Source organism: Artemia franciscana, chromosome 2 (assembly GCF_032884065.1).
Source record: "Artemia franciscana chromosome 2, ASM3288406v1, whole genome shotgun sequence".
NCBI classification, from domain to species: Eukaryota; Metazoa; Arthropoda; class Branchiopoda; order Anostraca; family Artemiidae; genus Artemia; species Artemia franciscana.
In genome coordinates, this window is record NC_088864.1 from 19,178,273 (window position 1) to 19,432,881 (window position 254,609).

Genomic DNA, 254,609 nt, shown 5'->3' on the forward strand with positions numbered 1-254,609 from the left:
GGTCGGGATGAAACTTGATGGGAAGAATAAGCTCAGGTTATAGATACGAGGTTGACATAATTGGTACGGATCCGTTCTTTTTGGTGGAGTTGGGGGTTGTTAATCAGAAAAATTGAGGTATTTTTAACTTAAGAACGGGTAACCATATCTTAATGAAATGTGATATTTACAAGGAACTCATGTCTCAGAGCTCTTATTTCAAATTCCGACCAGATCTGTTGACATTGGGGGGAGTTTGAGGGGGAAACCGGAAATCTGGGAAAACGCTTATAAATGACGTAGATACGTGATTGTCGCAACCGGACTGGATCCACTCTCTTTGGGGGAGTTAGGTGGTGGGGTTCAGTGCTTTGGCGAGTTTGGTGCTTATGCACGTGCTTAATGAAAATTGATAGGCATGTCAGGGAGCTGCACAAATTGACTTGATAAAGTTGTTTCCCCGATTCGACCATCTGGGGGGCTGAAGAGAGAGGAAAAATTGAGGTATTTTTAACTTACGAGTGGGTGATCGGATCTTAAGGAATTTTGATATTTAGAAGGACCTCGTGACTCAGAGCTTTTATTTTAAATCCCTACCGACATTAAGCCTCTGATTTTCCTTTTAAAGCAATCTATTGATTCTTAGAATTTTGCTAGAGCTTATACCATATGAGCTCTTAGCTCTTTTTTATTGTGTTGCGAGAGCAACACTTTGGTTTTGTCCCGGTTTTTTTTTTTTTTTTTTTTTTTTTCCTATGCCGCCGATCTCAGCTTATTCGTGGAAACTGGTAAGGGTCTAACCTGTGCGGTTTTTACGGAAAGTGTGGACCTCAGGCCGGATTGATGAATATGACATTACATTTTGGAAAGCTCCGTAGAACTCTTGCCTGGGGCCAAAAAGGATGGTTTTTGCTTGTCCTCGAGCCAGAGCCTATGGTGTGCGAAGTGAAGTGGAGTTATATAGCCTATGTCAGAGAGGAGTATCTGAAGTTGTGCAGCCAAGCTTTCGTTTCATCAAACCATGTTTCTGCTTTCGAGTGGAAAGCTCCGTTCTAGCAGGCAGGCACCAGTTTCAAATTGAAGATGGACTAAAATCTATAAGTGTTAAATATATGCGGTAGTTCCCCGGCCCCACAGCCAATATATCTTCTTTGAGTGATAAATAGAAAAATTTACAGAAACAAAAAAGTGCGATTTTCCCACGGGTCCGAAAGTGCTGCCATCTATTGTTTCTAGCCATTTCTGTTCGTGATTTCAGCTGACTTTACCATTCTTTTTTTTCTACTTGGGATTGCAATAGAGAAATGGTATAAGATATACCTCTTAAACTTTAAAAGTTCTCTCATTGCTAAAGAAATTAGAGCTTATCCTTTGCTCCTTTCTAAGTGGTGGTGTTAGAAAGTTGGCCTCCGGCAAAAAAGTCAACTTTTGAACTAAGACAGATAGAATTTTTTTTTCAATGACAATCGATAGACCTTGATGAGCTGATCAAAGTATATGTCATCCATTTTTTGTTACAAAAATTCCTTCATGACATACACCAGTTTGAAAGTTTCAAGGGGTTGACAACTTCAGTGGTAAGGTACACACTTGAACCAAAAATAGGCCGATACCAATTGTGAGATATGTAGGGGACTTCCAAGCAACAGTCGATTATTAGCTTATAATCATCTTTGGCAATGAGGGGTTTGCAACTTTTGCTGATTGGTGTACCTATTATCTGTTTCTGGTGTAATTGATGGTAAGAACAACTTGGTTCCCGATTGTAAGACACGTAGGGGAGTTGTAAGTAATAATCGGCTGTTAGGCTACAATGACTTCAGCGACAAGGGGTTTGCAACTTTTGCTAGTTGGTGTACCCATTATTTGTTTCCGGTGAACTTGGATGTATATCACGGGAGAGGGACTTGTAAGTAAGAATCGGTTGCTAGAGGAGGTTCATCAGAGGCTAAAAATTTGTGCAAATTGGTACACATCTATGGTATTTGATCCTGAAAAGTCACGAATAGCTTTATAATACCAACTAGATTATATAAGATAATGTTCCAAGTTTCCATCGGTCACGATGTCTACGATTGAAAAGGATAAAGTTCAACTGGCTGCAAACTCAATTTAGTCCTTTCTTCCGATATTCTTTTGCTGTTGTTTTTTCAACGCTGAAGAACTTGATCATGTGATTACTGATTGTGTTCTGCTTTGAATATGCCGTTTTGAATGCTTTGATAGTTTTGACAACTTCAGAATTTAACCGAAAGCGAAGAAACAAAACCAAAGTGTTGCTCTCGCAACACTTTTATCGGCGAAGCCGGACAAAGGTTGCCGCAACACTTCACGTTGCCCAGGCAACGTAGGTCTAGTTTTACCCTGTTTTGTCTCATGTGTTGGATCCTGACTAAACACATTTTTCTCTTTTTTTTTTGGGGGGGGGGGGCTTGAAACCATCTTACAACAGTAAGCACACGCTTGTGTTTCAAGTTCTCTGGTACTAATACACTTGTATGAACTGGTGGTTGCGAGGAAAGGGAGGGGGGCATTTAGCATACTCTGCATGGTCCCATTGAATTTCAATATAGTAAATTAAGAAGTGTCTAAATGTACCTTTAATGATACCTGGAATGTAATTGTAGTGAGTACAAATTTTTCTAGTAAAAAAAATCCTTGTGTACTATGACTTCAATAGGGGGCAGAGGAGGGCCCGTAATCCCCTCTCCCTAGTTAAAAATATCTTAATGGGAATATTGTCAATAAAAAACGATTTTTTGTGTATGTTCCATTGAAAAAACATCAAATTTGGAGGCATGAGAGAAGGGAGGACATATCCCCCTCTCTCAAGTTTTAAAAATACCTTTGATATGAATAATGTCATTAAAAAGTTTAGTTTTTTAGCATTTTCAATTTTAAAAGTTTGGTGTTACAATTTTAAAAGAAAACAGTATGGGTCTTATGATCCACCCGGTGAATCAGTATCACGAAACCTCTCCTGACGGTTGTTTGCCTAATGGTACACCCTTTGAGGTAAAAACAAGGGGGGACACTATTCCAATGGGAATACTATCAGAGACGCCGCTACTATCAAATTATTAGTAAAAAAAACTGTATTTTTTTATTTTCTTTTGGTGGTGGTCTTAGTTAAAAGAAAAAGCCATAAGCATTAATCAGAGATTCAAGGACAGGCTGAAATAGCAAACTGTAATGGATGCCATTTAGTTGTATATAATAAAGAGAATCATTGGGATTTTATCATTGTTTCTAGATGAAGGGAATTTTGTCAACAATATTTCCAAAACGTGAATGGTCTTGAAACGAGTGTCTTTTCGGAAATTGTAGACAGTCATCAAATTAGAAATATGCCCTTTTGCGAGCCTTCTGACGTTGTTATACAAAATTTACAATGAAACTTAATGAAGGAGTGGTAAGTCGTCTCTAAGAAGGCAAAGTACTTCGCAGAAACGTCAGAAAGTCCCTAGAAAGTTACTAGGTCGGATGCGACTTTTTTTGGGGGAAGACATTGTATTTTGTGACTGATCATAGGCTCTCTTTGGTTTGATGGCATGTTTCTAGCACATGTTTGACAACTATGAACATACTGCTTAGTGTCTGCGTTCAGGCCTAGTTAGTAAACCAGCATTCTGGCCCTTTACTTAGTCATTTATGCTCCAAGATGAGCAGCGTGGAGTTGTCTCAGAATGTCTGGCTGTAACATCTTGAGTATGACCAATTTCTCACCTTTGAAGATGATCCCTTTGTTTGTTGACAGTTCATGCTGAATATTCCAGAACGGACATGCCTCTGAGTGACATTTTTTTTTGCTTTTCGGCCAGCCTTCATGTGTTGTTTTCGCCAGAATCCTGCGTTGGCTATCTCTGGAAGTTTCTTCCTGGATTCGTAGGATCTTCTCATGACTTACAGTAAGATATCAAGAGATCTGATGAACATGCACGTCTATTTCTGTCGCTAGTTTCTCATTGATATCCGGAAGACGGAGACAATAAAGAGCGTTGGCATTTGGTGTTTCTGAACCTTGCCGGAATTGCAGATGAAGATTTTGTATGGTTGGAGTTGTAGCATTAGTCTCTTTACCTTAGCGCTGATCAGTTATTACGTTGGCGCGCCTTCCATTGAGGTAGTGGTGAAAGTCAATAGACAATAGTGTACAACTCCTTTTCAAGTTGGGAGTACTTTTGCTCGATTTTGCTAAGTGCACAGGACGGATATGCTACTACCTCTCCATCACTACGGAGTTTTGCTCCCGAGCTATGGCTTTAAGCGTTGACTTTCAGTTCCGCATTCAAGCTCTTGTATTTGAAGAATGAAATGCCTAACACGATTGACTGAACGAGCTCTGCAAGCCTCTGGTCATTTTTTGCACTCCAAGAGAATGGCTTACGTTTGAGTATGTCTCGAAGGCTTTTATTTCTAGTAGACAGGTCGGGAATGTATTTTGTGAGGTGGTTCAACATTTCAAGGATGGTAAGTAGCAGATCTTTGCGACTCTGAGGTCCGGGCATCTCTGATGAAAAGCAATGTGTACTGCTAGTTAATGTAGTTGAAACATTTCCCTAGATAATCTGGATTATTTTTTTTTATATCATGCTTCAAATAATAGTAATTTGGAATATTTTTTAGAATTTAGAATTTTTTAATAAATATGATTTTTTTTTCTCTAAATTTAATTTGATTGAGAGATAGGATAAAACACAGGTATTCAGAAATATGATTTTTTTTTCTCGACACAAAAATGATTGGTTGATTTTTACGTGCAATAAAAGAGAGAGTTATTAATAAAATGAGACACTGTTAAAAACATTTATTAATTTAAAATTGGTAAAAGTTTGTATAAAACTTGATAATTACGTAAATAAAAATAATTGCTCAGGCTATAAGATGCTTTAGAAGAGATTGAAATACCTATGGTTTTTCTATGTGGCATTTGAGTTCATAATAAATACAGAAATTGGTTATTTTTAATTATTTTTTTTTTAGTTAGTATTATGTGTCTACTTACATATTTGGACCCAATGAGGAATAAAGAAGTGCAGAAAAAAAAATTGAACCTTTTACAACCAATAATGAGTATAACGGACTTTCCTATGCTGTAGCATGTGAGACTTCTAATAAATCGAGGTAAAATTTGAACTAGCATGCTTGTGTCTGCTCTTGCATATTTAGGTGCGTAGCCCATTGGGCTTAGAATATGTAACGCGTTTTCTGTGCCCCATTTGTTAGCTTTATCGCCTTTTTGGAATGTTTTTAGTATGTTAGATAAAACAGCTTCTCTGTCATTTTTTTTTGTTACGCAAAGTTTCTACTGAGTGTGCCTCTGAGGGCCAAAAACCGGCGTATGGTTTCTGTACATGGAGTTGTCGATCCTTTTGTTGTTGTCACGTAGCGTAAGTTACGCTTTTAACAGCATTTGGATGCTTCAAATAGTTTATTTAGTGCCTTTTTATAAAAGTTTTTCGTATTGAAGTTGATTTTTGTTTCCTTCTTTTTTTTCCCTGTATGCTCCATTTTGACACCATTGTGTGTTTATTGGGTTAATAAAGTTTCATTCATCCATTACTCTTACGAGCAGAGATTTGACTATTTATTGCACGGCACAAATCATTGTTGCTACCGTATTCTTTGTATTTTAGAATGAGATGTGAATATATAAAGAGTTAAGTAATTTCATCCTTTCGTCTTCCTCACAACACACTGGCCAATTGTTTGATCTAATTTTATGTCATACGCATATCATACGCATTATCATAAGGATATCATACGCATTTTTAAGAACATGATCAACAATAGCAACTTCATACTTTCCATCAGATTTGATGGAAGGTGAGAGCTTTGTCTTAGAGTCACGTTTTTTATTCAAGTCATCATAGAGAGGGTCAGAGACATTGGACATGAATGTCACATGGAAATTATTGGACATTGTGAACGTCTTCTGCGGTAATCCAAGAATCAAAATCAGAATTGTATTCGGCAACGAACAAGCAACTGTCTCGTACCCTTGTGAGTTTGACTCTTTAATATCTTTTTAATCTGATGCATTCCATTGTTTTGAATTTTCTGTAATTCATACTCGTAAAAACTGCCAATAATCTCTTCATCTTTCATATCTCGTACATGATAAGCTACAAGTTTAGCGTCTAAGACTTATGACACTTTGAAAAGTTTATTGGATCACAAGTAATCCTCCTTTTCAAAAATATTTATAGTTCGATTGATTTGAACTTTATCGCCAACATTCAACTTTTTCTATTTCACTTGCCTTTCATTGGAATATTGTTTAAGAAAAATATCAAGTGTATTTTCACCGTGATGAACTTACAGAGGACTAAGATTGGACAGGAATCTATGTCTTCAGAATGAGAACATCTGTTTGGATTCATTGGATTTTAACTTGCTGTGAACTTAAATTAATTCAGTGACCATAGCTAATTAACGCCCGAAGGGTAAACTGTATGTCGTGAAAACCTGTTTAGTGAGGACATATAACAATTGTAATAACTGGCTTGGATATGGACTTAGATTCTGGAAGACGATTGAAAAAAAAATGGTCCGTGTTAATTAGGGCGAAAGGGATGCCGAATGGGTGAATGTAGCAAAACCGAACTTGTATGGAATCCGCTACTGAGCTTCATTACCCGATCACTAGCATGTGGATTAAACACAGAAGTTTTCCTTAATAGAGCGGCCGAGTTCTTCTCTCGTGAATCTATCCTTGATGCAAAGAAAGTATTATGGACACTTTATGAAAATTTGGGATACAATGATAGAATGAGAACAGCTAATAAGGACTCTGAAAATGTGCTAGATTTAGTGAAGGCCGTCTATCGATGCTCCAAAGACAAGAAAGTTTTGCCTAGATTCGTCATATATGAGCCCGATGAAGTACCCAAGAGTACCGATGCAGTTGGTGTATTACAACTAAAGTGAACCAGATGTGTAGAAAGTTAGACAGCGTCACGGAACATCGGAAACAGGCTCCAATGTTGTGGCCCACTGGCGTTACTACAGAACAGCATTCCATCCCTCTACCATATTCGGTCGTAGTGAAAAACCCTCCAAAGTCTCTTGAATTTCCCAACGCCCGTAAGGACTTTATTGTGACTACATGTGGAATGCTAAGTGACGATATAGTAGAGCTCAAGAAAAATAAGGACGAACGGAAAGTAATAGTCAAATCAAAGGACTCCACTGAAAAGATTGCTAATGCCATGAAGGTAGGAAATAGTCCACTTGAAACAAGCGTCAAATCAAAGAAGTTTTTAGGAGTTCTGCGATTTGTGCCAAATGATTTTAAAGCAGAAGATGCGGCTAAGTTGATCCCATCCTGCGAAAAAGCTGAGCAGATCGTTCAGTCCCGCACTTTTAGACTTTATTTCCCGTCAAAAGAAGCCTTGGAGGCTAATATGAAGGAACCTCTCAAGATTGGTTTTGATTGCTTTCGTATTGAAGTTTTTCAAACATCTGTTCACAGTGCGCAGGCTCCGACCATAAAAGTACCAAAAAGCAGCCATGCATGCAGAAGCAAAGATTTGTTGTGTGCAAGGCTTCGAGTCACTCATGTTATTCAGTGTCCTGGCCCGAAAATCGGAAATTGACTGCTGAACAGTACAAATCTAACAGCTTTCAATGAATATTGATGGTCTTCTTTCTGTTATGTCATGGAATATTAACGGTGGCATTCTTGATAAACCACCAGTCCTGGAAAAGTTATGCGAATCTTTTAGTGTCATCTGTATTCAGGAACACTTTTTGACGGATTTGAATTCTCAGCTTTTATGCCCTTCCTCTAATGTAACAGTACATCTCTCCCTTGCATGAAAATTTAAAGCTAAAGGAAGGCCAAGCGGTGGTTTAGCCGTCCTGACAACTTGTCAATCAGAATTGCTTGAAATGTGTGATTGCTATCTTGCTGTGACGGTTGATAACTTTGTAATAGTCAATCTTTATCTTCCAACCAATTACAGGGACGAAGCTTCTGAAAGAAAATTTGCTATTGCTTGCAGAAAGGTGGCCAAACTGTTAAAAAGATCGAAAAGATGAACAGAAAGTGTATACTTATTGGAGACTTTAACTGTGATCTACTTGAAGATTCAAGTGCTAGAGCTGAAAACTTTTCCATCTATTCTATCAACCGTTTACTCGACTGTACCGAAAGACCGAAATTATTCGTTTATTTCAACTTCTGGAAACGCTTCTAGTCTTGACCATTTAGTCTTTCTCCATCCTCCCAATCCAGATCATATTGTGAAAGTCGGTTTGGAAGGTGAATATAGTGACCATGTCCCTTTGCTCCTGTCGATCACCGTCCGAGATACTCCCTCTTCTGAATTTGCCAAAAGGAAATCTAAATTTTTACGTGTTAAATCTTGGGACAAGTTTGATAAGGGTATCTTCCAAGGGGAGTGAGACTTCATGCTATATAAAATCCGAGTTCCGTTTCAACTGCTCCAACGGCAACCTGGTATGGACAAGTCTGACATTCGTATTGAACTGAATTTTTATTGTGCGCAGATTACCCACGCTCTAAAAAATGCCGAAAAATTTGCTGTCCCAGTGAGAACGTGTAGATCTGGAACCAAAAAATTTGGATGGTCCAGTAACGAGAGCCTCAAATCCGCTTGTCAGTCCTCTAAATTTTGGTTACGTCTGTGTAATGATTGTGATAAACGTAGAAACGGAGTTGTAAACACTTTACGGTTACTTACTAAGCGCCACTTTCAGAAGGAGCTCAAAGCTCACCGGGTTGGCTAAAGTGTTGTAATTGTGGAATCGATCGCGAATGACCCTAATAAGTTATGGAAAACTCGTTTGGCAAATAATAAAACTCGGGAAAGCAAAATTACAATTAGTGAGTACCAGTGGCATTCATACTTAAAAAGTCAGTTCACCGAACCTGACGTTAATATTCTCAAGAAATTTGAAACGGATTCAAATAATCGCTTACGTACTTCTGGACCGGTTACCTTTGTAGTAAGTTCTACTAAATTACGTGATGTTATACTAAAGCTTAACAAAAGACAGTCCATGGGTTATGATGGCATATGCGCCCTTCATTTACGAAATGGGTCTGATAAGCTTATGTGTCATCTTTCTTTGTTGCACCAAATGATTTTTTGGTGTGGTATAGTTCCAGATTCTGTTTGTGTTGGTCTTATTTCACCGATTCTAAAAAAAGGGAAGGATCCGTTTGAATGCTCATCGTATCGACCTTTATCTGTTTCAAGCGTTTTTGCGAAGGTGTTTGAATTACTTATAATTAATAACCTAAGTTCTGTCTGTTACATGCCTCCTCACCAATTTGGCTTCCAGCCTAAGCTTGGTTGCTTCCATGCTCTAAAATGTCTGCAATTTGCTTGATCGGTGCAGATAAATTCGGTGGTACTCTAGCGCTTGGAACATACGATTTTAGTAAAGCATTTGATTCGTTGTTGCGTCCCCGAGCAATGAATGAGCTTTTGAACCGTGGTGTATCGCTAGACTTAGTTAGACCTCTTTTGTTCATGTACCGCCATATAAAAGCAAAAATACGTATACCTGGAAGGAATTTGCTGACTGATGATATACCAATTCATATCGGGGTTAAGCAGGGTGTGGTTACTTCTCCCACGGTTTATAATAATGCAACGCTTCCAGCTCAGTGCCAACTTTCTTCGTGCTGTATATATAAAGGTACTGATTTGTCGGTATTATGTTATGCAGAAGACGTTTGTAATATTAGTAGGACTATCACTGGGCTAGAAAAATGTTTTTTGAAGATATGTAAAAACTACAGTGATTTTGGACTTTCCCTAAATGCGGAAAAATGTGATGTTTTGATTTTTAATGTATATGTAATACGACTAATAGATACGAAATAGATACGGCTAGATCAGATAATATATCTATAGATCTGAATGGTACAGAAGTGAAGCCTTGTGTTAAGTTGAAATATCTTGGCCTTCCTATTGGAAAAAATCTGAAGAAAACTAGGCTATTGATGCTAGAAAGCATGGAACGAAAATCAATCGTGCATAGGGTACAATTGTTAGTTCTCAGTTTCGTTTGAATAGAGCCCATCTTGTGAGAATTTACAATAGTGTCGTCCTGCCACATATTCTGTATTTAGTACCGTTTTACCCTATATTTAGTGAATCTGACCATCTTACGATGAAACGCGTTTTCTTCAAATTTGCTAAGTTTCTGTTGCGAGTTCCTCCGTGGACCCGCAACTCCTATTTGATGAAAAAATATAGCTTGCCTGGCCCGTGTTCTAAGTTAGCTGAGCTGAATGTACACATGTGCAATAAGCAAACCGGCCATGAATGGCAAATTGTTGTTTTTTGACGTGGAATTATTTTTGTTTGTATTTTAGAATGTAATTACGATATGTTGTTTCTTTCTTCTTTTTTTCCTTTTTTTTCAACGTACTCCATCACTTCATTATTTTGTATGATGGGCTATAAATAAATATATACATACATACAATATCCCGAGTTTAAAAGTCGTAATAGACGTTCAGCCAATGCCGCCTCAATTGAACTATTCCTATGATAGAGAACTGTATAATATTTCAATAAAAGCTTTTTTACATGCGGATAAATAAATTCACTTCCCCAATCTGTTTGAATTTTCCTGTAACAATCTTGTTCAATGATGATTTCAAGGGTTTTAGCAACTTCATCACGTTTCTTTGAGCACAATGAAATGGCATATGCATAGGGACTAAAACACTAATCGCATGTAAAATACACTTCTACAGAGTATTGTGACGCCTTTGAATCTCGTGTAGAGTCAAAAGATCTACTTGTAATAGATGCAATGGGAAAAGGCTTTAACTTTTCGATATTGGCTACCGCGGATTTCATGATTTTTGAGGAAGTGTGTATATTGGTTCACTCGGTAAATAATCTGTCGATAGCTTCTTTTCAGGTCCAGTGACTCGAAAAAGCGGAGTAGAGGAAATCTTGAAGATAAAAAAATTTCTCAAAAAAAACATCTTAAGGAAAAAATCTCGAAGAAAAAACGTCATGAAAAAAACATGTCCTAAAGTACTACGTAACATCCATATGTGCGCAATTGGTCATCCTCAGTTAAAGTCAAAGATCTCCACTAGACCATCGGGCCTTGAGCTTTAGCAAAACAAGTCTTGAAGAAAACTTGAGGGAGAAATCATAAAGAAAAAGATGTTTCGAAGAAAAAGCACCTCCTGAAGTATTATGTAACACCCACGTGTGCACTCCTCAGTTACGACCAGGGGTCCCCCACTTGACTAGTAACCCGTGAGCTTTAGAAAAACAAGTCACGCGAGATTGCGTCATTCTCAATAAGTTTGTATAGGTAAACAATTACATATTAAGCAACTCTCTATAGTGTTCCGTGCCACCCAGGTGCGCGTAATCAATAATACAAACGCCTTGGGGTAATTGCTGTTAAACTTCTTCGTGATTAATGGTGAAGAAGAAAAGAGTAGTGTCAATGGGAGTCGTCAAATCCACAATGTTGTCGTCAATCCTCAAAACTACGACTACCCTCAGAAGCAGTGTATGGTGCCCTTTTATTTTTCGGAGCTCTGTTGTGTTCTGACATTCTATTATTTAATAGTAAGTTGTTTTTTTTCCTTTTTCGCCATCCCTTTAATTTTTCTTTTTTTTTCTAGGTTGTAAATTTTCGGGAAGTTGATAAGTTTGATATAAGGAGCTATTCTTATGCTTTTAAGGTATCTTCTGCGAGAGACGTCATTTTGGACATATGGCTCAAACGTCTGAGCTAGCTCGTCGAGTATAAATACAAGATCGGCATTCGGTAAGCACGAAAGGTGTCCTCCTTTATTCAAGCCCTTAGTACTGGGACCTGAAGTGGCCTGAGGAGAGGGATGTTTAATGTAGAGTTCAAAGGAGGGCATTTCTCCCCCTAGAGATTATCTGGTCTGCTAGAGAGACGTAATTTTTTTAGTTATTATACTTAGAGAGCAAGGGAGGAATTTCAGTCCCATTCTAGCCTCCTCCTTCAACATGTAATACTTGTGGCACTGCACTATCAGCCCTGCCAACCTGAAATATTTGGAGCAACTCAAACACATTTGTGAAGACACTTACTAATTTAGCCTAAAATTAGAATTTGTTATAATAAGATCTGTGTTTTCGACGAAAAAAAAAAAGTTGATAGGCATAGTCACACAAGTAGCAACACGGAAGTCCAATTTGGAAAACCTAATTTGGGAATCCAAATCCCATGCAGTGAAGATTTATTGAGTTCTTCTACAAAAGTAGGTGAAGCTAAAAATCAGAAAGAGATACGAAAGGCAGCTACAATTCAACAAGAACCAAGAGCTCGCGTGACACTTTCGACGAGGTTGGAAGAGCCAAGAGCTCAAATGGCACTTGTGACGAATCGAGGAAGTGACTATTTCTAATTTAATCTGGTCCGGCCCCTTATACGCCTGCCAGCTTTCAAAGATCGCTATATTGATCACGTATCTAGTTTCGGATCTTCTTCATGTAAAAATTGGGCTGGTCCAGGATTCGAACCTGAGACCTCTTGCATGCTAAGCGAGAATCATAACCCTAGACCAGCAAGTTCCCCTTAAGAAGAACAATCATTTGTTTTATTGGCCAATAAAATTCCTCTTAACTATCTCATTCACTTGCTGCCCCCAAATGATTGAATCGGGAAGAGACTATTTCTAATTTAATCTGGCCTGGTTCCTGATACGCCTACCAAATTTCATCATCCTAGCTTATCTGGAAGTGCCCGAACTATTGAAACCGGGACCGACAGACAGACAGACCGACGGACAGGAATTGCGATCGTTATAAGTCACTTGGTAAATACCAAGTGCCATAAAAATTCATCTTACAATGGCGAAAAATAATAATTTGGGAAAATTACTTTTGTTTGCTCTAAGCAGAGGGAGGATAAAAAAGCTTAAGGGGAAATAAGATGTCTCCGTCATCATGAGGAATACCAGAGATGATCGGGAAGTGGAATAGAATAAACTAAAATGGCTTTTGGAACAATCAGGTGGTGTTGAACATTGGGTTGGACTGGGAAAGCCTGGGAAGAAAGCTGGGATATGTCTTGTCAACTTTCTGATACATTTTACCCTTATTGATGAAGGCGAGGAGGCACCTTTGGGAGGAATCACTCGGGGAGAATTCAATTCGGCAGAAGGTCCATTTATCAAGACATTGCCTTTTCAAACTACGGTCCTTGGGATATACTCACTCCCATTCCCGGTAAATATCCACTTCCTTCAAACCTTTACCTTGTAGCCCCATACCTTACCCTGACCCTTTGTGGGTGTTAACATGTATACCCTCCTTAGTAGGATTCAGAAAAAGCTTATTTTGCTTCCCTCAGAATTGTATTCCATCTCCTTTCAGCCCACTCATTCTCACGAACTTTTTATTTTTAGCCACAAACAATTTTATATTATGCTATGGGATGAGTCCTGCTTTACTTCAGATTCTAAATCATTTCCACTGTAGGAGGTTAAGAAGGTAATGGAGCCAGTCCCTCTTGCTACGTCAGAATCCTATTTTTCCTTCTCTCAAAAGTAAACTCGAGATTGGAAGAAAATTTCTTATTTAATGGTGCTAAGAGGCCTTGATAAGTTACGACCCAGAACCCATACGATTATTCCCTTTATTTGGTTTTTACGTTTCACTGGTGGATCATTGGATCAGACCAAGTCTGAGAATTCTTCTCAGACTTGGCCTGAAAAACTCATCACTTTGTCCGCAAGATTGTTTGACGCTAATCTTATGGATTCTCTTCTTCGAAATCCCATGTCTGGTTGAGGTGGCTAAATGGCGAATGAATCCAATCGTTCTATTGACGCGCTTGAATACAAGGGATCCCCATTCAAACTGTTCTGTAGCTGCAGTGTACTTTGGCTAGAGAAAAAAGACTAGAAGATTATTAGAGATTTCGAAGTTGAACGTTCGTTTTTGTACGTTTAGGTTCTAACCAGTGTGGTGTCGTGGCGGCTGTTTATGTTAGGGAGAAGGTGTTGGGCCCCTGGCCCTAGTTATCCAATGAATGTCCCTTTTCTTAATTTAATACCTTTGCTTAAGCTCTTGTTCGCCCTTCTCCCTTGTTTTCAAATAACTATATTTACCCATTACTATAGGCTACATATAGATTTAAGCTTGTTTTTTCGTTTGCCGTATTAATTTATCGGAGAAGGGGAATAATTAAAGTGAAGGTAAAATCCTGTTGGACACTGAGCTATCGAACGAAACGAAGCGGTCACAAACCATGTTTTAACTGGAGTTCAGCTTCAAGCACGAATTTATTGATTTTAGAAATAATACCATTAAGATTTTGTAGCAATAGGTTGGAATCACAAAGCAAAATTGCCCCCAGAAGCAGCGTAATGTTTTTTTGGAGTTTAGTTCTGTCCTAGAATTCTATGATTTGATAATAATTTTCTTTCCTTTTTCACAGTGTCTATAATTTCTCATTCTTGCTTAGTTTTATAGTTTTGAGGATGTTGATTGGTTCAGTATAGGAAGCCAATCCTATTTTTTTAGTATCCTCTACGAGAGAAGATGTTTGGAGACACGGCTCAAAGGTCGAAGCCAGCTCGACGGAAAGGTTCCCCCTCCCCAACTTAAGCCCTGAGTATGGGGATCTGAATTGGTATGAGAAGAAAGACGTTTAAGAGAGATTTCCAGAATTTTTTTTGTCACCCCCCCCCGGGGCGGTTTGGTCAGATATAGGAGTAAAACTTGGCTAGATGTAATTCACTTAGGTTATTCTACATGGGGAACAAAGTAAAGGCGTCAGCATAACTCTAGACCCCTCCATCAGGCTTTAATAGTGACTTTATCTGAGCGGTTAACTTCATTTCAATTAACTAAACTACTGTGTACGTAAGTTTGATCGCTACAAGAATTAATAGCTATTTTAAAAACTGTCATTTAATTTTACCATATATCTAGTACGACTCTATGACTGAACATTCTTTTCGTTATTGGGCCATTGGGCCAATAATAACATAGGTTATGGTCCATGCTGTTGTTTTACGAATTTACTGATATTTCCTACTTGGGCAATCTCTAAAAAATAACTGGAGAGCTTCAATTTTAGCATATTGACTCCATTAGTTCAGTAAAAATAAGGTTTTGAGCCTGTATTTGACCAACAGAAATACCTTTTGCACCAAATTGTTACGAAACATTTGCTCAATAACATATCCAAAATCAGCCAAAACAAGCCGTGCAGAAATACCCCCTTTTTCAAGGAAAAGAGGGGAAAATCTCGAATTAGATTTCTGCAACATTTTCTGGATTAGAAGATTTTTTGTGTTAATTAGAGTCCTGAAAGACCGAAAATGACACCTTAATTGAAAAATTCCATCGCTTAGTACATTATTTCCACCCAAGCAAGGTCAGGGGGGTGTGTGGAAAATCTGAATCTAAATTTGTGCAGTATTTGGAGGATCGAAAGGCCATTTCCAATTAATTCAAATCTGAGGAGACCGAAAATGACACCAGAGTTGAAAGATTTTATTACTTGGTATCCTATTTTTACCCTATGTAAGGTCAATAGGGATGAACATACCGATTGGTATTGCATAATATAATACATAACCGAAAAAAATATAATTGGTGGGTCTTATCCCATTAGTTCAAGCCCGAGGAGACGAAATATGACACCAGAATTTGAATATGTTAATTAATAAAAGTTGTATGTACAATAAAGTCTTCATCTTTTAGAATTTTTGTTCCACGATGAATCTTCAATAAGTAATACAACAGGTGGTGTTTTTTCTTAAAATTCATTCCTAAATTTTTCTTACATTCCTACATTCTTTGCTAGTAGAAACAGGACTCGCTGGTTCAGCGAAGTACTCCCCCACCTAAAAAATGCCAGGTCCACATCGCCAAGAAGTATTGAAGTGCCCTGTATGGGGTTTTCCAGAGTTTATTGATCCTAAGCAATGCCTTCGTTAAAACTCTTGCGCTATTATATCTACGCAATAAATCGCTTGTGTTGTTTGGGTAGCACTGGTAAAACAGGAAAGCAAAAGTTAGGTTATCGATCCGAGCGTTTACATAACTATGATGTAACATCCATGTGTGTGTTTGTGTTTCAAACGTATAACAACAATATCCCGTAAACCTATTTCCACTAATCCATTTTCTCTCTTCCATGGGAAATATTTCCGGAGATATGAAACACGCGATTTATAGCTTATCGATCTAGAAACTGTGTAGAGAATCCCCCAAGGAGGAAACAGCCTATCACGTAGAATTTACTTCTCGGAACATAATACCAATAATAATTTGTTGGTCCAGGTGGTTAACGCGTCGTCCCACTGGTCTTACGCTCGATTCCTACACCTGACAAAAACCTTTTTCGTCATTGGATTATAAAGGTTCTGTGAGGAAAAAATCGTGAAGAAAAGAACATCTCTAAGAAAATGTCTTGAAGGAAAAATATCTCGAAACAAAAAAAAAATCTTGAAGGAATTATCTAAGAAAAATATCTTGAAGAAAAAACGCCGTGGGGAAAGAACGCTTTGATAAAAAAGAACGCATTGAAGAAAAAATACATTTCTTAGATTATTACGTAACACCCACATGAGCGCCATCTTCAGTTACAAACGGGAGTTCCCTACTTGATTAGCGGGCCCTGAGCTCTAGCAAAACAAGTTTTGCGAGATTCCGTCATCCTAGAAAAATGTAACAAGTCACGCGAGAGTACGTAATCTCAACATAGGTAAGTAGTTATCTAACACCCAGGTGTATTATAGTAATACGCAACATATAGGTATACATAATAGTATCTTGAAGAACACATTTGCACAAATAAACACTCCCTATTACGTAACAAGCACCTGCATCTTGAAGAAAATCAATAACACTTGCGTCTTGACGGAATTGTCTTTAAACTTCTTTGTGATTAACGGTGAAGAACAAAAGAGTATCGGCTAGGGGCGTGCTGAAATCCAAAATGTCCTGAGTATTATATGTTTCTTATCTTTTTTCGGTCAGGCCTAGTAGGCTCTTGAAAGAGTGCAGATTTTTATTGGCTCTTTTAAATCCTAATGTCTCTTTCTACGCGCCTCTTGTAAATTTATCTCAGTAATTCCATCGTAAAGTGTCACATGGCACAAAAATATCACTTCTTGCTGTCACTTTCTGAGGAGAAAGGCTGGAAAGAAATTCTTTCTCTGCCAAGACTAGTGGGCTCTTCAAAGATTGCGGATTTTTATTGACCTGTTTAAATCCTAATATCTCTTCCTACGTGCCTCTTATAAAATTATCTCAGGAACTCCATCTTAAAGCGCCACATGGCACGTAAAAAATCACTTTTCGCTGCCATTTTTGGAGTAGAATGGCTGGAAAGTATAAAAAGGGTATCACTGTAGTTTCTATTATCGAAAACCTTTAAACATACGTCTACAATCCCCACTCGTGTATGCTATATTCGCTCTAGTTCCCTTAGTATTTGAACAATGAAAAATGTTTTTTTTTAAGGATGACAAAATGCTATTTAAAATAAGCGTCTTTTATTTATTTTCGCTTTCATGAAAATGATCGAGTTTTGTACGTGCAAATTCTTGAAAATACCAGTAACAACGTACCCCTCGGACTCTTTAGTCACGTGACAAAGTTGCACGTGTCTTATGGGAAAGTTTGAGGAAGATAAAAAGTAAAACTTACATTTAATGTTCTATTCTAACAAAAACCACACTGAAGCATTTAGTTTCAAACAGGTATACTGTTTACTGTCTATATTAAAAAAAAAATGAACAGAAAATAATGCTTAAAAAGTTTTCCCTTACAAAAGTAAAGAGCGGAGTTTAAACTTAAAACCAACAACCAATTTAGCTTCACAGATCGCGAAACATTTACAAAACAAACTCAATAAACTGATCTTAAGTTTTCAGTAATGCGCCAGTTTTGACAATTCTACAGGTATTGGAAAATGCTAGGAGTCCGTTGATTTGAGCTAGTTTAATATATAAAAGGTAAAGGATACGGCATTAGACTTAACAGTCCTTACCGGCGGTGCTGATCTCCGTTTCTTGGCCCTTCAGCCAGGAAGTACAATGGGGGGTTGGGGGCCAGCCATCCTGTGCTTTCGCACACCCTTCCTGTTTACCTTCCCCAGATTTCTCCAGGTACCCATTTACAGCTGGGTCAACTCTGGCTAAGCTTACAGAGTCACGCCACTGACCCCCGTCCCAAACTGAAGAATTGGGTACACCGGGATTCGAACCCGCGTCCTCTCAAACAAGGGATCCCTAATCCAGCGCACCAACCCATTCGGCTAGGACGTTTCATATATATATTGGGTATATACTGCGTAATCTGCTACGCAATATTTCTTATTCGTTTTAAGTTTTATTTTCGCCCTCCGCGTAAAATCATTTTATTCTATTAAATCTGCCATAAGAGAGGCCTGTCATCCCACAGTATCCATATTATAAGTCTAGCCCAAAAATAATCCTCAGAATGAAAGGAGGCTAGAACGGAAATTTCCATTCCCCCTCCATCTATGTCTATATATGGGCCTGAAAATATACTTCCTGAGACATCAGACAAGATAAAAAGCGCTGATCCTCCTACCCAATATCTGATGCGATGTCCGTACGTAATTTTATGAAGCCTCTCGTGAATCAACCTCAAATAAAAGTTCATATGTTTTGATAACATTATCATCTAAGATGCTAGAATTATCAGCATGATCTATGTCTATTAAGCTTAACTTCTCCATTTGATTCCTTACTCTCATATTACCTTTGTTGTGTTTCGTAGGTCAAAGTCCGTCAAAATGCTCCAAATAAATGAGGATAGAACATAACCCTGCTTAACTCCTGATTTAATCCGAAACTACCCCTTTTATATATATACATATATATATATATATATATATATATATATATATATATATATATATATATATATATATATATATATATATATATATATATATATATATATATATATATATATATATATATATATATATATGTATATATATATATATAAATATATATATATATATATATATATATATATATATATATATATATATATATATATATATATATATATATATATATATATACAAAATACGTAAATATAGAATTTAATATCTAGACCATTGCTGCAGAGTTTCAATAATGAGCAATCCTCAATATTATTTTCTGTGATTCCTACTACTGAAATGTTGAATGTCTAATATTTAACCTATCGACTGCTGGATATAAAAATCGCTTTTGTGGTCAAGTATTTTAAAACAAGTGTCATGAACTCTCTTCAAATTCTTTCCAGGTTTGAACTCTTTTGTGCGGTCAAGGACTGGAACTTCTTTTGTGAGTCCCGGATCTTTCGTTATTCCTAGAAGACAATAATCCCTAATCAATTTGTCACTTTCGCTTTTCATCGTCACAGCCACATGAGTCTTTTTTACTGTGGTCAGTTAGTTGTCAACTGGTTGACTATGAAGACTTTACCTTTAGGAATTTCACTTTTGGTTCTTATTCTCAATATCCTAGGTATATTTTTGTAACGTTATAGGCTCAAGCTGCTTCTTTTGTATTTTCAGTGACTATTTTTTAAACTTTCATAAATCAAAGGAGGTACATACTCGGAACTTGATTTGTTTAGGGATTCAGTTAGTCTTTGGGAAGAGGGCGAATATGAGAGGTTTATTTCCAGGACTGAACGGATCTAGATCTGTCGGTAAATGGGCAAAAATAAAATTGTGTGTGTACTTTCGTAATAATAGCGTTGACCAGAAATTTTCCCTGGAATAAAGAGGGATTAGATATCAATTTCACATTTTTTACGGCTTTTAAAGTTTTTGTCTAGCCCCCCCCAAAAAAAAAATTATACCTCCTCCCAAATAAAAGTTCTGTGTGTAACCCTGGAAATTTTGGTACTTGTGTATTATACAATACACGTTCGAGAAGTGAAGTTTGGTGAATGCTAATGAAATAAAACAAAATATGATGAAAATACTAAACTGTATTAACAAATTATAAAAACTACCACAAAGAATTATGGAAGGGGGGGCCACCCAGAGCGCATTATATTAAATAAGTAACCTAACCTAACCAAAATACCAACTAAATCTCCGCGATACATGTTCTCGAGTATGTATTATTTAATGCACAAGTACCGAAATTTCTACCTCCATCTTCCCCTCGTCTTTCCCTTGGAACTCATTGGAACTCCTGGAACCCATCTTCCCCTCCGTCTTTCCCCTAGAAGTCTCATTGATCCTTCAGAAAGATACAGTATTAGTTCTTTTGAAGGGTGCTCGTTACATCAGAAATGTACAGTTCTAATCCTTTTTTTCTAAGTTGAAACTGATGAGTGACTGAAGACCAACGAGTCGAAAAAGGGGGTATTTTCTACGTGTGGGGAACACTTCTGTGGGTATAGGGGGAGGGGGATAAATGCCATCTCCCAAAATTAAAAAATCAATAAAATCAGAATTTTTTCCTGAATTCAAATATAAAATTCTTTTCTATTGGAAATTAACTTTATTCTCAACCTCCCAATGTACAAATATATACCGTTAGTTATATATAGATACTGAGTTCTCCGTAATTTGCTCTTTTATTCAAATTGATTTGTCAAATTGATTGATTGAATTTGTCAAAATAATGGAACATTTATTGTATATATACAGTTCAGGGTAAATATTTCCATATTACGGGATGGTGGTGTTATAATTCATTTTGACTCAAATGAATGTCATATTTAGGATGAAATTCTGATCTTAAAGTTATATCCATTTATGTATCTCATATAATCAGTCAATTTACCAAAGTCTATCTGAGTTTGAAAGAGAAACGGAACAGCCGGAAGCCTCTCTAACCATGTCACTGAGCCAAAGACAAGGCTTCTAAACCAATCCAGATGTATTTAAAAATTTAATAGGATTATAGACAACTAACGCTTTACTAAAAACACAAAACAAGTATCAAAACAATAATGTTGATTTATTAGTTAAAAGTGAGTACGTAGCCTGACAATAACAAACTAATTTATAAAGCTTTTCATAGTCTTGCACCAGCAATATCAGTAACTTTCAGTACCGTATACAATTAAAATTATCTCAAAAATATAAGAATGAAAATACATACTTTTTTAATAATCGCAGTCATTGAACAGCATACAGAAACATTGGATTGATTTATCAGGTAACATTTTGGTCTCATCAGCTATAATACTATAATATAATACTATAATACTATAATATAGCTATAATAGTGAGTAATAAATAATCGTAGGAAATACTCTTTTTGCTCAAAACAAAGATCAAATAAGCCATAATATGATTTCTGGAAAAACCGAAAATTTCTCTACAACAGAGAATTTTAAATTATGATAAAATTTTAAAGCTAGTCTATAGTCATAATACTATTAAGATGATTTCACATCAAACTTGTCTACAAACTAATCATGACATGTCCTTTTCAGAACGAAAACGAAGTACTATAAAAAGTATCCTTACTTGGTTTGCTTTTACTGTACCAAAACTACTATATTTTAGTTTTTTTCAGTAAAGCGCTAGTTTTCTTTGATCCTAAAAACATTAGTTGGTTTATTTGTGCTAGTTTTATTATTATTTGTTAGACTGTGAAGCAATAGTTTCTATTCGCTTTAAGTATTAATATCGCTCCTTAATTTATGTGGATTTTTTTTATTTCGTTTCTTATTGTTTCCAAATAATGCCGAGAATTCCATGCCACAAAAACAGTGTACACAATTTTTGAAGGGGGGTCAACTTCGACAGTTAGAAAGAGTAGCTATTGTTCTAAGGATTTATTAGGTTTTCAAAACCTAAGGAAAATCTTGGTATGTCTAATTTATTTTACTAAGTATCTCCCCCCTCTCCCTCATGGGCTCTGGTAAGGGGGCAGGGGGGTCATGGACCCTCTGGAAATTTGGGACTATAAATTACTTAGGAAACCAAAGGAAAGAGACCAGAATGGGGACAAATGTGTTGCACCATTGTTGGCTGCCTGCCAGTAGAATTTGACTCTTAATAAGGAAAATATAAGTTCTAATTTGTGACTGAGTGAACCCTTTCTTGTTTCCCACAAACATTTTTCTATATGATTTGATTGGAGCAATAACAAAAAATCACTCTTCATAGAAATGAATTGTAAGTAAATAACGATCCTTGTCAATAACGAAAGTATAAGAGCCTAACTATTGATAACATTCAATGCAAGAATCTCCTTTTTATTGTGATCCTAAATATACATTTGTTTATTAGTAATTAGTGCAGTTGTTAGTGCAAAAGAAAGTTCGTATAATTATAGAAAATGATTTAATAAGGGGCGATTTAGATAAAATTATGCCATCAACTTTTGCTTACATTGCCAGAGTACCCATGACCTGATGTACGGATCCACTGTGATCGGAAATGTTTGCCCTGAACTGACATGTTTTTACTGCTGATGATGAACACTGTATATGTGTTCGAAATATCCAGTTATATAATTTTATATCTATTCACTGTCAATAAAAAGGTACCATCTCTAATTTGAACTGTTTTACTTTTGATATGTTTTTGTGTTTTATTGTCATTTTTCTCCAGGAGTGATTGTATTTATCTAGATGTCACTTTGAAAAAGATTTAATTTTTTACAGTTATGAAGTGTAAAGGTGTCTAATATATTAGTTTCTTGTACTCAAAATTAAATTAAATTAAATTTAATTAAAAAATTTTATTGGATTTTCGCAATCTTAGATTTAATGTTTGAGTTTTAACAAACTACTTTGATAATGTGCTACTTTTTATAAACACTGAGTAGTCTAGAGGCATTAAATATTCTGTCTTTGATAACCAAGTTCAAAACTGTCGATATAGTAAAAAAATATCGTCCAGCGCGTCGGTATTGCTCAACTGAACTAAATGCTGGGAGTTATATTATATATATTTTTTAAGTAGGCTATTGTTTGGTGTATTTTTTGTAATTACTATCAATGTTCATTTTTATATACTTTTTCTTTGACATAATTTTTTCATTACCTTTCAAAAATATTTGTCTCTAAGTTTCATTAAATAAAAAAAAGTTTTTTCAACTGAAAGCAAGGAGCGAAATTAAAATTTGGAAAAACGAACAGGTATGATTACGTATATGAGGGGGTTGCCCCTCCTCAACACCTCGCTCTTAACGCTACAGTTTTTCCGCACGTTAAAAAAGTTACTTATTGTTCTGATTAATCGACCTTTGTGTTTCAGGAGTCATTTTTTAAAAATTTGGACAAAATTTAACCTTTAGCGTAAAGAATAAGGTTTCGAGAAGGGCACGCAATAATTTCTGTTCGTTTTAAGCTTTAATGCTGCTCCTTACTTTCAGTTTAAAAATTTGTTTTATTTATTCAATTTCGGATATCCTCGTTTTATAAGTAACGCTAAGGCATCTGGCTCCACCTCCACAGAGATCCTTCTACCCTACAGAAATATCCGCTAGAGAGTTCAATCCTGACGAAACTTCAACCCAGACAATTATCATTATCATCTCCACGCGGAAAATTGAATCGGTAAAGAGAAAGCAAGACATATAAAGAAATTTCGTTTAGGAGTTCTGGCAAATTCACACTGTAATATTTCCCCTGAAACTTCACCACCTGGAAACTTCCCTCTCCATGGAAAATTTTCCCCGTGCAAAATCCTCCCAGCAGAAAATTCGTCCTCCCCTCCTCACTCAAAAAATGTATGCGTACTTCCCATAACAAATACAATATTTAAACAATGAGAAAAATTTGTAACAACTCATCTATGCACCTTGTCATTTTAAACACCTTGCCCATTAAGCAAAGTTTTCTAGTGCTTTGATCTTTTTTTCTAATTGCAGCTTTTCTTAAAAAATCTGGACAAAAGCCAAACTTCACAGTAAAAAGTAAGGAGCTAAGGAGGAGACAGCCCCTTTCTTAAAAAGAATAATCTTTTCAAATAGGTTTCAAATACGTTCCTTGCTTTCTGTTGAAAATCTCTTTTTTCATTCAATTTCTTATTGTTTTCCAAATCATACTCAGGCCTAACCAAAATATAATTTGAGATATCAGTCCCTTAAATCCCTGGTTAATTGCTTTTAGAATGTGAATCAATAATTGTTCTACGTTTAAATTTGCAATTTCAATTCTGAATAAAATTTGAGTATACTTAAAAAATTGGCGGTGAAAATTAATTTTGGTAAAAATTCCTTTTTTATATTACCGCTAGATAATTTCGATTGGATGAAAAGGAGTATTATTGTTTATATGGATGGAAAAACTGTAAGAATTTTGATCTTCTACGTAACTGAAGCCATCACAAACCTCTAATAGGATTTTCTTAACGATAGATACATTATATACATTCGTTTGATAACATTGAAGTATTTCATATAAATACAAAAAAAAAAATATTGTCATTTAACATTGCTGAAAACTAAGTTCCTAATAGTACTTGCACCCTAAAGAAACTTCCTGGCGAGGCTGATGATGGCCTTCCATACCTTTTCCACCTATGTGCTGGTAGATATAGAAATGTAAGATTTTAGCTGCATAGAGAAAAATTTAAATTAATTCCTTACTCCCTCCCCCCTACCTCTTTCATTATTTATCTGAAACCTCATGAAGAGCAATCAGTTTGTCCATTAAAATAAACTGTTTTAGGAATCTACTCTATCCCCACCTAAACAATGACTCACCCCCATCCACCCTTACTATAGCTGATCCGCAATCCCAGATCACCGGAAGTAGCCTAATTCCATTACAAATAAAACGATTCAACTTGGTTGAATCCTTTACTGCCATCGTTTGGCATTACTTCTTTTGCAACTGAGAAGTCTAAAATATAGTTATTGATACTTCTAATTCAATCAGCTTCTCAAAATTTTAAATTGATTACAAATACGGCCTATTTGGGGTAAAGTCATAGTTTGGTGCCCTAAAACGGTGGAAAACAAAACATTCCCCTGGCCCAACCTCTATTGTCCCTTAAAAAAGAACTTTAAATTTACATTTGAATGAGCTCCCTCCCAATTATCTTTGACCTTTTTTTGATACAATCACCCTTGGGAAAAAGCAAAACAAACATGCATCGACGATAGTTCTTCTGAAAAACAATGCGAAACTCCACATTTGGAAGATTAGAGCTTGATACCTCCACGGTAGGGTTCTCTGATATGACTTATCTAATAAAGGGATTTTCAATAAAATCACTTGCTTTTTGGGGGTTGTTTCCCCTTTTTCGAAAATAAGGCAAATTTTCTCAGATTTTTGGTTTTGGGTGGGTATCAATAAACTGAAAGAATTTTGTATATTTAGAATCAGCATAAAAAGCCAATACTGCTGGTTTAGGAATTGTCATGAGAATTACATTTTTAGTTTTTGGTGAATATTGGTTCAAGTCACGTTTTAAATTCAGTTTTTTTCTTTTTTTTTATCACAAACTACTTGATAAGATTGTCCCTTCACGAATTTTTTTTTGAGCCTGTTCATTTTATTTAGTTGAATCGAATTAAAAAAAGAAAGAGGATCATTTTGACAACTGGATAGTAAGTTAAAATTTTGTTTTTCTTCTGCTATTTTACTTTTTTTAATATCTGAATATATAAAGGTTTAAGTTCGAGACGAGATTTTTCCTGTTTTGAAAGAGGTACATTTTACATGGACGTTATTAAATTGAAACGTGGTATCTATGCAGGCAGGATCATTTTTGAGTATTCTAAGGCGTAGGAAAAGGCAAAAAGACAAGTCTACATCTGTTATAATCTACGGAAGCAATAAATCGTTCTCTAATTTTGGTTTGAGTTTGATTTACTTTTAAGAACAAATGCATAATAATGAAATATATTATTGATTCAATAAACTGATCTATTTCCTAGAAATCTTTATCGTTGAAATTTTACTGCATTTTGTTTTCATTTTAAATGCAATTTAATTGCTCTTTTTTCAAGGTTTTCCCATAGAAGTATCTAAGACTAAACTTATTCCTACGAAAAAATATCCTGACATAATATTCCCTGTCACCCAACCACCACTGGCGTCTACCCCCCCCCCCCACTGGAAAATTTTCTGCCGACACCCTTGCTCACCCTGATAAACACCAAAATACTTTACACATACAGTTGAGGAATAGCAATAAAAAAAAGGAAGTTGGGAAGTAACGTGACAGCTAGAAAAATATCACAGAAAAAAAAAGGAAATAGGTTATTAGTACTATGGTTACTCTGTTACAAATAGCTTTATTGTGTTATTTCAGGAATCACAAAAAAATCATACCCCCTCCCTCCCGGTGTTTTCCCCTTGGAAAACATCCTCCCCCCCCGCAGAAATAATCCCTTGGAAAATACCCCCGCGGAAAATACGCCCCCGGAAAATAACCCCCAGGACAGTGCCCCCTCAGAAAATATCCCCATGAAAAATACCCAGCCGTGGAAAATAGCCCCTCCCTCGGAAAATACCCTTCTATAATACCCCTAGCTGAAAATACCCCCAGTAAATACCCCCGGTGGAAAACAAGGAAGAAGCTTGGAAGAAACTGATGCCGCTTTTACAATTTCCAAACAGTTTCTAACGAATGCTTCTTGTTTAAGCTTGAAAAACTATGGGCTTCCCGACATGAGAAGGATGCACAGTACTGAGATGCCGGTTCATATGCGCAGGTTTCATTGAACTGTTGGCATAGACTTGCCCACAAAGAACACACTGAGCATTTACTGGATCAGACTTTGTCGCAGTAAATCCGAGTCCTAAATATTCTGGCAAGTACCGACGCACTTTGACCTAACATAATCTGTCACATTTCTTCTTCTTAGATGCATGGTCTAGGTCTGGGGTACCATCATACGGCTACTTGTTTTTTGTCATTTGTTTTGTCAAAATCATTCATCAATCAGGGCTCAGCAGCTCTAGCATGTAATTATAGTTCCGGTAATAAAACAGCCTCTAATAACCTAATGTATAACCATTTACCTTCAGCAAGATGGCCCTTTCTCACGGTGAAAAAAGTGGTGGAGAAAAAACGCATGTTTCGGTGTTTTATATTTCTTTTTCTTTGTGTATTTTTCTTTGAGTATCTTATGACGTATGTAGATCTTATGACGTTTTTTTTTCAGGAAGCAGTGCGTGTGGTTTAGGCGAAGAACGATTCTTACCTTCAAAAATTCAATGTGATAAGTACTATCGATGCAGCCAGGGTGTATTGAGTGTGCAGTATTGTGGATTTGGCACCTCATTTGATGTACGCTATGGAAAGTGTAGACCAAACAAGTGGGTAGAATGTGGACAAAGACGTTTGTCAAGTAAGAATCATTTTTTTTATTAACTATTTGAAATTTAAGTACCTCTTCAGGTGACAGCATACAGACAGGCAAACGCAGAGTTAGAAAAGGTGTGCTTTTTTACAATCCCTTAACAACATCAGTCTGTTTAGTATTGATCCTTTAACATCTCATATTTCTCCATATGGTATGCCTGTTTTTTCCATAATTTGATAGCTGTGCCCTTCCACCAGAGGTGTCGTTGAGAGGGAAAGTAGGAGTAGTTGCCCCCCCCCATTAATTTGGAAAAAAACTAAAATTTACTAAGTAGCTTTAAAACGATAGCTCGTTTTAAGTTTCAGATTAGCTCTTTGTTTTGAGCAGATATTTCTTTTTATATTAATACACGTTCATTTTTAACATAAGGATAACAAGAATAATAGGGGCCTATTGCACTTCATAATAAGTTCAACGTTATTTTCCAAATATACTGTCTCTGAAACCTAGTCATCAAGTAAAAATGTGATCCTAGTTAATGGCAAAATTGACAAATGCTTCATGTTTCACCATATTTGCTCAGGTTAATTTTCCCCCTGATATTTAAGGTGATATAATATTTAAGGTGATATTTAACTGATATAAAGTTTTAAAACTTTCAAAAGTGGAAATGAATAAACCCTCTACATGTGCAAATAGGACAGAAATGGAATCATTGAAGAATGAGAAGGTAGATATGCAGCGAATATAATTTCCTAAATGAAAAAAAAATCATTGAATAAGAAAATAATACTTAATACTTTTTATAATGATACTAGCACTATAACTAGACAGGCCAAATCGGCTGAGGTTTGGTCAAGGAATTTAGTAGAGGGGGATCCGTTCCAGGATTCATTTAATTGTTTTAATTGTTATTTCCAGTATTTAATTGAAACTCCAATTTTCTTATTTGTCATGAAAATGCCTAATAAGCATTGATAGCGTCCTATTGCTTGCATTTTGAATTCAAATATTGGCGCATAAATATTTAACTGCCTCTATGTACAAAACCATGCTGATTTCTTGCTATTTTCGTCTTTTTTCTCAATATTTCTTTAACGAGCCCCAAAGAAAGAATTGACAAAATGTGCTAAGAATTATGACTGAAATTAGTCGTATTTGACACAAAGCCAGCGCTACTTGTGAGACATTTCTCTCTGCATCAGTATTTTGTACGAAATGTCTGCTGAGAATAGTAACATTAAACAAAATATGTATTTTTTTCTCACAAAGTCACACTTTCAAAATTTTATGGGTTCGTATAAGCAGTACCAACCCACTCGCTTTTTCTATTGTTTTCAATTTAATCATGTATCACTAGGAAACCGTGCTTCGCTTGTGAAGGGAACTATAGACATAAAAAAAGATATTCAGTGCAACCCCCACCGGAAATTTATGCCCCCATATCCTGATTTAAACACAAGAAAAACTTTGTAATTCTTATAGAATTCATTTTTTAAACAAAGATGCAAAGGGGGAGGTAGTTTTCAAACTCTAAGAGTCAGTTTTTTTCCTATTGGAATCCCTGGCAATTTTCAATTAATTTAAGGTCTCTGTCGCAGTGATGCCAAGATTTTTTCAGATTTTCTGAATATTCTTCGCCAAACAATGGATAAATTAATAGTTCTAACTTCTTAAATACTTTCATATTTAAAATACGGTTCCTATTTAAATGTGGAGAATATGTCACAATATAATGTTTCACAATCTTTGGTGATACTTTGACTTATCCTTTATCTTTACTCAGACAGCGCTATTGAGCTGCCTAGGAGTTTTTTTGGCTTTGGCACGCTGATATCAATGCTATTTATCAATGTAAATCAGCGAATCCACAAACACATCAATTTAAAAAAATAATAAATAATATTTCAATACATCTTGTATATTATAAGTTTATTGCAACAAATTAAATCTTACATAGTCAAACTCCATTCAAAAATACCAGCAAATGAATAGTGCGATGCCCGGGGCTGTTACAATAGACATTAGTTCAATTATGAGATTGAGCATCCTGTGCTGGGCGCGGATGTAGGGGGGGAGTGCAGGGTAGACAAATATTGCAGCATTAGTGGTAATCTGGCTGAAAAAAGCTGAGTGTATGGGACATTCACCTTCGCTCACCCAGAAGTTTGTTTATGCTATACTACAGCAGTTCATTGTTGATAATTTTAGTAAAAGCTAAGCATAGGCACTTATATGTATGACTGTTTAATGTGTATTTATTGTTTATAAATGGCGTAATGTTTTAAATTCTACAGTTTGCGTGTTTGTTAAATAGTTACTTTTCTTGACTACCGTTTGAATAGCACTCCACTCTTACCCTCCCCTCCAAAAAAATGTTGTAGCTATCCCCTACATTCCACTGAAATACTCCCCCCCCTCTTCTGAGAAAAATAATATGCGTCAAATCTAGGACTTGACTAGAAAACATAATGCCCAAATTACATAAAATCGAGCGGCTATGTCCAGTCAATCCTCATACTTGACTAAGGAACAAATAACTAGTTTTGGCAGACGTAAGCTACCCTTCTTGAACTGGACAGTTTCTTCTTGTTAGTTCCCAGGCTTGTTTCAAAGAACTTCGATTTTTTTCTTCCGGGAGTGCAGCTGCCTTCCAAAATCATACGGTTTCGTCAAGTCAATCCTCAAACTAGATTTAAAGACAAATAATAAAGACTTATCCTTTTCAGGAGTAGTCTGCCCTTCAGAAACTGGGCGGTTTGCTGTCAAAGGAGAATGCCATCTGTATAACGTATGTCGTCGTGGCTCTTCTCGCATATTTGCCTGTGCACCTGGCACCGTTTTCTCTACCAAATCCAAGAGTTGCATTCTTCCTATTGCTCTTCCACCGGTAAGGGTTTTTGGAATTTTTTTCTATTCTTTAAACAACTTTTTGAGCATTATAAATGGGTTTTTAAGGCGATGTGCTACCTTAAAGGGTCACCCTACCTTGTCCATTACGATTTTTTATGGCACTTGGTATCTACCTAGTGACATATAGTGATCGCGAATTCTGTCGGTCGGTCTGTCGTTTTGTCTGTCTGTCCCGGTTTTGCTACTTTAGGCACTTCCAGGTAAGCTAGGACGGTAAAATTTGGCAGGCGTATCAGGAACTAGAAAAAGTTAAATTAAGAATTGTCGTTTCCCGATTCGACCATCTGGGGGGGGGGACGGTTAAATTGGAAAAATTCGAAAAAATGAGTTATTTTTAACTTACGAACAGGTGATCGGATCTTAATGAACTTTGACGTTTGGAAGGATATCGTGTCTCAGAGCTCTTATTTTCAATCCCAACCGGATCCGGTGACATTGGGGGGAGTTGGGGTGGAACCTAAAATCTTGGAAAACGCTTAGAGTGGAGGGATCGGGATGAAACTTGGTGGTAAAAATAAGCGTAAGTCTTAGATACGTGATTAGCATAACCGGAACGGGTCCGCTCTCCTTGGGGGAGTTTGGAGTGGGGGAGTGGGTATAATTCTGAAAAATTAGAAAAAATGAGTTATTTTTAACTTACGAAGGAGTGATCGATCTGAATGAAATTTGATGTTTGGAAAGATATAGTGTCTCAGAGCATTTAGTAGAAATCCTGACCGGATCCGGTGACATTGGGGGGAGTTGGGGGACCTAAAATCTTGGAAAACGCTAAGAGTAGAGGGATCGGGATTAAACTTGGTATGAAAAATAATCACAAATCCTAGATACGTGATTGAAATAACCAGAACGGATTCTCTTTCTTTGGAGGAGTCGGGGGGGGGGGGATTAATTCTGAAAAATTAGAAAAAATGAGGTATTTTTAACTTACGAAGGAGCGATCGGATCTTAATGAAGTTTGATGTTTGGAAGGATGTCGTGTCTTAGAGCTCTTATTCTAAATTCTGACTGGATCTGGTGACATTGGGGGGAGTTGGGGGGGTACCTAAAATCTTGGCAAACGCTTATAGTGGAGGGACCAGGGTGAAACTTGATGGGGAAAATAAGCAAAAGTCCTAGATACGTGATTGATATAACCGGAACGGATCCGCTTTCTTTGGGGGAGTTAGGGGGAAGTGTTAATTCTAAGAAATTAGAAAAATGAGAAACTTACGAAGGAGTGATCGAATATTAATAAAATTTTATATTTAGAAGAGCCTTGTAACTCAGATCTCTTACTTTAAATCTCGACCGGATCCAGTGTCATTGGGGGGGGGGGGAAATCTTGGAAAACGCTTAAAGCGGAGAGATCAGGATTGAACTTGATGGGAAGAATAAGCACAATTCCAAGATACGTGACTGACATAACTGGACCGGATCTGCTCTCTTTGGTGGAGTTGGGGGGGGGGGGGAGTAATTCGAAAAAATTATAAAAAAATTAGGTATTTGTAACTCATGAACGGGTGATCAGATCTTAATGAAATTTGACATTTAGGAGGATCTTCTGCTTTAGAACTCTCATTTTAAATCCCGACCAGATCCGGTGACATTAGGGGGAGTTGGAGGGGGAAACAGGAATTCTTGGAAAACGTGAAAATCGAGGTACCTTACGAATGGGTGATCGGATCTTAATGAAACTTGATTTATAGAAGAATCTTATGTCTCAGATGCTCCATTTTCAATTCGAATTGGATCTGAGGACATAGAGGTTTGGAAGGAGAAACAAAAATCTTGGAAACCGAAAATCTTGGAAAATGCTTAGAGTGGAGAGATCTGGATGAAACTTGATGGGAAGAATAAGCACCAGTTATAGATACGATATTGACATAATTGGAACGGATCTGTTTTCTTTGAGGGAGCTGGGGGTTGTCAATTTGGAAAAATTAAAAAAATTGAGGTATTTTTTAACTTAAGAACGGGTGACCAGATCTTAATGAAATTTGATATGTAGAAGGAAATTATGTCTCGGAGCTCTTATTTCAAATCCCAACCAGATCTGTTGACATTCGGGGGAGTTGGAGGGAGAAACTGGAAATCTTGGAAAACGCATATAAATGTCGTAGATGCATGATTGACATAACCAGACTGGATCCACTCTCTTTGGGGGAGTTAGGGGGTCAGGTTCAGTGCTTTGGCGAGTTCGTTGCTTCTGGACGTTCTAGAAAATTGGTAGGCGTGTCAGGGAGCTGCACAAATTGACTTGATAAAGTCGTTTTCCCCGATTCGACCATCTGGCGGGGGGGCTGGAGGGAAAGGAAAAATTGAAAAATGAGGTATATTTAACTTACAAGTGGGTGATCGGGTCTTAATGAATTTTGATATTTAGAAGGACCTCGTGACTCAGAGCTCTTATTTTAAATCCCAACCAAGCCTCTGATTTTCCTTTTGAAGCAATCTATTTATTCTTAGAATTTTGGTAGAGCTCATACCATATGAGCTCTTGGCTCTTGGCTCTTCCGACCTCGTCACAAGTGCCGTATGAGCTCTTAGTTCTTGTTTTAGTTTCTAGGGCCGAACTACTTAGAATTGATTGGGTGGTCTTGCTATAGCTTATAGACCAATGATAAGAAATCCAAATAGATGACAGAAAGCTAAAAGCCGACACCTAGATTTCCCGGTAGTCATAGGAAAACTATTTAAATTTTTACGGTTTATGCCTTAGATATTGTATTTCGTTTGATTAAAAATGGCATGATCAGAAAGAGTGCAGTTTGGTTTTTTCCGATTAAATGGAGAAGAATTTCCTTTTTAAAGTTCAGGAAAGGACAATCTCTAAGTATATCCTAGCACATCTTCTCGAAAAACACTGAAAATTCAATCAAAGGAATTATCTTTTTAGCAATGTGACTTGTTTTGGGAGTTTTTGTGGTGCAAATAATGTTGAATGACAGGCTTGCCGCCATGTATAATTTTACTGTCATTTCAGTAAAATTTCGTTAAACAACAGGTTTTCAACCACATTCGATGATGGCTTGTCTCCTCATCTCGTCTATTATAATTATCTCTTAAATAACGAATAAAACAAAATCGGAAAAAATTGTAGTTCTTTTTTTTTTCCGACTAAGGATGGCTGAGCAGAGGACTCGGCCGCAATATTTGCATATCTTATTCATTTACACTGGATAGAACTATTCTCCTTTTTTTTTTGTTCTTTCTGCTTATCTTTTTCTCATCTTGTCTAACCAGTGTGGTCTCAGAAACTATTGATTAAAAGCTTAGTAATTATTGAGCAAATGTTGACGGCGCTAGAATAAATCTAATAACTTTTCATGTCTGATAACGTTTTTCTTGTCAGAAGCAGACAATGATATATCGATATCCACTTTGTATTGAAAAATTCATAAGTATTATAGGAAAACACAGCATCTACTTAAAATTTAAGCACCAGGTTTATTCTTGGTTGAAAACGTTGGTGCATGTAAGCTTAATTTATGTATAGGCAAGGTCATATCCAGGGGAGGTAGGGGGATTCGAATCCACTCGAAACGTTTGTCCGACTCGTAAAAATGTAGCAAAAAATTCATTTAAACAAATTTTTGACGCGTTTTTTTTGTGTGTATGTAACCGACTTCCCCACCCCGAATAAAATCCTGGATATAACCCTGTGTATAGGCACTCACTAATATAAGATACCCTTTTTTTATGTTGTTAGACTCGAAACAGGGCGCAAGAAAGGAATTCTGGGGTAGCAATTTTGTTTTTTATACCAAGGAAAAATCCACTAGTTTATTAGGCACCCTACGAATTAAAACACATTTTCAAGAGGTAGAAATAATAAACTGATAATACTAAAGACAAGGTAATCAATCAAGATTGCACCCTAGAATTGTATCATCTAAATATCATCATTCCTGGTTGTCATTGCCTAGAAACAGATTGGTAATATGATAAGGTTTAGAAAGTATTTCAAAACAGGCACCTAACAACGTACGAGTCTCCTACGTATACAGAGCTGTACTTTGGCCAAATTATTATAGCTTATTCAGTAGGGTTACATTGTTTTAGATTGATTCAAAAGGTACAGACCTTGGATAATGCTTGGAAACCTTAACTTCAATATAATATTACAAATATGTTTTGACTACGTATAGGTAGGGGGATGTCCAAAATCCAAATCTGTCCAAAATCTTTAAGGTGAAGAACAAAAACCAATGTTTAATCACCTGGATATGTAGAGCTGTGCCTTAGAAAAGCTGTTATAGCATATTCAATAGGGTTGCATCTGGTTTATATTGATGAAAAGGGATGTAAGCTTGGGGTAATACTTGGGAGCCCTTGAACTAAATATATAGTATTGTAAATGTACTCTTGTCTATATGTTACCGTGAATGTCCGAAATCTGCTGAATGTCGAAATTCACCGGGGACGTCAACAAAAACATAATCACTTGGTGTATGCTCAAAATATTTGCTAATATCCTCATTTCGGACGTTCACAAGAATGTAGTCAAATGATTGATCTTTCATTGACGTATTTGGTGTTGATTGACATTCACCGGTAAAAGTCGGCATTCACCATTTTTGAACATTCACGATAACATGTATACAAAGGCTGTCAAGTCAAACCCTTTAGGGTAAGGGTTGTTCAATAATTTTTCTTAGGAAAGGTATTAGAATTATTTATAGCGATTCTGATGTAAAGGGTCCTTCGAATCATCATAGGGATTGAATCACATTTACACAGTTGCATTGTGTATATTTTTGAAACTTAATTAATAGTATTATGACTCTTAGGATCATCCCTGTAGTGCTGAGAGTGTCTTTGGATTCAAATGTCAGAGCCAAAATGAAGAAATTTTGTCCAGAGAAGTTGAGCAAGAAAGACTCGGCCTTCAAGGGCTAGCTGGTTTTGGACTCGGCGCTCTCTTTTCCCCCCTTGTTTTTAAGAAGAAAGCCCTATTGGCAAGACCATTTTTCGCACCACCACCAATGATTTTAGGTAGGTTGAGTTTTTTCTCTCAATACATTAAAGACTGAAAAATATCGTTTCCCGCTTCTAATTTTAAGTATTGTTTTCCATAACTTATTTTTAATTCGAAGTTCATAAATGATTGGAAATTCACGATAGTTATATAAAGACTTTATGAAGTCTTTATACGTTGATTTTTGAATTTAAAAAAAAAAACTAAAAAAATTTAATTGAATTTAAAAATTTCAAAATTTTTGAATTTGAAAAAATGAAGATATTAGACAATTTTATGATTGCACATGGTAAAGAATGTGATTAAAGGCTCTTTTCCTATTTCAAAAGTTTTAGTTTTCGAGGGTAATAGCTACGAATGTTGAAAAAATGAAGATATTAGACTATTTTATTATTGCACATGGTAAAGAATGTGATAGATTTTTGAATTTAAAAAAGAGGGAATAGTTGTGGGAAAAGTCGAAGTCATTGGTCAATTGTAGAAAAAAGCCAAGACAGATTGTTCAATTCAGTGGGCAGCCCAGTCAAGGGTTAATTTTATCCCTTTGATTGCCGTAGTTACTGTCTACCCATTTATGCTACCCCTTTCCGTGCATGTGTGTCCCTTCACAAATGCCGAACTAGAGTCGTACCTGTTGGCGAGGTTCTCGCTGGGGAACACACGCAGGTTGACTACGGGTTGACTTACTTGAAATGTTTAGTTTCTTACATGAAGTTTAGTTGGAAACTTCTAATTCTAATGAAAAACTTTTCTGGTAGAGTCTCACTATCAATCTCTCCATCAAAGTAATATAAAGGTAATACAGTCAAATAATGTAAGCGCAAGCTCTTTTTTTCATTGAAGTTTTGTGGGAGGAACATGAGCAGAGCTATCAGTATATCCTACAATCCTATTTCTAAAAACATAATATGTAAAAGCTACACTTTTTTGCAGGTTCACCCTCACCAGTCGAGGCACCACTACCCCCTCCTGTGGAAATTCGTCGTCCAATCATGGCTGGAGTTCCTATGCCACGCCCTTTTCCTGCACCTATCCAAACAGCACAGATTCAACCATCCATGCAATCTTTTGATGCTCCTCCTCCTCGTGTTGCCACACCGCAAATACAAACCATTTCTAAACCGCAACGAATTGATCTTATCATTGAGCGACCAAGACCTGTCATTAACCAAATTGTTGTCACTAGAACTCAAGACATGGCAAGCTTTATTTTTCTTTTTTTAGTGTGTGATTTTAATTAGATTCTGTTAATGAAAAAAAGTGCATGAATTTAGACAATTTTAGATAATATTATGTACAATTCTATTCGATAATATTTTCATTCTATAGAATGCTTTTCTTTTTAATCTTATTTGTTTTAAAGTTTAAGCATAGTTTCTACTTATATAGCAGATTTAAGCTTAGTTTTTCTTTGGCTCTGACTGGAATGTTTCATGACCTAACGGTTAACCAGTAAATCGTTTCATTCATTCCATCATTAATATCCTACATTTTTGCGTTTGATAGAGGCACTTTGGCACATTTATTCTATTAAATACGAACTTAATTCATTAAACTGGTTTATTTTTAAATAAGTTGGAAATTAGACCGTCCATATTCCTTAATGGACTGTTGCCATCTGTTTTTTATAAAAATGTTTTTTGTTAGTAAGTGGGGAAGAAAAGTTGGGAGGCACTTTTGCCGAATTCTAACCCATTATGGGGTACCACCTCCATTTTGAAGATGTGGTAATGGTGGCACCGTTCCCTGTCTAATGATGGATGCATCCATGGCATTGGATGCATAGATCTTGTTGGGCTTGGATAAAACCGATGCATGACAACGGGTGGATAGGTCTTGTCGGGTTAACCACCCGGCAAAGCTTTTATCTGATTAGCGTTTATCTTTTATCACCTTTAATAGTAAAAAGCTCGGACAAAACAGACCTTTTGTAGACGGCTTTTAGCACGTCCTATAAAGGATCAACTTCAGATTAATAACTACAGCGTTTAATCGAAGCGAGGAAACAAAACCAAAGTGTTGCTCTCGTAACACTTTACACAGCAAAGCCGAACAAAGGTTGCCAAACACCTCACGTTGCCCATGCAACGTAGATCTAGTTATCTTTTATCCTATCCGATTGTTCTAGAAGATTGTCAATACAGCCATGTGGTGTACTTCTCCATCTTGAAGAGGCAGTTGTTCCGCTATTAGTGGCATACTTTCGCAGCGTTGTCTCTTCTAATCAAACGCGGCATATTTTGTATTTTGGGTGGTACACCTTTACCACGTGTAGCTTAAACCACCTGGTATACACAATTTTCTTAATACGAAAAATGACACCAATGAAAGGATTAAAAGGTACTGGTATCATGAGAAATACATATTTGAAAGCACCTTCCCTCAAAATTTGTAATGTCGTCCCCTCCCCCGATGAATGAGCAATAGATAAATTCAGTCATTCTACAATCCATGCTTAATAAATAATAATTTTAGTTTTAATATTTTCTAGTTAAAAATATATGTATCACTAACTAAACACAGGCATGTATTTTTTCTAGCCAACCTTGAGCAATCCTTAGAACACAACCGGAATACAAGGCCTTAAAAGAGTTGTAAAAAATAAAATAAGATAATTTAATTTGAACTTTTGAAATAAAATCATCTTTGTGGAAGTGATGAAAAACTTGAAAGCCAAGGCTAATTAGAGTAAAGCCAAGACAGATAGTCTCAGTATGGGATAAAACAGGTATTACTAAATCAATGTATAGTAATAATCTATGGCACACCATATTGTAGAATTTTTCAAATGCTAAAATTATGATGTTCCATAGCTGATTGTTTGGTATTTTATCCAACTTTATATATTGCAGGTAGTAACTAGTACCATAGACCGTCCACAATATGTCGACGTGATGGTTGAAAACAAACGTCCATTTATTGGCGACATTGTAATGAACGTTGCTCAGCCAGTTGTTAACACCATAATGGTAGACAAGCCCCAGATGATAGATGTTACAATGGAAAGTATAAGACCAGTTATGCAAACCGTGTACGTTGAGAGACCTTTCATTGTGCAACGCCCAGTAGTTGTAGATCGATTAGAGAAAGTAGATGTTGTCCTGAATCAGGAGTCTAATCCAGCCAGTTTTCATGTACCCAGCATGGGTATGATGGGTGAGCAAAGTACACACCCTGTCAGTGAAGCTGCTCAGCCAACTTTGTCCAGACCTCAAACTATGGCAGAAGCATTTGCTCAAGTTTCAGGCCAAGGAATGGGCGCGAGCACTGGTTAGTACAAAATACGCCCAAATTTTATAAGTTAAACATATAAGCTCTACTTTAGGTAGCTGACACAAAACTAGGGTGATGAACTGTAAAAATCAATAAACCTCCTCAAGCTACATGACCAGTATTGAGAAGCAGGTAAGATTTTCCTTGATGCATAAACATCACATTGAAAAGAAAGGAGAAAGGATTAGAGAGGGTTAGATGATAGGTTTCAGATTGAGAGACATTGAGAAAGATAGATAAAGTAACAGAGAAAAGGAGATTGATAAGGAGAAGACAAATTTGGTGGTAGGAGGATGACTGCCCCAATGACGAAGGATGGCTTGGCTCATTTTTTTGCAGTCTTACTCGTACACGAATCCATCGACCATTGATCTTTTTTCGCTCTCCTTGGCTCAGGGTTTTACTTCCGCTGCCTAATGCCAGTTCCTGTAATAAAGAACTAGCAACTAGAGCGTCGATTCGATGCTCCATGTGCCATCAATGGCTCTGGAAGACCTTTATCCTTTATCCTTATTTAGCTTCTACTTAAATTTATGCAAATCTCTAGGACAAAATAAGCGAAGAATTTAATTAGATTCTACTCAAAAGGTTCAGAGTCTTCTTTGTTTCTATTGAGTAGTCCGACAACTAAAAAGTGCTCTGATAGAAATGATATCATAAAAGTAAAATATCTCTGTATATCTTACAGATTTTCAGTGGGATCTTGACCTCACGCCCCACGTTCTTGACTAGGATGGTGTTAGAGAAAATATGCTTCCGGCCCATCATAAAAGAATCCTTCTTATATCCAAATTTGGGAATATTCTTTTTACCACCTGTTTCCAGCAGACAGTTGCCATTGCACTAAACCACAGAAACCAACACAATGACAAAGATATCCCATTTTCATTTACTAAAAGCTTCTGTTTTTACTGTGTCTGACAAAACCATCAAAGATTAAAAATTTTTAACCACCCCATTGGGGTCTCGAAACCTCAAGTTGGGTTTCGAGATTTTCACATTTTTCCCTTAAATTTGAAGTGATCCGCATCATTTTTTAATTATATAAAACTATTTTTTTTAGGAGTTTTTATTTAATTCCTTTTCTATTTCTTGGACGATACAAATTTTACTAGACAAGGCTGGACTTCAAGATTGGCTCATTAATGTGTAATTTAAATTTCTTGTTAGGATGTGATTGTCAATGTTTGACAAAAAATAGAAAGAAGAAAAATAGAGGGGAAGAAAAGGAAAGAAAAATAAGCTGTAATAGAAAAACAAGCAAAAATATTTATTAACATAATGTATGATTTTTATGATCCATCAATCATTATTACATTTTAGTTACATTTTAGATTTTAAACATTTTAAAACATTTAAAACTTTAGCCTTTGATTTTTTTTTAATAATTATTGTCAAAATCTTGTGTCGGTTTTTTGTGTGTCGTCCAATCTCAATCAGGATTCCTTATTCTCTCTTCACCTGCCTTAAATGTCAAATGCGACTTCCGCCGCTCTTTCAAAATAGAATATTGTTTTGTTCTGAAATAAAAGTTTTGAGCTAAAAATAAGCTGTCAATTTTCACTTGAAATTTAAACGACAAAAAATTATTGTGTGGTGTCTCTTACATAAATTTAGGCTCCTAACAAGGTTATCTTAAATTTAGGTTTAAAGATGACTCAAACTTTTCTCTTTACTGACCAAATCATAACATGACCTAATATTAAACACCCACATGGTTCAATCTAACATTCCCTCTGGTTTTCCGACGTTCCGTATAGAAGACTAACCTTCAAAATGATACTCCCTATTCAATTCAAGGTGAAAATTTTCAATCAGTTTAGAAGAAATGCAAAATGCTCGCGATAAATGAAGACATAAAAATCCAGTTATTATTAGGCTTGTATTTGTTTTTCCTAGCTGTATTATTAAAATTAAAAAGAAAGTAGAAAATTTTCATTTATGTGGAAAAATTGAAGGTATTTATGAATGGATAAGTTTACATTAAATTGCTTAAATAGTGAAAAACAGGTAACTCCAAAAATATTTACATATCTTTTGACAAGGGATTACAACCATGCGTACATATAGAAGCCTGCCACGTGTCAAGTGCCAGGGCCCGGCGGTTGGTAATTGCAAAAATATTTGTATATATTTTAACAAGGGATTACGAAAATTCAAAAACATTAAAAAAGAAAACCAAAAGTTTGAAGCTTAGCAGATATCGTTGTTAAAAATCGAACTTGGTTTAGCAACCAAATGTCTTTCAATAGCCCACTATATGAAAAGACAACAAATTGTCAGAGACTTTGAGAGTCCCAGTACCAGTGGCTCCCGCTAACTTTCGTCATGGAAAGGCAGTGTGGTCTTCGAAGTTGTCTATATATGTATATAGATGTATATACATACGTAAAAATATAAATATATATATTTATATTTATACATATACATATACATATATGTATATATATATATATATATATATATATATATATATATATATATATATATATATATATATGTGTATATTATTCTTTTTGACAGATGGAATGCCAGCTATGGAGACTAATTATGGTTCTAACCAAGGTGCATTTTCTCAAAATATGCAGTATCAACCCAGTGCAGCTCAGTCTGTGCAGTACCAGCCAAATGTAGCATCCACTCAGTCCATGCAATATCAATCTAATGCAGCATCCACTCAGTCTATGAAATTTCCATCCAATAGCTACTCAGTACAGAATATGCCAACTGTAAGCAATTGCAGGATTGACTGTGGTCCAGGATTGAGGTCTGCTACATCCTTGATTATTGGAAAGCCTGAAAGTGAAGAAAATCGTTCAGGTCTTTCGTTTTTAGAGGCAGTGGCCAATAAAGAGTCCGAAGAATACTTCCTTGCTGAAGATGACGAAGATAGAAGTATGATTCGGGGTAAGAGCTTAATTCACTTTTTTTGCAAATTGTTTGACTGGTTGAAAAATTACGTATTATTTATTAGTCTCATTAATCTTTGCTGCTATTCAAAACAAAATAAATATATTTTAGTTTCTTAGTCATATCATGGTCACATCGTGCGTGGCGGTTTAATTATTTTTTTAGTTTTATTATTATCCTGTTTATGCTCTGCTAAAGTTTTTATTCAATAGAATGCTCTCAGGTTTGGGTTCTTGCGCTACATTGTCTTGTTCAATTTTTTCACATGCAACTGCTTACCTATTCAAAGATACTCTATGGATTCAGCATTGGTTTTTGGCTATTTTTCCCTGATATTTGGCAATCATGTAGGGCATGTCCCCATTCAAGAGTATTTTTGATTTATTACTAATGAATTAATTAACCCTTTTCTTTTTTGAGACTTCTGCAATTAAAATCATTTCAATTTTGTCTCTTACATTTTTCCTCTGATCATAAGAAGGGTGAGATTCATGAGAATTCTTATTACCTAAGAAATGTAGTAATAATTAAATAGCATTATAAGATAATAACATTGATATAACGTCGTTGCTTGATCCTTAATGGCATATTTAAATTTTATTTAATTCAAAGTTATGCTTGTCTGTTTGCAGAAAACGGCAGACTTTACTAAGATTTTTATTTTGATTGTGCCGAATCGCCCGAACTTCTTGAAGAACAGTAAGCCAACTGTGGTCGTCTCGTGCACAACTCGATCATGGCAATGTTGATAAAATTAGTTAAGGGTCTTCTTAAAATCGTATTTTCAAGCTTTTTTCAAATGGTACAGACAAAGAAAATATGGAATATATTTATTAAGTACTTATTATTATTTTAATATCTATTAAATTAAATAGTTAATGACAAAAATAATAACTTTGATATAACCTCATTGCTCGATCCTTAATGAGATTTAAATTGTATTAAATTCTAAGTCATACTTGTCTATTTGCAAAAAATGGCACACATTACTAAAATTTTTATTTTGATAATGACAATTTATGGTAAAAAAAGGTCTAAGAAAATATATGTTAATTATGAGTGTTGTTTAGGTGTCTCCGAGTCTTCTACCAATTTCTAAGTACACCATGACATGCTGTGCTTAGGGCCTATGAAATGATGCCTGTTAAAACAGTAAAATCTCTTGAAATTAAATAAAAACCAGTTCTCTTGGCATATATTTTGTATGTCGTCGTTTTTATTATAAGATATAATTATTATACTTTAAATTAGTGAGTGAAAAAATAATTATTTATACAACTTTGTTTATCTGATTTTAATGGATTTGCACCCATAAGCATTAGACTTAGTGAAGATCTTTGACTTTTCTTTTCCAAAAATCCAGTTTATGTAACCTATTTCAGCCTTCTGTGTCAATTCTGAACCCTCGAGCTAAATGCAGCCAAGAAACTGACATGGTTGCACCCTGTGTTGACTTGAGACGGCTTTGTGCTGTGATGAGTAGCAGTAATAATATGACTTACTGAACTTTTGTGCATAAAATCGTTTCTGGTACAGCCGCGAAAGGTGCTTAAAAATAATGTTAATTACAATAGCACGTATATGTAGCACCTGAGTTTAAAATGAACCCTTAAACGGCTCATAGTACCCTGCTAGCAGCGGAGAAAAAAAGAGGTTGACAACAGATGGCCAAAAGAGATAATAGTATTATACCGTAGCCTGTTGTAGGAACAAGGCCTAGACTTCCCAGGTACATCTAATCGTGTAGCCCAGGCAGAAAATTTTGGCCAGTAAGCATCAAATGCAAGTCATATAGAACACAATTAGGTCTATATGACATGCAATACATGGTATGCCTATCCAGGGGTGCCAATTAAAAAATGTGCTAATTGCTCCCTTTAGATTTTGTGAAGTATCTTTTTTGGTGTTATTATTTAAAAGGTTGAAAAAATTGCCCCTTCTCCCTTTATTTTAAAATGCTATTTTTGTACCGACGTTTAAAAAAATTTAAGTGAAATCGTTACCCCTTCCCCGAAGTATGTGTGAATGGGCACCCCGCATTTATCTGGTAAACTCAACTTTGATAAAACTCCTGTTATACGCTACTTTAACTTCCATGTAAAAGTTTACTGTTTCCAGGTTCTTCACATCCTCATTCCATTTCGAAATACGTTTACTCATACTGAAACTAAGCAAAATCAAAGTGTTTATTTTATCGAAGGACTCGATTAGATTCACTGATAAGGGATATAAGTAAGAAAAAAAAAACTCTAGCTCCAAATACTGCGTATGTTATTTAAATAAATAAAACTACCCAAGCTGTCTTCCCAGTTCCAGGATGCCGAAGAACTTGCTTTACTATTATTGATCGTACCGGTAGAGCAACTCGAATCTGTCAGAGGAAGTGTAGGCCTGTATTCCCAATGCATGATGATGATACTATCAATGAAGATGATGTTGAAACAGAAGAGAAAAATGTTGAGGTATTGGGTTTTGAAGTATCTATTTTTAGTTTTGCGAGAGTAAGCTCAGAGAAAAAATATCCTGGGTCGAACTTACTATCGACTGTTAAAAAAAATTGAATATCCTAGTTTTTTCCGAAGATATGAAGGTATTGTTTCTCTTTATCAGAATTTAAATCAGGCGTACCCAACTTAAGACACTTTCTTGAAAAGTGCTAAAATTATGAAACTGAAATCTAGTCAAACTGAAGACAATTCAGACGTAAAAAATGTCTGCCAGAGCCAACGCTCTAGTGTTGTCTGTAGTGAAGAGCCATAAGCCTTAATGTATTTTTTTCCAGGGCAACTTCATATGGAAAGGATAATCGTAGAGACTTTGGAGGCGGCTCGTTTGATTGGAAGTTGAAAGTTCTAGTTGCCTTTTTAAAAGTCAAATGTGATCGGGGAAAACCATGCCATTTTTACTGTCCCCTCCTTTCCAAATACGTCCGATCAAAACTTTGAGATAACCATTTTGTTCAAAATTGTCCATAGATCAAATAACCAACTCTGAGGATGGAATGACCCACAGCCCCTGGGACAAGAACTGTAAGTTATGCAAGCTGCCCAGTGTTTACGTACGTTTGGGGTTTGCTATTGGGAAACAGCAATATGTTTGATCCTCGATCTCCAAAAACACATTTATGAAAAATAAATGTTTCACATGAACGTGAAACTTTCACGAAATATTGACGGGGATGTTAAACTAAATTAAAGCATGCTATGTGCATGAAGGTTGTCAAAAAAACCCGTCTTAGAAATATCTCAAAAACGGTAGTGTATTAAGTTGAAACTTTCAGGGCATGTTGAGAAGGATGTCGATTTGAACTAATAAAAAACACTGTGTATGTTATTACTATACAGTGTACTACTATTGCTTGTGACTACTGCTTCCACTTGCAACTACTACTACTACTACTTGCGACTGCTACTCCTACTAATTGCGACTACTACTACTACTTCAAGTTGAAACTCGTGGAATGTTGAGGGGGCTGTTGGACTCAATCAAAAGACCCTACATACATCCTGGTTGTCAAAGACGTATCCGCAATATCTCAGGATCGGCAGTGGGTATTAAATCGAAACTTTCGTGGAATGCAAGATATTATGTACAAATATATAGTAAAGAGTGTGTATCTCCAATATCTGAGGAACAGCTAAGGGTATAAAGTTAAAACTTTCAGAGAATATTGATTGAACTGCAGCAAAAGGCATAATGAATATACAATTGTCAATATACCATATCGGCAGTATCTTAGGAACAACTAAGGGTCTTAAGTTGAAACTTCTGTTGAGCGTTAAGAAGCATATCAGCTAAATGAAAATACACTACGTGCATCCAGGTTTTCAAAAGTGTCTTCAATGTCTCAGGTACGGCCAAGGGTCTTGGAAATTGATAAGAGTATTAAGTTGAAACTGTCAGGGGATGTTGAGGGGTATACTGAACTAAATCAAAAGACACTATTTGATCCAGGTTGTTAACATAAAGCATTGGCAATATCTCAGAAAGGTAAGGTTATTAAGTTGAAATTTTCAGAGAATGTTCAGAGGGATGTTAAACTCAGTCAAAGGACGTTTTCTGTATCAAGGTTGTCGACCTGACTACCTTGATGACGCCATATCAAGCATAGTCGCATGTCAAAGTCACGAATAAAGAAGTTTAAAGAGACAAAAGGGAGCTAAGGGATGTTCTTAACATGCCTTTGTTATGTATACATGTATTTTTATATAACATGTATTTATTATGACGTGTATATGAGATAAGGGAGGTAAGTGATGTCGCTAACATGCATTTATTCTTTCATTTCATTTTATTTTGTGTGTAATCTTTTGATCATTCTCCCAAGAGAATTCTTATGTGTACTATCGTATACTATATACTATCGTATATTATGTAAACTATACTTAAGTATACTATAAAAAAATTGCTGCTGAATCAAACCATATCAAGCTGAAAACCTGAAAAACCTGAAAAAGATTTCTAGTATTAACCAATAATAAAACTTTGGACGAATAATCAAAGACGAATAGAAAATTAATTTTGAAAACTTTACAAAAAGAACTTTCTAAGAAAAGAAAAAAGCTATATTAAAACTTGAGGCGAGCAGAAATAAAGTTGTATAAAAATACAAACTTGAAACGAGTAGAAGTTACTATTAAGGAACAAATGAAACGACCAGATATGAAAATAAATAATGATAAAAGACAAAGATAGCCAATGTTGATACAGATGAAAAAATGTATCCTGAAACCAGTAGAAATTCAAATGAGTGCTTAAGTCAAACTTAAAACTATAATAAACTACTAAAAACAGGCGTATGGAGGCTGCCTCTTCCTCCTCCCCCCGCCCTTAAGCCTTTTAAAGGTTAAAGTGTCATTTATGCTTTACTGAAACTGAAATATGTATATATTTTTTTTTATTATAACAATAAAATAAAAAATCTTAATCTATAGAATCTTACATTGCTGAAATTTCTAGATAATAATATTGTTGCATATTAAACATTCAGTTTATTCTCAATATTTCTATTCATCTTGATTATTATAGTGATAATATTTCGTTTCTGTTGGTGTTTTGAAAAATAAACCACACTTCAAAATCCATAGGTTTTCAATAAGTTTTTTTTTGCCTGTATATTTTTTTAGGGGTTCCTCGACCTTACCATCACTAATGAAGAAACTGGAAAGAAAGTTCACGATCCTGCTGTAACGAATGCCATAGTAAATTTCTTGAAATCGATGGAAAATTCCCCCAAGAGAAAAGTAGCAGTTAATGCTGACAAAGAAATCACTTCATCACCTGAAAGTGTCCGAATTCCTATCACTATTGTGCCTGGAACAGTCTCAGGTAATCTTTTTTACTAGCCTCCTAGGGAGCATCACGACAAAAAAAAATATTCTGGCAAGTCTTGGGTGTCATGGAATCTTAACTATCTACGAAAGATTTAAAGTTAGCTTCGAAGACATTTCTACCCTCACACTGAATAGTTTTGTTTATGCCACACTGTTTTCAGGTGTGGTTTTCAAGTTAATTTCTAAGATTTTTAGCTATTTCTATTCTATCTGTTAGTTTTACAAGGTTCTTTTAAGAACTAGAACATGAAATGTCCTGTCTGATTAAAAAAAAATTTGATCTCATTTATTTCTGTGATCACATTGACTGGTCAATTGCAACTTTTAACACGATTTATACTCCGTCTTTGTCCCATGTACTACCTGGTTTCCTGATTCCGAATGGTATCAATTTTTCATTGAATTTTAGACTACTCTCTGGGCTACTGTTACCAGGAGGGCGCTAGCAAAGTGCAGAGGAGATAAGCAAACTCCCTTTAAACTAGTAAGGCTCAGGGCCGTTATGCAATGGGAAGGGGTGCGCCCCCTCCCCAATGTTTTGGTAACTCGGTAAAAAATAAGCGGGTGTGGCACAATCTTAGCACATCGCGCTCCAACGCTGCTAAGTTCTTTGTTCGGTTCAATAAAGACCACGAAAATACTGATATGTCATCTACAGAAATTTCGAACTTGGTCGGTAAACGCAGCAGTTTTACCGACTCATGTCATTATTTTACAGATGGTGCCACAATTTTCCATTTGGTTAAATAAACAGCATTAAAATAGTGAAATCTAGTAGTATATAAATAGTATACTATTTACTGATTTACTATTACTATTTCACTATAGTAATAATAATTATAGTATAGTAAGATCTTTCACTATCTACTATAGTGAAGTTTAGATTTCACTATAAATAGTGAAATCAGTTGGTAAATGCAGCGGTTTTACCGACTCGTGCAGTGATTTTATGTATTGTATTCTAAACGGACATTATGCTAGTTCTTGACAAAAAACAGTCGATAAAAATGACCAGCCGATTGGTAACATCCCTTACCCTACCCCCAAACATTTTGGCTAGTAACGACACTAGTAAGGCTTACAAGCTTTCTGATACCATCATCATCAGAACGTCTTGCAGATCATCATGTGAAATGACCTCGCAACTGACATGAAAACTTGATGATTCAATGAAACAAATTTATGAAAAATGTAAATATGTGAAAATGGATTAGAGGACTAAGAGATATCTTCCCTACTGGTTTAATTAATTTGGCTAGTTCGTGTTATATGTTTAAATTAATTATTTCTTCAACATACTTCTTAACAATTGTTTTCTCAACCATAAACTGATAAGTCTCATGTTCTAGATTACCACATAAAAATAAATATGACTATAGGCGTTCTCCCACCGTCTGGAACAATTTTTAGCTAAGAATCGCATTTCCTGGAACTGACAAATGTTTGGCTAAGATATTTAGTGAATTTTTCGCTGTTTTTTTTTATTCGCTCAAACAAAATTCACTGTTGACAAAATTTGCTGGATAGTATTAAGTACGATATTCAAAAGCTGAGAGTTTAGCTAAGCAGGATTTCACTTATGGTCAGAACCTCAGGAAATTTTTGTACCTTATTTGCATAATTTACGTCACATTTCACCCTTGCATAGCTGATGCAGAGGCGATCTAACTGCCTATACACAATTGGGTCACGCACCCAAAGCGTGAAATCAGCAGCATTTGAAAGAACTATTTGTACCTTAAAGTGATTAGAGTGATTAAATAAAAACAGCAGGTTTTTTCAACTAAAAGTAAGGATCAACGTTAAAACTTAAACGAACAGAAATTGCTACAATAAGGGGAGTATTACCACTTTCATTTCCACACAAACATTTTATTACCACAAACATTTCAAAGAAATGTTTGTGCCTTTGAGGGATTAAAAAACAGCAGGTTTTTTAACTAAAACTAAAGATCAACGTTAAACGTTAAACGGACAGGAATTACTACAATACGGAGAGTATAACCACTCCACCTCGCTCTTCACGCTAACGTTATTTAGAATGTTCAAAAAGCTATCTTATTCTAATTTAACAAAACTTGTGTTTCACTTTTTGTTCGTAAAGGATTGAGATATAAAATCATATTTTAGCAAAAAGGAAGTTCCTCCAGAGAAAATTCGCCTCCCTAAAAATGTCTGTTTACTTCCCAATAACAAATGCTGTGTGTAATCAATAGGTAATAGACTTTTCTTTTATCAATTAAATGAAAAAAACAAGTTTTTTAAGAGAAAGTAAGGAACGACACTAATGCTTAAAACGAACAGAAATTATTCCGTATAAGTGCTGTTTCCTCTTCAACGCCTCGCTCTTAACACTAAAGTTTGACTCTTTGTCACAACTCTACTTTTTAAAACAATAAAAACTTTAGCATAAAGGATTGGTTGAGGAGGAGAAACATTTCTGTTCGTTTTAAGCTTTAATGTTGCTCCTTACTTTCAGTTACAAATTTTTGTGTATTTAATTTCTGAACGTTTTTCAACTAATGCAGATACGAATTTGGCTCACTTTTCGCTGAAAGATTAAAAACTAAATTTGCAAATTAATTTTGGAAGATTTATTCCTTATATGAAGGGTTGCCCTCCTACTCATTACCGTACTCTTTGCGCTAAGGCTGTTAGCACTTTTAAAAAGTTTCATATTGTAATTAAAAACTCTTCCATTTTTCATTTTCTCCTCCATTTTCAAACTGTTAAACTTTAACAGTCAACAGTCAAACAGTCGAACTTTAGTGTAAAGAGCAAGGTATTAAGGAGGAGAACACATTTCTTATATGGAGGGAGCAACCCCCCCCCCCCTTACACACACAGAAATCTCCTTTGGTGAAACTTCATCCAATGTAAAGTAAACTTTCCCCCCGTCTAATTTCCTCGAGACAGTTCCATCCTTTCTGACAATCCTGCCTCCCTGTAAAACTGCTTGTGGACGATTCAGCCTGAAAAATTCTCCTTAGCATTCTTTTATTTGAATAAGACCTTAATCTCTAATTGGTTTCTGGATCACTCCAGAAATACCCCCTTCCGTGGAAATCATTTCCCAGAAATGAAAACACGTAGACAATAGCCCCCAGAAAATTCCGCCAGGACATCTCCACATGAAACATTGGCAGAAACCGTAATACTTCCGCGCCGGCACTAATATTTTCAATAATTTAGTATTTGTTGTTAAAATATTTATAATATTCAATGCTGCTGCTAATAACAAATCATCGCAGCACCAAACCGCCTGAGGCGACTGACAAATTTGGGCTATATATTTGCATATTAGAGGGCGGAAGGGGTAAAGTTAGTAGGTCTGCATGCAAAATATGTTAGATACAATCAGCATATTATGAAGTAAATGTTTCCTGGTTTCAAACTGTCCAAATACTTTATCCCTCCCCCTCCCCCTGATGTGCAAATATAAAGCCCAAATTATATATTTCCTATCTATTCTGTCACTTGTCTCGCCCTAAGCTGAAAGAAACTAACGAAGACAACGGTTTGTTCTCGAATTTCGCACAGCTTAAACTTGAGTGGCGCATAATATACAAATACCAAAATTCCTTCCCTCTACGGAAAAAAACTCAAATAAAATATTCAAATCTGAAAAACTTTTTTTCACGGGGGGTATTTTCTGGGGAAAGGGGTAGTTTCAACGGGGGGATGTTTTTCGGGCGGGGGGTATATTCCATGGGGGGTGTTTTCCGGGGGATATTTTCCTGCAGGATGGGGGGTTATTCTCCTCGAGAGCATTTCTTTGGGAAAGGGGGGGGCGGTAAGCGGCTAGAACAATGAGGAGGATACGCCTTCTACAATACCTTGGTCTTCACGCTAACGTTATTTAGAATTTGGGAAAAGCTTCTGATTCTAGTTTAACGAACAATGTATTTCACTTGTTGTTCGTAAAGGACTGGAATACAAAGTCATAATTCATAAATAGCGAAGTATTTAAGAGAAGGCAATCCCCATATCCCACCACTGAGAATTCCCCCAGAGAAAATTTCGTCTTTCCGAAAAATGTCTGTTTACTTCCCAATAACAAATAAAATGCGTAATCAACAGGTAATATGCTTTTCTTTTTTGAATTAAATAAAAAAACAAGTTCTTTTAACCGATTAAATAAAAAAAATTAGCTCTTTACGCTAAAGTATTTTTAGTAATTTCAACTATTTATTCTACGGCTTTTGTGATTTGGGGGTCATTCTTAATGAATTGGGGCAAAATTTAAGCTTTAGTGTAAAGAGCGAGGTACTGACGAGGGGGCGAACCCCCTCATATATGTAATAAAAACATGAGGATACAAACGTTCTTTACATAAGCTAATTTATAAGTTACGTAAATCTTTTACTAATAAAAAGATTCGTAAAGAATTAAAAGTTCTAGTTGCCTTTTTAATTAACCAAAAAATCGGAGGGCAACTAGGCTTCATCCCACACTCTTTTTGTCTCAAAATCATTCGATCAAAATTATGAGAAAGCCATTTAGCCAAAAAAAAGTATACAAATTTCGTTTTAATTATTCCTCTGCGGAGAGCCAAAATCAAAACATGCATTGATTCAAAAACGATCAGAAATTAAATAAAAAAAAAAAGTTTTTTTAACTGAAAGTAAGGAGCGACATTAAAACTTAAAACGAGCAGAAATTATTCCGTATATGAAAGGGGCTGTTCCCTCCTCAAAGTCCCGCTCTTTGCGCTAAAATTTGACTCTTTCTCTCAAATCTACTTTTTAAAACAGTAAAAAACTTTAGCGTAAAGAGCGGCGCGTTGAGGGGGGAACAGCTCCTTTCATATACGGAAAATTTTCTGATTTTTTTTTATTAATTTCCGAATGTTTTTGAATTAATGCATGTTTTGATCTTGGCTCTCCGCACATGAATACTTAGAACGAAATTTGCATATATATTTTTTTTGGCTAAATGGCTTTTTCTTAGTTTTGATCGGACAATTTTGAGAAAAAAGAAGTGGGGGAGGAGGCTTAGTTGCCCTTCAATCCTGTTGTTTACTTAAAAAGGTAGCTAGAACTTCAGTTTTTACGAACGTTTTTATTAATAAAAAATATACGTAACTTTCGAATTAACTTTTGTAATGAATTTCTATATTCGTATATTTATATTACGTGTATGAGGGACTTTGTCCCCTCTTTAATACCTTGCTCTTTACACTAAAGCTTAAATTTTGTCCCAATTCTTAAAGAATGACCCTTGAATCACAAAGGCCGTAGAAGAAATAGTTGAAATTACTAAAAATACTTTAGCGTAAAGATTGGGCATTTAGGAGGAGATGAACCCCTCATGCGTAATAATTTCCGTTCGTTTTCTTTTAATGCTGCTTCTTTCAGTTGAAAAAAACTTTTTCATATTTATCTTTTCATTGTTTTTTGTTTTAAATAATATTAGAAAATCCTGCGCCCCCTTCATGGAAATTCTCTCCTTCCATGACAAATTACTCCATGGAAAGATCCTCCCACGTATACCCCTCCCCTCAACCCCCTCCCTATCCAAGAAAAAAAAAATTCCCCTGAAAACGTCTATACACTTCCCAATAACCATTACTATGTGTAAACACTGGTCAAAGTTTGTAACTTGTAACTTCCCCAGGGACTATGTGGGAGTAAGTCGTCCCCAAAGACATATTTATTAGGTTTTCGACTATGCTAAACAAAATGACTATCTCAGAATTTTGACCCGTTGACTTGGGGAAAAACATGAGCGTGGGAGGGGGTCTAGGTGTCCTCCAATTTTTTTTGTTGCTTAAAAAGGCAACTAGAACTTTTAATTTCAGTTAGAATGAATCCTCTTGCAACATTCTAGGGCCACTGGGTCGATACGATCACCCCTGGAAAAAAAAACAAAAAAAAATGAACAAACAAATAAACACGCACTCGTGATCGGTCTTCTGGCAAAAATGCGAAATTCCACTTTTTTTTAGATAGGAGCTTGAACCTAAAAAAAAGGTAGGGTTCTCTGATACGCTGAATGTGATGGTGGGATATTCGTTTAGATTTTATGACTTTTAGGGGGTGTTTTTCCCCTATTTTCCAAAATAAGGCAAATTTTCTCAGGCTCGTAACTTTTGATAAGTTTGACTAAATTTGATGAAACTTATATATTTAAAATCAGCATAAAAATCCGACTCTTTTGATGTATCTATTAGTATCAAAGTCCCATTTTTTAAAGTTTCGTTTACTATTGAGCCGTATCGCTTCTTACTACAGTTCGTTACCATGAACTGTTTGAAAGTAAGGAACAACAGTAAAACTTCGTATTCTAATTAAATAGCCCCTGTGCTTCAGTAAACGCTCTTAAAAATATTCCATACATCTTCCGCCTTGTCAAATTTTAAACTCTCTAGTTCAGTGTTCAACTGTTCCTGAAAAGTATTCAACTTCTCCTGAAAAGCCTCTCAAAAAGCCAGTAAAAGGGTATTTTTCAGAATTTTTTTTGAGGGGGGGAGGACAAAAGAAACTTTTGAAAACGTATCAAAATGCGAAATTGATAACTACTCAATTATTATATCTGGGTCTACGCTGTTATTCTGAAAGTAAAGAACACCATTAAACCCCAAAACGAGCAGAATTTATTCTGTACAGGAGGTGGATTGCCCCTTTCTTATCCACACCCCCACCTCAAGGTCAAAGAAACTTTGGAGTTTCTGGGGAAGGGTATTTTCCGTTGAGGATTATTTTTTGCGGAGTGTATTTTCCGGTGGCGGTAAACGCCAGCCACCAAAATAGACAAGGAAAGATAAAAAAAAACGCTAGTATCTTTACATGCGTCAAACGAGGCATGCTCAATGCCGATAAAACCAGAAAAGAACAGAAACGTATAGCAATAAGAAAAAGGGAATTGCAACTAATCATGTGAAGAAGAGAAGGAGAAAATCAGAATTGCTCGTAGGTAAAACTAAAAGTAATTATAACCTAACCTGCATTAGGCTGCTCTTATTACCTGGATGGGGTTGGATTAGCTTAAATACATTTGGTTTGCTGTTTTTGTGCGGGCGGGGAGGGGGTCAATTGTTTTTGGTTTTCTTTTTTTAAATATTGTTTCTAGTTTTCTTATCTCTTGTACTGTTCTTGTTTTTCCATTCTTCCGGTTTTATTTTTATTCTTTGTTGTACTCCTAAAACGAGTTCAGCTAAAATCGAACATGCAAATCATGCTTAAAACGAGCAAAAATATTTTACTGTTGTAGAATAAATGAAACCCAAAATGAAGAGACACTAAATAAACAATCATTACCAACAAACATACAATATGTACTAACATAATTGAATAAATAAATCTTAAAACGAATAGAGCTTTAATTAAGTATGCGAATCAAGACTGAAACGAGCAAAATTCAATTCAAAGAGGAGTATGGGTACTGCCTCCTTCCCTAACAGTGAAAGTCTAAAACCTACTGCGTCATTGGTGCTTTACTAAATATGGCGCTTTATTACAAACATTTTCTTACGTATTTATTACAACACTGGAAATAAAAAATGAATTTACTGTAAAATCAAATTTTGAACTGATTGGCTTTTCAGCAGTTCACATCATTTTAAATCCAGTATATAATTTTACCCTATTTCTTCCTAAGACCGTTCACGACAAATTTAGTTCCACTCCAAACAAGAATTTAGCCACTGTCTCCTTTCCTAACTTTAAAAATATAAAGCCTACTGCGTCATTGGCACTTCACTGAATGCGAATTATATTACAAATATTCTCTTTTCCAGTTATTAAAGCATTGAAATGAAAATACATATTACACTATTCAAATTTTACTTATTCAATTTTATTTATCATAAAAGAAATTTTACTTTTCAATTATAACTAAACTTTTAGCCTCCTTATAGTATTTTGAACGCTAAATGCATATCAAATGCGTTCAATACCTCGTGGCAATTAAATGTTTCTCCTTGTACTATAAAAATATTACATTCAGATGCCTACTGGTACAGAAATCTTTACCCACTACGCCTCTCCGCATGTGGGCGGTTCTAGCAGATAACAAGCTGAATGTGAAGTCAGGTCCCAATCTGGGTGCTTAGCCTGTTGAAAAAACATGTTTTGACTATAACTGATGTCTAGTTTCTATGCTCTAAGCAATAATAGAATATATGACTACTAATATTTATTAATAGTAAGCAAATTCTTCTGATGGTGTCCTAAAATATTTTGAGTGACACATAGGCTGTCAGTAGGGTGTGCTGCCTTTTTCAAGCGTGTATTTTTTAAATTTTCCCTCCAGTCAGTTCGTTTCTCAGAAGCCTCATGTGCATTTGACAACGCTAATCTCACTACCTGGGTTTTAAAACCAGTTGCCGTATCGTCAAACGAGCTTGCCCTCTGGGTTGAAGAAATGCCACATGAGATGAAGACAACAGAAGTATCTTTGTCGATAAGAATTGCTATTGCAGAAATGAAGGAATCACTAGAGAACTACATTTGTACCTATCTAATACCCCCCATGTGGTTAGACAGCCAAGGTTTTCAAAAATTTGCACAGAGACTATTGAAAATGGTTTCCAGAGACTAAAAGAAAGTTATTTGCTAACTGATAACAACTGTATGGCAGAAAAAATGCTTAATTTCATGAAGGTCAAAAAATCGGCAGATGAGATGTTTCGGGCCTTATGCATTTTGTTTATATATTTTCAGGGCACATAAAAGAAGATGGTATTACAGTGGATAAATTTAGTCTTAGAGATGAACCTGGAAAAATGTTAGACATACCTGAAACAAAAATCAATGAAATGCATGAAATCATTAAGAAGCTAAATTTACCACTTGGAGAATTCCAACTTGATGCAGCCATTCTAACTTCCGCTGACCAAGTAAGTACCCCTAAATATATAAATTTAAGCTCTAGCCAAATATTTAAAAGCTTATTTTTACCAATGTATAAATATGAAACTGATCTTTTTTTAACGTAATTTCGTGGGTGGGAGAAACGAATTTTTGAATTTTAACCTGAAACAAACAAGCTGAATTGCTCATGAAGAGATTGAAGGGCATTAAATTTGTTATCAATCGAGCTGAATTCGGACTGTTATAGCGAAATAATACCTTATTTTCAATCTATGTTTAGTCCCAAAATGAATACCACCATTTCAAAAAATGTTTGACAAAGAATAAATTTTTCTCTTTTCGGTCTTCTTTATTTCGAGCGCATTCTTTCGTCAAAGGAGACAGGGGGAGGAGTAGGGTATAATTCGGACCAAAAATATCTCAGTACCTACAGCTATATCTTTTCTAGCTATATAACATAAACTTATTTAGTATACAATAAACTGAAGACAAACTTTGCAGGTAAACAGTGTAATTTTCACATATTTTTATTGTTCTAATAATTGGAAAACATTCCTCTTAGAGGTTAAAATTATGAAAATATGAAATACTCCCTTTAGTTTTGAGGACAACAAAGTATAATCTGTATCTGCGTTAGTCAACCCTCTTTTATAGCCTCTTAATTTTTTAATCTTTACCTGTTCTTCCAAATGTATCGTTTTTTCTGTATTATCCCAGTCCTGGGGTTAAATCATGTTGAGAAAATTTTGAAAGGTGTGCAAGTGAGCCGTGGATACCTAAAAACTGTCTTGCGTCTTAATTTATGGCATGTCCATGATTTTCTTTAATCGAAATTTTTGCCAACCATCATTTGCTCTGTATTCCGAAATCGGACCACGCAGATCCTTGGGCTGAGTGTCGGAAGGGAACAAATTTGGCAAGATATTATGCAGACTGTGAGGTAGTAGCGGTGTTTCTGCGCAGCCTGGTCCGTTTTTAACAATCATTGAGAGAAACTGAAACTTTTTCATTTCTCCATCCCGAGTGTTTCCTTCTTTGTCCACTACAACATTCTTTCAAGGACAGACTGAAGAATCTGCTTTGTCCCGCATTCGCAATAGCTCTGTATTCCTAACCCGAACTACACAGATCCATCGGTTAAGTATTGGAGGGGAACAGAGTCCTCAACGACTCTTCCATCCTATATAACCCTCTCAGCCCAAACGCAATCAATTTATTCTTCCAAATCCCAATCCCCATTTCTACTCAACATTTTAAACATGATACATTTAACACATAATATTATGTATATTTCTTTTTTTCTCTATTTCTCTCCCTTTACGTATGCATATAGTCCTATTTCTAAAGATGAACATGTAATCAAAATAAGACACGAGGGAGATTGGCGGTTTTCCGCTTGCCATAACGCTGGAACAATACTCACTTTCTTCCAGGCGTCATAAGCTTGACTTTTTGTATAAAGTTACCTGTGTAGAATTCTATCATTTTTGCTGAGCCAAAGTTTTTACCATTCATCTTCGGATGTTATGTCAGTGGTTCGCTTCCCTTCCCACTGATATTTGCTTTTGGGAACAAGTAACTTTTCGCTATTGTAAAACCGGCTTATTTCCTGAGAAATTTACATAGTCCGTAAGTGTCGTAACTGGACATATTTTTAAATTCTTGATTGTAGAAGTGGAGAGGGCGCGGCCCCTGACTGACTTGATACTTTTACCCTGAGACTCCGAAAATATTATATTTTTTCTAGTCTTTTTTTTTACTGCTGTTGTTGGTATTATATGCAAGTCAGATAACCTTGTTCCAGCTAAAACTGAAGCAGTAAAATGCCTTGTTTCGCTTAGTTTTTTTTTAATGGTCACTTTCAGACATTATTATCCTTACTAAATTTTCTGCATGGCATTTCAACTTATCCATTGACATTGGGATGGTTTGTCAGACCAACATGAGCATTATTTTATTCCTAAAGAAATGGCTATTAAACATTGTCGCTTCATGCGATAGAACTGGGTTTCCCAAATGAAAATTGAAGGAATTTGACCCGTCAGTATGCTTAAGGCACTTGCATTTTGCCTAACTAGGCAAGAGCAGTCGCGTAGGGCGTATTCATCTGATAATTTATATTTTAGTTTTTATTTAGTTTTCTCTGTTTTGTTTTTTGAAATTAAGAACCGTACGATATCCAAGGGCGATACCCTCTCTTGTTTCCTCTCATTTTGGTATCAAATAACTATAAATCTCTCCAAGGCCAATTTCAAAGTTCTGTTTTCCATACTTAAAATTTTTTATGTCTATATGTATTTGACTGCAGCTCAAATCTCCTTTCTCTGTGTCCAGCTTGAATTCCTAAAAAACCGAACGCGGAGCAAAGCAGACTTTAGTTTGTCCGCGAAACAATGTTGTAGTGGACAAGGAAGGAAACACCCCAGATAGAGAAACGAAAAAAAACAAACAATAAATTATCTCTAAATGAATGTTGAAAAAAAGGACCTGAACACGCAGAAAATCTCCTTCTACTTTAGGGTCTGTATCGTTCCTTGAAGACTCTGTTCTCCTCCAGATAGAAGCAAAGATCTTTATTTTTCCTCAGTTTTTTTTTTTTTTTTTTTTTTTTTTTTACACCTTCTGGCATACTTCCTTATTTTTCTTCAACTCTAAACGCTCTTTAATTTAACCTCGTTTTCCACGGTACTTTTTCTTTCACCAGTTTCTTTTTGTCACAGTCAAAATTGTCCATAGCTATAATCCAGCAGAGAACTTCCAATCTGTTAGTGCCTCGGTATTCCGGCCAGCTAGCTTGACCCATAGTAAACCCACTTGACTTAGGGTTTCCCAACACTTCCTACGTATATGGTTCCCAAGACCATATTTTTGACACAATTTCCTCATCTCGTACGCGGACAGACTGAAGAATCTGCTTTATTCTGCGTTCTGAATGGTGCCAAGATCTTTTGAAATTAAACGTTATCTATAATTAACAAAAAAAAAACCGCAAGAATCAATGGAAGAATAGGTGCCATGTTTAGATGTTTTTTCTTTCAGACGAATTTTTCACTTATTTCCTTTGTTTATTCATTTCTAGTTTGCAGGCACGTACCTAGTAATTTTTGTTGGAGGAAGCCCAGTGATAAAGAAACAAATTCTAAATTATAACTTGAATAAAACTACCCAAAGCCGGGATTCTAAAATCCAAGATATAAGGGGGAAGGGGGCAAGTCCTCCTCCTCCCCCTACGTACATACGTACTTGTCTTAAGTATCATTTTGGGTTGATAGTTGTCTTATTGCAGATATGTATTAATGAATCATTTCTACGGTATCAGCTGCGAAATTATTCAGCCATGTTTCCACTGTGCTTTTTACGAATAGTCAAGGAGTCATACAAGAGAATTGTTCATGTTTAACGTTTCGGGTGATCCGCTAACAGCAGAATTTTTTAAAATGCAATCTGATGTAATCGATCATGCTAAATATGAAAACCTATATAGTTAAAAATCTATATAGTCGGCAATCGAATGAAAAATCCCCAACCTCTCCGAGCACCGCTTGTTGCTGTTTCACTTTCGCTATATAGGTATACCACCAAGGCCCTATCCAGGGCGATTACTGGGTTTGAACTCCCCCTCTTCCACTGGAGTTTTTGTCCGGAGTTTTTTTAAAGTATTTTGTTTCCAAAAAGGTTTTTCAAATCAACCTTTTTCTCAGGGGGAAGGGGTCTCAAGATATCGAAAATAAAGTAGCTAACTTTTTGCGCCTCTTCTCTATTATGTTGGTTTTGCATTGGCTCGGCAGTGTTTCAACCTGTTGAACACCAGGTCAATTAGACTGTAAGCTTTCGATTGGTGGACTGTTGACCTACAATAGAGCAATTTGGAGAGTCCGTAATGTAAGATACTTAATTTCAGTAAACAATATAAAACCATTGTTAGGGCTAAGAAACGTTAAGAATTAGGACCGAAAAGAAAAACCACAATTTAAAGGACAGTTAAAATTTTTTAAACGATTTTTGGGTTCTATTGTTTGTTCTCCATTTGGGAGGGGGTCATTGGAATTTTCTGAAGTAAATCCGCTGCCTCTAAAGTAACAGCAGTCTTTGTTGGCATAGCAAATTAGTCTATTGTAGGTAAAGTATTTGAGAGGTTGCAGAAATTATATGCTCTATGATAGGCCATCATTTGTGGGCTTTCTTTCTTCACGACTTTAGGCATTCTTATTTTAGAAAGCTATGCAAAAGCATTGCTTTCTACACAAAACTTGGAAATCCCCTTTGTGGCCACAAGCAACACGCAGTAATACTTTATAATTTGATAGAAAAAATATGTTTACTACAGGTATATATATAAATATATTAATTAATAAGTTATATATGTAAACACTTCTAAACGCTTAATTTATATTTATTTCACGCTTCCACTCTTTCGTTTGAAAGAATTTTCAACAAGTTGTGCTGTAAGGGGTTTTGAACCATGGCAATTTTAATGACTCCCTTCGTTTCGATCTGACCCCGTTCTATGGAGTTTCATACTCTTTTTCAAAATTATAATAAATATGTTTTCACAATAACATCCTACTGTTAAGATTTTCGTAATTTTTTCTCACGAGACAGCTTTTTTTCAAAGCATGTTTTTTAACTTTTGGTTATTATGAAGGTCTTTGCCCTTTGAAGTTCATGCTAATCGTCCAACAAATCAGCTGAAAGTAAAAGAATTTTGAACTTCTTTGACAACGTCAATAGCACTTTTTAAAATAGTATTTTTGTCACTTAGTGTTCATTTTACGTATATTTTTGCTAATTATAGGTGGCTCTAGACGATGCAGCTGTTATTGAAATGAACTCAGGGGACACGAATGTGAAAATAGCTGAGGATCACACAACCTCTGGTAAAACAGACTTAACTTTACCAATTGCGATGATTGCAAAGGCAGCAGAAGTCTCTGTAAGTCTTACAAATTTTAGTATTAGATAAGGATACACCTCTCTTAAACTTAACATGGTGAATTCAGTGACACAGTCAGAATTTTTACACCTGCTATAAATTCAGAGATATATCCTAGTATATAAAGGGTTTAAAACATATCTCACCAATTTTCCAATGCTAAAACCTAATACAAACATAGTAGAATTATCAAACCCAAGTATCTCCGTCCAGCTAAATTGGAGTTGCAAAGACGAGAATTATATTTTTCCCGTTAAAAAAAAACGTAAATAAACCCGATATTTTTTAATTTTATCCAAAACTTGAAAAATGGAGATTCTAAGTCTTAGGCAGAAGACAGCTGATTTCACGCTAACCATCCTATTTTATTAGAAAAAAAAAACAATATCTGTAATTTTACGGCTTGGCTATTTTCAAAAAAGGTACGAAAAACTACTGTCGAGCAGTTCATTTCGTTTTTATTTCTTTTAAACTTCAAATGCCCTTCAACTGTTTAAATGCATTCCTTTTAGTCAAGCTTGATTTTTATCAGATTTTTCAGAGAAAAATAAGACATTTATTATTTTTCTGTATTATTTAATTACCTGATCACCTAATCAATTCCAAAGGATTTTGTAAGAAAACTTGTTTCTGAATTTCCTCAGAAGAACATCTAGCATATGAGGCAACAACATCCACCCAGATTCAGTACTCTGACATTTTACTAAATGATACATCAGCAGCCTGTATTGATATTCAGTGAAGCCCTGACTTCAGTAAATTGTAAACCCCTAAAAAATGGGCCTGTGCTTAAATGAAGAGCTTCTGTTTTGTGCTCACAACCAAATTTTCGTTATCCCTAGTATACAAGATTAGTACAAGATATAGTGATGTATCTCTTGCGAATTTGGCTATTGTTCAGCTGATATCAACCCTCTTTCAAAAATGGATGGGAAGTTTTTTAGCTTTTGTACATTTAATAGTCTTCGTTTACCTCTTTCATTATAGGCCTTTTTGCTAGACAGTCCAAGATGATATTTTTACCTTAATATCCTTTCATTTTTATTTTTTTATTTTATAATACATATCCAATTTTGTTGAAAAAGAATGCACGCATCCAGGGGCGGATCCAGGGGGAGCTAGGGGGCCCCTTCCACGATTTTTCTGGTGCCCTCAACTCATTTTTCTTCTTTTTTATACACTTTCATTTAGAATAAATTTTTCAATTTGGTCAATTAATGGCAACTTTGTCACATTGCCCCCCCCCTCAAGATTTGATCATTGGCACCCTTGTAGGATTGGCCACCCAAGATTTTTCTCTAGATTCGCCCCTGCATATATCTTTAACTATTTGTAAGTCTGGAATCAACTGTTTTTAGATATCAATTTTTGTTTTCATATCAAATGGCTTATTTTATAGACCCGGATCCTTTCCTTTGGGCCTTTTCCAGCTGAATATGACGTTTTCCATGAAAATTTCGAATTTTTTTTCCATTAAAAGTAAACTGTGAATTTTGAATCTCTATGAATGAAGAAGTAATACCTACGAACAAAAATTATAATGAACATAACACAAACAGAAATTAACGCAATAAGTATAGTGACAATACCCTCAAACACCCAAATCGTGCCTCAACAAAATACATTTTTGAATACTGATTTTAGTAATTAGTATTAATATAGTATAAAACACATACATTGTTAGAGAAAATTAACTGTCGAATCGTGAAATCATGAAATCAATTCTCCCCTCTATTCTTGAAGATCCATGCTCCATAATTTAAAAATATTTGCCGCAAAAATATTAAATTTGATAATACGCAAGGTTTTCAGTTAATTAAAAAAAACTAGTGCACTAGTGCAACGCGACTGGATTTATTAAAACTGTGAATTCATAAAATTAACTACTCGTTAAAAAATTTGTTTAGTCCTAACTTCTTATGTGACACCGTCTTCATAGAAATCTCAAAAAATAGCTCAGAGATCATAAATTTTGCGAAAAGCTTTTCAATAATGTTTGTGCAACAAAATTGGGTCACCGCCATTATTGCCAACACGGTACAATTATACCGCTGTGGTACAATTTAGAGGTCCTGGTACAATGTGCTATTTTGGAAATAGTTTGGAATTATGCAACTTTTCCTGTACACTTTGGTTTTGCTGGTTCCTTTCTTATTTGGATGTCCAAGTTTTAGTTTATCTAAAATTTTCTTGTTGAAGCGTATTTTAACCTGCTGTTCAGATGAAACAAACTATCCTCATAGGGTACAATTTTAGTGAAAAAACTGGCACAATTTACTTTAAAACATTGTCAACACTGGTCACCGCTAGTAGTCTCCTAAATTAGGTTTGTTTGTGAACTTGTTCCGTAATCCTAGATTTTACTTTTTTCATTGAAAAACAAATTTCATATACTTATATCTTTGTTTTTTACATTATGATGTACAATATATAAATGTGTTATGTATTAAGTCAGTATAAGATACATATTTTTTACATTGGTAATTCTTTAACTTATAATGGCACTTAAGTTTAAATATTGATGTCCTTAACTACAGAAGAATATTCAAAACTTCCAGTCTCAACTACCCTTGGAAAATTGCCCTAATCCTGATGGGTTTCTTAGACTCGTCCTTTCCCCCCACTTTTAGTATTTGAGTTATTCAAGTTATCAACCTATTTTGATTAAAACAATTTTTGATTCTCCTTTTTTGTTTTTTTTTCCCCCGTTGAGAAAGGCTCCCGGAGGTGGGGCCGAAATATTCGGAGTATTTTTATTTTTTGTTAGTTAAAGTGTAGTTTTTATTTTATTTTGTTGTCACTGCTTTATTATAAAAAAATTAAACCCGTTTTTTCTTCAATTATTTGTTTCGTAAATGGAAAAGCAGTGTGGTCTAAGAAATTATTTTTTCAGAAAAAGAGAAAAACACGCAAGAAAGAAGCCGAGCATAATGCTTAAAATACAACCATTTAAAAGACTAAATGATTGGTTTTAACATGAGGCATGGTTTTTATTTTTTTTTAATACAAAAATTTTGAGGACTGTTTAAACTAGCGGTTCCCAATCGATTTTAGATCATGCCTTACATAGACATGGCAAAAATCTTGATATGCACTCGTCATATCAAATATTGCTATTATAAATTTTACGTGTATTCACCTAAAGGAAGCTTTAAAGGCCATATTTCTAGGCATAATTTATACTAACTAAAAATACTGTCTAAATACAACATCAAGGCAAAACATCATTACAATGCAGTCATGTATCTTTTTTGCTCTTAAAATGTATTTAAATGGACATCATTCATGTGAAAAAATTTTCTTTTTCAAAATTAAGACTATAAAAGTATAGTCGGCCGAACGGTGCACGTCCTGTCCGTGACTAACCGAAATATTGCCATGCCCTATGGGTGGAGCCTGTGCCCCACGGGAAGCTCTTCAATGGAAATAGGACTTTCAGTAGGCCGATTAAGCAAGAGGAATCCTTTGCCTTATGATGTAGGATATCTTAACTATTTTTTCTCGGTCATATTCATATACTTGTTAACTCTTTGTAGGCACCAGAAGAAGTTGGCATGGAAGCAAGTTCATATTCACTACCGAGGTCAAACAAACCCCATTATGACCCTTGTCTCTATCATCTCACTTGTTTGAGGGGCAGACCATTATTGCACGCATGTCCAAGGGGCATGGCTTTCAGCAGGAATCAAGGTGTTTGCGTTCGGAAAGAGGAGGCAGGGTTCTGGTAAGGTTTTGTGTCTTAGAGCACCTTTGCACATTATGAAAAAACTTGTCTAGATTTACGTTACGTAAAGAAAATTTAGTTGCCTTGAATTTTAGCTGTGTCGCTGATACTATTCTGGTTCTGTTTGCGATTTCCCGAGGTTTGGGAAAAATGAAAGCGTACACAGAAGATAAGGCAACGTAAAAATGCAAATTCCTATTCATATCCCAAAACTCTTACGTTTTTATTTTTTTATAAACTAAATAATGTAAAGCTTGTGAAACTAAAACTGTGGAATGAAGGTAAGTTCTGACGGAAGACAGAAAACCAAGCAACTGCGAATTCTAATTGGTAGGTCTTGAAAGCAAAATTCTGATTTTTCACATAACTCTTGCTGAAAAATGTTTTTATATCTGACAAAGAATGCTTATTACTGCACGAATTTTTGAACCCAGAACAGAAGCAAGTGAAATTCGCCCAAATGAACATGAGATAATGTTGGCGGTTCAATCATTAAGTTTTTCCTGAATTTCTACAGTTCTATAAAAAAAACAGTCCAAACTAGTTTTTATATTGACTAGGTCAACTGGTGAGGTCTGTGAGGAGATAATAATGTCAAATTTTTGCTATAACTTATCATGAGACGTATTTTATGCGGGCAGTTTTCTTTTTAACCTAGGTCACCTTTTTGCTTTAATTTATCGTGAGACGTAATATATGTGGGCAGTTTTCTTTCTAATCTGGGTCACTTTTTTGCTTTGCTTTGTTTATCGTGAGACGTGTTATATCTGGGTAGTTTTTTCTAATATGGTTCACCTTTTTCATCAATTTATCGTGAGATGTGGGCAGTTTTCTTTCTAATCTGGGTCACCTTTTTGCTTAGTTTATCGTGAGACGATTATATGTGCGCAGTTTTTCTTTTTTAATCTTTTTAACCTTTCGTGAGACGTGGGAAGTTTTCTTTCTAATCTGGGTCACCTTTTTGCTTTAATTTATCGTGAGACGTATTATGCGACCAGTTTTCCTTCTAATCTGTAATTCCTGTAAAATCAAAGAGCATTAGCTTGGAATAAATGCATAAGCTTGCAGGTACATACAGAGGGACTTTTCTGGGGGGAAGGGTGTAGTAGCGAAATTGCTGATAAATTCAATAAGTGCCCATAAATTTGAAAAAAACTGGGATTTTGGGGAGCGAGTGGGCCCAAAGACCCACTCCCCTCTGTACACTCCTATCGGATTGTCCTATTTAGTTGTACAACTAGCATAAATTTCTAGGCTCAAAAGGTCTAAAAAAAGTTAATTGTGAAAAACTCTTATTCGCTATGGAATTATTCGCTATTTGCTTATTTTGCATATTTTGAAACTGCTCTGTTAGAGAGAGTAGGTAAATGAAATGAGTGATATCAAATTCAGATGTAGAAATGAAATAAAACAGTCAGGATCTAGCTTTAGTCCTATTTTGTGCAAGTTCCTAATTTGGTAAAACTGTCAAATAAGTCAAATAGTCAAATAAGTCAAATAGGGGCAAATTACTCTGAGAGATTTGCAGTAGTTATACACCTGATTTTCCTTTTCTCGGATCTCTGAGCATAGACAGTCGTAAGATTTTTCTAGGTAATATTAGATGTCACTCATTGATCCTTTGTTACTAATTCGATCCACTTATCTGTTTCCCTAACTGTTTGACATGCCAAGCTATTTGCCTTCATGTTTGTTGGTAAAAACCTAATGACTGCTATGTCCGCTTATATCAATCAACGGAGAAGAATATAAAGTGTGGAAAGTGCTAAGTTATTTTCTACTAAAAATGGACCGAACACATTATTTTGTAATGATACAGAAGTTTCAGACTCAGAAAAACGACGAATAACTCTTTCTTAGCATTACTCTATTCAAATCTTAAATTGAAAAGGAAATGGAAAGATCTGAGCTGCAATTCTTACTCATGAGAAACAAAAAATAATGCAAGAAATGTTATATCAAGTTTATATTAAGATAGTTTAAATTAAGATACCTTTAATTTTTTATACTAGATATGTTCCTAACCTTTAACTTTTTATGCTAGATATGTTCCTAAAAGTTTTTTCCCCTATGAAGTATCCAAGTTTTGAAACCAATGCCTCCCAACAGGACGTTTTCATAATTATTTATATATTAATGATTTTACAATAAATGCAGCAGATTAATTGAATATCTGGATAAAGATTGCTGGAAAAAATACATTATAGAAAATTATTTTTGTTGAAAATTAACAATTTTACAAGTTTCATTACGGATCTACTACAACTATTAACAGGTGATCGCATCGCTAAGGCACCTGGGGTCAATACATATGTGATAAATCTTCCTCAATTTAACAATTCAGAGCTTTGTGCTATATTCTACCCCATGAAATTTTCATAGGTCTAATTACAATTTCTTTAGAGCTTCTAGTTTTAGAGTTGGTCAAACCAGTACCAAACATTATCAACTATCCAACCATCATAATCATTATAACCATCGTCATAATAATTATAACCAACATCATAATTATTATCAAACCAGTACCATACATTAGACAATTCTTCTTGAATTCATCAAACATACCTGTCTCAACTTCCTGAGATACCACCCTTTTGGAATCATTCTTGACAACTGCCATTTCTGTGACTTTTAATATTGCAGTCTTATTCCTATTACATTTTTGTTCGTCCAAACTTTTCTCAACTACGAAAAGATACCTTGTGCCATGTTATTCAAAATTCCTGTCTTCATGCCAGGCTAACAACAATGGTACTTAGACAACGGAAGTTACTTTTTTCGTCAATCTTCGTGGTACTTAACATCTGCATCGCCATTTATTCTTTATTTAAATTACATTTTTACCTAGGCACAGTTTTTTTTTTCAATTAAGCTCACATAATAATTTCTTAGAGAGCCTATATATTTTTTTTCTTCAAGGTATACTCGATAAAAAAGAACAAAAATTCCTTAATTGATTTCAATTTCGTTAATTATGGTAAAAAATAATATAATTGTAAATCTTACAAAGAGTATACAAATTATATTCGACTGAAACTAAAATAATAATATATAGAAAATAGCTTATGTTAAAATTAGATGTATTCTAATGTTCCCTTTTTTACTTTTAGTTAAAGCAGAAGAACTGTCCAACTGAGATTTTGCCGCTGCCTCAAGTCTGCCGTTAAATTTTCATTTTCGATCTGTGTAATCCTTATTTATTAATAGAATTGTTAGCAATAGTTATTATTAGACTATACACAGGTTTTCTTTTGTAGACATTTGTAAATCAGTCACCTATGTTGAAGTATGATACAAAATTCACAGATATAAAATAGTAATTCAGAATCAGTTGAGCAGTTTAGAAACTGAACTGATTAAATCTATTTTTACCATTAAAGTACTTGATTCAGTTTGTAAAGAAAGAATATTCTAAAACAAAGATAAGGCTAAATTCTGAAACAATATGGTAAAATCAGGTAATCCAAGCCACCAAGTCGTTGACTTTGCAATAAAAATCTCAGCTAGAATATATGATTCAAAGGGGATACCTGTCAAAGATTTTGCCGAAATAGAAGACGCGATTGTTAAACCCATCTAAAAGTGAATTCCCTCAGGAAATTTTCTTTCACTTCTTAAAGAAGTAGCTTTTGCCTATTTTTTTTATAATAAGTTTGCTAACCAGACCTTACCTTAGTCAAGTCCTGCGTGTACTGCAAGAGCCACACAGGGCATCAAAAAACAGCCACCAGTAATCTCTAAGGTTTTCTTTGGCTACAACGTCCTGCCATTAATTGAATGTAGGTATTAAGGCAGATTTGCCTGATATTCGCGGCAAAGTATGCTCCAGAACCTTCTTCTTTGACGAAGGCCCTGCGGACGCCAGTGAAGGACAGTATTCGGAAACCTTTGTTCGCCATTGGTAAGGTATGTCCTAGATATATTCGCTTTTACCCTCTGATGGCACTGGTCACAAGCGGCTTTCCCGTTGCATTTCGCATTGATTGATTCGTCATTTTTGACTCCAGTGAATATTCAATGTTGTTTCAAGGCAAGTTCGAATAATAAAAACAATTGCATTTCTAATTCTAACAGTAGGAGGCCAAATATTTTCCGAGGGCTACCAAAGTAAAATTTGGCTCTTGTTAAAATTTTGCGCAAACACCATCTACACTCAAAACAAAATACCTTATGCTATTAATTCCAAATAATGGTGAAATCAAACAGAAAAGTTGAGACGACTTAGATTGACCGTCTACGGTAATACAAATACATATGATGAATCAATAAAGCACTGTTGCATTTTGCTGAAATGTATTTGTGTTTCTCTCAAGGAAAGACGCATGGAGATCGCTTAAAATAGTCTTACCATTTCCACTTTCACGATTTCTATGCAATGTAAAATAATGCGAAGCTAAAAGAGGAGAAATACTTGTGCTATTAACTTGGATTCAACTTCATAATCGTTACAAGCTTAGAATAATAAATTTTGCTTTTTAGATAAATATGTTATGAAAGTAAACTTCCGCTCTTTCAGAGTTTTAGTTGTTATCGACAAAGATCTCTTCTTGCTTACTTTTCATTATCTTGAGCTGTTTGATGCCTGGTGCAAAACGTATGTTGAGAGATGCTAAATTATTCTAAGCCATACCTGCCATCAGGATGAGAGGGAGGGTCTCCACTTTCCAGACATAGTAAGAACGACTGATTGACCTGAGCTCTGTCCGAAATCTCTTGAAATAGCCTAAAATGGCGTTTCATTGAACATAAAATATATTTACCACCAATATTCGGCTAACGAACCCCTCCCCCCTCCAATAAGTAAGAATCCACCTTTGGTTTACATAAGCGTGCAGTGTGTGATCTCAAAGTAGACGAAAGATAGGTGATATCATTTTAGTAATACCTGGGCTACATATTCGCAAGCGCTATCTAAGTGTATATGCCAATTTTTCATCAAAATAAAATAGATATTAGTTTCGATTTATAACATTAGGGAAGGTTTAGTTTTAAACGGAAGTGAGTTGAACCGGAAACCCTCAATTATTCAGACAGCATTTGGTGAAAAATTTTACAATGTTTTGTATTAGTCCCATATTACTTTTATGTCTAGGGACGAACATCTAGTTTGGTTGATTAATCCTTTCAAAAACTAGACTGCACAATTTTTTTTTTTAGGTAGGTCAATTTTTTTTCTAGCTCATTTCTGTATTATCTTTAATGATCTTGGATTTTGAAGGGGGGTTAATCCGAAATTTTTTTTTCGAGTTGAACCGGACGGTATCCGGTTCTACCCTGCATCGGGAAGAGTACATGGTTTTTTATTTCTTTGCTTACGACCATGAATCTTTAACTTTAAATTATTTTAATCTTAAATCTCAATTCATGAATTAGCTTCCATATTCAGTAAATAAAAAGACTGAGTGTGAAAAACGTCTACTTGACCACTCCTAGTGAAGTGGATTTTTACCGGTCCAAAGTGATGGACCGAATTATTCAAGATCAGTTCAAATCAGTCATATGCAGCAGCCGTAGAACTTCACAAAATTTGCCGGTCTTCTGCCAATGATAAGGTTTCTACTCCTGGACGACCAACTGACCCTTATTCTGTTCCTAGGCCATCTACCTCCAGTCTGCAAGGTCAGTTTGGAGGAATCCCCAGAAATGACTAGAGTTTACCGCTTATGAGAAATGTTCGCACAAGCTCTCGTACGTGCCGCAAAACAGGGAGAACGAGGATACTCATTGACACTCCAGAAAAGGAAGAAATTGAGGCAAAAAGCGTGGAAAGGAAGAGGAAAAACAACCTAAGGAGACCCCCATTCACCTGATGAATCATTACATCTTGGTAAAGAAGACAACAGCAATGATCTGCCATTCAGTCCATCTTGTCAGTAGGAGATTACACCCTTGTCAAGTTCCAGCTTAAGAAGTCAACCCGCTACTATGTTGGCTTATGATTAGTGAAACTATGATTAATTTCATGCGCAGGAATAGCCGAAAATTTGTCTTCCCTGAGGCAGACGATGCTGTAAGTGCGGATTTGTCTGATATTCTCCAAAGTCTGGCAAAACCTTTCTCCTCTGGAGGAATCAGCAGACTGCCTCAAAACTTCCGCTGGGAATTTGATTTTCAACCAAACATCACGTCTTAATCAAGCAAGCTTGTAATTTCGTACAACTGTATTCAAAGTAAAAATACAAAAAAAAAAAAAAACTGTTTTATGGACGAATTTACCGTTTGTACATGACTGCTGGTAGATTTTTGGCATATATTTTGTTTTAATGTTCCCGAACCAATCTCACTAGATGGGCTTGGTTCAGATACTGTTGCCAATATTATAAATATAAATTTCGAGAAAATTCGAAGAACAAAAAATCTGAAAAAAAATCTCAAGCATTCCTTAATCTGAGAGGTATCTCAGAGAGAGAGAACATCAAATTTCCATTGATAAGAAAATGGGAAAATGGGTTTCCGTTGATAAGAAAATGAGATATTTGTGATCGGTCAATTTTGTCCAGTTCAGTCCCGACGTCCCATATAGCTGTTTTATACAATTTTAGACATGTAAATACTTTTTATTGATTCAGTGAAATTATTGCTTATTTTATACGTATGGAAAACTAGACTGGCTCAAAATAATAGAACGTTTGCGTTTAATTCGAGTCCAAAAAAGGTCATAGCTGATTCAGAAATTCACAAGACGCTATATCAAATTTTGTGTCAGGCTTAGATTTACAGCCAACCCGTGAAGTAACCAAACTTAATTGATTTATTCAAATCATTTTCTCCTATATTACTTAGTTCTCAAGAAATTCACGATTTTCTATAATATGAGATTTTCACTCTCTTTATTGAAATAGTTGAAAGATGGGACTAGAAATATAAAGGTAGAAAAACTATCTTGGATGCTTGAAACAATCGTTCCTTGCGGAAACAGATGGTCCTGAATAACAGTTAAAATCTCCGAATAACATTTTCCCCTGTCACGTAAGACTTACGATGTATAGCATGCCTCATTTTCAGCTGTTGCAGCCCTGTGGCGACAATTCACAAAAATATAGAGGGGGGATGTATTATCCAAAATATAGGGGGGGGGGCGAACAGACTTTCTATTTTTAAATGAAAATATCCAATAAACAGGTATTTTTAACGAAAGCATTAAAAATGGCAATTTTAAATGTTAATATCAAAACATACTTTTCAAATATAGGGTGGGAGAAGGCAAAAATATAGGCAGGATAAATATCCAACCGCAATTGAACCTACTGCAGCCGCCAAATCAATTTACAAATTTTCTGAAAAATATGGCAATCATAATTCACAAAAACCGGTGCAAAATAAACATTAAACAGTTCATATCTTATCTGCAAATCCAAAAAGGGCGTTATTGCAGGCCAATCCTTCTTAAATGGATTTGGATTTTATAAAAGATGACCTATAAGACAGGAAACCTATACGATTTCTATTTGGTAGCCCGCCATTTTCTATTTTTGCCTCATGTATCAATCTTTTTGAAAAAATACTCACTTGGTTATAAGCAGAGACAGACATCCTCTTTTTGTGTTTATCACTTCAGAATACGTCTATTTTCGCTTAAATTTATGCGGACGAATTTCAATATCCGAAGAGCTAATTTTGACCATCCTAAAGTGCTTTTATTGGTTGCTAATACAAATTATGAAAAATGGAAAGAAAAAGATGAGGTCCTGATATATGCGTCAATACCAACATTAATATTAAATTTATGCCGTTTTTAACGAATGCGAGGCAGCAGTTATATATATTTCTCAGCTTTAAACGAGATTAAAAGATTTATGTCACCTCTTTTTGAGTAAAATACCACTGATTTTAGTGTGGTAGAAATTGGTCTGGCTTAAGAACACAGTCTCAAAAGTTTTGTCCTCTCTTGCGCCCGGAATCAAATTCCATTTTTCTTGGCCCCAAGAGATCAAGAAAAATGGAACGCAATTCAAGATAAAAAAGAAGAAGTAGAAAAAGAAAGCGATTGGACCGCATAAGTGCAGGGCTTACACATCCTTCTGTCCCATCTGGACTTCAGTGAAACGTGTATATTCTGAGAATTGGACTTCATGCTGAGGATTTCAACCTGAAGCTGTGTTATAATTTTAACTCGGAGTATCTGAGATTGTTTTCAAACTATTGATAAGTACAGTTGGAACTTAAAGTGTTAATACTTTTTGAGGTACTTAATAAATTAAAATAATACTTATAAAAATTATAATACTTTTAATACTTTTACTAAAATAATACTTTTAAATAATACTTAAAAGTATTAATACTTTTTGAGGTACTTTTAATACTTTTTGAGATACTTTTAATACTTAATGAGGTAATTAATACTTTTTTGATTTTTTTAATATTAATGAGGAAGCTCATTAATTGAGTTAGGCGATGCAAAAATTTCTCTGTGGTGTAAATTCACGAAAATTAATAGGGGGGGGTGTATTGTTTTTAAAATCTAGAGGGGAGGGGAAGGCAAACCGATCTTAGGGGAGCCAATGTTCTCCCCTGCTCTTTCTCCTCCCCCAATTGACAGCCCGATGCTTTTATATTCAATTGAATCGCAAACTATTTTTTTATTCCTTTTTTTTTGTATTTCCAAAAGTCTTAATTAAATAAAATACATCAGAAAAATCCGTCGTTTATAGAATTAAGCTTAAAACATGAATATATTACAGAAAAGTTTATAAATAATATATTTGAAATCTTGTGACAAAAGTAAATGTTTCACAAAGTAAATTCCAAGGCGTTTCCAAAAATTGGAAAAAAGTGACGTTGACTAAACTTGGAAATCCAGTTGAGCTCTCATGATGTTTTTCAGATCAGAAATAAAAGTTTTTCCGTTTTCTTGAATAGGCGTTAAGTTTTTTGTTTATTGATTAGTGCTATAAGTATGTAAGTTTTAATTATAATCCAAAAACTGAATACTATCAGTCACTTTTACCTTTGTACTTAATATAATCCCTCAATGCATTTACGCAAGAATCTGTCTCAGCAGAGGGGACTGAAAAAAAAAATGCAAGCAAATTGCGCGGAAATATTTATACTTTTTGGGAAAGTCTAAAACAAGTTGGAATCTAACAGAGGGTATGAGGACAAAGCCCCACTCCACCCCCCTTACCCCCCTTACCCTGCTTATGTGCATTACCCGCTCGTCTTACTTATCTGCACAAACCATTTCAAAATACGAAATTCATTATCATCATAGCCTTTTTTGAAAGAATTTATACCCATGCTGTGGATATTTTATTATTTAGAGGAGGGGGGACTTCATTGAATGCAAACATATACCCTGTATTTCATGACTATTAATGACAATTGCGTGAATCAGCAATCGTAGAATAATTAGCCAAAGTAAACAATCTTGATGTCACTTATATTTGAAATTGGATTTAGAAAATAAAACAGAGTAAAAACTTAGAATCTTCGTTTTTTAAGTATATCAGGCTTCCAGAGAATGGGATGTGTTTCTTCACTCTGAAAGAAAAAAAAATAAAGAAATTTATAAATGTTATAGCAGAACTTAATATAGTATACAATCCAGCCTTTATAGTTAAACTACCAATATAATTAACTAACAGCTCGTTGTTGCACCAAGCCACCTGAGGCAGAAACAGCCACGAACGCTCCTTCTCTTCTCCAGTCTGTTCAAAGTGAATTTCTTTAAATCCTGTCTTATGAGCTTTTCTCCCCGCCTATTATTCATGGACGACCTGCTTTTCGTTTGCCTCAGATGAATGGCTGAAAGGTACGATTTCCAACAACCAATCACTCGTAAAAACGAGTTGAATTTTTCAACAGACAATTCACTACTAAGAGTATCCCATCTATCTTAAAAATCCATCTTTATCATTGGAAATTTTGGCAAAGAACAAAACGAAAAAAAAAGTTTCATAAGATGGAGAAGCAAAACTACTGGAATGAAAAAAAAATGTTTAAGCATATCTATCTCACATACTATTTCACAAAGGACTATATGATCATACGTATTCTACACCTAAGTGAAAATACACTGTCTAGCTGCGCAATAATTTTTTACGCAATAGTTTGTCTAGCTTCCCAACCGTAATACTTCCGGGCCGGCGCGGATTTTTTCAATAATTTAGTATTTGTTATTAAAATATTTAAAATATTAAATGCTACTACCACTAAGAACTCACCGCATCACAAAACCGCCTGAGGTCATTGACAAATTTGGGCTCTATATTTGCACATTAGAGGGAGGGGGGAGAATAAAGTGCATTAATGCATATAATGCACATTAAAGTGCATAGGGGGAGGGGCTATATATTTAACACACAATGTGTAAGGTACGACTATTCTGCATATTATGAAATGAGAATTGTTTTCTGACTTCAAACTGTCCAAATACTTTGCCCCTCCAGCCTTATGTGCAAACATAAAGCCCAAATTATATGTTATTATATTTACATATGAAATTTGGGAGATTTATTACGTCTATGAAGAGTTGCCCCCTCCTTATTAGCTTTTTCTTTATGTAAAGCTCTTAGCAGTTTAAAGCTTCCTATTCTAACTAAATGGCCCTCGTGTTACAGTAAACGCACTAGAAAATTATTCCATTCATCTTCCGCCTTGTCAAATTTTAAACTCTTTAGTTTAGTGTGAAACTGTTCCTGAAAACACTCTCCGGATCTTATAGGACTATTATTTTAATACGATCCCCCTGAGAAAAAAAATAACAAATTAACACGGATCTGTGACCTGTCTTCTGGCAAAAATAGCAAAATATCACATTTTAACAGATAAGAGCTTGAAACTTCTGCAGTAGGGTTCTCTGGTAACCTGAATCTGATCGCGTGATTTTCATTAAGATTCCTTGAATTTTAGGGGGTACTCCCGCTCCTATTTCAGAAATCGGGTAAATTTTGTCAGGCCCATAACTTTTGATGGGTAACCCTAAACTTTATGAATCTAATATATCTTAAATAAGCATAATAGTTTGATTGTTTTGATGTATCTATTGATATTAAAAATCAGTTTTTTAGAGTTTTGGTTACTATTTTAATCTTTCAGTTGAAAAATCTTATTTTTCTGAATTTTAATTCTGATTGTTAAGCAGACCATGCCAGACTGCTCCCCTGTCCCCACTCTGCACCCGCCGACACTCATTTCATAAACAATGATTGGAAATTAAAAAAAGCATGTTATTCTTATTAAACGGTCATTCTCTTTTAGCAGTCTCTCTTCAAGATTTGGGACAAAAAGTCAAAATTTACGATTAATTGAAAGTATACGCATGCTAAAGTACACGCATAATATATACACTAATGTATACTAAACTATACACGTATACTATATACTAAACTATACTAAAGTATATTTAATAATTTCTGTCCATTTTAAGTTTTCATGTTGCTCCTTATATTCAGTTAAAAAGAAACTTTTGAAAATTTAATTTCCAATCGTTCTCAAAGAATACCGCGAAATCTGGCTCTCCTACGTGAAAAAAATCCTTTCCCCACAGAAAAATTCAACCGTGGTAAGCTCTTTTCACGTAAAAATACTCCCCCCTCCTAGGGAAATTCCTCCAAAACAATGCCATTCTAGCTGAAATTCCACCCAGAAACTTTCTTGCGGACGACCTCAGGTGAAAAATGTTTCTTGCACACTTTCATTTGAAAAAAAAAATAATTTCTATTTTCATAAATCATGCCGGTAATCCCCTCCGTGAAAAGTTTCGCAACAAATAGCCAGGAAAAGGGTATTTTCCGGCAAAGTTTTTTTGGGGGAGGGGGAGTACAAAAGAAACTTTTAAAAACACATTAAAAATGTCAAATTGATATCTACTCCCTAATGATTTCTGGGCATATTTCTGGTTTACTGGAAAGTAAAGAATATCATTAAACCCCAAAATGGGCAGAATTTATTCGTACAGGAGGGGAATGGCCCCTTTCCTATACAAACTTCAACCTCAAGGTCGAAGAAACTTCGAAGTGTGCTCATTAGATCAGAAATTGAGATTTCTAGTCTTTTTTTTTTTTTTTTATCCAAAAGGACTGGAAACCAACGAGGTCCGTGAGGGTGATATTTTGCAGGGGAGGGGGAATTTTCCGAGTTTTTTTTCTGAGGAAGGTTATTTTCAGTAGGGGGTTATTTTACGCGGGGTGTCCGTGGGCGGTAAACGCCGGCCATCAAAATAGGACAAAGAAAGATAAAAAAGACCGCCAATATCTTTAGATGCGTCAAACGAGACATACTTAATGCCGATAAAAATCAGAAAAGAACAGAAATGTCTAACAATAAGAAAAAAGGAATTGCTCTTCAACAAAACTAAAAGTAATTAAAATCTAACTTGCATTAGACTGGACTCTTATTACCTCGATGGGGTTGGAGTAGCTTACATGCATTTGGTTTGCTTTTTTGCGGTGGGGAAGGGGATGGGAGGGGGGTCAATTGTTTTGGTTTTCTTTTAAAAACAATAGTTTCTCTAGTTTTCTTATCTCTTCTTGCACTGTTCTTGTTGTTCCATTCTTCCGGTTTCGTATTGCTTTGGCTTATATTCTTTTGTTGTACTAATAAAATGAACAAATAAATCTTAAAACAAATTCAGCTAAAATTGAACATGCAAACTAAATAAACAATCATATCCAACAAACATACAACATGTACTAACATAAATGAACCCGAATAAAGCTTTAATTAAATATGCGAATCACGATTGAAACGAACAAAAATCGATTCAAAGAAAAGTATGGATACTGCCTTTTCCCCTAACTGTGAAAGTTTTCAATTTTATTTATTTAAATAAAATTAAACCTTTAGCTTCTTTATAGTATATTAAACACTAAATGCATAATAAATGCGTTCCCTTGTGGCAATTAAATGTTTCTCCTTGTACTATAAAAATATTACATTCAGATGCCTACTGGTACAGAAATTTTAGACCACTACGCCACTGAGCGCGTGGGCGGTTCTAGCGGATAACAAGCTGAACGTAATCGAAGAAATCAGGTTCCAATCCAGGTTTTTAGCCTGTTGAAAAAATATGTTCTGACTATAACTGAAGTTAGATAAAATAACTCAGTCATATATTTAACTTTAAAAAACGAGAATGGCAAAGAAAGGATCCTAATAAAACAATCTTCTCTTCGAGATTTGGATCATCACATAAAACATTCTTTTTCAGTTTCAGAAGGAAGTCAGAAATGTTAAGAAGGTTTGAGGATTGTTTTAACAAAGACCCTTAAGGGACCTAGTTTTACTGGAGATGCACCATAACTTCAATACTACAATGAAAAATGCTCTAACAAATTTTCCATAATTCCATGTAGCATCTAATATGGGAGATATTTGGAATTAATTTTGAAATTTACTTGACAGTTTTGTTAACTAGATGGTTTTTTATATCAACCGGGTAAATTGTAGTCATTTGCTATAATTTAGCTGGCATCTAGAGGAGAATATTTGTGTGACAAGCATATCTAAACGGTAAAAAAAAGTACCAGTCACAAATGTCAGTTTTTCAGGGATTTCAGTTTTAACGGTAAGGATATTCTAAGGATGCCTTAACGGTAAAAAAGCGCAAGTAACACATATCCAACGGAAAATGGAGCTGATTACTTAGAAGGTCTAGGGGAAACCATGGCTGTCAAAAATAATATTTTTTCAGGAAAGTACAAAAACAGTTACGGTTAGACTAATGTAATATCCAAATTTTGTGCTAGAAGAGGGGGGGGGGGTCAGAATTACAAACAAGCTCACAAATATCACTCTTAGAGCTCTACTCTGTAAATCTTGGATTTAATTAAAAATTCCATGAAAATAATCGTGTTACTTACCGCTGTTTCATCCTCTTTGTATAGCTTAATAGTTTTGTCGGCTTCTCCAGTTATCAATCGAGTTCCAGATTGATCGAATGATAGTGCAAAAATACCAGCCTCACTGTCTAAGGACCCAGGTTGAACAGTCGTCTGCAAATATTCATTCTTATGAAATGCAAAGCCAGGCAATATAACAAAAATATGACATTTGTAGACTTTAGTAAGGGTCTATTAAATGAGAAGAATGAGTAAGACGACTGACTTAAAAAAAGCTATTCAGTGTTCGACAGCCAAAACACTTTTGCCTCTCTTTGATATTCTTAATTTTTTCTTTTCAATTTAAATTTACAAACAAACACAAAAAATTGTAAGTCAGAATCAAACAAGTAATTTGACACTAAAATTTCAAAGCTATTAAAACAGGAATATCAATTTTTCGTCTGAAAGACAAAATACACAGGTATTCATGCTCGTCAAGTTCTGAGCTTTGTACTAAGTTCATTCAATGCCCTCAGCCGAAAAGCATCGTTTTCGTGCGATTCCGTTGAAATATAAGTGAATTATACACCTGTTGTGACGGAATAAACTAATTGCTATCAATGTGATTGTCTCCTCGGCTGGTCCTTACTAATTTGTTCTAACAACTTAAATGGAGAAAACTAAAGAAAGACATATGGATTTGGAATCCACTCGTGAATCCACTGATAGTGCAACAATACATGAATCAATTCAAAGCCTTGCAATGAATATTCAACAGATATTACCGACTGTGACAAGCATTCAAGCAGAAAAGTGAAGGACAGAAAGGGCAGAAAGCAGAAAGGACTGAAAAGTGAAATGTCAGAAATCAGAGGAGAGATAAGTAATCTATCATACAGGACCCCAAATTTGAAAATTCCAAAAAATTCCATGATGACACAATCACTAAGCTACAGAATGAAGTTAAGGACCTCCAGCTATCAGCAAACCAGTCCAATGATAACCCCAGTCTTGGACCCTTAAAAAATAAAGTACTGAGCTTAGAAAATGCTGACCGAAGAAGTAAGAGGGCGTGGAAAAGATTGGTGAGCTGTTGCGGAAATTAAATATTCATTGTGAATTCCTTGTCATTGAATTAAATGAAAAATTCGCTAAAATTCGACTCCACAACTTTAAGGATAAGTTTCCGATTCTGCGAGCAAACAAACTGCTACGCGATCAAGCTTTTAGGGAAGAAGCCTGCATGGATAATTGTCCGATATTCTCTAAAGTGTATTTATCCGTTGATGTTCGAACCAGTAGTCCCTCCAATTCTGTACTGTATCGACGAAATTGGAGAGAAGAAAAAGATAGATTGGTTCCGAGTCAAACCAAATTGACTTTTTTCTTTGTGTGGTCAATTAACGTCACTTACCTGAGAAGTAAATATATTTTTGTGATATATTGATTTTTTTTTTTCGATATGGAGCGATTTAACATTATATGGGCTCGTAGCTGAACGACATGATATCTTCCGCGAGGATAAACCCATTTAGTGTCAGTTTTAGTGCTTTTAGTTTTCTGTGAGAGAGGCATGGGGGGTACTCCTTGCTCTGAGGTCAATGCACGGTCAGCTGTTAGTAAAGTTCACGTGATCCCTGCATCTAGTTTGAAAGAATTTGAAAGAAAATCAGCCCTCTTTAGTAATGTATTCCAAACACCCCTAGCCCATAATAATAATAATGAAATTTTAAACTCTTTTTAAGTACCCCCAAATAAAAATCTGTTTCCTCATGAAATAGTTGATAAAAACCCAAATATGAGAAGAATATCTTTTTGGAACTTTCGTGAATGGAGGAGCGGACAAGGTGCAATTGAATTTTTTATTTGAGTCAGATACGGATATTCTTGAAATTTGTGAAACATTTTTAGAGGAAAAATTGGCAAATAAATTAAAATTAGCGGCTTCTAATCTTTTCATTAAGTAGAACTAAAAAAACGCAAAGTGGTTTAGCAATACTAGATAAAAAGTATATCCCGGCTCGGATGAAAGAAGAATTCCTATGTGAATACTGAGATGATTTTTGAAAGCTGTATTGTTGAATTTTTTTTTTTTTTTTTTTTTTTTTTTTTTTTTTTACCATCAGGCCAGCAAGGAATTAACCGACACGTCCTTCAGTTTTTAGAATGTAACCATTCTTATGATATGAGCCCAGTATGTTTTATTCCTAAACGAATAACAAATTCTTCTTTTTTTTCTAGTCATTGGAAATGGAAGGTTTGGAAATGATGCGGGACGCGGTGAGTTTACTTGCATTTCCGGAATGAATTTTAGTGTCATTGATTATGTTTTAGTGGACAGTAGGCTCGTACCTAAATCCCTAAACCTTGAGGTAGTGAATTTTGCTGGTTCTGACCATTTTCCATTAATTTTTTATTTTCAGTCGACAAATATTAGCAAAAATCAGCGGAAAAGAGAAAAACTAAAGCATCGGACATTTGGAACAGGAACAAGTAGCACTGGCTTGGTAAAATCAGGAATACGATGTGAGTGGGTGGAGAAAGATTTGACCCGAATAAAACATTATTTTTGCTCGGAGCCGATGGTACAACAGTTGAATGCCCTAGCATGTGAGATTGAGGAAAATACGGGAAATGTAAATGAAGAGTGGCCCCCCTTCTTTGAGAAACTAGAAGGAGGTACAGCATCTGGCACACAACAGCCCCCACCCGATTTCGAAAAACTGGCAGAAGAAGTCGGAACCCCCTCTTGTGACAACACTGAATACCTCCTACTGGAAGAAGATTATCACCTTTGTCGTCAAATCCAGCGGGAAGTAAGTAGAAGATGCCATAAAACCAACTAGAGGTGGGTCTGCGCCAGGACCAGATGGAATTCCAGCAAAGGCTTTGAATGTACTACAAGTAGTTTTATTACCTCTGCTTCTGGGGTTGTATAATTTGGTTATGAAAGAGAAAAAGTGGCCCAATCCTTGGAAGATATCTGTAGTTATCCCCCTATTTAAGAAAGGTGATGCAAGTTTGTGCGAGAATTACCGACCAATCAGCTTAGGAAACTGTCTTGGAAAAATTTTGGACAAAATTTTAAACAAAAGGCTGGAATTATGGCTGGATGAGAGGCAAATTCTGAGAGAAGAACAAGCCGGTTTTCGTAAAGGATACTCACCATCTGATCGAATCTTTGTTCTAAATGCATTGATTAGTAAGTATTGCAAGGGAAACGGAAAGTTGTACGTGGCTTTTCTTAATTTAAGTAGAGCATTCGACAATGTTGACCGTATAATTCTGTTTAGAACGCTTTTAGGAACAGGAATTCCGTCACTCTTTTTAAGGGTTCTTCTCTCGATGTATTGTTTGACCAGAAATGTGGTAAAGATAGCAGGAAGCGGTATATCTAGAGTTTTTTTTAATGTAAAAGGTGTAAAACAGGGTAGTACCCTATCACCGAAACTTTTTGCTTTTTTTATAAATGATCTTGCCGAATACCTTGAAAAAAGGTGGGCGCCAGTTGTACACCTTGGAAATAAAGTATTATCATTACTATTATTTGCCGATGATATCGCCTTGGTCGCCAGATCAAATTCGGAGCTACAAACTCTGTTAGATTTAGCAGCTGAATATTTAGAGACTGAAATTAACACAGAAACTGGAAATTAAAACAAAAAAGACAGAGGTGATGATTTTTTGCCGTAGACACTCAACAGGAAATAAAGATGAAGAAAGTTTTAATTTGAATGGTGAAGCTGTGAAGGTTGTGTCTCAGGCAATATATTTAGGATTCCATCTAACATCGAACGGAAGATGGAGCAATCATATTTCGAAGATGGCAAATCGAGGAAAAGCAGCAACGGCAACACTGTTCAGGAACAGTAATTTGACGGGAATATGCGACTTAAAGATGCATAAAAACGTGTTCAACTCAAAAATAAGGCCAATCCTCCACTATGGAGGGGAAGTATGGGGCCTAGAGGTGGCAAATTCATTAGAAACTCTACAGCTACAATATTATAAACGAATGCTAGGTCTGCACGCCACAACTCACACACTTTTCATCAAGGGAGATTTGGGACTTTTCTCCATGAGAAAACATAGACAGATCCAATTAATTAAGTTTTGGCTGAAAATACTGCAATGTCCCTCCTCAAGACTCATCAGAGCAGCGTATGATGAATTACTTACCCTGGGACAAAAATCTTCATGGCCCTTCCATGTCAAAAAACTACTGGACAGCACAGATCTATCGTATGCATGGAACGGAGGAGATGGCCCAATCTCAGATCAAAAAGTCTTTCTGTCAGAGATCCAAACAAGGCTGGAAGACCAAGAAATTCAGAAATGGTGGAACGACCTTAGCCAGTCGGAAAGCTTAAGTTCTTACTATAAGGTGAAAGAAAATTATGGTGAAGAGTTATAATTTAAATTAGGAATTCCAAAAGAATCCCTGAGGTCTTGGATGCAGGTGCGAGCAAACTGTCTCCCTTTTTATAGTGTTTGGAAAAATAGGTGTCACCCGGATAATTGTCTGATCATTGTATTTTCATGTCTGATTTCAAAGCGCAAAAGATAGTCAATAAAGAAAATCCTATGAAGAGGAGAAATTTCTCACAAGTAAACATGAATGAACTGGAACCTATCCTTAGCGATATAGATTGGAGTGAAGTTACTAATGAAAATGATTCAAATACATCCTTACATGTACTTAATCTAATTTTGAATGAAAAACTGGGCCTTCATTGCCCATTTAAAACTACATACCAGAAAAGAGCCTCACCCAAACAACCTTGGATAAGTTTATCACTTTAAAAATCCAAGGAAAAGAATCGACTGTATAAGATACAAATGAAATACCACTCAGCTCATAATGTACAGCGATACAAATATTATAAAAATTTGCTGGTTAAAATTTTTAGAACAAGCGAACAAATTTATTATGAAAATTCATTTAGAAAATCTGATTCACCTCGGACTACATGGAAATTAATCAAGGAAAAAATTGGAAACAATACTGAGACACCAAATCCTGAAGTGATCATAAATGAAAATGGTGTTGAACTGAAGTGGAATGATGTTGTTGCAGATTATTTTTGTAATTATTTTTCTCATTTTAGTACTACTGTTGAACTGAAATCCCCTAAATTTCCATTTTATTCATACAACAAAATCTCCCACCATCCGAAAATTCTAGTATGTTCCTGGCCCCTGTTACTTTTGGTGAATTTCAGAAAGTAATTACGAATCTAAAGAGCAGTAATTCCCAAGGTCTAGATGGATCTCCATAAATATTCTGAAGGAACTTGCTTGTGTAATCCATGTCCCCTTACTTCATATTTCAAACGCATCTATATCATCAGGGATCTTTCCAGAAGTATGGGAATCTACACGAGATCCACCGAAGGGAGTATACGCGCCATTTTTTATTGTTCATGTTTGTTGTCACAAAGGTTGAACTGCCAATATAACTATAGGTGAGGGCTTACTAATGTTACCTATTTTCATTAAAATCTACTTGAAAAAACCAATACCAGAAAGCAATGTTTAAATGTTTGATTAAATGACGATTTGTGTTAGTGCTTGGATACGCAGTAAGATATATATATATATATATATATATATATATATATATATATATATATATATATATATATATACTAGCTGTTGGGGTGGCGCTTCGCGCCACCCCAACACCTAGTTGGTGGGGGCGCTTCGCGCCCCCCCAAGCCCCCCCGCGCGCGTAAGTCGTTACGCGCCATAATAGTTACGCGCCATTGTAGTTGTGTCCCTATGTCCCACCTGTGAATATAGATATATATATATATATGGTTTTAACTACGTAAAACTTGCGAATATACAACATTCTTTGCTGTCCCATTGTCTTTGCATATAAATAGATTGTCAGGTTATCCCCCTGTTTCCCCCGGTGTCCCCGTTGTAGTTGTGTCCCTGTGTCCCAGTCGTCATTTATATTCCCTGTGTCCCGGGTCCCGGTCATCATTTGTATCCCGGTGTCCCGGTCTGTATATACATTCGTTTTTTAGTTTTGTTTTTCTCCTTTATTTTTTTCCTTTTTTTTTCTTTTTTAGTTTATTTAGATTTTTAGATTTTTTAGTTTTTTTATTAGTTTTTAGTTTTTTTTTCTTTTTAGTTTTTTTGTAGTTTTTACCTTCTTTTTAGTTTTGTTAATTTTTTTTTTTACTTGTGTCCTGGTCGTCATTTATACTCCCTGTGTCCCGGTGCTTTGTTGATTGCTAATCGAACATTCCTTTTGTCCTGGTCGCTTTCTCTTTGAGTGTCGTCATTTATTTTTTTCTTTTTTAGTTCTTTTAGTTTTTACCTTTTTTAGTTTTTTTTTAGTTTTTAGTTTTTTTAGTTTTTTACCTTTTTTTAGTTTTTTTAGTTTTTTAGCTTTTTTATTTTTTTTATTAGTTTTTAGTTTTTTTGTAGTTTTTGCCTTTTTTTTAGTTTTTTTAGTTTTTTAGCTTTTTTATTAGTTTTTAGTTTTTTTTGTAGTTTTTGCCTTTTTTTAGTTTTTTTAGTTTTTTAGCTTTTTTATTTTTTTTATTAGTTTTTAGTTTTTTTTGTAGTTTTTGCCTTTTTTTAGTTTTTTCAGTTTTGACGTCACCTGATCCAGTTTTTTCAGGTGACGTCACCTGATCCACGATCCACAGATCCACAGACAACTTATTTTTATATATATAGATAGTTTTTTTTTTTTTTTACTTATGTCCTGGTCGTCATTTATACTCCCTGTGTCCCGGTGCTTTGTTGATTGCTAATCGAACATTCCTTTTGTCCTGGTCGCTTTCTCTTTGAGTGTCGTCATTTATTAGTTTTTTCCTTTTTTTTTTTAGTTTTTTATTGGTTTTTACCTTTATTTTAGCTTATTTTTCAGTTTTTTCCTTTTTTTTAGTTTTTTTTTATTTTTTATTTTTTTTAGTTTTTTACCTTTTTTTAGTTTTTTTAGTTTTTTTAGTTTTTTAGCTTTTTTACTTTTTTTATTAGTTTTTAGTTTTTTTTTGTAGTTTTTGCCTTTTTTTAGTTTTTTCAGTTTTTTTTTTAGTTTTTTATTGGTTTTTACCTTTATAGTTTTTTTAGTTTTTTAGCTTTTTTATTTTTTTTATTAGTTTTTAGTTTTTTTTGTAGTTTTTGCCTTTTTTTAGTTTTTTCAGTTTTGACGTCACCTAATCCAGTTTTTTCAGGTGACGTCACCTGACACATCCATCCATCCATCCACAGACAGACAACTTATTTTTATATATATAGATAGATAGATATATATATATATATATATATATATATATATATATATATATATATATATATATATATATATATATATATATATATATATATATATATATATATATATATGTTAGCTTTCATTATAATTCTTCATTATCCACCCATATATATACCCTCCCTTATAGGCTTGACAACACTGTTGCACTCTCCAAACTTCTTTACTTCTCAGCAAAGCAAGGTACCTTAGACGAATTTTGAAATTTTAGCCCGAAGTCTTTCCGAAACAGAAAATCTTTGATAGCTTTGTAATTATCAAAAATATCACTATTTGGATACAAACTTTCTTTGACATTGGAAGCCAATATAAAACATATGGGCTATATTTAAGACACTCACATTGCTGTTTTAGCCTCATATTTGCAAATAGTGACATCAAAGGCCTTTAAATACCAACTATGGTGAAAATCAAACACCGTAGAATGGAATCAGTATTTGAAATGCATTGAATTTTTCATACTAAAAAATTAGCCTTCTAATCAACAAGCTCAGAAACCAGACAATAGGAAGCGAGGTTTAAATTAGAAATCATTGAACAAATATGTGGACTTACGGAGGGGATTTATTTTAGCCTCATAAGACCTAAAGGACCAAACATTAGGGCTTGGAGAAAATTAAAACTTATTCATGATTCTGATTGCCGATGGTTTGTGGAGTGGAAATCAGTGTGAAGGGTAAATTTTTTATTCTTATTTTTCTTGGGGGAAGGGGGGTGTGGATTGAATTTACAAAACGTTTAATAAAATGCTCAAAGGAGATAGACGGATAAAAATTAAAAACTAACTTGATGCTTCTGGAAGTTATAACCGGTCCTCCAGTCCCAAAAGTTCACTGATCCATTGTCAGCACCTGATACCAAAACTCCATCTGGGTTTACTGCCATTGCGTTGACGATCGCATTGTGCCCAGATAAGTTCTGGATAAACTTCCCATCGGGGCATTTCCATTGTTTGATATTGTCAGCTGACGCCGATGCAAAAGTATACCTGATATAAAAAGATCAAATCTTTAGTTATTTACCTAACCAATTGGTCTTCAGTAGCACTGCCACAGCTTAAGTGGTTGTAAATATATATTTAACCGTGCTTATATGATATACCTACATACTAGTAAGTAAAACTATGCAGCTAGTAAACTAACAAGATACCCTAACTGTTCATGTATCAATCTTTAACCAGTTGATGTGGTTCAATCATGGTTCTATAGTTAAATCTTGAACCTTGGATCCAATTCTATGGTTTAATTTTCGGTATACTGGTAACACTGGAGTGTCAATAAATTGCCAAGTGCTTTCAATTTGTTAACCACATTTTTTTTCTTATCCTCACGCAAGAGCTAAAGAATACAAATAATAAAGAATGACTAAAGAATATAAACATCCAAATCCCAAATTCAAGTTGCTGATAATAAGAAACTGAAATAAATATTGCATCAAAAGTATTTAAGTGGCTGGTTCTTACGTAGAATTTCTTTTCAAGGGGCAGAGGGAACTTTAACAAAACGCAGGAAATAGGCAAATTATATGGAAAATAGAGATATATAGGAACAAGATGTAAAAATACCGATAATATTTTATTATTTGAGAGGAGGGCAAGGCCATTGCTAGAGTTGGTTTTACTCAGGGAAATATACCACCCCCTTCCTCCTTCAAACTTGGTACTGAGTTCTGTTACGACGTGATAACAATGTAAAAGCGTATCTGACATACCCAGATACAGTACCTGTATCCTAAGTAATACAGAATATTTAACTAAGCCCACTGGTTCAGGACACACATAGGAATCAATTTTAAACGATGGAAAAAGAAACCTGAAAAATCTATTGAAATTGGCATAAAATATGAGCCGTATAGGAAATTACACGAAAAAATGTACAAACCGCAATATTAAGGACTCCTGGTCCAAATTCTCGGTTCTCTTGTTAGTCCAATGTGTATTCACGTTTTTTCCGGTTCTTAGGATATATAGAGATGACGGTTTCTCCAAAAGAGAACAGTTTTTTTTTTATCATTGGCAGACATTGTTGAAAAAATTTAATGATTGAGATCAAAATTGCTGTTTTGAAAACCTAACAAAAACATTATTAAAGGAACTGGCTATTTATCAAAGTAGAAGCCAAAAAATTTAGTTTTTTCACCGTCTTCTTTAAATAGTCTCTTGTAACAATGCTTTTGAAATTACCACAGCTAGCTAGGTGGTAGTTATCTGTTCGCATTATCTTTCAACCCAGGAACCGTTATTTTTTCAAATGCTACAGAAGAGATGATGGAGCCAAGGGTATGGGCTTAGTGCGTTCATGAGAAGAGAGGGAAAACAGCTACTTTTTACGAACACTCATATAGCATTTAAATTCCAGCTTAGTTCGGACTCTTTTAAAAATATATCATTTTTTCTTTTATCATTTGAATGAATACATAGTTAAAAAAATCTTTAATAATTGAGATTAAAATTGCTATGTCTTTATCATCTAATAAAAAACAACACTAAAGAAACTGGTCATTTATTAAAGTAGAAGCAAAAAAATTTTTTTTTGTTCTTTTACTGTCTTGTAAAACTAGTCTTCTGCAAAACCACTTTTTAAATTACAACAGCTAACTAGGTAGTAACTAGTGAAACATGTTCTCATTATCTTTCAACCCAGCTAGCGTTACTAGGAGCAAGAGTAAGGGCTTAATGTGTTCACAAGAAGAGAGAAAAAAAGCTACTTTTCACGAATATCCAGGTTGTATCTGAATTCAATTCAGTTCGTAGGCCACAAGGACAATGTTTAAAGAATAGAAAACATTAACGACAGTTTATGGCAAGCCAAATTTTGATTCGATATATCTTCTTGAATACCCTTATATAAGCTGAAATATGCTACTACGTCCACCAAAGCCAACTCCACCAGATTTGTCCATCTCGAAGAATTAAAACAGTATATACATTTACATTAAATCTAAATCATTTTAGTCACTCGTCATATCGAAGCATAAAAGACTTTCTTCTATACAATCGCTGTCTCAGAAACAAGCGTAATTAGAATAAGGCGTTAGTTTCACCTGCAACTATGGCTTTTAATGCCTCAATTTTTCAGTGAAGCAATATTAGGATCACTCCTTCGCCGTATAAATGTCTGGATTGTTTGAGTTTAAAATCATTACCAAAAATGAATATTGCCAAAAAAAATGCAAAAAATGAAGCATTAGACATAAATTACAGTAATAGCAATTGCCATTACTTAATCAATAGGCGCAATTATTATATTCTATTACGGTTATGTTGATCCTATTACTCCAAAAATTATACTTGAAATGAGAAGATCGTTAGATTTAAATACTGTAGCTCAATAGTACCTTTTAAGAAACGTTCTAACAGGAAGATTTTTTAATTTTACCTGATAGATAAATACATCAAGAATTTTCTTTTTATCTAGAACAGAAAAAATTGGAGCTTATTGAACTCTAGCGCTCATATATAGAGCAATATTTAGACATCATCCTACTTAAAACAAAGCCATGAAAAACAATTGCTTTTTCATAATGATAATAATTAAAATAAAAATCTAGTTTAACTAAACTCTTTAGGTTGTTTACTTACTGTGTAGGGTGCAAAACTACAGAGCGGACACTTTTCTTATGATTAGTCAAGGAGCAAATTGATTTTCCCCCAGCCAAATCCCACAGTCGAACTGTTGAATCGTGACTGCCACTGATAATCTGAAAAAGATGTAGTAAACCAAATAAAAGTATTTGTATGTGGAGGACAAATTGCAAGCTAGCATACAAAATCTAAGGTATACAAGTGTCTTTTTCTAACAAAAACCTGAAACATTTTTTGGTGCCTATATTAAGGCAAGAATCATTTCTCATTACTTTTGAAAATGCTCATTTTCAAGATTTGTAAATCATACGAAAAAATTTTCATACGAAGAAGAAATAGCGATTTAGTAAAAGCAAATTATAATATACAAGCTTAATACAGTAAAAATAATTATTGGTTTTCAGGGAAAGAAATTCCTTCTAATTATTTTTGAAACGTGACTTTGGAAATACATTGAACAAGCTAGACCCCTAAAATTAACCTTATTTTTCACTGGGAAGCAAAATTGTAAAAAAAAAATATTCCTTTAAAAAGCCATTGGTTAAGAAAATAAACTTTTACAAAAAAGAAGAAAAACTAAGCCCGTTTAATTATAGAAGAACCACAGTAAGGGGAGATTTTAGACCTTTCATCTTCTTGTAGGTGTCCTGATCACAAAAACTTAAGATCCAGATTTCTTCTCCCTTAGAGGTTGAATCTGCCTAATGCTCTGAAGAGGCATGGCATGAACATTAAATGTCACTTCTGACGAGGAACAGTTGAGGTGAAACATCCCTTGTTGGTTCATACCCGTGCATGTAGAGCTTAAGGACACTTTGCCGCAATCATAGAGGTTATATTGGTCCTGAATACCCAAAAAATACACCTAGAACACTAGGTATAACCCCTTCGAGTTTAGTAGATATTAAACTTGTTTCTTGGTAAATTTCTAATGACAAGCACTTAGGGACCCCGCCCCCTTCTCAATCACAGAAGTCTGATCGCGTGTGAGTTTCCAAAAAGGAAAAACAATAAATAAGCTCTACCTTTAAAAGAAATTACTACGATCTGATAGCCCTTTCTAATACACGCTCTTATTAAAAATTCAGACCTTTCTTCTCCGTTCTGTCCGGAAACCGAACAGAACGGAAATCAGTCCGGAAACGAGAAAGCCACTAGTAGAGCACGAAATCTTAATCCTCCAACAAGTTTGGTTGCAATCCGAAAGTTCCTTTAGGTAGATGTCCTGTGTGCAAGAACTTAGTAGCCGTTTCATCTTTCCCACCTTCAAAGAGGAACGGATCCTCATCCCTGTTAAGTATAACTAGATCTTAGTTAGTACTTTCCACCAAATTCGGCAACACCCAACAATCTATCTTCCCTATAAGTCTAATTGACATTCGACAGTGCTTTCTGGAAAATGTCCTGATGGCAAGAACTCAAGGACCTATCTCACTCCAAGGGGCTCAGATTGTGTTTGCATGCCCAGCAGTGACTTTTATTCCTCAGTTTCAGCTAACCTTGCTTTTACACTAGGCACTAAAGGCAACTCAACTTGGCTGATATAAGACAACATTTTGATCTGAGGTTTACTCAAAGATAATCTAATGTTCTTCATCGATTCTGAAATTCAATTATCCCCAAGAAGTTTGTGCCCCGATTTTTGAACAGTTTCCTATTGCGCAACCTAATAATCACTTCCATAAGCACCCCCATCTCCTCTGTATCCAAGTATTTTTGGCCAACTAAGTGGAATTTTTAAAAACACCAAAAACAAGAAGAACAATAGGGAATTTCTCAAGACAGTTGTATTGCTGAGGACAGCCCTTGGACATAGGGCCGAGATATTCACTCTAATTTGTTTCCCACAGTCTTGAGAAGTTCTCTATTGTTCTTCTTGTTTTTGATGTTTGTGATGGAAAGACAGTGTGGTCTTCGTCACTATTTATGAATTTTTAAACAAAAATGTGTTCTTTAAAGCATCACTTTTGACGCCCTGTCGTACAAAAAAAAACTCAATTACCTGTGGTTCAGCTCCTTGACAAACCAGACTAGCCACAGTGTTTGTATGCCCAGTTAAAACATGAACATTGGCTTTAGTGCGCATATCCCAAACTCGGACGGTCGAATCCCGACCAGCAGTAACTAATATATCAATGGTTGGATGCAAGGCTAGTGCATAGCATGCACTCAAATGACCATGGTAATGACGAATCACCTTGAATGAGATAATAAAAATGAGATTACTCATTTATTGACAGCAATTTTAAAATATTAACAGACTTAAAAGTGACTGAATTTTCTCTAATATCTTGCTTAGTAACAGGGATTGGCAACTGAGAGGTTGCTCGAATCGGTAATTAAACTTGTTTTTTAATTACAATTAAGTAATTAAACTTGTCATTTTCAAGCAATTGTAATTCAGTTATCATCACTTACAGTAGTTTTTCCAACCAACTGCAATTCAATCAAGACGGTTTTCAAACCAATTACAATCATATTTCAACTCAAAGCAGCAAAACTATACTAACAAATGAAGCAAGCATACCAAAATTGTACTTCAAAGACATAAGATTTCATTGTTCTTTGTTGTTAATTTTGTCCTTCGCACAACCAAAACTTATCCTGAACTACAAAAAACCCTCTCAATGGCGGCCGAGAAATTTTTTTTGAAGTTAGGGCTAATTCTAAAAATTGGTTTTGTATTTATTTTTTTCTACATATGTTGATGTTACTTTTTCAACACTGGAAAATGGGTCCTAGTAGTATTTCTATATATTCAACTTTGTCATTTTTCCAAAGTCTCAATTATAATAAAATTAGTTTTTACCTCAAAATATCTGAGATGTACGTTCCCTATGACATGTCAAGAAATTATACTTTTCAACAACATTGAAAAGATGCTATATGAAAAAACGAATATTCTTCCACAATAAGTTTCGTTTAGAATCGTAAAATCTCCAAAAATGTATACATATACTGAAATTAAAAAATTAGCAATTTAAGATAAAAAAGTATGAGAGTAGGCCTACTTTAAAAACTGACGCGCATAAATGTACACAAGTTGGAGCTCTTTAAAAGGGGAAGGGAAGCATCATAGGTGCACCTAGGTGATAGAGAGTGATTAGTAAATTTTACCTAGGAGATTGGAGACAAATTAGAATACGAGAAAGTGTATTTTTAGGTAACTATTTTTAACTTTCCGAGACGAGAAGGTAAAGGATTCTTATTTCCTCTGCATGTATTTTTTCTTTTTCTTCTTAGTGATTAATTTAAAAAAGCTTGACAAGTTTTTCAAAGAAAAGTAAAGAGCTATATTAAGCCAAGAATGAGCAAAAATTAAGTCAAATAATCTTCCAAGCGTAAAACTACCTCAAATCACAAAATAAAAGAGACTCGAAACGAACAGAAATTACAATAAAGAGGCGAGTCAAACTCAAAAAGAACGAAAATTAGCGTTAGTAGGGCTGATAACCCCAATGCCGTCTCAAGACAAGAACATAATTTACGCTTTAATGAAAAAAAAAGAAGCGTGGATTGTCAGTTTAATTGAAATATACTGACATTTCTTTCTTAAGGTTTTGATAATTTTTCATATATGAAAGTAAGGATGGTGAAAAATTTCAAATATATTTAGTTTTCAGTAAAGCGAAAATTGTGTTCTGGTCTTGAGAAGGCATGGGGCCATACTCATGTCAGTTTTTGCTCGTTTCTAGTTTGACTCGAGTAGTTATTGTAATTTCTGCTCGTTTTGAGTTTCATTTATTCATTGATAGCGATTTATGGTAGTTTTACGCTTGGAAGATTATTTGACTTTATTTTTGCTTATTATTGGCTTAATGGGGCTCATAACTTTTCTTGGCAAAACACGTTTTGTGGAAAATGTTTTTTAAATTAATTTCTGTTGATGTTTTACTGACCTAGTCTATTTTATGAAAAAAATAACATTTTATTTCTTCTCAGTTTTTTTTTTCTATAAGAATCCATAGTTTGCATTTCTATTTGTATGTCGGAGAAACTTTTTCAACAATTTTTATTCCTGACACAAACAGTAATTTTTAAATTAATTTTGTAACTCCTGAAGTTGACCTGAAAAATAAAACATAATATCATTCCCAAAAGATTCTATCTATGCTCTTTGACAATCTGGATACACTTACACTCTTTTTATTCATTTGAATGATGAGAGCAGAAGTAGGATCCTCAAAAGTTTCAACTTAATACCCCCGTCGTTCTCGATATATTGCTGAGGTATCCTATTGACAACCATAAGCAACTATTGACAACCTTGTGATTTATTTTAAAACAATATTGTTTTTAAAGCATAATGAGCCAATTGCATAATTATGGGGGGTTGACATACCTAATATCCTAATATAATAGTTGCTGGACCGTTCTACTATGCTGAACAAAAGGGCTGCCTCAAAATTTTGACTGAATGCGTTGGGAAAATGGATGGGCTTGAGAGAAGGGCTGCTTGCCCTTCAATCTCTTGTTACGTTTAAAATGCACCAGAACTTCTAATTTTTATTTAAATTAGCTCGTTAAAAAGTTTCAATGATATTTTCAGCTATAATAGAGTGATGCTGCCTATGACATTGCTTACATGTCCTTTTGAAAACCTGCATGAATACAGTTTTTTTCTATAATTGAAACTCGTAAATGTTCTCTAAAAGTTTCATAATAATACCTTTAGCGTCGTTAGTTACATTAACTGTAGTGGTAGCATTGAAAGTATACATATAGCACGTTCTGGTTGGTGCAAAATCCCCATAGCTTACCCTTAAAGGTATAAATTAATATTATAAGTTGTTCTTCAGATATTGCTTTGTCACCGTTTTGAAAGTAAACATACTCATTGTTTGTTTTGAATTAGTTCAACATCCGCCTAAATATTCCTTAAAAGCTTCACCCTAATATCCTTAACTTACACAGTAGCAATAGTTGTAGCAGCATTAGCACCAGCACACGGACAGCAACTTTGTTTCTTCAACATCCTCTTAAACACACGCTGAAAGTTTCAGCTTAATATATACCATCAACCATTCCTGAAGCATTTCTGATGCGTCCCATTGACATCTTGTGTAGGCAGAGTGTGTTTCGATTTAGTTCCGTACAGCTTCTATATATCCCAAACTTTTCGCCTTCATTAACCTATTTTTAATAGCAGTAGTAATAGTAGCAGCAGTATGAGTAGAAGCAGTAGCACTAGGATAGAAGTTTAGAAGTTAGGATAGAAGTTTCAGCTTAATATATACCATCAACCATTCCTGAAGCATTTCTGATACGTCCCATTGACATCTTGTGTAGGCAGAGTGTGTTTCAATTTAGTTCCGTACAGTTTCTATATATCCCGAACTTTTCGCCTTCATTATCCTTAGTTTTAATAGCAGTAGTAATAATAGCAGCAGTATGAGTAGAAGCAGTAGCACTAGGATGCAATATTTTCTTTTGGTTAGTTCAACATCCCTCACAACAAGCACTGTTAGTTTCAACTTCACACACCAAACTGTTCCTAACACCTCTTTGACAACCTGCATACAGAGGGCGTTTTTTGATTCATTTTATCTTCCTCCCTCAAGTCTTATTGAAAATTTCACCTTCATGCGCTTAGGTACAGTTGCAATAGTAGTCACAGTAGTAGCATTGATATTACTAGTAATAGTATTGAATAGCGGTAATGCTACTAGCAGCAGTAGCATTAACCCATTGCCTTTTGGTCATTTGAACATCCCTCTCATCAAGTCCTGGTATTTTCAACTAAATACGACTAGTCATTGCTATGATATTACTGATATATCCTTTTGATAACCTGTAGCTTCATATACTTCTTGAAATTTTCATGTCAATGCTCTTAGCCCTGTTGCAATAGAAGTAGCAGTAGTAAATGTAGCAGCAACAATAGTATTAGCAGTAGTGTGCACAAATTGCCTTTTCGTCAGATGACCTCCCCTTTACGTATTCTCTGAAAGTTCTAACTTAATACCCAAATCAATTCTTGAGATACACTATTTTGACAATGTGCATGCACATAGCGTCTTTTGACTTAGTTCAAATTTCTCCTTAATACTGTAAATGGATTAGTGTGGTAGTAGTTGTACTAGCATTGTTAGCATGCAAATATTGCCTTTTTGATTATCTCCCTTAACGTTTCCCGAATTTTACAAATTATATTTGACAATCCATACACACATAATGTGTTCAAACATGCATACCTTCCTCAATAACATATACTATGTGTAAACAATGAACGAATTGCCTAACTTACAGTCCTTGCCCTGAAGACTGTGAGGAGGTCGACATCCCCAAAGACATAATTACTGGACTTTTCAACAATGCTGAACAAAATAGCTCTATTAAAATTCCGATCGAATATGTTTAGGGGAGAGATAGTCTTGGGGGGGGGGGGGGCTGACGTTCCTCCATTTCCGACTTCCAATCAAACGAGCTCCATCCAATCCAAAGATTATATAACTACCCGTTCCATAGAAACCTTCTATGCCCTGGACATAACTTAAAACCCTTGCCCATTGGCTCAGCGGGATTGTGTCCACCCTAAGGACATTTTTATATGATTTTTGGAATATTGGTAACACAATGGCTATCTCACAATTTCTATTGAATTCGGTTTGGGAAAAGAAGATGTCAGGGAGGGGCCAGTCGCTCTCCATTTTGTTAAAATCTTAAAAGGGAACTAAACTATATATTTCGAATCAAATGAGCCTCTTGTAAAGTTCACATGACCACCCCTTCGATAAAAACCTTCTAAACCCCTGGGGCATAGCTTACAACCCTTACCCCCAGACTCTGGGGGATTCTTTCCGCCCCAAGGACCTTATTATATGATCTTTGGACTATTTTTGAACAAATGGCTGGCTCAAAATTTTTACGGGATTCATTTTTGTAAAATACGAACTAGGGAGGGTCACTAGATCACTTAGGCTCTTAAAGAGGGAACTAGAACATCCCATTTTTCAATCCAATGAGCCCCCTCAAGAGTTTATACGACCATCCTTTCCATAAAAACCTTATATGCCCTTGGGGCAAATGTTATAACCATTGCGCTGAGGGCTGTGGAGGGGGGGTGTCATCTTCAAAGATATAATTTCCGGATCTTTCAACTCGTTGAACAAAATGGCTATCTCAAAACTGATGTATTTGGGGGAATGGTGAACGTCAGAGGGTTGTTAGTTACCCAACAATCACGTTCGACTATTAAAAATGGCACTAGCCTTTTCAATTTTCAACCGAATGAGCCCTTTTCAAAGTTTCTACGACAACTCCTTCGATACGAAGTGCCCTGGTCTACCCCCCCCCCCCCCAAAAAAAATACATTATTTCCACATCGCTCCTTACTTATGCAGCGCTATTGCGCAGCCTATGATTCAGTATCAAAAAAGCCTCCGAAAGAATTCAGTGTAAAAAATACTATATAATATTTGTGAACAATTTATTGTCTACTTAATTAGAAACTAATATAAGTAAAATTCACCTTATTCTGTTCCAAGTCCCAGCATTTAACCTGCTTGTCTTCGCCACAACTGAATAAATAAGGATGACGGTCACTCACTGCTAAGCCTCTTACGGCGCTGATATGACCAGTCAACGACAGTTTACAGACACCACTTGCAAGGTCCCATATCTGTGAGAAAGTAAGTTGTACTTTTTTATATTCTTACTTTTTTATTTAGTTAATTAAGTAATAGTGGATAGAACGACAGATGAATTTACAACTTTAAGTGCGCTACCAATATAAAAGGGAGAGAAATGCTCTTTTGACTCAAAAATGGATAAGTGATGATGTCGCACAAAGAAAAAAATTAGTTCAAACACCCGCTCAACATCACTTTTCACTTCAATTCAAAATGCTCTTAAAGTTTCAATTTAATACTTTTAGCCGTTCTTGAGATATTACAGATAAACCCATTTGAAAACAAGGATGCACATAGTCATGTCAGTTGATTTAGTTCAACATTCCCCTTCGAAATTTTGGACATAAATGTCCAAAAATGGGGGCTAGCTGCCCCCAACATTTTTGGTCACTTAAAAAGGGCACTAGAACTTTTGATTTGCGATCAAATGAGACCTCTTCCGATTTTTTAGGATGACTGGTTCGATACAATCATCCCTAAGGAAAAAAACAACAAAAAAAAACTAAACAAATAAACACGCATCCGTGATTTCGCTTCAGGCAAAAAATTCGAAATTCCACATTTTTGTATATAGGAGCTTGAAACATCTATAGTAGGGTTCTCGGATATACTGAATCTCATGGTGTGATCTTCACTTAGGTAACTTGATTTTTTAGTTGTCTCCTCCCTTTTTCAAAATAAGGCAAATTTTCTCAGGCTCGTAACTGTTAATGGGTAGCAGTAAACTTCACGAATTTCGTATATTTTGAATTAGCATCAAAAGTTGGTTCCTTTGGTATATCTATTACAGTTCTGGTTACTATTGAGGAAATTTATGGTTACCCCAGGTTACTATTGGACATTTCGTGAGTTTCAATTTAATAGTCTTGGTCTTTTCAGACACCCATACCCCTTTTGCGAATAGTAAAGCCTACGCATAAAAATTGCTAACTTGCAGGTAGCTAATAAGGACGTGAAAGGAGGGCTAGTTGCTCTCCAATTACTTTCGAAAAATGACACCTGATCAAAAGAGAGGGTGAAAAAATACATTGAAGTCATATCAAAGTCCTATTGCACATAGGCAGTGCTATTGTGCTGCCTATGATATATTTGTCTGTTCTTGTTCAGGTTAGTCAAATTCTAAAGTAGATATCTAATTAAACCCAGGTTGAACCAGGCTGAATTAATCACGTTGAAGAGTTAAAGCCAGGCTAAAGATTTTATTTTTATGAAGCTACTTCCCATTTTCTCTGTTTTAATCGCTTATAGCTTGGGAAAATATATTTGTGAGATTCCTCTCATCTATACAAATTTCCACACAAAGACAAAGCTAATTTATCTAGCTTTATCTAGAACTCAAAAACAAGAAATTCCCCTGTTTTAAAACAATTATTCTTGCTTCTTTTGTTCATAATATGTTTTGCTACTCAGCATTATATATTAATTTCTGTTATCCTCCCCCACTCTAAGGCGTTACTAAAGATTAACAAGTTCATTCACTATCGACATTTCCTTTAAGTCCACAAACTTTATGTCAGGTGTCAAAAAAAAGAAGAAAATGCGCAGGCTACTGTTTAAGCAATCGGCGCAACAATTTAACCAATTTTCCTGGTACTTGTTTCTTTTACACACAAAACACCTTCGGCTAAATCAGGTACGTAACAATGAAAAAAAAGAATAATACAAAATAAATTTTATTTGGCTGTTTGAATAAGATGTGCTCATAAATTTTTAGAAAAGATAGAATTTAAGGGGGGGTCCCCCTGAACAAGTGCTTTGGCAAACTGTACACTCAAGTTACATGATATTTATCAGTTAATGTAGAAGCAAACAATATAAACAGTTTTAAAGTGAAGACAAGCAGTTAAGAAACTCGTAAAAGAGAAATATAATTTTCGACGCCGTTATATCTACGCAGTCATACCTTTTAATCTAAATAAAAAAATAAAAACAAACAGACTATTTTACTTTAATTAATCGGTCATTTGATCCAGTAGCAAACCCTTGATTCGTTGGATCCACAGAGATATTTATCAGTTAATGTAGAAGCAAACCATATAAAAAGTTTTAAAGTGAAGACAAGTAATTAAGAAACTCATAAAAGAGGAATAGAATTCTCGATGCCGTTATATCTACACAGTCATCCCTTTAGATCTAAAAAAGAAAAGAAAAACAAACTATTTTACTTTAATTAATCGGTCATTCGATCCAGTAGCAAACCATTGATTCGTTGGATCCACAGAGATGCACCGTACCCATCCATGGTGACCTGAGATGACGCGGTATAGTTTCCAAGGAGGATGCCAAGCTGGTTTTGGCATTACAGGAGGTTTTCTAGCTGCAACAGTGCCACCAGGCACATTTCCTGTGAAAAAGCATTTTTTTTTATTATTATTATTATTCTTTTCTATAAATCAGACAAATAATAAAGAAACTGTGAGAGGCTAAAAATTAGATAGATGCACAAAGGGTTGGATATTAAGTTCCTGATCTGTCAAGAAACAAGGCTAAATGTCAACACTTTTGAAAAAAAAAATACATTACGTCATCTAGTGTCACTACAAAATGTTGTCATGCCACCGCCACCACTGTATTGGTCAAAACCCTTTTTTTAGAGTCCGCCGTCCCATCCTACAGAATGGGTAGCGTGCTCGATCCTTCCTTTTTTGGGCGTTTTTTCTCCCTTCAAAAACCATCTTTGTCTAGTATGCATGAAGTGTGATAGAGTTTCTCCTACAATGAAACTTAAAGCGAACAAAACTCATTGCTTCGCAGCTCATGCAACACATATCAGCAAAACTGGTTCAAATAATCTGACTCATGATAGTTCTGAATATTTGTAGAATTCTAGAAAATTATCGCTTTTCAGAAACCCAAAATTGACGCGACAAAGCAGGATTTGGAACAGAAAGTCCCTTTGTGGGCTGCAGATCTAAAAACTTAATGAAGCTATATTTTCAGTAGAGCGCTGGTTCTAGACAATTCTACAAGTAAAGGGAAATATCACAAGTTAGGTTATTTTAACTAGTATTACATATATACGTTTTTATGTATTAAAAATATACGCAATAAAAACCGTACAAAGAGTTTTTTTTTCATACTTACGCGAAGAAACTAAAAAAGCCAAGAAGTTAACTGAAGAAAAGTACAAATTATGTTCTGGTCTTGAGAAGACGTGGGAGTTGCGAGCCCTACTCATGTTAATTTCTGCTCGTTTTGAGTCTGACACGGTTATTCACTATAATTTCTGTTCGTTTGGAAGGTTATTGGCTTTATTTATGCTCATTTTTGGGTTAATGGAGCTCTCCTTTCCTGCCCCGAGCACCGCAGCTTGGGGGAGGGGGGCACTGTCTGGGAAATTCCCCGCTGTAATCCAATTTTTTTTTTACTTCGATTCGGCCTGTCTCGCTTATATTGGAGTTGGGAGGGCGGTAATTAAAATTTCCCTGGAAACCACCAACCATGGGAATGGCTCTGGCTACGGTGATGACAGTGGTGAAGTCTGGTTCTGCAGCATGGACTCCCCAAAGAAGGGAGGAAGATTTGCTAAATATTTTCCAGAGAAATTGCCTATTGACTGTTTTGGGTACCACACTATCTGACCGAATCTCAAACAGTAAGCTGTCCAAAAAGTGTGGTTCAATCATGCTTTCTAGGGTTATAATGAAAGAAATGTTGAGAAGGGTAAGGCAAGTTCTACAGATGACGAATTCCAAAGATTGTGCTTTCGGCCAACCGTCCAGGGCCAAACAAAAAGTAGTTAGTCTTCGGTTGGGTGGAAGGATGTCATAAGGGAAGATATAAAGGAATAGCAACTTCCTGGGAGGGTGTAAAAAAGAAGGCGTTTTATAGATTGGGATGGAGGAGGACCATGCGTAGCTATATTCGCCTCAGGCGGCTCGGTATTGGAGTGAGTTGTTAGCCGTAGTAGTAGTATTTTGAGGAGCTGCCATTGTATATTCAATTCTTTACAATAAATGGTTCTGCATAAAATATACAGAAGTTTCAAGAAAAGTGAACAAGAAAAGTGAAAAAGTTTACAAGAAAAGTGAAGGATGCTAAAAGAATTTTAGATGTGCATTCAATATAATTCTCAAAAACCTGGATGATTATTTCGGTTCTTCTGCCGTGATGATGTAAAAAATTTTGGATTTCTTTAAGAAAATATATTTTTGTCGTTTTTGCTTTTTAGACTTCAATATTCTACGAGAACTGATATTTAAAACCATTAGAGCAATCACTCCTTCTTTTTGTTTATTTATAATACAAGGAACAGTCTGATGACGACTTTATGACATTATAAGGATTGCGCTTAGGGAATCAGGTAGCACAGTCTCTTAAATATGACATCATATTGGATTGGAATAAACTTTATTAAAAAAAAACAATACATCAATCAATCATTTATCAAGTAGCCAGCCGTCCAAGAAGAAACAAAGCTCTGAGGACGGACGGCTACAACAATTACTATCCATAAATTTAACTAAATAATTCTAATAAAAAATAAAAAAATAACAAAAGACGACACGAACTATGGTTCCTCTTCCTACCCTCCCAATTCTGTAACCTTTTCTTAAATTGGTGTAGATATTCAGCCGTCTTAATATACCAGAGAAACATCTTTTTAAAAGATATGGTTATCATATCAACCAGCATATGAAGATGCAAAATAATACATTTTATTTTGATCCAATATTTTCTTTAATTGAAATTGGCACTATGGACAGCAATTTCTTTTCAAAATATTAATTGAAAGCACGACTAGTCTTAATATAGGATGAAAGCTAAGATTTAAATAATCTAAAGCCTACAATTAATTTATCATTAAATGCAATAATTATCTTATATTATTGCAATTTAAATAATTATAGTTGTTTCAATAATAAATAATTAACTAATAATATAAACTCTTTTTTATTTAAAAATGGCGCTTTATACAGCGATTTCTTTTCAAAAGATTAGTTTTAAGCAAAACGAAGATCAATAAAGAATGACTGCTAAGATTTGAATATTTAAATACTTATGATAATTATTAATTTTGTTTGTTAATATTGATATTAGCAATCTATGAGCTGCGGTACGGCAAGTTGTTTATCTTGTAATTTGTAAATATTTGTTTTTATCGCGTAAGTTTTATACTTTATATTATTTTCTTTAGGCACTAAAGACCAACTCGAATTATCGGGTCCAAATATTAGTTACTTTTTTCTATTTTAGCCCTCTATTAAAAGGAATTTTCCTTTTTTTTTACAACAGAGAAAATGAAAGCAAAACAGAAGGGATCCAAACCTTGACCAGCTGCGGTTGAACCTCCTTGAGCACCAGGTGCAAATGGAAGAAGAGCCCCTCCTGTCGGCATTGCAAGATCTAAATTTAGAAAAAAATTACAGAATCAAACACAATGAAGTAAGACAATTTACTAGACAGATAAATATATAGATACATTTATTATTAAAACAGTACACGCATTTCACTTACCCGGGACCGTCAACGAATCTTGGAAGGGCAAATGGGGTTATTCAATGACATTAACTAAACATACTAATTCAAAACTGCAAACAATTAAATATTTGATCAACAATGAAAGAAGCGAACAAAGATTTAATATAATTGCTATTTGCCAGGATGCTCATTTTTTGGAAATTGAGAGTTCTAGTGCCTTTTTTAAAAATCATAAGTGATTGGAAAGCGACCAACCCTAGTCCTAGAACCTTTTTACATATATAGTCCTTTTGTAACCCCTTAGGACATCTGATCAACATTTTGAGGGGCCAATTTTGTTCAAAATAGTTGAAAATACCAAACAATTTGCATTCAAGAAAGACATAAGCACTAGAGACCCTGGAATAAGTACCGTAAATTACGCTAATTGTCAATTCTTTACACATATTTTTTATTGTGGAAAAGGGGGGGGCTTGATCTTGGGAGTCCATTAGCGTGAAACTTTCAGAATTATTTCCTGGTCAAAAAGATCGTTAATATTTTGCTGTGGGAAAAAGGAGGAATTAGGGGTCCAAAACAAGCTTAAAATACTTTTCCGTGATTAATTTAAACTTACAGCCATAAGTCCTTGAGTCAAGGAGACTAATGCAAAAAAATTATTCAAAGGATTGGTCACTACTCTAACAAAGGGGGCTCGAAAAGAGGCCAAATTTTCCGATTGGCCTGAAACTTATATAAAACCTAAATCGAACACAAACTTCCCCTCTGGAGGTTTGGAAGAATAATTTCCTTCCAAATAGTCACAACTCTGACAAAGTCCGGGATGAGAATTTAAGAGTAACAGTTTAAAATTTTGAAGTGCACAAGATGAATAGAACAATTTCGGAAAAATAGTCTGCCAATAGAAAATCAACCTCTCTCTTTATATTTTTCCGTACTACCCCCCCCCCGCCGCCGGGTAAATACGTTAATAGTAGGCACAAATGCATTTTTTAAGATTTTCATCCCCCTCTCTCCCATAAGTATCAGGGCCGTATGCAACTATTATCGTATCAAGCCCTAGAAATATGAATAAATGTCAACCAACATCGGTAAAAATTTAGCCTCCAAATGTAGTCTACTGGTCTCCAAAACAGGAGCCTCGGGTATATAGGGGTGCTGTTATTCTAGTTATAAGTAAAGATTTCCATTTTGTAGTACCTATAGTTAATTAAATAAAAAAAAACAAGTTTTTTAAATGAAAGTAAGGAGCGACGATTAAAACTTAAAACGAACAGAAATTACTCCGTATATGAAAGGGGCTTTTCCTTCTCAACGCCCCGCTCTTTACGCTAAAGTTTGACTCTTTATCTTAACTCTACATTTTAAAACAGTAAAAAACTTTAACGTAAAGAGCGGGGCGTTGAGAAGGAAAAGCCCCTTTCATATACGGAGTATTTTCTGTTCGTTTTAAGTTTTAATGTCGCTCCTTACTTTCTTTTAAAAAACTTGTTTTTTTTAAATTAATTTCTGAACGTTTTTGAATCAATGCATGTTTTGATTTCGGCTCTCCGCAGAGGAATAATTAAAACAAAATTTGTATATTTATTTTTTTGGCTAAATGGCTTTCTCATAATTTTGATCGATTGATTTTGAGAAAAAAAGAGCAGGGGAGGAAGCCTAGTTGCCCTCCGATTTTCGGTTAATTAAAAAGGCAACTAGAACTTTTAACTTTTTACGAATCTTTTAATAAGTAAAAGATATACGTAACTTATAAATTAGCTTACGTAAAGAACTTTTGCATTCTTGTGTTTTTATTACAAATATAAGGGGGTTCGCCCCCTCGTCAGTACCTCGCTCTTTACACTAAAGCTTAAATTTTGTCCCAATTCATTAAGGATGACCCCTGAATCACAAAAGCCGCAGCATAAATAGTTTAAATTACTAAAAATACTTTAGCGTAAAGAGCGAGGTATTAGGAGGAGGTGAGCCCCTCATATAGGTAATAATTTCTGTTCGTTTTAAGTTTTAATGCTGCTGCTTACTTCCAGCTGAAAAAACTTTTTCATATTTATTTTTTCATTGTTTTTTTAAGTAATGCTAGTAAATCCTGCGCTCCCTTCAGGGAAATTTTCTTCCCCCATGACAAATTTCTCGATGGAAAGTTCCGCCAGCATATCCCCCTCTTCTCAACCCCTGCCTCCAACCAAAAAATCCTCCTGAAAACGCCTGTACACTTCCCAATAACCATTACTATATGTAAGCACTGGTCAAAGTTTTGAACTTGTAACCCCTCCCACGGGGACTGTGGGGGAGTAAGTCGTCCCCGAAGACATAGTTATAAGGTTTTTCGACTACGTTGAATATAATGGCTATCTCAGAATTTTGATCCGTTGACTTTGGGAAAATAATTAGCGTGGGAGGGGGCCTAGGTGCCCTCTAATTTTTTTGGTCACTTAAAAAGGGCACTAGAACTTTTCATTTCCGTTAGAACGAGCCTTCTTGCAACATTCTAGTGCAAATGGGTCGATACGATCACCCCTGGAAAAACAAAACAAAAAACAAACAAATAAACACGCATCCGTGATCTGCCTTCTGGCAAAAAATATACAATTCCACATTTTTGTAGATAGGACTTTGAAACATCTACAGTAGGGTTCTCTGATACGCTGAATCTGATGGTGTGATTTTCGTTAAGATTCTATGACTTTTAGGGGGTGTTTCCCCCTATTTTCTAAAATAACGCATATTTTCTCAGGCTCGTAACTTTTGATGGGTAAGACTAAACTTGATGAAACTTATATATTTAAAATCAGCATTAAAATGCGATTCTTTTGATGTAGCTATTGGTACCAAAATTCCATTTTTTAGACTTTTGGTTACTATTGAGCCGGGTCGCTCCTTACTGCAGTTCGTTACCACGAACTGTTTGATAATTGAAAGCTTAAACTTAGGAAGGGTAACTTCTTTCCAAATATTTAAAACTCTAATAGAGTTCATGATGAGCATCTGAAAGCAACTTTCCTATAACAATTGTATATGAAACCGGACAGCTTAGAATTTGAAAGTGCAAAAAATGAATGGAACAATTTCATAAAAATAATTTACGAAGTAGGAAAAGATATCATAGGGAGGAAAGTTAGAAACACAACTAGGATTATTAGCAAAAACAAATTAAGCTTGGTAGAAGAGAGAATCTGAGAGACAGCTCACGAGAATAAGACTAAAGCAAGGAGGTAGAGAGGCTATTAAAGTGTGATCTAAGTAAACACAAATTGGAGGCCCAGGATAAAGATGCTGAGGATCCAGAAGACGACATGAGACGCCATCATAGTAACATATTGTACTAGCATGTTAAGAAATCAAGAGAAGAAAGCCAACGATTGAGGAGGAAATTATTTTTGCAATTTGGAAGTGAAATTATTTTTGAAGGGAAGAGTTAGAGAAAGTACCAAATGAATTGAAAAAAAAAAAAATAAGGCGTCAGTTGCTGGTAGCGTGGCAAATTAGTCTTTCGAAACTGCGATTTAGAGGTAAGATATAAGTTATTGTAGAACATGAATACGATTTTGAAAGGGTGAAATTCCTAATGAGTAAAACTACACTTAAAAGCCTTTGCAAGACAGGTGAAAAGAGTGAGTGTGATAGTTACAAAGCCATTAGCCTGATTTCTGTAGAAAGGAAATTATATAGCACCGTATACAAGACAATAAACTGTATGATTGGTTAGATCACACTTTCTAGGGCTATAATGACAGAGAGGTTAAGACAGCTAGGCAACATTTTAGAGATAAACGATGAGACATTGCCGAACATTATGCTTTTTACCATTCAAAGCAAAAATAATCTAAGACAAAGCAAAAATTAAGTCGTCCCTAAATAAGATGGAAAGTGTTCAGAAAAAATGATAAAAGGAAAACTGCAACTTCAGGAAGGACGAAAGGGGGAAAATTTGAATAGATTAGAGTGGAGGAGGTATTTTCTCCTTCGTCTTTTCCCCAGCAATTAAAGGAGCCGAGCACTTACTTTTTTAATGAATGAATTCCTTTCCAGTTTCAGGACACTTGGTTAATTTGCAGTTTTTTTGGTTAAATGGTTAAAAAAAAACTATTACTGATGGAATTAAATTAGAATCCTCCTATTCTTCTTAAAGGTATTATTGTCTTTATTTCAATTATCTCACGAAGGGAAGCCCAGACTAAATTGACCAAGGCCAGACTAAATAGTATTCTCTTTCAACAATAAAATAAGGAATACAACACTAGTGTTTAAAAACATTGACATTAAAATGCACAGAAGAATTCAAATGAGGGTTTATCTTGCATTCAGGCAGTAAGAAATGATTTTGGGACGGGTCTTATTTTATCCTAGCTCGGTTGAACTAAGACATTGCGACACTGTTTCCTTTTTTCTCTCTGAAACGCTGCGTGGGAAAACTGATTAAGAGAGGAAACTTGTGCACTTAAGCAAGGGGGTAGCGGAATTTCAGACAGCTAGCACCAAAACAAGTAAAGCCTCACTAGGGAAAATTAGAAAACTTAAGACTTTCTTGGTTTCAATCTATCATAATGTAAACTTAAATTAAAAATTGGGGTTTCATTTTTCTCTACCCTGATAAACAAACTTCAATGTAATGTAAAATTCAATTAAACCTCATTGTAACATAACCTTTAATTAAAAGTTGAGGTTTAATTTACTCCATCCTGAGATTTTCTGGAGATCGGTATATCCTTTTTCTTTCAAAATATTTTTTATTATTATGGAACAGTTAGGGACACATTAGTATGCAGATCAATAGAATAGTTTTAAAATGTAGACACTAACATGCCAATTGCACTCTTATAGAAAAAGTTACTTGTTTGTCTATGTATCATTATGAAGCTAAAAAGAGATTTATAACAAGTACGATCCATACTTCAATTTAGAATTTTAAAAATAGCACAATGATAGTAACAGGTAATGTCAGATAGTGTTGTATTTTTTTCTTCGAGGTCAAATTAAGCTTCAAGTCTTATCGGTTTCACATTCTCTTTGTCCGATTCTTACTTACTGAGGTTCCCTTATGCCACAATGCACAAGGAATTGTGTTAAGAATATTTTTATGTTTTTATTTTGAAACTAAAACCCATATTGAACTTGAACATTTGGGGGATAAAAAAACCTACAAAGAGTTGCTCCTAAAATGGTTCTAACCTGGATAAAGCAAAGACTATATGTTTAGGCTATACAAAAAGGGGGTTTATATTTTTATGGAAATTCACAATCGTGGTGAATGTAGGTAAACTAGGGCATATGAAGGAATTTTTTCGTAGTGGAGGGGGAGTAAAAAAAACTTTACAAAGCGCATAACAAATTTAGTTCTTTTTTGGAACTTTTTTATGACCTGAACAATGATCTCAGGGGAGGGGGTCAAACCCAGTAAACCCCTTCCCCCAGGTCACAGCCTTCTAGGTCAATTATGGACCAAGTTGCTGATGTTTGCGGGGGATTTTCTCCAGAGAGAGTAAGTAACAAAAAGCTTTGGGCCCTTTAATTTTTCTATGAGAAAATCCTCCAAATAAATCTTAAGAGGCCTTACACCCTAGTTTTAAGTACAGAAATCGCCAAAATAAGAATAAAAAACAGGAATAAGTTTCTGAAAAATTAACAATAAACTATATCTCTCACCTGCGCTTTTGATAGCCAAAGTCTCTGGCCCTTTTATGGCTAGTTTCTCGCCTTGCACTTGGCTCAATTTCTGCTTTTTGACTTCTTCTAAAACGGGACCATACTGATCTTTTGCTTTGATAGCTTTCATTAATTTCATCCTTGAACAATAATGCCATTATTGTAAAAAATTGAAGATTAGCAGAAATTCTATTTCAGTAATTGGAATTCTCAAGGGCCGAAACAATTTACTACTAACAAAGAAAATATTGTTCCGATAATATATATATATATATATATATATATATATATATATATATATATATATATATATATATATATATATATATATATATGGGCAGGAGGGGAAGGTTCGACCATTCTTACATAAAACAACTAGACCTACGTTGCCTGAGCAAAGTGAAGTGTTGCGGCAACCTTTGTCTGGCTTCGCCGAATAAAGTGTTGCGAGAGCAACACCTTGGTTTTGTTTCTTTGCTATCGATTAAACGCTGAAGTTGTCAGCCTATCGAATCTTTTAGAATGTTATGTTCAGAGAAGAACGCGATCAGTAATCACATGATCAAAGGCTACTCCTCAGCGTTGAAAAAATAACAATAACAAAAGAATATCGAAAGAAGGGACTAAATTGAATTTGCAGCCAATTGAACTTTACCCTTTTCAATCGTAGACATCGTGACGGATGAAAGCTTAGAACAATATCATATAATCCAGTTGGTATTATAAAGCTATCTGTAACTTTTCAGGATCAAAATACCACTTTTTGTAACTTTTCAGGATCAAAATACCATAAATGACACTAATTAATTATGAAGAAACTACTATGACATATTTTTTATCAGCTCATCGATATCGGAAGATGATCTCCTATCGATAATACCGGAAGGGACTAAATTGACTTTGTAGCCAGTTTAACGTTATCCTTATCAATCGTAGACATCGTGACGGATGAAAACTTGAAACAGTTTCTTATATGATCTAGTTGGTATTATAAAGCTATCCGTAACCTTTCAGGATCAAAATACCATAGTTGACACTCTATTAATTATTACGAAACTGCCTCGTTATTTTACGTTATCATTTGTATCCGTTGCGTAAACACTTAATTCTAGGTTAAAGTGAGTATTACACGAACTAGCAAAAGTTACAAACCTTTCTTCACTGAAGATGATTGTAGCCTAACATATGATTATTACTTACAAGTCCCCTACAAGTCTAACCACTGGAACCAAATCGGTGTTACCATCAAATACACTGGAAACAAATAATAGATATACCAATTAGCAAAATTTTCAAACCCCTCATTGCCGAAGACTATTATGAGCTAACAGCCAACCTTTTCTTACAAGTCCCCTACATGTCTCACAATTGGTATCGGCCTATTTTTGGTTTCAGTGTGTACCTTACTACTGAAGTTGTCAACCCCTTGAAATTCTCAAACTAGTACATCTCATGAAGGAATTTTGTACCAAAAAATGGATGTCATATACTTTGATCTGCTCATCAAGAGCTATCGATTGCCGTCGAAAAAAAAAACCATGTGTCTAAGTTCAAAAGTTGATTTTTTTGCCATAGGCCAACTTTCTAACTTCACCACTTAGAAAGGAGCAAAGGATAAGCTCCAATTTCTTTAGCAATGACAGAACTTTTAACGTTTAAGAGGTACATCTGATAACTTTTCTCTACCTCAATCCCAAGTCCGAAAAAACAAATGATAAACCCAGCCGAAATCACGAACAGAAATGGGTAGAAACAATAGATGGCAGCACTTTCGGACCCGTGGGAAAACGCCACTTTCTTGCTTCTGTTAAATTTTCTATTTATCACTCAAAAAAGATATATTGGCTGTGGGGCCGGGTAACTGCCGGATATATTTAACACTTCCCTCTTTTTATGTACTTTTGGTCTTCCATCGCAGCCTGAAAGCTCAAAACTGGAGAAGAGTACCAGTAAAAAAAAAAAAAAAGAAAAAAAAAGATGGCGAGTCTTAAGTATTTTTAGCAAGGGGGTAAAAGGTTGGAAAAAATTTTTTTACATAAAAAATATCATATTATTACTAGAATATTTCTATTTCGCCATCTTTCTCCTAGAGCACTCATAATTTTAACGCCTTTTTGATTGATTTTTAAAAAATCTTAGACCTTAAAAAATGTATCCCTCAAGAAAAGCAACATAGAAACAATACAATACTAAAAACTAAATAAAACGTCTCTTATAGGGCTATGATAAATACCCTCACTGAAATGACAATAACTAAAAGCGGTGGTTTCTTGACATACTACAGAGGTTGATCGATTTTAGAAGCGCAGTTGAAGATTCACTTAGCCTTATCCCTTAATACAGGAGAGATATCTTCACGACAAACGATGTTAAGTCGGATACAAACCAAATGCAAAAACGAACCTCGGGATGCAATCTAGAACTGCTTTTTCAACAGAATAAGAGGGGGAGGCTCACCTGATGAGCAACCCCTGATCACACATGTCCCCGTTTCCCAATAACAAAACTTATATCTAAACAATTGGTAACTTGCACAGTCTAGGTGCAGCAGGGTGGTTGTGTCATCCCTGGAGGCACAGTTATTGGATCTTTCGACCACTTTGAACAAAATGACATTATCAAAGTTTTGATCAAATGCCTCCGGTAAGAGGACAGCTAAGAAGGGAGATGACTGGTTGTCCTTCAACTTCTTTTATCTTTTAAAAAGGCGCTACAACTTTCAATTTTAAATCCAATGGGCCACTCTGAAGTTTCTACAACAACTTCTTCCACAAAAAGTGGCCTAGTGAACAAACAAAATAAAACAAAATTAGAGATTGGAGCCATAGCGATAATTATTCAGGCAGCGCTATTATGCTTCCCTTTGATAGGTCACACATGACAAGTAAAAGTGCAAAAAATAAACGATTATTCCTATGTTGTTGTTTTTTTAATCAACAGTCTTCTCTTACTTTACCTTAAAAGTGGCGAAAATCTAAGACTAGAAAACTTAACATATATTATTTGGTATGTTACTCTTCTGACAGCCTTTCAGTTTTTTCATTCCCCCCTCCCCGAAAAAATTCTATGCACCCCAGAAAAAACTTGCCCAATCAGTAAACTTTTCCTAAAATCCAGCATACACCCAAAAAATATCTCATAAGCAGACTTACGCTTCTGCATCTGGAGGTGGAAGGACGTCATGATTAGAAATAAAGAGATCATGAGACCTTTTCAGCGACCTGAAAACCAGAGTATGGACTGAGTGCTTCTGTACATCCTGTAAACAAAGAATATTGAGATAAACCATCAAGGCAGCGAAAAAATATGTTTCTTTTTCGAAAAGAAAAAAAGACTATTTTTCAAAATTACTCAGACAAAAGGGTCCAGGAAGAATACTTTTTACAATATATCAAGATTTTACCCCCAGAAATAAAAGCAGGAGATACGCTTATTCAAACCTTTCATTGTTATCATCGAGTTTATCCAAAAACAAAAATAAATTCAGACTATAAAACAGGAATACCCTTTAAAAAAAGAACACTTATCAAGATCGCTTGAGTTTTTCAAACAGTTCGTGGTAACGAACTGTAGTAAGGAGCGACCCGGCTCAATAGTAACCAAAACTCTAAAAAACCGTATTTTGATACCAATAGTTACATCAAAAGAATCGCATTTTAATACTGATTTTAAATATATAAGTTTCATCAAGATTAGTCTAACCCATCAAAAGTTACGAGCCTGAGAAAATTTGCCTCATTTTTGGAAACAGGGAGAAACACCCCCTAAAAGTCATACGATCTTAACGAAAATCCCACCATCAGATTCAGCATATTAGAGAACCATATTGTAGATGTTTCAAGTCCTTATCTACAAAAATGTGGAATTTCGCATTTTTTGCCAGAAGACAAATCACGGATGCGTGTTTATTTGTTTTTTTTTTCCCAGGGATGATCGTATCGACTAAGTGATCCTAGAATGTCGCAGAAGGGCTCATTCTAACGGAAATTAAAAGTTCTAGTGCCCTTTTTGAGTGACCAAAAAATTGGAGGGCACCTAGGCCCCCTCTCACGCTCATTTTCCCCCCAAAGTCACCGTATCAAAATTCTGAGATAGCCATTTTATTCACCATAGTCGAAAAACCTAATAACTATGTCTTTGGGGACGACTTACTCTCCCGGAATTCCCGTGGGAGGGGCTGCAAGTTACAAAATTTGACCTGTGGTTACATATAGTAATGGTTACTGGGAAGTGTACAGACGTTTTCAGGGGGATTTTTTTGGTTGGGGGGAGAGTTGAGGGGGGGTTACGTGGGAGGATCTTTCCATGGAGGAACTTCTCATGGGGGAAGAGACATTCATTGGAGGGGGCGCAGGATTTTCTAGCATTAATTAAGAAAACAATGAAAAAATAAATATGAAAAGTTTTTTCTACTGAAAGTGAGGAGCAGCATTAAAACTGAAAACAAACAGAAATTATTACGAATATGAGGGGCTTACCTCATCGTAATACTTCGCTCTTTACGCAAAAGTATTTTTAGTAATTTCAACTATTTATTCTACGGCCTTTGTGATTCAGGGGTCATTCTTAAGGAATTGGGGTAAAATTTAAGCTTCAGCGTAAAGAGCGAGGTATCGAAGAGGGGTGAGCCCCCTCATATACGCAATAAAAACATACGAATATAGAAGTTCGCTACGTAAGTTAATTCTTAAGTTACGTATATTTTTTACTTATGAAAACGTTCGTAAAAAATTAAAAGTTATAGTTGCCTTTTTAAGTAATCAAAAAATTGGAGGGCAACTAGGCCTCCTCCCTCGCTCCTTTTTTCTCAAAATCTTCCGATTAAAACTATGAAAAAGCCATTTAGCCAAAAAAAAATATGCAAATTTCGTTTTAATTACTTATGTGCGGAGAGTCAAGATCAAAACATGCATTAATTCAAAAACATCCAGAAATTAAACAAAAAAACAAGTTTTTTTAAATGAAAGTAAAGAGCGACATTAAAACTTAAAACGAAAAGAAATTACTCCGTATATGAAAGGGGCTTTTCCTCCTCAATGCCCCGCTCTTTACGCTAAAGTTTTTACCTGTTTTAAAATGTAGAGTTAAGAGAAAGAGTCAAACTTAAGCGTAAAGAGCAGGGCGTTGAGGAGGAAAAGCCCCTTCCTCCTCACGCGCGCGTACTCCGAGACTTTCGACCGTCTACTAGCCGAATTTGACAGAAAGTTTACAGATAACTTGCCAGTACTGAGCACACTTGAAGCCTTGGATCCAAGCTCGACCAAGTTTATGGACACAGAGTTGCTCAAGCGTTTCTCTGCTCTTTACGGCGAGCTGGATATAGACGACATTCTTCTCGAATCTCAAGCTGGTATTGCCAAGCGTTTTTTGCTCAATGAGGAGAAAAAGCCAGAAAACTTCCTAGACATTGTCGACCATCTTCAGGCATTACCAGTGGCTTACTCAGAAGTAATTAAAGTACTTCGTATTGCTGTCACACTTCCTGTGACAACAGCGAGGAATGAGCGTTTGTTTTCTAGCCTAGAAATAGTGAAAAACTACCTGCGGTCTACAACAGGAGACGATCGTCTCAGTCACCTCCTTTTGATGTTTGCAGAGAAGGATTTAGTAAAAAATTGGACTACGACCAGCTTGTTAACGATTTTGCAAAGATGAAACCTCGGCAGTCCCCCTTGTTACCTTGAGTGTTGAAATATTTTTTTCTCTTGTGTTCCCTTTTGTAAATATATTTGATCTGAAAGATTTCTGCTGAAGGAAAACTGAGATTTTTGCTACAAGCCTCAGCGTGTCAATGAAGATTACTTTCACCAACGTATTGTTTACTTAAATAAGAAAGTTTTTTGCTGAGGAAGGCCAGCCTGTAGTCTGGTTGAATTTTCCACTTTCAGTTCAGTCACTTAACCTCGTTGATTGGGATCTTCGATGTTATAATTAATCTTAGAGGTCAGTGTGGCTAAGTTCCACATTCAATTACAGTACATTTCCAAGCAACACACGGGTACTGAAAATGCTTTTTTTCTTGGAATATTCGATCGATGTGCTGCCAAAACCCGCATTTTTTCTTACGTGACACGAAATGAGTCGGGAGAGGGCCAAGATGGAGTTCATGCCCACCCCAAGATTTGGTCCAAATGGCGCCTCTGCCAAGAGGAAGAAGCAATAAAAGGTAGTGTCAGGCAGAAGATTGATGAACAACAAACTTAGACACAGCAGATAGAGTGGGGAAATAATAAGCCAAGTGGATGCATACAACTCGCTACTGCTTAAGTGCACGGAGCTGCAGTTGTCCAAGGATAATATTGTTTCACTGACAAAACTCTAAGGCAACTTCAGATTTCCAAAAAAGCAAATCATGAGCTGAAGCAAGAAATTGAACTAGTCCCAAATGAAGAAATAAAACAAGCTATCAATTAGGTCAGCTTGCGCCAGCCTTCCAGGCTGGTGCAATGCTAAAATGCTAAAAGCGAAAAAGGTGGAAAAAATAATCAACTAAGATTCAAATTAGAACACAACTCTGAAGGTAAAGTCTTTGAGTCAAGCAACGTCTTACACAGGCTAGTAGTGTTGAGATTTCCCTCATCAGTTCTTTGAGGAGCCTTGGGTGAATATTATCTCGCCCTGCTGACACATTCCATAGGTGGCATAGACTTTGGTATATCATAAGCTGAACTTTCAGGGAGAGGACCATCAGGCTATTCTGTAAACACAGTTTAAAATTGCCGAACAAGTAAGTCGACAATTTCTTGCATGTCAGTGACCACTTTTCCATTGGATTTAATTAACTTCTCTTTTTTTGAATGTCTACCATGGTCTATCCTAGATATGTCGTCACAGAACCTTTTGATGTTTCTTAGCAAGCTTGCAATCAAAATTTGAATAAAGTTGTTTGGTAAGATTTTGTAATTATTTTCAAGTCTTTCCAAATTTATTATAGTCATCTTCTTTCCTATTTTTCCAGTACTTGTACCAGTACTTGCTTTTTTTGGAGTGCTGTGAGCTTTTCCTGAAAAATGATCCATTGTTGATCTACATCTCCCGAAAGCAGCAATCCCCAGTCCAAGTCACTCAACAGTGTTCCAATTGCTGCATAGTCAATTTAGGTCTTCTTGATATCATTGTATGTAACCTTGTGGAAAGCTAAATTTACATGAGTGACAAGTAAATCCCTTTTGCCAAAAGGAGAGAAACAACTTAGTTGACCTTTATTTCTAAAGAATACTTCCACAAAATTTGTGATCACCTTGCAAAGATACTAGCAAATACAAATTTAGTTTCTAGCAAGTCTGCTTTTTTTTAATATTGGTTTTGTCAGTGTTATGTAACATTTGTTGCCTTTTTCACAGCAAACTTTTCAAAGACACAACATGATGGAGGGCAATAAAACAGTGACTTCTTTTTGTTTGAGCATTATATTGTACTGTTAATCGTGTACAAAGAATTGACAATACACTGGCAGCACAATTAAGGATGGACCCCAATTTACTGGTCATGTGCTGCCAATGAAAGGTGTGCTAGCATGGAGAAAAACTTCAGTAGCAGTTCACATGTTTTTGCACTGATTTGTTGTTTTAGGCATGCTAAGTAAGCTAACATGTAAAATAACTTTGTAAAAGACTAGTGATATTGAGTTCTAACCAGAAAACGGAAATAAGAGCTGGCAGACAGAGTAGGAAGTGGTGTATGTAATAGGAAGTATTTTCTCCTGGAAACCAGGATCACCCACTATCATGAAGAGGTGAAAATAAGCAACCCTCTTGATTTCTTGCATCAATATTCCAGGTGGTGACATTTCCAGCAGAATTTCTTGAAGGACAAGACCCTTTGCTCCTTGATTTTGTTTTAATGAGTGATCCTGAGTCACTAATTAACATAGAAGCATAGCCTCATTTGAAAGTAGTGACAACATTGCAATAAAATGCTGATTTTGACTGAGACATCAAGCCTGATTAAACGTGTATATACAAACTATAGTCAAATCCAGCATTAACTCAGTTAGTTTGATTGGTCATTTGTCAAATTTATAGAGGTAGAAGACACATAGGAGATAATGAAAAATGTGCTGTTGGACAACATCAATAAAATCACAACTATCCTATGGAGATATAAACCGAGAACTCTCCCTTTTATGTCCAGGGAAATGGAGATGGTCAGGAACAAGAAAAAGAAACTGTTAAAGCTCAGAACCCACATAAGGTTGATTACCTAATTGAGTTCAAAGCTACAAGGAACAAAGTTCAAGCAGTATCCAGAAAATTGATAGATAATTGCAAGGAGGCCATTGTGGCAACCTCAAAAACTAATCCCAAGAAGTTCTGGAAATATGCTTCTGCACACAAGCACGGTAGGCACATGATTACCAAGCTGATTTAAAATAGAATCCAGTTAAATGACCCTTAAAAATCGCTGACACCATGAATCACCAGCTTACATTAGTTTTCACAATTGTAGACACTGCCCACAACTCCACCACACTAAATAATTAATGCTCAAGTGTCTCCAATAATAATAGATAAGGCTGAGCTTTAGTCTTGGCTTAAAAAAGCTTAATCCAAATAAGTCAGTTGGGTTATGTGGCATTCACTCACGACTCTTAAAGGAAGCTCACGCCCAATTAGCACTGCCACTCTCAAGGCTCTTCCGAAAGCCTATTGACACCAAAATATTACCATTGGACTGGAAAGTTGCCCATATCTTAAAATACATAAAGGAGGTGACGACACAAAAGCTCTCAATTATTTGCCAATCAATATTATCTCTGCTGTTTGGAAAATCCTTGAAGGCATTGTAAATACTGCTGTCCTCAAACATCTGGCCACAAGTAACCTTCTATCAAAACACCAACACTGATTCCATCAAAATAGATTTGTTGAAACAAAACTGATTGACTCATATAATTACATAATTGAGATCCTTGATCAAAGTCTCCCAGTTGATATGGTTCTGCTAGACTTTGCTAAAGCCTTCAAAAAAGTCTGTCACCATAGGCTCCAGTTGAAACTAAAGGCAATTGGTATTGAAGAGGGTGTGGTGGACTGGATTATATCCTTCTTGAAGGTAAGAAAGCAGCGGCTAGGAGTTTTTGGTGGAGGTGGTACAGCTTCCTATTCTGAAATAGCAGATGTCTTAAGTGGGGTGCCTCAAGAAACTGTTTTGGGACTGACAATTTTCAATACCTACATTAACAATACTCCAAAAAACATGACTAATAAACTTAGCCTATATGCTAAGGCTCATATCTAATAAACAGTAGATATGATTATAGCACTTTATGAAGAATCGGAATGCTGTGTAAAGACCAAAAACAGTACAACCAGATTTTTCAAGATCATGTCTGGTGTTCCTCAAGGGTGCGTACTTTCCCCCATGCTCTTTATAATTATAATGGATTATGCCCTGAGATTCACTTCAGGCTACAGGGTAAAAGTGAGCAACAAGCAACTGTTTGATCTGGACTTTGCAGACGACATTGTCCTTTTTGAAGAGTCTAAAGAACGGTTGAAGCAGCTACTTGACACTATCACTAAGAATGCAGAGAATGTTGGGCTAAAGATAAACATTGACAAATCAAAGAGCATAACCATCACAAGCTCGCCAATTGTTCTCCATTGCAAAAACAAAGATCTAGAAAAAGTCCTGGAGTTCAAGTATTTAGGTAGCTGGATTGATTGCAATGGAGAAAATTCGACTGAGATTAAAGCTGCAGATGAATTCAATAGACTGAAGCCTATTTGGAGAAGCAACAAATATTCAAAGCAACTGAAGCTTCAACTCTTCAATAGCAATGTACTCTCTATTCTCCTTTACACAAGTGAATGTAGGAACATAAACACCCAGCTTAAAAAAACGATCCTCGCATTTGAAAATATGAAACTCAGAAGAATCTTGAATACAAGCTGGCAACAAAAAAAAATACAAATGTAGAAATATGCAGAAAAACAGGTCAAACTCAAGTCATTCAGTTGCTAAAAAGAAGGCAGTGGACATACCTGGAACACGTTCTTTGTATGGAAGAGAGCCGCCTTCCTCAAACAATCTATGAATGAAAGCCAGACAGTAGAAGAAAGCAAAGCCACCACAAAATACACTGAGACAAACATGTGACCAGGATCTGAGGACGGCTGGTACCTCACTAATACCTGAATGGGAAGACGTCATCGCTGCAGCATCAATGCAGGACGAATGGAGAGGCTTTGTCAATGCTCTATGTGCCACCAATGGCTCTGGAGGAACTAAGGTCTAAGGTAAGGTAATATGCTGATGGCTCAAAGCTTATTTGTCCCATTGACACAGAGCAGAGTGTAGCCTCAATAGTGTCAGACCTAGATTGCTTTTGAAAATGGGTCAAAATATGTAGAATCAAATTTAATGTTAACAGGTGCAAGGTTCTACATTTTAGAAGAAATAAACCATGATGGCAATATTCAATGTTACCAAATTCTTGTGAGAGGCAACCAATTTCCAAGAGCACCTCAGATAGAGATTTAGGGTTGTTGTGGATGAAGACCTTAAATTCAACTGTCACACCCAAGCCACAGTAGCAGGGGCTAACCAGACTCTTAGCATCATCAAGCATATAATTACTAGTAGATCCCCAGTAATAGTGACTAAACTCTATAAGTGTCTGGTGTGACCTAGATTTAAGTATGGAATATGTGTCACCACGCCAATCAATAAAACAGACCATATTGCTCTCGAATCTGTTCAAATATGGGCAACTAATGTGTGAAGGGTCTCGAGGATAAAGGGTATGGATGTCAACTGCAGAGCCTGAAGCTATCAACCCTGGCATACTATCAACACAGAGGTGATAGCATAATGACCTATAAGTTGCTCCAGTCTTACCAATCAAAATTTTGAGATAGCCATTTTATTCAGCATAGTTGAAACGTCCAATAACTATGGCTCTGAGGATGACAAGACACCCAAGCCTCAAGGGAAAGTGCTGTAAGCTATTGAAATTGCCTATTGTTTACATGTAATATTTGTTATTGGGATGTTTACAGACAAATGTAGGCAAGGGTGGGGTTTCCTTGAAGAGAGTTTTCAATGAGATGAACAGTTCCCAGGGCTAAACTTTCCAGGGGAAAATTTACAAAGAGGGAGTTTGCCTAAATTTCAAAAGGAAATTTTTATTTGTCTTTATGTGGAGATATTTTGGGGAATTGTCTGGGGTATATTTACAGTGCAGTTGGAATTGTGTGGGGTTATTTTCTTGCGAGAGGTATTTTACATGAGGAAAATTTTCCATGATGGAATTCTTGGCAGTAGAAATTGTCCATGGGGGAATTTCCTGCAGAACTTTTCTATTGAGGGGGTGGGAACTGAAAGGGGGAATTCCAGCATGACTTTCAAAATAATCAGAAATTAAATAAAAAAGGTATTTTTTTCTTAAATAACAGAAGGCTAGGGAGAGTTTTTTCAAACAGAACTGTCTAATAAAATTTCCCACAAGTGATTTTCAGTGAGGATGGAATTGTCCAGAAGAATTTCCCAGGGAGCATTATCTGCAGGAGCAACTATCCTTCAAGAATTTATTTTGTAGGGAGGGGGGTCCATGAACGGGGAGGTGAATATCCCAGCATTAATTGAAGAATAATCAGCAATTAGCTGAAATTTGTTTTCAACTAAAAGTAAAAAGCAACATAAAAACTTGAAACAAACAGAAATTATTCCATATAAGAAAAGGATCCCTCCCTTTCAATACCTTACTATTTAATCTAAAGTTTGACTTTTTTTCCCCTAGTTATTTAAGAATGACTCCTGGAACACAAGGGCCATAATATTAGAACAAAAAGCTTTTTAAAAGTAATAAAACACTTTATAGTGATGAGTGAGGGATTGATGAGGGGGCAGTTCCCCTCATATAAAGAGAATCAAGTTTATTTTTAAGTTTTAATGCTGCTAATTAGTTTCAGGTGAAAAATTTATTATTTTCATTTTTTACTTTTACGATCTATATAAAGGTGATTCTCTTTGTCATTCCATATTTGTTCTCTAGTTTTGAACATAGGGCAAAGGAAGGCCTACCAATAATTTGACAGTTTAAAAAAAAAAAAAAACAAAACACTTTTTCTACTTTCAAAGGCTTAATTTAAAGACTTTTGGTTTGAAAAGCGTTTCATTATGTAAGAACAACATCTACAAATCTAACTGTTTGATTAGAAGCTTGAAGTTTTATCAGAAACGGATATAAAACCCTGATTTTCTTAAATTGGAGCATTTCATCTATAAATTTGACAGAACAAAAAAAGTTACCTGTTTTCAACATAAGTCAGAACCCAATTTGACACATGTTGAAATGCTTGGGGAATACTTGTCGACAGATCCTAGTGCATTTGACATGCACCTTTTTACTTTACTTTATTTCTTTTTACTTTTTTTCTTTTTTCTTTTTACTTTTTTTTTCTTTTTACTTTATTTCTTTGTTTCTCTTTAACTTTTTTAATGTGATGTGTAATATACTTTTTTTTCATTCAGATAGCAAAAGCAAGGAACAGAAAAAATTGCCTCAAGGGTAGGGAAAAAATAGGATAACCGCGTGGAGTGTAATTGTGTGACCTAGTTCTCTATAATAGAATGCCTAATATATTAGTGTGGTATAGGTGTCTCTATAAATGCTATTTGGAATGGCCAACTTCCTCTCAACTTCAATGGTCCAAGAAAGACTTCTTTGTTGTTCTTTGTGAGAGTATTGCCAACATTTGACCATTACAAAGTTAATCTACCATTTACTTAGGATTATTAGAAGTTTGTGAAGCCAAGAAGTTTAACATGTTTTATTAGCATTTTGGGTAGGATAGGGTCTAAGAAAATGGGAGTGGATTTCAAAAAATTTAAGAAGTTTATTGTCATTATATTTGATGTAGTGGAATTTTCTTTCATACATAAATTCTTAGCTTTGTTTAAGACGTCAATAGGATTTTGATTGTGTCATTGTTGATATTTCTTTTATATACTTCAAGGATCACCAAGTCACCTACATATTAACACTTTAAGGGAGTCTTCCAATTTCATGAATCAGTACTACATATAATAGTGGTCCTATCAAGGCTCCTTGAGAAATTCAATGCCAATTAGGGAGGGGTTTATAGAGAATATTTTGTATTTTACAGCTTGGGACGTATTTGAAAGAAAATATATAAAAAATTTACTAAAAGAGGGTCTACTTCAAAATAATGCAATGATAAATGAATTAGGGTGTTGTGATCAACAAAGTTAAATGCTTAAAAATATGAACAAAGTATGAGGCCAAGCCGAAGTTCCTCAGATGATTGAAAAATATAGCATCTAGCATCAAATCAGTAAAACTACAATTAAAAAAAAACTTCTTTAGTGTTTTTAACTCATACGATATATTACTGCAAATAATAATCATCAAAATCTCTTGGTGTTGAGAAAGCACCCATAAATTCAACAACTATGTTTTTGGCAAAAGACCCTTGAATTTCAACTGTTTTCATCTGTTTTACATGTTCAGTGAAGTTTTAACAGAGTCACCTATATTTTGACAGGGCCTATTGCTATTTGTCAAGAATTTTGACAAAGTTACTACAAGCCATCCTCAAAAGAAATGAATCCCATAACAGAAGCTAATATCTACACTTGAATTTGACTGAAGGAACATTTTTAGTTGGTCAGGAATTCCACTACATCAGACAACAATTTTCAAAACTTGGAACATAGGTTTGTCAATATAATATTAGCCACCATTTTAACTTAATTTTATCAAGGAAAGCCAATATGGCTATATTTTTAGAAAATATTAGATGCATCTTGATGCATAGGTGCTGAGTAATGACAGTTTGAACACTAGATAGTTGAAAATTTTGGGTGCTCATTTTGTGTAAAAAAAAAAAAACAAAAACAAGAAACTGATTGGATTGAATATTCTATTCTTATCTGGGTTTATTGAATATAGTTTCTATGCTTGCACTGTTTAAAATATAACAACAGCTCTCTCTTCAGTCTCTGACCTGTTAAGCCCTTTCAATTAAGTAAGGCTTAAAACTGCGTTGCAAGACTAAATGACGAAATCAAAACAATTTTGTCCTGAATGCAGATTACGGGTTACTTCGAATGCAGTCAAATGTGTTAATTGCAGTTCTTGCTTCCATGCAGGGACTGATAAGTGTGCTAGGATAGAAATCACTAGTTGGAATAACTCCTGGATGTGCCTAGATTGCTCTACTAAGTCTAAGGTAAATTGTACTTCTTCTCGAGTGCTTTCTATCCCCCTCCAGAACTTCTCGGACGCCCCGTACCCCTGTTGAAAGAAGAAGGATTCTTAGCATTCTAAGTGATCTCAGCAGCCCTAAGCATTTTCCAGACATTCCACTCAGCCAGTTTTCTCTATTGACTGAAGAACCAACCGTTTCTAACAAGGCTGGTACTAGTTTGTGTGATGGAACAATTTCCCCTGTCCCTCCCAGAGCTGAGGCTGTTCTGAAGGGAAAACAAATGCATCTGGCCAAACTATTAACTGTAGCACTGATAAATCAGTTCAAACAGACACTGTCCCTACACCCCCCCCCCCCTTACAACCAGATATTAGCAAAATCTTGGTTTTACAAGAGGAGTTATCGGATGCGTTAACTTTCATCTTTTTGATGGTTCACCAAGGTGATCTGGCAAGTCGACCTACATATAATTCCATTTTGAATTAGGTTAATAACACTTTCATCTCAAAACATAAAAAAAGTGCAATGTCCATAATCCCAATGAATATTGATGAAGGACTTAGAGGATTAAATCCAGTGTTACCTGTCACAACAAGTGACATAAATCCGGAAATTTTCATTGACCTCAATCCACCCTTGATACAGCCTAATTACAATGGTAACCTTGAATACCACATTACAGATGCCCAAAAACGTGTGGACATTAACAAGGTGAATAGCCTGCATAATAAGACTGTCTCTTCTGATAATAAACGAAAATGTGCTAATATAATCTTGGCAGGTTCTTGCCAATTACAAGACAATTATGTATTTGATCAAATTTTTCTTCAACCAGGCTCCAGCAAAAAAGTGTTCTCGAAAATAGAGTTAAGGCAGGTTACACTAAAAAAAAAAAAAAAAAAATGAGCTCAGTGATTTTCAACCAAGTGCATCAACCAAGTTCCAGCAAAGAATCTCCAACAAAAAAAAATGTGATATGCAAACATTTTGATCATAACCGTTGTAAATTTAGCAAGCAGTGCAAATTTTTACATATATGTTGTAATTTTATTTCAGGTAGTTGTGGTTTCGTTAGGTGCAGTTTTAACCATGTGAAGCTTTGTCTAGTTTTAGCTTGTAATAACAAATATTCTGGTATTGCTTATGCACCACCAGTAGCTGATGTTAATTCTCCTCCCTGGGGCCCTGTTCCAGTGTCCCTATCCAAAATAAAAATTGTAAGAGCCACTCATCTCCCTTCCGCCGTCCTTTTTTAGTGCACTGCACTCAAGCAAAAATCTCTCATCAAAGTTCATCAGGCATAGCTCAAAAATTGACAAACCATTCCCAATCCGGAACTCTCCTCCCTTATCCTTTGTTACCTCCTCCCCCTCCCCGCATACAGAAGTCCTGTTTCCTCACCCTCACAGTATGCTGCCCTGTACCCTCCCTACTCTGCCACAAATCAGCAATTTCCTGACGGACATGAATCACTATTCCCAACCAGCCGCCCTTTCCCAACACCTTGCAAAATCCCACCCCCAGCCCATTTGTTTTATCCCTTGTGCCTACCCTGTCAACGTGACTCAGGTCTGAGACTTTCTGCATTCAATAATTGTCTTGTAATAAATCCTAATTGTTCTCCTCATGCTTCATCCATATCATTGCCCGTCCCCCACCTCCAAATTCCCAAGACAAATCCTTCTCTTACTCTAATAATTCATCTATCAATGTTGACTCTAATAGACATCCCATAAAAGTCAAATGTGCTCCCCTGGTCCCTTGTTCTGACTACATTAATCTGGCCCCCGCTACGAATCCAACCACACCCCCTCTACCCATTTGTAATTTAAATAAAGTCAAGTGTAAAAATGGTACCTTTGCATGTCGTTTTAAATTTCCCACACTTTTGTTAGGCAATGCTGAAAGTCTTAATTTTGAAAAACTTAATGAATTAGACTCCTTTTCTAAAATATATAGATCAGACATAATCGCTATTACTGAAGTACATGCTCAAAATACACACATGTTAAGAATGAATAATTTCTCCCAGTTTATTAAAATCAGATCCAAAATCCACCCTCTGGGTAAGAAAGGGGGTGGAATTCTTTTCTTTGTCCATAATGATTTTTATCCTTCAGAAATATTAGTTCCTTGTCTTACTCCCTTTGATGAAATTTTGTGGGTTTGTGTTCAACCTAAGGTCTTACCACGTCCTTTCAATTTGATTGTCCTGTGTTGTTTTTACTACTCTCCCGGGCAGAGAGTGGCTGAAAAAATTAATTTTATTGAAAAATTGCATGGCAATGCTGACTATGTACTATCTAAATACCCAAATGCTGGAATTTTCCTCTTAGGTGATGCAAATGAACTAAAACTTGAGTCTACATGTAATACTTTTAGTCTAAAACAAATTGTAAAAGTCCCTGCTACCAAAGGCAATTCCAAACCCACCCTCTGGGTAAGAAAGGGGGTGGAACTCTTTTCTTGGTCCATAATGATTTTTATCCTTCAGAAATATTAGTTCCTTGTCTTACTCCCTCTGATGAAATTTTGTGGGTTTGTGTTCAACCTAAGGTCTTACCACATCCTTTCAATTTGATTGTCCTGTGTTGTTTTTACTACTCTCCTGGGCAGAGAGTGGCTGAAAAAATTAATTTTATTGAAAAATTGCATGGCAGTGCTGACTATGTACTATCTAAATACCCAAATGCTGGAATTTTCCTCTTAGGTGATGCAAATGAATTAAAACTTGAGTCTACATGTAATACTTTTAGTCTAAAACAAATTGTAAAAGTCCCTACTACCAAAGGCAATTCCACTCTTGATTTAATATGCACCAATATGTCAAATTTCTACAGACCCGTCACCATTCTTCCCCCTCTTGGAGGTAGTTACCACTTTAAAAATCAGTTTGTTCAAGCAAGGACATATCACACAGGCTAATGATCTAAGAAAGTTGAGAAAGGCAGCTTCTCAGTATTACAATAGTAAGGTTAAGGACTGTATTTTAATAAGCTCAAACAATGGTACAGGAAAATTAAAGAGATTTGTGGAAAACCCCTGTTGAAGTTAGTTTTCATCTCCCTGAGCCCCCTTACAAGATAGCCAACAATTTGAACCTGTATCTTGCACCTCTTTCCCCCAAATTTCTCCCTCTGATGTTATAAATAAAATCTGAAAGCTCAAAAAATCAAGTACTTGCCCATTAGGCATCCCAATTGACTTGATTAAAGCCTTTTCAGACACAATTACTGGACCTTTATCTGTTATTTTTAACCAAATTACAAAATCTGGTAAATTCCCAAGTTGCTGGAAACTAGGTTTTATAACACCCATCCCAAAGAAATCTTCCAGTCTGACTATAACCAACATGCGTCCTATTACACTCGCTTCAGTTTTTTCTAAGCTTTACAAAGTGTTCCTTTGTGACTGGCTTAAAATTAAAATTATACCACACACTGACATCCAACAGTTTGGTAATTTAAGAAAAACTTCAACCACCCATTACCTTGTACACTTGATTCACACCATCCTAAGTGAACTAGAGAAACCAAATGTTTGGCTAAACCTGGTTTTAGTTGATTTCCAAACAGTGTTTGACTTAGTTGAACACAATATCGTAATTTGTTTACTACATGATAACTTTGAAACTGACCCACTTTTAGTAAATACTACATTGGCTTGAATACATTCGTTTTTGAATTGGTATATGATGAAATAATTCAGATGTCATATGCGGATAAACACGACGTCATTTGGCAGACAGACAACTTATTTTTATATATATAGATTGTTATATTGTTCCTTTCAAACAGATCACAAGTTGTAAAATACAAAAATACTTACTCTAACCCCCTCCCTAGGTACTGAGGAATACCTCAAGGAACCTTATTGGGACCACTCTTACTTCCTGTCATGATTAACAAAATTGGCAAGGAATTCCCCCAAAGATGGAAATATGTGGATGACTTGTCGATTCTTGAAGTATGTCATAGGAATATTAAAAGTAACCCCATTGAAATCCTAACCCAATGTTTGGATGAATCTAAATATGACAGTAAATCCCACTAAATCACAGATAAGGACAATCAACTTCTTGAAATCTACTCCTGTTTTTTGCAACCCAATCCCAGACGAAATGCTAGTGAAACATGTTAAGCTTCTTGGTGTCACAATTTCTAATGATCTTAAGTGGGACACACATGCTTCCAACATTGTTAAACAAGCAAATGTTTCACTATCCATTTTAAAGCTGCTAAACAAATTTAATTGTCCAAAGATACATTCCCTCCATGTTTACTTATCCTTTATCAGGCTGTTATTGGAATATGCATGTCCAGTCTGGCATTTGTAACTTTCAAATGAACTTAGTGACAAAATCGAGTCAGTCCAAAAGCATTTGCTCATGATCATTTACAAAGAAGGCAAAATTCCATACTCCTTCTTCCTTAAAGCTGCACATATTACCACCTTAAAAGAAAGGAGAGAAAAAAGTTGCCAGCTTTTCACTAAACCAGTTATTTCCAATCCCCATACTGAGGACTTACTCCCTGATTTTCATAATCCCATTAGACTGCAACTCCCCCAATCCATGCTGTTACAGAGAGGTTTTGTAAAAGTTTTATCCCCTTTATTCTGGAACACCTTAATAAGAATTTGTGATTATGTACTTTCCAAATTCCCCTTTTCCTCTATTGCCATTTTTATTTTTGATTTACTACAATGTCTTTGTAATTTAATTGTTAAGTTTACTGATTTGCTCTTTATTTTTGATGATTTTGCTTCTTTAATTTCTTTTTAATTTTAAGTGTTTGACTTAATGTACTGATTGGAATTTTTTTTCTTAGCTTTTACAGACATATAAAGCGAATTTGGCTCTACAGAGCTTGTGATAGTCTTTTGAAAATAAATATTATCTTATCCTATCTCTAGGTCCAAGAGATGGTGCTCCAAGTCACAACTAAGCAGAGCTATCCTGTTTTGAAAGACAATTTCAACAGTAGTTCCAAAATTACACTGCTGAATCATTGTTGTGTTATCCTATTTCTTTGCAATTTTTTTTTATTTTAATCTTGAATTAAGGATTATCACTTTCCATTTTTCAAGTGACTCAATATTTCACAGGGACAAAATATTTGGATTTTACAGAATTACAAAAACATCAGTTCTGTAAACTTCAGCTTCATAAAACAAACTACAATGTTATGAATTAATAAAATATTTGAGCAGCTTGAATATATGATAGCACTGAAAGAGCCACAACAGTTTTAATTTGTTTTGAATTTTGTAAGCTGATGAAAATACATTGAATCATTATTCTTTATAATACAGATCAGATCAACAATTCTAAAATAAATATATTTCTAAGAAGCCAAGAGTTGAAAGTACATTTTTGAACTCTTGTAATGAAGACCACATTTGATTATTGATCACTGTTCAACTTTGGCTAAATAAGGTATGTCAAATCAATGTAAAAGAAGTAAATTTGGCAAGCAATTTAAGGTCAGAAGCAGATTTTATTTTCTTCATTTAAATTAGACTGATTTGGAGAATATATTTATTGATTTTTCTTTTCCTTTTTTTTAATCATATAGTTATGAGGTTCTGTGGATCATGATGAGTAATAAAAGTATAAGCTTGTTTTTTTTTGTTCTCATCAAGTGTTAAGATATCATAACTCCCTGTCAAATAGAATATTGAAGATAAAATTTTAATGGCAATTTTATCAAAGCAAGAAGACAACTGATTAGAATAGAATGAACAAAGATATCTGCAAAAAGAACCAGAGCTCTTAAAAATTTATTAAAATTGTAGCCTATTCTGTCAAAAGATAAATATCTTAGCATATTGATTTGGCATAACATAGGGCTGATGTATCTGTATATACTCACTTAACAAAGAAAATTATGGTAGCCTATAGACCTTGGCTTTCCTATTGCCTGATTAAGATGTTGGATCCCTGAAAGTTTGATTCATACTGACACAACTAGCCTATTTCTTACAATTACAAGTGCTATGGTAAAATTCTAGTTTATTGACTTTTTGCTATCTTGGACAGGGGTTAGGTTAGGAAAATGAAACTTACAGGGATGGGTCTAAAGGCTAAAGTGTGCCCAGGGAAGGTATTTTGAAGTACTTACCTCCACTTTCTCTAGAGGATCCTGACCTTCAAAAATATGTGTGTTATAAAAGTGAAACCTTGCAAGATAGATCTTCAGCTTGAATGAAGTAGGCTTATAACAAAATTGTTTTCAGCTTCACAAAATACATTTCCTATATTTTGAAAAAACAACAACAACATTGATATGGCTCAGAATTCTACTCAAATAACAGGAATTGCATTTTCAGAACAAAAGGCAGAGAAAAGCAACTGGTAATTGAAAATTAAGGTAAGATCTTGTTTTGACAAAATTTCAATAGGTATGGGCCTGTCATAAAGGCAAATTTCAGGGCCCTCTAGAGGGAGAAAGAGTGGAGGTCAGTACTTCAAAATACCTTCCCATGATGTACTTTAGCCTTTAGACCCATCCCTGAAAGTTTCCTTTTCCTAACCCAACCCTTTCCAAGATAGCAAAAAGTCAATAAACTAGAATTTTACCAAAAATTATTTAACTTAAAAGTTTCTTCTCAGACTCAACTTTGGCTGGAAATCCAAGTTTCATTCCCTTATACCACTTGTTTTCATAGTTAGAAAAACATCCCTTACACCATAATTGAGACACTCCTTCCGGATTCACTAAAAACTATTTCACACGATAATATATGACTAGTATAAAATATTATATCTAAGGTATTAATTCAGCATTCAAAGAAATAAAGTTACCATAGCCATGTCTATACGTTTTAAATTTTTCTTTAGAAAACGTCATAGTTATCACGTTTTAAGATAAGGTTATATTTTCGCTATCCAATTATTGACTAACAAATTCTTATTTGGCCGAAGTTTTCAAGAAGAATTGTAAATTGTTTTGTAATTAAGCAAGTAAACACAAAAGAAACTCTAATCAAAATTAAATTTTTATTCGACTGAACTTTAGTCAAAGAAATTTTGTCATTTCTTTGAAGGATATGCATTATTTAATTCTCAAAGAAAAAAAATGAAGAAACATTAGCAATAAGAGTTTTATCTAACAAATGGAACCCTCGTGAGGAGAAAATATGGAATCTGTATTTTCGTTTGTGAGTCTAGTAGTAGCAAGCTTTCTGTGCTGTTTTTTTGCAGGATGAAGAAGTATCAAATATTTATATAGTAAAATAATATTCTGGCAGTTATACAAATGCAGGACCATTTGAATTTTTAGTTACACCTGAGACAAAATTAATTACAACACCCCCTTCCAACCCAAACATAAATACTGGTTCAAAAGCCCCGTTACTCCACTCCTCTGGAAGTCACATGGCCCAGAGCACATTGTCCCAGTCTATCCTTTAAACATCCCTATCTATCCAAGTTAGTTTAAATGAACCTTGCCTTCATAAGATTTATATTAACACAATCTAAATCATTCAGATTGAATTCGAGCAATTCATATTACTTCTGATTTTTAAGGCTGAATACATTAAGAATCCTAAGTCTAATTTCTTTAACTCTGTAATTTACTTCGTAAAAGAGCTTATAAACTTATGTTATGGAACTTTTGGGGTTACAGACCTTAAGCGAACCAATTTGATCATAGGCATTGCGAAAGCGCTGCCAAAGTAAAGAGCGATGTTGGAACAATGTTTTTTCGTTTTCTTTGTATCGAAGGAGTTGTCGCAGAAACTTCGAAAAGGGCTTATTTGATTGAGAATTGAAAGGTTTACTACTACTACTACTAGTAACAACAGCACACCGCAGTATCAAGCCGCCTGAGACCAACCCAAAGACAAACGATCCTCTCACCACAGCATCAAACCGCTTGAGGCCAACACAATGCTAAGCATGATTCTCCTCCATCCCAATCTATTCAAAGCCTCTCTCTTTACACCCTTCCAGGAAGCTCCTATTTCCTTTAAATCTTTTTTATGACATCCTCCCATCCCAGACGAGAACGACCTGCTTTTCGTTTAACCCTAAACAGTTGGCCGAAAAAGATCATTTTCAGCAATTTGCCATCCTTCATCCTTAGAGCGTGGCTTAGCCATCTCAACCTTTTTTTCATTTTAACCCTAGAAAATAGGATTGATCTGCATTTTTCGTACAGCCTACTGTTTGAAATGCCTTCAGTCAGCCGCGTACCCCGAACAACCCTCAGGCAATTTCTTTGAAAAAAAATCTAGTAAATTTTCATCTGCTTTTCGGAGCTTCCATCCACTTTTCCAAGCACCAATACTTCACAGCCATATTTGACCACTGTCATCACTGTACCTTCCATTATTTTAATCTTGGTTTGTGGACTTCTCTTCCTATTTTCCCAAGCTTTTTTAACTGTGAAAAAACACAATGAGACTTGGCTCTTTTATTTTTAACATCCTCACTGCTTCCACCGTCCGTATTAATAATACTACCAATATAAGTAAAACTGCCCATCTTAACAGTCTTTTTGTTACCCAACGTCACCTTTTCGTCTTCACTTATTCCTAACCCTTTTTACTTAGTCTTCTTAAAATTAATTTTCGAACCTATTCTACCACCCCGAACTCTCGATATCTCTAAAAGTTTATTTGTTTTGCTTACACTTTCGTCTAGTATCATTAAATCATCAGCATAATCTGAGTCAAGGAGAGTTTTACATCCGAATTTGATTCCATGCTCTCCCATTGCCTTTCCTGACCTCATTAAGATAAAGTCCATCAAAATGATGAAGGCTCTTAACAAAGCATATGCTAATAGCTATAAGACCATTATAATTTACCTGACTGCCCGATCCAGCACCAGTTGGGCCAAATAAAACACGGTGTTTTCAAAAGGAACATAATTTTTTTGCGCTGTGCGCAAGCCATTGAAACGGGTTGAGCCAGTCATGTCTGAATTTCCTTGACTGTTTTTCCTTAGAATTTACAGGAAAGCTGTAGCCAGACAATGGTTTCCAGGTTTCTTTTAAAAATTTAAGATAATATAGGATCTATTCAGCAAAGAAATGCCTCTATTGGATTTTACTCATATACAAATTGATTTTATTATCTTAAATTGTAAATGTTTTTGACATTGCTTAAAGTAGAAAGCATTCATTAAAATTACTTACCTTTGATGTCAAAGGTAGGTCAGATTGAACAAAAATGCCGAACGATGGTTCATTCAATACCCTTCCCTTGCGGAAAATACCCCCCTGCGGAAAATACCCCCCCCCCCCCGAAAAATAATCCCCACGGAAAATACTTTTCCTTGAAAATCCCCCCCCCCAGAAAATACACCCCGTTGAAAACTAAGGCTTTCAAAATTTTGGAATTTTATTTGAGTTTTGTTGTTTTTTTTTCGTAAGGGTTAGGAATTTTGGTATGTGTGTATTTTATGACACTCATTCATGTTTCCGCTGTGTAACCCTCGAGAACAAACTGGTTTGATTGTTCATTTCTCTCGTTTTTAAAGTAACGAAGAAACCCGTTTTTTCTCGAGTTTTACACACCGTAAACTTTACTGAGTGGCGTAGGGATACACAAGTACCGGAATTTGTCATGTAGAGAGAGCCAGATTTCTCGGTATTATTTAAAAACGATCTGAAATGAAATTAAAAAAACTGTTTTGTTCTTATATTCTATAAAAGAAAACTCTAGTGTAAAGAACGAGGCCTTGAGGAGGAGGCAACCCCTTTCATATGCGCAATAATTTGATTTTGTTTTAAGGTTTGAGGCTGCTCCTTACTTTCAATTGAAAAATTGTAGTTTTTTATTTAATTACTTACAGATAGTATTTTTTAATGGGAAACACGGAACAAGTTTGATAAAAAAAAGTAAAGAGCTTATTAAACCAAAAATGAGCAGAAATAAAGTTAAATAATCTCAAAGTAAAAACTATATAGTCTATCAGAAAACAAAAAGATATAGAATGTTGTTTTCTATGAAAAAGACTATGTCAATAAAAAATGACCACAATTTAATTTAAAAACCTTTTGTACAAAACAAGTTTGTCAAAGAATAGTAAACAGCTTCGTTAAGCCCAACAGAGTTGCAATAAATTCAAATAATTTTCCAAGCGTATAAATACCACAAATCTGAATATATTATCAAAGAGAAATGTGTTGAAAGTATTGATTATTTAGGTTTGAACGACTACTGTTAAAAATTTTAACACAATTTTCCGATGACTATAGTCGAAGCGCAGCTACTAATAAGTGTTGGTATGAAGATGAAACCCAATCCGTTGATTCCTGTAAAGCAGAAAATGGCTTTGAAAGCACTTTTAAACCTGGAGAAGCTGGCGTTGGAACCATTACAATAAAAGGAAATAACGCTTATAATAGTGGTTTATTTAAAAGATTGAATAAATCCAAAGAAAGTAACGTTGTTAGTATGTATTTACCATTATCACGATTATTTGGATGTTGTCAAGATATTAATCGAGTTTTTAGAGGCGTTACAGATCAAATTATATTAAAAGGAAACGATTTCTCCAATATTATTATAAAATCTGGAGCTTAAAATTTTAAAGTAGAAGTAATGCATTTATCATGGATTTTACTAGTATTTCATCCCAGTTTACGCCTAGTGACCCAATTAGAAGCTGGATTAACGGAGAAGGCAGAACAATGAACATCTGAATTTGGAAAGTGCAGCTCATTGAATTAAGATGGGAAACGTATACTACCTAAAACAATGATAATAAAAAGGATAAAAAATTAACATAGAGGGTAGTCAGTGAACGCTATAATACAGATAAAATTGTTGTTGTGTTACAGAAATCTGAAAAAGATAACAGTTATACGCAAAACAATAGGGTATTTCCCCATATGAACACTGATAAAATTGAAGTGAGAGTAAATGAGACCAAATTTGATTTCCAAGGACCTGTTTTCATGTTGAACATAAGGATAAAAAACGTTCAAAGAGTGCAAAATTTGATGTTGGAATATTGCAAAATGGTCTGAAAATGATGTAAATTGAATGGATAAGTTGGCAGATATCCCATGGATACATGGGGCAGATATCCCATTAACTATACTGCTACCACGCGCTTGTATAACCATAATATCCCCTTAAACTATTTTCTTTAATATATTTCTTCTTTCCATGGTAATCATTTCCCGGGGTAAGAAACACGAGAACCCTAGCATATCCATAATGGAGAAAGGGGGAAAATTTAATTAAGATCAAGGAGCCTATTGAATGGAACATACTTCCAAAACCGTGATAATAATAATAATTGCTTGCCAGTTCAGATGACAGACATCACTCCGTTGAAAAATCCCTGGTCATACGTTCAATTCCCACACCACACTATAAACGATAAACCTATAAACTTACTATTAACTGACTATAAGCTTTAATTGAGTCACTAGGGCTAAACTGGGATGAAATACTGGTAACATCCGTGATAAATGCATTACTTCTACTTTAAAATTTTAAGCTCCAGATTTTAAAATAATATTGGAGAAATTGTTTCTTTTTAATATTAATTAAACTGACTATAAAGGTATATAGTCAGCATATAGTCATTTTATAGTTAGCTTATAGCACTATAAACTGACTATAAAGGTGACTATAAAGGTTCCCTGGACCAAGATGCGTCTTGCATAAGCGGCTTTGGGAATGCCATGATAAAACATCTCAAGGAAAAAGACACCTTGAAGAAAAAATCAGAAAAATATCTCGAAAAAAGCGTCTTTAAAAAAATCAAAGACAAAAACATCTCCTAAAGTATTATATAGTACCCATGTTCGCGGAATACATCCTCCTCATCTACATTTCGTAACAAGTCACACGAAATTACTTCATCCTCAATAAATGTGCATAGCTAAACAATCTTCTATTACGTAACAAGCTCCTGCTTTTTATCCTGAGGGAATCGCCACTAAACTTTTTCACGGTGAAGAAGAAAAGAGTAGCACTTATGGGCTTCGTGGGATGGACTATGACGTCACTACTTGCATCTGTTTTAAATAAACCAGTTTACTTCATCCAAGCGCATGTCAAAAGAAAAAAGGGTAGAAGACTTCTCGCTCCAAGATTCATTAAAATTCTACTTTTTTTTTAAAATACATTGAAAATCCCGCGTAATATCCACTCAGTAAAAGAAACTTATGATAATGTAAACTGGTTTTATTTAACCCAGATATAAATTTATTCATAAGACTGTCATGCAATTACAGAATATCAAGTTTGTATATTAGAGCATAGAAATCCTCAGCCATTAAGGTTAAACTTTTGATTATGTATACCGGCTTTATTCAAACCAGATACATCAAGGCTGCAGGTGCAAAGAGAATAAGGCTCTTGCCGCATTGATACCTTAAGAGGGACGCTCCCAGGGACGGCGTTATGGGATCTGGAATGTCAATACTACTAACGGCAATCTCAAAATTAATTTCCTATATTGTGGGTGGCTAGATGACCAAAAATTATAGCTGGATACTCCCAAATGTTTTTGACCATTAAAAAAAGGTGTAGTAGTTTTGAATTTCCAATCAAATTTTTCGCCCGCTAAAATATGTAAGATCATACCTTTTAGATATTAAATTAAAGAAAAAAATTTTTCAACTGAAAATAAGAAGCAACATCAAAACCTAAAATAAACAGAAATTACAATCTATATGAGGGGGTTGCCTCCTTCTCTACCTGGCTTTTTATGCCAAAGTTTTTCTAAACTTTTAAAAGAGCTTATTATTCTATTTAAACGACCTTTGTATTTCAAGAGGCGTTCGTAAAGAAGTGGGACAAAAAGTCAAATTTAGCGTAAACTGTGAGGTATTAAGGAGGAGGCAACTACATCAGACTTGTATCCTAGCCAACAAACCAACAACCGTCTCTTATTTCCGTGAGTACGGCTCTTTAATATTCTTTTTTAATCTGACACATTCCCTTGTTTTAAATTTTTGCAATCCATAATCATCAAAACTACCAAGAATCTTTACCACTTCCATGTCACGTAGACGATACGTTACGGGGCTAACGACTAATTCCCTCGATGCTTTAAAAAATTCAGTGGATTATAAGTAATTCCCCTTTTCAAAAACATTAGTAGTTCGACTGATTCAAACTGTCTCGCCAATATTTAATTTTTTTCCTTTTAGTTTCCGTCCTTTAATTTGAATATTGTTTAAGAAAAATACCAAATGCATTGCCATCTCCTCGGTGAACTTCCAGAGGGGTAAAATAGGACAAGGATCGATAAGGACGTTGATTATAAATCAACATGATTTCATCCATTCAGATTCTATATAATTTAAGATCAGATTTCTTTTCAAAAGGCAATTACACGCTCTAATGAACCTGAATTTGCTTCATACGTCAGGTAAAAGAAATCAAAACAACAAAACATCACTAAATTCTATTGATACTATCGACTACAATTAAAAAAATAACCATTAACACTATGGACAAGTGTGAGAACCAATGGAATAAAGACAAATAAGTTAAACAAGCCAAAACAATCAAGTTGATACAAACCTGGAGAAGAAATGACTTGCAGCCAATATAAAAACAATTACTATTTGAAATACTTGGCAGAGAGGCGTAATTTCGTCATTTTTTTTCAGGGGGGGATGGTTAAGAGTTTGAGCCAATTTTCCCAAAACAAGTAAAAATGACAGTAAAGACCGAAAAATGAGCCATGTAGTAACATACAGAAAAAGACATACAGAAGAAAACTGACATATTTCTATAAATGCCTGAATTATGCAGGCTCATCATAGTTTTGACAATATTTTTGAAGAAAATAAACTTCAGCTGGGAGAGGACAAACTGGGGTGTTCGGGTATCGGAAAAATCAAGGTCCGCAAGGGGCAGTTGCCCACCCCTACCCCATAGGAAATCAAGCCCCTGGCTTGGGAAAGAACTATAATCATCTCAACTATGCAATGAGTCAATTTTCACAACAGAAAAATTATAGTTTAAATTAAACGTTAAATTAAGCTAGATTTTAATTCAAAAATGTTAAATTTAACTAAAATCGAGCATCCGTTGGAATTTTTGAAGTATTTTGTGGTACCACTTATAAAACGGTGTCAAAAGGAGAATTCGTACCATGAACCGAAAAGATGTTCAAACAAGTCGAAAGACTTGTCAAACTTAACGGGACTATCGTAATTTAGCAAACAATTTAAAAAATAGTTTGAATTGTAAGCATGGAGACCATCGGAAATTTGCTTCATACTCTTTCTGAAAGTGTAAGGGGCGTTACAGATCACCCTCCTGATCATGTTGTTGATTTCAGTGGACACGGATTGAGAGTGGACACTGAAGATGACGGTAGGCTTGCCTGACTTGTATTGCTGCGTTGTGGTTTAATTGCACTTGAGAATGTTGTTTGCATAGCATAGCCTAGCCTATTTATAGCTCCAGTTTCTATACATTCCCTAATTATAAACTATAGAATCTTTCAGTGAAACTAAAATTATAATAGGAAGTTGCTATTTCATTAACCTACACTCTTATCGTGTAGGCACAAGAGTAATAGGCTAGGTCTAGAATAAAAGGTAAAATTTTAGTTAAGTGACTTCTTGCTAAAATAAAACATTTGTAGATGGGTTTACATGCTAAAGTATATCTCAGGAAGGTATTTTAAAGTACCCACCTCCACTCCTCCCTCTAGAGGGCCCTGAAATTTGCCTACATGATAGGTCTATACTTATTGTAATTTTGACAAAACAATATTTTACCTTAATTTTCAGTTACCAGCTGCTTTATCTCTGCCTTTAGTTCTGAAAATGCAATTTGTGTTATTTGAAAAGAATTCTGAGCCATACCAGTATTGTTTTTTCAATATGTAGGAAATGTATTTGCATATCTTTAAAACCTTATAAATTTGGATACAGTAAAGTTGTGAAGCTGAAAACAATTTTGCTGTACCTCATTCAAGCAGAGGATTTTGCAAGGTTTCACTTTTGGAACACATATTTCCAAAGGTCATCAAAGGTTAGGAACCTCAAGAGAGAGAAGGAGTGGAGGTAGGTACTTTAAAATACCTTCCTGGGACATACTTTAGCCTGTAGACCCATCCCTGAAAGTTTCATTTTCCTAACCTAACCCCTTCATGAGATAGCAAGAAGTTACTTAACTAGAATTTTACCAAATAGGTATTTCCTAAACTTTTAGGGATGAATCTACAGACTAAAGTATGTCATGGGAAGGTATTCTGAAGCAACTACCTCCACTCCTTCTCCCTCTTGAGGGCCCTGAAATTTGATGACCTTTAAAAATATGTATGTTATAAAAGTAAAACCTTGCAATATAGATCTTCTGCTTAATTGAAGTACAAAAAAAAGTGTTTTCAGCTTTATAACTTTGCTCAGTTCCATTTTATAAGGTTTTAAAGATATGCAAATACATTTCCTTAATTTTGAAAAAAAAAACATTGATATGGCTCAAAATTCTACTCAAATAACAGGAATTACATTTTCAGAACTAAAGGCAGAGAAAAAGCAACTAGTAACTGAAAACTAAGGTAAATTGTTGTTTTGTCAAAATGTTGTAGGTATAGACCTGTCATGTAGGCAAATTTCAGGGCCCTCTAGAGGGAGGAATGGAGGTGAGTACTTTAAAATACCTTCCTGGGACATACTTTAGCCTGTAGACCCATCCCTGAAAGTTTCTTTTTCCTAACCTAAACCCTTTCCGAGATAGCAAGAAGTCAATTAACTAGAATTTTACCAAAATGGTGTTAGGTTAGCCAAATGGACTGTCAGGGGTAATTTTAAAGACTATACTTTGCTATTACTATAAACTACACTTGCTATCAATAGAAAGAATACTGTGTCTATCAGTTCTGGAAAAGTAGCATACCTAAGCTACCTCCAGTTCTTCTCCCTCTAGAAGGCACTGACCTTTGATAACCTTTGATTTTTTATTAGAGTATAAAAATAAAACCTTGGAAAATAGATCTTCTGCTTAAATTAAGTACAAGAAAAGTATTTTCAGCCTTACAACTTTGCTCAATATGAATTTATGAGGTTTTAAAGGTCTACAAATAAATTAACCTGCCTTAGGCTACCTTAATTTTGCAGTTCAGAGCAAAAATAAGATCTATACTGGATCTGTTGTGCTCCATGTTGAAGATGCTGAAATTTTGTCACTGTGCTATGACTGAGTGATGTGCTGTAAGAGAGGTCTTCTAAAGAGATGCAATTTAAGCCTACTCAGTAATGGTGATTGCGATATAGGTATGGCTTGTAATTATTATTCTTTGATGGTTCAAAGCTGACACTACTGTACAAAAGCAACTTTAGATAGAGTAGCCTATGCAAGATGGTTGGGTATGACAAGCAGCATCAGCCTTCCAGCAAGACACTCTTATAATTATATTGGCATCAGTGGGAACTTGAATAGGATGGCCAGTCCCACCCCTATTTTAATGCTTTTTGACTCCTTTCCTTGTCAAGTCTATGCTTAAAGGACACACCTGTGAGTACAGTCACCATTTCATCTTGAAGACTTATCCATTAACAACATGCTCAGAGAAAAAATGTTGCCAAGTTTGTGAATTAACCAGATATTTTGACAGCTTATGTGAGTGGCCTCTTGTATGTTGCTGGCTTAAATAGTTGGTAAAGAAGGGATTATTCAGTATAGTATTATACTTGTAGACCAACATCATGTTGCTACAGCTACATCTGAAAACAAGTGTTAAAAGCTACAGGTGCTTCATTCTCTTGTAATAAGAGGTATCATATAGACTAGCTATGTATTTTATGGCACACCTCTGAACTCCCTCAATTAGGCTAGTATCATTCTTCAAGTATCAGTATCAAGACAATCATGTATAAATATTGGATTCACTTATTACAACATATGCAGTTATAACCTATTCAATTTTAAACGTCATTTATCAAGCTTGCACATGAAAATGCAGTTTTTTTTTAATATCAAAATTGACTCTATTTTAAAAACTCTTTGTTTTAATTACAAAGGGTATTAGACATAACAATTTTCTTTAAAAGGAAGTTAGCTGAGGAGGAAAAAAAACAGAAAAAAGAAAAAAGATGGTGTATGTGCAAGATATTGTGGTTACAGCCACTTTTCTTGATTTTCAAACCAATCTAGACTAGTTATGCATTTTGTGGCAAACCTCTAAACTCTCTCAATTAGGCTAGTATCATTCTAATAGGAAGGTGAGGTGAGACATACACTGAATGTCAATACAGGCCTGATTATAGCCTTACAGAGCCTCAGAAAGATTTAGCAAGTGTGGCTAGTTATAGTGCATTTAAGGAGGCTAAGGTTAAAATTTGCTATTGAGACTGCTTGTTGCTAGTAGCCATAGAATTTCAGTTGTTCATTTATTAGTGCTCCTAGATGTCTTTCTTCAGGATTAGTCTTATGCATTGAGCTGGAATCAGAAATGTTATTCTGGCAACAAAGGTTATGGTTACCAAAGTGAAGGACACTTCACTTAGGTATGTTGAACTCAAGTAGCCAATAATGTGCCCATTTTTGAATTTTAAGAAGGTCAGAATACAGGCTCTGTTGATTAGCAGGTTTAAAATTTAGAAAAACCCATTAGTATGACTTAAAATTCCACTCAAATAATAAGAAGTGCAATTTCAAAACTAAAACCAGATATGAAAAAAACTGAAACTTAAGGTAGGCTATAATACTGCTTTGTCAAAATTCTAATGGGTATGAAGCAGTCAAATCAGCAAATTTCCAAGAAACCAGAAGAGGGCCAACATATTAGATTGACAATACAATTTACAATTGTAGTACTTGGTTAGTCTATACAAAACAAAATTACAATAAAAAAGTTGCTACTTTGCTAACCTGCACTCAAATATTTTAGGCCTAAGGGTAACAGCACCCCAGTTGTGTAGGCCTACTACTGCTCACACAGTGTATAATTTCAGACTAAAATTTGCAACTAAATATTCATTTTAATAAACATGCACAGAAGGTTCCCAATGTTGGATAGGTATCAGTTTAGTGGCAATTTTAATTAAATAAAATTGGGCTAGTAGCATTAGGCTCCTTGTTTTATGTTCTTCATAATTATCATGGCTGTTTTTCTAAATGTACACCTCTTCTTCTCCTGATGGTCTCAGATATGGACTTATTCCTAGAAATATAAGAAACTAAAAGAAGTCATTTAATCAATGAAAAGCTGACCCTATAATAATATGGTGTGTGTTTCTAGTAATCAGATGATCATATTACCTTAATTTGCAATTTGGAGCAAATTAAGATCCATCTTGAACTGTAAATTTCTCCATACTTGATGATGTGGATGATTAAACACCAAATACATCCCACTGCTACTTCCTGAAAGCACAATTCTGTTTAACATGTATTAACTTCTTGAAAGCTTCATCACTGGGTTCTGAGACTGAGATTATTTGCATGGTTTACTGCACAGCAGACAAAAAACTGTTGTTGGTGTCAAGCTTTGACAGATGGCTTGAACAGCTTCTCTGAATGCCCCCTCCTGTCAGTGCCAATATTTTGGGAAGTTGGCAAATGAACTGGAGGGGGGGTCTTGTAAAGTAATCTTATATGTTGTAACCATATCAGCTCTGTTTTGTCTGTAAACAATTATAGTTAATTTCAACTCCTTTAAATGATCATCATAAGATTTGTCTCTCATCTTTGATACTGCCTTAGTAGCTCTCCTTTGCACCCTTTCCAGAAGCTACACTTTTCTCCCTGTGTCATGGTGATGATATGTACATTCAAAAATCAAGCACTGGTCTGACATGGACCTTGTACAGCCTCACAAAAATCTTTCCTACTGGAAAGAGCTTTTTAAAGAGTTCAGGGACAAAGTTTGTATGATGCACAGTCTTCTTGCAGTTTAAATGAAATTTGAACCAGTTGACAACAACAATTCCAAGATCCCTCTCTTCATCCACACTTTGCAGATCTTGACTGTTGTTTATAGCTGAATTGATCATAGTGTTCTTAAAACCTGGTTAGACTTGTCAAAATGTATAACACTACATTTGCCAATGTTAAAACTGGTGTGCCATGCTGTTGCCCAGTTTTGAATAGGATTAAGATCTGCTTGTAGTGACTCATGGTTGACTGTACCAAACAGCTTTGAGTTGTCAGCAGAGAGAGTGAGATGATTTATACCCAATTGAAAAATACGACTTCTATAGATATTGAACAGAGTAGGTCCTAAGAGCCTACCTGTAGGACTGCTAGTGATTCCACATCTCTTAGAGAGGATTAATTCTCCTTCATAAGTAAAAAAACCTCACTCTCTGTGTTATATCAGTAAGAAAAACTAAGATACAGCCCACAAGGTTAACATTAGTTCTACTTAAGATGTGTTTTGTTTTAAGGTGTAGATGTGGAACTTTGCAAGGTCAAGCAGCATGACATCCACAGGTAGGCCCTGATCAATCAGGTATTCAGCAAATTTGTCAGTCTCCTCTGTAAATAATGAGGAAGATCTAGGAGGCACCCTGCAAGACTATCAAAGGTGAAACTCTTAACATTTGAATAGAGGTGAAATGGAGGTGTTGCAATTATAACAGAACTTAGAAACATTGGGGAAATTTTCTCAAGAAAATGGAATTTCCTTGTTGTGAGAAAATTTTCCTGTTGTTTCCAAGTTGTGTTTGTTTGTGATGGAAAGGCAGTGTGGTCTTGGTTGTTATTTATTAGAGGTCATCAGCTGAGACTTGTTAAGCACTTTAGGTCATTAACAAACAAACACAACTTAGAAACAATAGATAAATTTTCTCAAGACAGTGAAATTTCTCTATTGTTTCTAAGTTTTGTTTGTTTGTTATGAAAAGACAGTGTGGTTTTTGTTGCTATTTACTAGAGGTCATCAAATGAAACTTGTTAAGCAGTCTACCCTATCTAGAGTATGGCCTCAATTCTTTTCTTTGAGAATTGTTAACAGTCAGAATAAATTCTCTGAACACACAGTACTTCTGAATCCATTAAAATTTCTAATGAAGGCTGAATGATGAGTGGTCCTCCAGTGAGTGTAAACTCAACAGGGAAGCCACTGATCATCCAACTGTACCTGCTCACTAAATAAAAGAAAACAGCTTCAATCATCTACTCTGAAATTGACAAGAAGAAATCCTTAGATTGCTCCAAGCTGCAATTTAAGGTAAGAACATGTAAAATCCATCAATGAGTGTGTTTGCCTTGTCCCTAAGTAAGTAATTGAATCATCTCTGCATTTACTGTTTCCTTCCATTGTTATCTACATTTTTTTCATTTATAAATAATGTGCTAATCCTTTTCATTGTTTTATTCAGTCATATAATGCTTTGAGAAGTCAAGAATACAACTACCCCATTAACAAAGAAATACAAAACACAACAAAATGACAAACAACAGGGAAATATGTTGGTCAGGTCTTTATCTGGGGCCCTTAAAGGGGACAAAAGAATTTGGGAGCAGTGAATGCTATTTTTAATGCTGTAGGTGCTGAAACTATATTTAATGTTGTGAATGCTGTAACTCCAGGATGTTACCCTGTTGACTGTCAGTGCATTTAGAATTGCTATTGTTGTATCTGAATAAATATTCAAGCTAATCATATGATAATTTAGACAAATCCAATAGTGAATTAATACACTTTTATAAGTGGTAAAAGGAAAGTTTACTGTGTTCTATCTGTTGAAGTGGTTATTCAACTACTGAGTTTCTTACCCTGTAGGTTATGCAGAACCTGTTTGTATAATACTTATACAGATTATGAATACTAGATTGTGATATGATTAAGCATAGATTGGGCAGTTGGGAATGACCCCTTCTCTACTGAACTAAAACAACAACACAGTAGTACTATTTGATTCCTTATTCAATAGTTCTTTCAAAAATAATGGCTGTTTCAATGACAATTGAATCTCACTTCCCCTTCCATAATGGAGGTTATACACAATTTAGAAACATAGAAGGAGGCTATTTGTGAAACTTGGTAACTCTGCAGAATTACTTCCCTTGTGAAGGAAGCCCTATACTAACAAAATAATAGCATCTTTTTGACTCCTTAATCGATTCTCCTTCAAAATATAGTATTTCCCACTCTGAAAATACACTCCCTCATCCTCTAATTGTTCCAGACATTGCCAGCAGCTATGTACAGAACTAAAGAATATATTACTAAAAAAAGTTCTACTATGTATAGCTAGCTTTCTTTTGACAGCTGATGTTGATAGGAAATGTGATTCTGGCAACACTTTTACAAGTGTTGTACAAGGTCAGGGTAGCAAATATGATGTTCAGAAAGATCTTTGATAGGAATTGAAACGGTGCTACTCTTTTGTTAATATAGTGCTTCTTTGAGTTTAGCTATAAACCTACAGTGCTATCCAAAGCTTTGTTGGTTTTGTAGTTTGTTTATCAAATTGTCACTATTATAAACCAATATATAATAATGGTATACAATTTCACTGTATTATAAACCACATGTTGATGAGAATGATATCATTCTATTGCCCATTCACTGTTTTTTCCTAAAAATACATATCTGCTTTTACAGCAGATATGTATCCTTCCTCCTCCTTGCTGGAGCCAGATAAGACCATAGAACACAAATAAAGATTTTCTCCTTTTTTTCTTTTTTTTACAAGCTGGGTTTATTAGGCAGCCAATTACTGAAGACAAGTAAACACAGAAAATAATGCAAATCCAAAATTTCAGCAAACTTTCATATATATCTTAGAGATATGTCCGGTCCCACTGGGGTGGAACAGGGGCTCTAAAACAGTTAAAACAGCAGTTGTCTTTAAATTTGAAATGTTTTTGATATATAGTGAAACAGTATCTTACTCTTTTCCTTTCTCATTACTGTCTTCTGAGATAAATGAAGGTCTTTTTTTTTTTTTTTTTTTTTTTTTTTTTTTTTTTTTTTTCTGAATAGTATATAAACTAAGGGTTAATGAGAAAAGGTACAAAAATAATGCAAATCAAGAAAACTAGTCAATTTTTGCATAACATATACCCTGTGTCTATATCCAGGCATTGAAAGAAGGGATTGGATGCAGCTAAACTGGAAGTGACTCTAACAATCCCCCCCCCCAAAAAAAAAAAGAAGAAGAAATTTTCTGAGTGTAATGCAGTAAGTTTTTTTTTTAATCCTCAGTTCAAAAGATGAGATGATTTGCACCATTGTCATTTTTGTCTCTGACACATTCCAAAATGGGCCTTTTTTCTTTTCTTTTTTTAATCAGCTCAAAATTTATTTCTATTCAAAGCTCCAAGGCTGATGCCTTGAAACTTTGTACGTTCTTTGGTGTCATACTTTAACTTGTGTGTCCACATTTATCAGCACACTGGAAAATTTTGTCAGCAAATTCTTAATAATTCCCCTCCAAACTCAAAACCCTGGCTTTGCCCCTTGCTAGTAGCCCACTTTAGGGTAGATAGGTTCACATATTTTTGTATAGGCAATCAGGCATAAGTGAAACTGCACCCAAGTCATGAAGAGGGGGTTTCTCACTCACTGGATCTACCACTGAGACAACATGGCAACTCCTTCATGTAAAGTTATAGTAAAGTCCTTGGTAATGAAGCTATCTGAGAGCAATTTGTAAAACATTCTTCAAAGATTAGGAATAGTATAATTTTTAGCAATTTTAGCAAGAGGAGAAGATCCTTCATTCCAAAGCTATCTCGGAAACGAAGAATAAGATGTATCATTTACTTTGATTCAATACATGAAAAATAGAATAATAAATATCATATATGATAGGAAAGGTTCTGCTGCAGTGAGTGGTATAATGTCTCTGAGAAGTATTTAAAAAAATCTCTTTCCAGTTATACTACCGAAATTGGCTCTTCTTATGGATTTGCTGTTCAAAGGAAAGACTTTCCACTCTTGTTTTAGGGAACTTGCAGTGATACAAGTGTGCAAAGTTGAGATGCTGCAAAAATAGAAAGCTGCAGACCGATTTTGGTGCTTTACTATTCTGTCTTGTATCTTAAAATAATATTATGCAAATTGATTACTGTTTTATTTAGAGGGTCGGAATATTTTTAGTCCTCGACAGTTTCGATTTAGATTAAGACACACAACTGAGCAAGCCATAATATATTTGGCAGGCAAGATCAGTTCTGCATTAGGCCAAGGATATAAAGCTACTGCAATATTTTTAGGTCTTGTAAAAGCTTTTGACAGTATCAGTCATGAAATTCTTTAGTACAAGTTACACTTTTATGGAATAAGAGGACCTGTAGTAGCATATTTATGTGAATTTCTTGCAAATAAAGAACACCTTGTTCTAGTGAATCTGATCAATGCTATCAGCCACTTGTGTTGTTCTACAGGGATTGCTGCTTAGGCCACTATTATTTTTTTTTTCTTTTGTGAATGACCTTTGTAGATTGATAAGTGGATTGAAGGACAAAATCTGTGATTTGTTCTATGAGGATACAGATGTTATGGCTCCTGGCTATGGCACTTGGTATCCACCAAGTGACATATAGCAATCGCAAATTCTGTCAGTTGGTCTGTCTGTCTGTCCTGGTTTTACTAGTTTAGACACTTCCAGGTAAGCTAGGACGATTAAATTTGGCATGCGTATCAGGAACAAGACCAGATTAAATTAGAAATTGTCATTTCTCCAATCCGACATTCTGGGGGTGAGTGGGGGGACGGTTAAATGGGAAAAATTAGAAAAAATTAGACATTTTTAACTTACGAACGGGTGATTGGATCTTAATGAAATTTGATGTTTAGAAGGATATTGTGTCTCAGAGCTCTTATTTTAAATCCCGACCGGATTCGGTGAATGGGAAGTTGGGAGGGGACCTAAAGTCTTGGAAAATTTAAATGAATTTTTAGCCTCCTTAGGAATCGCATTATCCTCTTGGATAGCAAGGAATCAAAGAGATGAATAATCTGAGTATATGGTGTGGTATATAATTTATCAGGATGCCAGGTTTTATGAAAGAACCCAGCATGGGCGCCCATAAGCTAAATTTTAGGGGGGAGGGGGCTATGAAAAATACTTTATATGATTGAATATCCATATTTACTTTATTATTTTCATTAGACAGCACCTTATTGTACAAACACAGGATTTTTCCTTTTAAAATGTAAATGGCAAGGGGGGGGGGGACACTCCAACCCTCCTTATGGATGCCCATGGTACTCAGGATACTTATCCAGTATGTTTCTTAAAGCAAGAGGTTTCATGAAAAAACATTCCTAAGTGTTTCAAAGATCCGCAAAGCTTTGTTTCTCCTTCAAAAGAAATGATACTTTGATCCAGGGATAATAGTCAGGTATACACGAGATTATGACAAGATTACTTTTTATAGGATTGACCTACAGCTTGTTAACCCTCATCAATTTTGATATTTCATTAAGAGATTGCTTGCATTCCTGAATCAAAGTTTCGGTTTCAGCCTAACACAATATATTTTTTTTAAATATATTGTTATATTGTTTAGCATATTGTTATATTGTTTATTATATTTTTATATATTGTTTAGCAAATATATAATAGCAAAAACCAAAACTCTGAATTTTTATACCAATAGATGCATCAAAAGATTGGAATTTTTATGCTGATTTTAAGCATATAAGTTTCCTTAAGTTTAGTCCTACGCATCAAAAGTTACGAGCCTGAGAAAAGTTGTCTCATTTTCGAAAAAGAAGGGGGGAATTTTGAGATCGCAATTTTGTTCACTATAGTCGAAAAATTGACAGCACATTGTACAAACACAGGATTTTTCCTTTTAAAATGTAAATGGCAAGGGGGGGGACATGTTTTCATGGGAGGTCGGGGGAGAGGATCACGTGGGAAGATCTCTCCATGGAGGAATTTTTCATGAAGGAAGATAATTTCCATGAAAAGCTTATTTTGTTCAGTAAATAAATAAAATTAATATTTAAAAAGGGTACAATTTTGATCAGGATCACCCTCTCCTATAATTTTTTTGGGGGGTGGTGGTGGAGAGTGTCTTCTCTTTTTAGTAAGAAAAAAGTATTTTCTTGTACTAATGATTTTTTATTAGTAGCTTTATACCTCCTCAATTTGAATTGTCTGGAATCACTATAAAAAAGTAGATTCGTTTGATGCATATGTTGATGTTACAATTCTTTTGCTGTGGTGCTTATTGACAATAACTATTCCTTATCTGCAACTCATTCCCAGAACTATATATTCCCTAAAACACACTAATTTAGAGCATATATAGATAGAGAGGGTGATCCTGATCAAAATTATAGTGTTTTTATAGTACTTGGTATCTACCAAGTGACGTATAGCGATCGCAAACTCTGTCGGTCTGTCCTGGTTTTGCTAGTTTACGCACTTCCAGGTAAGCTAGGACGATGAAATTTGGCAGGCGTATCAGGAACCAGACCAGATTAAATCAGAAATTGTCGTTTCCCCGATTCGACCATCTGGGGAAGAGTCTGGAGACAGTTAAATCGGAAAAATTAGAAAAATGAGGTATTTTTAACTTACGAACGAGTGATCGGATCTTAATGAAATTACATGTTTGGAAGGATATCGTGTCTCAGAGCTCTTATTTTAAATCTCGACCAGATCTGGTGACATTGGGGGAGTTGGGGGGAAACTTGAAATCTTGGAAAAACGCTTAGAGTGGAGACATCGGGATGAAACTTGATGGGTAGAATAAGCAAATGTCGTACATACGTGATTGACGTAATCGGACTGGATCCGCTCTCTTTGGGGGATTTAGGGGCTCCAGTGCTTTGGCGAGTTTGGTGCCTCTGGACGTGCTAGGACGATGAAAATTGGTAGGCGTATTACGGACCTGCACAAATTGACTTGATAAAGTCGTTTTCCCCGATTCGACCATCTGGGGGGCTGAAGGGAGGGGAAAAAATTAAAAAAGGAGGTATTTTTAACTTACGAGTGGGTGATCGGACTTTAATGAATTTTGATATTTAGAAGGACCTCGTGTCTCAGAGCTCTTATTTTAAATCCCGACCGGCATTAAGCCTCTGATTTTCCTTTTAAATCAACCATTGATTCTTAGAATTTCGCTACAGCGCATGCCATACGAGCTCTTGGCACTTGGCTCTTCCAGCCTCGTCACAAGTGCCATATGAGCTCTTAGCTCTTGTTAAATTTTCAATAGTTTTAAAAAAGCTTCTTATTGTTCTAATTAAACGACCGTTGCGTTTCAGGAATAAATCCCAAAGAATTCATACTTTAGCGTAAAGAACGAGGTATTGAGGAGGGGCAACCCCCTTTATATACGTAATAATTTCTGTTCGTCTTGATTTTTAATGTTGCTCCTTACTTTCAGTTGAAAAACTTTAATTTCTGATCATTAATAATGCCAAGAAATCTGGCCCCACCTCCACGGAGAAATTCCCCTCACCGCAGAAATGTCCTCTAGACAATTCAATCGTGGTGAAAATTTATCCCAGACAATTACCCTTAACAACTCCACGTGCAAATTGAGACGGAAAAGAGAAAGCTAGACATATAAAAGAATTTTCTGTAGGAATTCCGGAAAACTCCCCCAGTGCATAATTTCTCCTGAAAAGTTCACCCCTAGAAACTTATAAATTTTATAGCTTAAAGACCATTCCCCTGGGGCTGTGGGGGGGGTCATGTTATATCCAGGGGCATAGTTATTGGGCCTTTCAACTATTATGATCAAAATGGCTACCTCAAACTTTATCGGACGATTTTGGAAAAAAGGAGGCGAGGAGGGGGCCTTGTTGCCCTCCAATCTTTTTGATCACTTGAAAAGGACACTAGAAATTTTAATTTCCGTTCGAACGAGCCCTCTCGCGATGTTTTTGGACCAATTGGTCAATCCTATCACCCCTGGGAAAAAACAAAACAAATGAACGCGCATCCATGATCTTTCTTGTGACAAAAAATACAAAATTCCACATTTTTGCAAATGTGAGCTTGAAACCTCTACACTTGGGTTCTCTGATACACTAAATCTGACGTTGTGATTTTCATTGATATTCTGTGACCTTTAGGGGTATATCTCCCTTTTTTCGGAAATCAGGCACATTTTCTCATGCTCGTAGCCTTTGATGGGTAAAATTAAAATTAGTGACCCTTATATATTTGAAATCAGCATATTAATTTGATTCTGTTGAATATATCTATGGTATCAAAATTTCATTTCTTAGAGTTTCGGTTGCTATTGAGCCGGGTCGCTCCTTACTTACAGTTCGTTACCACAAACTGTTTGAAAAGAGTGAAACACTAGAAAAAAAACATTATTCAGGTATTGTAGGTATTAGGTATTTGGTAGTTATTAGGTATTAGGTATATGTTTTATATAGCTTTTTACATAAGTTAATACATGTCTTACTTCTAAGGGGATTAGATGATTTTCAAGGGGGCTTCCTCCTTGTCCTTTTTTGTGCAGGTATGGCTTTCCTCTTACTTTGGTAGGAGGAGGGCTGTCCCCCTTAAAATTCCTATTGCTTGGGGGAAGCGACATTTGTAATTTAGAAAGGAAAATTGCTGGCTACGTATCCTTCTTTGGGCTTAAAGTAAGTATTCTAACCCAAATATTGTTTTTTAAGGGGGGTGTGTTGTCAAAGATGCCAAGTGGACTGGTCAAACACCACTAAGATTAATACGTTTCAAAGATATGAGGGATCACCTCAGATTTGTTGGTTTTTGGGGAGAAAGCTAGATCTAGTATACGAGTATGCATATGCTTGTTCAAGTAGACTGTCATATCTAGACATGAACAATTGTCTAGCCAACTATCTATGTCTTGGTGTAGAAGTACAAGCAGACATGCATGTTAACCGTGGTATACAAAAAAAAATCTACTGTCTTCCTATCCATGACTGTTCACCTGCCGTGACAAATAATTTGCTAAACATGCAAGTCCTTGATACATCATCCTTAGTTATAACTCTTTCTGCTTAAAATCATGAACTTAATGGATAAATACGGCTGGCTAGAGATGGATGTAAAGCAGGATGTAGATTTGAGTAAATCTACTGTCATCCTTATCCCTGACTGTTCACCTGCCCATTGCAAAGAAGCTATATATATTAAAGATGATGATGAAGACTTGGATCATTTTCTCCAGAAATGCCCGGTGCTCTTGGATTTACGGGAAATTTATTTGCATGGGGTTAATTTGATGCTTCCGGGTATTCTACAAAATAGTAACCCAACCACAATATTTCGAGTGGGAGTATATGTAGATAAATCTTTAATAAGAAGAAAAAGTTTTATATGATTAATTTCTTTTGTAGTTAGATTAGGTACTTTTTGCGTTGAATTCTTTTTTTTTGCGTGTTCGTACTGTTGTTAATTTCCTTGCTTGTTTGTTATTTATTTATATTTTTGTGTATATGGCCCACGGGTTTTTTGAAATACACTTATCTATCTATCTATCTATCTATCTATTATTGCTTAAGTAAGTTAATATATCAATTTGTATTTTAGCTAAGCCTATTGTTGAAGCCATGCAGAAGTGTAAAAATATGAAGGTTTTAAAGTTATATGGCAATTCATTTAGTCCAACTGGATGTAAGGCGATTGGTAAATCCTTAGAATCTCATCCAGAGTTCCAGCATGCTCACTGGAAAGATATATTTACTGGGAGGATGAAGGAAGAAATTCCATATGCATTGGTTAGTATATATTGCTTCTCTGCCTTGCTGGGCTCGTTGAGTTTCTAAGAATAGGCCTACTTTGACAGTTTGAATCTAAAATACGTAACTTTTTTGGTCTTATTCATTTGATAATACTAATTTTTTCATTTGATTTTAGTTGTTTCGTTCTTTAAATATTTAGTAGATATCTGAATGGGTACTGTTCATATCTGAACAATACACATTAGCTCTTATGGCTAATTAAATAAAAAAAAGTTTTTTCTACTGAAAGTAAAGAGGAACATTAAAACTTAAAACGAACAGAAATTATGCCGTACAGGAAAGGGGATGTCTCCTCCTCAACGCCTCCCTCTTTACACTAAAGTTTTTTATTATTTTAAGTAATAGAGCTGTGAGAAAGAGTCAAACTTTAGCGTAAAGAGTGAGGTGTTGAGGAGGGGACAGCTCCTTCCATATAAGGAATAATTTCTGTTTGTTTTAAGTTTCAATGTCGCTCCTTACTTTCAGTACAAAAAGCTTGTTTTGTTTATTTAATATCTGATCGTTTTTTAAATAATGCCTGGAAATCTGACCCCGCCTCCACGGAGAAATCCCCTCACCGTGAAAATATCCTCTGGACAATTTAATCCTTTTAAAAATTTACTACGGACAATTACTCTTAACCACTCCGCTCGTGAAATTGAGACGGAAAAGAGAAAGAAAGACATACATAAAGAATTTAGTATAAGAATTTTGTCAAATTCCCGCAGTGTATAATTTGATAGTTTACTCCCTGGACCTCCCTGGTAACTTCCCTCCATATGGAAAATTCCCCCTGGAAATAACCCCAGCAGAAATTCCCCCCACACCTGAAAATGTATGCATGCATCCCAATAACAAATACTATGCGTAAACAATGGGCACATTTTTTAACTTAAAGACCTTTTCTCTGGGCTGTGTGGGGGGGATCATATTATGCCCAAAGGCATAGTTATTGAGCCTTTCAACTATGATAAACAAATTTTAAAAATTCTAAAACAACTGAATTTCAAAATTTTGATCGGACGATTTTGGGGGAAAAGTCGGGGGGGGGGGTGGCCTAGTTGCTCTCTAATTTTTTGCCACAGGGCACTAGAACTTTTAATTTCCGTCGGATTGAGCCCTCTTCTGATACTCTAGGACCACTGGATTGATACGATCACCCCCTGGGAAAATGAAGAAGAAATAAACACGTATCCGTGATCGCTCTTGTGGCAAAAAATACGAAATTCCACATTTTAGCAGGCTGGAGCTTGTATCCTATAGGCTACTGTAGGGTTCTCTGATGCGCTAAACATGGTGGTGTGATCAAGGAGGCACACTCGTGCCTCTATAAAGAGGCGACCCACGACAATGTTAAGCGATCTTCGGTTCCAGTGGTCGCAGAGGGATGGGGAGGGATGCATTTCGTAGCCCGAGCTCCAACTAAGAAACCTGCCAAATTTCATCCCCCTCCAACTTTTCCTTCATGGGGAAAATCTGGCCGAAATTTTCGACCCGTCAACCCCAGCCCCCCTTTAACGTTGTCCAATCGGGCTGAAATTGACAAGTTAAGGTCCCCTAGGGCCCAGGAGCTTATCCGCGAAATTTCAGCTCGATCCGATAACTCCTTCCCTGTTTTCCAGAAACCACGCATAGACACTTAAATTTCATTTTCTTTTTTTCCTCGACGCCTACAGGTCACAGCCGACATCGGATCTGGGTGTACGAGGACTCATTCGATGCGGAATTCTCCGAGTAATTTTCCTGGAAAGTTTCGTAGGAAAATCTTAACCCCCCGAAAGTTTCGACCCCCCAACCCCACCCCACCCCCTTTTAACGTTGTCCGATCGGGCTGAAATTCACCAGTTAAGGTCCCCTACGGCACAGGAGCTTATCCGCGAAATTTAAGCTCGATCCGATAACTCCTTCCCTGTTTTCCAGAAACCACGCATTAGCTACTTAATTAACGCATTTCTCTCCATAAGAGCCCATGTTAATTTGAAATTTTTAAAAGTTATTGAGAAGTTATATTTACACACATGCAAGTGATTAGCTCTGTCGGTACAGCGTGGGACTTTTAATCCTCTGGTCAAGGGTTCAAGTCCCTTACGGGCGGTTTTTTTTAACAACATCAAAATAAAAATGTATAATTTTGATAACACCTGGACAGCTTATCAATTGAGAGATAACAGAATATTAGCTTCTTATGAGCAAAAGAAACATTTCGGTCATTCTATCTAATTTTTTTTCTATTTTATACAATGATTTAAAAGCGGGGGGGGGCGGCAGCCACCCAAGTTCCTCTCCTAATTCCTGTACGAGGAGTACAGGAATTATTAAATTACATCCACCATGGATTGTAGAAAAACGTACAGAAATAATATGAAAAAAACTTCGTTTTCTTAAAGAGTTAAAGAGGCTGCGTCCCAAAGTCGAACCTTAAAACGTACAGGAATTAGAAGAGGCAGTTGGGGGGCTGCCGCCCCCCAAACCCCCAGCTTTTAAAGACTCTTTTGTACAGGTTTTTTGTTTTTTTGCTAACCCCCCTATCTTGGCTTCGGAAAGGCCCTCTTTTAATTAACAAAAAATTGAAATGAATGAATAATGGAATAACTTCGAAAAATGTTAAACACAAGAGGACAGGAGAACCATTGCGCCGAAACTAGTAATTAGTAACAATGAAGTCCCCCCACAAAAAAAACACCTGTACAAAAGAGTCTTTAAAAGCTGGGGGTTTGGGGGGCGGCAGCCCCCCAACTGCCTCTTCTAATTCCTGTACGTTTTAAGGTTCGACTTTGGGACGCAGCCTCTTTAACTCTTTAAGAAAACGAAGTTTTTTTCATATTATTTTCATTAAGATCACTTGACTCTTAGCGGGTGTTTCCCGCAGGTTTTTCGAAAATCTGTAAAATTTTCTCGGGCTTGTAACCTTTGATATGTAAGACAAAACTTAATGAAATTTATATATTTGAAATCAGCATAAAAAGCCAATTCTTTCAATATATCTATTGGTGTCAAAATTCTTTTTTTTTAAATATTTTTTAGAGTTTCGGTTACTTTTGAACCGGGTCCCTCTTTGCTTACAGTTCCACGAACTGTTTGAACTGTAATTTTCTCAGATTTTTCTTTTGTTGTTATTACATATATGAGGGAGTTGCCCCCTCCTCAGTAACTCGCTTTTTACGCTAAAATGTTCATGAATTTGTAAAAAGGCTATTATTCTAATTAATTGGTCCTTGTGTGTCAGGAGTCACTCTTAAATAATTGGAACAAACAGTCAAATATTAGTGTAAAGAGTTAGGTGCCAAGAAGGAGGCAACCCCCTCATATACGTAATAATTTCTGTTTGTTTTAAGTTTTAATGTTGTTCCTTACTTTGAGTTGGAAATTTTTTTATTTTTTTTTTATTTAGTAACAGCCAAATTTTACCACTAGAAATAATAGTTGAGAAGCTGCTTAAGATAATATTAAATGCTAAGATTGTAAAAATAACACAAACCAATTATTGTTTGTATCGGTCATATTCTAACTTTAGCATAAAGAGCGAGGTACTAACGAGGGGAAGTCGCTTGTATACGTAATATAAGGGGGTTTGCCCCCTTTCGTCAATGCTTCGCTCTTTACGCTAAAGTTCGAGTTTTGTTCCAATTCTTTAAGAATGCCCCCCCCCCCCCCCTCTGAATCCCAAAAGCCGTTTAATTAGAATAAATAGCTCTTTTGAAACCACTAAAAATACTTTAGGGTAAAGAGCGAAATATTGACGAGGGGGCGAACCCCATCATGTACGTAATAATTTCTGTTCGTTTAAGTTTTAATGTTGCTCTTTGCTTTGAGTTGAAAAATCTTGTTTTTTTTTAGATTTAATTTGTGATTGTTTTTAAAAAATGCTGGAAAATCAAGCTTACAGTACTTACAAGCTTCATGGTAATTCTCTTCCGCCATGAGAAATTCCTCCATTGAAAGATCCTCTCTCGTAACCCTCTCCCCCGAATCCTCCCCCTCCAGAAAAAATTAACCCTGAAAATGTCTGTATACTTCTTTTTAACCAATACTATACGTAAACAATGGGCAAAGCTCATAACTTGCAGCCCTTCCACAGTGAAATGGGGGATTAAGTCGTCCTCAAAGACATAGCTATTAGATTTTTCGACTATGTTGAACAAAATGGCTCAAAATTTTATTTCTCAAAATTTTAATCTTGGGGCTTTGGGAAAAAATGAGACCGGGAGGAGTCCTAGTTGCCCTCCAATTTTGGGCCACTTTAAAATACCACTAGAACTTTTAATTTCCGTTTGAATGAGCCCTCTCGCGACATTCTAGGACCACTGGGTCGGTACGATCGCCCCTGCGGGGAAAAAACAAACACGCATCCGTGATCTTTCTTCTGGCATAAAATACAAAATTCCACGTTTTTGCAGATAGGAGCTTGAAATCTCTGCAGTAGCGGGAGTGTTTCCCGCTTTTTTCGAAAAGAAGGCAAATGTTCTCAGGCTCATATCTTTTGATGGTTTGGATTAAACTTGATGAAACTTATATTTAAAATCAGCATAAAAATTCGATTCTTTTGATATACCTATTTGTATCAAAATTGCGTTTTTTAAGAATTTCGGTTACTATTGAGCCGGGTTGCTCCTTACTTACAGTTTGTTACTATGAACTGTTTGATTATGCTCTTTCTTTATTCTAATTAAATTTCAAATTTTCTCTCTTGTGTAATTTTCTGACCCTAAGAGCAGGGAAGAAATCATTCTTCTTTGTCAGAAATTTGAAAATGGCATCATTATGTGAGGCTCCCATGACGTTAAACAAGTATACACTATTACATTTGTAGACACTAATTTGTAATTTGTTTATTTGAAATTGTTCATACGTCTTCTGCTATTGATTGTACTTTTTGGACTTTCTTGAAAAGTTAAATAAAGTTCAACTTTATTCTGACTGCAATAAAGTCAACATATAAAGGGGGTAGCGAGGAACGGTAGGAGAGGCTCCCATAAGTGAATGTTGTTCGCATGCGTGATTGAATTTAGAGAATGTTCTTAAATGTTTCAAGAACGGACTTACAATTCGCTTTCTCAATGTCCTTATCTGATGGCAAGAAGTACTTTTTTGTTGATTTTTGTTAATGATCTTTTTTATGATATTTTGAGAGTATTAAGTTAGAATCAATAAAGTATTCAAATACAAAACCCTTAAAAAAAAAAATCCTCTTGGTCACCTCTGAAATCTTATACTGAGCCCCTCTCCAATATGTGAATAACTATATGTCCATATTTTTTCGAAGTTGTGATCCCATATCCACAATATAGGGAAATAAAAAAAAAAACTCTAAAATACTAAATCTCTGAGACAAATACTGATATTCAGGTAAAACATTATGCGAGGAAAACCGTTTATTAACTTTGTTGACGCCGTGGGAGCCCTGCATTAAACAATATTTTTTCAAGGGGAAGCTGCAACCATTTGTGCATGAGTATACTTACATCTTTTAGTAATAATTTCTAATGCTTAAGTAAATATTTTGAGAGAAAAGCATGAATTTATCCTAGCATTTTTAACAATTGTTTGATCCACGGCTGCCAAAATAGACGTGATCTTATGATTTTATTGTAAAATCATTTATAATTTGCAGTATTTTTTGTCAATTCTCTAATTGACTCTTGTCGACTTCTAAATGGGGAAAAAGCCGTTATGTTTCTTAAATGATCTATTTCATTTTGACAAAACCAAATTTTCACATAAAGCAATGAGAAGAAGGAGCTTGACGATGCCCTGTAAGAACAAAATAAGGCTTTAAGGATCCTCTAAACGAATTATCTTCAAATTACAGATACGATTATCTAATCCCTTATCCTAACTTCTTAGGAGAGGGATCAGTCCTCTCTGTTACGATTAGAGACGGGGTCAAAAATGTGAAAGAGGCGCATTTATGTCAGCCAGTATGGATTTTATCTTGAGACAATCTTTAGACGAAGAAATACCAATTTCTGTTTCACTAGTTATCCGCTAAAAATTCGCTACATCTTTTATTGACTCCCTATAAGAAATTTTAAAAAAGAAAAAAACTCTTTTGTTTCTCGAATGATCCATGTCATTTCGACAAAGCGAATTACTGTAAATTTTGCAAAAACATTGGCTTCATGATTATTTGCAAGAACAAATATAAGGCTTTAAGGATCCCCTGGATCGATTGTCTTTGTGTAATTCCAAATTATAGTTAGGATTAGGGGAGGGATCAGGGAATTCTCTCTGGGGAGGGGCGTTGGGTCGATAACATGAAAGAGTAAATTTTTGGACAACAATTTTAAAAAGAAAAATTCCAACCCTCTATATAGAAGCCATTAGTAATAACTTTTTATTCTTATATAATGGTTCAGGACAACACTTACAGAAGAGTAGACAACACTATAAGATATAAAACAACCAACATTTCACAATTTAAAAAAAAAATGGGAAATCTCACTTAAAAGTTGGAGAAGGAGGCAATTTCTACCTAATACCTAGTGCAACTTGAGAAATTACAAATTTTTTGGCCAATTGTTTTTTTCTTTGTTTTGTTTTTTTTTGCAATAATTCATTAATTATATTGGTGAATTTATCCTTGACTAATGAGTTTCTTTTCTTTGCCTTTTTGGTATTTCTGTCTATTTTCCTTTTTTTGGGTATTTCAATCTTTAAGTTTTCTTTTATACCTTCTTGAAATTACTTCATCGTCTGGTACTGAAATATTATGTTTTAGTTGACTTTGTTTGATTAGAAGTAAATTAAAACACTTAATTCTAAAAATATGAAACAATTTGAGAAAGTACATTTGCTTTATAAAAAGTATGATTTAAAAAAAAACGTGGAAAATCAAAAACCTTTATATCTGTATCTTTGATACTTTTATTTATCGAAATTACCATCACACCATTGACAGAATGTTCATTTGTTTAAAAATTTTAAACAAAAGAACATTCAAAATTAGGAAAAACGTCAACACTGCTTTAAAATACAGAACAGCCACGTTAATAAAGAAAAAATGATAAAAACTAAATAGAAAATAAAGGAAGGAGGCAACTTCCATGAGCTGAAAATACCAAGTTGTCTTTTTTCAATTTTCCGAGCTTTATTTTATATTTTTGCACATGTTTTTTGTTGGAGGTAGGGCACATTTCAATTTTTCAGTTTTTTATATTCCTTCTTGAAGAGTTAGGATTAGCTATTTGAGTGAGCAAAAAAAGTTGCATTAAATATAAAAAAGGGAAAGTGTGATTTGAGCTATATCTAATCCTAACTGATAATTCTGTGAAATTAGAACTTTGAATAAATTTTACAAATAAACTGTACATGAGGAAAAATCTAATTATTTGATTTTTTGAAAAATTTTTGAATTTTTTGATTTTTGAGAAAATGATATTTGAAGATACAAGTGAACTTTTATTAGATATGCTTATAATTATCCCACTTGGAGAAAAAACTAGAATTTTTTTAAAAACTAGCTACAGGTGACGTAATTGAAGCTATTCAGAAGGAAACAGTTGCAGTCATAACTGGAAGTAGGGATGCAGATTATGTTCAAACACTGACAAATATGAAACTTGAATCATTACGAGATAGACTTAACCGTTTAAAAACGCTAATTGCCTCATCTTAACTCTAAGACGTAATTTTGTAAAATTGCTTGAATTAGCCTTGTGTTGGAGAGTGCATCTAAATAAAGTAAGTCTAAATCTAATTCTTGCATAGAGCTGAATTTACATTTCATTTTTGTCTATTGCTAGCGAAGCCTTAGTGGTGGTATGATGCTCGCAGACGCTAAGCTTATAGAGCTAGACCTCAGTGATAATGCATTTGGACCCATTGGAGTTGAAGGACTTGTTGTCTTGCTCAAGAGTACTGTGTGCTATACATTGCAAGAGCTGAAGTTGAATAACAATGGACTGGGAGTCACTGGAGGCAAGGTTTGTCATAATCTTTTACATCTTACAGTCAAGGCTCTTTTTTTAATTTACATCCCTTAGTGTTTTTAACCAGCTGATAGCTTTTTTGAACAACAGACTGCCAAATGCGGTTTCTTTTAAAGAAGGCAATAGATGGATATTCTGTTAAGGACGGATCAAGAATAACCATGCAAAGTTCCACTAGTGCTAACAATTTATCACCAATTTACCAGTACACACTAAGAAACAACGAGGGGGATCTATCTTTTTTGTAGTATCTTCATCATAACTTTTTTTTATTATTATTACAGGCTTCGCGGCTCCATCACAGGTGGTAATATGCCTCTAGTCCTGGTAATTACCTCATTTTATAACACTGAGGTATTTTCTATATCTTCTCTGGAACACGTCAAGGGAAGGATTTTCCCGGATTACCTCCTCCGGCAAGCTATACTATGCAGCGACCAATCGGTGGACGAAGCTCTTTTTCAGTTATTCTTGGCGGGGAGTACCGTGCTCAAGGTAGACCTGACGATTTGCACTTCGGGCTTTGCTCTGTCAGGAACGAGCTTCGATAGCTCCTCTTACTTAAAGATAATTTTGTTATTGAGGGGAATAAGGCAAAAGTTCAGAGTTTCATTGGACTTCAATTTTTAGTTGTCTAAAGATGTTTTGGGACTCTAGTTTTTTCGGACAGGGGCTGAAAGTAAATAAAGACATGTTAGCTAGTTTCACCGGCTAAAAAGAAATACAAAACAAAGGAGAATGGTGAATCCCCAATTGGAAAAGGCCTCCGTTTAGCGAGAGGGCTCTGGAATTTCGTCTGAAATATATCACTCCCTGATTTCTTGAAGAGAAATATATTATATTGATCGTGTATGTTTTCTTAGCCAGATTATATCCCCTTCATTGTGGGGTTAAGAAGGCAGCCTTGAAAGCTTGTAGACCTTCATCTCATATATTTTGCACCCTTGTGGCTAAAAATATATTGGAAGTGCTGCAGATTATCCTGAGAATGTGATTTAAGAGTTGTCTTTGTATTGTGCTTACGTTGTTTTTTATTTGTAGTTTTAAAGTTGTGTATTGTTAACCTGACAGCTCTAAGGTTTACCTCTAATAAACAAACACTATTACTACCCACTCACTGCAGCGCCAAGCTGCTTGAGGCCAACACAGCTACGCATAATCCTCTTCCATCCCGATCTATTCAAAGCCACCCTCTTTACTCCTTCTCAAGAAGTTTTAATTTCCCTTAAATATTTCCTTGTGACCTCCTCTCACCCCATTCGGTTCCCACCTGCTTTTCATTTGGCCCTAGATTGACCGACAAGGACTTAACTTAATAAAAAATAAAAGAGTATTAAACATCCACATTAAAAAAAATCAATTAAACAAACTTAGAACGTTAATAAATAATAAATAAATGCTTGGTATTATGTCATAACATTTGTAACTCTTTTTTTTATTTTAGTTATTGGCTGAGGCATTGAACACACTTGTTTTGAATGCAAAAAATGCTGGTACACCACTGAAACTCAAGACATTTATTTGCGGAAGAAATCGCCAAGAAAATGAAGGTGCTAAAGCATTGGCCTCCTTCTTAGGCGCAGTTGGTACCCTAGAAGTTGTGGATATGCCCCAAAATGGAATTTATTACCCGGGAATTCAGGCCCTCTGTGAAGCTTTTGCTAAAAATCCTAAGCTTAGGCATATCAATATGAATGATAACACTTTCACAGAGAAAGGAGCAGCTCATTTTGCCGCAATCGTAAAAGATTTGAGGAATTTGGAGTCACTGAATCTTGGAGATTGCCTGCTAAAATCTGGTGGAGCTGATATTCTTGCTAATGCTTTAAAAGGTAAACTATTTGAAAGTTTAATTACTGATCAAATTTATCAACCCATTTAAACATCATTAAGTTCCTTTATACATCTTGTAGCATGTAAGAGAGAGAGAGAGAGAGAGAGAACGGTTTATTAAACAACTTTCGTAGCTCTTGGCTAATTTGCAGTTGCAAAAACATTAAAAACAAAAGTAATGCACTGTTAAACATAGACGTAAAAAATGCACAAATGAATTATAATATCCGTTTGTCAGTTCACATATAGGAATCAGTTTGGACATCTGTCTTGTTCTACTGTCATGCGGGCCGTCTGCGGGTAAGATGTCTCGATGGCCTGGGTCTAAAAGCAATGTTTTTCCAAACCTCATGATGAGATCACACAATCTTTGTTCTATGCACTAAATGTTTAGTGTAATGAGTGCTTCTTGGTAAGGAACATCTCTAGAACCCAGGATAATCCTAACTGCCCTTTTTTGCACTGACTCTAGGTTGTACATCAGGTGAGCAATGTGTAATACTGAAGGACCTATATTCACTCAACTAAATGTTTCTGGGTCACTGAGTTTGCGTGGCGGTTCGTGCGTGAAGCTACTGGAATCAGTTTGAGGCTTAGAAGTAGCTCTACTGTCAACAGTGCTGACATCTAAAAATCACCAAGTTTGAAAAACTAGATGGCGCAACCGTATACAGGGATGAAGAAAGGTCAAATAAAGTATCTTTCCTGTATTTAATTTGTATATTGATGGCACAGGAAACTGTCAGGATAGCCACTGCTTTAACTGGTGACGCCATTGACGAACCTGCACATATATATTGGGCACTATTAAGCTGGTAGATGGGCTCTGCAGCTGTGCTAGCGCAACAGCGCCATCTACCAAAAAAAGACAGGTAACACAGGTAAGATTTGTAATTGCAACCTGGGAAATGCTATTTTCAATTTTCCAGAAGAAAGTGGAGGGGGGTGGTCAAGCAGGAGGTAAAGAAAATTTAAGTTGAAATGAAAGAAAAATAGATAAGGAAAATTACATGAATTGAAAGACTAAATCAAAGATTTGTAAACATTACTTTGGAATGTCTAATTACTTTAATCCAAGATTAGAGATACAGACCTAAAAAGAGGGGGGGGGTATTGCCTCTCCATGGGGTAGGGTGGTGAGGGCAATTAAAGAAAAAACACATTAGTTCACTGTTTATACTTTTGGCTTCACACGAATCTCAATAGTTTAACCCACAATTTCTCTGTTTTGCTGGTAGATTCAAAAGAGGAGAAAAATTTCCTGTTTGATAAATGATAAATAGCTTGAATTGTATCGCTTTTTTTTCTTTTTTAATAATCTTGAAATACTCAGTTTCTTTTATATGGCATGAACTCGGCTCGCTCTAAAACCACAGAAACAAAAATTCATAACGTGTTCAACCAGTTTTAATTTTTTAAAGAAGTGAGGCTTGGTTATTTGGCCGATTCAAGGGTATATCCTGGATTTTACATCAGTGGTAAGGAGTATTTTACAAAAAAAAAAAAAAAAAAACAATTCCTTTTAACAGAAGCAACATAGCGATCTAAATTGCAGATTCTACAGATTGACTGAAGAAACTTTACCAGACTTTGTCTTTGAATGCAAAATAAGCACACGTGAAATATTTGAAGCAAATGTCCTAGCTCAAAAGTATAAATCTTCACCAGTTCATACCCTGGTTGTAAATGTACCATTATCCACCTCCATAGAAACAGCGGTTCACGGACAGATAATTGATTTTTTCAAAAATTTGCGAGGTTGAGGACCTGTTTTGTGTTTTTTGTTGGAGGATTATGCATTCATGCTATTGACTTTTCCCTTTTTTTTTATAAAGTTTTAGTTTTTTGTACAGGGTGACTTAAAAAGATTCGTACCCATGAAAATTTCAATTATGGTTTTGATTAAAAAGCTGTTTATTTCAAATTACGACCACACATTATTCAGTTTATGGAAGACCATTCACCAGAGTTTCAGCTATTTCCATCAATTTTTAGTCAATTTATGGCTTTTTATGGCAATCTATAGCAATTTAATTTATGGCATTTTATGGCTGGTACGAATTTTTTTGGGTTACCCTGTATTTTTGCCTTGTGTAGAAGAGAGTTAGAGAGAGCAGGAAGAGCTGTGTTGGTACCAGCCGGCTTGTAGGCCTTGAAGCGCTCAAAGTGCTGGGAACAGGCAGATGGAGTACTTGCACTTCCCATAAGCCAATCAAATTTTTTACTTTGTTTTGTTTCCTTGTTGGTGTATTTAAAGAAAAAATGTTAGAAGAATAACTTGTTGAAATACGAAAGGATACCTTTCAGGATTCCCCATTTTCTTTCGTTTTTTTTTTTTTTAAACAAGACTTAAAAAGAAAAAAACTAAAGCAATTCAAAAGGGTAAGTTGAAATTTGAAAATAATAGAGGCTAGATGAACATAAAGCAACAACATTAGATAATAAAACTTTAAGTTGCATCAGAGAAGATTTACTTATTTCAGACCCAGTAGTTACTTAAAATCGACTTTGAAATTCACTGGAATTAGAATTAAGTTTTTTTTTTTTTTTTTTTTTTTTTTTTTTTTTTTTTTTTTTTTTTTTGTATTCAGTTCCCAACTATTTGAATTTTAGACAAAGGTTTTTCCTTCGTTGTGCATTGCTTGAGAATCTACGGGGGTTTTTTCAATAGGGGACTTAGAAAGTTTAAACACTCTAAACCAGCCTCAGAACCTGGACAACCTTGATGCCAGGTTCTGACTGAAGCTGACATTCGCTTTGACAGCTCGTTTTCGTATAGCCTCACGAAATAAATCTAAATGCGCGCGAAGATTTGGTTTGCCTCTTTTCGTGATTTCAGGTGAAGAATGTGTTTCTCTAGCAGGTAAAGATTTAGTAAGTAGAATCTTCTCGTTTATACTCTGGTAAAAATATATCTTTCATATTCATTGTAGATAGCAACCTAAGTAATTATTTTCTTGAAAGACTGATGGCTTATGGCTCAAACTGAAAGACTTATTTACTTCCAGATATCGCGAGGATCTTGCACGCGAAGCTGCGGTGTTTTTCAGGCCCGTTGCATCGGTTCTTATTCTTTTCGTATTTAAAAGACAGTATTTTTTCAGTAAATATCACAAATATTTAATGTGTGGATCAAAGATAATGGGGACCGTATAAAAAGTAGATTTTCGGACATTTAACATTAGCTTATAGAGATTAAGAAACTACTAACAGTGTAGCTTTTGGAATTTTCTTTAAAAGAATTTAATAATTCAACGAAAATGCCCTTTAAATTAGACATTCCAACTAGAATTCAATTCAGAATTGCCAAAAACTTTCGAAATTAAAGTGTCAAAACGTGTAAGAAGCGGACAGTTTCAGTTTCTTTCTGGGAAACGCCTTGCTTAGCTTAACTCGAACTCAAATTGAACACTTCTAGTTCTAGCTGCTTGCTTACGCTTTTTATAACTATCCATTCATCTCTTACTTCAAGTTTAAATCTTAAAAAAGGACATGATTGAAGAATCTAACTATTAAGAGAATAAGGAAACAGAAACATGATTGCTCACATTTTGAAATAAAAATTAGCGCAGATCTGATTAAAAAAAAAATCAATCAAAAGTGTCCTTTTTTCAAAAACTGGTTTTTACAGACCCTCAAGTCTCGTGGTGTCATCAAAGGTGAAGAAATGCCAAAAAGCACTAAAAGAACCTTTTCATAAACTGGTTTAAAATGGTAACTTTGCTTGGTGTTTTATAATAGTTAAGGCCTATGTCAAGAATTGCCTTAACTTTCTTTCCTAAATCATTTTCATCTCTAGGTCACGCTGAAAATCTAAAGAAGCTAGTCTTGTCATCAAATGAAATTGGCTTAACACCTGCTTTGGAATTAGTTGATTCAATTAAAGACAAGGAGCTTGACTTATTAGACTTAAATGGAAATGCTTTTGGAGAAGAAGGATGTATTGAGATTATCAACAGGGTAGAAGATCTAGGACTTAGAGATGCACTTGTCCTTGAGTTAGAGTAAGTACATGATTTGCTTGTTCAGTTGTGAAGCTTAGACCTGCTTTGCAGTTTGTTCTTTTAGTTATAGACAAGGAGCTTGATGCCCAGTTGTGGGCATCAAGTCATGGCTAATTGTAGAAAAAGCCAAGACAGATAGTACAATTGACTGAGAAGAAAACCCTGGCATTAATTCCCTCTTCGTTGCTGTCGTTACCATCTCCCACTTATGCTCTCATGTCACTCCACAATGAAGAAATAGAGTCAAGCTGTTGAGGTTCTATCAGAGGATTCACTGGTCATCACGCTTGGTTCTTCCATTATAATGGGAAATTTTCCATTATATTTGATAGTTGGGAAACATATTGGATAGTACGGCGGGAGAGTGGCAAATATATTGGAAGGTGAACATGGGCTTAATCGAATCCCATATGAAAAAGGAATATATTGTTGGTATGTGCCTAGCGCAGGGTTACGACTTTGCCCTTTTGGTTTGAATGGATTTTTTTTTTTTTTTTTTTTTTTTTTTTTTTTTTTTTTTTTTTTTTTTTTTTTTTTTTTTTTTTTTTTTGAGAACAAGGGTGTATTGATATAATCAATTTTTATATCAGCTAAGGCTAGGAAATGAACTTATGTTTGACGTGGAGCAAGTATATGATTTGCTAATTCACATACGGATTTTTAGGTTTCCTGTGCAAGAAAATTGTTTCATCCAGAGAATTGCTCTTAGTGGTAGCTAGACTGACTTCTGACGAGACTGACACGCGTCACCCGCTACGTGTCAACGCAAAATCAATCCCATCTTTCATCCCTTAGTTCTATGACTATCTACCTTAGTTCTGCCATAAGTTGATAAGCTAATCAAGTTTATTTTTCATTAAAATCAAGTAATCGCGGGCATCAGGCCATGGGTAATTGTAGAAAAAGCCAAGACAGATAGTCCGGGTGAGAGGCAAATCTGGCATAAGCCCTTCTAGGATTGTATAAAAATGATTTTATTTCACTTGTTGATAGATAAGTCTATCATCCATCCGTCCATGCATCATTCCTTAGGGCAGAACTAAGGTAAGTAATCTTAGAACTAAGAGGTGGAAGATCGGAGTGATTTTGGGCTGACGCGTGACGGACAATTTCCGCTGGACTTGTATGCAAAATTGGGGACTGAATGTGCTTGTACTCACAGGCGAACAAGTTCTAATAGGCTTCTAATGTCTAATAGGCTTGGCTGCTTGTAGTCTCAGAAAGATCCTTTTGTGCAAAAGAGTAGCCTAATTGATTTCTATCTTTAATTTAATTAATATGGTGCATAAAGAAACTATATATTGGCTGTAGTTAGTTTTTCAATTGTTAACTTTTAAAGAATTGCCTAAAATAAATTGATAACAAATAAAAATAGGAAAAATTAATACTTCCTGCATATTTAGCTCTTTTCAGAAAATCGATTTTAACTTCAAATGAAGTTCTAAAAAGTTCTAAAAATTCCTGTTTCTTCCTTAATTACTAAACAACTTTAACACGCTAAAAAATTCCCTGAACTCTTTCTCCGAGACCCGTAATTCGGTCAAAGATACATCTGCACTAGGTCCCAGAATATCATGGCTATTCCACTACAAATGTACTAAAAACATTGTGTACAGTAAGATGTTTTTACGCAGGTTCTTAGTCGTTCATTGGTTGCTAGATCTATACATAGTTAATGCATAAAGTTGCTGGTGTCAGCGAAATAATGACAAAAGTATAATTCGCTGGTCCAATTATTTAATTCAGTCTTTAAGACTGTATGTGAACAAACTTCCCTCGATGGGTTGGTGTGTTGAAAGGTGTCAACTAAAAGAAAATCTATATTGCAATCAAATGTAATTTTCTTGTGTATTCTATAACTATTTGTTGACACCCTAATAGGCACTTACCAACTTGAAATGTAGCAATTGCTTCTTTATTAACTTTATCTCATCTTTTATTTTTGTGCCAAGTTCTTGTTTTTAAAGGAAATTTGTAAATCTACTGTAATTCGTAAATCACATCTACCGCTTAAACTTTAATAGTTTAGGTGGCATTTCCACCGCCAACTTCTCAAAGATCTAGGCGATTTGCTCCGTGTTTGAACTGTAATCAAGCAATGATTTTCAATTGATATGGTCCGAAAACCGAGGGGGCATGAGCCAATCAGACCCCTCACACCATCAGCTTTTTCTTTCGCAAAGGTTGGTATATTGCATCTTTCTTGAGGGAAAATGACGTTAGTATATTCAATTTGTATTTCTAAGATTATGAAGATTTAAAAAGGCAAAGTTGTTGCATCATTTTTAATGAATCCTGCTAAGAGTTTTAATCTGCATGACCAGAGAACAAGAACAGGCATTTAGCCCCTCTAACCTCTCCCGTCTCTAACATTATTGTAGAAAAGTAGGCATGTTGCACTTTGTTTAAACCGAAAGCAGGTGTTGATCTCCACTCGGTCTCATTTGACGATTGAAGTTGGCCAGTCGCCCGCAGCTTACCACAAAAATTATTTGATGAGTACATATGGATAAGGAGACTTGAGAATGATGAACTTCTTATTTGTAGTCTTCCTTTAGGTTTCCACACAAGTGCTCAAACCTGTCTAAAACTGGTTGTGCAAGTGATTTCGGCCAAGGGAACACAGGGAATGGAATTTCAGATGCTTCATTTGAGCCTCATCTACCTTCAACTCTAAAATATTGAGATTCACTTGTATACTGGCACGCAAGTACCTAGCTGAGAAGACACTAATCAGGAAATTCAGTATTGTTGACCTTTACATCCCAGGCTCCTGCAGGGCATAAAGTCTCATTTGTTTTGTATGTCATTATCATTTATTTTCATCAAATTCAGACTCATCAGTTTCATAACCATCTCCTTCTGTCGCGGATCTGTGACTTCCAAGTCCATTTTTCACCATCTTTGTCATCGTTACTGCTGCAAGTCTAAGAAAGGATTCAATCCCTATCATAATCATTTGCACAGTACCGTCTCTCCAACACCTCCGCAATGACGCCGGAAACCTTTTCTGTCACCGAGATCACTGGATTTTTTAGACAGTCGCCTCTCGAATCCATGACCCTGGGCAGAAGGAGACAAATTGGTTGGCCACAAACTGATATGTTCCAACTCCCTGGTTGACATTGATTCCAGAAAAGTTAACCTGAAGAAAAAGGAGTTTTCACACTTTCTTATTCTTTCTTGCGTCAGAGTTCTATTTTTTACTTTTCTTAAACTGTTAATATTTATAATATAGTGTTGTCGGTGTTTTAAGTTGGTCAGTGTTGAATTAATTGTACCGAATCAGGTTGGTTGAGTTTGTATTCTGTTGAGCTGATTGGTTTGCTTGCATTAAACTTCCAGCATTAAGTTTTTCGCAGCTTAAGTTGTCTTTGTTCATCAGTGATATATTTTCTCTATTGAGATATCTATTTTGAATTTCATGCATTGAGTTGCGCATGCATGTTACATTGAGTTGTCTTTTCTGAGTTTTCTATTTTGAATTGACTGAGTTGAGTTTATTTTTGATTTTGATGCCTTGGTTGATTTGCCTTTGCTTAGGAGGGAGCTAACTGGATTGAATTATTAGGTTATGTTGCCCGGGTTGAGCTGTGTAAGTAGAGCTTCTTTTTTCACACTTTGGTTGAGTTCTCAATCTGCACTGGTTTAGCTACACGTGTGTTGTTTCAATGAATTTTCTGGATTAAGTGGGTTTGGTCGAAATATCTGTGCTAAGGTGTCTGTTTAAAGCTCTCAATTTTGGGATTGCTTTCTACTTTGAGAAAGCTTTCTTATTGATTATCCACGATAGTGCTCATTATATCGCTCGTGGAGTAGTAGTTTTGTCTCTTTTTTTTTTTTTTTTTTTTCAGCGGCTAAAATAACAAACTTGAATTTTCTTGATGCTTTATGTGACCATGAGCGCCGAAAAGAAACATAGAAAGTCTTGGAGTGTCCCCCGATTCGCTTCGTCTCTCAGATAGGATTCTAGGTGTTGATTTGCAATCGAAATAACCATGTGACAACTTTTTAAGAGAGTATGCTGTGGTAAAAACTATTTTCAGCACTGTGAAATTATTATTTTTGAATTTTTCACACCATTTGCTCAAGGATGTATGAATGACCCTGATTCGAAAGAGATATACCATGTGGATATTACAAGGTTGTGAAAAAGAGGGCTCTAAAGTCATTTTAAATATACTTGGCTTCAAACATGTTTTGAATAATGGTATTTACTTTTAGAGATGATGAAGGTTCCGAAGATGAGGATAGTGAAATAGACCGCTCTTACGTGTACGATGAAGAAGAAGAAGAGGAGGCCGAAGAAGAAGAATATGAAGATGTCGAAGAAGGTGAGATTGAAGGAGAAGAAGATTTGAAAGAAGTAACTCCTGCACCTTTCACTCAAAGAGAAGAAGTTAGTAATTCTTTTATATAGATTACACGTCCATATTTACATGCCTGTCAGATATGTACACAAAGATTTCTTTCCTCTGATTTGACTTCTATTCAAGTGAAAGACAATTGCAATCGTCCGTGAAATCGTAAAAATCTTAACCTATTTGGATGGTTGGAGGAAGGTTTTACGACTTTATATCTGATACATTACAAATATAGATGACAAAGAGAAGATGAGAAAAAAAAGAAACCGAAAAGATAAAAGCGTAAAATGACAAAATAAAAAACAACCATGACATAATATATGCATAATGTTAAATCCATCATTTACGCTTGAAGAAAGAAAATAGTGAGACTTAAGTGCAAAGACGGGGTTGATAGGGTGACAGTCCCTTTTATATTTTGAAAACTTTTCGTTATTTAATGATGAATTCATGGTAATTCTAGATATGAGGTGGACCTCTATTTGGGATTGCAGCGATTCTTGTAAAAATTATGTTAAATTTTCATTCAGGTATATAGAGTTTGCCAAATGCAATGTTATTTTTCTAAAAATTCGAACTCGGAAGTTAGGATTCGAAAGTTAATGGATTGGGAATCACAATTATGACAATTTAATTATTGCAGAAGGTGGATAAAATGAAAGATGTCCATAATTATCAATAAATTTATAACTTTTAAAAGAAATTTTCTATTTTTAACTTTATTTTCTAAATTAGGTCTAACATGACCGTATTTTGTTATTTAAGGGGAAAAGCTCACTAAAGTTTGAAAGTCATTGGGTTGGGACGGAAGGATACATCCGAATGGGATACATAGGATTGGGATGAGGGAGGCTGTTGCTTAAATTAAACCCTTGCTCTTTACACTTGAGTGCAGCTTTTTATCGGGATGGCATCAGTTTTTATGGCATATAGCGATCGCAAATTCTGTCGGTCGGTCTGCCTGTCCCGGTTTTGCTAGTTTAGGCACTTCCAGGTAAGCTAGGACGATGAAATTTGGCAGGTGTATCAGGAACCAGACCAGATTAAATTAGAAATGATCGTTTTCCCGATTCGACCATCTGGAGGGGGAGTGGGGACACGGTTAAATCGGAAAAATTAGAAAAAAATGAGGTATTTTTAACTTACGAACGGGTGATCGAGTCTTAATGAAATTTTATTTTTGGAAGGATATCGTGTCTCAGAGCTCTTATTTTAAATCCCGGTTGAATCCGGTGACATTGGGGGAGTTGGGGGGAACCTAAAATCTTGGAAAACGCTTATACTAGAGGAATCGGGTTGAAACTTGGTGGAAAAAATAAGCACAAGTCCTAGATACGTGATTGACATAACCGGAACGGATCCGCTCTCTTTGGAGGAGTTGGGGGGGGGGTTAGTTCTATAAAATCAGAAAAAAATGAGGTATTTTTAACTTACGAAGGAGTGATCGGATCTTAATGACATTTCATATTTAGAAGGACCTCGTAACTCAGATATCTTATTTTAAATCCGACCGGATCTAGTGTCATTGGGGGGGGGGGGTGGAAAATCTTAGAACACCTTCAATGTGGAGAGATCAGGATGAAACATGGTGGGAAGAATAAGCACAAGTCCAAGATACGTGACTGGCATAACCGGACCGGATCCGCTCTCTTTGGTTGAGTTGGGGGAGGGGAGAGTAATTCGGAAAAATTAGAAAAATGAGGTATTTTGAACTTACGAACGGGTGATCAGATCTTAATGAAATTTGATATTTAAAAGGATCTTGTGCTTTAGAACTTTCATTTTAAATCTCGACCAGATCCGATGACATTGGGGGGGAGCCAGAATTCTTGGAAAACGTGGAAATTGAGGTGTTTTACGAATGGGTGATTGGATCTTAATAAAACTTGATATATAGAACAATCTTTGTCTCAGATGCTCCATTTTCAATTCGAATCGGATCCGGGGACATAGGAGGGTTGGAGGGGGGAAAACAGAAATCTTGGAAACCGGAAATCTTGGAAAACGCTTAGAGTGAAGAGATCGGGATGAAACTTGATGGGTAGAATAAGCACAAGTCATAGATACGTTATTGACATAATTGGAACGGATCCGTTCTCTTTGGGGGAGCTGGGGTTGTTAATTTAAAAAAATTAGAAAAAGTGAGGTATTTTAACGTAAGAACAAGTTATAGGATCTTAGCGAAATTTGATATTTAGAAGGATATCGTGTCTCAAAGCTCTTATTTTAAATCCCGACTGGATTCGGTGACATTGGTGGGAGTTTGAGGGGGAAACCTAACATCTTGGAAAACGCATAGAGTGGAGGGATCGGAATGAAACTTGGTGGGTAGAATAAGCAAATGCTGTAGATACGTGATTGAAGTAACCGGACTGGATCCACTCTCTTTGGGGGATAGGAGGGGGGGTCCAGTGCTTTGGCGAGTTCGGTGCTTCTGGACGTTCTAGGATGATGAAAATTGGTTGGTGTGTCAGGGACCTGCGCAAATTGACTTGATAAAGGTGTTTTTTCCCGATTCGACCATATGGGGGAGGGGTTTAAGAGAGAGGAAAAATTTGAAAAAAATGCGATATTTTTAACTTACTAGTGGGTAATCGGATCTTAATGAAATTTGATTTTTGGAAGGACATCATGTCTCAGAGCTCTTATTTTAAATACCGATCGGATCCGGTGATATTGGGGGGAGCTGGGGGGGGGACCTAAAATCTTGGAAAACGCTTATACTGGAGGAATCGGGTTGAAACCTGGTGGAAAAAATAAGCACAAGCCCTAGATACGTGATTGACATAATCGGAACCGATCCGCTCCCTTTGGAGGAGTTGGAGGAGGGGGGGGTAATTCTATAAATTTAGAATAAATGAGGCATTTTTAATTTACGAAGGAGTGATCGGATCTTAATGAAATTTCATATTTAGAAGGACCTCGTAATTCAGATCTCTTATTTTAAATCTCGACCGGATCCAGTATCATTGGGGGGGGGTGGCCGGAAATCTTGGAAATCGCTTAAAGTGGAGAGATCAGGATGAAACTTGGTGGGAAGAATAAGCACAAGTCCAAGATACGTGACTGACATAATCGAGCCAGATTCGCTCTTTGGTTGATTTGGGGGGGGGGAGTAATTTGGAAAAATTTGAAAAAATGAGGTATTTTTAACTTACGAGTGGGTGATCGGATCTTAATAAAAAAATTATATTTAGAAGGACCTTGTGTCTCAGAGCTCTTATTTTAAATCCCGACCGGCACTAAGCCTCTGATTTTCCTTTTAAATGAATCTATTGATTCTTGGAATTTTGCCAGAGCTCATACCATATGAGCTCTTGGCTCTTCCGACCTTGTCACAAGTGCCATATGAGCTCTTAGCTCTTGTTGAATACTAACGATTCTAATTAAAAGCCTCTGTTTCCAAAATATGAGTTTCAATGGTCTGTATCGTCTGAGATAAGTCGAAAAAATTGCCTTTGCACTAAATTCAGGGGTGAAATCTCACCTCAGAATTTACCTACAGGAACTAAAATTTGCACATAGAAAGGTGTCATTCGAGCCTTTACGTCTTGGCTCTATTCACAGCAAAAATTGATGTTTTGCGATATAAACTTAGAGAAATTGGTACTGTATTGTGACGCTACATCAGTTGTTATTTAAAATAGCAGTAGAACTTTTACTTTGACTTTAATGAGTTCACTCTCTGTAACCTACGTCAATAATTTTACACATTGACCCTTGCAAAAAAAAGAAGCAATTGAATACACCGAGAAATAACCATTCTCGGATCATCATTCTCGGGAAAAACATGAAATTTCACTTTTTTCGGTTTGAATCTGAAACGTTCACTGGAGGGATCTCGGTCAGGATTTCATGGTGGAATTTGTATCGAGTTTACGCAAGCTTCTTAGGGTATTGCCCCTTTTTCCTTAAAGGGTATTCGTGTGCTAATAAATATTTATTTGTACATTTAAAATGAATGAACTTTGTATATCTGGAATCAGATTCATATATATATTTTTATCAAATTCTTAGAATTTCGGTTTCTAATGATTTTGCCCACCCTTCACTTACAGTTTGTTATCATGAATTGTTTAAACAAGTTTTCAGAAAATTTAATCAAAATGGAAATATTTATAAATTGTGCAAGTTTTTCCAGAATTGTTACTTAGAAACAAAACTACTGAAGAATTGTTACTTAGAAACTAACCCGCTTGAATAAGCCTTAGAAGAAGAGATGTATGTCTAGACTGTGGCCTAGTAAGTTTTTTTTTAAGCCCAAATCTCTCCCACGTTTAGGACATATCCTTCTTATAAACTCGGAAATTTTTTGTGTTAGGTAAGCGAAATCTAAATGAAAGGATTGACTGCTGAAATAACAATCTAGAAGCTGTATCAAACTCCTATGTCTAGCATTTCCTGCGTCTGAACAAGGCCCCATTGTTCAAATAGGTATTCTAGATTGTAGCTAAGGGTCATCGGGTTTTAAAGACCTACTTTTTCTACACTATAATTTTTTTCGAGAAAGGTCTGTAGAATATGTATTACTTTCTTTAGTCAGAAGACAGAAAAAACTTTCAGTGTGACCCTGCCTTTAAGGGCTGGAGGATAATAAATGGCTCTCAACTTTGAAAAAAAAACTTGGCTTGGTATCTGGCTTCAGCTCTGAAGACTGCTTTGTCAAGAGAATACCATAATAAAAAACTTAACCAACCCTTGTTCGTGGAAAAGGGGAGAAAGGGGTGTTAGGAACGGTGTCCAATGCGATATGTCAACACTAGCATCTTCTGTTATTTTAAGCCAACCCTTTTAATGACAATGACCGTGTCGGGGGAAACCACCGTAAGGATTCAGGTCATTCTCGAATGTGTACTAGAGTTTCTTTCTCTTGCTGTCCGGTCTCCATGTCCGGGTTGAAGGAGGGTAGCAAGTGAGGATACAGCGGGCCATGGTTCCAGCTGCCCATCGTATTGTGGGCCACTGGAATTTCAGTCGCCGACATGTTTTTTATGGCACTTGGTATTAACTAAGGGATATTAGCGATCGCAAGTTCTGTCGGTCGGTCTGTCTATCTATTTGTCCTGGTTTTGCTAGTGTAGGCACTTCCAGATAAGCTAGGTCGATGAAATTTGTCAGGCGTATCATGGACCAGACCAGATTAAATCTAAAATAGTGTAAATTTAAAGTGTGTCCCCGATTCGATCATCTGAGGGGGGGGGGGTTAATTCGGAAAAATTAGGAAAAATGAGGCATTTTTAAATTACGAACGCGTAATCGGATCTTAATGAAATTGAATATTTAGAAGGATATTGTGTCTCACAGTTCTAATTTTAAATCCCGACCAGATCCGGTGACATTGGGGGAGTGGGATGGGGAAACCTAAAATCATGGAAAACGCTTAGAGTGGAGGGATTGGGATGAAACTTGGTGGGAAAACTAAGCACAAGTTCTATATACGTGATTGACATAACCGAAATGGATCCACTCTCTTTGGGGGAGTTGGGGGAGAGCTAATTCTGAAAAACTAGAAAAAATGAGTTATCTTTAACTTACGAAGGAGTGATTGGATCTTAATGAAATTTTATATTTAGAAGGACCTGGTAACTCAGATCTCTTATTTCAAACCCCGACCGGATCCAGTGTCATTGGAGTTAGAGGGGGAAACCGGAATTCCTGGAAAACGTGAAAATTTGGGTATTTTTGTCTTACGAATAGGTGATCAGATCCTAATAAAATTTAATATTTAGAAGGATCTTGTGCTTCAGAGCTCTTATTTCAAATCACGACCAGATCTTGTGACATTGGAGGGAGTTGAAGGGGGAAACTGGAAATATTGGAAAATGTGAAAATTGATGTTTCTTTATCTTACGAATGGGTGATCGGATCTTAATGAAATTTGATGTATAGAAAGTTCTTATGTCTCAGATGCTCCATTTTCATTTCGAATTGGGTCCAGAGGCATAGGGTATTGGAGGGGAGAATCAGAATTTTTGGAAACCGGAAATCTTGGAAAACACTTGGAGTGGAGAGATCGGGATGAAACTTGATGGGAAGAATAAGCACAAGTTCTAGGTACGTGATTGCCATAATTGGAACGGATCCGCTTTTTTGGGGGGAGTTGGGGGGGGTGTTAATTTGGAAAAAAATTGAAAAATAGAGGAAATTTTTAACTTAAGAACTTGTGACCAGATCTTACTAAAATTTGATATTTCAAATTGAATTTGATATTAGAATGAATTAATATCTCGGAGCCTTTATTTTAAATCCCGACCAGATCTGGTGACATTAGGGGGAGTTGGATGGGGAAACCAGAAATCTTGGAAAAAGCTTAGAGTGCAGAGATCGGGATGAAACTTGGTGGGTAGAATAAGCAAATGTCGTAGATACGTGATTGACATAACCAGACTGGATCCGCTCTCTTTGGGGGAGTTAGGGGGGTGTCCAGTGCTTTGGCGAGTTTGGTGCTTCTGGGTGTGCTAGGATGATGAAAATTGGTAGGCGTGTCAGGGACCTACACAAATTGACTTGATAAAGCTGTTTTCCCCGATTTGACCATCTTGGGGGGTTGAAAGGAGAGGAAAAATTAGAAAAAATGGGGTGTATTTAACTTACGAGTGGGTGATCGGATCTTAATGAATTTTGATATTTAGAAGGACCTTGTTTCTCACAGCTCTTATTTTAAGTCCCGACCGGCATTAAGCCTCTGATTTTCCTTTTAAGTCAATCTATTGATTCCAAGAATTTTACTAGAGCTCATGCCATATGAGCTCTTGGCTCTTCTGACCTCATTTCTCTTCGTCCTTTTTACCTTCAGGATGATTTTCAAAGAGGTTCTTGGCACTGTCACCGACAGACATGGATGGATCAAATTGACACTCCTTTTTTTCAGAAATAAGAATTAGTTTCGAATGAATCTAAAACATTTAATTACCAGCTACAAAAGAAGACGCTGATGTTAATGATCAGACCAAATCAAACAAGTTATACACTAAACAACCGCTGGAAGGCGACACTAAGCAACAGTTGTAACAGGCTTTTCAGCTTTAGGAGCCAGTTAAAAGCTGTTTTATCAATTGCTGAAAAAATCAGTATCACGAAAGTTGCAAGCTAAAGCAACAATTAGAAACAAAACCTTTTTGGTTCAAAACATAAAAATCATTAATTTATATTTAATTCTTGCTTTGAGAAGGTTTCCTCCTCTTAGTGGATCTCCTTGAATTTACTATCGAATGACTAATTGTTTTCTATTACCATAAAATAAAATACAGGAAATTGGAGTGTTTTATTCAAAAAATACATAAAATCAATTGGCTGATCAGGCGACAGACATTAAAAAGAAATTAGAAAAGAATGGAGAGAAATATTTTGCCCCACTCACCAAAATTCCGAGTCCCCTTTCTTCCTCCTCCCTCTACCAAGAAAATTTATTTAATGCCTCAATTCAGTCTCTTTGCTGCGAGGCAAAACAGGAAATACATATCATGCCACTCATATTACTTCTGGGCAACATTAACTTTTCCAGGCATTTTACATAAAGCCTATTCAATAGCGATGATGCAACCAATTTTAAATATATGAATACCATAGGTACCAGAATAACGCTGTTTTGAGTGATCTCTATATGTCTTTTCTTTGGGGTTGGTAAATAAGTATCCTACGCCTGTACTCGATGAGAGTGTATGTGGCAGTTTCTCTGAAGCAGTAATACCTTTTTTTCTTACTTCACGTTTAAATCCCTTCATTGTTCACGTTTGACTGAGTTTTTTTTTTAGGTTAGTGTTGCAGAACTTTTGGAAAAGCCGAGCCTCCCGAAGCTTCACCATTTTGAGGCAAGAGGATCAGAAGAGATTATTAAATACATAAAGGTTGGATTGGTCTTTATTGTTTTCATTAATGCTGTTAACGAACACATATATCAATGTGAAAACTTCTTGATAAGGGTTGTTAGTACAATTTAAGAGATACAAGGCGGTTATTGAATGGGAATGTTCACCTACCCCCCCCCCCAAAAAAAAAGTATTTTTCAAAATCGAGAGGTGCATGCTAGTAGCATGAAGAAGGCGAAATTATGAGGATATAATAGCAATAAAATAACTCCCTGTATGACTTTGAGTGACATCTATTCAACTGGTTAACCATTCAAAACTGGCAATGGTCAACCGTTGCAAGTTTATCAAAATATGTGCATATTAAAATACTCTTAGTAACCAATCAAATAATTTTGCAAATAACTAATTTAAGTTTATAAATAAGGCGTCCCGATCATGCTCACGTATGATTAAAAACCTTTTTGCAGTGCTTGAACCTTTAAAAAGGCATGTGCAAATCATTGGCTGTAAAGAAATGGATGCATTAAATACTGAAAATATGGAGCAGAGGCATAAATAACAAGTTAAAAATGCATATTGTCTAAACCTCTTAGCTCTAGAGGTTTGTTTTATATTCGAGTCTAGGGGAAGGAATCGAGAGGTATCTCCTTGAAGAAAATGTGTTTTAGTCAAGGTTAAGGCAAAACTTTGCTTCGCCAGTAGATTTAGATTTTTTTAAATATTCATGTAGGAGGTCACCAACTGATCTGTAGTGGTGGGTGCAGGGGCACAGTTAGGGCGGATTGATCCCCCTCCCCCCAAAAAAAGAGGAACTTCTGGTGCCTTTGGAGTCTTAATTTAGCTTATGTGTCCACTTTTCTCTCAGTACACTGGACGATTTTATCGGTACATTATTTACCCCCCCCCCCCAACTGAAGACCCAAGCTTAACCCTTGGGAGGGGGAGGGAGCAAGAGTCTTATTCCTGTCTTCTAGAACGATTGTAACCAGAGCCAGAGTTAGATATATTTTAAAAATGTCATTAAGTTGAGTCTGATGTCCAGGATTACTTGCATTTACAGTAGAACTGTATTAAAAATATAATAGAAGGCTCAAAATAAAAATTGCTTCTTTTGCTTGCAATATTTGTTTTAGCCAATTTTAATTAAGAAAATAAATGTAATTTTAATATCATGGTCTTGTTTTTAATACAGGGCCCTGGAACGTCAGCATATTATCTATGGGTGACATTCTTAACTCTCTTACTAAGCTCAGGAGTGGTAAAATGGTCTCTAAACTTGTATATCTGGTCATGTAAAAACAGTATTGCGTTCTAGTTGTAATGATAGTGTATGTGGAACCAAATTAGGATTTAGCATAAAGACATACACATAGTGCACTGCAGGGTGAGCTCCAATACCCTTTGGTGGTTTAAGTAGTTTTAGGGGTTTTAATCCCGCATTTATTTTTAATTTTCTGTTACTTTGAATTGTTCTGTTTAGAAATGGAATGGTAGTAAGAATATCAAAACAGATGTGAAAAACTGGCAAGACTTTTTCTTACCAAAAAAAAATTACGGGGGAGGATCTGTTTTTACAGGCGAAAAGACCTTTCCAGGCTACTTGGTTTGTCCCCATCCCCTTCTAAAAAAATTATCTGACTCGTACTAATATATATTAACACATTTTTGATTAGCTTTAAAAGTTTTTTATTAAACCCCATAAATAAATTCCACCCTCCCGAACAAAAATCCCGGATACGCCCTTGATCAGAACCTTCTATTGTGTCAATCGTGGTGAAGTTTCACGTGATCAAGGTGACAAAATATTGTCAAAGATTAGCATAAACATTGACTGTTTTTTTCTTTGTCACTTAAGGTTTATTTTGTACCATTGTTTTGGTCCTCTGTCGAATTACTGTTTAATTTGAGAAATTATTTCCATAGGATCTTAAAATAAGTAAGTTATTGGTACTCGCCTAGATTTACGAATTTTTTTCAGTTAAAAATTAAAAGTCAAAAATAGTCTTAACGGTTTTATTTTCAAATACACTAAAAGTCAAAGTTTTCTTTTTCGTTTTTTTTTTCTCCTTCCAAGTTCGAATCCAAGGAGGAACGGGAGGGGCCTGAACATACCCCCTTTCTTAAATTTTGGTCCAAGTTATACAAACGTAACAAAAATGCATATAAAAACATTGTGACTTGTTTGTTGTATTCTTTGTTTTTTTCAATTAATTTTTCTTTGAACAAAATCGTTTTCTTGCTTTACTTTGTAAGTATGCATGAGCCTCTCATGGCCTTCAATTGTTCAACATTGGTTTTCCCGTTTGTTAGTTAGTTAGTTAGTTAGTTAGTTAAGTTAGTTTGTGATATAAAGAGACCGCGCATGAATAGACATAATATTAGTTGCTATCAATTTTTTTACCAGAGTTGAAGCAGTAGCGTTTAACAGCCTAGATAATTGGTGAGTTAATCACAATTAGCGACTTCATTGATTAAATTGTAATGTAGCTAGTTCATGGATTGATGTAAAATTAACTAATTTAATGTTAACTTACGCCAAAAAATAATATTAAAAAAAAGTAATGACAGCTAGAATGAAAGAAATGTCTCTCCAAAAAAATCCCTGGTTGAAAAAAACGGCGGCATTAGCCACCAAACACCCCCCATACCAGTGTAATTTTTCATGTTTGTAAGTTTTTAAACTAAGGAGGTAATTAGGGAGGGGGTAGAAAGCTGAAACTGACTGAAAATAAATGTACTTACGTGTTCTATTCTGTACTTCAGTTCAATTTAAAAAATGATTAACCTTCAATTAAAGTGACAACGACATTATCCTTTGGCGTATATTTAGATTTCTTCTTAATTATTATTACCATTCCTGCCTCAACGACATCTTCTGTTTTGTATAGTTCTATTATTATATCTCGTAAACAATTTCAGGCCAAATTTGACATTTTCCCTGCCAACCGAGAAAGTTTATTTGTGCAAAACTGTGTATTGTCTGCCTCGAAATTAGCTACATTGTTGAATCCCACATCACCCCAAGCTGAAAAAGACATGGTACTCAAAATCGGAAAAGACCTTTTAAAAGCAGCCTTTGAGAAAGCAAGGAAAGAAAACTCGCTGTCTATTTTGAACAATACAATCGTTCTTTCTCTTGGTTTAATCAAGGTCAGCCTTTTTTTATTGTTTCTATTACTCTCTTTATTCTGTACATGCTTTTTCTTTTCAAGAGATAACTTCTAGCTTGTAGAATAGCTTTCTATGCGGACCTATTGTCCAATTCACTTATGGCAAGCCAGTATTACCTTGATATTGTTCCAGGGATGCCCCCCCCTTCCATTCGCCACGGTTAAAGAATTCATATTGATAAGAACATAATATATATGTAAATACTATTTGTGTAGATCATTACGGATTTTATTTCTTGGCGATTTGATGATATGGAAGCAGGTATTACCAAGGTATTGTTCTAGGAACCTCTTCCCCCTCCAAACCTGACGTTGGAAGAATACATGATGTGATATAAAAAGATATACACTGTTGACCATTCCAGGATTTAATTTTCTTGACTATCTAATGGCATCGGAATATATTTTTATGTATATTGTTACTATATATTTGCATATTATTCTGTATATATTCCTTGTGTTTCCCTTATTGTTGAACTAAATTTGAAAATTACTTAATTTTTATGCCTAAAGTTGTTTTTTTTTATCTTTGTCTTGTGGGACTGAGGAATTTTTACAGTTAGTTTTTAAAAACTAGCATTATTTATTGTCAAATGTTTTAGTGACATAGAAAAACAATGTCTTTTTGGAATTTCCAAAATCGTATTGTGATATTTCTTTGCAGATATTGTATTAACGTCATGATAATGGCTGTGAATCACTATTGATCATAGCATTAGTTTAAATTCTTTTCCAGAAAATTGTTTGGCTCCCACAAACTTTTGATCTTTTTTCACTTGTAATTTTTTTTTCAAACTTGTGGGAACTGTGCGTTTATAGTCCATCTTGTTTGAATTGAATTGAATTTTCCTTTTTCTCGTATCCTACTTATATTTTTCTGGTTTTCCTGAAATGAGTCTAAAATGGTTCCAAACAGTTTCCTATCCTTGTGTTGAAAGTTTTGAAAATAATAGTTTTACAGGTGCTAGATTTACTTATTGTCAATATCATTTGTGATCCCAAAAATACAAAACTAAATCAGAAAGTTAATATATACCCTGTTTTGGGTAGACCATCGCACAATTTATTTTCTTGGCAATTTGACGGTATGGGAGTATAGGAGCCAGTATTTCCATAAAACTGTTCGAGAAGCCCCCTTCAACCTCAAGGTTAAAGAATAAATATTGCTCAGAAAATATATACACTGGGGATAAATCAATTCTTAATCTAATTTTCTTAGCTATCTGATGGTATTGGAATATATTTTTCATCAACACCTTCGTTCAAATACTCGTGAAATGTATGCTGAATTCGAGTGAATTTCTCAGGAAAGAGTTCAGAAAGAGTCAGGAAAGCTGGATTTTCTTTTGACTTACTTTTCTTAGAAAAGTTTTTCTCCCTACTTCCCCATATTTTTTTAGGCAACTAATTTGCAATTTTCTTCCTACAGTGGATATGCTTAACTCTACACAGCCAACATTTTAGGGGTCAAAGGATTGGGCTGAAAATTCGGAAGATGGATACTTTTCAAAGTTTAGGTTGTTTTAATTTTGCCCGGGGTTAACACTGACTCATTTCAGGATAGGATTCCTCGTATGATTTCCCCTCCCCCCCCCCTCCTTTGTGTATAGGTATGTCTGTATGAAAGGAAAACGTGAAGCAAATTGAATTACAAAAATCAACCTCCTTTTTGGTAATCAACACACTTTTTTTCCTCTTTTTTTCTCGGAACAGGTCATAATTCTGAGGTGCAAGTGAAAAAACATCACCAAGTACAAACGTTAATGCTGACCTCTGACATACAAGCTAGGCTTGTATATCCTTCCACCAACAGGTGAGGAGCCTGGAAAGTGATCCAATCTCAACTCGGGCATTTCCTGGTTTAAAATTCTATTTGGAGACCTTTAATTTTTTTTTTTAACTTATAGTGGTCTATCTCTGGGGAGTTTCAAGCTATTTGCAGTTGGATCAAAGTTGAAGGTGAGTTGAACAGGCGTTTGAGTAGGCAGGCGGAGTAGATGGCGGTACCAATGCAGTGAAGGAGACACGTGCTGCTCAGACTGGGATGTCAATTCAAAAGGCGACAGAATCTCCAGAGATATTTAGAGATCGTATTATTTGAATGTTCTCAAAATAATTTAATCCAGTATGACTATGGCTTTGTTGGCCTTCAAAATTTGACATGTTTATTCTTGGTGTCAAAATCCTCATTTTGTATTCCTCCTTTTTTATGATAACTCATAAAAAGTTAATTGCTTCCTCCAGTTAAACGCAACACTCCAGTTAAACACAAATGGGCATATGCGGTATCACATTTTGGAATTGCTTCCGCTTTTTGGTTTCAGTTTTCCTTATTTTTATACAATTTTTTCAATCTCTGGTATTTAATTAAAATTTCTCCGTATTGTCTTCCTAAAAAAAATTTGTTTGATTTCCATAGAAATTAAATGAAAATCACAAAGCAGCATAACGTTGTTATTAATGATAGTATGTAACACAATTTGCAAATACTTTTACAAGGTCAAATAAGTGTAATCTTCAGCACTTCATCGCTCTTAGCGTTTGCCATCGTCTTGAAGCCAGCAACAGCTTTCGGGATGCTGACAGTTGATGAAGTTTCAGCTTCGTTTTTCCATCAGTATTTGACTCGAGTAAGTGAGATTAGTGAGAAATTTTTATATCATTTCGGATGTCTCTTTTGATCTAGTTCAGGAGGCTGAACAGACACTTAGCTAAATCATTGATAAAAGCCATGGAGAAAATGAGCCATATGCACTTCCGCAGTTCCAGGCACTTGATTTTCCTATTTTGAGGTTTCTTACCAAGTATGTTCTTCCAATATGATTCGACTGACAGGTCTTCAACTTGTATATTTCCGGAATACAGCTTAGTGACATTGGCCATTGCCTGTGACCTCTATTCTACGTCTGTTCTCTCGAGGAAAATTTTATTTAGAACAGGAAAATTCACAAGTAGTGGCCTTAGAGGTTTTGGCTTCAAGTTTCTTGCATCTGCTTGACTATGTTTCTTGCATTGACATGGACTATGTTGAATTTTTGACGAGGCTGTCAAAAAGATCAAGGTAATCCCTTGGCTCTTAAGCATCTTCGAATTCTTGGATGGAATTGGTTGCAGCTATTATCATGTATTTCTGGTTTAAAAGTATTCACTTGATAGGTAAGGATCAAGTTCAGTAAACGAACCAGTACTGTGAATGTAGTCCAGTTCCATGAAGTTTTGCTTAACATCCTTCACAAGTTTGCTGACATATGCCTTTTGGGACTGAAAATTTGGGAGCTTGGATTAAGAAACTGTATTAAATTCGTTACAGAGACTAGGTGATTAGTCCCTGGGTTGAAGGTATGACCTTGTATACTTGCTTTGGAACGTTGACAAGACAATGCCACTTGTTGAAGTTGGGCTAGTTGACTAGTTATATGTATGTAACTAGTCTATATTTTCGTGTAATTAGAGGAGGGTAGTGGTTTAAAGTAAAGCAAAGTAAATCAGCATTTAGGAGAGAGATAAGTTAGTAGGATAGATTTTTTAAAGTACGGTTGTTTTCATGATATTGTACGGTTTCTTCATGAATAACAGAAACCCTATAGGAATGTGTGCTGAAATAGAATTGAATAAATCGGAGAACTGAATGGATATTGCTATTTCTTTTTCTGCTTTCTGATTTCCATTTTAGCCTATATATCACGTTAACCACTGGATAGTCTAATAGGTTGTGGATTATCCTATTTAAGAAAGTATTGCATAATAAGTACTAATTTACTCCAATTTGGGCATAAAGGTCACATTTGTTGCTTCAACTCAGGTTATTGTGTGTGTGGAGGTAATGATCCTTAGCAGACTGAGCTTTGAATGGGGGATCCGTCCTTAGGTAACATATCATTAATATATGGCTGTATTTATTCCTTAATATGCTTAATCGGTTTTGCTTTGACATTTGTCGCTGATGTCAATTCAAATTGAGCACCAGCTGCCTCTGTATAAAAAAAAAAAAAAAAAAAAAAAAAAAAAAAAAAATACCTGAACGCTCCTCTCATGTCATCAGTGAATTTAATACATGTTTTTTTTTCTTTTTACGAATTCACCCGGTATTCTATTTGAATGTGAATGATTCCTTGTGAATTTGTAGATGACTACGGGAAAAAGGTGTCACTAGTAGATTGAAAAATCCATAAGAAAGTCGTTACCCCTAAAATAGCGTAAGTTCTCAGGAAGTGGAAGCCCCGCCTTTTCGTTAGGTAAAACATTGAAACTAGGATTATAAATTATATTACTAAGCAAAAAGTGATGTAATTTCCTGTTTTCATGAAGGACCCTTTTTTTTTGACAAGAAGTCGTTGTTTTTTTTTTTTTTTTTTTTTTTTTTTTTTTTTTTTTTTTTTTTTTTTTTTTTTTTTTTTTTTTTTGACAAGAAGTCGAGATGACAGTTTTTATTTTAAATTTACAGGCTAACTTCATTAAAGGGAAAATTCAACGAGATCAAGTGCATTGCACGATCGAATAAACAAAATAATCGTAATGGAAGCTGCTGCAGATTTTTAAACTTACTTTTTCTATCTTTAAGTAGGGAAAAGGGCTTAAGTGAAACTGAAGTTTTCCAAAAAGATAGTGAAAAACAGAAAGGGTATCGAAAGTATTAATCACTTTGTACAAATGAGAATTTGAGTTAGTGTCGTCATCTCTATATATTAAAACCGACTAAATCATTATTATTACATTAAATTATTATTAAATCAGCATTATTTCATAAGACGTGGTAGCGTATGCCCTTTAGGCTACTAATTATGCCCTTTAGGCAAAGCTCTCTCTCTCTCTCTGTTATCTTTAACCCCTTGAAAAATATAAATAAAGACCAATAAAGAAAAAAACTAGTATCTTTTAATATATGCTCCTCCTTGTAACTCCGATGTTGCTGGGAAGCACTTGATAGGAGGAATTTGCTTTGTATTACTTTTACTCCAATACTTTACAAAATTTTTCCTAAACGCTTAGCATTTTACACATCATTTTTTCCCTGTTTTCAACGACTCAAAAATAGTAATTCGATATAAGAGGAAACCTATGAAATATCCTTCTCAAATAAATTTTTGCGACAGCATTTTTAAGTAGAAACCAAAAATAGAATATGCTCCCTAGTTCCTTTCTCCATCCCTCTAGCTCCGTCCTGATCTCCCTTCCTCTTTTATCCATTTCAGAAGTCTTTACGTCTGAGGTTTCCAAAAAAAAGAAAAAAGTTAATTATCATGATTACTTACTTAAACTTAAGAATTATAAAAAAAAAATAAGCTACCTTTTATGAATGTTAGTTTTGCTCTTCTGGAAAATCATCAAAATGTTAGTTAGTCTGAAATGAATCAACTAAGTCAAATAAAGCTTGCAAGAGATTTTTCCGTAACAACAATTTCCTTTATATGTACCGCCTGTATGTTTTGGAAAGAATACTACCAAAAGATGTCGGAACCAGCATTGCTATTCTTTGAAATCTCTTCTTTTGCTTCTTTTATCTATATTTTCCTTTTCGCTTTTAAAGTTCTTGAGTTTCACCAATTTTGTTTGTATTCTATGAAGATTTCTTACCATTGTGAATAAATTTTAGTCTGAAGACAAGAAATTCAAAATTACCGGATCGTTGTTTGGCCCGATGTTAGTTCTTGAGGAAATGATGAGAGAATCCTTGGTACCACAGGTCACGAGAGATACATTGAAATTGTTTCTACTCAAGTAAGTTTTACATATGTTTATCTTATACCAGTTTTATTTTTATTAGTTGTTCTCATTAATTTAATGTTTGAAATAGGTAAAATTCTAGTTTAGTGACTTTTTGCTATCTTGGAAAGGGGTTAAGTTAGGAAAATGAAACTTTTGGGGATGGGTCTACAGGCCAAATTATATCCCAGGAAGACATTTAAAGTACCCACCTCTACTCCTTCTCCCTCTAGAGGGCCCTGAAATTTGCCTACATGACAGGTCGCCTATTGAAATTTTGACAAAACAATATTTTACCTAAATTTTCACTTACCAGTTGCTTTTCTCTGTCTTTAGTTCTGAAAATGCAATTCCTGTTTGAGTAGAATTCTGAGCCATATCAATGCTTTTTTTTTCAAAATTTAGGAAACATATTTGCATATCTTTAAAACCTTATAAATTAGGATCGAGCAAAGTTTTGCAAGGTTTCACTTTTATAACACACATATTTTCAAAGGTCATCAAAGGTCAGGACCCTCAAGAAGGAGAGGGGTTGGAGGTATGTACTTCAAAATACCTTCCCAGGACATACTTTAGCATGTAGACCGATCCCCGAAAGTTTCATTTTCCTAACCTAACCGCTTTCCGAGATAGCAAGAAGTCACTAAACTAGAATTTTACCTTTAAAATAAAATGAACAACTGGCAAGTGGGTCTGTAATATGGTACCTCTTGAATATCCCGCTATTCTTGTCATTCAATATAAGAGGCAACAGGAACTTAGCATAGGCATAGAATGTGGTTTGTATGGTCTTCTTTTTGTTGTGAAGGTTTCCACGAGAGAACAGATGAGGAATTATAATTGCAGTATAAAGGCTTGCAAGCAGGGATTCGTTCTAACGATTCTTGTTTGCAACATGTGATCTGTATAATGCCTGAAAATAATATGGTTCAGAGATGATCGATTGACCTGAAATGTTAAGGGCACAAGGAGTTTTAGTACATGAGGGATTCACAGGGTTTAGAATTTACCGTGGTATTGGTTAGTTGAAAAAAAATTTTAAGGGCCGTTTAAAAAAAGGCTGTGATTCTTATTTTGTTGAATATTGGTGAAACGAGTCATGTCTCAAAAATAGCGATGAATTTTGGCGTCACATTTTCGGCGTCTGCAAGTGATTCATATTTCTGTTGAAATATTGATATTGGGCGAATATTGGCGAAACGGATCATGTATAAAATACCGAGGAACTTTCGGTGTCACATTTTCGGCATCTGCAGGTGATTCAGATTTCTGTTTAAATTTTGATATTGGGCGTATGTTGGCGAAACGGATCATGTCTGATAAATAATGAAGAATTTTGTCAGTGACGTTTAGCAGAAGGATTTCTATTGCTTGAAAGAAGCACAATGATTTCTTCATTCATTGTAGTTCATGAGATATTGTTGCTGGAAAGTGATGTTGATATTATGTGGGACTGCCACGTCATTGCTTATCTTAACATGGTAATTATGTGATCTTATGTAAATAATGGGCTGTGAAATTTGAATTATATAATAGCCAAAAATTCGTGAGCGCTTCAATAACGCTAGGCTCTGACCAAAAACGGTACATTTGTGCACAGCAATCTCATAAGAAATTGATTGAAATAAGAAAATGTGATTGAAATAAGAAAATTTCTAGAAAGCAGTATTCTTGTGAAGACGTATCTAGAAAGTATACCAATAGTGTTTTCTATTAGTGTTCTATTTTCAATAGTATATATTTGGAATGTCAAGTTTTATTTGTTTGAAAAAAAATGTACACTTTTTTGGTGCTGAAAACTAAATTGTTCTGCCTCATATCCGTTCTTAAGCAACAGTATATCCCTCAGTCAGTAAACTGTAGGACAACCTTCAGCATAGTTAATGCCCGGCCATTTCGAGGTGCCTTGTATATTCTTGTGCCTCCTGTGTAGGCTAGACTTTGAGGTCCCTAGACTTGAAGTTAGCCTTAAAAAAAAAGCTTGGAATTTTGATAATATTTCCGCCTTGAAATTGCATATTTTTATGAATTCCCCTTGTCTGGTTCACTTTGAAAGTTAAACTGTTAGTAGTTGACCCTAAACCTTAAAATGGAAGTCCAAAAAGGATAGTGAAGGATGTATAGTTGATATTTGGGGCCTTGTATTGAATAGATTGACGGTCCTTTCATTCCATTTCTGCTGAAGCCAAGAATTTGTCTTGTAAAAACAGAATTGATCTCTGCAGTTTTAGCCTCTTCAAGAATAAACCAATCCCCTTCTTTTGGTTTTTTGTATTCTTCTGTGCAGTTTTATTTTTGGTGGCTGTTTTAGAAACCTATTGAATTAATTTTAGGCATATGTTTTCGCAAAGAATATAAATAAGCTAGATGATGACAAGGTACAGGACCAGGTGAAATATGACTAAATCCCAACAATTGATTTCTGATAATCCATAGTTGCTTGGGAGCTTAACGATCCTCCATTTCCACTAAAAGAAAGTATAGAGATTCTTCTCTGGTGGCTTCATTCAATATAAATATCATTGTATATTAATCATACCTAACAATTCGTGGTAACGAACTGCAAGTAGGGAACGATGTGGCTCAATAGTTACCAAAACTCTAAAAACAGAGTGTTGGTAATAGTAGTTACGTAAAAAGTAGTAGTTACGTATAGTAGTTACGTAAAGTAGTTACGTAAAAAGAACCAAATTTTGATGCTTATGACTTACTTTACTTGGCGTAAGTCCCACCTGGCCTTGGTGGTCGTCTCTGGGCCTCTCTCCTCACGAGCGAATGTATATGTTTTCTATACTGCTCTCTGTATTGTGCCATTCTGAGAAGATCAAGGAGGTTGTAGTGGAACAACTTCTCCTTCCAGCGCTTCGGAGGGCGACCGCGAGGGCGGGAACAGTGGACGCGTTCGAAGGCAATTTTCGGTAGTTGGTCTTTGGACATGCGCTGGACGTGGCCAAGCCACCTCAGTTGTTGGACGTGGATGCTGTCCAGGATGGTAGTGTTATACAGCTCTCTTTCGAGTAGGTCGGTATTTGAGACTCGATCTACGTGTGTTATACTCGTGATACGGCACATCAGTTTTATCTCAAACGCGTAAGTTACCTGGAGTCATCTACCCTGACTGTCCATGCTTCACAGCTGTACATAGCTACAGGAATGACGATGGGCCAGAATAGTTTAAGTCTTAGCTCCACAGAGATTCGATTTTGCTTCCATATTGGCATCAGAGCTTTGATGCCGGTGCTACCAAGAGCTAGGCGTCTTTTGTTGTCCACTGAGTGATTATTGTCACTTATGATCTGGATATGCGAAGAGATGCGAAGATTCATATCCCCAGATATGCGAAGCTGTCTACCCATTCTATTTCCTCTCCATTAAGCTTTATTTGGGTGGGGATGGACTATTGAACCTTGAAACGCGCATAGCTTTCGTTTGTCCTCGTTGATTTCCATTCCGAAGGTTCTTGTAACAACTTCCAGGTTATCTGCTTTGGTATCAGCGACGGATCCGATGAGCTTGTCGATGGTGTCTGCGTATGCCGGCTTGTCGATTACGATCCCTCCTTTCATTGCCCCATTGGTTGCTTCAACATGCAACATTCCACATTGGAGGAAGAGATTAAAAATGTGAGGTGAGAGGATATATGCTTGTAAAACACCTGAAGAAGTTTGGAATTCTTCGGTCGTTCCCTCAGCTGTTTGTACTTGACTTCTAAACCTCTCATACATGTTACGAATGAGTGATACGATATTTGACGGGACGCCGTAATTTAGGAATATATGCCAAAGGCCTTCCCTCCAGCTTAAGTCGAAACCTTGTTTGAAGTCAATGAAGAGTTGATAGAGGTCCTGACAGTATTCAAGGTATTTTTCCTTACTTGACGGATGACAAAAAATCTTGTCTATCTTTGAGCGGTTTGCTTGGAAACCCGCCTAATACTCAGGGATGATGTGACTGGTTAGTACTTTTATTCTGTCCAGTAGTATCCTGGTTAACATTTTGGCAGGTTCGCTTGTCAGGCTGATTGGACGGTAATTGTCACATTTGGCTCTGGACCCTTTTTTATGCAGAGGAACTATGGTAGCGGAACACCAGGTTTTCGGGAAATATTCCTTGTCCCGGGCATCTGTGGCAATTCCGTGGTAGAGGTCTGTTACGACTTTCAGGATTTCTGCTTGCAATCCATCTGTTCCAGGCGATTTATTTAATTTGAGTGACTTCAGTGCAGCTCTTCTGAGTGGTGGTAGGCTTGGTTCCGAAGGGGAGATGGTTAAGTTCCTAAGAACAGCAGGGTCAGGATTGATTGGGGGGCTGAACTTTTCATGAAAATGTTGTTTCCACTTCTCTCTTATTTCTGTTGCGCTGTTGATGGGAGTCCTGTCCTTATCCAGGAGTACATTCATAAGTGTAGTTTTGCACCTCTTGTAGTCGCGGTTAGAGTGCGTTTGATCTTCTTTTTCGTTAGTCGCTTAAGATGCTTATAAGTATCTCTGCTTTCCAGGTCTTGCCTATTAGCGACAGCACGCTTGTCTTTACACAGTTGAATGATCTCGTCGGTGATCCATAGCTTTTTGGAGCCGTTAGTTCTTCCAAGGACTGTTTCGGCTGTCTGAATATCTTGGTACTCTTGTCGACTAGGGCGTCTAAATCTATTTCCTCTGGACTCATTGAACAATTCTATAAGAGGGTTTTGAAAGTCAAGTCGAGATTCATCCGGTAGCGGTTACGAGTTGACTCGTCTTTCAGAAGCTCGATACGAAATCTTGGGACTTTTTTCTGGAGTTTTGTTGCCGACTTCAGACGGAGGCAGAAAGATATCATTACCAGTGGGTGATCGCTGTAAAAGTCTCTTCCTTCAAGAACAACTGTGTCTAGCGTGCTAGTTTTCCAGGGTTTCGGGACAAGTTCATAGTCGATGCAGTTTTTGCTGGTTCCATCAGGTGATCTCTACGTGACTTTTTGTCCCTCTTTGTGTTGAGAATAGTGTTGGCCACTACTAGCTCGTTGTCCAAGCAGTATTCCAGAAGGCACTCGCATCTTCATTTTCTTGTGCCATGTCGAGGTTTTCCATGCCGTCTTCATTACCGACGGGCTTTGCGGCAACTACTGCATTAAAGTCTCCATTGACGAGAAGTATGTTTTTTTTTTGGAATGGAGTCTATGAGGCTTTGGAGTTGGCTGTAAAATTCCACTGAGTCTTCATCGCTACGAGAAGAATCTGGCGCATAAACCTGGACTTTGCTCAGGTTAACGGTCGTGCCTTTGAGTCGGATAGCAATGATACGTTCAGATACTGGAGTTGTGGAGATAAGTGATCTCTTTGCTTTCGTCGAAAGAATAAATCCTACTCCTTGGCGATAAATTCCATCGTTACGACCTGACAAAAGTAGTGTTGTGTCCCCAATCTTGTCAACACCAGTTACTGGAAAATGAGTTCCTGACAGACCAATGATGTCCCATTTATACCTGTTGATTTCTCGGACAAGCAGATTCTTCTTTTCTTCCTAAGCCTGGGCCCTTAAATTTAGATTTCCTATTGCCAATGTTGTTTTGGGGGTAAAGAGGGGCGGGGGTCCGATGCAGGATTTGTCATGTTGGAAATTGTGGTTGCGGCGTAGCCGCTCGTCAGGTCATCAGTAATCTTTCCAATGGAGCCGATTGTCACATCGTCGGCTCCCCTTGACGTGGTATCTGGCTCGTTGGTTGCCCTGGGCGTGGTATCTGGTTCCTCGGTTGCCCCGGACGCCGTAAACGGTATCGCACGGTAACGGTATCGTTCTTGTAAGTTTTCTTGTCTTCATCATTATAAGATTTGAGAGCAATATCTGAGAAGAAAGGATGCTCAGCTAGATTTCGAGATGGCGGCAAGCTACTCCTCTGTATCTAGCAGGGGCCGTTGACTCGTGTAAGAGTTCATCCGCCCTGATGCTTATTCAAAATGCATTAAATTTACTCAAGTTTAAATGTTACCCTTCAAAATTTTAGAGGAAAATACCCCCCAGGAGTTCTTAATGAGAATCGAACCATTAAATTCAGCATATCTGAGAACATTGCTTTAGATGGTTCTAGCTCCTGTATACAAAATTGGAATATCGTATTTTTCGCTACAAACAAAATTAAGGATGTGTGTTTATTTGTTTGTTTTTCGTTTTATTTTTCCAAGGGTGATCGTATTGACCTAGCAATCTTAGAAGATCGGGTGAGGGCTCATGTTATCGAAAATCAGAAGCTCTAGTGCCCTTCTTAAGTGACCAAAATGCTGGAGGGCAGCTAGCCCCCCTCCCCGCCCTTTTTTTTACTGAAGTCGTTCCATCAAACTTTTGAGATATTTTATTCAGTATAGACGAAATATCTATCAACTATGTCTTTTAGGATGACTTGATCCCCCACAGCCCTCAGGAGAAGGGGAATAAGTTATTAACTTGGCCCATTGTGTACATATGGTATTAGCTATTGGAAAATCTATAACCATTTTTTTTTTTGAGGGGGGGGGGCTCCTGGGGGGATTTTTTAAGGAGAAATATTTCGTGAGGAAGGGAATTTTCCAGGATTGGATGCTGGATTTCCCTGCATTGTTTAAAAAACTAGAAGAGATTAAAAAACTAGTTTATTTTAACTGAAAGTAAGGAGCAGCATTAAAACGTAAATCTAACAGAAATTATTACGCATGTGAGGGGGGTTGCCACATCCTCGATATCTCACTCTTTATGCTAAATTTATTTTTAGAACTTAAAAAAAAGCTTCTTATTGTAATTAAACGACCCTTGTCTTTCATTAGTCATTTTTAAATGATTGGAACAAAAGGTCAAACTTTGGCGCAAAGAGCGAGGTATTGAGGAGGGGGCGACCCTCCTTATTTCCGGAATAATTTCTGTTCGTTTTATGTTTATGCTGGTCCTTACTTTCAGTTGAAAAAACTAGTTTTTTAAATTCAGTTTTTATTTAAAAACTTAAGCGTGTTATAAACGTGAAACCCTTATGTAGGTGGGTAAAACAGTCGCCGAAATTGGTGCTGGAGGTGTTGTGCTGATTTTAATTACAGTTTTTCAATCGACTTGTTTTTCTAATTTATTGGAATTTTTTTCAGTATGTATCTTAAATAGTCGTTCCTATGCTAAAACACCATATTTGCAGCAAACATATAAAATTGAACCAGATAGAAAAATATAAATTATAAATGCGTATAAAATTATGTACATTTCTGTAAGAAGATGTGGTTTAATTCCATGGTTCCTTTTTTTTATGCAAATCGTCACTTTTCAAGCCAGTCACTTTACTTCTTAAGTGGAGCATATATATCAGGTTGCCAAGATACTCCACCTTTTGGCCTTTATTGTATTTGCCTGTTGCTACTATTTTAAGTTTTGACTCAGTGGAAAGAATGGAAGTTTTGAATCTTTACATTTTTTATTAGTAAACCGTGTTGGATTAAGGTTGAACATATTTGTCTTTCAAGTGAATTGTATGTCTATATTTCTATTTATGTTATTTTACTGGTAAAAATTCATGTTTTCTTGTTCCCTTCCTCTCCCCTCCTAAAAAAAGGGGGGAGACTTCAAGCTGACCTACGGATTCTGTCTAGTCAGTGGAATCTTGGAAGGGTTGACATCTCCAGTTTTCTTTACTATTTTCTAAGGTTAATGACCGTTATGGTCCACTTCTTTGAATTCGCTATAAAGAAAAAAATTTCTTCCATCGGCATGTTTAGTAAAGATGGTTTCCTTTTATGGCTATTTGTTCTTCAGGAAAAAATTCAGCTCTTGTTCAAACTGTAGAAAATGCAGCTGATCCAGTAAGTGGATCGTGAAAATTGAGCATGAATGAGTCCATGGTTGTAAACTTCTGAGGTTTCTCAAGAGAAACTTTCGCAGGGTTTGCTTGTCATTTATTTATTTGTTGTTATTTATTTATTATATGTTATTTATGTATTTATCGTGAATTTACGTAATTTCTGCTTGGACAATTTTTATTCAGCTAATTTTGTTAGAAGTGCAAGCTATTTGAAAAAGCCACACCTTTTTAAAATGACCTATTTTACATTCTGAAGACTGTTACTGACTCTAGGTGGGAGTAAGCAACATTCTATGCTTGAAAATCACGCGCTGAAATAAGCATTCCTCTTCGATGTGTTCGTAAAAAGTATCAACTCGACGTTCTTCCCTCCCCAATTGATGTCATTGTATGAAGTTTAACATCACTGATGTTTATTATGTTGTGATAGGGGTGTGTTTTTTCCGCAATATTTGTATTTATTTGTTGTTTTTTTGTACTATAGTGGATATGATAATAAATAAAACAAAATCTACTTTAGAAGAAAAATGTAAAATTAAATCTCCCAAGAAAAAAACTTGTCCGAAGAAATAGTGTTTTTTCTTATTTTTTAACCCTTTCTCCCTCCCTCCTCCCTCCCTCTCATGAGTATTTTAGAGATAAGTAACACTGTCAAAGCATTTATATACGAAAAAAGATCAGATCGTAGGCCAGCTTTATTGTTGGCCAATTGGAAGATGATCCAGGAAAGAACAGTTCCAGGTATGTATTGTTTCGTGCGCAATGAAGCTTGAGTGTGGTAGAATACTTTCATTCCTTGGTGGTCTAGTTTCTAAAAGACATGATCAGTTCGATCTGAGTGTTTATTATAAGCCAACACACAGCAATGAATATAGTGGTGTCACTCATACACAAACTCCAACCATTCTTAATCTCACTTGGTAAGAGAGCCCTTAGTGGGTGTATATCTAAGCTTGAATCAATCTCAGAATTTTGCCACATTAATGATATACCAGTTGGAAATGGTTACTCAGTTCAATTTGCCAAAAATCAATGTTGAATGAGTGTCTCGTGATAAAAAAAAAAGCTATCATTGAGGAAGTGAAGGATGCATGGCTTGTCCATCTCAAGTTACCTTTTATCAAAGTAAATTGTTCTGGCTCATTTCAGCTCTTAAACAACCGTTTTTTCCTTAGTCAATTAAGTGAAGCATAAGTTTCAACATAGTTAATACCCTACCATTTTGTGATCCCTTGCATCTTTAAGATGCCTCCTATTTAAGCTAGACTTTGAGGACTTAAGTATAACTGAGGACGATGACTGTTGCTGAAAAAGAAAGAAGCTTGCCTGAAAAAGAAAAGGCTTCAGGATGTTGACAATATTTCAAAATTGAAATTGCACGTTTTTATAAATCCCTCTTATCCGGTTCACCGATCGGTTTGATAGATTTAAAATGTTAGTAGTTACCTCTAAATCTTAAAAACTGGAAATCTATGAAGATAAGCAAGTATAACCGATATTTTGGGTCCTGTATTGAGTAAAATGAAGAAGCTTGCATTCCAGTCCTGCATAAATAAAAAAAAATTGTAAAAAAAACACAATTGATTGCTGCAGTTTTAGCCTCTTCAAAAATAAGTTATCCCCTTCTTTTGATCTTCTGAATTCTTTTGTACGGTTTTGTTTTTGGTTGCTGTTTTGAACGTCTATTGAATTCATCTTTGGTATATGTATTTGTAGAGAATATAAATTTAAAGAAGGCCAATAGTAACAAGGTAAAGGACAAGTTGTAATATCACTTAATTCTAGCGATTGATGCCTGATAATCCATAGCTGCATGTGAGCTTGATCCTCCTCTATTTCTACTAAAAGAAAATACTGGCTTTCTCCTCGGATGGCTTCTTTTAGTGGACTTTGATTTCATCACAAGTACCCTCTGTAATAGCTCGTACATGTTTTAATTGAGATTTTAATTTGATTCAATGCTTAAATATTTTATAAACATTATCTAATTAACGTAAATTCATATAGAAATCAAGTAACAGTCACATAAAAAATGTGTTTCATTCATACTGATTAAAGAATTTAAGCGCGTTATTAATGTAATACCCTTATATAAGCGTGTAAAACAGTCGCAGAAATTGGCACAGGAGATGTTGTACTGATTTTGATTTTAGTTTTCCAATCTACTTTTCTTTCTTATTTATTGGACATTTTTCAGTCTGTATACGAAATAAAGAGTAAATCTCGTGCTTACACACCACAATTATAACAAATATTTAAAATTGACCCAGATAGAAAAACAGACATTACAGTTGTATACATTCATGTTAGAACGTATGATATAAGTCCATTGATTCATTCTTTTGACGTCAATCGTCACTGTTGAAGCTAATCACCTTGCTTTTTAAGTGGAGCACTTATATCACGTTGCCAAGTAACTCCATCTTTTATGCCTTTATTGTATTTACATGTTGCCACTATTTCAAGTGCTTACTCAGTGACAAGAATAAAAAAATTTGAATCACAGCATTTTTTAAAGGTAAACTCAGTTTTTTGGGGGTTGAACAGTATTTATCTGGATTGCAAGCGATATTCCTATTTGTGCTATTTTGCTGGTAAAAAAACGATGTTTTCTTGTACTCCTCCCCCTCCCCCCCCCAAAAAAAGAGGGGATGAAACTGATTTATGAATTCCATCGACTCGTTGGGAAGGGTTGACACCTCCAGTGATTTCTAAGCTTAATGGCCCTTGTGATCTATTTTTGTGGATTTGCTATATTGGTTATGTATTATTGTTCTTGGTTAAACTTAATTTCCTTTTATGCTTCTTTGTCTTTCAGGGGAAATCAAGCTCTTGACATGTTCAAACAGCAGAAAATGCAGCTTATTCAGTCAGTGGAACGTGAAATGTAGTACCTGCTTAAAAGTTAAATTGTATATTCATTCCTTTGACAGAATACCTTTTCGCTTCTTTAAGAAATAAAAATCAGTTTCCTTCAGTTTCAGTATTCAGTTTCAGTTTGTTTATTGACAAAAAAAAAAAAAAAAATCACTCATTTGTTAAATGACTAAAGTTGAGTTGGGATTGACGACGCCTGATTTTGTCTAATAAGAACTACTAAAAGATGGGACAAATATTTATTTATTTGTTTCTAACTCGTCATACAATACACAATTACTCAGAGACAGAGTATATAGAGAAAGCGACAACAAAAAACAGTAAAAAAGAAAAAAAAGACACCACAACTATTAGAACAATTTATAAAGAACACTTATAAAACACTGAGCAACTTTTACGGACATACAGCTTTGAATATCACTGTATAAGAACGGGATACCTTGGATAGAAATTGATTTTGCGATTGTGTTTTGAGACACGTTCTGAAAGAACTATTGCTGGGTCGGCTGTTTTAGAATTGTGGGCTAATGCTGAATTGTGGGCTCATGGGGTAAATGAAGTAAATATTTTGCAAATTTGAAATATACTGTACGGAGTTTACGTTTATTTGTTTTTGAGAAATTTTCCAAAGTGAAGCTGTGTATAGAAAATGTGATAGCAATGTTGAATTAAATAGTTTAGCGAGGATTATTCGGTCGGAACGTTTTTTACTTCAGGCATGTCAAGCATAAGACGCACCACATCTTTTTTTTTCAAGGTGGGAAATCAACAGCAAGCGGGTTTACTTTAGGAATAGGCCATTTGATAGACCAAGATAAAGATAATTTTAAATTTGCTTTCCCAAAAACGTCCCAGTTGGAAAGACGATGTGGGACCCGAATTACCCAAATTAAATGGAAGAACCTTGGATTTCACAGAATTCGGTTCCAGGTCCTATTTGGAATATTCACACTCAGGTATGCTGAAGTTTTCTTCGTTACGCTGTAATGACCTGCTAAGATTAAGAACATCAACCGCATAATAGACAAGTGTCACGTTTGTTACTGCCTCGGTGCATGAGATAAGCATTTTGATTGAGCGTCTAGGATACCATTGTTAAAAAGAGTAGGCGAAGTTATTGCACCTTGACACGCACCTTTATCAACAGAAACAAAAGTATTCGGATCATTCGGCGGGGTACTGGGACAAGAAACTGTGTCATGGAGCACGTGTTAAATTAGATGAATTGGAAAACGGCAGGTTAAATGGATTTGTAATTTTAATACGTATTTAAAGCCGTGAACATAAATTTTTCAAGGTACGAATAATAGAGGGATGAACATCTCTTTTTTCCGTATGAAGGAGCATGACTCCATATACAAATGTACGCCTAACATCGTGTGCTGCTAGAACAAGACTTTCCGGGGCTAGTTCAGTCTATATAAGGACATTAGCTACAACACTAAGGCCGTCAACACACCCTTTTTTATTCGGAAAAACAAAATGGTTTGGCGGAACGCTATATTTCTCCAGCTCATCAACTAAACAAAAAAGCCCAAACAGTTTACAGAATGTAGGGATAGGAGGGAGATCACCAATGCAAAAGGATGACGGTGATGTAATAGTATCAAAAATCATGTGCATGAGCAATTCGAGGTGTGACATAGGCAAAGGGGCTCCATGGATAACATGAAATGCGCTAATATTATCTATACCAAACGAAGCTTTTTCTTTGAGCTTAGAAACTACCGTTATCAGGGCTTGCACTGTAACAAGATAGTGAGACTCTGAGTAGACAAATGAAATTCACCAAGTTAGTTTTTATATTTATGGTCTAAATTATACTTGTTATGTTTATTTCCTTTTTTGCAGGAAGTTACCAAAGGCTTTTTTAACTTGCATTCGTCCCGGGATTTACTGAATAGAATAGTATTTTTTCACTTGACCAGTACCATTATTAATTTAAATGATTTTGAATATGGTTGTAGATTTTGATAGAGTGCGTCCACTTGAGAATACTACTACTAATAACTCACTGCAGCACCAAGCCGCGTGAGGCCAACACAGCTACGCACGTTCCTCCTCCAACCTAATCTATTTAAAGCCTCCCTCTTTACACCCTCCCAGGAAGTTCCCATTTCCTTTAAATCTTTATTTATGACATCCTCCCATCCCAGACAAGGACGACCTGCTTTCCGTATAGCCCCAGACGGTTGACCAAAAAGGACAATCTTCGGTAATCTGTCATCCTTCATCCGTAGAACATGGCCTAGCCATCTCAACCTCTCTTTCATCATAGTCCCAGAAAGCGGGATTGAACGACACTTTTCGTACAACCTACTGTTTGAAATACGGTCAGTCAGCCGGGTACCCAGAACATTCCGTAGGCAATTTCTCTGGAAAACGTCTAGTAAATTTTCATCTGCTTTTCGGAGTGCCCATGCTTCAGAGCCATATTTGACCACTGTCATCACTGTAGCTTCCAATATTCTAATCTTGGTTTGTAGACTTATCTTTCTATTCTTCCAAACTTTTTTAACTGTGAAAAAACACCCTGAGCCTTAACTATTCTACTTTTAACATCTTCACTGCTCCCACCATCTTTACTAATAATACTACCAAGGTAACTGAAGCTCCCAACCTGATCAATCTTTTCGTTACCTAATGTCACATGTTCATCTTCATTTATTCCTAGCCTTAGTTACTTAGTCTTCTTAACATTAATTTTCAAGTCTATTTTAGCACCCTGAACTCGTAAAACCTCTAAAAATTCATTCATTTTGCTCACACTTTGTTCTTCAATTCAACAATTCTTTGTTCTTCTGTTGCTTGTAATTCTCGCTGCTGATCATCTTGTAACTGTATATTTCTTTTTTCTCGCGGTCGTATATCTTCTAACCATCCATTTCTCTGTTCCTCATTTTTATTTTTATTGGTTCTGATCCTCATTGTCGCAGGTCATTTAACCGTTTTTTTTTTTTTTTTTTTTTTTTTTTTTTCACTTTCGTTTTTGAGTCGTTGTGATTCTCGCTATCACTTGTTTTTTAACTGAATATTTCTATGCTCTTCAATTCCGTTTTTGACTTGTTCTAATTTTCAGTTTCGCTAATATTTTGACTATATATCTCTGATCTTTATTTTCTTTTATCATTGCTTCACATATTTTTTCAGTGTCTCCTGCCCTAGTTGCTTGGATTGGTCTTATTGCTTTTGATAGTCTTGGTTTTCATTGTCACCCGTCCTACTTATAAATTTATCAGGTCGTTCTCTTGATCTTGTCTCATTTGATGGTCCAGTTTGTTCATTTGGAGCTTATGGTTTTGTCCTCTTTTTCTTTTTTGTACTCATTTTGTCCTAACGTTAATTTACGGTTGTGTTCCTTGGATATAATGAAACTGCTGAAAATGCCTATTGAGATTCACATCACAGAATATGGGCACATGAATCTACAAATTCCCAAATTTTGTTCTACAAATGCTTCTAAAATTATTTTAAAATCTATTTTCCTTGTATCTTCAATTTCAGTCAACTTGGTTGCTAAACCATTTAGTCTATCCTGATTTATTGTTGATATCACGTACTTTTTTTAATTGATTTTAGCCTTAAAAATGATCTCTCTTCAGAAGCAACGCTTGCTGAAATTGTTAAAAAAAATTTACAATTTCGAAAATTAGGTGTTCATTTTGATGGCGCCAAACGCTGGGCCCGAACGTTCCAATAGCCCTTTTTCTGGTCCTGCTAAGTTCATTGGTGTATTACGTTAAGTCTAGTTTAAAAGACGCTATAATGGGAAGGTGGTTGGATAATTGGTAATTAGATATAACGTAACCACAGAAATTGGGAGATCAATCGAAGTAAACAAATGGTCTGTATTTGATGTATGAGATTAAGTGTGAATGCATGTGAAATTTTTAGTTTTTGACTGCACAATCAGATCATCAGAATTTTTTTTAATTAATGGGCAAATACAAATTTATCACTATGCAAGATAGTGATAGAATCATGATTTAATACTCGCTAAAACTGAAGTTGCCCGGCCTCCCGACGTCCGACCTCAGGAATGAATACGCTTTGTGGGAACCGAAAAAGTACGATAGTCTCTACTCCTATCGAATAAACTGAGAATAGGGCATCTGAGGAAATGTTCCCGAATACAGAGTAGATCATTTTTCAGCAGCATACCTTCCAATACTGATATTTTTTCAAGAAATTACTCCTTATGTTCCATGAAATAATTCTCACATCTCGGTACTGTTTAGTAGAGAGCCCTGGTGGGTACATTACAAATTAGTTTTTTCACTATCGAGATTGGACAGTCACTGGTGTGGCAAGAAATTTTACAAGTAATATAGAACATTGACTTGGAGCACGGATTCTCACGGAATGAGATATGCTCGGAAGAACCGCATCTTCAACACAAGGTCACATTTTTACACTCCACTGTATTGTGAACAACTTGATGACACTTCAAACACTTTTTTGGTATGAAAATTAATTGTTGAGACGGCAGTCTTCCGTAGTTTATTTTAATAGATTCATTCAGGAATGTCTGCAAAGGAAGTTGTTATTCAAAATAAACTCAAGTATGCTGAAGTTCAAACAATTGACATAAATGTTTACGCTTTGAAATCTAGTCAATACGTGAACTAGAATACTTGAATTGCGTTTTCTTTCGGAAGACCATACATATGCGAACGGTAAACTGCAGTTTTTGAAGAAAAGGCAATTATTTCTAGTAAACATTTCTTAATTTGTAAAAAGAAAAAAATGGACACGAAACTTATAAATTTCATTTATCTTTGCCTTGCAACCAGGCACGTACACAAAGGTGAAGGGGGCTCAGTGGCGGCCTTCTCGAGAAATTCTAACTTTATCTTAATAACTGGACACATATTACTCGTATTTTTAATCATTTTTTGTTCGAAAACATAGGTTTGAAGCGCGCCCATGTTAATAATAAAGCCATTTTTAATCTGAAAAACGCAACATATATCCTTTCCATATAAAACATCGCTATTTAAATTTCGGCAAGTATTTTAATAGAAAGTGATATTTGAGATCGCCTGTGTAGATGAATCCTTTGCTAAATGGGTGGCTTAATATACTAAACCAGAATTGTGTTTACAAAACCATTAAAAACAGGATTAGACTATAAACAGCTTCTAAGATTCCATCAATGAATCCCCACCTTATCTTAAAGAACTTTCTTCTCTTTTTCTTTTCTTTCACACACAAAATAAAACCGTTTTGTAAACTTTCTCAAAACGGAGTTTAGCACAGAAAAGATTATAGGTCAAAAGCTATCGTGAAATAAGCACATGTTGACACAATATAGTTGATTTTGGTTCTTTTCATTGGAGAGACGTGATATTCAGTCTCCATCTGTGGGTGGGAATAAGCCCATATCGGTAGTTAACATTATACTGCTTCATTAGCATAACGCGCCCGTGATTTGAAGATTTGATTCGTGATTTGATTGATTTGAATGACACACGGGCGGATAATAGATAGACTTATCTATCAACAAATGAACTAAAATTATTTTTATACAATACTAATAAGTGCTTATGTCAGATTTGCTTGTAGATCAATCAGACTATCTGCCTTGGCTTTTTCTACAATTAGCCATGACTTGATGCCCACAACTACTTGATTTTAATTCATGCCAGATTCGAATTAAAATCTAGTAATTGTGTCAAGTCGTTGTGCATAAGAATAATGTTTGTCGTTCGTGAAGGGGAGAGTGAATTATGTCTACTGGTGTGGCTATCTAATTTGCGTAAGGTTAGGTACATTATAGTGGTTTCAGCAATAAGATTAATTGAGATGTCAGAACTTTTGTTTTGTTGCAAGCATTATGAAAATGGTTAATATGAAAATCAAGGCTAATGAACGATCTTATTGAGGTTCACTGCACAACAAAAGACCCTTAGATTGTGTAAAGTATCTGAAAAATGACCTATAGCAGTTACGTAATAACTATTAGCTATTGTGTTTTTTTTTAGTGGAAAAACTAATACTAAAATTTTAGATGGCTTTGAAGTTTCATCAAACATTTAAATAGAAGGCAACTAATAGGAAATAATAATAACAAAGAAATATCAAGGAAAGCTAAGCAACAATATATTCCATTAAACTAAATATTTGAGCTTATAGACCCCAAATTCCTTCCCAGGGAAGAATCTCCCCCTTCCTCCCTTGCTAGTCGATCCTTACCTATAAATGGGGAAAATCATTGTTTAAAAACTCACAGAAGCTATTTTGGTCTCATTACAGTCATACTCTGTTCTATATTGCATTTACATGTTTACCTCTTTCAATTTTGATAAATAACGAAGTTAATAAGCTATTTGGAGGACAATATGTTCTCCATAGACAGCATTATTTTTAAACTGTACAAGTTTTAGAACCTTAACTTTTCAGTTTTGAGTTTGGTTTAGGGAGATACCTCAGATGTTAATTTGGCTTTGACTATAGATGGCATAGCAACTGAATCTCTTAAATATATTTTTTTCAATGAGGTTTTACGGACAACCAGAAGGTAAATCAAAAAACGGAGCAGCGAGATGAACGCTTTTTGGCACAGTGAATAAAAACGGGCTTCCAGTTGTCTTTTTTGGTGTTTTTTCATTAAACTGCCAAATAATAACCAAATAATTGCCAAATAGTCCTTAGCCAAGAACTCTGATATCAATATGTATGACGTAATAGGATTTTTCCCACAGTCCAACTGTTATCAGAAACATTTGGTGGGACGGTGAAAATAAGGTGTGCGTGTAACTCAACCCCCATTTAAGGGAACCCCAAACCAATGAACCCGCGTGCTACTGAACCCCATTTAATTGATCCCCCTTGTAACTGAACCCCCATACTCAGTTTTTCAGTATTGAGCTTATAAGTTATTAAGCTTTTGGGAAGATAATATCTTCTCCATAGAAAGCATTATTTTTAAATTGAACAAGTTTTGGAACCTCGACTTTTCAGTTTTGATTTTGGTAAGGGAGATGCCTCGGATGTTAATTTAGCTTTGACCGTAGATGGCCTAGCAGTAGAATCTCTTAATATCTTTTTTTTTTATAATGGGGTTTCAGGGACAAACCAGAAGGTAAATCAACCATTGGAACTACAAGAGAAATGCTTTCTGACACAGCGTAGGAAAACGGGGTTCCAGTTCGCTGATTTCTTTGGCGCTTTTTCCTTAAATTGCCAAATGATAATGCATCCTCAGCAAAGCACTCTAATATGGATGTATATGACGTAGAAGGATTATTCCCACCGTCCAATTGTTAGCGGAAAATTTTGTTGGAATTGTGAAAACAGAATACTTAGTTTTTAAGTATTCGACAAATATAAGGCACTATCACGGGGTAAAATATAAGTTAGAATCTTTACATTTTCACCCTTGTTGGAGTCGTTATTTTTTCAAGTCATATTGACAAGGTCATTTATAAAAAAAACACAGTTTTATTGTCGCAGAAAAGAAGAAAATCAAATGTCTCACATCACTAAAGCGGAATCATTTCTCTTATTTTAGGTGAAACAGACCTTTCCTGAACGTTGGGTAATAAACATCTGTGTTAAAAATCTTGAACTTTGTTTAGATATCTTTCAGGATAGCACCTAAAAAGGGCATGGGAAAGGGACTAGTAGCACTCAGGCCTTTTTCAACATACACTGAAAGTTAAACTTAATGCCTTCAGCTGTTCTTGATATATTGCAGATACGTTTTCTTGCAAAACTGGATGGACGTCGTATCTTTTGATTTATTTGAAGGTGCCCCAAAATATATCCCGAACGATGTGACGGTTGATACCATCAGCCGGTCTCAAGATATTGCTGGTATTTCCTTTTCATAACCAGTAAAGGACCAAGTGTTGTTTTTTTGTATTTGACATTTTTTGGCATTTCTCTAAAGGTCAACATTGAAGCTGGGGTAAAACTGTCCCTTCCCTTTTGAATCTTAAGAAAGGCACTGGATTTTTTACTTCAATTCGAATGAACCCCCTTTAAATTTGATATAAAACTTTTTTTCAATTAAAACTTTATGTTTTAGCAATAAGCAGCTGGCTTAGTTTACAGCCCTCACCCCGGGAACTGTTGGCGGTGCTGTTAACCCTGGATGCATGGTTATTTGGCCTTTGGACTATTTTGAACAAAATGGCTATTTCAAAACTTTGATGGGATGCCTTTGAGGAAAAATATTGGTTAGGAGGGAGAGGCTGGTTTTCTTGGTGTCCTCTGACAACCTTTGATTCTTCAAAAGTGAACTAGAACTTTCAATTTCCAATCTAATGAGCCTCCTCCAAAGTTTATACAACCATTTCTTCCATTAAAACCACATAGTTTAACAATGGGTAACTATTTTTTTCATTAAAGTGCAAATTAATTTCTGGTTTTGAGAAGGCATAGGGGCTGTCATATCAAAATCTGCTTGCTTTTAGGTTGAATCAGTTAGTTATTTTAATTTCTGTTTGCTTTCGATTTTATTCATTTATTGATGGTGATTTGTGGTATTTTTACCCTTGGTAGATTATTCGATTCTGTTTCTACTCATTTTTTGGTTTAATGGAGTTACTTTTTTTTCTTTGGAAAACTTATTTCGTAGAATTGTTCCTTAAATTAGTTATAATATAAAATAAATCATTGAAGCCTTATAGGTCTTCTGCATAGGCAAAGCTATCGCATTGTTTTTTTTTGTTTTTTGGTTTGTTTTTTTTTCAGCACTTTTCTAGTAGTTAAGACTTAGACAGGTAGCATGAAATACTCTTAGTTTTTCATTGTTGGTAAACTCTAACTTCCGCAGCTTGAACGTATCTTATTTTTTCATCAATTGAGAGTTTTATGGCAGTCATTTTGGGAAATTCCAAAATGAAATGATTATAGGACACTTGGCCCCTCCCACTCCTCTTTTCACATCCCTTCCCCTAAAGGCATCCGATCAATATTTCAACTTAGGTATTTTGTTCAATATAGCTGAAAATTAATATAGCTATGCCACTAGGGATGACAAGACCACCTTCAACCATTGAATAAGGGCTGTAGTTGATTCAATTTGCCCATTGTCTAGACATGGGAGATTTATGGTTTTAAAGGGATGCAGTGGCGTAACTTTGTTAAAATCTGGGGGGGGGGGTAAAAATTAGCCAATTTTCCCAAATTAAGTGAAAATGCCAATGAAAAATGAGCCTTGTAGTACCAGAAAGGCAAAGATATATGCTGCAGAAAAATAACCCGATTCTCTGGATGCTTGAATTGTGTAGGCTTATCTTAGTCCTAGTCAAGTGAATTGTTATGCTAGATTTAGGATCCTTTGTCTGAGAGGGTGAGGGTTCGATTCCTAGTTTACCCAATTATTTGGTTTAGAACGGGAGTCAGTGACTTGACTCTGTAAGCTCAGCCAGAGTCGACCCAGCTCTAAGTGGGTACCTGGAGAAATCTGTAGAAGGTAAACAGGAAGGGTGTGTGAAAGCACAGGATGGTTGACCCCCGGTCCTCCATTGCACTTCCTTGCTGAAGGTCCAAGAAACGGAGATCAGCACCGCCTGTAGGGACAGTAAAGTCCAATGCCGTTTTCTTTACCTTTTTTTATCTTAGTTTTGATAATATTTTTGAATAGACTAAATTTCAGCTTGGGGTGGAGAAACTGGAGTTGCTACTGAGAGACAAAGTTCCAAGCAGCAAATTATACTAGTTGTGTGGGGGCATGTTTGATTTTTGGCTTCAAAAAAGGTTAAATATGTTAAGGTGATGATGCTCTTCTGGATTCTTAAGGGGAGTGCCTAGCTATATCAAAACCCATTATGTTCAGGTAGCTTGTAAAAGGGGCTGGTTAAGAGGCAGCAATATTTAGGAAATGGTTTTGGGTATTACGTCGAAACTTACAGGATACGGTAGTTGGTATGTTCAACCAACCAAAAGAGGAAGCGTGTACGCTACTACCGCTACTACTACGACTACTACTGTGACTACTACGGCTACAACCCCTACTGAATTTAAAGATACTAAGGTGAAAACTTCAGGGAATGTTGATGGCGAAGTTGAGCTAAATCAAAAAACTATGTGTATGCAGTTGCAAAAGGGGGTATTAGAAATACCTTTTGAACCGCCTTGAGCATTATGTTGGAGCTTTCAGGTAAGTTGATGGGTATGTTGAACTAATGCTACTTCATCTTCTACATTGTCAAATTTTAAACCTGTTCCTAGAGAGTTCCTCTCGGATTCATATCTTGGAATCTGTCAGTGTCGACAACAAAAAAGACCCTTTTTATTGAATCATCTTGACAGGCATTTATTTAATGACTTTAAAAAAACACAATTCCAACAAGGTTGAACATGCAAAGATTCTAACTTGTGTTCCCACCCATGATGTTACTTCATATTTTAAGAATACTGAAAAACTGAGCATAGGGGGTAAAGTTTCACGAGGGTTAGGTACACGAGGGTTCAGTTTCACGGGAGTACAGTGTCACAGGGAATGGGATTCAGTTGCCAGAGGGCTCAGTTAGATGGGGCTCAGTTGCGCAAGAGTTCAGTTACACCAGGATTCGGTTGCAAGGTGGGTCAGTTACGTAGAGGTCCAGTTGTACAAATGTTTCAGTTACACGGGGGTTTAGTTGCTTAAAGTTTAGTTACCGGGGGTTCAGTTGCAATGGAATCCGCTAATAGATTCGTCAGCTAACAAACACGCCCAACTAATTAGTTTCGGAAACGCATTAGTTTCGGACTAAAAAAAGGTCTTGAAAGCTTAAGGGATTGTTCTATTCTATCATTAATTAAAAAAACTTTTTTCATTGAAGAAGTTTTTCAAAGAAAAGACAAGAGCTGTATTAAAAGAAAGACGAGCAGAAATAAAGTGAAATAATAGTTCAAGCTTAAAACTGTTGATAGAAGAGCTCTAGCAAAGGTCTTAACCTTGTATGATATACCAGACAAATGCATTAAAGTGATAAGTGCTACGTGAGAGCATAGCACTGCTGCGGTTAGGATAGGAAATGAGGTTAGCACCTGGTTTATATTAAATCAGGAGTTAAGCAGGGTTTTGTTCTATCCCCCTTTATATGGATAATTTTGATGAACTTTTGTCTTAAGGAGCACAGGAAAGACAATAGGAGACCACGGAATCAAATAGAGAGGAAAAATTCGCATGGAGCTTAGATTATGCTGATGGTTCAGCCATCCTAGATGAAGGTGTGAGCAAAATGAATGAGCTTTTAGAGGTTTTGGGAATTAAGGCTGCTAGAATAGGTTTGAAATTTTATGTTGACAAGACTAAGTCACAAAGCCTAGGAATAAGTGAAGAAAAAAAAATGACGCTGGGTAAAAAAAAAAGATTGATCAGGTGGGCAGCTTCACTTATCTTGGTAATCTTATCATTAAAGACGGTAGGAGCAGTGAAGATGTTAAAAGTAGAATAGCCAAGGCTCAGGAAGTTTTTTTCACAGTTAAAAAAAGTTTGGAAGAAAAGGAACATAAATCGGCAAACCGAGGTTAGAGCATTAGAAGGTACAGTGATAACAGTGGTCAAATATGGCTCTGAGGCATGGGTGCTCTGGAAAGTGGACGAAGATTTACTAGATGCTTACCACAGAAATTGCCCAAAGATTTTTCTGGGTACCCAGCTGACTGACCCTATTTCAAAAAGTAGGCTATATGAAAAATGTGGTTCAATCCCACTTTCTTGGGCTATAATGAAAGAAAGGTTAAGATGACTAGGACAAGATCTGAAGATGAAGGATGACAGATTGCCGAAGATTTCCCTTTTCGACCAACCGTCTAGAGCTAAACAGAAAGCAAGTTGTCCTTGTCTGTAGGTGGGAAGATTTCATAAAGAAATAATTAAGAAAAATGGGAACTTCCTGGGAGGGTGTAAAAAGTGAGGCTTTGAATAGATTGGTATGGAGGAGGAGCTTGCGTAGCTATCTTAGTCTCAGACGGCTTAGTGCTGTGGTCAGTTGTTAATAGTAGTAGCAGTTGTACTATTCATTTCTTAACGTCTTACCGGTTCGAGATTTATTAACATCATAAGGAAGAAGAGATCTTTAAGTGTGTTATGTTTTCAGTAAAGCGCTAATGATGGTCCGATCTTCAAAAGACATAGGAGCGTTAGCATTTTTCCAGTTCAAGATAATTTTTGTTCGTTTTGAATTTGAATTGATTATTGATAGGTTTTTTTGTAAAAGTTTCCTAAAAAGTTTTCCTCGTTCGTCTTCAGATAACACAGTTTTTTTAGTTGTTTATAATTAAATATCTTTACTGTTTTTATTATTTTCTTCCTTAAAAATTCAGATCCTGGCTTTTTATTTATATTTTGGCAAAATTGAGCAATAACATTTTCATAATAGTTATACTGGAGAAATTTTGAGGGATGGGTGCAGGGAATATTATTCGAATAAACATATTAAATTCCTTAATGATATTTGAGCTGCAATAAAGCTGAAGCCACTGTTACTCGCATAGTATTACAACCTTGAGTATAGACATATATTAATCCATCATCGCCCTCAACATGCCCTGGAACTTTCAATTTAGTTTTCTTGGCTATTATTGAAATTTTTTGAATACACCATAATGTCCTATACACATAATGTTCCAATAAAGTTCAGCATCCTCTTCACCATGCCTAAAAAGATTCAACTTCGTAACCTTAGCCATTCTTGATATGTCCCAGATATGAGCTTTTTAAAACCGTGGATGCACGTAGTGTCTTATAATTTATTTCAACATCCCCTCCAGCATTCCTTGAAATTTTCAACGTAGTAACCTTACCTGCTCCTAGTGTATTGCACAGACGTCGTTTTGACAATCTGGATACACTTAGTGTCTTTTGATTTAGCTTTATATCCCCCCAGCTCTCCAGAAAGTTTCAACTTTAGCCGTGTCCACTTTTGAAAATCTTGAGATATTTTATATAAGGTACTTTTACAACTCATATGCTCTTAACCCCTTTGATTTCGTTTCAGTTATAGTGTCAGTAGCAACAAAAGCCGCGATCGTAAGTATTTACTGTCGCATTTGCAAGTAGTTGCCGTCTTATTCAAAATCGCTGGAAGTCTTAGTCAGAGTCAAAGTTGCAATCATATTTAAAAGTAGTTGCGGTCATAATTGCAAGCAGTTGTCGTTTTAAGTAGTTACATTCATAGCCATAAGTAGTCACAGCCACAAGTAGTTGTAGTCCTTCAGTAGTAATGACTTCAGTTGTCATTAAGGCCACAAAGCTTCAATCTTAAATTATTTATCTGGCTAAGATAAAAATATGAGGATTTAACCCAGAAATACTGACCAAGGGTAGATTTAGACTAAAGTTTTGGGAAAGGCCATCTGCGACAAAGGCGTTAATGAGCAAAATCTTTTAGGAGGGGAATCACTTTGAAAAAGTTGCCAATAATTGATAAATCTGTCCTTAAAAAGGAAAAAAAAAACAGAATAAGAGGGCGCTGGAAAAAATCTGGGGGGGGGAGCACTGGCCCTCCTGGATCTGCCATTGAAGCTGGCCATTTTCAATTATATCTTTGAGAATAAATCTTTATTTTGCTAAGAATCTGTCTACAATTTCTCCAAGAACGATTCAATTTGCTAAAAAAAAAATGCGAGTAAGTTTTCTTCGGAGCTTTCGGGAAACCACAGATAAAAAGTACTGCCATACTTTGTACATTTATTTATTAATATTTTTTAATACATCAAATGATAAGCAATATGCCAGTCTCTGTAGATACAAAACAAGAAATAAGCTAATTAGCATTATAAAACATTATAACATTATAAATTTTAGGAGAAAAAATGTAAAATTGTCAGCTGACAATATTACTGGGACGGCGAAAAACGACCAGACATTTCAACCTGACAATTTTATCCTCATCATTCAAAGTTTAAAAACGTCGCACATGCTCTTGTGCTCTAAGAAATCATAAGCTTCTGGCTTCTTTAACGTTGGTTCCATGCACGCTAAGCCTAGAAATCTTGCTTGAGTCTTAGCCTGTTTATGTTTATACCTGGCGGTAAATTTTTAAATGATCCTGGGTGGCCATCCCCTGGTGATTTATCACTAATCTTGTATTTTTTCTTATTGCTTAGTATTTATTGTGATCTAGGATATCAGTATATTAACTATTGAATTCAGAGTAGATGCTTTAATGAAAAGTTTTAATAAGCCCTTGGCTTTGCAGTAGGCTACATAATTAAACATGTTGAGAAAGCAATTCTTACTTTATAAAATGCAAAATATTCCTAGTTAACATATTTTTCAGAAGGATATCCTTTGTCTTCACTATTTTCCTTGTATTTACAGTTTTTTTTATTATATTTTAAATGTTTATTGCCTATCTATCCTTTAGGTCTTGAAAATCATTCATGAACATAAACCCAAGCACCATCTAACTAGGCTAACCTAACTTAACCTAATTTATCAGTATTTGTCTATTAATATGTTTTTGATAATTATTAGATAGCATTGATGGTGTTTAATTACATATATAGATTGCTTCAAAATAGGAAAATGCAGTTGAATCCATCTCAATTTTTCAGAATTTTGTTTTAAGAAAATTGCACAACAGTGAAAGAAGTGAAGATAAAGGTTCTCTACCCATAAAATGTGTTATCTAGGATAATTTTGCATATTATGAAGTAAAAAGGTAAAATTCTAGTTAATTGGCTTCTTGCTATCTCAGGACATCGCCGTCCTAGCCGAGTCGGTTGGTGCGCTGGATTTGGGATTCTTTGTCTGAAAGGACGCGGGTTCGAATCCCAGTGTACCCAATTGTTCAGTTTGGGACGGGAGTCAGTGGCGTGACTCTGTAAGCTTAGCCAGAGTCGACCCAGCTTTAAATGGGTACCTGGAGAAATCTGGGGAAGGTAAACAGGAAGGGTGTGCGAAAGCACAGGATGGTTGGCCCCCAACCCCCCATTGCACTTCCTGGCTGAAGGGCCAAGAAACGGAGGTCAGCACCACCAGTAGGGACTGTAAAGTCTAATGCAGTATCCTTTACCCTTTTTTTTTTTTATCTCAGAACTGGTTTAGGTTAAGAAAATGGAACTTTCTGAGATGGGTCTACAGGCCAAAATATGTCCCAGGAAGGTATTTTGAAGTATCTATCTCCATTCCTTCTCCCTCTAGAGGGCCCTGAAATTTGCCTACATGACAGGTCTATACCTATTGAAATTTTGACAGAACAACATTTTACCTTAATTTTCAGTTACTAGTTGTTTTTTCACTGCCTTTAGCTCTGAAAATGCAATTCCTGTTATTTGAGTAGAATTTTGAGCCATCTCAATGTTTTTTTTCAAAATTTAAGAAATGGATTTGCATATCTTTAAAACTGTATAACATGGGATTGAGCAAAGTTATGAAGCTGAAAACAATTTTGTTGTACTTCAATTAAGCAGAAAATCTATTTTGCAGGGTTTCACTTTTATAAAACACATATTTTTGAAGGTCATCAAAGGTCAGGGCCCTCTAGAGAGAGAAGGAGTAGAGGCAGGTACTTCAAAATACCTTCCTGGGACATACTTTAGCCTGTAGACCCATCCCTGAAAGTTTCATTTTCCTGACCTAAACCCTATCTGAGATGGAAAGAAGTCAATTAACAAGAATTCTACTGTAAAAATTGTTTTCTTAAGATGTTTCCTTACACACTAGTTAAACCCTAGGCTCATACAAAAAATTTACTGACAACCAATGAGAAAACAGGTGAGAGGGTGCAATACTGTGCCCTCCTAGTAATCTCAAAAGCCCCAAAAGTACCATATATATCCCTCTTAATCAGTTTCAACTTCAAACTCTTCAATCTCATTGTTTAAAATTTGCCCTATTCTTTGGCAATAAAATCCTGTCCAGCCCTATACACCAAAATATCCTCCCATCCCAACCATGTTAATACAATATAAATCCATGTCAATTAAAAATTGAATAACAACAAAATGGTTTCTTGATTGAATAAATACCATAGAAAAAAAAATGTAAATATGTCATCCATTTGCATTGAATTGAAATCTTTCAAAGGTTTTCTTAAGACAAAACATTGTAGTCTCATGCAATTTTATTATTTTTATGCCAAGTAATTGAAAAATAATGTGAAAAATGCTGTACAATAGAGTTTGTTTTGTAGATTTTATTTCTATCTTTGTTGTTTGTTTCAAAATACACAGACAACAAATAGAACATGAAATAAAAATAATGAACATCAGAAATATACAAATAAAGAAAAATTATGTTTTAAGAAGCATATTTGTTTTTTAGGAATTTGTTTGAGGAATTTGCTTCTCTTCTCATCTATATTCTGACTTAATGGCAACTCCTGGTATTGTGCAAACTCAGGCAGAAAAGGTTGACCCTCTTTTACTAGAAAGTACTGGATTAGTCCAAGAAGTGGGCTCTCAAGCTGTTTGGAGTCTTTCTTCTTGTAAACCTGGTAATTATTTTGACAGACTCTATACTAGTGACCAAAGATCAATATATTCTGTTTTAGTTTACTTAGCTATACATTGTAGTTAACTATTTTACAAATGGAAATTGTAATTCTAAATACTGCAAGGATGCATGGTCATATCTATACCCACAGGTGCATACAGTAGGAGACCTATTTAGCCCCTCCCCTCCCACTATTATTTGCTTCTTCTCTGAATTTTTTCCAATTTCTTGGTAATTTTTTACATATTTGTCTGCCTGAATTAGCTCCTCTTTGCATTAGGGTATGCTAAACACAAGGTACAAATAGGGGAACTATCCATCCCTTCATCTCAGACACAGGTTCACTCAGACACAGCAGAATTCTGGTGGGAGGGGATGATAGTATATTTTTTTTTGCATATTTGGGTCAGGTTTATATTTTTTTGCTGGGGGGCTTTCCAAAATATCATAATATACTCCTTCTTTTGTGCAGCCTTGACTAATGAACCATTAAAGGCCCACTGCCAAAGAACGTTTTGGAAAATATATAATTATTTTGCAATGAGAAAAAAACTGCAAGTTCTTAAAAATTAATCTTATAATTTTCTTTTAATGCTTCTCTCACTTTCTTTTGGTTATATTGTGTTGTAAAGTAGATTATCATGTTTTCATTTGGTTCTCCTGAAGAGTCTGTCACATGAAACAAGGTAGAACCAGTCTGTCCAAGTACTACTGTAATTTAACAAGTTTTGTAGTCCAAAAATCATCAGTGACTAACTGACTTGCCTCAGCCACTACCTTTGACTGATAACAAACTTTTTACATGCATAAATTGCAAACCACCCTGTAAACATGGAAGTACTTGGCCATACAAAGCAAAATAGCAAACTGGGATTTTCGATTGCAGTATAGATTTATTTAGAAGAAGTGTCTATGTGGAAGGGGCTAAAAAATTATTAAAAATGGCATGGAAAGAAGTCAAGTAATCACTAAAACAAAATAGGGAACAGGATTGGTCAGGTCTTGTGATTAAACTGTAAAATGCTTCCAAAAGCTACTTTAGTTGGAAAACGTTTAAACTGCTGGAAGAATTGACAGAAAGGACAAACTAAAAGACAAGTATAGAGAAATAGTATGAACATAAAAAAAGATTATCATGCACAGGCAAGAGCACATCTTTGTGTTACTACTACTGATAACACATTGTCTCGCCAAACCATTAGTAGCCAACACAGCTGTGAGCACCCATCTTCCACCCACTCTGCTCGGAGCTTTACTATTTTCTCTCCTATAGAGGTTTTTCAGACGTAGCAAAAGTGCCAAAGTACACAACAAATAAGAAGACCCAGATTCTTGCCTTTCAACACTGCAAATGATTTCATTTACCACTTTTCATTGCTTTTTACTCTGTTAGTTGAAAGGAGCTATTTAAAGCTATTGGTGAAGACAGTATACCACAACAACTAGTTGAGATACTCCAAAAGGCATTTATAAGGGCACAGATACATACTTGCATTTTGAGTCACAAGCTTCACAGGGGTTTGGGATTAAAGAAGGGTATTCCCTTCCCCTTCCTCCTTTGTTGTTAGGAGCTGCGTGATAGATTGGATTATAAATCAGAGACCTAAGGTACAATATACTTCAGACATTTAGACATAGGCTTCAGACTAAAGCAATTGCTTTCAAGCAATCTGCTCCTTGGCAGAAATCTCAATGGTGAGCCAGTAGAATTACTTCAAAGAGTTCATGTGTGATTATTTGTTAATCCCCTAGCAAGGCTTGGGGAGTAATTGCTTGTCTAAAAAAGCACCAAGGATTTGATGCAAAGTCTAAACCAAAACAAAAGCAACGTGTCTTTGTAGTAACAATTTATTGTGTACAACTGTTATGCAGGGTCAATCAAAGCATATAAGGCTAGAAGATTCAACGTGTTTGACCACCCCTGCCTGCCTTTTGGGTTCTTTGCACTAGTCAATTGAGTACCATTTCCAACTGGAAATTCATGGTTTACTGCAACTGTTCAGAAGATGCATCGTTCATGATCAAAAGAAGTCATCTAAAGCACCTTCATCTAAAATTCCAAAGACATAATACATGAAAGTATCCTTGTCTGGAAATCAATACACGCCTGAAAACACAATCCAGAAGAACGGATGAAGAATGTCTGCCAAACTGAAATATTTTGCACCATTAAAGATTTGCATGGCATGAACTCTCGCCTTCAAATCCGTCTTAGGATCCCTTTTTCGAAATAGGCAAAAAATCCAAAATTAAAGATATACACTGGAATTTTTTATTGTTTATATAAGTGGAATATGTGGCATCTTCAATCTATCCATTAAATTCGCAATTGTATGTAGAGCTGGTTTAGCCTGCCAGTCCAGTGGAAAAGGCTGGCATCTCTAGCAGCCTCAACCCCATGGGTGCAATCGGGGACCCTCCAGGTACAGTCTTTTTATTTTGTGCTTGATGCCTACATCTCTGCTTAGCTGTAAAATTATCCTTCTGATAACTGCTCATGTTATCCAGAAGATCCCTTGTCTTTGCTGTTCTTTTTTTTGCTTTTTTGGCTTGTAGCTTGATTAGCCTAGTTCAACTGGAGTTCACTGTAGCCTACATCATGGGTGATGCCTCAAAAAAGAGCTATAGACCTCCTAGTACCAGAGAGATGATATCAGACTGCTTCATCCAGTTCACTGGTTCTAAATCTATTAATGAGCAGATTGCTATGCTCACCTTACGTATTAACACCCTAAAGAACAAGTAGAAGCTGATTGCAAATTCACTGGACGATCAAACTCTTAAAACTACAATGGCAGAAGTTGTAAGTCAAGCACTGTCTTCTGAGGTTGGTCCTATGGTTGAGGCCTCTGTTAAAAAAAACTTACCCCTAGTCATGAACCTGCTGCTTTTGATCCTGACAGTATGGAAATCATCAAAAAAGAGGTATACACTAGCCTGAAAATGGATTTTGATGTGCTTGTTGAAAAATCACTCAAACAATACGACTTGAGGATGTCAAAGCCTGAATCATCCCTGAAATTGCTTGACTCAGGTTTGTCACAGCTGCAAAATTCTCTGAAACCAATTCAATCCAATGTTGATCATCTGAGTGATCAGTTTGACCAAATGAAACTCTCAAATCAGCTGGTCCTATTTGGTTTAAAAGAAGAACCTTATCCAGAAGCTTCTGAAAGCAAATTCCTTGGATTTTGCAGTACTAGATTTCCTGGTATTCCTATGACCCAGAATGATATAGTTTCTGATAGAAGGATTGGAAAACAAGGCTCAGGTTTGAAACCTCGCCCGTTTGTTGTGGAATTTTGTAGTCCTAGAATGCAATAGCTCATTCTTAGAGAGAAGAAATGTTTGCAAGGTAGTGGTGTCTTTATTTCTGAGTCACTCACAAAGTCTAGACTTCAGCTACTTAATTATGCTAATTCAAAGCTCGGGAAGAGGTCTACTGGTCTAGTGGAGGAGAAATACTCACCAAGCTTTCTGGTGGTAAAGTGATTACTGTCAAAGAGGCATCTCAAGTTTATGTTCTCCATCAATTAACTACAGCTCATCCAAGTCCATCCAAACCCCTCCCAGGACTGAAATAATTCATTTCTTTTTTATGGCACTTGGTATTAACCACATGACATATAGCAATTGCAAATTCTGTTGGTCTGTCTGTTGGTCCTGGTTTTGCTACTTTAGGCATTTCCAGGTAAGCTAGGACGATGAAATTTGGCAAGCGTATCAGGGACCGGACAAGGTTAAATTAGAAATAGTTTTCCCGATTTGATCATCTGGGGGGGGGGCGGTTAATTCGGAAAAAATAGAAAAAATGAAGTATTTTTAACTTATGAGCGGGTGATGGGATCTTAATGAAATTTGATGTTTGGAATGATATTGTGTCTCAGAGCTCTTATTTTAAATCCCGACCGGATCTGATGACGCTGGGGGGAGTTGGTGGGGGAAACCTAAAACTTGGAAAACACTTAGAGTGGAGGGATCGGGATGAAACTTGGTGGGAAAAATGAACACAAGTCCTAGATACATGATTGACATAACCGGAACGGATCCGCTCTCTTTGGGGTAGTTGGGGGAGGGGTTAATTGTGAAAAATTAGAAAAAATGAGGTATTTTTAACTTACGAACAGGTAATCGGATCTCAATGAAATTTGATATTTAGAAGGGTATCATGTCTTAGAGCTCTTATTTTAAATCCTGACCGGATCTGGTGACATTGGGGGAAGTTTGGGGTGGGGAAACCTAAAATCATGGAAAACGCTTAGATTGGAGGGATCGCGATGAAACTTGGTGGGAAAAATAAGCAGAAGTCTTACACATATGATTTACGTAATTGGAATGGATCCGCTCTATTGGGGGGGGGGGGGGGTAATTCTGAAAAATAAGAAAAAATTACGTATTTTTAACTTACGAAGGAGTGATCGGATCTTCATGAAACTTCATATTTAGAAGGACCTCGTAACTCAGATCTCTTATTTTAAATCTCAACCGGATCAAGCGTAATTGGGGGGGGGGGCAGTTGGGAGGACCGGAAATCTTAGAAAATACTTAAAGCGATGAGATCAGGATGAAACTGGGTGGGAAGAATAGAAACCTGTCTAAGATACGTGACTGACACAACCAGACCGGATCTGCTCTCTTTGGTGGAATTGGGGGGGGGGGTGATTTTGAAAATTGAGGTATTTGTAACTTACGAAAGGGTGACCAGATCTTAATGAAATTTGATATTTAGAAGGATCTTGTGCTTTAAAGTTCTAATTTTAAATTCCGACCAGATCCTCTGACATTGGGGGGAGTTGGAGGGGGAAACCGGAATTCTTGGAAAACGTGAAAATTCTGGTATTTTTATCTTACAAATAGATGATCGGATCTTAATGAAATTTGATTTTTAGAAGGAATTCATGTCTCAGAACTCTTATTTCAAATCCGACCAGATCTTTTGATATTGGGGGGAGTTGGAGGGGGAAATCTTGGGAAACCACTTGGAGTGGAGGAATCGGGATGAAGCTTGGTGGATAGAATAAACAAATGTCCTTGATACGTGATTGACAGAATCGTACTGGATTCGCTCTCTTTGGAGGAGTTGGGGGGAGGGGTTCATTGATTTGGCGAGTTTGGTGCTTCTGGACGTGCTAGGACGATTAAAATTGGTAGGCGTGTCAGGGAGCTGCACAATTCGACTTGATAAAGTTTTCCCAGATTCGACCATCTGGGGGGCTAAAGGGAGTGGAAAAATTAGAAAAATTAGGTATTTATAACATACGAGTGGGTGATCGGATCTTAATGAATTTTGATATAAGGACATCGTGACTCAGAGCTCTTATTTTAAATCCTGACCGGCATTAAGCCTCTTATTTTCCTTTTTAAATCAATCTATTGATTCATAAAAGTTTGTTAGAGCTCATACCATATGATCTCTGGGCTCTTCTCGCCTCGTCACAAGTGCCATATGAGCTCTTAGCTCTCGTTTTCAGCTCTGTTTTGTAACTTTATTTATGATCTAATAGTTTTTATTATGTTTGCATTAATGTTGTTTTACATTATTCATTTAAGTGGATTGCAAAAACCATTGATACTTCTTTCCTCCAGCTGCTCCTTTATTGTTTTGCCTTTTTCTTTATTTTGTTTTTGCCTTTGTCCCTGTACTTGTTTGTTATAATTTTTATTCCCTTTGAACTTTGTAGTTTATTATTGTTCTTTGTTCTTGCAGTTGTTTTGTCCTTTGTTGCCCATATATTTTACCTTTCAATCCACCCTCTGTTACTTCAGCCTGCTTGGATGGATATTGTGTTCATTTGTAAAGATATTGTTTACATTTGTCATGTGTAGTATATATGGGTGATTTTTCCTTTCTTTGAATTCTTCTGTTCTTAATTCAGTTATATTTGATCAACCAAATAGTGCTGGTAAACATGAGGCACACACATTTGACCCTCTTCTTGAATATATGGTTAATTCTAGCTGCAGTCGTCACTACTATTGATTACTGTGATAAAATTATGCCCTCACTCTCTTTAAATAGTAGTTTTAATGTATCTTGTTTGAATGTGTGTGGGACAAGAGATAAGTGGGATAGTCTGAAATCATATTTGTGGTCTGATAACTTTGCCCTTTTGATGTCATAGGATTAACAGAAACATAGTTATCTGATAGTGAAAATTTAACAGTTTATGATATGCATATAATGGTAACAAAGTGTTCTGGGGGTGTTTCTTTGTTTATAGAATCTAATATTGAATTTAATAGATGATCTGATTTTGAATCCTTGTTTTCATCAGTGGTGTCTAATAATAGGACAGTTTATTCTGTTGTCATTGATCTGAAAAGCCAGTTTGCATGTGATACTGTTTGTTTGTTTTATAAGCCCCCTCCTTTTTCAACACATCTGTTCTGTGATTTGCTTGATCAGCTTTCTGGTTTGGGGACCCTCTACAAAAAACGGGTTTGTGTTTTGGTAGATTTTAATTGTAATATGTTAAATGTTGGGTCAAGTGATGAATGTGACCATCTTTTTGATGTACTATTTTCCTCTGGGCTACTTCCCTCAATTTTTTCCTTCTACAAGAAACCCTACAAGAAATTCTGCCACTTTATTAGATAATATTTTCACTTCTCATTCTCCTAATTTGAAGTTCACTTCTGGTCTTGTTTTCACTGATCCCTCTGATCACTTCCCTATTTATCTATCACTATTTGTGCCTAAAACAGAGATTACTGTGGATGAGAAAGATGAATCTTCTTTCAGAACTTTTACAGATAAAGAAATTTCTAACTTAAGACACAGTCTTCAGAGTAATGATTGGCCTAGTGTTCTTGAAACTAGTGATGTTGAATGTGTAACTAGATTATTTTTGTGTCGTATGGGAACTCTGTTGGATAAACATTTTCCTCTTAGAAAGAGGCCAAGGAATTCTACACCAAAATGCCCATGGATGTCTAGAGGTCTGATCAATGCAACACATATGAAGGCGTCTTTGTTCAAGGCTGCATGTAAAAGTAAGACACAGGATGATCTTTTGAAGTATAAACATTACAAAAATGTGCTCACTTCTTCAGTTTGTGCGGAAAAAAAGCTGTATAAGAGTGTAAGGGGAATTAGCGCAAGGTTTGGACTGTAATTCATGAAGTTCTTTCCCGCAAGAAACTCAAACAATCTTCACCATTTCTTTATAGGAAAGCTGATGGATCTGTTGTGGACAAAAAATCCTTAGCGAGTGCCTTCAGTTCTCATTCCACCTCTGAGTAGAGTAAGTTGTTTTCCCTTGACAGAGAAGTCTTTTTTCCTTTCCCCATGTAGTACTACTGAGATTTCTAGTATTATTTCTCAACTTCCAAGCAGTCGTTCAGTTGATAGTTTTGGTTTGGGTAATTATGTCCTTAAAAAAATTAGTCAGTTTGTTTCTCATCCCATCTCACACATAACTAACATCTCTCTTTCTTCTGGTGTTTTTCCTCATTTATTTAATGTTGCTACTGTTGTACCTTTGCATAAAAAAGGTGATTCATGTCTTATTTCAAACTAAAGACCTATTTATCTTCTTCCCGTCATCTCTAAGGTTGTTGAAAAAGTAGTGTATCGTCGACTCTCTTTATTTGTATTTAGTACTAATTCGACTGCTGGTAATTTTCTCATAACTAACCATCAGTATGGTTTTCGTCCCTCATTCTCTACCTTGCATGCACTTTCTGATGCAACAGAGTTTGTGCGTGTGAATCTGGGCAAGGGCTTGTGTGTTTTGGATTTATTTCTTGACTTTTCAAAGGCCTTTGACATGGTTGACCACAATGTTCTTCTGTCTAAACTATCTTTATTTGGGGTGCATGGAGGCCCACTAGAATGGTTTAGATCCTACCTCTCTAAGAAATCTCAGTATGTTTCGATTGATGTTTCGATGTTTCGATTGAAAGGTGTCCCACAAGGCTCTGTGCTTGGACCACTTTTGTTTCTAATTTACATTAATGATCTTGTTGATGGTCTTCATCCCCATGTTCACCCTGTTCTTTTTGCTGATGACAGTAACTTTTTCATTGCTGCAGTGGACCTGCCATTTGCCACTTCTATAGCTCAAGGTCTTCTTGATAAAGTAAAGGATTGGTGCTGGTCAAATGGTATGTCTCTTAACAGCCAAAAGAATGCCATTGTCAACTTCAGGACCCCCTTACCGTATGAGAGATGTACAGGAGCCAATCACCCTGACTTTCGGGAACGATATTATACCACAAGCTACTATGGTGAAATTTCTTGGTGTGTATCTTGACTGTTTTCTTTCTTTTAAACCCCATATAACTCACACCCGTTCCTTAATCCTCCACCAGACTTCAATGTTGCACCGGGTTAACTCATTTCTTCCTCCTGATGTTATGGTTTCTCTTTATTATGCTTTTATTTATCCTTACCTTTCTTATTGCTGCTCTGTCTGGAGTAATACTAATAAATCTCTTCTCTGCTCACTTCAAAGAGCCCAAAATAGGGCAGTGAAAGCTACTTATCTTCTCCCACGGCTTTACCCTTTCTCTGATCTTTATAATGATACTGGAATAGCTCCTCTGGATCATATTATAGGTAAAAGTACTCTTTTTTTTAGCGCATTCTGCTTTTCTAGGTACTATCCCATCGTCCCTGCAGCAATTTTTCTCATGGGTAGGCTCAGGTAGGTGCTCTTCTTCTTTACGTAGTTCTTGTCGACGATTTATTTTACCAAAACGATCTTCTACAACAGCCCAGAGGTCTCCTGTATATCAATCAATTCTATTGTGGAACTCTATCCCTTCGGATGTCCCTCTATTTCTTTCTGCAAAGGCGTTATTTCGTCGGATTTTTCCTGTTTATTAATTTCTTCCCCCCCCCACTCTCTCTCCTTTGTTTTATTTTTCCTGTTTCCTCTTTTCCTATTGTTTCTCTTTTTTGGAATTCTTCCTTAACTCATTTATATCTCTCTCTCTCTTATTCTTTTTAAAATTGTTTTCAGGAATCTTCTTAACTTTTAAAGTCTTGTTTATCTCTCTTGATGTCCCTCAATTTCTTTCTGGAAAGGCAGTTTCTTGTCGGGTCTTTCCAGTTCAATAATTTTTCTCTCTTTTTTTTTTAATTCCATCCTAATTTGTATGTCTCTCTTCTCTTCTTTTAAAACCATTTTCAGCTATATGTTAAATCTCCTTCCAAATCTTCTATCCGTTAAATGTCCTTGTCTTGTTCCAGTGTTTTGTTCTTGTTTTCTGTGGTCCATTACAAGCAAAGCTTCTTGGGCCCAGTAACCGCTTTACTTTGTCAAAGTTTTTCTTTTAGTATTAATAAATTGATTGATTGATTGATTCCCTAAGCTAGAAGAATCCCTGTCTGAAGTGGAGGCTGCCAAGGTGCAATTTCTTCTCCCATTTTGTTTAACAACTATGTTTTTGATCTCCAAGGAAAATATGAATCTTTCTGTATTTCCACCTGTATTACCTTTTTTTATGGCACTTGGCATCTACCAAGTGACATATAGCAATTGCAAATTCTGTCTATCTGTCGGTTGGTCTGTCTGTCCTGGTTTTGGTAGTTTAGGCACTTCCAGGTAAGCTAGGACGATGAAATTTGGCAGGCATGTCAGGAACCAGACCAGATTAAATCAGAAATTTTCGGTTCCCCGATTCGACTATCTGGGGGTCGGAAAAATTTGAAAAAATGAGGTATTTTTAACTTACGAACGGGTGATCGGATCTTAATGAAATTTGATATTTAGAAGGATATCGTATCTCAGAGCTCTTATTCTAAATCCCGACCGGATCCGGTGACATTGATGGGAGCTGGGGAGGGGACCTAAAACCTTGGAAAACGCTTAGAGTTGAGGGATCGGGATGAAACTTGGTGGGAAAAATAAGCACAGGTCCTAGATACGCGATTAGCATAACCGAAAAGGATCCGCTCTCTTTGGGGGAGTTGGGGGGAGGAGTTTTAATTCTGAAAAATTAGAAAAAATGAGGTATTTTTAACTTATGAAGAAATGATCGGATCTTAATGAAATTTCATATTTAGAAGGACCTTGTAGCTCAGATCTCTTATTTTAAATTCCGCCCGGATTTGGGGGGGGGGGGGGCAGAAATCTTGGAAAACGCTTAAAGCGGAGAGATCAGGATGAGACTTGGTGGGAAGAATAAGTTCAAGATACGTGACTGACATAATTGAACCGGATCTGCTCTCTTTGGTGGAGTTGGGGGGGGGAGTAATTCGGAAGAATTAGAAAAAATGAGGTATGTAACTTACAAACAGGTAATCAGATCTTAATGAAATTTGATATTTAGAAGGATCTTGTGCTTTAGAGCTCTCATTTTAAATCCCCACCAGGTAACATTTGGGGAGGGTTGGAGGGGGAAACCGGAATTCTTGGAAAACATAAAAATTGAGGTATCTCTATCTTACGAATAGGTGATTGGATTTCAATGAAACTTGATGTATAGAAGGATCTTATGTCTCACATTCTCCATTTTCAATTCAAATTGGACCCGGGGACAAGAGGGGCTGGAGGGGGGAAACAGAAATCTTGGAAACCGGAAATTTTGGGAAACGCTTAGAGTGGAGAGATCGGTATGAAACTTGACTGGATCTTAATGAAATATAATATTTAGAAGGAACTCATGTCTTAGAGCTCTTATTTCAAATCCCAACCAGATCTGTTGACATTGGGGGGAGTTAGAAGGGGAAACTGGAAATCTTGGAAAACGCCTAGAGTGGAGAGATCGGGATGAAGCTTGGTGGGTAGAATAAGCAAATTTCGTAGATACGTGATTGACGTAACTGGACTGAATTTGGTCTCTTTGGGGGAGTTAGGGGGTGGGGTTCACTGTTTTGGCGAGTTTGGTGCTTCTGGACGTGCTATGACGATGAAAATTGATAGGCGTGTCAGGGAGCTGCACAAATTGACTTGATAAAGTCGTTTTCCCCGAGCTGACCATATGGGGGGCTGAAGGGAGAGGAAAAATTAGAAAAAAATAGGTATTTTTAACTTACGAGTGGGCGATCGGATCTTAATGAATTTTGATATTTAGAAGGACATCGTGACTCAGAGCTCTTATTTTAGATCCCGACCGGCATTAAGCCTCCAATTTTCCTTTTAAATCAATATATTGATCCTTAGAATTTTACCGGAGCTCATACCATATGAGCTATTGACTTTTCTGGCCTCGTCACAAGTGGCATATGAGCTCTTAGCTTTTGTTCTTTTTTATTTCCAATGGTATCAATGTCTCTCTTGTATCATGTGCTGATGATCTCATTAATATCAGCTCTACTATTGAACGTTTTTCTGAAATTTTCAAAAACCTGCAAGATGAAGGCCTAAATCTTGGTTCTAAGTTCAATACTGGGAAGTCTGAGCTGCTCATTTTTAAGTGGGGTAAAAGCAGTCCTGTTCCATCAGTGATGACTCCCTCTATTGTTCAGCCAGTTGAGAGTGTCACATATCCGTGCCTCCCAATTGGTTCAACTCTCTCACAACTGACAACATCTGGTAAGCCATATTTCTTGTAGAATCACCACTGCATATGCATCCATAGCTGCTGTAAATAGACACACTCTTGTATCTCTTTTTAATTCGTTTGTCCTCCTCGCGTTCTGTATGTTGCTCCCTTTTGGGAGATTTTTTACCAAGTCTGATAAAAGAAAAATCTTTGATAAATATTCTTGATAAATCTAAAACACAATGCGAAGACAGTTAACCATCCTTAAGATTCTCTACTAATGCGTCATGTGTAGTTATAAGTTTGTATATAATGTATTTTTGATGTGTTATTATTTTTGTTTATGTTAGTGCAATGTATAATTATTTGATAATAAGTTTTTTCTTTATATTTTATTGTTTCAAATTTTCCTCTGCTCCTTGCAGTTTTTACTATATAACTACCACTACTACTAACAGTTAACCCCACCAACGCCGCCTTAGGCCAACACAGCTACACGCGCTACGCCTCTGTCCCAATCTATTCAAAGCTTCCCTCTTTACACCCTCCCAGGGAGTTTACATGTCCCTCAAATCTAAAACATAATGCGAAGACAGTTAACCATCCTTAAGACCCGTTACTAATGCGTCATGCTTAGTTTAGAGTTATAAGTTTGTATATAATGTATTTTGCTTCCCTCTTAACACCGTCCCAGGGAGTTTCCATGTCCTTTAAATCTAAAACACAATGCGAAGACAGTTAACCATCCTTAAGATTCTCTACTAATGCGTCATGTGTAGTTATAAGTTTGTATATAATGTATTTTTGATGTGTTATTATTTTTTATTTATGTTAGTGCAATGTATAATTATTTGATAATAAGTTTTTTCTTTATATTTTATTGTTTCAAATTTTCCTCTGCTCCTTGCAGTCTTTACTATATAACTACCACTATTACTAACAATTAACCCCACCAACGCCGCCTTAGGCCAACACAGCTACACGCGCTCCGCCTCTGTCCTAATCTATTCAAAGCTTCCCTCTTTACACCCTCCCAGGGAGTTTGCCTGTCCCTCAAATCTAAAACATAATGCGAAGACAGTTAACCATCCTTAAGACCCGTTACTAATGCGTCATGTGTAGTTTAGAGTTATAAGTTTGTATATAATGTATTTTTGTAATATATTTTTGCTTCCCTCTTTACACCCTCCCAGGGAGTTTCCATGTCCCTTAAATCTTTTTTTTACAACATCCTCTCACATCTTCTGTGGACTACCTGCTTTTCGTCTAGCCCTAGACAGTTTGCTGAAAAGGGCAATCTTTGGCAAACTAAAGCAAAGAGGTCAAAGTGGATTGTAATGTGATTCGAAGTTCTTCTGATGGTGGGTTGGACACTTCGTCAGCTGTTTCCCGCCCAAAAACTGAGATTTCTCTATCTTTTTTGGCAAAGATTTGGGTATTCTCTATGTCAGCATTTTTGGTTTATTCTTTGGATTCAGTTCTCACTCTTCATTCCTGAACAGAGACCAACGCCCCATTCTTGGTGGTCTTCGTTTTTAAATGTCATTTTTGTTAGTTCATCAAATCGCTGTGGCGATTAATTGGTGGCTTTATTTGAAATATAGGAAAACAATGTCTAAACCTCTAAGCTTGAATATCCGGTTCTGAAACAGGACATTTACGTCTAAATTATCAAAAGTTTTGCACTAGGCTACTCTTATCTACCTCCATTGCTCTATCTGAATATTTCTTGGCCCTAAGTAGTCTAAAACGTAAATTGTAATTAATATTTATTCAGTTCTCCACCATAATTTTGTTTTTATAAAATTCAGTTGTCTAAAACCAATTCATGCATTTGATCTTGAAAACTAAAATAAAGCTGAAAATTTTGGAAACCCTATATTGCCCTGCTATATCACTGATAACAGGGGAGGAAGATACTAACCGAAAGATAACTACAGAATATACACAATTGGAAAAGATAAAAAATTATGGATAAGACTTCAAATTTTTTGGGTAGGGAAAGTACCTTCTGAAAGATTCTTCACCCTGCATGCATGCTTGGCCCTCCTTTTCCAGGTATTTTTTATATTCTTGTGAAAGACCAAGAAAATCAAAATCTTCCTGCCACAATACCTTTGTTTTCATCTAAGTCATATTCACATGCATACATAACTAGGCATTAATTCCCAGCAATCGTCACTATCGACCAGTCAGGGCTATTTATAAAAGATGAAGCAAATTGTGATTGGTCGAAATTAATTATACCTAGACAATTATGTCTGGATAAGCATGCATGTGAATTGGGCTTAAGACACACAACCTATTACAATGTGAAATAATTTGTTGGGGCGTGACTGCCAATTCTTTACCCTCGGTATCTCTTTAAGGTTTAAGTTTAAACGAAGCTCTTTGTGTGCGCATGAAGCTCCTAACTTCAGGTCAAAACACTAGCTTTTTTCTTATTATTTCTGCGAATATTCTCTTTGCATCTTTGAAATAATTTGAGGGGCGGGGTAAATAGCAGATGGATGAAGTTATGGAGTAAAATACATCCTAAAATATCAACCAATCTCTTTTCCAGTAAAATGTAGAATCGTTGTAAGAAAATAGAGAAGCTGCAATTTTGTTTATCCTTTTATCTTTTTTTTTTCTCTTTTATCTTCTACGCTTTTTTAAGGCTTTGGGGTCCAGCAATTGAGAGATGGCAGTAAAGAAACCTATTGGCAGTCCGATGGTCAATTACCTCATTTATTGAACATACAATTTAGGAAGAAAACTATTGTGAAAGACATTTATATTTATGTTGACTACAAGACGGATGAGAGTTATACTCCAAGCAAGTAAGTATAGTTTTTTTTTTCTTTCTTTAAAGAAAAATTTTCAATACCGATTGTGAAGATGTAGAGGGGGGGGGGGTATCTTGACCTATGAGACTCAAATGTTTGATGCATGTGACCCGTTATCTGGTCGTGGTATTTGGAGGTCGTTTGACTGCCAATATAAGGTGTGTTTCTGTCTTCCAACAAAAATTATTGCCTGAAATCTGACAAGCGAACATGTTTGTGTCCACCTGAATTTGTGTTGGTATATTATGGCCGTTAGATATACGAGAACCGAGTGATGAAAACCATAGCAGTTGAATTTTAGAAGCTGTTGAACAGTATTAGACTGGAATTTGTCTTTTGCAATGCAAATACGTTTTGTAATTTTACATGGTGCTATAATATATTTGAGCTTTAATGATTGTTAATATTTGCGTAATTCGTTTTTTTTCTTTTTTTTCTCCTTTAGATTTACTTGAGGTAGAAAAAATTCCCTTATGCAATTGATGAATTGCAGTTGGTGTTATGCTACATGGCTATATTTCTTCAATTAACTAAACTCGAATGATATAAGGTTGGTGTTTCCGAGGACCAAATAGTTTCTGATATAAAACATTATTTCTTCATAAAGTTTTCTCGTTTTGAGTTGCATTCGCGTTTAATTTTCGGTAAAAATAACGTAGTTTTCACGTTACACTTCCAAGACGTTTGACTTCCGACCCGCACAAGCAAGACAGGAAGTTACAATGGATCCGTAATTATATTGAAGATGGAATGGTATTCTAGATGGCGTCTGCTGATGCATTAAGAATAAATATTGTTTTGCAATATGATTTATGTTCATTAAAAATGTAGACCCTGATCCTTCCTAGAATAGAGAGATTCTCTCGAGAATATATATTCTGTCTTGATATTTACGATGTTCAGTGATTGGCACTAGTTTTAATAAAGAAGGGAAGAAATGACACTGAAACAAAACATAATATAAAAACGCTTGTAATTTTACTACGGCCATATTTATTAATGATAACTTTGCACAAAGTTGGGAAGGTAGTAATTAAAGTCCCGGCACTCGGCGCGCGGTAGGCTTCTATATCTGGATTCTCACTGTCGGTTGTCTCCTAACCATAGACAATTTGAAACAATTTGCTGTCTTTTCATAGAGGTGTCTTTTCGAAGATATATGATTACTAAAGCAAGTCCGCAGACAATCGGCCGTCTTTTCAAATATATTTGATTACTAAAGCTTGCTTCAAACTTTTGGTTTTCTTTTTTAAGGCTATTCAATTGTTGTAATCGTTTGTTAAAATATGAAAAAACTAGTTGTTGAGGTGGCGCTTCGCGCCACCCCAACACCTAGTTGGTGGGGGTGCTTCGTGCCCCCCCCCCAAGCCCCCCGCGCGCGTAAGTCGTTACGCGCCATATTAGTTACGCGCCATTGTAGTTGTGTCCCTGTGTCCCACCTGTGAATAGAGATATATATATATATATATATATATATATATATATATATATATATATATATATATATATATATCTATATATGTTTTTAACTAAGTAAAACTTGCGAATATACAACATTCTTCGCTGTCCCATTGTCTGTGCACTAATGATTGCCCTTAAGCTTTGTTGATGGTGATTGCTAATCGAACATTCCCTGTGTCCCCGTCGTCATTTATATATCCCCCTGTGCCCCCCGGCGTCCCCGTTGTAGTTGTGTCCCTGTGTCCCGGTCGTTATTTATATTCCCTGTGTCCCGGTCGTTATTTGTGTCCCGGTGTCCCAGTTTGTAATTTCTCTTTGAGTGTCCCGGTCGTCATTTATATTCCCTGTGTCCCGGTGTCCCGGTCGTCATTTGTGTCCCGGTGTCCCGGTCTGTAATTTCTCTTCGAAAAATCCCTGTGTCCCGGTCGTCATTTATATATCCCCCCTGTGCCCCCGGCGTCCCCGTTTTAGTTGTGTCCCTGTGTCCCGGTCGTCATTTATATTCCCTGTGTCCCGGTCGTGATTTGTGTCCCGGTGTCCCAGTCTGTAATTTCTCTTTGAGTGTCCCGGTCGTCATTTATATTCCCTGTGTCCCGGTGTCCCGGTCGTCATTTGTGTCCCGGTGTCCCGGTCTGTAATTTCATCAATTGTCAAACATGACGTCAGTCGACAAACAACTTCATGACGACATACAGCTCAATCCTTATAATGACGTCACTCGACAGACAGACAGACAGACAACTTATTTTTATATATATAGATATTTTCGCAATTACTAGTTTTTTGCTTTTTACGCAATTTAATGTCTTTTCATACAAATTTTTTTTTAAAGATATTTGATTATTGGAGCTAATGCGATTTCTAACAGCGATTACGGCTAATAAGTTTCAAACTTTTGGTTTTATTTTTTAAGGTTTATCAATTGTTGTAACACCTCGTCAAAATAGAGAATAATCATTTGTAGTAACTGCAAGCTTTCGTTTTATGAGCCTTCGTGCTAACACTATATAACTGGTTACGCCCAAAAAGGTTTCCTTTTTTAAGATTTATGAATTGTTGTAATACCTTGTTAAAATCTATACAAACAGTTTTGCAATTACCAGTTTGTTGCTCTTTACTCAATTTAATGTCTTCTCATACAGCGGTTTTTTCAAAGATATTTGATTATTGAAACTAGTCCTGTTTCTAACAACGATAACGGCTTATAAGCTTCAAACTTTTGGTTTCATTTTTTAAGGTTTATCAATCGTTGTAATGCCTTGTCAAAATAGAGAATAATCATTCCTTGTCAAAATAGAGAATCGTCATTTGTAATAATTACAAATTTTGTTTTTTTTGGGCCTTCATACTGACATTATATAACTGGTTGCGTTCAAAATGGTTTTCTTTTTTAAGGTTTATGAATTGTTGTAATCCCTTGTTAAAATATGTGCACATATTTTTGCAATTACCAGTCTTTTGCTCTTTACGTAATTTAATATCGTTTTATACCGTCGTTTTTCCAATATATTTGATTATTGAATCAAGTTCGGGTTCTAACAACGGTTTCTACTTAGCTTTAAACTTGTGGTTTTCTTTTTTTAAGTTTTTGAAGTGCTGTAATCCCTTGTCAATATCAATACAAATATTTTTGCAATTACCAGTTTTTGCTCTTTAAATAATTTAATGTAAACTTGTCCGTGCAAATCTTCTATTTTCTACATAAGTTTCACAAGTAGGATAACGTCATTGCAATATTTGTGTAAAAATGACGTCACTCACATAACATTTTTTTTTCCAAAAATTAGGGCTTTTAATGAATTTTCTCAAACTTCTGACCTATCTAAATTGTTTAGTTAGGCCAAAATATCTCAAGATACAAATTTTATAGGAAAAAATATGGAATTGTTTTCAAGAATAAATAAATACATACATAAATACACAATTATTGCTCACTTATATATATAAAGGTAAAAGGTAAAGGATACGGCATTAGACTTTACAGTCCCTACCGGCGGTGCTGATCTCCGTTTCTTGGCCCTTCAGCCAGGAAGTGCAATGGGGGGTTGGGGGCCAGCCATCCTGTGCTTTCACACACCCTTCCTGTTTACCTTCCCCAGATTTCTCCAGGTACCCATTTAAAGCTGGGTCGACTCTGGCTAAGCTTACAGAGTCACGCCACTGACCCCCGTCCCAACTGAAGAATTGGGTACACTGGGACTCGAACCCGCGTCCTCTCAGACAAAGGATCCCGAATATATATATATATATATATATATATATATATATATATATATATATATATATATATATATATATCCGATGGTGATAGGCTGGATTTAAAAGGTAGAATTTAAGATAGTTTGGGGTCTCCAATCTGTCATCAGCTCCTTTCTCCGTTTCTATCTTCAGAAGGACATCTGTCCTTTGATGGCCTCAAAGTAGCCTCGGTGTAGCCCTTTTACAAGTTTTAATAACATAACCGTGACTGCAAACCGTACGGCAGTGTGACCTTGAGGAGTAGTGCCCCTTGAGAAATTTTTAGCCTATGAAGTGACATAGCATTGCATTAGATTCTGGGTTTTACTTGTTTTGGTTGGCTTTTTTGGACTTTGTAATTTCTTCTTAACTGTGAATTTACTATGGGCTACCTTCCTGCTGTAGTACAATTATAATAATAATTTAATTTAAAAATTACATTTCTCTAAGGAACTAGAAAACATAACAAGTCCATGAAAATTATAAAGTTACTTCTTGAATGACTCCTCATCTGGACTATTTGCCACTAATAAAGGCAGAATATTCCACGTGGTGATGACCCGTTTGGAGGATGCCCATCCTCCCGTCTCCTTGCAGAAACTTCTACCTTGCAATATAAACGAATGGTCACGTAGATTTGATATACAGGACTTTAGAATGTCGGTGGTGGCGGTGTTATCGTAAAAGGTTCCTTTGCAGATCTTATAAGCTTCAATCATGTCGCCACGATAAAAACAGTAAGCTTAAGCTGGTAGTTTGACCTCCAGAGCTGTTTTTCATGAGGGAGGTGAGATAAACTTGGAAAAAGTTGAGATAAGTTTGGGCAGAATTTTGTCACTCTACGTTGTACGCGTTCAAATGATTCGTTGTCCTTATCGCAAAAAAAGGGTGGATCAAGGAGCTTGAATGATCCACAGAGAATTTCAACCACTATCGACGCCTTCTTAATGATTGACTCATTGTGGCTGGAAAAACTCAGCTTGGCATTAACGATCGAGCCCAAGTCACGTTCTTCAAGGCTATGTTTTAGGATTTTATTAAGGAATTTATAATATTTGCAGGCATGAATATTCAACGAGTCAGATGTAATAGGCAAAAAAAAAAAATTGTAATAGGCTTTTGGAGGATGTCAACTCTTATTGATAGAATAGCATTGCCAAATACGGAAAACAGTGTAGTGACCAAGATGGGCCTAGATTGGCAAAAAGCCTCCATTCTATTGGAGGTCCTGGGGTTTCCCCCTTTTGCTTTTAATTCCAAGCCAACTTAAGCTCTATTTTTTGACATGAAAAAAATTGTTAGTTCCTAACTTGCACTGGTGGAACCCATTGCTTTCCTTGGGGCTATAACAATATGAATGACTTCAATATTTGACATAGAAAGTGAAGACGTTGAAAAACAATTTTTGCACTGATATTTTGACTGGCGAATTCAGGTGCTTCGAACTAGAATTCCTAGGAGTTTGAGAAACTCCTCTTCGAGGTTAGAAAAAAGGAAATTAGTGATATAGAAGATATTTATTCAGGAAGGAAGAGTGGTGTGTATAGGCAGGGTGTTGAGGAATAGAGAAGTTTCTTAGCCTTGCTTAGGTCCTGATAACATTAATAATATATTTATATTTGTTCATTTTATGACCGAAAAGTACAAGGCATCAGACATAATGACGTATGCCCTTGTTGAACCGACTGAGGAGACGGTAATGACTCAGATGAATTTTACATACTGCTACAGGAACAAATAGACAATATCTCAGGTAGAAGTATCGTATTTTTATTAGACGGTTTGAATGCCTGAACTGGTACAAATCGAGGTAGATGTATCCTAGCTTAGACAAGTTTGGTTCAGGGAAGAAACATACCAATGGTAATAGATTACCTCGGACATAAGTCGGATTCGCATGACCATAAGGTGGTCATCCTTATTGATAACGCTGTTGAAAATCGAAGACTGGCAGGATCGACACAGGGCACTAGGGTATATAGGAGTTGTGTTATTGATGTTAATGGTAAAGATTATCACCCAGTAATTTCTAGTAAAGTTTAACTTGGTTTATTGGTGAACATTAAGGAGGGTAACTACATTTCCTATTAGTTATGTCGCTAATAGACTCCAAGATGAGAATTTTTGCGGAACTTTCCAAGAACAGTTGGATATGAAACTTGACAGTTTGGACTTTGACAATATAGAAAATGGATGGAATGATTTTAAGAAAATAGTTTGCAAAATAGCAGAATATTTTTGAGGGGGGAAGTTAGAAATGCAGTTAGTAATTCTAGTGAAAATGCTTTGAGCTTAGTAAAAGAGAGAATAAGTTAATAGAAAAAGTTTTTTCGACGATAGATGATAGGCAAAAATGAAAAAAAAGTATGAAAGACATTGAGGCGTGAATTAAGGAGATGTCGAATGGAGAGCAGGGATAAAATTGCTGAGGATCCGGAAGATGCAGCCAGGCGGCATAATAATAGGATTTTTACTGGCATGTTAAGAAATTGAGAGGAAGTAGTCAGTCCAGACTTGTCTCATCAAAGGTAGGAACGGTGTGTCTGTCAGTTTTAGAGTGACATGGGCAGAACGTTGAGAAAACGCATTAAATTGTAACAAGGCTTAAGAAAATTATATAGAAAAGGACGAGAAAAATATCGGTAGTTTGGAAGTGTCAGAGTATATATATTTGTAAGAAGGAGTTACCAACCGTACTAAAAGTATTAAGAAATAAAAAGGTCTCTGGTGCTTATATTGTTTTTGAAATTGGTGGTTGCAAAGTTAAGCATAAATTACTGAGATGAATAAATTTTTAGTGTTTTTAAGAGTTCAGAATGTACGAATAAGTTTGAAAATTAATCTGAAGAAGATTAACTCTCTAAAACTGAATAAATGAGGGCAAAGAGGTAATGTTTGGTAACGTGAAAATTGATTAAGTGGATAGCGTCACTTATCTAGGCAGTATTATTGGTAAAGATGGTAGTTGCAGTCAAAATATAAAACATAAAATAGCAAAGGCATGGAGTGTTCTTTTGCAGTTGAAAAAAACTTGGAAAAGTAGGAGAATGAGTCTGTTAACTAAGACTAGAATATTAAAAGTCATGGTCATGACAGTGTCAACTATGTCTTTCAAATATTATCGCTTCAAAAGGCTTAGGAGGATTTTTTTTTCTTAAGATATTGTCTAAGAATAAGTTGTTTGACAAAGACGGTTCAATCCCACTTTTTAGGGTTATAATAAAAGAAAGGTACTAGATGTTGAAGCCAGGTTTTACGAATGAAGAATAACAGATAGCCAAAGATTGGGCTTTTGGTCATTAATCTTTGGTCTTGGGCTTTTGTACAACAATTTGCTGAAAGAAAAGTAATATCAAGCCCATGAGCTTTATTGCTCTTAGATCTTTGATTCACTTAGTTTGGCAACCCTGCTTTATATCGGGTACAGATCTAGCGTGAGGGGGTCGGGAAAAGCAGAAAAGTTTTCTGATGAGGTTGGAAGAGTTATCTGCTGCATAGTTATCCTTATTTTGCTTCCTTTTCGTACTATTTGAATTGACGAACAGTTGACATAGTGGATTGGCTACTATTAACAAGTGAGTTTTTGGTTCCGACTGTGTTGTTTGGTTTTTTATGGCACTTGGTATTAACCAAGTGACATATAGCAATCGCAAATTCTGTTGGTCTGTCGGTCCCGGTTTTGCTACTTTAGGCACTTCCAGGTAAGCTAGGACGATGAAATTTGGCAGGCGTATCAGGGACCGGACCAGATTAAATTAGAAATAGTCGTTTTCCCGATTTGACCATCTGGAGGGGGGGGGGCGTTAATTCGGAAAAAAAATAGAAAAATTGAAGTATTTTTAACTTACGAACGGTTGATCAGATCTTAATGAAATTTGATGTTTGGAAAGATATTGTGTCTCAGAGCTCTTATTTATCAAATTCCGACCGGATCTGGTGATATTGGGGGGGATTTGGGAGGGGGAAACCTAAAATCTTGGAAAACACTTAGAGTGGAGGGATCGGGATGAAACTTGGTGGGAAAAATAAGCACAAGTCCTAGATACATGATTGACATAACCGGAACGATCCGCTCTCTTTGGGATAGTTGGGGGGGGGGGGGGGGGTAATTCTGAAAAATTTAAAAAAGGAGGTATTTCTAACTTGCGAACGGGTGATCGGATCTCAATGGAATTTGATATTTAGAAGGATATCGTGTCTCAGAGTTCTTATCTTATATCCCGATCGGATCTGGTGACATTGGGGGGGGGAGTTGGGAGGGGGAGCCTAAAACTTTGGAAAACACTTTGAGTGGTGGGATTGGGATGAAAATTGGTGGGAAAAATAAACACAAGTCCTAGATACATGATTGACATAACCGGAACGGATCCGCTCTCTTTGGGGTAGTTGAGGGGGGGGGTTAATTCTGAAAAAATAGAAAAAATGAGGTATTTTTAACTCATGAATGTGTGATCGGATCTTAATGAAATTTCATATTTAGAATCGTGTCTCAGAGCTCTTATTTCAAATCCCGACCAGATCTGGTGGCATTGGGGGGGGGGGGGGGGATCAGAGGGGGAAACCTAAAACTTGGAAAACGCTTAGATTGGAGGGATCGGGATGAAACTTGGTGGGAAGAATAAGCAGAAGTCTTAGATACGTGATTTACATAATTGGAACGGATCCGGTCTATTAGGGGGGGGGGGGGTAATTCTGAAAAATTAGAAAAAATGACATATTTTTAACTTACGAAGGTCTGATCGGATCTTAATGAAATTTCATATTTAGAAGGACCTCGTCACTCAGATGTCTTATTTTAAATCTCAACCGGATCCAGCGTAATTGGGGGGAGGCAGTTGGGGGGTGTCGGAAATCTTTGAAAATACTTAAAGCGGTGAAATCAGGATGAAACTGGATGGGAAGAATAAAAACCTGTCTAAGATACGTGACTGACATAACCAGACTGGATCTGCTCTCTTTGGTGGAGTTGGGGGGGGGTAATTTTGAAAATTGAAGTATTTGTAACTTACGAAAGGGTGACCAGATCTTAATGAAATTTGATATTTAGAAGGATCTTGTGCTTCAAAGCTCTAATTTTAAATTCCGACCAGATCCTGTGACATTGGGGGGATTGGAGGGGGAAACCGGAATTCTTGGAAAACGTGAAAATTGGAGTATTTTTATCTTACGAATAGGTGATCGGATCTTATTGAAATTTGATATTTAGAAGGAATTCATGTCTCAGAGCTCTTATTTCAAATCCCGACCAGAACTTTTGACATTGGGGGGAGTTGGAGGGGGAAATCTTGGAAAACACTTTGAGTGGAGGAACCGGGATGAAGCTTGGTGGATATAATCAGCAAATGTCCTTGATGCGTGATTGACAGAACCGTACTGGATTCGCTCTCTTTGGGGGAGTTGGGGGGAGGGGTTCAATGATTTGGCGAGTTTAGTGTTTCTGGACGTGCTAGGACGATGAAAATTGGTAGGCGTGTCAGGGAGCTGCACAAACTGACTTGATAAAGTCGTTTTCCCAGATTCGACCATCTGGGGGGCTAAAGGGAGAGGAAAAATTAGAAAAAAATTAGGTATTTATAACATACGAGTGGGTGATCGGATAATGAATTATTGATATTTAATGAATTTTGATATTTAGAAGAACATCGTGACTCAGAGCTCTTATTTTAAATCCTGACCGGCATTAAACCTCTTATTTTCCTTTTAAATCAATCTATTGATTCATAGAATGTTGCTAGAGCTCATACCATATGTTCTCTTGGCTTTTAGCTCTTCATGCCTCGTCACAAGTGCCATATGAGCTCTTAGCTCTTGTTCTATTCATGTTTTATTTCATTTCTTTCGCTTTTTGTTTTAGTACATTATATGTTCTGTTTAACTTACTTTAGTTGTTTTTTACGTTGAAAAAAGCTTCCGAACGTGTAGTTGAAATATCCGGACTTTTTCCTTTTATTATTAAATGTTCGTTTGTTTTTCCTGTTTTGCCCAGTGTCTTATTAGAAAATTACACGCGTTTTCGATTTTTTTTTCATTTGTTTAGAGCGTGAAGAGCGACTCTTTAAATAGATTGGGGTGGAGGAGGGGCGTACGCGGTTGTGTTGGCTTCAAGCTGCTTTGTGGCGCGTTAAGTTATTAGTAGCTACGATAGTATCAAACCGGATTAAAGTTTATATTGTCCCTAACATTGGCAATATTATTGCCAATATTTCAGCCAACTTATAACAATATTAAATAATAAAAAAACTAGTTTTTTTTAACTGAAAGTAAGGAGCGACAATAAAACTTAAAACGAACAGAAATTACTCCGTGTATGAAAGGGGCTGTTCCCTTCTCAACGCCCCGCTCTTTACGCTAAAGTTTGACTCTTTCTCTCAATTCTACTTTATTAAACAGTAAAGACATTTAGAAGGGAACAGCCCCTTTCATACACGGAGTAATTTCTGTTCGTTTTAAGTTTTAATGTCGCTCCTTACTTTCAGTTAAAAAAACTAGCTTTTTTTATTTAATTTCTGAACGTTTTTGAATTAATGCATGTTTGATTTTGGCTCTCCGCACATAAATCATTAAAATGGAATTTGCATATTAATTCTTTTTTTGGCTAAATGGCTTTCTCTTAGTTTTGATCAGACACTTTTGAGAAATAAGGGGCGGGGAAGGAGGCCTAGTTGCCCTCCAATTTTTCGGTTCTTGAAAAGGCAACTAGAACTTATAATTTTTAACGAACGTTTTTATTAGTAAAAAATATACGTAACTTAAGAATTAACTTACGTAACAAGCTTTTATATTCTTATATTTTTATTATGTATATGAGGGGGTTTGTTCCCTCGTTAATACCTCGCTCTTTGTACTAAATCTTAAGTTTTGTCCCAATTCTTTAAGAATGACCCCTAAATCAGAAAGGCCGTAGACTAAATAGTTGAAATTACTAAAAATACTTTAGCATAAAGAGCGAGGTACTTAGGAGGAGAAGAACCCCTCATATGCGTAATAATCTCTGTTCGTTTTAAGTTTTAATGCTACTCCTTACTTTCAATTGAAAAAAACTTTTTCATTTTTATTTTTTCATTGTTTTTTTTTATAGTAATGCTAGAAAATCCTGCGCCCTTTTCATTGAATTTCTCTTCCCCAATGATATATTCCTCCAAGGAAAGATCCTTCCACATATCCCCCTCCCTCACTACGTAAATAGCACAACATAAGCGAAGCTTGCGAGGCTGTGCTAAATTCAAAGAAAATGAGGGGACAATATGGAGAATAAGAAAATATATGAATATAAGAAAGATACGTGATCGTATCTTAAGGACATTTGATATTTGGAAGGATCTTGTGCTTCAGAACCCTTATTTCAAATTCCGACCAGATCCGGTGACATTGGGGGGAGTTGGAGGGGGAAACCGGAACTCTTGGAACACGCTTATAGTGGAGAGATCGGAATGAAACTTGGTGGGAAGAATAGGCACAAGTCCTAAATATGTGATTGAAATTACCGGAATCCGCTCTCTGTGGGGGAGTTTGGGGGTGGAGGGATTTTTAGTGCTTTGGCGAGTTCGGTGCTTCTGAACGTGTTAGAACGATGAAAATTGGTAAGCGTGTCAGGGACCTGCACAAATTAAATTGATAATAGTCGTTTCCCCAGTTCCACCATCTGGGGGGGGGGGCTGGAAGTGAAAATTGAGGTATCTTTATCTTACGAATGGGTGATCGGATCTTAATGAAACTTGATGTATAGAAAGATCTTATGTCTCAGATGCTCCATTTTCAATTCGAATCGTATCCAGGGACATAGGGGGATGGAGGGGAAAACGGAAATCTTGGAAAACGCTAAGAGTGGAGAGGTCGGGATGAAACTTGATGGGAAGAATAAGCTAAAACTCTAGATACGTGATTGACATAACTGGACCGGATCCGTTCTTTGGGGGATTTGGGGGGGGGATTTTCAGTGCTTTGGTGAGTACGGTGCTTCTGGACATAATAGGACGATAAAAATTGGTAGGCGTGTCAGGAACCTGCACAAATTGGCTTGATAACAGTCGTTTCTCCGATTCGACCATCTGGGGGACTGGATGGAGAGGAAAAATTGAAAAATGAGGTATTTTTTACTTACGAATGGGCGATTGGATCTTAATGAAATTTGATATTTAGAAGGAATTCGAGTCTCAGAGCTCTTATTTTAAATCCCGACCGTATTTGGTGATATTGGGGGGAGATGGAGGGGGAAACGGGAAATCTTGGAAGACGCTTAGACTGTAGAAATCGGGATGAAACTTGGTGGGAAGAATAAGCACACGTCCTAGGTACGTGATTGACATAACTGGAATGAATCTTCTCTCTTTGGGGGAGTTTGGGGGGGGGGGTGTTAATTCGGAAAAAATAGAAAAATTGAGGTATTTTTAAGTTACGAACGGGTAGCCAGATCTTGATGGAATTTTATATTGAGAAAGAGATCATGTCTCAGAGCTCTTATTTTAAGTCCCGACCAGATCTGGTGATATTGGGGGAAACCGGAAATCTTGGAAAACGCTTAGAGTGGAGAGATGAGGCTGAAATGTATTGGGAAGAATAAGCACATGTCGTAGATACGTGATTGACGTAACTGAACTGGATCCGCTCTCTTTGGGGAAGTTAGGGGGGTCCAGTGCTTTGGTGAGTTCGGTGCTTCTGGACGTGCTAGGACGATGAAAATTGGTAGGTTATATATATATATATATATATATATATATATATATATATATATATATATATATATATATATATATATATATATATATATATATATATATATATATATATATATATATATATATATATATATATATATATATATATATATATGTGTGTGTGTGTGTGTGTGTGTGTGTGTGTGTGTGTCAGGGACCTGAACAAATTGACTTGATATCAGTCGTTTTCCCCGATTCGACTATTGGTGGGGCTGAAGGGAGAGGAAAAATTAGAAAAAATGAGGTATTTTTAACTTACGAATGGGTGATCGGATCTTAATGAATTTTGATATTTAGAAGGACCTCGTGTCTTACAGCTCTTATATTAAATCCTGACCGGCATTAAGCCTCTTATTTTCCTTTTAAATAAATCTATTGATTCTTAGAATTTTGCTAGAATCATGCCATATGAGCTCTTGGCTCTTCCGACCTCGTCACAAGTGCCATATGAGCTCTTAGCTCTTGTTTTAATATCATTTTTAAATTTTGTGTCATCATTGATTTTTGAAGAAAAATTATTCTTAAGGCAAACCATTTTTAGGATTTTGTAGGGTTTGGCAGCTTTTAATCGATGGCCAAGAAATGAAGTTTATTTTGCAACAAGTTTATCAGTGAAGCTGAACAAAGTAACATGTTTTCAAGTGACGTAAATCTAGTTCCTACTAGGGTTTCATATTTCCGTTATCGAGCCTAACAAAAAGTATAATTTATTCGTCAGTATAATTTTATATCTTGTAGTCAATCTTTTACAAACCTGAATATTAGATTACCATAAAAATTAGGGAACGAACCTTTACCTGGGAGTGGCGTTCAAAGCGATCCATTATGTATGTTTTTTAGATGTAACAATTATAGCTAATGAACGGTTACCTGATATTCCTTTTTAGTACATAGACACCAACAATAAAAGGTTTGTATACTTAAGTAGAAGATAAAGTAGTGAAAAATTCAATTTGCGCTTACAGAATCGAAAAAGTTGCAATGGGAAGTTAATTTGAAGATTGAAACGTCGACGGCACTTAGTGAGTGTCCTTCCCACTTATCTTAGGCGTAAAAACTATATGTAGTCAGCATTTTCAAATGAATAGAAAAAATAGTCTTAACTATTATATTATTATAAATTTTTATTTCCTCCTTTTTTCTTCTTTTGCTATTATTATTATTTTTTTTTTTTAGTTGTGAACAAGCATTGTCTAATATAGTCAAATCTGGACAACGAGGGATGTTGCGACTATTCATTCTAGTGCCTCAACCGAGACAGGGATCATAGTCGAAATATACTAAGAAAGAAAATCATTGCCAAAAATCAAGAATCAAAACTTCATTTTTTGCAGGAAAAAAAAAGCAAGTTGCTGATTAATATTCCTGGCTACAAATTTTCATTAAGACTAACTAATCGATTGCATCTTCTGCTACTGCGATCTATTGGAAATTTACTCTAAAATAGGGTAATGTTTTTACTTTAAAAAACCCCACGTAAATGAAAAAAGGATAAACGTCGTTTAAAAAAAAAAAAAAAAGATGACCAAGATCAAATTGGAAATACCCTTAGAAGGAAGAGGCACAGAAAGAGGCAGCTTAGATGTTAGATCCACCCTCTGAAACGCCCTTTCATCGTCTTAGCCCATAAATAACACGCTTGACAGGGCTCTAGTGTATTCATAAGTATATACTGGCAATATGGCGACGTCTGATTAGCTTCAATAGGAAAAACTTTACAGGATCATATGCTTTAGAATACAGACATGGCTACTTTGTTTTCTTAAGTGAACGGGGGAAGGCATGATACAAGCGTAGAGACTTGAGACAATTCCCCCAGTAGAAGTAATGCCCACAAGACCATATTTTATACTCCTTTACGGTCAGTTTTATTCATTTTATATAGTAAAACGCTGCACAAACATCATTGTTCCTGATTGATAGCGCTCCGAAACTATTCGAGAACAAGAAGAAGATAAGAGGTCGTTGTTTGATATTATTATCAAACTCTATTATTCTAAGGCTTCACAAGGAAGAAGCTTGATTATCACCTAAAAAAGGTCTAAAAATTAAGCCCTTGGCTCCCTATTAAGCTTAAGTCCGCTCGTTTTTACTAGAGAAGCGAAGTCTTTGAACTTTGACAATCAGGACCGGATCGAGGGGGGCCTTAGACCCCCCAAGATTTTCCTGGCGCCCTCATTCGCATTCCCTTCTTTTTTTATTACTCTTTCTTTAAGTATACTTGTCAATTTGATCAATTATTTGTTGGTGATTTACCCAATTAACAACACTTAGCAAAGCTTTCCTATAAATATAAAGAGCAAAGTTGAAACTTAAAACGAACAAAAATTATTTATCTACAGCCGGTTCAGCAGGATATACCTGCAAAATAGGCATAAAAATCTTTGATTCCTTCAAAGATTTTTCTACGAACATGGAACTTTCCCCTATTTCATGAAAATGGAAACACCTGTTGAAGATACAAGAGGTATCTTCAACACGTTTCATAAACGTGGTAACTCAGTTATAGCTATTTGTCTATTCACAATGACATATCGAAAAGCAGCCTTGTAGTTAAAAGTCCAAAATGGATAAAAATAAAAAAATCTGGACACGAGCATAGAATGGATAAAATACAAAGACTGATGGCTGACTGTGCATGGGGATCGAAGGATATTTTGGTAAAATATCCGAGAATCCTCGGAAATCGGAAGGTAAGTTTTGACTAATAATAAACCCCCTCCACCCTCAAAAAATCCTTAATTTTAGTTTTGTGACTAATTAAATAGCGAATGGCCCAATAGGGCTTTCGTGTGAATAAATCTATCTATTTATTTTGACTATATAGCTAATTTAGGTGAAATTAGACGAATGAAAGAATTAAAAGCAATTCAGGCCAGGAACAGATACATGAGGTCGGAGGGGGTGACCCTCCTCCTGAGACACTTCTGAAACACTTATTCCGTTATTATTTTTTTTAATCTTTTTTAATATAAAATTTTTAATTTGGTGCCCACCTCGAGTCACGTTGGCGCCCTTGGTTCAGCAGCCCCCTTACCCAATATTTTGCTCTTGGTCTGGTAGAGATTCAGACATGAAGCTGCTCGCACGATCAGTCTACGAAGCATTTCGTCATAAAATTATAACATAAACCTCTTTTTCTGCTCTTACAATTTAAATAAATAGAAGAGTGTAAGTATCTCCTGGTCGTCAAAGAGTCAAAAGTTCCAGGTTGTCAAAAATTCCTTGGCAATGATAATAAAGTTTATTTTTCCCATTTATTGATTTTTTTATCCAACTAAAAAAAAAAAAAAAAAAAAAAAAAAAAAAAAAAAAAAAAAAAAAAAAAAAAAAAAAAAAAAAAAAAAAAAAAAATCTTCTGGTTTACTCATTCAAAAAGTCTCAATGGAGCCATAGTAATTTATCAAACAGTTCGTGGTAACGAACTGTAGTAAGGAGCGACCCGGCTCAATAGTAAACGAAACTCTAAAAAACGGAATTTTGATACTAATAGATACATCAAACGAATTTCATTTTTATGATGATTTTAAATATATAAGTAGCCTATAATCAAATATAGTCTTACATTTAAATTTGCCCTATTTTGAAAAATAGGGGAAACGCCCCCTAAAAGTCATAGAATCTTGACGAAAATCACACCATCGTATTCAGCGTATCGGTGAACCCTACTGTAGAAGTTTCAAGCTCCTATCTACAACAAGAGCTAAGAGCTCATATGGCACTTGTGACGAGGTCGGAAGAGCCGAGAGCTCATATGGTACGAGGTCGGAAGAGCCAAGAGCTCATTTGGACGAGGTCGGAAGAGCCAAGAGCCAAGAGCTCATTTGGCACTTGTGAGAAGGTCAGAACCTAAAGTTAAACTTTATAGCACAAGATCCTTCTAAATATCAAATTTCATTAAGATCTGGTCACCCTTTCGTAAGTTACAAATACCTCAATTTTCAAAATTACCTCCCCCCTCCCAATTCCACCAAAGAGAGCAGATCCGGTCCAGTTATGTCAGTCACGTATCTTAGACAGGTTTCTATTCTTCCCATCCAGTTTCATCCTGATCTCACCGCTTTAAGTATTTTCTAAGATTTCCGGTCCCCCCAACTGCCCCCCCCCCAATTACGTTTGATCCGGTTGAGATTTAAAATAAGATATCAGAGTTACGAGGTCCTTCTAAATATGAAGTTTCATGAAGATCCGATCACTCCTTCGTAAGTTAAAAATACGTTATTTTTCTTATTTTTCAGAATTACCCCCCCCCCCCGCAATTGAGCGGATCCGTTCCAATTATGTAAATTACGTATGCAAGACTTTTGCTTATTTTTCCAACCAAGTTTCATCCCAATCCTTCCAATCTAAGGGTTTCCCATCATTTTAGGTCTCCCCACCCCAAACTTCCCCCAATGTCACCAGATCCGGTCAGTATTTAAAATAAGAGCTTTGAGCCACGATATCCTTCTAAAAATCAAATTTCATGGAGATCCAATCACCCATTCGTAAGTTAAAAATACCTCATTTTTTCTAATTTTTCAGAATTACCCCCCCCCCCAACTACCCAAAAGAGAGCGGATCCGTTCCGTTTATGTCAATCATCTATCTAGGACTTGTGTTTATTTTTCCCACCATGTTTCATCCCGATCCCTCCACTCTAAGTGTTTTCCAAGTTTTAGGTTTCCCCCTCCCAACTCCCCGCCCCCATCACCAGATCTGGTCGGGATTTAAATTAAGAGCTCTAAGACACGATATCCTTCTAAACATCAAATTTCATTGAGATCCGATCACCCGATCGTAAGTTGAAAATACCTCATTTTTCTAATTTTTAAGACTTACTCCCCCCCCCCCCTCCCAACTACCCCAAAGAGAGCAAATAAGTTCCGATTATGTCAATCATGTATCTGGGACTTGCGCTTATTTTTCCCATCAAGTTTCATCCCGATCCCTCTACTCTAAGTGTTTTCCAAGATTTTAGGTTTCCCCCCTCCAACTCCCCCCAATGTCATCAGACCCAGTCGGGATTTAAAATAAGAGCTCTGAGACACAATATCATTCCAAACATCAAATTTCATTAAGATCCAATCACCCGCTCATAAGTTAAAAATACTTCATTTTTTCTATTTTTCCGAATTAACCGGCCCCTTCTCCCCCCCCCCAGATGGTCAAATCGGGAAAACGACTATTTCTAATTTAATCTGGTCCGGTCCCTGATACGCTTGCCAAATTTCATCGTCCTAGCTTACCTGGAAGTGCCTAAAGTAGCAAAACCGGGACTTTAGGTTTTCCCCCTCCAACTCCCCCCAATGTCATCAGATCCGGTCGGGATTAAAAATAAGAGCTCTAAGACACAATATCATTCCAAACATCAAATTTCATTAAGATCCAAATACCCGCTGATAAGTTAAAAATACTTCATTTTTTCTATTTTTTGCGAATTAACCGGGCCCCCACTCCCCCCCAGATGGTCAAATCGGGAAAACGACTATTTCTAATTTAATCTGGTCCGGTCCCTGATACGCTTGCCAAATTTCATCGTCCTAGCTTACCTGGAAGTGCCTAAAGTAGCAAAACCGGGACCGACAGACCGACAGACAGACCGACAGAATTGGCGACTGCTATATGTCACTTGGTTAATACCAAGTGCCATAAAAATGCGGAATTTTGTATTTTTTGCCAGAAGACCGATCACGGGTACGTGTTTATTTGTTTTCTTTTTTTCCAGGGGCGATCGTATCGATCCAGTCGCGAGAGAGCGACTCTCGCGAGCTCTCTCGCGAGAATGTCGCGAGAGAGCTCATTCTAACGGCAATTAAAAGTTCTACTCCCCTTTTTAAGTGACCAAAAAATGGACGGCACCTAGGCCCCCTCCCACTCTCAATTTTTCCCAATGTCAACGGATCAAAATTTTGAGATAGCCATTTCGTCCAGCATTGCGAAAAAACTAATAACAATGTTTTTGGGGACGACTTACTCCCTCACAGTCCAAGGGGGAGGGGCTGCAAGTTACAAAATTTAACCAGTGCTTACGTATAGCAATGGTTATCGGGAAGTGTAAAGACGTTTTTATCGGGAAGAGGGGAGGATCTTTACATGGAGGAATTTTTCATGGGAGAGGATAATTTCCATGAAGGGGGCACAGAATATTCCAGCACTATTTAAAACAAAACAAAAATGAAAAATTAAATATGGAAAAGTTTTTCAATTGAAAGTAATGAGCAGCATTAAAACTTAAAACGAACAAAATTATTGCGCATATGTGGGGCTCGCTCTTTACGGTAAAGTATTTTTAGTAATTTCAACTATTTATTTTACGGCCTTTGTGATTCAGGGGTCATTCTTAAAGAATTGGGACAAAATTTAAGCTTTAGTGTAAAGAGCAAGGTATTAATGAGGGGGCAAACCCCTTCATATACGGAATAAAAATATATAAATAATAATACTAATAAAATATAAAATTAAAAATATAGAAGGTCGTTACTTAAGTTAATTCGTAAGTTATGTTTATTTTCTACTAATAAAAAGTTCAGCCATCTACCCAAAAAAAAATTTAATATGCAAATTTCGTTTTAATTATTCATTTTGCGGACAGCCAAAATAAAAAAAAATGTATTAATTCAAAAACGTTCAGAAATAAAATGAAAAAAACAAGTTTTTCAACTGAAATTAAGGAGTGACATTAAAACTTAAAACGAACAGAAATTACTCCGAATATTATAGGGGCTTTTCCCTTCTCAACGCCCCGCTCTTTACGACCTTACGGCGATATTACGACCTTATTATTTTAAGATAATAGGAAAACATATTTTATTGCTCTTGAAGTCTCGAAAGGTCAGAACCCTGATTACAATAAACATCTTTGTAACAAAAATAAAATATTTATTCCCAGTAATTATCCTTCAGCAACGAAATTCCAAGGACCCGTTAAACCCTTTTTATATTATCTTATTGCAAATATAATTTAGGAGGTCGTTCAATTTCTCCTGATAAGTCATTAAATACAAAACAATTAGCAATGATTTGTAGCTATTCTTGAGACGTGATAAACATCTCATTCCATTCTCTGTTCGTATCTTCAACGACTTGATTAAAAATGCAAGTTTAATTCAACATGTGCTTCTTTGTCAAAATGAACATCTGATGTTTTGTTAGCAAATTATGAGATAATTAGACAATTTGCTAATAAAATAATTGGGAAGAAATTCTCAATAATTAGATAATTGAGAATAAAAAGGACAGTGGAAGCATTTTGTGTCATACTATTAATGTTTCCATCATCACGTTGTTAGGACCAAATAGCATATTCTATAGAATCCCATTCACACTTTTAAAAGAGACTATTATTTATTTTAATTAGTCTGTGTATATTAACTCACGAACAATAAGAGACAGTTTGGCTCGACAGTTCGAGCAGATGTATCTCATAGCCGTCATTATAGCAACACAGGGGGGAGAGGGGCTAAGGTGTATGCTACAACCTGTAATATACCTGAAGAAATTGTTGATGGAAAAATATGTATATATAAGTTTATGCAAAGTAACCGCGCTATAGCAACAGGTGTCCAAGGTCTTATTAAACATGCTAAAACCATTGTCTAACTTTTTATACCGAAGGTAATTTGGAAAGCACTGAATTTTTCTTGTTGCAACCTTAAAAAGAACATAATTAGTGAAGTTTCGCTATTTCTGTGGGACATGATAAACGTCTTATTCCAATCTCTACTCTAGTCTTCGATGTTTCCTTCTTTGCCCCTTCACGGTCTGTAGTATATCCAGAATTATTGACTTGAAAATTCAACCCAAGGAAAGATTTCACCCATGGACGATTGCACCCAAGGAAGAGTGTACCCATTGAAAGTTGATTTGGAAAGAAACTAAATATGCATGAAGGGCTGTTGCGACAGCCCCCATCCCTGCCTATTGTAATGGTTCTCTTATTTCGATATTTTCCTGGAGCCTTGATATGATTTGCTTTTAATTGCTGTTTACGTTCCTGCCCATTAAGGACTGTTGGCATAAAGACGTTTAGCGAAGGTATAGCGAAGGTTATCAGAATGAGAGCTAAGTAGATTTCGCTCATAATTGCAGGTAAAATCTGTATGGGTGCAATCTTGTCTGGGATTCTGATAAAATTTCTTATGAAAACTTAATAAATTATATAGAGCACCCAGGTATGTATCTAACACAATCTTGTCTGGGATTCTGCATGGGTGCAATCTTGTCTGGGATTAAGATAAAATCTCTTACGAAAATGTAAAAATTGCGCAGAGCACCCTGGTATATTTCCAGCTCGATCTTGTCTGAGATTTTGTATGGGTGCAATCTTCCCTGGTATTCTGATAAAAATATCTTATGAAAACTTAATAAATTATGTAGAGCACAAAGGTATGTATCTAACACAATCTTGTCTGGGATTCTGCATGGGTGCACTCTTGTCTGGGATTAAGATAAAATTTCTTACGAAAATGTAAAAAATTGCGCAGAGCACCCTGGTATGTTTCCAGCCCGATCTTGTCTGAGATTTTGTATGGGTGCAATCTTCCCTGGTATTCTGATAAAAATTTCTTATGAAAACTTAATAAATTATGTAGAGCACACAGGTATGTATCTAACACAATCTTGTCTGGGATTCTGCATGGGTGCAATCTTGTCTGGGATTAAGATAAAATTTCTTACGAAAATTTAAAAAATTGCGCAGAGCACCCTGGTATGTTTCCAGCTCGATCTTGTCTGAGATTTTGTATGGGTGTAATCTTCCCTGGTATTCTGATAAAAATTTCTTATGAAAACTTAATAAATTATGTAGAGCACACAGGTATGTATCTAACACAATCTTGTCTGGGATTCTGTATGGGTGCAATCTTGTCTGGGGTTAAGATAAAAAAATTTATGAAAATGGAAAAAATTACGCAGAGCACCCAGGTATGTTTCTAGTACGATCTTCTTTGGGATTTTGTATGGGTGCAATCTTGCCCGGGATTCTGATAAAAATGTCTTCTGAAAATTTAAAAAATTATGCAGAGCAACCAATTATAAATCTAACACAGGGTAATTTTTATGGAGAGGCACAGAATTCGGGAGGGGGATTTAGAGGAAATCCTTAAAATCTTTAAGAAGACATAGGATAAATTGTGGAAACGACACGATGTCAACAAATTTGTAAGGAATTGTTTAACATGACAGAACTATTGTCTGTCCTACTTACCAAATGTACTTTGGAAAGAATTAACGATTACATACTTATAGATAATTAACAAAGATTTGCTATTATGTGTGATACGTGACAAATTTCTCTTTTCATCCTTGATTTGAGTGTCCTATGTTTGTCTTGGTTAAGAATGCGTGCGCAAGTTCACATGTGTTTATTTTCCTCGGTCGTTTCTAGGAAGAAAAATGGGAATTTCGTGCAAATTATTTGCCTGAGAAGATACAGCGAAGGCTTCTAGTGACAACGCAGTTGGGGTCAAATATTTATATTCCCGCACCAAAATGTACTAAAAGTGTAATTGCTTAATAGTTGGAAACAAATTATGGCGTTTTTTGGCATTAAATTCTTCTGTTTTTACCTTATCTCAGCTGGAAAAGGGTTTGAAGGTTTGCCTCTCCCCCTCTCTGGAAAAATTGATGTGAATGCTCTATGATAAAATTGATGTGTTTTGTACGATTAATGTACTCATTGTCCTTTATAAGCACCACTAAGCACGTCTAATTGTGCATACTCGTGTTGTTTGTGTTGCGGTATGCCTCTCTTTATCAAAACGAGCAAGAAGTAAAAGATGATAAACATCTCAGTAAATGTGGCTTTAGTTTTTTTTATGGAACTAACCAAGGCACCTCTTCTTTTTCTTCTGTATGCTTCTCTCTCTTTCATTCCATTTTTTCTTGTTTATTTATTTCAGGGTGGAAAGAAATTATAAAACATTGATTGAGAGTACTGTCTAGGATTATAATTAACCAAATCTAAATGAAACCACGGGCTCAATCTGGTTTCGTCCTCAGCCCATTTCGGCTGCTTTACAAATTATTTTTTATCTATACAACTTGATACATTAAACAGTCCGTAATTGCGCAGCTCAAGAAACACTATTATTCCACGTTAACAGCTAGAAATGTTCGTCATAGTCTACGCTTTACAGTAGACTTAGTAAAAATTAAAATGCCTCCTTTGCACTTTTCTTTGTCCCGTCCCCGTCATTCAGAACAAAAGAATTTAGAAAGCTGAGAGAGGACTCATTCAGTCGCGAAAGTGTAAACATATTGCTCTCCCGTGACGAAACAGATTGGGGAACTACAAAACTACCATTTCAGTTCCTGTAATCAAGCAATCAGTATTCTAAAAAGTTACACCAAAGATACCTCCAGAAGTAGCATTATATGTGCAGCTCCTGAAGCAATAGCCCCAAATTATACAAACTAACATTTTAGTCTAACGACAGGACTGTTATACACTGTTGAAATCAAAATACACGACATATTTCACTCTGCATAATCATAGGGCCCAAACCCCAGCTACCACACTTCCAGCTTTATAGGCAAAGACATGTTTTAAGAAAATAAAATTTAGAAAATGGAATATGGACAGTCATAAAAACTTTGATATCCCGTGAAAAAAAATTCCATATATTGAATATTTAGTGTTTAGAGTCAATAGCAAATGTGGCTAAAGAATTAAAAGTGGGAGAGGTTGCAGACCCCTATATTACGGGGTGTCGACGGGGTTTATTCCGCTGCTAAAGTCATTGTCAAGGTCTTTGATTTCAGATTTATCATTTGGAGGCACAAGAGGAGAGCGCAATAGTTTCGTTTCAAAACATTAGAATCTATCATATCTAAAAACTATAATTTTAATGAATTCTAGTCCTATTTTCTGTAACTATTGTCTCATTTTAATTAATTACTACTACTTACAACTCACCACAGCACCAAGCCACGTGGGGCCAATACAGCTACGCAAGCTCCTCCCCCATCCCAATTTTTCCAAAGCCTCCCTCTTTACACTCACGGGCTGTTCCATTTCCCTTAAATCTATCCTTTTGCTCCTAGACCTCATACGGTCAAATTCGTTGTTGCAGGGTATGAAAATGTGCATCTTCATTAATGGGGAGTTAATTAGTCGAACGTTTTGCTATTGGGGGCTATATGATTGGGAGCTATTGGAATTCTTTTGAAAAATAAAGATCTACAGGCTCAGTTAATTCCCAAGTTGAAATTTGGCATGGCTTGGGCTGTCTCCGTCATTTTAATGCAGGTGTTGTTGATGCATTATATTGCAAACATTAAAGGCTTCATTCAAATTTACTAGGGGTCCGCATTGCAGTTGAGGAAAAAATTGGTATTGTCCCATCGCTATGTTCTTCTTCAGTTGTCATGGAATTAAGACAGAAAAGTTGCAAGATATATATGCAAAGAGCAATATGCACTCAAAAAAGGCAAGGTTGAACTAAGGGATAAGGCACATAGGTAAACAGCGGCAACCTTGGCTAGGTATATCTGAGTTGAACTAAGCTTAAACTCTCCTAATTAACATTGAGGAGCAGGAATTATGCACACCGTGAAAATGAAAACAAGATTTTTGGTAAATGTTTGCTTTTATTCCAAGTGCTCTAAAGTGCGTATTACTGCATATAGCAAGATTCTGATGATCGCATATTGTTTCTTTGTCATTATTAGAGAAGCGAATCCATTTTTTAGCTTTCTAAAATCCCCCTCCAACGAGACTAAAAATGCGTAAAGTGGGCTAGCTTACAGGTAATATTATCTTTTGTGCAAAGCGTATTAGTCCATGAGCCCCGCGGGCAGCGGGGAGAGGTCTGTATCCTATATTTATTCAACAAAGAGTGATAAGACTAAAAAAACAAATAAAAAACAACCTATTAAATAAATATAGAATGCAGACCTCGCCCGCTGCCCGCGGGGCTCATGGACTAATACGCTTCGCTCTATAGGTAGTGTCACCTGTAAGCAAGCCCACTTTACGCATTTTTAGTTTGCCCCTTGGAGGAGGAGGGTCAACCAAAAATGAATGCGCTTCTCTAATAATGACAGAGAAACTATATGTGATCATCAGAATCTTGCTATATGCAGTAATACGCGCTTTAGAGCACTTGGAACGAAAGTAAACATTTACCAAATTTTTCCTTTCGTTTCCAGGAGTGTGAAGAAATTGGAGGCAGAAGAGAATGGGAAGCTTGATTTAAGTGCAGAAATTGAAGAGAAAATGAAAAGCTCAAATTTGAGCCTCTGTCTATTCCGATTTGTCAGGATATATGTTCGAGTGGGGCCAAATGTGGTGGTCTTGTAGAAATTCAAAATTTACCATCATGGAGGTAAGGGGGATTTATCCATGAAAAAAAAAAAAAAACATTTTTGTTCCGTAATTTTCAAAATTTTTAGGGTGAATCCTTCAGATAAATTCTTGGTTGGGGCATCTCATCTAATAGTCTCAGTGTGTGGATAATTTTACCAAGAGGATCCTTAAGGAGAAGTTACCCAGCTACAGCCCTGTGTCAGTAAACCATTTGATATTAATTTTCCCTTATCGAGTTTTCCCTAGGTCTCCCTTATCCAGGGTAGGACCAATAATCTTACTTGGTGGATGTAACTCAAATGTATTTTTTATGTGTTTTTTAGTGTTTGAAGGTCAAAACAGTCTTGTGTGTTTTCTCGATGTTTAAAGTTCCCGAATATATTTAGAAAATATTTTTAGGATCTCAGTTCGAGCGGGGACACATTTTGGTGATCTTCAAGAAATTGAAGTGATAGACTTAACTGAACCGACAGGATGGATCCCGATCCCGTTGAGGAATATAAATGATCAACCAATTAAAACCTATATGATTCAAATTGCTGTAGTTGGGAATCACCAAAGTGGCAGAGACACTCATATACGACAAGTGCGAATACATTCCGTGAAGAAAGAGAATATTATATCTGTTTTTGAAATGGAACGATTCAGTACAAGAGAATTTCAACAATATGCCACGCTCCGATAAATGCTAAAACCATGCCCTTAAGTCAAGTTCTACACCTAGATTTCAGTGACGGCTCATCACCCTGGAATGTGGAGGTTGAGAAGTTAGTTTCAACTGTTTTCTGTTTCCCATTCTCGGCCATTAATTTAAGCATTTAAGCTTTCAGAGTAAACAGTCATAATGAATTCAGCTGTAAACAGCAGAGTTTTACAAGCTAGAAATCTTATTTTGAATTTTACCGTTGGAAAACCCAAATTTACCGTTGGAAAACCCGTCGAAAAACGAGCCCTTAAGTTTTTCAGCACTGTGATTATTTTTTATGTTACTTGCTGTTTTTCTGTGTTTTAAATAACTTTTGTGAATAGATGGATTTCTACGCCCTTTCTCCGCATAATATTTTTAGATATACTTATACACAGGGTTAAAGTGGCTGCAAGGACGCAAACCAGGGGGCTAACTCACAAATATGTAAAAGGGCAAGGATTTTTATCGATTTTTTTGAAGAGAAATGGTCTTTCAAAATCTAGGGGAGGGGTTGTCGTTTTCTTTTGTTTTTGTAACAGCTAGTCAGTGTCAATTACCCCTTTCCCCTGCTGCGAACTTTCACCCCCTTGTAACTTTAGAGATGACTATAAAAGGGTTGGAGATATATTCTAACACTGGACCAAGTAAAGGATATAGTCCGTGGAGCAGTAGAGGGGCCTAGTTAAGTGAATAAACTCTTAGACCACACTGACTTTCTATTTATAATCAAAATGAAAGGAGCTTGTAATGCAATGACCTTAATACAGTATTAAATAAAAATAAGTTTTTTTTTTAACTGCAAGTAAGCAGTGACATCAAAACTTAAAACGAACAGAAATTATTCCGTATTTGAAAGGTGTTGTCCCCTCCTCAACGCCCCGCTCTTTACGCTAATGTTTGACTCTTTGTCACAACTCTACTTTTTAAAACAATTGAAAAACTTTAGCGTAAAGAACGAGGCGTTGAGGAGGGGACAGCCCCTTTCATATACGGAATAATATACGAAACTTGAATATTAATTTTTTGGCTAAATGGCTTTCTCATGTTTTTCATCGGACGATTCTGATAAAAAAGGGAGATGGGGGAGGAAGCTTAATTGCCGTCCAATTTTTGGTTACTTAAAAAGGCAACTAGAATTTTTTTTTTACGAACGTTTTTATTAGTTATAAATATATGTAACTTACGAATTAATTTACGTAACAAACTTCTCTATTTGTATATTTCTATTATGTACATGAGGGGGTTCGCCCCCTCCTCAATACCTCGCTCTTTACACTAAAGCTTGAATTTTGTCCGAATTCTTTAAAAATAACCCCTGAATCACAAAGGCCGTAGAATAAATAGTTGAAATTACTAAAAATACTTTAGCGTAAATAGAAAAGTACTCTGGGGTAGACGAAGCCCCTTATATATGTAACAATTTCTGTTCATTTTAGGTTTTAATGCTGCTCCTTACTTCGAGCTGAAAAAAACTTTTTTTCATTTATTTTCTCATTGTTTTTTTAAAATAATGCTAGAAAATCCTAAGACCCCTTCATGGAAATTCTCTTCCTTCCTGATAAATTCCTCCATGGAATGTTCATCCCACGTAACCACCTCCCCCTCTTAACGCAAAAAAGTCTCCCTGAAAACGTCTGTAAACTTCCCAATAACCATTACTATATGTAAACAATGGTCAAAGTTTGCAACTTGCAGCCCCTCCCCCGGGGACTGTAGGGGATTAAGTCATCCTAAAAGACATAATTATTAGGTTTTTCGACTATGCTGAACAAACTGTCTATCTCAAAATTTTGATCCGATGACTTTGGGGAAAATGAGCGTAGGAGGGGGCCTAGGTGCCCTCAATTTTTTTGGTCACTTAAAATGAGCACTATAACTTTTAAATTCCGTTAGAATGAGCCCTTTTGCGACATTCCAGGACCACTGGGTCGATATGGTCACCACTGGGAAAAAAACAAATAAACACGCATCCGTGGTGTCTTCTGGCAAAAAAAAATTCCACATTTTTGTAGATAGGAGTTTGAAACTTCTACAATATGGTTCTCTGATACGCTGAATATAATGGAATGGTGTGATCTTCGTTAAGAAAATTTTCGTTTTATGACTTTTACGGGGTGTCTATCCCCCCCCCCATTTTCTAAAATAAGGCAAATTTTCTCAGGCTCGTAACTGGTGATGGGTAAGACTAAACTTGATGAAAGTTATATATTTAATATCAGCATAAAAATGCAATTCTTTTGATATAATTATTGGTATCAAAATTCCATTTTTTAGAGTTTCAGTTACTATTGAGCCGGGTCGCTCCTCACAGAAAGTTCAAATACTTTAGTTTCACATCTGAAAGGAATTATCAGCGAAAAAAGGAGGGACAGATCGTAAAAGGTAACACAAACACGATACGTCCCCCTCCCTTAAAAAAGGACAACCAAGGAGACCCGCCTCTGAGCTACATTCTTAGTAAAAAAAAAAAAAAAAATTGATGTGAGAGTCAGACACAAATACCATACCTTCGATTTTCATGTCGCATTTGTTTTAAAAGCAAAAATTATAGTTTGTCAGGGGGTTTCGCTCGTAGATTTTCTTTTTTTTTTTAAGTAGAATAATCAAAATATCGCGATGTTCGTGGTATACATAAATGGTTGGGCTTAAATCTTATTTTGCTGAAAGATGATTAAAGGGGAAAGTCTAGAAAAGATGGTAGCTAAAATGGTAAAATATAGAGCATGGTAAAATGTAAATTAAAAGATAAAATAAAATCTAATTTCTGCTTTTATTCTGTTAGTTTTTAAATATGAATAATGCATAAACACGTCAATATAAATGTTTAAACAATAAACCCGGGGTTTGTAATCATTGTGCCAATTATCTCTTAGGCTTACGGGAAAATAAGAGATAATCCTTTTGGTAATAATCTTCTTCTAAAAAACTAGAAATTGCTTTGAGTAGAGCTATTCAAACTTGCTAGAAA

The 254,609-nt window shown here is 35.8% G+C and overlaps 4 protein-coding genes across 5 annotated transcripts; 3 read left to right on the forward strand and 1 right to left on the reverse strand.

Moving 5' to 3' along the window:
* The first annotated feature begins 19,358 nt into the window (after positions 1 to 19,358).
* On the forward strand, positions 19,359 to 67,270 carry LOC136038118 (uncharacterized). Its single transcript, XM_065721142.1, has 13 exons — positions 19,359 to 19,477; positions 27,053 to 27,238; positions 29,923 to 30,083; positions 34,876 to 35,080; positions 35,997 to 36,262; positions 37,916 to 38,333; positions 40,860 to 41,243; positions 43,557 to 43,708; positions 46,373 to 46,574; positions 55,243 to 55,418; positions 60,188 to 60,325; positions 63,862 to 64,049; positions 67,160 to 67,270. Exons 1-13 carry the CDS (start codon positions 19,378 to 19,380, stop codon positions 67,161 to 67,163), a joined length of 2,580 nt encoding a protein of 859 aa, XP_065577214.1. The 5' UTR covers positions 19,359 to 19,377; the 3' UTR covers positions 67,164 to 67,270.
* A 6,137-nt stretch (positions 67,271 to 73,407) lies between these two features.
* Positions 73,408 to 128,449, reverse strand: LOC136038126 (pleiotropic regulator 1-like). The gene is made up of 11 exons (XM_065721153.1): positions 128,370 to 128,449; positions 110,540 to 110,646; positions 107,388 to 107,527; positions 101,589 to 101,666; positions 98,486 to 98,664; positions 96,161 to 96,310; positions 90,692 to 90,886; positions 88,687 to 88,805; positions 85,893 to 86,094; positions 77,852 to 77,983; positions 73,408 to 73,529 (listed from the first exon to the last, which is right to left on the reverse strand). The coding sequence occupies exons 1-11, from the start codon at positions 128,376 to 128,378 to the stop codon at positions 73,470 to 73,472; spliced, it is 1,371 nt and encodes a 456-aa protein (XP_065577225.1). The 5' UTR covers positions 128,379 to 128,449; the 3' UTR covers positions 73,408 to 73,469.
* A 7,244-nt stretch (positions 128,450 to 135,693) lies between these two features.
* LOC136038157 (ran GTPase-activating protein 1-like) lies at positions 135,694 to 195,709 on the forward strand. Its single transcript, XM_065721218.1, has 10 exons — positions 135,694 to 135,868; positions 149,941 to 150,128; positions 157,874 to 158,053; positions 159,504 to 159,891; positions 163,692 to 163,896; positions 168,121 to 168,295; positions 176,015 to 176,107; positions 178,991 to 179,221; positions 184,835 to 184,959; positions 195,551 to 195,709. The coding sequence occupies exons 1-10, from the start codon at positions 135,745 to 135,747 to the stop codon at positions 195,621 to 195,623; spliced, it is 1,782 nt and encodes a 593-aa protein (XP_065577290.1). The 5' UTR covers positions 135,694 to 135,744; the 3' UTR covers positions 195,624 to 195,709.
* Positions 195,710 to 209,429: 13,720 nt separating this feature from the next.
* On the forward strand, positions 209,430 to 252,000 carry LOC136038206 (anaphase-promoting complex subunit 10-like). Of its 2 annotated transcripts, none has more exons than XM_065721290.1 (4): positions 209,430 to 209,582; positions 211,820 to 211,991; positions 226,083 to 226,245; positions 251,353 to 252,000. In XM_065721290.1, exons 2-4 carry the CDS (start codon positions 211,868 to 211,870, stop codon positions 251,636 to 251,638), a joined length of 573 nt encoding a protein of 190 aa, XP_065577362.1. In that variant the 5' UTR covers positions 209,430 to 209,582; positions 211,820 to 211,867; the 3' UTR covers positions 251,639 to 252,000. The 2 variants fall into 2 exon arrangements, with proteins under 2 accessions (XP_065577362.1, XP_065577370.1); XM_065721298.1 differs by having other exon boundaries at positions 209,440 to 209,513.
* Positions 252,001 to 254,609: the final 2,609 nt, after the last annotated feature.

Bases quoted from the DNA above. Each gene is read 5' to 3' on its own strand.
- LOC136038126 (XM_065721153.1), bottom strand. The intron at 107,528-110,539 runs GTAAGTCTGCTT...TTATTGTTCAAG, and splicing joins CCACCTCCAGATGCAGAAGC to GATGAAATTAATGAAAGCTA. The intron at 73,530-77,851 runs GTAAGTAACACG...TTTTTCTTTCAG, and splicing joins ACAAAGAGGATGAAACAGCG to AGTGAAGAAACACATCCCAT.
- LOC136038118 (XM_065721142.1), top strand. From the start codon at position 19,378: ATGAGTCTTTTTTACTGTGGTCAGTTAGTTGTCAACTGGTTGACTATG. The intron at 35,081-35,996 runs GTAGGTTGAGTT...ACTTTTTTGCAG, and splicing joins ACCACCACCAATGATTTTAG to GTTCACCCTCACCAGTCGAG. The intron at 46,575-55,242 runs GTAATCTTTTTT...ATATATTTTCAG, and splicing joins TGTGCCTGGAACAGTCTCAG to GGCACATAAAAGAAGATGGT.
- LOC136038157 (XM_065721218.1), top strand. From the start codon at position 135,745: ATGGAGACCATCGGAAATTTGCTTCATACTCTTTCTGAAAGTGTAAGG. The intron at 150,129-157,873 runs GTTAGTATATAT...GTCTATTGCTAG, and splicing joins AAGAAATTCCATATGCATTG to CGAAGCCTTAGTGGTGGTAT. The intron at 179,222-184,834 runs GTCAGCCTTTTT...AATAAATTTTAG, and splicing joins TTTCTCTTGGTTTAATCAAG to TCTGAAGACAAGAAATTCAA.
- LOC136038206 (XM_065721290.1), top strand. From the start codon at position 211,868: ATGGCAACTCCTGGTATTGTGCAAACTCAGGCAGAAAAGGTTGACCCT. The intron at 211,992-226,082 runs GTAATTATTTTG...CGCTTTTTTAAG, and splicing joins TCTTTCTTCTTGTAAACCTG to GCTTTGGGGTCCAGCAATTG. The intron at 226,246-251,352 runs GTAAGTATAGTT...AAATATTTTTAG, and splicing joins GAGAGTTATACTCCAAGCAA to GATCTCAGTTCGAGCGGGGA.